This window comes from Triplophysa rosa, linkage group LG12, assembly GCF_024868665.1.
Source record: "Triplophysa rosa linkage group LG12, Trosa_1v2, whole genome shotgun sequence".
NCBI lineage: Eukaryota > Metazoa > Chordata > Actinopteri > Cypriniformes > Nemacheilidae > Triplophysa > Triplophysa rosa.
In genome coordinates, this window is record NC_079901.1 from 15,643,475 (window position 1) to 15,851,696 (window position 208,222).

Here is a 208,222-nt window from a genome sequence, read left to right on the forward strand (position 1 = left end):
CTGTCTGTGCTCAAACTACTGTACATGAGCTTGCGCGCAGACTAATATCACCATTACTGTATGTTTACTCACAGAGATCGCACAAAGCGGGCGGCGAGAGGTACGAGGCGTCGCGCATAAAACGTATTTGATGGTAAGCACTTAGCGGCAGACTGCCTACACCCGCCTGCCCTTTGTACAAACTGTTAGGTAGGTTCCGTCAGTTCAAGTCTGTCAAGCGTGGTTTTGTATATCTCTGAAGAATTGGAATCAATGGTACAGGAGTTTGTTATATCTAGTTACTGTACTCCAGGAGACGTGACGTTTGGAAGGCCCATTTCATTAACGCCATTATACTCCGTTACACTGCATTGCTTGTGCATCCATGTATTTATAGCATAGACGTTTTTGTAGCGTTTGCAAAGAGGAGGGGCCTGTGAATATTATTTCATCCTTAGTTCTCGTCGTAATGAATCTGTACTAGGAGAAGGCTGTCCTTCTGGTTGCAATTGTGTATTAATGATTTCAGCGTGAGGGAATCTGTGGGAATTGAAGCATCTGTTAACTCCAATTACCTTGTGGTGACCTGCTTTCGTAGTCTGGAAGTGCACAAAGAGAGGCTCTGTAAAACTTCTGCGAGAGTAAAACATGTATGTGTTGGAAATTGTTGATCACAATTTGCTATTTGGATTTGTAAGGAGTAATAATTTTGAGGGAAATGTTAAATCAATAAAAAATCTTAAAAAGTATAAATGTGAGCGTCTGAAATAATCTAACAAATATGAAATATTTGGGGGGTATCTTATATTGGTTTAAGCAGTCTTTATTATCAGATAAGTCTTGAACAAAACTGTCTGTCCCTGGAAAGGTGAACAAAAGTGAGAACTGTTTCTATTTTTAAAGCAAGAGCACAAGTTGAAGTATTATGTTTGAAGCTTTATTTCCTTCTCTGCCTTTCTACGTAACACATGCAGGACTGCATTTGTACTTTTGGCTTTGAAATTGGAAAGAAAATCTCTCAATTCACGGTGGAAAGTTGAGTCTGTGGTTCTGTGTTGTAGTCAAAAAACATCTGAGAGATTACAGATGCGCATTCCTCACATTAATACCACCTGACATTCTGGAGGAACCCAAATCATTTCATGGTAATTTGCCCTTCACTTATCTTGTAAATCTTTGTGGAAAGAGTGAAGGGGTGATAGGTGGTCATTAACAAGAGAAAACAGCCCGGGGCAGCTCAAGGGTTTAGGAGACCAGACTTTTTCTTCTTTTCCATTTCCTCTCTGCCTCTACGCCCTCATGGCAGAGAAGCTGTAGCCCAAAGTTACAGGCGATGTAAAGGAAGAGTGCAGCTTAGGAAAAGTAAATTCTAGCCATCCTATCAGCATGTTAGCATGCTGTATCACTTTCCAATCATAACTGTTTTCTTTGGCCTGGGGACTCCAATGGGCCTCTAGAGGAGTGATTACAGTCAAATAGAAAATCCAACCCATAAAGTTTCTCTTTTTTCTTCCTTCCTCTCTCTTTCTCTCCTCCTCCCCTTTCCCCCTTCTCAGGGGACCTGTTGAAGGCACATATGGTTCAAATTCCTAGTGTGAAATAGGCCTAAACACCAATTATTTTATGGTACAAACACAGGGGAAAGATTTTCGGGCTTGTAACTTCTTACCGTAGATTAGCCTTGCTTACATTTTCTTGAGTGTAAAAAGGGAAATAAAAAGGATATTTTACTGCAGACTTTTATGTATGAGTTATTTCACGTCCCCACCCCTCTTTTCCAGCGCTGTGCTTTTATAGTGCTGTGTCACTGCAGGCCCTCCCCGGTTCTCGCTGTTCTGGCTTTGCAAAGCTAATCTGAAACAGGAAATAACAGCATCAGTACAGAGGGGGAGTGACACGCCTGCTTACATAGCCTGTAATTGGTTGATTTTAGAGGCATGTGAAATGGGAACGTTCAGAGGTTGCAGAAAAGCTTAAAGACAGAAAATGACTGACTGAAGCATGTGTGAGCTCCTGCTGACCAAGAATGACCTTAAAACCGATCTTTCTTGATTTTCAATGCCTTTTTTTTCACCATCACATTTTGCATTGAGTGATCTTGTAAATATTCTTGTCAAGTCTCAAATTTAGAATTAAAAGAATAATTCACCTAAATTTATTTGCAGTATTAGTAATTTATGTCTACCCTATATACAGTAGTGCTACCCGTAGAATTTTGCCATGTTTTATCTGCGCTCATAGTATGATGTCACAATGAGTTGTCGGGTACAAGATAGAGCGTTGTTCTTCTGTACTCTCCATGGTCACCATGTAGGCACATACAGTATATCATCTTTGAACACAAGCGTTTAGATCAGATAAGTAGCACTGAAGCTCTGGTCCTCCACTGCTGGCGACGGGAGGGACACTGTAAGTGTTCATCCTCTCACATGAAAGCCTCTGACCTGCTCTCAAAAAGCCAAGAAATGAAGCCACTCTGATAACAAGGATCTGGCTTCAAACATTGGCAGAGGATAATATAAATGCCCCTCTCTGTATCTGTGTGTGTCTTTGGACATATATGTAGGCCCTCCCCATTTTACCCTTTAATGATACTATACATGGCCGTGGCCACAGTATGAGGACTTGGATTCACCTCTTTTTTGATGAACTCAAATTTCCACCAGAAGAAAGGAGGCAACATTTTCTAGAGGAATTCTCCAAAGGCAGGAAGATGAAAAGGGCAGGAATGAGTGCGTACTGAGACCAGAATCACAGGGACCAGAGCCCTGATAAAAAGCTCCATTCTTCGCCTGCAATTTAGGACATCAGTAGGACACGAGATCACAGTTGTTGTGAGTACTTTCAAAGGGAGCATTGTTTGTTTAAGACACCTGTAGCCGTTTTGAGCACTTTGAAGCCCCTTTTTTGACTTGAGTGATCTTTATATCATGTTGTGGTGCAGGCCCAACAGTACTCACCATTAAAGAACCACAATTACGGGCTTGTTTTGCTACAGGCTGTTATTCCTCCACAGGCGTATTCAATAGAAAATTCTTTGCATAGTTAAAACAGCAGTTATATGTAAAGATAGGATGATAATAATGCTTCCCTATTGAGTTTTCACCTCTTTTCCCCTTTTTCTTTGTGATGATTGCACCTTAAACCGAGCTTGTGTGCCAAAACCCTAGGAACTCAAAGAGAAATCAGAGCAGCAATAATGCACTAGCATGATGAATCACCTCTATCTCCCAAAGATTCTTGGAGGATGACGGGCTCCTCCGTTTCCACGTCTCCTGTTGATTCTGGTCCTGGTGTGACCCCTCTTTTTCCATTTTCTTGACATTGTCTTCCCCTCTGAATCCGTGCCTCATCTTGTAGGAGAGTCGATCCAAGCTTGTGCTAGTCTATTAGTATTTGAATAGGAGCATTTATCTAATATTAATTATACTTGGAGTGAAAAGAGGATATTTATGTAGGATTATCCTCTAAAATGGATAAATGGATATTTAAAGACTTTTTTCCAGTATAAATAATTATGGCCAATGCTTTACCAGAAAAGTAATGTAAATTAGGGTGATTACAACTAAGCTCTTCTCAGAATTTTCTGCAGAAAGCAAAATAATAAAATTATATTTATTCATTTATTTCATGCCAGTAATTGTAAGTTGGAGGTCATGTGCAGTGATATTTGGCATACGGTACATGGAATTTGAGTAAAGGCTAATAAACAGTGCTACAGACATTTCTATAATAATATAATTATTTTTGTCAATTGGTTAAACTAATAAAACACTGAACATCTGTTTGTTTAATCAGTAATTTAAGTTCTGTGTGTTTTACAGGTTGTTCATTAAAGACTTTAAATTAAAATGACCTTCAACAATTAAAAATTATTTAAATTTTATTTTTTAACATATCTATTATGTTGCACATATGCATATATTTTTTATGTGTTGTAATTAGATTAGACTTGCTTTCTTTTAAATGTAAAATTTAATAACAAAAAATAATGGTCTTAATAAAGAAAAGTAAAGCACTTTGGACAGGATGGTAGTGATTCATTCTTTTTCAATCGGTGACTACAAACCGTTAACTTCATGTTTTAACTTCCACAAACTACACTTGACCTCTTTCTTTACAATTACTTTAGACTTGAAATGTATTTTTGCCTTGTACAATCCTATGTGCAGACGCGTATCAGAGAGGTATCTCAAACTGGAGAAATTCTAGTTAAAAACGGTAATAGAGAATTATCGATCCCTTATCCCGAAGGTGTCCATCGTATGCATATGTCCCAGAAGTGCACCAGAGAAGGGTAAATTAAGCCCTTAAATGTGCAATTGGCAATAATGAGCTATCATTACTCAAATTACAGCAAGCAATGATTGGGTTTAAAGTAATGAAGAAAACAACATGATCAATCATCATCAGGTCGTAAAGCGTCAGGGTGGTGGCCCAGCCCGGCACCCACATTGTTGGAGCAGAGCTCCATCTTCAGGAGCCAGACACAAGAGCCCTCCAGCACTCAAACACATGTGAGCATTCTGACATTGGGAAGACTTTATGAGATTACAGTTAAGAACCTCAGATGCTGCCCAGCACAAATAGCGTATACAGAGATCATATCATACAGTATGTGGCAGACGTCCACCTTTGTCATGTCACTGAAGCGGTAAAGTTTAGTCTTGTTTTTTCTCTGTTTCCATGATCGCATGTATGTGCATGTATTTAAGTGATTAGTCATAATCTCTCCTAGGAAATAATTATAATTCCATTAACTTTATCCCACTCCCTTTATTTTAAAGTATCTTTCTCTTCATTGTTGCCTGGAGATTGAATTGCTTTCAGAAAAGGGTATATTAAATGGCATCTTTTCTAATCCAGGTTTTAGTGAACGGCTATGCTAAAAAGCAGTTGCACCACCCATTATCATTTTAATACACCGCCGCACTTATTTCAATCTGTGCTGCTGACAAAATGATTTCCAAAAGTAAGTAGTCTTAGGAAAGAGAAAATCATTTATGCCACAGTTCACCAGCAGATAACTTTAAAAAGATTAGAGTAACATAATGGAGTAATATTAAGAAGAATATGTAGATGGTGGCCGGTGAAATACCCATGGTGATTAAGTGCTTTTATGAGATGAATAATGTAGCTAATCACCAGTTTTTGTGTCATTGCTATAAAAAAGGAAAATTGAGCGGAGGAGTTAGAGTTTTGTATTTTTAATGCATCTCATAATTTGGAAGAATTTGGACTATAAAGAGAATGGAGAGAAGGTGGGAATAAGTTTCTCCCTCTGGTTAAGTACACCTGCTTCATCCAAATCAGCACATGATCCTCCGTTTCGAGAAGTAGCCTCTACTCTCTTTTGACGTTCGGGAACAAAGTTTTCTTGCAGATCCAGTGGCGGCTTGGCATTAGTGTGCATGAAGGCTTCTGAAGTTGCCATCATCAATAATGAGGTCTCATTTACACAAATTACTCCGCACGCTGATTAGGTATTATCTAACGGCAAGGGCCACCTCGATCAATCATCATCAGTGCACAGAGCGTCGATGGACATCAAAAGGTTAACCCAGATCCAATGGGCCCCTGGCAGTGTCAGCACAAATCACTACAGCAGGGCCGCCACGCTGTCGATAGAGCAGCTAGACAATTAGGTAATGATTAAAATAGCTGCGCAGAGGAGTCAATAAGAAAATGAGCCATCCCGGCATAATTTTAGAATGATTTGTTTACCAATCTATATGGAAGCAGGAAAATAGGCACTCAGTGTTGAAAGCTGGCCTGCTTCCTGCGGTGTCACAACTGCGAACTTTCTAGAGTTGTACTTTGTGATGTTTGTAATTGAGAGCTGTTTGTTTGGGTGTGCGTGAGAGGCTTCATTTTAAGTTCTGCTTTGTACTTTTTCATTGATTTGTTTGTTTGTTGTATGTTGTATGTTGATCCAAGCCATTTTTGTACGTACAATATCATATGCAGGTAGTGTTTAAGTAGATTATGTGTTGTCTGGGACACACATTGTGTGCATGCATGTTTGTGGCTGACCTGTATAGCCATTGCTCAGACCTGCTGTCTGGAAGCTTATGAAAGCCAACTGTTGGCAGTGGCAGTTCACATACTGGAATGGAAATGTGCTAATGATGACTGTAACAAGAAATGATGGACAGAATTAAGTCTAAAAATAAAAACTAGGTTGGAGTGGGGGTGTTGTTTAGAAATGAATGCAGAGAACTATCTTTGATTCTTTAAAGGCATGTTCTTCCACTCTTCAAGAAATAATGCTGTTTTATCAACCCATCGAATAAAGTTTATTATTAACATATGACGCTTTTCATTTCAATTGACAGATTTCTTGTATAAATATGAGGACAGCAGACACTGCTGGATATAAGCAGGCTTTTTTCCCCATCACGCTGTTGGTGTCCAGGCTGTAAATTTCACTGATTTGAATAAGGAAATGAAATGCCATCTTTGCGCCCACAGTGTTTGACTACTTCCTAATACGCAAGGCTGGGTATGAACATGTCACCTAATTTTGGGTATTATTTGCACTGCATTGTGGGAGAAGTGATGGCAAATATGAGAGTGAAATGAGAGAATGGAAGGTCCTCTGGAGGTCATATTGCATATCTGCACCTGCACATAGAACAAAACTGTCCTATTTCGTGGCCTTGCCTCTCGTTCTTAACAGAAAATAGTTATTCATCGTTTATATTTTTCAGAAAAAAACCTTCTCTTTGAGGTGCTTATTTACTGTAACTCTCAAATTTGCTGCGATAGGGTTTTTTTTCCAGGAATGTAGTAAATTGGAACAAATATCCATTTGTTCTGATGGGTAGTGTTTCACATACAATTGTAATCACAGTTTTTGCATCTGAATCTGAAATTGGGTAAAGAAAAGAGATAATTGGTTTATGGAGTGACATTTTTGCTTCTTTCCTTCCTCTCCTAATACACTTGGACAGCTCAACAAGGTACTGAGATATTTTGTCTTAAATTACTTGAAAGAGCTGTGCACTCTTCCAGCACGCTAACTGATATCAGAAACGGAAGCTCCAAAGCCCTTTGGTTGAAATCTGGTGGTGATAATTTCATTGAAAACATGTTTTGCGAGGAGAAAATAACATTATTACCTAGTTAGGTGGATTATCTTGTCCAAAAGGCCTTTTATGTGTGCACAATCGCTGAAACGCAGCCTCTAATCTTTGGGGGCCACAATGAGTGGATCAGATACAATTGGGGGGAAAAGCCCTTCATTTCAAAGACCACAATAGGAGGTCTTGCATTTCAGTGATATAGCTAAATCATATCACAAGGAAGTTCAGAATCCCCTGGCATCAGAGATAGACGTACAGATAGTGAATATCTTTGAGTTCACTATGTTCGTTATTGATTCCTTTTTATTTTATTTGGGTTTATTGTGGGGTGATTGAAAGAGGTCATATGGGTCACTTAATTGTATTGATCTCTGGTAAGATACCGACACACTTTTTTAGTGGTCCATGCTAAGGTAGGTATCAGTTATAATCGGCCATACTTTCATTTAATTTTCTGGAGAAAACTTGGATGCCACAATGTTTGCACTACTGGGACCCCAAATTGTGTGGTTTAACGACAGATGTGTTATAAAATTTCTAAAATATCCAATTGTTTGTATGGCTAATGACAAAGCCGGTAAAAACATATTATAGACATAGGAAATTCCAGTATCTTATAAAGACTTGGGTCTTATTCCAGTTACACTGAAAAAATGTTGTTTTTTTATAGGGGAGAAGTTGGAGAACCCAACCGTTGGGTAACAAATTAACCTATGCTGGCTTTTTTGAGCCCAAAATGCTTGGTTGTTTCAACACATTGTTGGGTCAAATATGAACTTTTTCTGGATTAATTTATAACCCAACGGTTGGGTTTGTCCCTTTCTGACCCAGCCATGGGTTGAAAATATTCCAGCATTTTTTAGAGTGTAGTATTACCTGGCAACCATAGCCTACCATCTAACAACCCAGCATTTCTTGTTAGTAGAATATCATAGCAATTATGTCAGAAAAGAGTACAATGTTAACTATAAATTGTTTGCATTACATACAACACTTTTTGGAAGAAAAAAAACATTCCTCATGATCAATAGAGCCTGTTCATCTAGATAACTAATAATCATAACCAAAAAAGAAAAAATTCCTGAAAAACTTAGTGATTACAAAAATGAATAAAATCAGTTGTCGAATCTTCTTTTTGCTCTACTTCTGTTCAGATTCATCACATAATCTCTATTTAATCTGCTCCATCCAAGATTAACTGCCCCTCACCATTCTCATTATATCTGAGTCTATGCACAGTGTAAGCTGTTCTGTGAAAGCCGTTACCCATGTCAGCGGGTGGTCTCTTGTCCTCACTGCCTCGATCAGAGCAGGGGAGCAGACACCTCTGTGTGTACCCTCATCTCCAAACAGACTCCTCCTGGTAGGGTCCTCTAAATGGATCAGACCTAATAGCCTGGAACAAACACTGTGGTCACCTTCCCTAATGGATGCCAGTGGGGAAGGACACTAATTCAGTATGATTTAAAAAAAGATAGGAGAGGATGTGTTTTTATCCTCTTCATAGAAAGATTAAACTCCTGTGCACCTCAAATGCCAAGCGTCCTACTGTTCCTGCTCTTCACCGTTCAAATACGGTTACAAGTGTTATTACTCTCACCATTTATGAGGGTCTGATTCAGAGAGATTATTGAATTAACCACAGGGCACTAGTTGTCTGTCTGGGAGGATGGCTGTCACTCTAGGGGCCGTGCACTCTGCATTAGAAGATCATCCAAGCTGTCGCTTCTCTGCTGCTTCAATGGCAAATGACTAATACAGGTTATGGCCTGATGTGAACCACATGGTTTTGTATTCATACTGTTTTTATAGGCATGAGTACTGTATATATGTTTTATTTTACAAGCAGAACACTAAATAGACAATTGCTTTTCTTATCAGTGTTTTTATTTCTGTCTTAAATATAATAAATGAGAAGAATACATACCGAATTGTGAATACGATTATAAGATTATAGTGGTTTTGGTGTCACACTCTTAGGGATAGTTCACCCAAAACGAAAATTCTGTCATCATTTACTCACCCTCTTGTCATTTCAAACATCTATGACTTTCTTTCTTCAGTAGAACACAGAAGAAGATATTTTGAATAATGTTGATAACCGAGCAATGGCAGCACACGTTGACTTACAATTGGTTTTATGTCCGTACAATAGAAGTGAATAGGTACAGACTTTGTTACCAACATTCTTCAAAAACTCTTCTTATGTGTTCTGCAAAAGAAAGAAAGCCCTACAGGTTTAAAATGAAAAGAGGGTGAGAAAATGATGACAGAATTTTCATTTTTGGGTGACCTATCCCTTTAACGGTTAAAAATGGCTTGAAGATCTGTGTACTGTAGACATAACTTGGTGGTAAGCAGCCATTTTACTAAACAAAACACCATTCTCCATTTCCCTTTAGGAGTTCCATAACGGTTTTAATTGAGTGATTTCTCACAGGCAATAAATGATCACTCCTGCTGAGTATCTCACATAACTTCATTAGCATCATCCCTCCAAACCAACTGGATACCCCAGTGTTTAGCGTGTTAAATTATTGGCAGTAAATAAATATGATTCTTCACTGAGCAGACAGCTGTACGTGACAGCTTTGTTGCCTTCCCTGGCTGTCATTCTCGTGGAGGCAAAAGTGAGTTTTATACACACTGACTGTGAACCGGGGAATAGGCTGCATTTGCACATGAATCAATTGCATCCTGACAACTCTTAGACAGCTCTGAATCTCAGAGAGGTGTAGACATGAGAGTGTTCACATTGTCACATGCAAACTTTGTTTGCCTTTCTCTTTCTGTATCGTTTGTGATCCAATGGCACAAAATCAAGGTGAGCTCATTATTATAAGGAGCGAGAGAGCAGAAATCTTCAGAGTTACAGAGGTAAGGGACTGGAAATGAGATGAAACCTTTTTTTAGTTCTCTCTCTCCATATCCATTTGCTCTTTCAAGAACTACTTGAAAGTGAGTCACTCGCATTATGATTGAGGCTCTTGTTACTGAAGATAACTGCTCGACATTTGCCAAATCAGTCACTGTCTAGCTCTCACTTTCTATTTGCAGACAACTTGGAAAGTCCTTTCCAGCTCGGACATTTTGCAGGATTCTGTCATTCACGAATCGGGGGATGAAATACAGTGATGTAAAAAGATGCAGTATGACAGTTTATCGTAATTATTTGATTTTCTATAAATAAAATCTGAATTACAGACAGAATTACATTGTGGTCTAACTAGATGGAAAATCAGAAGTTCCGGACTGAAAGTGCTGAAAGATTCACCAATTGACTCCCACGTCATTCCCCGTTAATGGCAGCTATCACTGTTTTTCTAAAGCTTAACCAGCCGAAGTAATCTGTTCACACTCGCTTACACCTAATGGCTCTCAAGTTCCACCCTCCAGACCAACACACCTCCCTCTTGCTCTGAAAGTTGGCCTGCTCCGCTCCAAGGCTGATCAATTAAAATGACTTTAGTATTTGCAGGCCCATCAATAAGTGCTCCCCTCTGGCTCAACAGTTCTTGCCTACGCTGTACTGGAGGGTTTCAGGCTGCATGCGTCGAGTCGGTTGTTTGCAATCAATGGGCTTCAATGTCATAAACAAAGCAAATTCACTGCCAGCGATCGATGCGACGAGAGCTAAATGTTGATTTACTTTCACTGTGTCTCCGTTCACACCTCTGAGACTGTTGCAGGGCTAATCTCATCAGGAATAGATGCAAATTGAAAGTTGGTTTTAGAGTAACACTTTTACTCATCCAGAAACTTCACATATAACTGGAGGGTTTTAGAAATGGAAATGCTATACAGAAGTGTGTGGAACGGTTGTTTAATTGTTTTTATTCTTAAGGCACTGATTGTTTTCAAATCCAACAAACCCAACAATTCGGCCCATTTTCACAATCCCAATGTGACCACTATTCAGACATCTCTCACGACTGCACGCTCACTAAGACAAATGTAGACAAATATAGAATTGACACCGCTTATGGACTTAAAATGACACCATGACAAGCTCACTGTCCCCGTAGATCATTATGATTTATGACATAGATTTTTATGCATTTACACTGATGCTGTCGATGGCTTAATACGTTTTACTGCTGCAGAGTGAGCAGTATTCAGTTCACATGACTGGGAGGAATGTGCTAAAAGAACAGGCTATAAATGGGCTAAGGTGCTCCCCAAAGGGAACCTCACTAGACATGTGTTACTAAATCTTTCAGAGATACCATCTGCCTGCATGCAAGCTGTTAGAAACTGTGACCTCTGTTGGCATTAAGGTCATACAAAGCTAATATTGACCTTGTGTTACACTCCACCGTGGATGAAATAGATCTGGATTCTGAATGGTACTATGTGGAGTAGAAATGTTTTTTACACCGCAACCTAAGATATTCTATTCATCAAGATGCTTCAGTTCACTCGGTGGCCATATTGGTTACACCAATGAAATAAACTCTAAAAGTAGAGACATCCTACCTAGAATGTGCTCAAATTCTAAAATTTAAAAAAGATAAAGTGATTGGCTCTTGTTTCTGTAAGGTGATTAAAAGTGTTAAAAGAGTGTTGCAATGCTCAATCACAAAGACTCTTTTAACTTAATTTTCGTTTAGCATATGAAATCTCATTCATTCACAGTATTTGAGTGATCATGTTACTATGATAATAATGTTTTATTTGTACGGTAATAGGTTTTGTCCCATTGCATAGACGGTTTAATCGGACGCATGCGCCTGGCACGAAGTTAACTTACGGTCTGTGTTTGGTTATAATATGATAATATATTTTATATTGAATTTATATTATTAATATTTATGTATATTAATATTTTATTTTATAATAATTGTATTAAATTACATTAAAACTACTCAAGAGTTATTGATTCTTTGCTACCAGAAATTAAGTTTGGGCCACATAACGCTTGTTTATGTTGTTGCCGCTGAAACCGTCTATACCAGGAGTATTCAATTAAAGTTCCAAGATGTCCGGTCTTTATATTTTCCTCCAAACTGATATTTTTTTTAAATAAAATAAATATTTAATCAATTTAGCCCACTTGGATATATATATATATATATAAGATGTGATCTTTTATCAGGCCATTTATTTTATATTTTGATATACACAGTATGTATGTATGTATGCATTGTATGTGTTGTAGGCTCTGCGGCTAGGGGAATGCCCTCATAGAAGTCTGATCATTAATATTTGTAAATAAAAAAACTATTGACAACATACAAACAACAAATGTAATGTAACAATTAAAATGCTCTCGCTCATAAACAGAAAACAAATTTATTTACCATATTAGCCTTTCCATGCCATTCATACCACAACTACTACTATCTTTAAATAATTTCCCAATTAGAACGTTGTTCATTACAAAATGTTGTCCTGCTTGTGAAAACCGAGCAAAAGTCTTTTTATGGTTTAAAACCATCCAACAGAATATTCTGTGAAAATATAACAACAATCTTCAATATTGACTGAATATTGCCATTTTAAAGATGGAAATCTTAGTGAAATGAATCTTTGATGCTTGTTATCTAATAATTCATTCGATTATGAGACTTTAGCCCGGGTTTTCACAGTTTTTTTTACATGCTGATCAATAATGCTAATGCTAAATGTAGATAAAAACGTTATGGTTTGTAAAATATCACAAATCTGGTCAAAAGGTTGGAGACATATAGCAAACAGTAAACAGGCTGACAGATACAAATACTTTAAAATTGCTGCATTTTGTTTACCATTGTGTGCCCATTTACTCCTCTGCGTGTATGCACTACTGTTGTTAAAATAAGCACGCGTTTGCAGTATGGCAAGCAGATGGTGTCACAATTACGCCATAGATTAAACACAATTTAAACAGTATTTGCGCCGCAAAATACGGCGTCGCGATTACAAACGCCATAAAAACCGCGCGAAAAGCCGTCCATAACGCCGTATTTAACTCCGTTTTAAGGCGCCCGAATAGCGCCGCCTTTTGCGCCGCTGTCTTGCCATATGATGGTTTCACAGAGCACGCGTCATTTACAGCGTTTTGTCTGTTGTATAATGAGCCCCTCCTGCTGATTTCCAAAGCCAGTAAATTTGAACTGTTGTCAACCAATCACTGATGAACCGAGCCAGACCAGACCAATTTACCACTGATAATTTTACAGGATTTTATTATGTGCGCAGTGTTTGCTAACATTAAACAAATCATTGCTTGCTTTCTGAAGAAAGGACTTCTTCTCTTTGGTAATTTAAGGTTACACAACATGGTCAGCAATTGTATATAGGCCAACCAATCCCATTGTATGTATCCTGCTTATTACATATAGCATATTGCTTACGTGGAAAGCAAAAAAGCAATCGGTTGAAATATTGTATAAAATAAACTCCAAAACCAGAAATCATTCCTGGTATAAGCGAGATCAGCCAGAGTAAAAAGTGAACTGGTGAATTAAAAGTCCTGCTGAAACAGCAAAATTAGCTAAATCTTGTTTCCCTAAAGTAAACATACATATATGCAATATATTAATATATTATATATATTATATACGTATATAAAAGGGTCAAGTCAACTGACAGTGTCCACTCCCCCACTTTCAAAATGCCGGCTACACTCCTGGCTGTATATTTCATATATACAGTCTCTTGCTAAAAGTTAAGTTTGGCGAAGCTTTCAGTGAACTTTCGTATATGGTTTATTCTTTTGAAATGTTAACATACTGTACTGGTATGTATTTCTGCACTATTTAGATGTTAACATGTATATGGCATGGCAGAGGCCAAATAGATTAAGCCCCACAGGGTCCAAAACAACTCTCAGGACAAGAGTGTAAGACCATAAGGTCATTCCACACGGACTCCTACTCTATAGCGAGGGCACTGCCGCAGGCCATTGGCATGACACTAACTCACCTCAGTTCAGTATGTGGAACATTCAATATTAGATGAGCAATAATGATGGCTAAATAAATCTTCGATTTACAGGTCTGCCCAGTGGCCAAGAGATGTATTGATGATGTTGTTATTTATTTATTAATTAATTAATTTACATTTCCTTGCTTAAAAGGCAGCTTGTGTTAGCGAGACAGCAGAGATAGCGGATAACAGAAACTCCTGCCCCGAAGCGGGAGGTCATGACTTTAACATACCAAACCCTCCAACCTTACAAGTGACTGACAGGGGGAGGAAGCTCACTCCAGCCCTTTCACGTGGGAATCACAGCTTGCAGCAATTTTAAAACAAAACCGTCTGTCGGAATTTTGTGGGAAAATTTAATTGTGTGGGGTGCTTTTGGCTTCCTTACCCTGTTTCTCTTAAGAAAGCCATGGGTCCAAAGTTTGTTAGTTCAGATAACATTTTTAGTCAAACGAAATGCACAGCTGTGTTTTCGGTTCTCCCTTCAAGGTCACTAAATGAGCATTAGCTATAAATATCCTGATATGAAGGACTCGCCGATACTCACGGTGAGTCTATTTACGAAGACAATGTTTTTAGCCATCAGGTATTGCAAATACTGCTATTCTCAAAAAACAGTTAGTTAAAGATAGTTTCAAACATTTCAACATTTCACATTACACTAATATGAAAACCCTCTGGATCTGATTCCAAAAATCGGACTGAAACATATATCAGTTTTTCATGATTTAGTTTTTCATAAATCATTACTATTGGTCACCGTTCATGTTTGTGTGTGGGTTTTGCAAATATTTAACCAATAAAGTATTGAAAAGAGCTTGTCAACTTTGACAGCGTTGTTAAATCTAGATTTATCTCCATGTAAAGTACAAAGCAATTTTAGACTGTTATGCCATTTGTATATTGCAAGGAAAAAAATATACTCTATAAAACTACAAATCTATAAAAATCTCATTAGATACAGATTTGTAAGGATTTTTCCTTTTCTTCTCCGATTTCCACGGCCCCCTCTAGCGCCCCCTGCAAAGCTTCCTGGGAGTCCTCAGAGCCCTGAGTTTAAACGTTCACCAAACACATTCGGCGTGCTATGAATAGATGGAAACTCTAGAACTGATTTTAAAAAATGTTCTGTTTACCACTGCCACTTTTTCTTTATCAAGCGTCTTTGCAATAACTGCTTCACTTAGCTGGCACTTGCTCAAACCGGTGCCAGACTTTATTAATGGAGGTGCCTGAGCCATGAAGCTGATTTACCTCAAAGACGTCCTGCCTTCAGGGAGAGACGCAAACTTGGGGCTTTTCTTTAAATTCTTGAGTAGGAGTTCAGAAAGTTCAGTTTGTTGGAGGAGGGTATCCCCTCTATGTTTTTTTCTTCTTGTCCCATGGGTGTCTTTTTCAGCAGTAATGAGGCCTCCAGGACTGGAGAGCTTCGCTTTAAAACAGGGAGTAATGAGAGAGTTCTGGCAGAGGGAACAAGGATTTACTCTCTTCCATAAGACAGGAAGGTCGTTTTATTTCAAGAGCAAAAATGATGGCAAACAAAAAACTTAAAAGAAGATGTTACACAGACTGCAAACCCTGAAGTGAATGTCGTTCACCACTGCACACTCTTTTGATAAGGGATGTTCCCCCAGGGGCGGAATTTCACCTTGATGACAGTTTGGTGATGGAATCATTTAGTGCCTTTTCACAGTCCTCAATAACTATTAATTTAAAAAACATGCATATTGATCACCTTTGACCTTAGTTTAATAACACGTTTGTTTGAATCTTAAAGATGTTTTTTACATGGGGAATCAGAGCATTGAGGAACACGTCTCAAACACTCTAAAGAAATTCAATGAAATGTCACATGTTTTTGTGCACACAGCTTGAGACTGTCAAGGTCAAACTGATCCGTTAATGCAGAGTGTCACCAAGTTTACAAAGATGAATGTAAATCATAGAAATACGGGATTGTGATAGTGACTCTTTGATCTTCCTCTACTTCAGAAGTAGATTGCAACGCTTCTTATTTTTGTCCGAACAACAGCGAAGTGTAGCTCTTCTTTCTTTGCTCGTGCAGTTTTAATTGACTTTTCCAACGCAAGGCAACATTTTGAATGCATCGCAACCTTTTGTGTCTTGTAAATGGAGGCGCATTCAGCTTCAGCTATTAAAGGTGTGTTTAGACACAAATGGGGTCCTTCACTTGGCCCTGAATGAACCCTGGAATGAAGGGGCTCCTTTAGAACCTGCCGGCCCCACGTTGAAAGGAGAGATGCCGTGCTAACGTCATGCTTCTGAGTCAGTAATAACAGTCGCCTAGCCCTGAGACCCGCTGCATTCAGCTATAATTGCCCCCGACAGCAGGGCAAATCGTCAGCACGGGGCTCTGATAAGCATTACAGGCAGATGACAGCACACAGAAGTGTATTAGCAACACTGTGACATATCGCATTACCACTGTGAATAAAATAAACTCAATATGGAACACTGTGGCAGTCAAGTGAAGTCATTCTCTCGTCTCTCCTATGGGACTATTAATGGTCCATTTGCTGATGCTGATAAGTCACCGGCCCCCGCCTCTTGCCCAAATGTCACCTTGCAGTATAAATACACCATACAGCAAAACACACACATATGTTACATGCAACACACATGCATCACAAAGTGTAAGTGAAATTGTGGAAATTATGGGTTGGTGGACGGCACCAGAATGCAAATATCTGATTTATAATGCAAGTGTAAGACAAATTGTACAGTAATTGCTGGCTGTAAGCTATTATGGTAGACTGTCTATGAGGTCCCTTGACCTTTCACACTCGATTCCCAGAAGCTAAACCTGTTAGAGTCTGTGGGTCTGGAAAGTTTACAAACATGGGTCAATAACAAAGGGCGGAAAAATACCACTTGCCTCTAAGCTGCATCTTACATGCGCAACATTGATTTTGTTGGAATATCAATTTGACCTACAATCTTTTTATATAGCTGAAAAGCAAACTTTTGGCTATAACGTACTGTACACGACTGAAGAGTAAGCTTTTTCCATTCATCTCATGTCAGAATGAAGATATTGAATGAACCTTAATTAGAAAGTAAGCAAATGTTGTTTTTTCATAATTATTGTGCTTTTTAAAGTGTTTTTTACTGAGACTGTAGAATTGGATTTGTAAGTCAAATATCTAAACACACATTTAAGCATGAGGCAAGCAGAATATTACATTCTAGCATCACATTTATAATGGGACATGTCCTTTAATTGTTTAAACCGCAGCGCCACATGTAACCAGAGAGCACAAATACTAGCAGAGGTCTTGAACCTGATAACTTTTACATGTTTGATAGCTGTTGCATCATGAATTATTTCCACAGACCGCTGGGTCTTGAGGGATCATATTCTGTCAGCTCTTTTTCCTGGTAATATCGTTTAATGATATTAACAAATTTGGCCCTCTAGCGTTTCAGTTTTATCTGGGAAATCTTAAACGCCTCCTTGGTGAATACTTGGTTATAATATTATGGCGACCGGGCTGATTGTGCTCTGGGTGTATCGGGTGGCTATTAAGTGTGGGGAGCAGTAGTAATAACTCGGTTTATCAACCACTGAGACCATTGCTTATAGCCTCGCAACATTTCCTGTTGTAACTGAGAAAGATCAGCTAGAATGGCAGGAAACAACAGTTGTTATTAGAGGAGACGGACATTAATTTTGTTTATTTTTTTCGTTTCCTTTATGGCTTTTTTTCCCCCTCATTAGCCTCCTTAAACTTCACGCTTTGCATCTGATAGCAAACTCTAGCCATCAGCTCAAAGACCAATTAAAACAAAATCTGAGTTAGGTGCCTCTTAGTCCATGTCTGGTAGCTTTCTAGCCAAACAGATTTTTTAAACATACAGTATATACACATTTACAATGTACAAAAGTACAGTATTTCTCTTCTAAGAAAAAGACCAAATATATTGATGACTCGTCCTGTACTACACAGTTTTTCATCTAACTAAATGCTCTTTAGCAAAAAGTACACTAGCAAGTTGGCTTTTCAAAGAAAGATGTTTATAAAGATTTTATTTTTGTGTACCTCAAACAAGTCTAACATGGGAATTGTTCATTTTCCTGTTTTAAATAGAAGTTGAATATACAGGGCTGTGTAAAGCCATTTTGTTATATATTCTGTAGCTTAATTTTACCCTTGGGAATCAATAAAGTGCGTAGTTTTACCTGGGAGAGTCATTCAACTCAAGCCAGAGATGCTTCAAACACAGCAGTGCCCTCTCATCACAAGCCGTCTAACCGAAAGCGAGAAGAAAGATGTAGTTTATATGTAATTGCTGAACATCAAAAGCAGCTGTTCATTTTGATATTGAGCTAGCTAAAAAGCAATAATTACTGTAGCTGGCAGCCACTTACACAGGTTTACTCTCAGGGTCTGTAGGACATTCAGAGATGAAATAACTGATAAGTATCTGACTGGTGTCTGTGATGCTAATAGGAATGTACATGGAATAAGGGGCTGCCAGAAACGATTCGCTGGGACCACGCGGACACGTCCCGCTTCTGTGGCCGCGACAGACATGACACATTTTAATTTCAGCAGGGAAAAGAATGGCAAAGCCCATTTTATCCGTGAGACGGGAAGGAGGGATTTGCCATGCCTAATGGAGTTCAATGATTGCACCATGTCGGATAACTAATAACCATAAGGAGTGTGCGCGTCTTTGCGGGATGAGTGACAGGGCGGATGAGGGTGTTAAAAATAGATAGAATGGGAAAGGTTCTCGTGGGCAGACGAGTTGGTCCTCCTGTACCACTCCCTTGTCATAGTGCTGAGCAAACTCCGAAAGGCTTGACAGAGGAGATAAGGAGACGTAGGCAAAAACCTTCTTAAAACCAGACCTTGGGCCCCGTAAGCACCGTCACCACAGACAGCTATTTATGGGAGATGACAGTTTGCAAATATCTCAATCTGCAGGAAGGCACGCGAGGTGACACTGAGGGGTGCCGTGAAATTGGAGGAGTCAGCAGCCAGTGTTTATTTCATCAGACTTACCAATGAGATCCAGTCTCCTGTCAGGGGAAGATTGCAGCCCAATACGTCATAGCTGCCTTATGGACTTTTTAATCCATTCTGTGGGAATCAGAAATAAGCTCTCTATATGAAAGAAAGGAAATTTTAATAAGAGCAAAAGAATGGGTTAGATATGGCACTTCAAAGTATTTGGACAAAATAAAGTAAATACACTAATGCCATTGCATACTGTAAGCATATTTAAAGCTAAACCATTTACAAAAGAACTTGTTAGGTTACATAACAGTGATAGTTTACTCAAAAATGAAAATTCTGTCATGAATCACCCGCTCTCTAGTTGTTCCAAACCTGTACAAATTTCTTTGTTCTGTTGAACAGAGAGAAAGATATTTGAACGAATGCTTGTAGCCAAACAGTTCTTGGACCTCATTGACTACCATAGTAGGAAAAATGACAATAGTAGTCAATGAGGTCCAAGAACTGTTTGCTTTCCTACATTCTTCAAAATATCTTCTTTTGTGTTTAACAGAGCATAACTTATAAAGTATTTTTTCCTACTATGGAAGTCAATGGGGTCCAAGAACTGTTTGGTTACAAGTATTCTTCCAAATATCTTTCTCTGTGTTCATCAGAACCAAGAAATGTATACAGATTTGGAACATTTTGAGGGTGAGTAAATGATAACAGAATTTTCATTTTTGGGTGAACTGTCCCTTTAAGCAATACTTAAAAATAGTGTTTATTTTAAAATACTTGAGTCACTTTCTTGTTGTGAACTGGGAAATACACTAAATTAAAATAAATTACCAGGCTATGACACCTGCTATTAAAATGTTTGTTGCAAATTTCAGGGAAAAATCTAGCGACTTTATAGCAGTATGGATCTTGAAATATTGAGCCTATATTTGGTTAGGAAACACTGATCTAGATCAAGAATTTTTTTTAAATTAAAATAAAATTTAAATCAAGATCTTCATATTGTCCAGGCAACTATTGCAGATTTGCAAAATTTTTGATGTCATTAGTAAAGTAGGCTGTATAGATATCAGAATACAAATCCATTCTTTTGAAGCCTTTTTGTGTGTTTTCATGTGTGTTTCTCAGAACACAGATCAAAGCTTCATCTACGTGCCTGGCTTCCAGGGTCCTGCAGATCAGGCTGGATATGGAACCATGGGTCGGTCAGCGAGTGTGCACAGCCTATCCTCACAGCTGTACAAACATTATTAAATAAATTTGGCCAGTATTTTCAAAAGGAAGCTAATAATTCAGTGAAATAATGGAAGGGAAAGGGTTTAAAAGGAAGACACAGGTCATAAATGACCTTCCCCAGATCACTTCAAGCAGTCTGTTTGGGGCAGGTTATTTAATGGCCTTGTGGTCATGCGGCTCTTTCAAACACAAACACAGATACAGTGAAATGAGTCTAATTATCGTAAGTGTAGGCATGTGTCGAATTTTGAGTCCATTCAGTAAAACCACCCATTGCAGTGCACGGTGAACTTTCACTAAGGTCTGAAATGAAGTGATGCCGTCATCATTACAATTGCTCAAGGGGATGAAATAGTCGTATTCACAATATGTTGGATTTCTTTGTAATCTTGCTATTGTGCTCAGTGCCTCTTGTGATATTTGATTCATCTGGATTCTTTTAAGGATAAACGTGTAAGCCAAAAAGCACACATGTGAGCATTTAGCTCCATGATGTCATGAAGCGCTCACATGTAATGGCAAATGTCATTGGGCCATCACCCCTGATCACAAGTGAAACTAAACACAGCCCTTAGACATGGGAGACCCTCACAGATACCCTTCAATCACCCAAGACCTCACTCTGCATTCATTCACACGCATTTCTTTACAATCTACACACGGCTTTGTGTTCTACAGAAGAAAGTCATATGGGTTTAAAAGACCAGAAAGGAAAAGATTGAATTCAATCATTTCTATAGCGCTTTTTACAATTATGCACAATTTTGCAAAGCAGATAGATGGTTGAGAGAAACGTAAATAATTAAATATATATGAAGATATCTGTATAAAATGTACTGTAAGACTGATAATAAATGTCTGTAGGTTTGTAGTCGTACCGGTTCATAGTGCCGTGCATAGATTTTCTAAAACATTCTTTATGAGGGGTTGTATCCTATAGTGCTATTTTTAATTGCCTCAGACAAATTTGTTTTTAGGTAGACTACTGCATTAATGGGCATTCCGGCAGATGAGCACGTAAAAGGCGTGTCCTTGGGGAGACATGCGCTGTTCCCCATAATGAGTGAAGGTAATGAAAGACTACACACAGACAGATGCATCCATTCAAAACAGTAATAACTACAGTTAAAATGGCAAAGAGCAAATTACACCCAACTTTCATTAGAGCACATGTTTATCCAGGCACTGCTGGGACCTGTAATTTTAATCCAGCTCCCAGGAAACAGGAACAGGGTGCTGGCACGATCATCGCTTCACATACAAGGTCACCAAAGAGACAGACGCGTGAGGTGCATGTGACTGGGTTTCCCCTGAGAAAAGAAAATATTCTCAGTGTGCAGTATGCAATAGATGAGTAACGTTCTTCATATTGTGTCAGAAGTGCACTGCGCTCTTAAAAGTCATGTTATTCTTTCTGGGATTACAGAGCAAACAGAGAAAAGGAATTTGTGTGGGAGATAAGTAGTGTGTAATATATGTGGCCAGTCGGTGCTGTGCGTTCACTCGGGAGGGTCATTGATTTTACCCTTTGGTCCTTTTGATTATTATTATCTGCTCTCATAAGGACCATCTCGGTTATGATGAAATGTATAAATAGTGGAGATAATTTGAATAAGAATTCATAACTAGACCGTCTTTTCTGGCATATCTTTTAATAACCACCTGGAGGAAAAGAGACACACCGTAGTCTTAGAAAGATACAGATATGCGATATAAAGATGTGCAGGTTATTTCACAGAATTAGGCGGATGTCTTTAAAGCTTTTTCAATGCAGACATTATTCTACAGCTTTTGTTCCTCAGTCTAATGAAAAAACGAGATTTCACGATTTAGAGATGGGTCTATCTGTTTTATATTGTGTTTAAGTGAGCTAAATTAAAAGCTCAAATCCGCACCGCTGTGAATCGGTCTTGGCAGCGTATACATTCGGCTGAAAAGTAGGCGTAATTACCCCTCTATTCTGACCGCTAACCTTGTCTGGTTTGCTTAATAAACACACATATGAAGTAATACAGTTTTAAACATGTTGCCAATTAAATTGGAAACAGACTCTAAAGCTGCATCACACCACTGTCAACCTGCTTTAACTCAGCACAGCTGATGGTGGCAGCTTCATACGTTTATGCTTTTACTCTAAAGAGGAATGCTAATGAAATGTTTCTGTGATGTGCAGCATCATTTGTAAATGATCAAACTAACATAGATTTTGTTATATTGCTATAGATAATCTCAATTTTGCAGTCTGATTTGTGCAGTTGGATGCTTATTAGTATTGTTTGCATACATGTACCACATTCCTGACTTAAATATGAATACTTCTCAGGAGGCAATAAGAATCCTACATTTCTAAATTACAGAACAATGTGCTTTATAAACCATGCAATTAGTGCATGTAAAAATGTTTGTGAATGTAAAATCCCCACAATGCCTCAGAAATTTCTCGTCCCAGGAGTAGCTTTTTATAGGAAAACAATCTTTGTGCATATAGTTTCTCCAGTCAAAGCCAACATGTGCAAGCAGATATGATGTCAGAGCCAAGTATTTTGACAAGCCTGTCGACTCAACCACTGGAATGCAAAGTCGTTGTCACGAAGCTGCACGGCATGCTGTACTTTTATATTATCTGACAGATGCGATGTTTGACAGTATCATTTGATAGCAATATTTGGGTTTATTGCTTGGACTTTGTCCAAAATGTCACTCCGGTTGTTTAGTGCAAAATCAAGGTTTCTCGAAAAATATGAGGCGTGTTCTGAAATTCGGACTGAACTTGGTTCAGCTTTGTTGCATTGTTTCAAAAGATCACGTTACCTTATTTTAGCTTCTATTTCAACAGTATAAAGGTCTTGACCTGCCTTCATCTTTGTTCTGTTTTGACTGTAAATGTTTGGTCAGCGTGAAAAGTCATTGGATAGTACTTGAGATCAGACTACATATTGTGACATTGTGGAAAACCAAACAAGATCTTTATCATCACAGTTTTCATATTTTGACGTAAGTCCTCAGCCTAACATTTTATAGCTGCCGGTCTTTTGTCATCCTTCTGTGAGACAAGTAATATTTAATTAATAAAGATCAAAATATAGATTAAATAATGTTATTTTCTAATATACAGTAAGTTTATGTAAAATAAACATGTACTGTTTACATTTTATAGGCCCGGTTTCACAGACAAGGCTAGTCCCAGACTAAAATGAATGTGTGACCTGTTTTAACTGAATATAACTTGCCCAGGAATATCTTAAAATATATCAGTGCCATTGTTTTGTCTCAAGATGCAACCAGTAATGTATTCTTCTAAGGCTTTTTTATAAAAGCGACATAAATATCTTAATTCAACTAAGGCATAGTCCTGGTTTAAGCTAAGCCGTGTCTGTGAAACCGGCCAATAGTGTTTTCATTTATTGGTTAATAATCTTATCTTTAAGTTACTTATTTTTGTCTATTAAATTGAATGGTCTATATAAATTCAATTTAAAAGTTATCGCGCATCATTTCTGAAACTTGACTTACTATGACTTCGAAGGACTGTCATAATTACCCACTTTTTAATGCTCTCTCATGTAAAACAACGCCTAAAGAATGAGGGTTGTTAACAATTACCAACATTGTATTATCTCCAGAAACCTCATATCGAATCGCATCCTATCAATCATTTAACCCAATCTACATAGCAGGTATACCATAATTTCCTCTGTGTTCAGCTGTTGAACCTCATAAAGGTCATTTTTACTGCGGTCATTAGCAGTGGTGTGACAGCCTACATCCCATCATGAGTTGAAATAACACACACACACGTACACAGAGCGCTAGGCCGTTCTACCTAACTTCTCACCGCACATGTAAGGTAATGGTCTGGGTGGGGAAATGCGAGGCAGGCGGGGGCAATGTAGGCAGGGGTAATGTGTTAATTGAAAGTTAGGATCACTTTGTGGCCATTAAAGGGGGAAACCGGAGACGTGCTAACGTGGCAGAGGCAGGCAGCACCTGCTGTCGCCAGGCTAATTGTGTTGGATATGCCCGTGTCTGTCAGGAGCTGGCGTTCATCTTGCTCCAGCCTCCAGTTACAGCTGTATTATTACCCCAGTTTGACATTACAGCAGGAGCCGCTGGGGGGGATCGGGCCACCTCACGACCCCTTCCGCCACCTTTCTAGACAGATCTGCTTCCAAAAACCCGGCGGCTAAGAAGAATGAGGGAGACATTTATATAAGCGTATAACCAGGGCTGATTTTAAAGCGGGCGTGGAATGTCTCGGTGTCTCTGGGTTTCTGGTAATTTTAGAGAGAAATGGAAAGATGCAAGTAAAGTTGACTGGTGGATTAGTTTCTGTAAGACCGCACGCACCTTCTTTAGGGTATGTTTTGAAGTGTGTCAGTGTTTGAGACCGTAAACCCTCTTTAGATGAGAGGCCGGGTCATATCTGTGATCTGAGAGCTTTTAAAGGCAGCCCCACTTGCATATGCATGTGCCGCAGACAAACCAGGAGTGCCACGCGGGTGACTAGCAATGAAACCATACTGTGCTTTTGAGGTCCAGCTAGGGGCAACAGCGTATAATCTGATTCCAACTCCAACAACCCCCCTTTTATTTTTAATTGTCCCTCTGTAGCATTTAAGAGCTATTGATCCCCGGAAAAGCATTAAGTTAAAGAATCACTATTACTGTTCATATTCCCTGCTTAGGGAAGGCACATCAAAGGACATTTTAATGTCACCGACTTTCTGAGGGAATTTGAAGCCCTGGTTTGAACAGGCCAGCCTATGAGGGAAAAGGACACGCAATAGACAAACGCAGAAACAAATGTGAGGGCAATTTGCAGCTAATCAAATTGTGTCCGAGCATTGATTTCTGTATAAGTAAAAGTTTACCACGCATGGATTTCAAAAGCTGACGGCATTTAAAAGTCAAATGTCATGTTCCAGTGCCTAATCCTGTAAACTGCATGGGGTGGGCAGAGAGGGATGTGTTATCATTCAAAGTCTTTAAGATGGAGCAAATATGCAAGTCAAAGTAAGAAATGACATTTCAGAAGGCTGTTTTAGTGTTTTGTAATCTTTTTATTTTATAATTTACACTATAACTTTTGTTCATGTAATATGCGTTGGCATAATGGTCCCAATGGCATAATATTTTTATTATTTTAGTTTTTTGTGAACATATTTGCATTATACACAGGTTGTTTGTATACTGTAGCATCATTTACGTATTTAGTCCTTACAGTAAATTGAAGTCCTTACAGTAAATTGGGTAGCAGTTACTGCCAATAATCAGGCTCTTCATCAATAGCCAAGAGTCGCTCTCCTGGCTGATGCTATCGCCCGCACGCATTTTGGAGAGATTTCACAGGCTTGCACACTTTTAATATTTCTGAGCCCTTTTGTTGAGCAGTCGACTTGTATCCCCTTCAGCTGCAAAATATATCCCCTTTTATATGAGACCTCCCCCTTCTTATTCCTCCACCCCCAGATGTTTTGATTAGCAGTGACTCGTATGCCGGTCAGATCCCGGGATTAATGATGGATAATTTGCCTATGGTTGGCACGGGGCTCCGCCGCTCTGCCAGCCTTTGGATGCCATATGGGCAGAAGCAGCTGTTTTCATTACTCTCCCATGCCCAGATGTGTCAAACAGGATGCCTGCTTCAATCGACTGTCTTGCTGGCACTTGGCGGGGGGTGCTTTGGACTTGCTTGGCAGCTAATTACTTTAATGTAGCCGAGGACGAAGGCCCCTGTGTGTTTTTTAAAGGGCTTTTTACAAACAGCTGAATGCCAGCTGTCACCTCTATGCACAATAAGAGAAGACGGATTGGGTGCGTGCAACCGTTGACAAGAGAGACTGTAGGCACAAATATGTTCGAGAGGAGGAGCAAATTGGGTCCGGCCCAATCAACACAGGGAAGGTTATCCGTGCGACGTCCAATGCAAGTCAGCAGCTTTAATTCACACTACTAAACAGCTTCCAATATATCAAGGCCTTTCGTGTGGTAAAAAGTAGAAGCTGCTAGCAGGTTGCATCATGGAGGTTCACGCAGCTGCCAACAAAGAAAATCAGTTTTTAGTTATTTGCTTAAACATTTGAGACTATTATAAAGCAGCTATAGTTGGTCTGCATTAAATTCTTATTTAAAGACTAACAAAAGTATATGTAATTATTAGCTGCAGAAATTTCTGAGGGTGAGACTCAAAGCGTAAATTTATGCAACAACGCTCTTACACAAAAATCAACTTATTACATCAGCTGTTTCTCAAACTGCATCAAAATTCAAAGGACATGCAAAAATCGCAAATGCAAATCAGCGATACTTCAGTATTAAAACAGTCACACATTATGGACGTAATTGTACATGTGTAAAGACACAGTCGCCGATGTTCGCATTAGCATTTCTATATATGATGTGGTGATATTTCGACTTGTTGAGCTTCGATGATAATTAAATATCACCATAAAAAGAATGCAAATTGAATAAATGTGTTAACAGCGCTAAAAAAATAACATCGATTATTATAATTAATCACATACGTTAGCACATTAACTTTGACAGCCATATAAAAACATTAGGAACTGTGAAACATCCGGCTATGGCAGAAAGTCATCTGCAGCGTTCCCTTGTGCTGTGTGACTGACATGTGTCAAGATTGCCACTCCTCATTCCATATTCACACCTACAGCTGTTGAAGAAATACAAATAATAGCTGTGTACATTTAGTCAATAGCATCATTACAACAGCACAGGCTATCAATAAGTCTTCATTATGGCACACAGCTCTGTCTATATTATCCCTTATATGGCACTCAGCAGCAGCACAATAAAGGAGCTCTACTTGAGGGATTTTAGCTGCTGTATGTATTTCTGACATCCATCAATAAAGACTTGCTTTTCTTGTATGTTTAGCACCTCGGGTGTTGTCCTGACAGATAGATTTGACGTCTCTCATTGATATGGGGTAACAATGGCTGATCTGAATACTGTTCACCCACAGCTGATCTGAATAGTGTTCATGTGGCATAATATACCTGTTTTTTGTTTGTCGTTTCTGACATTAGATGACTTAAATGTTTGTGGTGACCCTTGAGACCATCATGCTTGGTTAAGTCGTGATGCAATGCAGCAGATGTCCGTGGGAGAGTATATAAAACAATAATGAGTTCAGTTGACTTGAAAATTTAGGCAATAATTCCTGTCTTGGCCTCTCACCTAGATTTCAGGTCTGATCATTCAATGAATCATCTTTTGTGATTATTTTAAACTTTCAACATGATTCTTTTTAAGGGTCCAATGTGTAATTTTTTGGAGGATCTGTTGACAGAAATGCAACATATTATGTCTTCAGAGGTGTATAAAGACCTTACATAATGAAGCGTTATGTTTTTATTACCTTAGAATGAGATATTTCAATCCACATAGACCGCTGGTCCCCTACATGGAATTCTCCATGTTGTTTCTACAGTAGCCCTATACGGACACTGCTCTACAGAGTGCGTTCGTAAAACTGTTATTGTCCTTCAGTAAAGAAGCAAAAACGTGATGACTTCTTAGTTCTATGTGTGCCACCGTAGTGCTTCGAAAGGGAGGGATGGAGTGAGCCGTTGGTTGCAATTTACAAAATTTCATAAACTGGACCTTTAACATTCTAAGTGGTAATAAATCAAATTAGGCCCGATTCACATTTCGTGTCTTTTCCGGAAAGCGGAAATAGGGGGCGATGCGGACGCGCTCTTTTTTTCAGGCGAATCGGTGCCGCAAGGTCATGTGGCAAGAACCAACCAATAGACAAGCACAATGAAGATGGAGACACAGATGATCACAGCATTACTACATCTAGTAGCAGAGTTATTGCAAGGTATTTTCAGTGCATATAATCCATATCTTTGTTAATACCTCCACGTCTCAACGGCTATCGCGGCCCGTGGTTGCTTAGCGATGACAGACGCCAGGAGAGCGCAAAGTCCAGGCGCTTTGGAAAAAAAGAAGCTCACGTTTTCCACGCGGTTTTAGACGCGAAATGTGAATCGGGCCAAAGGCCATATTTTAAATATATTTCAAGATATGATTGTTGTAAGTATAGAAAAGGTGTGATTATGAAACTAAAGCAAGTTTTAAAAATGTTTAACACAGCAAACTTGGGTGGTGTTAGTCATTTTTACAAGGGTGTTCGAAAGACAGAAATGACACCCGTTCAGTAGATTGAGTGCTGGATTTATAGTACTACACTGTATTGCGTTTTATCTATAGGGGGAAACAATACTTAAACACTCCCTTTTTACCTCCTCACTTAGCAAAGTGGTAGTTTTGCGGTAATCCCTTGGAGAGTAGCAATTGTGACAGCAGAGATGTCATTTACTCTCCGGCTGTGTCATGTAATTGGACATGTGGTATTTTGTTTCATTTCTCTGCGCTTTGAGCTGGTCATGACAATCGCAACGTCTGATTCATCCTCCACTCTCTAGTCGAACTCAATTTCGGGCTTTTGTCCAGGTTTCCCATAGGATCCCATCATCATGCTGTACATATGTACGAGAGCCGCGGGTTTTACAGCATAATCAATTCAGGACTTGACACACTTTCATTCAGCAGCCCACTTCTCATGACTTGGCAGCTGACTGGCATCTGTGAGGGTGCTTCATGCTCGGAAAGTTCTCTGCTTCCGAAATGATTTACATTGAAACTCATTCAAAGTTTGGTGAGGAGGCAGTCTCGGGAGATGAGGAGAAAAACATCATATCGTGAGTGAGTGAGTCAGTTTGGAGTCTAATTGAAATAACTGGCAGTGTGTTTACAGGACATTAGGTGTAAAACTGTGGCCTCTTAAGCATGAGATATACATTTACTGATTATATTGTTCAGTTAGGTTTGACAGAGATGATGTGAAAAGACAACACAACACAAGCACCCATGTTTAATATTCGAAAATGCAAGGAGTCCATTCAATATTACACTTGAAATGTGATACAACAGACATTATCGTATGATAATATACAGTTAATAATGTGAGAATTTCATTATGAGAAGGGAATACATTTATGTATGACTCATCACAGTTACGCTTATATTCAATAAACGGACACGTAAACTAGCCCAGGGCCCCGCAGAACTGTGAATACATATTATGATGTGCAGCAAATGTGGCACTATTTCAGTTTAGTATTATTTCAAAAGATGAAGGAGCCTCAACATTTCTTTGATATATTCAAAATGAAATTATAATTCAAGATGGGGGGTGGGAGGGAAAAGGGGGAACTTATTGCACCCATTCAAATCTAACTTTGTTCCCCAAACTGGAAGATTGGATTTTCTTTATTAAATTATCTCTCTTGTTCACACACTCGAGGGGGCCATTGGCTGTAGGCATTCAAAGGAGAAGACCAGGGCGAGCGAGAAAAGAATCTTGTCTGGGTTGTTGGATGCGAGGCTGGCACAATGCTGGTTTGGGGAGGAGAATGAAATGTTTTGTTCTGCCGATGCCCTTCTCTGAGAAAGGGTGCGTTTGGACGGCTTTTTTAAAACTGTCCGTCTCTGCCTCGCTCTTGTGTGCGACTTTGTTGTGTGCCAGAATCAGGCCCTGAGCCTCTCACCGCTCCGGGCCTTTGATGTAGCCCCGCTGTGCCGCCACCCCCTCGCAATCCGATTGGCGGACGGCAGGCGGGGCAGAGGCGGTGTGGGAGCGGAGGGGGGATGAAAGTGAGCGGGGCAGCGAGAGGGCACCTGCATACAGAGCCAGGCCTGTGCCTTGAGCTCCAGCCTCAACTGCGTACTCTGACCGCACTGTGAACCTCCGTGTCAGCCACCATCACACGGTTGCCGTGACCTCTCTCTCGCTCTCTGTCTGTTCCCCGCCAGCTCACTCTGTCACTTTTTTTTGTTGCTGGAATTCGATTTCTGTCTCTTTCATTCAGAAAATTAAACATGGGTTTAATTAATGCGATCAAATATTTATCTCTTTATCCAGTGCCAAATCTGAATAAATTTAGCCTTGTAACACCAGAGGAGAATTATATTGCTCTGAGATGGCTCTTTATTGAGATATTTTATTTATGCATCCACTCTATCTTGAAGGCTTCTCCTAAAATATCTAAGGAGACATAAATGGACAATTGTTGACACAGTAAGAGCGCAGAGCTACAGAATTAATGTGGATGGCATAGATGAGATTTTTCGGCCTGTGAGATTTTTTGGGGGGGGAATATGAATATACTGTATGAACAAAATGAGTATGTCATAGATATTTCTGTATATGGCAGAACAATAGACACCGGTGTATACAATACACTCAATTATAACCAATTGAATGAACTGTACTGTACTTTTCCTTACAGCCTCGTTTCACATTCATTAAATACGGTTCTATTCAAACTGAGGTCCATTGCAGAGCAGATTGAAAGTCTATTAGAACTGCTACAAATGCTCCTTCATTTTCCAATTTAAGACTCAGTCATGGCAATCTATTGCAATACCAATGAAAATGAACATTCAGATTCTTTGGCATAATGAGTCTGTATCTATTTAATGTGAAGCAGATGAACACTAGCCAACATCTGTTAAGTTCCAACTGTAGGAGCTGATTTGCAGCTCTCGAGGTCCGTGGGAATTTGATTAACCATAAAATGGTGCATTATGTCACCCCTATTAAGGCCATTTAGTGTTGCCAGAAGGTCAGTTCAAAAAAGACCTCATATTCACTTTTATTGAGACGTCTCAGCAATAAGGGCTCTGTTTCAGGACAGCTGTATTCCAGGAGAGCGTCCACTATCACAATGAACCTCTATGCACCTCTTTCATCTCTTCCATTGCACAATGTTCTGAAGAGTCTGTGATGTGGCCGTGTGAGAAAAAAAAGAAAAAAGAGGAATGTTGGCAGAAGCTAAAATCGTGTACTTTGTAGAGGAGAACTTTCATTTGTGTTGGATCGGCCATGTTTTGATAGTTTGATAGTAATTTTGACATGAGTCACGATACGATGTAGATATATGAACAGATTGATGGTGCTTGGCTCACAGTTGGTGGTGTTTGTAGATTTTTCGCTCGCATCTGGACATTTCTCATCTTTTAAAATCAAGACAGGGACAAATTATTGCGCTAATAGAGAAACGTACAGTGTGCACGCTGCTGCCCAATTATATTATTGCACTCAAAACATTTGTATGACCACATGGTGTTACGTGGTAATACCGCAATGAGTTGCAACAATGCATCCTCAGGTACCTTCAGTTAAGCATGATGAGCTTGCATCTAAACAACTATAATTTTACCTCAATGGAGGTCATGCACTGGCTCTTTCAGAGTGCACATGTGCAGGCCAGGTCTGGCTCTCAGGGAGCCCTTCATAATTAAGACCTCTCCTCTGGTCAGGCTTCCTTTGAGGACTCATATCGTAAGCTGACCCGGCGCCAATGCAGTTGTTGCAAAGGTGACCCACTTGTAAATGAGGGTCACGCTTCAGGTGGTGGGAGGTCACAGGGGTTGTGGCGGTTGGCTCTCTGTGTGCTCCGGGGCTTGGCCTCTTCTTCCACACCCTCAGCAGAAATCTGTGTTCGATTGGGTTAGTGCCGATAACGTATGGAGCCGGGGGACGTGGCGAGGGTCACCTCCGTGAGCACTGAGATGTGAAAGGTGACAGACAGCGCAAGCGGAGCCAATAGAGACCAGTGAGCGTGTCACATCAGCCAGACAGGAGTGTTTGCTCAGCAAATATACAGCACTGTAGATCATGTCTACAGAGTGTTTGGATGTAGGGTACAGGGACTGGTTCACATGATGACCTTTATGAAAATATATAATGTTTTATGTTAACATAAATGGATACATACATATCATATTGATAGACTTACACCCTGACCTTTTAAACAAACAACATAAAACCTGACGAGCATTTTTGTTTGAAGCATTTCATATTGAAACAGGACGTTTGGTGGGATATGTCCCTGATTAAAAAAAGAAAGCTAATTAACATTAGGTAAAAGAGATAGTTTTGAGAAATGTCTCAGTGGTTTCTTGTCCATACAATAGACGTCAATGGGGTCCAATGTTGTTTGGCTACCAGTGTTCTTTAAAATATTGAATATATACATATAATAATATTTACATTGCCATTACATGGAGGGACATTCTCAGTATTAGACAAAAATCTATAGTCAGTATTAGACAAAGATCTATAGTCATCAATAGTTTTAGTTTTATAAACAAAACAATACATTTTGAATGTGTAAATTTGCAAAAGGCTAAAGGTTAAATATTTGCTTATGTGTAGGAGTGCACTAGATCAACAATGCACCTCACATTTTGATTTCACCAGATTATGATATAGAACAGGTGTCCAAACACTTGATGCTTGTGGTTGGTATTATCGTGTTTAAGTCTGATTCTTACATTTTTGTATTTTGGTCTGAGTGCAGACATCTCAAAGAATGAAGGGGACCGAGGGGAAGTGTGAAAGTACTCCTGCACGGCCCCTCAGACTCTCATAGCAAAGCGTTAGAGCAAACAGCACTTAGGCCAAATCCCAGAGGTCGTGCCTAGTGCGGCCCAGCCCACATTAGCTCTCGCACAACTCCCTGAAATGGACTCGACTGAGCGGAATGAAACACACGAAGCGGCGTGCGCGCCACACCGAGAGCTTTATCAGGCACAGATCAATGGATGCCGGCATTCTCCTGCAGCTCCAGCGCTGTGAGGGCCAATACCGGGTCTTCTGGGACTGTGGGGTGAACAGGGGAAAGCTGGGAGTCATTGACAGTCTTATTCTTTTGTGTTGTCAGAGGCGTATGTGTGTATGTGTTTGCCTTGCCTGGTTTAATCAGGTTTTTCCAACAGCAAACACATAGCGGTTAGTGAAGCGTTGTGGGCCGGAGGAGCTTTTCTCCGGGGAACAAAAGATAGAGAGAGGGCGCACGAGGGTGGGTGCGGCCCACTCTGCCAGCTCGCTCTGTGGCACTCAGTTCAGCCGGCCAGCTCTTGTGTTTTCAGCTGTAAAACTGGCTGACAGCAAGACTCTAAAGCCCACTACTCTTAGGAAGGTAAACACTCCACTGCAGTATTTACTAGGCTCTATTGCGCCCCTAAGCAAGCATGTCTTTTCCCCAAATCTCAACCATTATCACGCATGGAGATAACAACATGGAAATACAGCCCAAGGTTTTGTTTGTTGCAAAACAAAGTGAATTTGGTTTGGAATGGGGTTCCAGTGTTTGTTTGTTTTTTGAGAAATGCTCTAACATAATACAGTAAGATCAAAAGTAAAAAAGTATATTGTACTGCAGAGTTACAAGAATAAGTAAAAAGGTAGAAGGTTTGATTGTACATTGTACTGTATGTATTATGTATGCTATTTTATAGATTTCTGATTAAACATTCCATGACCTTTCTTTTAATGGACTAATAGGATTAACTCTGTCAAAAATGAGAATTAATATTAAAAATAAAAGATCATCAGACATTTTTTAAAGGTCCGAATTACAAACCCTACACAACATTTTTGTTCACTTTAATACTAATAGAAAGCACAGAAAATAACATGCTAAATTATATAAAATAATCGTGTCAATCCTATTGCATATTGCTAAAAATATTTTTGCGTGGCATAGATCTAAAAAAAATTATCTTAATGCAGATACATACACAGTCTCCATCAAATCAGATTTCACTTGTAAATTCTTAAAATTGACAGTACAGCATAAGGCTAGAAATCTAACAGTTGAAAGTCTGTGAGCATAAATATCTTATTAACCTCTTATGTGTTTGGTTAGTTTCTGTTCAAAGACGCATCAAGCCCATCTGCACCCACTGGAGTTACTTCCTTAATCAGAAATTGAGTGAAAATATCTCGAGAGAACCCAGCCTTGAGAATTAGCACCGTGGATGAAGGATCTGCAAAAAAAGAACGACTGATTACACAAAGGATGTGGCCTTACGGATCACTGCTGAACGTATAAAATTGGCTAACGTCGAGGCCGCGGCACGGGCACCTGGATGCTCGGAGCGGGCGAGTGCGGGGGCGGCACCGAGCACAACAGTCAAGGCCCCGCCATCTTGTTTACACGATTCCCAGGTCTCTCCTTTCATCACAGCTGCCAGCGTTTCACCTACAGGAGCTCGGGAAGATGGAGAGAAAGAGAGAGATTGCAACTTTGGCCCTATTGTTTAAAGGCTCCCTTAGACGAGGAACACTGAAAATTATTCTGAAGAGCAGAAGACACACGGCGGCTCGGTGACCTTTAACTGCACTTCCTTAGCTGAATCTCATCCAATTAGACCACTGTATATTTTCCCTAATAACAGCTGATGAGGTAGGGCGTATGAGACAGCACGCCCGGCCCGACGTTGCTATGCAGCGAGATGGCTGCTTAGCAGCAGAAGAGCGCTGGGGGATAAGTGAGCAGAGAGCTTTAATTTGATAGGGTTAGAATCCTGCAGGCTCCAGGGTTACAGGTCATCAGGAGCTCGTCTCACACTGAATATGAAGAAATCAAAAGTAAATTGCTTACATCTGCTGCTGGTGGTTGGGGCTGGCTGTGATTGGCTCCTGGAGGTGGATGCCATCTCGCATGGGCTAGGCGAGAGGGCCTGGGTGTAAAGAAAGCTTGTAATTGGAGTAATTCAGCATTAATAGATGTTAAAAACATCCTCCGAGCAGCTGCTACGAAAAGCCAAGCCTATTTGAAATGCTCTGCGATCTATCGGGTGTTTTTTGTCCTTTTGTAATTCCGGTGTTTTCAGTTCGTGCCATAAAGGTTGTGGCTGTCATGGCAGCTCAGGGTGATGTGAAAGTCAGTAAAGCTGAAGATTCACGTAGAACTTTAACATTCGCATGATTATTCATTATTATTGCACAACCCCATATGCACATGCATTTGTTATCATATTACCATACAACATTCAGATTTGTTTCTATTTTTCTCGTACAGCTTTAGCACTTTTCTGGGCTCATGTCACTGCTATCAACCCGTTCGTGCAGCCCTGTCATTGGGACTGTGTCCAATGGAAAATTAGACCGACTGTGAATTATCGCAAATGTTCTGGCAAATGACACTCCATTTGAAGGTCTTTGTCACCAATTATGTGTCTATTAAAAAACAGTCAATCAGTCAATGTGTAAATAGCTCGCTCTCGGAGGACCCGCTCGCTGACAGGAGGCTGTCGATACTCTATCTGATATGATTTAGCCGTTAAGAAACTGGGGACTTGCCTTAATTGTGGCTTCAGAGCTCCCGACAAACTGCATCTATTTTGTTCTCTTCTGCCTTATGGCTTTAGCGAACGCTTCTAGTGCCATAATGGCGCCCGCATGTTAATCATTCAAAGCCTGCGTGACCACACTTTTCCTCACTCAGCCCTGCAGTTGGACGGTAAGTGTTTAGAGTTTATGTAACCCCTAAAGCTTGTTTAAGAGGGTAGACCCCCACATGGCCACCCCGCACCCCTTAGCATCCTACTGAACGGCTCCGACATGTAACTAAACAAAAACACTAATTGGATGTCTGGCTGCCTAATTTGATTTCGGAAAGAGCTGAAACCGAAACCCTGTTAGCTCCTTTCGATGACAGACGCTAATATTATGTTCTCACGCTGTAACTGCGGTTTTAGTGGGTATCCTTTCCCCAATCAAAACAACCGCTTCTTACCATTATTGCATTATGTTACCATTTTGAAATAAATGACTGCATTCTGCTTCAGCTTAGTTGCAATAGCTTGGACAAACCCATTAGAGTCGAAGCCTAATTCGTGCGTCAGCGTGCCTGTCTCTCTGCTGCCGTGTCTCAGGTATCTCACTGACTTTAGATCATTTTCTTCTATCTCAATGCATGGTATTTTTAGAGAAGTGTCGGGCTGTTGGAGTACTACAGTGTTTGTATGTAAATGACTGGATCAAACTGTTCATCCATTGTCATATTTCAGTTAGATGTGATGGGCCTTATTTATAAGTTCAGGCGATTATTTGTTATATTTTTAGAATACGTCATGCTTCGCAACACCTGGCAACAGTTTCAAGGAGGCGCAAGATTTAAAGACAAGAAAAATAAGTTTAATAGTGGCTTCTGCTTTCAAGTTTCCTCCTGGTGCAGAGCATTCTGTTTCCACTGTCAGCGTACAAAATAGAACATTTACATAAAGATATTATTATGCCTTTCTAAATATGGTGGTTTCTGTGTTTGGAGATCTTGTGGGACTTAACACATTGTATAGAAACCAACAAAGATCAAACATCTTCAGTGCAGTATTTGTATGCTTCAGTCACTGGTTGGTGGATGGAGACCTGTCAAATACAGGATAACCTCACAAGTTTTAGCTTCCTTAAATTGCTCATTACGGAGCCTCAGATATTATTTTAAAGAGCGTGCGGATGGCTAAAGCGCCATACTAAATTGGTATGGCAGAGCTGTATTGGCAGGTGGATATAAATATTCCCCAGGGAAAGGCTTTCAAAGAAAAACAGATTAAATAAGTGAGTTACATACCTCAAAGTGAAGTTGCCTTTTTGACACTACTTTGTAAGCATGATCTGCACCAAATATTCATCAAGACACAGATGATACAAATCCCTCAGAAGATAAGCACTTTCCTCAAAACTCTACTAAAAGGATTTTACTAATGCTTTGGTACGCCCCATCTGTCTGGATGAAATCTTACAAAAACAGGACTCAAAAGGTTCATTGCTTCAATTAGTAATTATATAACTTGTGATGCAACATTTCTTCGTGTTTAAGAAAGAAAGATTGTACATTTCTGAGATCTGTAGCTCTGAGGCTAGCCTTAAACATTGGAACATGGTAATAGGAATATCTATAGGGGTCAGTAAGGGTTAGTCAGGTTTCCTCCGCAGGAAATGAGCTTTTGGTGCGCTGTGTTCCCAATGTAATGAGCAAAGCCCCTGTGTTTAATCTTTGCTAATATTGTTATAATAACTGGATGAATTATTAAAAACAAGCAAATATATTACTACATAATCCTAAAACCACCAGAATGCAGAGAACTGCGTTAATGGTGCAATACCATGTGCCTGTGAGACTTGAGTGCATATTGTATCTTCATATTTTGTCATTTTTATTTTCTTGTCATAAATCATTATTATTAGTCACCCTTTATGTTTGTCACTGGGTTTTGCAAATATCTAACTAATAAAAAGAATAAAAAAGTGCTTGTCAACTTTGACAACACAGTATTTAATCATTTAAAAAGTACAGTGTTTTATTACATTTCCTGAAAAACAGCAAATTTGGACATCCGAGGTTTCAAAAGGACAGTGACAATATTATGATAAATGGTAAATTGTATAATAATAAATTCTTTTAAGTTAAATGTTTGATATATCAGTCTAACAGACAGCTATCTATATTATTGCATTGTACTTGCAAATGACTGGCCTCTATCAGAAATATATTTTTTTATTTATCAGCACTATTTGTTTGATGCAGATGTTGAAGGTCATTATTAATATTCCGTATACAAGAGGTATTTTCATGAGATGAAGCCTTGGTTTGCAAATACTGCTGTTCCTATATTGGGTCCACAGTTTATCCAGAATGGCCACCCGGGCAAATTGTCCTCGGCTCGAGATGTTTCGCAAGTCAGCAGAAGCTGATGTCGCTAATATCCAGCTTTGCTCTGAATTTCCATGATAAAGGTGGACGCAAAGACAGAAAATAGAGGAGGAAGAACGGCCCCAGAAATGAAGAGGCCCTTTTCCATCCGCATAATATTTCCTCCCGCCAGCGTGGAGCACGACACTGGACGCACTTTAATGTCGAAATCACAAATGAGCAAATGCAAGTGTTTTGTCAATAGCTTGTAAATAGTTATTCATATGATGCTAATTTTACCCGGTCATTTCCATCACGTCATTCGATACTGGAAAATTGCAATTAAGTTTGAATAGATAAAACAGGAAAGAAACGGCAGACATGCCAACTGCTCTGCATTTCAAGCCTTGATTGGACTAGCAGCTAGTCAGTGTGCTGCAGTGGGTTTCATCGCTGTTAATTGAGCCTTTTTTTAATTAATGTGGAAAGAGGAAGGCTGTATCTCTGTCCCGTCTGTGTGTCATCTCTATCTGTCATAACACTATCAAACTCCGGCCCACTAAAGGAAACAGTCTGTCTGCTGTGCCTTGTAGGCAGGTGGATTATTTTTGCTATTCTTCCGCTAAAAGCCACAGATACGTTTGCAGTAGATTGTCTGGGTTCATTAGCAGCTAGGCCCTTTTAATTTGCATGCGGTTGCCTTACGCGCAGAGTTCAGTTCGCCGATATCCTTACATCCTTTCTCTAAATCCTTTCACTGGCAAAGGCGTACGAGAGGATTGTATTACTTCCTGTTTAAAAGCTAGTCATTTGCTTTTCCTGTATCATGTCCTAGGAAAACTAATGATGCATTATTTAAACCAAGGCCAGAATTGTAAAGATAATTACTTTAGTGGGCTGTAATAGTAGCTATTTTCGCAAATGTGTCTGTGTGGCTGTGCAGTGTGTTTGTCTAACTTTATCCGTGGTCTTTTGGCTTGGCCAAAAAAATAGGGGGGAAAAGCTATTCTTTGCACTTCTCGCACACTTCCCTCGCCTCAAAAATTAAAACCTAAAAACCCCTCTGTTTTCATAATAGAATCCGCTGCTTTATTTGCCATTTTTGACCTTAATCGTCTTGATCGTTCAGAGGTGTGAAGCAACATTTTAACACTTGGTGTTCCATAGTAAAACGCTCAACTTTATTTTTTATGATTGGTGTAAAAGTTACCCAAAGAGGATACGCTTTTCTCCCCCTCCCAGCAGACGATGAAAAAATAATGAGGAATGGCAGCTGAAGACTGAACATGTAAGTATCTGTTTCTGTCTAATTAAATCGGTGAAGGAGCTTCAGACTTGCTTCTGCCATGTGGTGCAGAGAAACGCCTGCAGCTTTTTTGTGGTGACATACTGCCACCTATGGGTTAAAATAAAAACGACTGGCGGTTCGAAAACTGTAACACTAGCAAATTAGCAAAAAGTACAATCACAATACAACAACTGTTTTTTACACTTTAAAGACAATTCTTATCAACACAATCATTTAGATATTTAGCATTTAAAGAACACATTAAGAGTATTTATATTGATGTGATATTTGTGTGTTTCCATCGTTACTTTGAGATGAGCCTCTTCATATTTCAAAATAAAGTGTTGAAACATTAAGCTGCAGAATGATGAGTAGTTTAGTTTGAGACTTTATTTAACTCTCGTCTTTATGGTTGGTGTATCAGACCTGAAACTACTTGAGAAGTAAAGAAAACGCAAGAGAAAGAGAGAATAGGAGAGAGAGAGAGAGAGACGATGATGATGATGGAATAAAAAAGCCAAAGTATGTTTCCAGATTTTCATCCTCCCACGGTCAAAACAGTGACTGTGAGAAGTCTTGGCCAGGCCACCTACGCTCTTCATATCCTCTCATCTCTGCTGCTGTTTATCCATCATTTGTTTATTCATTGGTCTGTTTTACAGACGTCCTGCGGCTGCTGTCCTGCTCTCCAGGTGTTTACAGAACTTTTGATGACTTTGTTGAAATGTTTGTTTTTCCACTCTGCTGCATATTTTAATAGGTGATTTTGTCCGATATTAAACGTATTTTATGCTAGATTATGAATACATTTCAAATAACCTTTTAGTACAAAATAACTTCTTGGGGTTTTTTTCTTTACAAATACTAGAAACACTGGCTGTTTAGTACTGCATTCCTTTAAATTCTGGAAACTTTTAAGTTCTTGTTACTAATCTCTTTAGAATTAAAAACTACATTCTGCATGGAGGCTTTTACTGACTACAATATGTGTGAAGTCAATATTCAATCTCAGCCTAATCTGTTTGTCAAAGAGGATACATTAGGTCCTCATTGTCTACATAGAGACCCAGCAGAACTTTGGCTGCATCACATTTCTGGTCCAGGCATCTATTCTACCAGTCTTGATAACAGGTGTAAGAACATTACATTAGTTTCATGCGCTTTGCTTAATATGCAGTTTAACTTCAATAAGACGAGGCAAAGCATATATTTCTTGCACTTTGATGTGAAAATATGGCAGTATCTCAATTTGTCTGCTGTTATATGGGAAATATCTTCCAGAAAAATGATATTTGCCAACCCGGGAAAGTGACTTATTTCGCAGTGAATGTAATAATCCTAAGAGCCCCTTTTTTCCCGTGTCATTGTGCTGAGGCGCAACGTATGTTAACACTATTAAATCACCTCACATGTCTAAGTGATTCAATCTTATTCACTGCGGACAAGTGAATTGAATTCCCCCAAAGTGCCTGTCTAGATCCTGTCTGCGTGTGACGGGTTGCTAGGTTGCGGAGAGAGCTCGGATTCTCGCCAGTGTTGTGTCTGAGATGGAGCGCGGCAACATTTTTGGCGAAGGTTGATTTGATGGGTTATCAATATCAGGACTGATCACAAAAATAATAGTGTTGCTGCTTAAGCGGTCAGTTCTTTAGAACCTAAACATTAAAGTACAAGCAAATTTTATATGATTTGCAGAGATGGCACATATGGTGACCATACGGGCACAAGCCCATAATGCTCAAATGACAAGTTCAAGTGTTTCCAATTGTAAATCACAATGTTGCGGGTGAAATTCATAGCAATTAACACATTCAAAACTTTACCAATCTATTTCAGGTTAACAGGCACATGGTGAATGATGGAGTGTGAAACAAATTGTGGCATCTTATTTTATCAGTGTGCACTTGTACTGCAAGACTGCATGGTTTGTGGAACGTACACTACTAGAATGTCATTCCTGCAACTCGTGTCTACTGTACTACGAAATATCCCGCCTGAACCTCATGTGCCGTTCCCTCATGTGAGCCGTGTACTGTCAAAGGCACTCTGTAGCACACTGGTGCTCAGCGACCCTGACTCCCTGACCTGCTTTCCTGCTCAGACACAAGCACTTCTGCACGAATGGCCGCCGGCTCTCCGTCTCCCCGGCTCATCTAACTGATCAAGGACCAGTGTTAGGAGTGCCAGGCCACACCAGCATGCCCATCTTTGATTTAGTTCGTTTATTATGCTCTACTGAGAGGCCGGCTGTTTCAGCTCAGCGTGACAGTGCCCCACGGGTCAGCTATAAGAATAACAATAAGGGTGCCTCTTTCCATCCATCTCGAAGGCGGGGCCTGGATTGTTTTATTAGCATTCTTAATTGTGGCCGTGCAAATGGTGTGCATGTGGATGATAGTGCTGAGTTATTGCACAGAAATGAGATGCTATACATTTGGGTTTTGATTAATTGCACCGCTTGCTTTCTTCTGACCAGCGTTTGCGTACAGCAATGGCAAACATAGCCGGGTTGATTACAGGGACAAGTGCTTAACGAACTCTTAAAGGAACAGTTCAGACCAAAATTATACTCTTGACATGTTTACTCACCTTCGTGTTGTTTCAGACCTGTATGGCTGTCTTTTTTCCTGTAACATAAAAGAAGGAATATTTAAGAATGTACTATACAAGAACATACTGTAACACAAGTCATACACTATTATTTTTATGAAGGCACGGTGCCTATTCATTGCAATTTCATTGTAAAGAGTCACCAATGTATAGACGGTTTCATCGGGCGCACGTGCCTGGTCCTAAGTTAACCTCCGGTCTGTGTTTGGTTATCTTAGAGCTGTCAAACGATTAATCGCGATTAATCGTATCCAGAACAAAAGTTTGTGTTTACATAATATTTATCCATGTACTGTGCATAATAATTTTGTATTTATAAATACAAACACAACCACATGAATACATATTTAGGAAATATTTAAATATATTATTTATAGTTACCAATAATTGAAATTATAAATAAATGTTTATATATTTTTTATTTTTCTTAAATATATGCATGTATGTGTATGTGTTAATAAATACAAAATTATTATGCACAGTACACAGATATATATTATGTAAACACAAACTTTTATTCTGGATGCGATTAATCGTGATTAATCGTTTGACAGCCCTAGTTGTAATACAACAATTTACTTCATATGAATATTCATATTTTATTGTATATTAACTGTCTTAAATTTAAACTACTCAAGAGTTATTGATTCTTTGCAGAGGTCTCCCCGAAGTTTAGTTTGGGCCACATAATGTTTGTTTATATGTTGTTGCCATCTATATTACATTTTGGTGTCGAGTGTAAGAATTTTATTTTTTATTTTCATCAGAAAAACTTTTTTTAGTGTACTGTCTCTTTAAAAGGCATTCTGAGTTCTGAGTCATTTTTTTGTGTATTTGACTACTGTAAATACTCTGATGTATTTTTGGCCTAGACATACCAGGTTACTATACATCCTTCTTGCATAAGCAAAATCGTTTGTAACTACAAAAGATGGCTGTAATTTCATTGACAATTGTAAATACAGCAGCAAGGCGATGCTCTATTACCCAGGGACTCTTAATCACTGTAGGTCCCATAAGTAAAATCCCTTATCATGTGCGAAGAAAGCCTCCGCGCGCGCGAAGCTTGCAGATAGAATGGAGAGAAGCAGACATGCTCGCTCTAATTCCCTTTGACAGTCTGGGGCCTGTTTGCTACCTGGTTAAGCCCCGGCTTTTTCATTTCGTGTTTGGTATAAACTGACAAAAGGGAATATCGCAGCGTTCAGCTGAAGGAAAGTGGAGAGCTCTTTACCGCTGATTGACAGCTCTTGTCAGTCAGTAAGAGGCACCTGCTTAGGGCCTGGCGGAGTGCGTCCTTCAAGCTGAGGCGCAGAGGTGTTGTCGTAATTATCTGGGAAAAAAGAAACACAATTAACAGTGAGCATTTAGCAGTGAGAGATTATTTACTGGGGCCTGTCCAACAGACACGAGAATTACGCTGGTCTAGAGAGATCCGCGCCGTCTATCAGGGATGTCCAACTGGACCAATCCAATTAAATCTGAGATTATTCCACAAACCAGCTCTTTCTTTCCTATAATGAAATTCCTTTAGATGGTAATTGGGCACAGACAAAAAATTACCTCAGAGTATAAGAGTTTCCAAAAATATTTTCTCTACTTACGTTTCTGAAAATTGCACGTCATTACGTTTTTAACCAGTTTATAAAATGTAACGCTGCTGGTTTTGTGTATGCGTGTGTGTTTGAAGAGTGCTTGTTTGAGTCCTTGGTCTCGAGCCATCTACATGGGAGGTGGGTTATTTAGAGGCCAGAGGCATGGAGCTTCTTATTGAGATGTTGAAGGAGTAACAAAAGCCATGAAAGCTCGCGACTAAGACGGCGCTTCTCTGCACCGACGCTCGACGCAGACCCTCCAGGCAGTACAGTTTGAGCAAAAAGGGGGACGCCATCGAGCTACAGAACGGCCCTTTCACTCCAGAGAAGGAAAATCAAATGAGAGCCTGGGTGTGGGGTCCGCGGGTCATCGAGCAGGTGGGCGAGAGAAGGAGAGGGGGAAGATCGGGCCGGCAGAGTGGGCCGTCACATCTGGGCTGAATTAGAAAGGTAAAACAACCACGGCTACAAAGAAAAAAGAAGTGTGTTAGGATGGGAAAGACAGATCTGCTTTCTAAAGTAAGACCAGGTTAGTGTGGCAGCAGGGGGGCCAGATGAAAGTGATTAAGAGGCTGGGTTTTGAGAAGCAGGTGCCCCTCTGCTGGAGAGAGAGCTTCCCCTACACGTCTAACCACAGTCCGCCGGTGTTTACACTACCTACCGTCACGCTGTTCTATGACTCACCGAGAGACAACCTGGAAAATGATCAATGTCAAAGTTTTTGCTTCGCTTTAAATCATTTGTCCTGAAGAAGCAAACATTTAATCCAAACACACAGGAAGCGTGGCTTTTCTATGCAAGTTTAACTTTTTTAATCTAATGCAGATTTGATTCTTTTTAGCCTTAAAGGCTTTTTTTTGTTTTTCCCAAAAATAAAATTCTGTCATGATTTATTCACCCTGATGTTTTTGAAAACCTGTATATGACTCTTTCTTCTGTGGAACACAAATAAAGAGATTTTGAGAAATGTCTCGATGATATTGTGTCAATACAATGAAAGTCAATGGGGTTCTTCAAAATATCTTCTCTTGTGTTCTGCAGAAGAAACAAAGTCATACAGTAATGATTTTACTCTATTGGGGTGAAATTGTGTTAGGTTTCATTTTTTATTAGCACACTTTTATTATCAATCAAAAACTTTTTTCTGTTGTTGTCTGATTTATTAATATGCACATGGATAATTAAAAATGCTAATTCTAGTTTTTAAAACGTACAAAATCAATTGGAATAATTTCTTGATTTATTAGCTGTCAAGCACAGTAGTTATTTCAACATTGCAGGCACCTGGCGTAGGACTTAACGTTTTATTATACTGTTAATTTTGGGCGGTTTGAGATATGAATACGAGAAGCTACATTTCGTAATTGTGTTTGTTTTAACCTGTGCTGTTTCAACACAGGCCGCTTTTATGAAACATATCATGCTGGCTTTTCAATTATTCAAAGTGGATTACCTCATCTCACTTTACCTCATCAATTAAACGTTGGAGAGTTATTTGAAACTATCGTGCGGTGAGATTTCTTGGCCAGTTGATTTAGTGTCCTCGCTTTGCCCTTTCCCAGCTGAAACCACAGCACACAGCGAAAAAAATCTTCCAGCAGCCAATGAATACAGCGTTCTGAATAGTCCCATAATTCCCCACAGCTCTGTTACATTCACTGTCTACCATCTTCTTGTCCTCGCTTGTTTTCCCAGCTCGGACTGACGCGTTTGATCATTGATTCATCGCCACATTAACTAATGCAATAATCAATTATTCCAACTGTTTTTTGGGGGAGAAACAGAGGCATATTAAAAAGGCATTTATGTCAGCCGTTCGGTTCTAAAATGTTTTGGGTGCAATGTGAGCTTTGTCTCATGATAAGCGCTTCCAGCGGTTTTTTTCCCCTCTCCTCTTTTTCTGTTCTGTTGGTAACTGAGTTAGGCAGCACAGTGAAGTGGAAAGTTCCTGCTTCTCTTCTTTCCTCATTTTGCAGAATTTCATTGCACCGTTTACTTCGACATGACAACAGCAGTTCTGCGGGGCCGCATTTGTTTCATGCATCTGTTGGCTGGAGAGTGGGAAGAACTGGGTTTGAAGGCCAGCGTGTAGGAGTCAAATACGTCTGTATCTGAAGAGACTAGTCAAACTTATATATGGGGGCTATGCAAAGCAACTTTAGCAAACTTTTCTTTACGATTCCTCATCAAATTGATCATCTCTTGGTTTCTTGTGCTGTCAAGGCGACACAGAAGCTTTATCTATGAAGAGCATAAATGTGATTCAATTACAGAAAAAACATTCCAAAATTAAATGTTATTCATGAATTGATTACTGAAAAATATACAATTATAAACAAAAAATAAGAAATTATAACTAGTGCTGTCAAATCGATGAATCGTGATTTAATCAATTCCAAAATAAATGTTTGTGTTTATAGAATATATGTGTCATGTATATTTACAGTATATGGATACATAAATACACAAACATACATGTATATATTTTGGAATTATAAGCAATATAATGTAAATTATATTATTATTTTATAAATTAATTTGATTTGTTTTATGTAAATATGTTTTATATACACGTGTGGTCACTTGTATAGACATAATAATAAACATGCCACCCACATGTTATATTAACACAAACATTTATTATCGAATCGATTAATCGTGATTAATCGATTTAACAGCACTAATTATAATGAAAATACTTCTAAATTTATAGTTAGAAATAGCTTTTCAGCAGAGCATGCACAAAACATTTTAACCTTAACTTAGCTGTGTGAGAAAGAAGCCTTTATTCTAAAGAGATTCATGTAGGGAATGAAACTGGACTGGCAGGAGATTTAATCTTTATCTTAATTCCATGCGACTGCTCAGCAGGTCTCTCTGAGGTGCATTTGGTCTGAGAGGGCTTGTCAAGTTTTCGTCCTCCACATTCAAACACGAAACATTTCACTCAAGTTTCCTTTTCCTTGCGTCAGACCACATACCTTCATCTTTCTATTCCAGTGTGCACACATTAGAGTTAATTATGTATTACGGATGGGGCTACCTGCACCAGTTTAGCGTTAGCCGACGTCTTGGGAGGAAGCATAAATAGGGAGCTTAATTACAATTTCACAGAAATCAAATGAAAGAATGAAGGAATCAATAAATCAGCAGATCTCCGGATAGGTGTCTGGACAGACATTATTCCTTCATTGCTACGTGTCTCTTTATTTGTTTTCTCTTTTTCCCACTCCTTTCAGTCGTCAGCGGGGAGCAGGAATCCCAAATTATCTACGGGGTTACGGGGCGCGCTGCCCTCGAGCCTCTCACCCCATAGCAGAGGTAACGTATTCAATGGCCTGGGGCGAGTGGTGCTGCGTGTGAGCCCTGCTGCATACTGATGCCCGAGCAGGAGAGCCAGTAATTGGTGCAGTGGAGGAGAAGGGGGGACGAGGGCAAGCACAGGGAGATGATGGCTTTGTTTCCCCCTGTCTGTCTGACACCTAGACTCCTCCCCCTGCTGCCATCATCCACCCCACACACACGCTTCTGTCCCTTAATACATAAATAATTATCATTATTGAATATTTTAATAGTAAATTATTCTTTTTAACTCGCGTGAAAAAAAAAATGATGTTAGATTACAGAATTAGTTTTAACAAGTTGCCTTTGGCAGGCATTCTCAAAAATACAATTTATTAATGTTAAAATGTGAACACTGTATTTATCATGGCTCATCCATTTAGAATTTAGTTAAAACTCTTAGTAAGTATGAACATGTAGAGTGACAGATACGTCTGTAATCGAGTAATTCGATCAAATTTCATTGCATGTTACAGTTATTGCGTGTCTGAACAGCGTGAGAGAACGTTGTAGCACAGTGGTATCTAAATGTAATCACATCGGCCTCCACCGCTTGTCAAAGCTAAAGAGGAGAAACTAACTGAGGCTTCAGTTTGCTGGCTAATTGGGCCCTGGTGGCTGACATCTCAGGCTTATGAGCAAAACAAACACCATTTCAATATCTCCACAACTGGACTCTTTAAACTATGATCACAGAGCAAAGTGGTTCCAATGCAAGACCACATCTAATTAATCAGGAGCTTTAAATGAAGTTAAATCCTTTTTTCTTTTTTTTACATCAATGGTGTGTTCAATTACCATGTGCGCAGTGGCACGCTTTAGATCTGGAGGACAGTTCATATGGCTGTAATTAGCAGGCCTTGTTAATGAAAGAGGAGGCAAATCATGCCCGGAGGTTGACTGTGCCATCGGTAGCAGTGGCCAGTGACCTCTGTCTCCTTGGTTTCCAATTATAACTGATATGTAGGGTAATTTCACTACATCCAAGCTTTTTTTTTGTTGTGGTGTAAAATATTGAGGTCCGAATTCTTACACACTGGAAGAATATATGAACGCAATTATTTTGACAACAGGTAAGACTGAAAATGTAAGCTGTACTTTTTTATCATGTATTATCTTTTCAACTGCATATTTAGTATATAAAAGGTAGGTTAAGACCTACATCTAACCCATATTAGTTATCAGTAAGGGCACCTACTGCAAAATAAAATGAAAAAAATCAAGTTAATTGAACATGATACAAAATGCGAAGGAAAAACTTTGGCTTGAACCAATAATGTGTCACAGTTCTGTTCAGACCAACCTGATCTCATGGGAATTCGTAACTATTTTACGAGGCGGCCTCTTCATATGAATTCGTATTTTGTAAATCAAAAACGTAAGATTACTAGGAAAAAAGCAATACTGAAGCCCCGCCCCTAACGTCACTGACGCGAAAGCAAATCGTCCTAAAATGTACAAATGAAATCGTGCGAATTCATTAGAATTAGCCTCATCTTCAATAGTTGCGTTTTTGCAGAGTTGTTCTGACAGGATCATAATGGGTAGGACAATGAACAATGCTAAATACAAATGAAACAAAACAAATGTCATTGTGGACAGAAAGAAACAGCCAAACAAACAGGGTTTTAAAATACTTTCCACATATTTTATTGTCAATGTCAAAGGTCTTGCATCCAATTAAGCTACTTAATTTTGGCACCAATTCATTTGTCACTAAGTAGAAGCTTCTGTAGCCAAATTAGGCGGCAGCCAATACTGACAAGTTTCCACAAGATGTGTATTAGAAAATATGTGTTGCGTTAACTTTTTAAACCACACTGTAGAACTACAGTAAAATATCAATCTAATCGCCTTTTTGTAGAAGCTCTTACGTTACCGTCTTGCTATTTAACCCTGTAGCTTTGTGCTACGCCACATTCCAGAACACCAGATACATACAGATTCATCTCAGTCCTATAGAATTTGTCGAATAGAGGTGTCCTAATTGTGTCCTTGATGAAAGGCTATTAATATTGAACACCTTTGCAGTCACCCATGTGTCTGCACTTTTTTTCAATGTAGCGTAAGACAAAAAGCAGATCTCTGCTTATCTCTAATGATACCTGAATCCCATGAGGTGAGGAGAGAGACTGCGAGCGGCTCCAGTAGATTCATCAAGCCAAATATTGTGTTCCTCTCTCTAGAGGCCGAGAGTCACATTGCATTATATCACTGTTAATTAAAATGAAATATGCGGTTAAATTATTCTGTGTATTGTTGCCTGACCGGGTGCACACGCGCTAAATGCGGACCATTCAGGCAACAACAGATAGCTAACAAAGGTGTCTGTTTTCTATCTCCTCTCTCTCTATCGTTTTACAAATTTCCACCTCTGTAGCTCTCATTTCTCAAGGTTCCACCTCAAGGGTACATGAGGCAGTTCAGTCAAGGGATGACAATACGCTGAGATTTCCCATGTTTATTAAGCAACATTGTTTCTTGATTATTGTTATAATGTGTCACCGAGAGGGCCGTCTTTTTCTATTAACATTGTTTAACATTTCCTGGCGTGATGATAAGCGAGACGGAAAACTAAACGCGGCCCACGTGACCGGTTATCAGCGCCGAGAGCTCGGAGGAAAAGGGTGACTTTGTTTCTGTGGCGGTCAGTGGCTCTACTCATCATCCTTTCATCTGTGTCTGGCCTTTCTGAACCTGGAGCCGAGCCTGTCAGGGCCACACCTGTAATGGAGGGACCTTTAACTCCACGCACACGCCCGCCTGACTCGCGCTGTACGTCTCAGTGCCGGTCCTGGCCCCTGTCCATGCCCCTGAGACTAGCCACCACCCCAGCTGTTAGCTTCATTTTAATGCGCTCCGAATAATATTAAAGCCAAATCAGTTGAATTTATTAATACGGACGGGCCCCCTAAGAGAGATACTTTTAAAGACCAGTGACTTAATTTAAGCTCTTAAAGGCTACCCCTGCACACTTGATGTATTGCGCGAAATTACGGCTGGGTGTCATCGAGCGTGAATACACCCACTGTGTAAATAACATACAGTATATACGACGACTGCAAACAGCAACAAGCTTCCTCCGGCTGAATTGAAGTCGTGACTTTCTAATATAATTAATATCTTTTTTCCCTACTGTCTGTAATCTTTGTTCTCCATGTTGGCTAGTCTTTGTTTATCTACATACGCTGTTGACATGGTGCTTTTCCTTTGAAAGTACAGACTTGGGATTTTTCTTCGTCAGTCTAAGCATGTAGGTTAAGGTTTTCCATTGGTGTTGCCCACCCTGAGCAAAGTGAAAACAATCAGCCTTGCATTTGGATCTCATTAGTGTGTGATTCCAGGAAAGCCCTGAACGTTATTGGTGTCAGAGGCTGAGGTCTGACCTCCACGGTCTCAATACAGAGTCCCTCCACGACACCTCGAATCTCTGCCGTGTTTTTATTTTGGCTTGCTACTAAGGAAAACAAATAGCCAAAGCAAAATAACGTGACACCTGTAAGTTAACGAGAACCTTTTGCTTACAACAACTCTGCGGGAATACACATCTGCGGCGAGGGAGGGCCACTACACTTTACTGAAAGCATCCGTACAACAATAATTGTGGATGGGGTTCTGAATGGGGCGTCCGTATTCAAATGAGACTCGTCTGGCATTCCTTCTGAAAGATAATGCGGCACACCTGCGAAGGAACGAGTGCTGCATTCTTTCTTACTCGCAGTATTTGCCGCATTTTAGTTTGACGCCCGCTTCGGGGCTGCATATCAGAGCAGTGACTGCTTTATAAAAAAGAAAGAAAAAAAACAGGTTGTATGGGTCCTTGCGCACAGTCTGCCCATGGTGCTGCCTGAAGGACTACCATGGAAACAAGGAGTGCGACAGGCTCTGGGGGACCTGCCACAGCTGCAGGCACTTCCTTTCTGACAGGCTGATGAAGACATCAGCTTCATGCAGAGCAAAACAACAACTATTGAGGGAGAAAAGAGCAAGAGAGAGAGAGAATGATGCAAGCAGTGTTAACTGCTGTGTGGATGAAATGTTCATTAGTGAGCTTGTGGAACATACAAGAAACTATTTGGGGACCATATTTCCTATTTAGTAATCTATAGAGATTCACTCCCAGGAGAGCGAGGCAAACTAATCATTTTTTTAAATGATTTGCTTTATAAACAGACAACAGAGAAGTTGAAAAAGTTATTTCTTTACGCACTATAATTATCTCTTACTTGACTAAATAACAAGACAGTTGTTTCGCTGCACACGCGATATACTGTATCTAACCTGCTGTGTTTACACAGGGTTTAATTATTACAGCCAAAAAATAACAGTGACAATTAATACTAATAGCGCAAAGACAGTTTGTAGCAACAAAGAAATAAAACAGGTTTTGTAATAGTGTAACTATTATTCCCGAAGAAATGTAAATACATAAATACAAAAACGGATGTATACATAAAATATACAATATAATAAATATACAACAATTATGAGAATGGTATATTTTAATTATTTAATAATCATATACATATATATATATATATATATATATTCATAAATTATGATATGATTAAAATTATTATAGGCCTACTATATACGACATATAATATAATATGAATAATGTACATATATAAATAATGTCATTATTAAAATATTAAAAATGATAATATAATACATTTTTCAGTCTTTAAACCTGGATACCTGAATGAATATTGTACTAAAAAACAAATGCAGAAGACTGCCCTGCATCTGAGGAAACACATTTAAACACTTTGTACAGTTTTGTCTCTTTGGCTTTCAATTTGACTTTCTTGTCGAAAACTTCAAAGTGTAAGAATTGTATAAAGCCAGTTTGCAACAGTAATAACAATAAAAAAACAACATGAACTGTCAGTGATAAATGCTGCATCTCTCCTAACTTAAAAGAGATGACAACTGGCAGCCTTTCATTTCATTTGGCTTATCAAGACTTTTTTAAGCCTTTAATTTTTGAAGACCACTGCTTTCCTCCAGTATAAACACTTCTCATCCATTTAGAGGCTTGCTTTCAAGTTTTGGTGCTAACCCGATGACCAGATCTTTCCTGCAAGCATTGTTTAATTGGTTTCACCTCACGCAGACATCTGATGGGGTCTCATTTAGTGAGCTAAGGGACGCTGGCCCTCCCCGCTCCCCCTCTCCGTGGCCCTCCAGTAGAGTCGTCGCGGGCGTAAAGGATGGAGCTTGTGTGTGGGATTTCTTCCGGCGGAGAGTTGCGGGTCACCTCCACTCCCCCTTGCTTTGAAACGGACCCCTGGTGGCAGCTCCTGGGAGAGAACCGTGATGTCTCTATCAGACTGTCAAAAGAGATAGCCCGAGGCTCCAGCAGGTCCCTTAGAGCCAATCAAACTCTTCACGCCGTACCAACTGAGGCTCCTTCAGCACCAAACTGCAGAGGAGTGAATGGAAAGAGAGAGAGAGAGAAAAGGAGGGGCCAGGCTGGGATGCTGAGCGCTCCAATCAGTCTTAACAAACTCCCTGAGCTGGGGTCTCGGGCTCATCTGTATGGCGAGAACCAGACAGAACGGCTATTTTTACAAAGCGTTCGCTCAGTTATTTACCTCGCTCAGTAAATTATTGAAGAGGAGAAGACAACCGGGTGAATTCAGGAAAGTTTTCTTTCTTTCGAATAAAATAAACTTTTCCAACTTAGTCTGATAAAATTGTCTTTGAATGCGAGTGAAGAGCAAAAATCATAAATACCAGGTCCAAATGAACACTCACTGCTGTGTGATGTCAATTAATATGTTAATATCAAGTTAATAATCATTTGAAATCAATGCTGTGAATGCCAACATTCAAGATACATCACTTTGGAAATGTTGCTTTCTATAAAAATGACTCTCTGATGGAGGAGAGGGTAGAATATGTCTGTAATACGAATAAATAAGTTGATGAGGCAGGAACTCTCCATTTGCTGTACTTGAAGCCCCATCACTGGTGCTAACACTACAGACTGATGGGTCTAGTAGAGAGCCATTAGGCACTGAAGGTGATTTTAATGAAAATGGGAAACACTAAGTGCGGGTGTGGAGTGTACATACACACTCTCTCTCTTTATGTTAGATGAGCTCTCTCATCTGGACCTTGTTATTGTCAGCGAACTACAAAAGCGGTGCATTAGCCGACTGCTCTGGACACACCGAGACTTTGATGTATTCTCCATGAGCAGAGCTAAACAGTGACCAGCATCCTCTTCTGAAGTGCGGGCTGAGTGATAATGCGGCCGTGTATTCTCGCCGAGGGCATCCTTTACAACAAACACAATGGTAGAGAAGAAAAACACACTCAAGAAGTCAAACTTTAAGTTATCGTCTTTATTTTATTGTTATCTGCTACATAAATATTAAATTGATAGGAAATCAAACATGCTAGGCTCCGTTTACAATAAAATTATTATAATAAATTACATTTAATGATTGACTATTGACTACTTGAATATTAGAATCATCTTTTACATGAAATATATAGTAAATATTTCACCCTCATTTGAAGATCCTGCTGTACACACAAACTACAGGAAGCATGTTTCGTGCTATTTGTTATGTGGATCGTTTTTCTTTTGCTAAATGAACCAGAATGTGGTCCCTAAAAAGACATTAATATATGAACAGTACAGCACAAGTCATTTGTTTGCTGGTATTTCTTTGTGTTCCAGTCCGACCACATGCAGAGTCCGACTTTACCATCATGCGCTCAGACGCTGTGACCACGTGAGTCAGTGTGGGCCAAAGGCCCCGTCATAAGGGGCCCCTCTCTCTCACTCTCTCTCTCATACACACACACACAAGCACAAAGTCAAAAGAATACACCTTCGTGGAAACACGGATGGTTTCGTACAAGGGTCTGTTCCACTCGCACGGGGCATTATGACTTAAACAGACCGTGTCTTGAAACGTCGACCGTCCCTTTCATCCGACACGTCCGCCGGGCTTCAGCGCAAGCGTTTCTTTTTCACCGGGCCCTGGTTGCCGAGCTCGGCTCTCAGCTCGCTGTACTGCACCTGTAAAAACAAACAGCTCTTTGGTCAGAGGCAGGTAATCGGAGCTGAGCCCTGCTCACAATAATGGCTCCCCTGAGGAGAGCTGGTGCAGGGGGAAAGCCAGGCGGGCGAAGCTGTAATGAATCATTTTTTAAACACAGGAGCAGAGGGGATTAATCACAAGGAGGAAAGATTTGAAAAGTCAAGGGTTTCTTACCGACACAGCGGTGACTACACCCCCCCCACAACTCTATGGGAACTATGCTGAAGCACACATGGATTGGGCGGGCGAGCGGGCCTGCTGTCTTAGGTCCTTGCGAACCGAGGAGTTTGCGAGTTGTGTCCTTCCTCGGAAAAGTTTGTTTGAGACTAATTATAGCAGCTTGTAGGCAGGAGGAAGTGTTCGCACGGCTCTGACTGGGGCATTGCGGTTACAGATGATCACACGGTTCCTCCGCTCCACGCAGCTGAACATGCTGTGTACTTTACTTTCATTGTGACGACCTTCACCTTCCACCCCAGTTCACCCCCTGCTAAAGCAGAGTTTTACCGAGCTATGAGAAACTGAATAAAGTTTTTTTCTTCAGTTTGCATCTGAAACAACACATCTGCGTAGCACTATTACGCTGCAGTTAAACATATTCAAAGCCACCGTTCACTGATAATGTATGAGTTTTTTTTCCAAAATTAACATTAGTAAATCGCTGCTGTCCTTCTGAAACGTCACATCTCCATATTTCGGGATTTTTATTTTTGCTATAAATCATTAGTCACCCTTTTTGTTTGTCACTGTGTTTTACATTTATGCATTTGGCAGACGCTTTTATCCAAAGTGACTTACATTGCATTATACTATACACTTGTTTCTAAGTATGTGCAATCCATGGGATCGTACCCATAACCTTGGCGTTGCTAACGCCATGCTCTAACTGAGCTACAGGAAAGTTTTGCAGGAAAGTTTTGCAAATATCTAACCAATAAAAAGTGCTTGTCAACTTTAAAGGAGCTGTATGTAACATTAGCGGTTAGTAGTAGCGGCTGAGCTTGGTATCACAGTCCAAATTCAAAATATTGGTGAGGGGTTTTCCCCGCCCCTTCTCCTCCTCAAACCGCACACTCACAGGAGTTGCCAGACACTTACAGGTGTGTAATGGAAAGCATAAACTCTTACACTGTAGATTTATTTGATAATTTATACGTTTGCAGTGGTTTTGTTGTTTGCAAATATAACCCAATCAGCAGCTTGTTTCAGAATTTGCCATATTGCTGTCTCGTTTAAATAACCGTAATAAAATTGTATATTACTCCTCGTAAGGGTGGCCATGACAACCGCACCACCGCAGTGGTAAAGTGCCATGACGGTGGTGAACTGCCACCGGCGGTAGTGCACGTCACTGTGACAAATATAAGTGTAATAAAAATGAGAGTTGCGATAAGGATTGCTATTTGTAGCCTTTCAGTCGTGGATGGTTTTATTTAAAAGATCTTACATTAACACAGAAATTATTGGCATACACGGCAAAACCCAGGTTATTCTGCGGGTTCTGCAATGGATCTTGTGAAATGAACAGATACATAAAGTCAAAACTGTCTATGACCAGCTTGCTTAGTCTCAGAGCGCGCGCAGGTTTTGCCGCAGTTGTGGAGAGACATCTATTCATTTGCGCTCCTGTGCAAATATTCTGAATGTGCATTGTACATATTTTAATCTGGACAATGTGAACGTAAGTTTTCCATCAACGAGTAGGAAAAAGTAACGTGTTATGGCAATCTGAATAGGAAAGCCAAGGTAGGTTTAAACTGTTTGTTTCAAAAGGAATTGTTAAGGACTGTAAGGGTTAATACGTGACTGACTGAAGTTATCACTGCAACAACAGCTTTTTTATTTAATATTTAACTTTCTTATATCTTTTAAGTTTTCATTATTTACTGATGTTTATTTAAATGTTTTATATGCTGTAGTGTGCCGTTTCACTGATGGATTTGCGCATTAAACATGGACAGATGTTTCATCCTCATTTATTTATGTATTTCAGATATCATATTTCAATTTCAAGTATTTAACTATTTAACAATTTCAAGTATTTAAATAAGGTCTATATTTCTCTTCCACTCATCATGTGGTTGCTACATGCAAATATAATAATAAAAATATTATTTATATAAATGATATATATATTTCCCAACCACCGCACCACCGGGGTTGATTTGTCCATTACAACCGAAACAGCCCTACCTGTAAATTGTAAAAGAATATTGTAATCCTTTCTAAATTTGCAAAGTAATGGTACCGGAAAGGGTGGAATCTGCTCTGACCCAGATTGTTTGTTTGCTGCAATATGCAGTGATTGGCGCAAACTGGCAACCGAGCTGTCGAAATACACCAGTGGGTAAATCGTCAGTGGGCGGGGTCACACGGACCAAAACAGAAACAGACATTCCGGAACGCACATTTCAGTGTGGAATAACTGGCTATAGCGTTGTTTTGTGGACAAACCAATATACGAACTTAGCATGTTTCCTAAATGTCTACGAACATATTAAGGTATTGTTTTGATTTAATACAGTAAAATTATTACATACAGCTCCTTTAACAACACAGTATGCGATCATTGAAAAGTTCAGTGTTTTTTCCATTTCCTGATAAACAGTGAATTTGGACATACAAGGTTTCAGAAGGACAGCAACAAAATGCATTAGCTAACATGACCAAACAATGAGCAATACATTTTTCAGCATATTTATCTTTGTTTATGGCAATTCAATGTTCATGTTCATTCGTAGTGCATTAAAGGGATAGTTCACTAAAAAAAACTGAGCTGTCAAACGATTAATCGTGATTAATCGCATCCAGAACAAAAGTTTGTGTTTACATAATATTTATCCATGTACTGTGCATAATAATGTTGTATTTATAAATACAAACACAACCACATGAATGCATATTTAGGAATTATTTAAATGTATTTATTTATATTCACCAATAATTGAAATGATAAATAAATGTTTATACATTTTTTTATTTTTCTTAAATATATGCATGTACTGTATGTGTATGTGTTAATAAATACAAAATTATTATGCACAGTACACAGATATATATTATATATATATATATATATATTAACACAAGCTTTTATTCAGGATGCGATTAATCGCGATTAATCGTTTGACAGCCCTAAAAAAATAAAGAAAATTATTTCATTATTTACTCAGCCTCATGTCATTTCAAACCTGTATGACTTCCTTACTTCTGCAGAACACAAAAGAAGGTATTTGGAAAAAAGCTGGTACCCAAACAACTTTGGCCCCATTGACTTCCATCATACAGACACAAAACCACTGAGATATTTCTCAGAATATCTTTTGTCATATGCATGTTTTGAATGACTTGAGGGTCAACGAATGATGAAAAAATTCATTTAATTTCATTAAAAAGTTACATATTTTGGCTTTTACAAATGTATTAGTAAATGTTTCAAGTAACATGAACTAAGATGAATATATGCTGTAGAAGTTTTGCTTTTAGTTACTTCATGTTATGCATTAACTAATGTTAACATATTGTCAAGCGTTACTAATCAACTGGATGGGGGGTTTCCTGAGCATAAGTGTAAACACATCTACAGTACATAACCTTAAAGTCCCTGTGAACCGGAAGTTGCCATCGTTTTAACTTCCGTATTTTGAAGCATTTCCGAGTGAAATGGAATTTCTAATGAGAAAAATAGTGGGCCTGGCTTTCATCTTTCTCTGAGATTTGATTGGATGTATAAAAACAGCCGTTACATTATGAAATGGAACTGGCAGCAGACTGACAGTTGAAGGGGAGGAGTTAACGGATGCTCCACCCAAGCCGTCTAATATACGTCATTTAAGATGGATAGTCATTACAGGAAGGGAGATTTCTCATCCCAGACCACCACGCAGTCCAAACTACACTCATCATCAACAAAGTTCAAACTATGGTATGAGGCCTACGGGACTCAAAAGCATGAAGAATGTGTCCAAATCCTTTTCTTGTTTGGTTCTCTCCAAAACAATAACCTGGAGGTGTATCTGTAAGGTAGGGACTGCACACTAATTACCAGGCCCTGATTATGAGAATGGGAGATGGAGGACGCGGGAACAAAGAGAGCCACGTCGCCTCAGAACATGAAACTGTCCTCACAACCGACAGATGCTGCTTATTTTAGGACAGAGGGCCGCCGTATGAAGTCCAGTTTTGAGGGTATGCGTTTGAAGAACCGCACGGGCACTAATTGCCAAGTCATTTCGGGAGCCGTGAGACAGGAGTCAATTTGAGCTTTTGTTACATGCTGTTTATCTGTGCCGGCTCATTTTTAGCATAAAGGTTCGGACGAAACGACAAACGGCTCTGGCTCCGTAGTGGATTCGAATACCTTTTAGGTCTGTCTAGGTATAGTTAATGACGGAGAACAGGCAGTCATGCAATATTAGCGGTGCTTTGTTTTTCCAAAGTGGCATATTTTGACATTTCGTTTTGCGAAAGATCATCCTGTCTTCCTTGCCTTCCATTTAAATGAACAGCAGGCAGTTCATCGAAGCACAAAAACATACTTCAAAAGGCTTAAAAACTCAGCTATGGTTTCCATCTTGTTTTGCCAACTTGCTGCTCCACATGCCAAAACCAGTGTGTCATGCTGGCTTCATCCAACTGCACAGACATATGTTAACGTAAAGTTGCAGAGGTTCGTCCCAGGAGGATGGTCTGAGCCAATCGCTCAAGCTATCCAGTCTTCTGCTGAGCGAAGTATTGACTAGAGTTTAATAGCATTGTTGATGGAGAGCAATGCGTCCCACATCCTAAACGAAACGCTTCCCGACAGCGTCCCGCTCTGTATCCCGGGTACGAAAGATGAGCAGCCACTCTCTCAGCGCCGGGCTGTATGGCCGCAGGCTTGTGATGTAACCCTGAATGACATATCAGCCATGGATAATGTTTCATCGCATATGGCGCTCAGCAGGACAGCGTTGGCTCAACACTTCATTAATCGAGTCCTCCAACCTGATGTGACGGGGCCGTCACACTGTCAGTGTGCAGACACCGACCCCTTAGCCAATCGCTGAACCCTCGACAGCATCCTTCTTTAATCACAGGCCGACAAAACTGATAATCAGGGACAAGGCTGCAGCGATACGGCCGAGGACAGATGAGAGCAGACCCCATCCAGGCAGCCGAGTGACTCCATCAAAACACGCTGGGAAATAATTGGGCCGGGGGCCGCCTTTAAAGGCGCGAGTCCATTAATAATCAAACACAGCCAGAGGAAATATCCTGGGTAACACTTGGGAATTCTGTTAGAGCAAATAATGCAGACATCTTCAGGGAATTCCTTCCTTGTCTCTTTCCCTCCCTCCCTCATTCTCTCTGAATGTAAAACTGGACCCTTACCTTTTGAACATCAGAAGGGACCCTCTTGAGATAATCCAGTATTTCATTATTGTCAATGGCATATGGGCTGCGAAGCTTCTTGGTAAATTTGTTAACACCTGTGAAAACAAGCGTGCATTAATAAACGCATCCGCCGCACCTGCAGGTATCTCACTGACGACAGAGAACAAAAACCTTGACCCAACAAACATTTGTCTCATGTATGAATGCATATTTGTATATCATTTTAATCGCATGTAACCACATAGCTACCAATATGGTCAATACTGCTTACACTATTGCTATTTTTCATGACTTCACAATTGAAAGTTCCATAAAAACTTTACATTGTTTCTTTCTCTACGATTTCCAAAAAATTGAAACATTATTCAAAGCCTTGAATAGGCTTGTTTATTGGATAAATTACATTTAATCATGTTTACAGCATTAATAATAGCACAGTACTATTTAACACATTTTACCATGTCTAAACCACAAAAATCACAGCGAAAACAATAAGCTGTTTTGTTACAATTTGTTGTGTATTAAAACAATATTTGTTTATATAATGCCAAAATAAATGTCAATTAATGTTACATTATTTGCACAAAGTATGTTGTACACAAGTTTTTAAGGGGGACTTTTTAAAATTAATTTAAGGACAAACTAAACTAAACAATGTTTAATTCTTTCATAATTTATTTTCATATTTCATTTAGCAATTAAATTATTTAATTCCTAAAGTCAACCAAATGAAATGCTTACACAGATATAAACTATTAAATTAAACGACCACCTTTCTTTTCGTTGTGTTTACTATAAAAGCAATCTTCAGTAAGTATGAAACCTTAACGTTTACTTGACCTTGGCCCAAACTGACGTGAACATCATAAAATTCTGCCTGCACTCGCTCGCTCTTTTTCTCTTACTGATCATACAATATCAAACTTTCACAGCAGATCATGTTCTTGATTCTGATCAGCTGTCACAGATAGACCTGTGGAAATGGATCACTTTTTAAATAGCTTTCGTCAGGCGTCAGTAAAGGGGTTCGCGCTCACAGCTCGGATGGTAAAGCTTGATTCTTTCTGAATCACCTCCGCATGTCTTCCATTGAAAGGAAAGTGGAGACAGCTTAACAGAACCACTGAAGTATCACGCGTGATCGGGTGAAAAGGCTACACATGGTGTCTGGCCTACTTACCCCACAGTAAAACTATGTACCGCAGCGGGACGAAGTATAGGGCAGTAGTGGTCACAAACAGAACCAGGCAGGCCAGGAAAGACAAGAACGGTACAGACCAGTTGAATGTGCTGTCAATAGAGACATAAATCTAATTTAATATATACACATTATATACTCATTATACCACCTTATGTATATTTTACATTATATAATGCATACAGCATTTAGTTCTGCCAATAAGTTAATACCAGTTTACTCACTGCAAAATCTTTTACATGTTACCCCTTTAAAAAAAAATTAAATAGCATATTTTTTATTTAGTGCTACCATGATATAGCAAATATAACAAATATTTTCATACAATAATGTACATAAAATTGTGTAACTCTTTCACAAAATGTTACATTTTCTCTCCTTTTTAAGTCGCTTTGGATAAAAGCATCTGCTCTATGCATTAAAATAAATGTAAATAATAATACAATTTACAGTTGGAAGTTTATATCAATAATGTTTGAATAAATTTGTGACTTTTGTTGTGCTTTTATCCATTTTTGATTGCAGGTTCTAGTAGCTGTTCAATGCTTATATAGACGGTTTAAGCAGCAACAACATAAACAATCACTGCGTGGCCCAAACTTAACTTCTGGTAGACTGTTGAGTAGTTTTAATTTAAACGAATACAGTTAATATACAATAAAATATTACTAAAATTATTATTAATATAAATTAAATATAAAATAAATAGTTATATTATGAACAAACACAGACCAGAAGTTAACTTCTGGCCAGCACGTCTGACCGTCACAACAGAATTGTTAACAAATCCTTTTTCCATCTGTTCAATTTCAACTTGCATTTTTAGTATGCTAAACCTCGTACAGATTCTGCAACCGGTGTGTAAACTTATGAGCGCAACTGTATTTGTACTTGAGAAGAGGTATATAAAATGATGACTTTTCTTACTTTTTCACTCTTTCCCCAAAGCAGGCCACTTCATCTAAAGTGTTTTGAACTGTAAGCACAATTTCTTGAACCATGTGGATTTTTTCCATCAGTCCCCTTTTCTCTGATTCCTGAGGAGAAAGAAAAAAGAGGACAGACACTGATGAGGGAAGTCAGCTGCTAGAAGCCCACAAAGGAAAAGCCGTTTATTTCCAAAGTGCCATCACCAGTATTTCATCTAGTCAATGGCCTGTAATGAGCTCCGGTAACATCTCAGAAGATGAAGAGAATATGTCTGCCTCTCCTCCGGCACCGTCACAGAGCTCTGAGCATCCGTCCGTCGGACGCAAACAATAAAGATGCATCACAATCAAAATTTGAGCGGAGGGGAAAGATGTAAAAATGGCAATCAAAAAGCACAGAGAAAGAGGGACTCGGGAGTTCGAGAATACAGACGGCGCAGTGCGCCGACATGTGAGGTCGTCTAATCCGCAAGTCTCTGCTGGGCAAGTCTTGGCTCGCTTCCTGGGGTGCAAGCTTTTTCGAGTACCAGTTTTTGGCACATGAAAGCGAAGAGTTGCCCACCTTATGGCGCGATTGAGCGCAGGGTTGAAATCATTGGATTTAGCGTTTTCTATATCCGAGCTCATGGGAGAAAGCTTGCATTGTCTAAATGTAATCTTGTTATACAGAGCAATGTTTTTACTTCTTGTAAGAGAGATGGGAAATCCCATTGCCTTCTTGTATTTGATGCATCACACAGTATTGGGTTGCAGCCTAATTCAGAGACATGGGCTAAATGGACTTTCCATGAAAAAATAAAGGGAAATTCTATTCCATTTTACTTAAAGAAGATTGCTAGGGTAATCTAACGTCCAAAGCAACATGATCACATCAGAGATTCCTCCAGAATAAGAGCCCTTGAGTATAGTTCTCCAAAAGGAGAAGAGAGAGAAAGCTCTCACATCAAAAGGAGGAAATAATGACAGGAATAATGACAGAAATACAGACGGCGTGTATGGGGGGTGGTGAGAAAGACAGGCGTACGTGATAAAGCAGTGTATATGTTTATGTAAGCGACTGTCCCCAGACGGCGGCCCTTGAGAGTCGGCCCCTGGGAAAGCTCAGCTTAGACTCCCGCTGTCATTCTCCATTCGGCCCCAGACACAGGAAACCATAGGAAACCAGCCATGCCTCCACTCAACACACCCTGTCTACAGGAGCAGCACACAGCGTGTCCTGACACAGAGATCGGGATATAAATCAAGCAAAAATCAACATGCCTCCTGTTATGAGTCAGTTAAAACCTTTGCTTTGTGTGGAAAATGTAAATGGAGGATACAGCACATAAAAAGATGTATTATTTCAGCGCATCCACTGTGTTTGACATCAGCTTAAATATCCTTACTGTTTCTTTGCACAGTCAACAACACAGATGTCTACCAATCGCGTGTGTGTGTTTGTGTCCAAAGTTTATTCTACTCTCAAAAATCCAAAAAAGAAAACAAAAGTTTTCGTCATTCATGTCCCCGAACCTTCTTGAAGTCATTCATCTCTTTTCCTGTGCGCCTCTGAGGTGGAAGAGATTTTAGCAGACATAAATGATCCCAGTTACACATCTACTGATTGGAAAACCTGTGTCAGATCATATCCTCAGTTCAGATGAAATTGTCAAATAACTTTTATGTTGGCTTAAAGGGAACAGATTGCACAAAGGTAAACAGAAAACGACGTTTCACCGGGATGCTCGGCACAATCAAAACGCTGCAAAGGCAAGGTTCATTTAACATTCCTTTAATTGAGTAAATGGCGTCAAATTTGAATATTCATTCAAAGCTGGTGCAAATATTCGCGACTCGCTTATTCCACAATGGATTAACCAGAGGAATGTGTCTAAATAAAACACCTGCGTTATTGGAATTAGTTCACAAAATGTGGTGCAAATGGTTTGTTATAACCGTTAAACGCAGTGAGCACAAAATACTCCCAAACATGATCATGACATCATCACTCTCGTGTTAGAATAAGAGATATAGGTTGAGGGTTTGAAGACCTCACCGATGGTACTCGCGGGATGAAAATAGGGGGTCAGGTCTAGTCAAAGCGTGGTCCTCTCTCTCCAGACCAAAGAGCGTTAGGTGACCTTATGCCAAACTAACAGGGCCTCCCGGTCATGTGGGACTCCACGTAGTGTTTTTTTCTCTTTTACCCTGTCGTTTTCTGATGCGATTAAACCAGCGCCTATGCGCTCGACACAATTGATACCGAAGGCAAAAGGGAGGTTTCATCACACTGCGTGATTTGTAAATATCCCTCTTTCTCCCCCAGGACAGATCTGTGCTCAAAGAGCAGATATGTTGTGTATTATTTCTGCAGTATCGCAGCCTCGCCTATCGGCTTTCTTTAGCTTCATTCCATCGCATCCACGCCATTGAGCTGCAGGTTTACATATTCTTTTCCTCCTGGGGAAAGCACAGTGAAAGCAGGCGGTAATCGTAACCCTCTAAGAGGGGACGGCCTTTATCCCCGCGTTAACCAAAGACTGGGAAAAAAGCACAGCCTTTGAAGTTATCAAATTTAACACCGATCGTTCTTCACCCTAAAAACATTAGCCGTGATGACTTTGATAGGAAACATAAAGCTACACTGTTTGATCTGCCTGCGTGATACCCAACTCTGAAGTCAAAGAGGAAAAACATAACAGGACTTTGAAACAAGCCACCTTAAATTAGAGCTGACAACTTAAAATAAACATCGACAGCTGGGTAATTAAATAAATGAAAGGAGATATTTCATTGACACAAGCCGTGAAAGCGTGTAAAAACATGACACATAATGTCAGCAGAGAAATAGAACTCATTCTGATCATCAAAATAATCGTGACATAAATAAAAATATATGCACGGGCTGTCCAAAAATGGAAATGTTTTTATGGCTGAAAATTAAAATAATTGTACAAATACGGATTACACCAGAAAACATTTGAAATGAAACTAATATCATTTTTATAGCTTAATTCAAACAACCCATATTTTATAGGTCTTAAATATAAATCCCATATCTCTGATTATTTTCTATGACCACAGACATTTCAAGATATATTACAATTATTTAGCTGCTGGCCGTAAGCTAATGTGCTCGCACATTCATATCATGTGTTTCATCTGTGAATTATCTGCTTGGCTTGGACATGAGTTAGAAGAGGGATCTGTTTTTAACAGAGGGGTTTCTCTCAACAGATAGCCTGCGGACATCATAGCGGAATATATTGAGCACATTATGGATATGAATCCTAGGCCCTAGCCATACAGCGCAGAGGTCACCGCTCGGAGGCTTAGCGCTCCGCACTTCCGCACATCAGAAAGTCAGAAAGCAATAACACATTATCTTCCTGTTAACCCGTTCTTCACCGGACCAGACAGTGTAGAATAAAGTGATTATGTGCCTGCCCTACCTCATTATGAATTTATTCAATGTTCAGCATTCAGACTTTGACCATTGTGACCGTTGTCAGGGATCCATTCACACACCAAAAACACGGATGCATTTTACATTTCTGTACTACTGTTTCCTAATGATTGAATATTTTAGGAATAATTGGATCTAAGCAGATTTGTGAGAATTTGTAATTAGTCTAATGACTCATTTTAAACGTAAAAAATGAAACGCGGGAGTTCAACTGCAGTCCAGCCTCCCTATTTAGCCATGCCTGCTGCAAAATCCTTACAATGCCTCTATTCCCAAGTGGAAGACAAACTTCAATTAATGATGCCGTTCTGTGCTTATTTCTGCGTTTCAAAGGACCACGGCAAAGCAACCAAATCCATTTGTCGTATGAGAGAGAATTCCCAGAGGAGCGGTGTGAAAGTACTACAGGGAAAATGTGCATGCTGAATCGCCTGTCCTCATTTGAAACAAATTTAAGTCGCAGGCCTGAGTTAAATGTGGTATTTAAAGGTACAGTGTACGGTCCGGCTTAGCCGCAACCCCAAGGACAGCTCGGGGAACTCTATAAAAGTCAGCGGTTAATCAAAAACCAGGCATGAAATCAGCAAAATACCTTTTCATCCTCGTCTTCGTCCTCAACCACGGACATGTTCTCCTGCGAATAAAGGAGAAGAATGAGAGTTAGAGCGGCTAAGATTGTGACACACATGGGCAATGGAGCATTTTTTTAACAAACACCTCGTAATGAAACCTTCGCTTGTATATACACCCCCATTGGGAGAGGCCCTGTTGCCGTAGCAACTGCCTCTCGAGTGACCTCGCACAAAAGGAGGAGGTGAATGAGAGGGGCCTTCCTCGCAAGAGCAATGTCACAACCAAGCAATCTCATTTCTTCAAGACGTAAACACATACACACATTCGCACATGCACCTGAAACCAAAAGGAAAACATTTAATCTCGCTTGTTCGGGTGCCTAGATCTGTTTCTATCAATCAGCCCTGACCCTCTCTGGGTTCTGAATGTAACTGTGGTGTGGATTGGTGATCTGTTTCTGCTAGGCCGTAAGGGTTTTAACACTGGGGAGAGAACAGCCCCGCCCCAAGTATAGCCCTGTGATGGGTAAGAGATACACAAAGAGCTGATGCATTGTGGGTAAGGCCTGAAACATGGTTTACTGAGCCCTGCGGAGATGGAGGTCACGCAGAATGTGACTTTGATGTTAAACTCACAACAAGACGTGATTGAAATCTTAACCTTTGTTATTGCTGGATTCATAAGCAACGTGGATAAAAAAAACATGCATTACAAAATCAATGTTTTCCACTAATACTGTATAAAAGCATTCTACAATTTAACATTTCTGTCCCCACTAAACTGTTTTTTCTAGATTTTCTATTTAATTTCTCATAACAAATTCAAATCAACCACTATATGATCATTTCTTTAAAGGTCCAGTGTATAAAATTTAGCAGCATCTGTTGGTGAGGTTGCAAATTGCAACCAACGGCTCACTCCACTCCCTTTTGAAGCACTTTTGATGCACTGCAGCTAAGATGTCGTCATGTTTTCGCTTCTTTACAGAAGAAGATAACATATTTAGGAAATGCGCTCTAGAGTGGTTTGTCCGTTTAGAGCTACTCTAGAAACAACATGACGAATCCCGCACCCGCGACGTCATCAAACTGAAACGCGCCTGCGTGGAAAGTACTACCAAAGCCACTCCATGGAAAGCCTGCCACCTTAAGCTAAAAACTTGTAACGGCCAATGCTATCGGCGCGCGGAACGCAGGCAAGGAGACTAGACACCGGATATGATTGGCTGAGGTGCCTCTCGTGATCGATGTTAGCCTTTATGCTCCAATTGTAAGTATTACAGACCCATACATCTCCCTATCACAAAACAATCTTTGGTACTACCAGCGAAAACAAACTCAGCATGGAGACAGAAACGTATGCGTTCTGTAGCTGGAAGTACAATCATTATTTTGAGTTTATTTCTGTCAAAGGCAAGAACATTGTTGTGCGTTGTCGGTCATGTGGAGGAAAGCAAAACCCTCTCTCCCGCGAAAAACAACCTTAAAGGGCAGTACAGCACGGTTAAACTTCTGGAGAAAGTAACGTCACCGGGCACAGAGAGCAATGAATCAACTTCTACTGTCGAGTGCCAGGCTGCTATTAGCAACATGTTATGTTTTGTCAGACTAGTTTTTGCTGCTCTAACGCTGTTATATTTGTTAAATGACGAAGAAATCATCATAGAAATATGCAGAAGCACTAGATAAGATATACAAGTTATAAGAAACTAAGGAGAGACTTTTTACATTATGGAGTATGCAGGTTTAGAAATACTAGGAAACATATGAAAAAATGTTTTAAGTTAAAATGTCACAGAGTTTAATTATTATTTTTATTTATGACAGGCTTTAGTATGGAATAAGCAGAAAGAATGTATTCAAATAATTAAAGACGAGATAGAGTAGAGTATGCACTTCCCAATAAAGTTAGTCTTGAGAAGGCTAAAGAGGTCATTTTGTGTGGGGGTAGTAATGTAACGAGTAGTGTAACTAATTACTTTTGAAATAAAGTAATCAGACCAGTAACGTGATTACTTTTAAAAGGAGTAATCTGTAATTTAATTACATTTCCAGAGTAACTTGCCCAACACTGCCATAGTTATGTATATTATATTGAAATCTCTGTCAATAGATCCTCCAAAAATTGACACATTGGATCTTTAAATGGTACATTTTTTATATAAATGATAATAAGCAGTGCCATGTCACCTGCTGTCCGTCTGAGATTTATTCTACAATAGAATCTGTGAAGGTTTCAAACTGATGCCTGTCAGTTCTGCAGCATCTGAGTCACAAGCACTGAGTTATAAGGGACTGTTTTCCGTGCAGCCGAGTGGGCGAGATCACAGCACTTACCAAGTCCTGACTGTAGCTGGCCATGCCGGGTGTGATGTGAAAGTAGTTCCAGCCAATGAGCAGGAGGAGGAAGAGAGGCAACATGAACAGCTCCCAAAGCCACACTGACACCACAAATATCTAAGAGAGACAGAGAGAGAGAGAGGTTATCAAACAGGGTATGAGAATCGCAAACAGCACAGTTGGTAGTGCTGCCCACACACACACACACATATAGGCATTTCCTCTAACACGTCTTTCCAAGAGTTTACATCGGGAAAAACAACTCGGACTCGACACAGGGACTCTTAACCTCCTCGCAACGTGCCAAGCTGTATATCAGCATCTCGCCAGATCCTTCAGCACTATAAGGGACGTTGTGCCAGCATCTGTGTGTTCGGTCTAGGAGTGGCAGAAATTTAATATTTCAAAACCGCATTTGCATCGATTAACACTGTGCTGATGGTGTGTAATTCGGATGTGATAAAACACAGCGTCTGTTAGAAGCGAGGCCCCACACTTGCTCTGATGTACTGCATTTCAAATGCCTTCTGACTGTGGCACATTCCTGCCGCCTGACCGATAGCAAACACATATGGCCGCTGGAGGGGCGACGGTAGCGATTTTCCTTTCATCCGACGCAAACACTCGAGACCTCTGGAAGAAATAAGATGAATAATCCTTCACAATCCTGTAAGAGAAATAGGTATTTCTTACAGTGAAACACCTACAGCACCTCGCAGCACGCCACTAATTGGATGGCTGAATTTAAACCCGGCTAGCGGCAACTTAACAAGTCTGAGAAACAATCAGGCGATACGCAAAGGGATGACCGTAAAACAAGACATTCAGAGAAAACATAATTATAAAACGCGCTCTGCGCATTACGATTCAACCAATCTGTAATATAACATCTGCACCTGAGTAGTCCATTTTGCGGCTATGTATTTACGTCAACCAATTTGATCAATGCACTGCTTCCAGCACAGTAAATAACCCTGTGATGCATGAATTATTAAATCACAAAGGAAAACAATATCTTGATATTTATTTTTCCTCAAAATAGGATTTAAGTAGGATATCATCATTCCCGATATCTTGTTTGCAAAATGATGTGTTATGAAAGAGTTGAGCATCTGCAATGCCCAATGAACAAATATACTGTAGCGTTTAATGACTGGAGCATGCTACAGCTGACAGATGTTGTTGTCACTTATAGAAAGTAAACTACAATAAATAAATCAATATATAATATTTATCTTCAGGAGTGAAATAAAGTGATAATTTTGCAAGCCTTTTTGTGGTAACACTTTACAATACGGTTGTATTTGTTAAAGGGATTGTTCAACCAAAAATGAAAATTCTGTCATCATTTACTCACTCACACATAACTGTATTTATTCTGCTGAACACACAGAAAAAAATATTTGTAAGAATGTCAGTTACCAAGTATTCATTTTCCCTACTATGGCAGTAAATGGGGGATGAGATCTGTTTGGTTGCTGACATTCTTACAAATATCTCCCTTTGTGTTCAGAAGAACAAAGACCTTTATACAGGTTTGGAACAATCTGAGAGTGAGTAAATGGTTAGAGATGTTTTATTTTTGGGTGAACTATGCCTTTAACAGTAGTAAATGCATTAGCTAACATTATCGAACAATGAGCAATGTAGTCAGCATTTATTAATCCCTGTTAATGTCAATACAATTCGTTAGTTCATGGTGCCTTAACTAATGTTAACAGATTAAATGCTGAAATAACATGAACTACGATTAATAAATGCTATAGAAGTATTGTTAGTTCATGCTAGCTAATGCATTAACTAAAGTAGAACCTTATTATAAAGTTTTGTTTTGTCATGATAAAAAATAGAAAATTGCTTAAATGTCTTCTATCTACTTACAATACACGATTTTCACTAAACTCCCAAGAAAATCCATGTCTTCTGTCTGTATTCTTTGATAGAGCTGTCTGTAGATTGGAACTGACACAATCATCGCGGCAGACACAATATCTGTAATAATCCCAAAATGGCCACATATCAAATATCAGCCGTGCTGATATATCAGTCTGTCACTGATGTATTTTGTGCATTATCTATCATCTGCCAACCAATTAAATTATGATTGCATTTCATTAGGGTATTTCACAGTGCAATGCTGTTACAAAGTACATGCAGTGTGCAACATGAATGTGAATAAACATATTTAAAATCCTGTTTCATTTGAATATAAATATAAGTACTTTAAAATGGCTGTACCATCACAAAGAACACACAGTACCTTAACACAGAACACGCTTGCATTTACGTGGCAAGCTGGAGGCTTGTTGAAAACAATATGTTTGACTAAAGTCTGTGAAAAGCTTAAGTTAGACTGGGCCTGCAGGCCTTACTTTAGCATCAGTACAGTCCCAGCATGTTCCTGTCATAGCAAGCACTGGTCAGACATCCTGCTCCGGGGCAGTCTACCTACCGCCACTCCCTTGCACTTGAACACACGCACGCACACACAGAGCCACCAGCAATATATGAATCGTGCATAATGCACAGAACACTCGGACAACAACAGTGTACACTCTGGGATCTTTCTTAAATAATTCATTACAAATGTAGTCATGCTATATTATTTAAAGTACTGGCTATACTTTCATTTATTACATGCTCATGTAAGAATGTAATCTGAAAATGGTCTTAAAAAGTATTATACGTAAGCTTGTAAAGGAAGAATATGAAGAACATTGATGAATACTGTTTGGGTGTAAAAGAAATCATATTGTAGTCACTTCCACTTCTAAGACCCCATGCTGAGGGGTGGCTACCTCCTCCACGCTCACCCAGAGATGAACTCTACGGGCTCATCAACAGGTTAGCTGTCAGAAATGATACCTTCTGAAAGAAGTAGCGGTGGAAAGTGAGCAAGTGAGCGAGAGCGAGAGAGTTGGAAAATACTGGCATCAGCGCAGCAGGAATGTTGAACCCGCTTGGCCTGCCTGCGGAAGCTTCTACATTAACTACTAAAGTCTAATTGCCTGGTCGCTGTCTTCCCATGCGAGTCAACAGTGGGAGACCATTCATTTGCAGCCTGGGAGTCTAGAGAGAGGATCTGTCACAGGTATTCATAATCGTCTGCTAATGCAAATTTCCGCTCAAATGCTCACAGGCATGGTGGACAAGATAAAAGCACGAGGAAATATAATGCCTCGTGTCTAAATGTAGCATCTAAATGACCGGATAAACAAAACCTGCCAGAATGTTTTTCATTGCGTCCCCAATACAGATTATGCACGTGTGTCCGAGTGTGCTGGGTTTACATGCGCTTTCCCCAGTGCTAATAAAAATGTAAAGGATAACATGTGGGAAAGCCATTCCCAGTCCTTTCTTCAAAAGCAAAGACTTTAGATAGCCTATGGATAATACGCAGGGTTTGCGCTTTACCATTCCTGTTTCCTCAAATACGCTGCTGCTTCTGCTAAACAGACTAATCCTCTGCTAAGCTGTTTATGTTTTATTAGCAACAGATATCGATTAAAGGAGAGGGAGGATGAGGTAAAACCTGCCAGACTTTGAAGTTAATTTATATTGGAAAAGAAATCCAGCCATACAGTGTGATGGTCTTCCTTTAAGAAGTCGTGGGAGAGCAGTGATGTTTTACTGCTTGTCAAGTGCATTAAAAGCAAACAGGGAGGCACTCGTATAGTGCCGTCGTACATCATAAGATGAAGCTGATTCTCTCTCTTTATATTTTTTATAGGTAACATTGTAGTTAACATGTGGTTAACAAGCTAGATATTAGACACTTTTAACATGAAATAATATTCATATAAATTATATTAAATAATATTCATTGAGAGACTTCTAAACAATATATACACCAATTACCCAAGATATACACTTTCAATTATAAAGTCATACCTGTATATATTTTAACTAAAGATGTACTGATGCTAAATTTCCCAACCGATGCCGATTATTCAGAGTTCAGAGTATATCTGCCGATACCGGTCAAATTGATATTTTTGAATGTTCTTAATATGATTATTTAATATAATGACTATTAATATTGAACATCAAACTGGTGATGCAGATAGCTGAAAGTGTTTATTATCGACCGATAATGATATTTACTGTCCGATATATCGGTGCAGCTCTAATCCACATAAACAGTTAAAAGGACATAAAATCAAGAGGAGAGAGATGGATGGATGGATGGATGGATAAGCTTAATGTGGCAATAACCACTACACCAAATCTCTTACTGTACATAGTAAAGTTAACATCATATTGGTTGAAAAATCTAAGCTTGATTTGCCAAGGACCATCCGGAGAGAAAAATACTGCACTGCAATAATAACTGTGGTGTGCTGGAGTAAACTGGGCTGAAGACGTAAGGATCAGCAGAAGACCTAGCCAGGAGCAGGGCGACTCCAGCAGCAGGGTTAAGAACCGCCTGCCGGATTTGTTATACCATGCAGCTAATAAGATTCCGCTAAATGCATTTCTGAAGCTTCTGGAAATGATCCCCTGGTCAGAGGAATTCCTATACCTAATAATAAAGCACTCAGCGATTAAAAGTGTGAATAAAATAAGTCCTGGAGCTGAAGCCAGGCTGCAGCAGAACGCCACCCACGCTCTCTGGGGAGGGGGAGAGGAGACCCACAGCAGGAACAAAAGGACAAAGACACCCTCACTAAGAGTTTATACAATCCTGCAAATTGATTAAACGGCAAAGGGGTGGAGAGAGGCTACCAATCCAGACTACTTACTAATAAACTACACACGAGTGGTGTGGAGGGCTGGGAAAAACACTCCACGGCTTCGGCTTGTTTACATCACAGCAACACCGTGGGAGTACAATAACCTTCATCCATCTGAATTTTGAAGACAGAACATGAAGTTCATACAGCATATACACCACTTCGGAAGACGGTCCAGGAGAACTTCCTGTTTCAGTTTTTTAACATTGCACAAACGTTTGAACAGAATACAACCAACAGAACATTTACAACTGAATCAAAATGTTAAACGAATAACTTTAAGATTTAATTACGTATGCAAGATTTAAAAGTAATGCTGGACCAGTATTTATATCTTGCGAAGTGGACTATACACTGGGGTCCGAGAGTATGAACGCATTAGTAAAATATATTTTTTATTATATTTATTAAAACTGTGGTAACACTTAACAATAAGGTGCTATTAGTTAACATCAGTAAACGCATTTGCTCACATTAGCTAACAATGAACAATTTAGTGTTTCAGCTTTTATTAATCCGTGTTAATGTTAGTTAATGTCAATACAGTTGTTCATGGTGCATTAACTAATGTTAAGAGTGACAACGTTTGATATTAATAATGTATTAGTAAATGTTGAAATGACAAAAATTTAATATAATTGATATTAATATATGCTGTAGAAATATTGTTCATTGTTAGTTCATGTTAGCTAATGCATTAGCTAATTGTCAACAAATAGCACCTTATTGTAAAGTGTTACCAAAAGTGTTTTATTTGTATAACAATTTGAGCCGAACTGGAAAATTTCTGAGTATGTCCCTCTTATTTGCATTACACTTAAGATGGCACTGACACAAGTCCCGATCTATATTCCTTCAGCATGATTTAAGAACATTTCAAAGGAATCGCAGGAAATACTGTATGTTAACATGGTCCGTATTACAACTTTGTTTTCGTTTTATTAATGACCTAGAAAGGGTACATGGTCTTAAATTTCTTATACCAGAATGTTATTTTACATTTCCCAAAACACTGTTTGTTTCCAGGTTTAAATTAGATTTCAAATCCCATATATCTCAAGCTTAGACTTTTGAACCTCACTATATATCAACTTCCTCACATATACACACTGATGGGCTAACAAAACAGCTAATAGAGGTGGATTAGTTTGGCTAAAAGCATTTTCATAAGAGCACTATAAATTCATTCAGTGTTAATAAACATGGGAAGAAAGACAAGCTGAGCAGGAAGCATGTCTAAGTTTGAAGTGCTGGATGGTGATGTTGGTAAAATTTGGGAGATTTCTTTGGAAACATAACGAAAAGAACAAATTTAAGACAAAAAGCAGAAGTCAAACATGCATGACAACTAGAAAATATTTTTTATCCATTTAACATATAATGAAGCCAAACCAAATAACAACCAGAAGAAAAAAGTTTTACTGCAATTATTTTGATTAGAGGATATAATACAATATTAACTTTAATTAATTTTTTAAGAAGCACTTTAAATGGTTTACTCCGCCATTCAGAGCATTAATGCTTCAGATGTGCACATTTTGACAGTGGGAAATCTATTATGTGTATATACCCTCTTAAAGCAAGTGAGCACTAGCTAAACCAAGAGGGGATTTTTGACTCTCCTGCATCCCTCTCGAGCATTTATCTTTCACAGCACTCGAAGAGGAGCAAACAACCTCAGCAGTGCCAGTCTGCCTTATGAGGGTCAGACGAAGGGCTGTGGATGGATGCCAGATTACACGAACGTATCTGTGCGAATTTAACAAGGCTGACTACTGGCTGCAGGCTTAATGCGTGTACTGTATGTGTGTGCTTGAAAGAACAGAAGAAACTGGGCAACTTTAATGTGAATATAGGAGGATCTTACAGCGTTGCCACACTTTTCACTTATTCTCTGGCTTTTGTCCAAGGTGAAATAGAGGGCGATATAAGTAAACCTACATTGGTGTCTTGGTTAAAATACAGAAAAATGACACAATATTTATAGCGCATCAAAGGACCCAGTGGACATTACAATCATGACTTTGGTATAAGCAACGAAGAGAGAAAGCGTGTTATGCACTTGCAAAGTTTACTTGTGTCATGTTTAAATGCAGACCAATAAGACATGCAACATGTTGTGGTTAGATTTATTTAACAACACGTGCAAATGCATGATAAAAAAGAAGGGGTCTGAAATCTCTATTTTTATGTCAAACACAAAATAACACTGCTCTTAAATGTATTTAAAAGCAGACAGAACTTGTATATATATTTTCTATATATACTTTTCTAATTTGTATATGTGTAGGCTATTTTAATTGTATTCTTGCTAAAGCCATTGTAATGTTTTGAAAAATAATTTAAATGTAAAACATTTATTCTGTTAGAATGCTTAACATGATATTGAATGTTTCAAAATGTATTTATAAGTTTAGAACATTTAGAACTTAAAAATAACTGCCAAACTCTATTCTATGTATAAATCTTTGTAAATGTATCTTTGTAAACAGATAAATCTCAGCTATGTTCGAATGTGATCTGATCCTACAGCTTGCGCTGGAGGCTGTAAATGTATGATATGCGTTTGTGATTCTCGGTTGAGCCTCGTGTCCTTATCAGTGGGCTGGTGGAGTGGACTGCGCGCCAGAGGGAAAGAGAAAAAGAAAGATAACGTCTCTCTGTCACCGGCGGAGTCGAGGGCAGTGTACAGAGCCCCGTGGTGCCTGTCAGCGGCTGGCATACCGACCCCACCCCGCCACCAGTGTTTAATCCATGTTGGAAGCGTTAACATTCAACGACCTCCTGGGTGACAGATCTGCCACGCGAGCCTACTCCCCGAGGCAGGACGCACCCCGAGTGTCAGCTCGGCTCACGGTATACGCGCGCATGCGTCTCCGGGCTGAGGCCACAGGCGCCCGGGGAGAGTTGTCCACTGTGACTGGCGAGGTGGGTGTTAGTGCTGCCCATTACAACCGCGCGGACACGAAAACGCACACAGCCATGTGCGTCAGGGTTGAAGTCGGAGTGCGTTTGTTTGAAGTCGGTAATAAGCGCGTAAGGAGTGCGGAGCGCGAGTTGTTTACAGTACATTATGCGCCAATGGAACAAGCATATTAAATCTATATGCAATATAAACAATTCAATATGTGAACATGCAAATAAATAAGCATTTACATGCATACAATGAACATCCGCACATTTACACGAGTTGATCAAAAAGCGCATAAATGTTTATGTAAAAAATGCTAGAAGTGGTCCGTGGAGACTTTGAGTGAAGGATGGAGTGTGTGAGTGTTGAAGCTGTCAGTCTGAATGATAAGAGGGGGTTTGCGGGGTCACGGCAGACTCAGCATTGAGCCCCAGGAGCGGCACGATGACACGGAGCATACACATCTCAATAACAACACTGACACTGTCAAATCTCTAGCCATCACTGCGCTGTTAGCGGCCGCTCAAATCCACCTCTTTAATTATTAATCCCTTCCTCAAGAGTTTCAGGAAGAGCCCGTGCACATATATCACTATCAAGGGTTCGCCCTCCTGTCATATTCACAGCACAAACTCCCTGACAGATCCTTAAAACCCACGAAACGCACAGTGGGACCCACGCACACGTTGTATTTATTTCAATATAGCTGTCCGGTAAAACTTGGGAGTGAAGTGAAACAAAGGTGTGAAAGAAACTCAAGAAACGCAGTTATACACTGACTATAGTGTTTTAGTTCGAGCTGTCAATCAATTAAAATGTTTGGGTTATTTAATAGGCCTCCGCTGACTAAATAATGAAATGAAATGCAAATGTTTGCATACTTCAATATTTGCAAAGATCTCCGATGAAGATCATTTAAAACATTATTGAGGTACGAGTAGGCTACATCTATGAACAAACACGACAAACGTGGATTTAAAGACAAATATATATTGATTTATGCACATATTTAACATACTGGCCTATAGTAAAACCAAGATTAGGGGAATTATCAAATAAACGTTCTAAAAACATTTTTATTAAAATAAAATAAAGTATAAAAAACTAAAAGCCCAAGCACATGCATCTGCAATGCAAGAAAAAATACCAGAACACTAAATATCAGGAGAGCCTTGTGTTTTCCAGAGGACATCACACAAGTTAAACGGTACCCCAATCGGGTCGTGAAAATTCTATCACTCTAATTCTGACCGTACCAGTAAACCAGTTAATAGCGTAGACACTTTAAAGCATCCCCTCGGGACCTATGAACCTGTGCAGACCCTGCCCCGCTATCATGGCCATTCTGCTAGACATAGAGACGGAAACAGAGAGAGCGCGCGCGCGCTCCGTCACAGCTGCCAACTGTGTTTACAGCTGCAGGACATCAAACATTCATCAGATGCCATCTTTACAGTCTGTGATGTGAAGCAATCAGCATTTCACAGGCTGTCAAATGATGTCGGAACCGCTTGCTACCTGGCAGTGTCAAAAAGGGGAAACGTTCAAACACGCGCGTAAACACGCATGCGCAGGTTTCCCTTTCTAGGCAGGACTACTGACGGCCGGAGCGAGCTCATAAGTTAAAATATTCATTCAACTTAAATACTTAAAACACTTTAATGACAGGAAATCAGCTTTCATGTGTAAATAATCTCTTCTCCCCTCACCCCAAGGTACCTTTCATCTTTATCGAAACTACGGAGTTCAGAAACGCAGCAAATTCGGCCGGTTAATGCCTGGCTGGATAATGCTCATTTAGCCTGTGGTGGAAACTTTTTGGAGTCTGTTTGCTCAGTGTAATGTGGTGTAAGAAACGACTTTGTGTAACGCTTAGCATCACAATTGTCGTCGATCTTCTCTCGGCAAATACCTGTTCTAGTGCTCAAACTCGGAGAGGGTGTTTTGACGGTGCTATAGCGCCATCTACAGGCCGAAGTGAGACGTGCAGCGGAGAACTTTGCGTGACCTCTCTGCAGTCTCCACTGATATATGCCACATTCATCTGTCCCAGTCTAAGTGCAGGCCACATTTAAACTGTGCTATTTTATGAAGATTTTATCCGCCGCAGACCTTCTCTTGGACTCACTGCGGTTGTCGGACTTTTATAAGTGCTGTTTCTGGGCTCATTACTGTTGCATAAACAAGCAATAAAAAATATCCATGTAAGTGCTCCATCTGGTTAGAAGAGCACGGCTGCACATGTTTTCAGAAGATATATCATGAGTTTCTCCTTAAATGCATGTGAAGATCCCTGATGGGACTGTTTGTAAACGCGGCCTGGGGAGCATGTAAACCAAGACTTTAAACAAACACTCATGGAGATCATATAATAAAGAATTCATTTTCTTATTTAGTTTTTTTTTCTCGTTTCATATATTATGAGGTTTAAAAAGAAACTTCAAATTCAAGTATAATTTTACCAAAAATAGAACAAAAACACTAATTAAGAAAAACAATTTCAGCAGTGCACTTTTAACTTTTGCGTGTCAGCTTGCTGACACACGGTAGGTGATTTTGAATATTACCGTTCTGTACAAAGACAACATCCAGCTAAGGTAGGACCATAAACAATATGCAGAGACTCAATTTAATCAACTGAGACTGACTTTACAGGTGCACTTATCCAGAGACCCAAACAAAGTCGTAAAAGCATTTTCTTCATCTAACTAGGAATAAACTATTATACAATATCGAAAAGTTTTCATGCATACTGTATTTATACACAAAAGCAGTGGATATTCGAACTAAAACACATGCACCCACACACAAATTTCCCACTCTCTCAGATGAAAGCAGCGTTTTGCCAGAGAGAGGGAGAGCGTCTGTAAGCGCTCTGTGCGGGTCAGGGTGGTGACCTATGGGATTTCCAGCACTGGGGTGGGAGTGTGTTCCGGGAACAGGCGCTGCCTAATCAACCTACAGACCTGGACAAAGAAACCGCAGCACCACAAATGCATTATAAGTTGCGTAAAGTGTAAAAGCTTAAGGACGAAGTCTCCACTGGCCGTATGAATAATGTATAGTAATGTATTTTAAATATATGTTTATAAAGTAAATAGTATCTCTCTTCACTTTCCACTTTGTACGTTACATACGAAGTATACAGTCCTACGTTATAAATTAAATGGGTGACACGCTGCAGACGATTGCGATGATATGGATTGGAAAAGCGAATGAAAGGCACGGTCTCCTCTAATTATGCATTTCTTAGAGGTAAGCATCTGTCAATGTCTAACTCTGTTACCTTATTACTGCAGCCTACAGATATACGTACACCTAGCGAGCGCAAGAGAAAGGTGGAGAGGCGTTCGCTGAGCCTTGAGGGTTACACATTGTTTCATAGACGTCTTGCAACATGTATGGTAATTACACAAGATGAGACGTTACATGAAAGTATGCAATTAGTCTTAAATGCTGTAAAGAAAATAGATCAACAGTGTATGGTTGAGATCCACCCCTCCGGCCTTTTGTTTCACAGCCTGCGCGATTCATGCAGGTGCCCCATTTCCATTTTTCCTGTCATCTCCATATCTCAGCATCACCTGCATAGCTCTGAATGCAGTGGTGCGGAAACAGGCCACATGCTAGCGGAGATGAGAAGCTATTCTTTTCATTTTCGACCCCTGCGTGTGCAGACAGCGCGAGGGCTGGCGATAGGACGTCCCACGCCTCTTGCCCAGCCTGACACCCAGTCTCCTCAGGTGGATAGGCGCGCACACCTCCAGCGACTCCACTTCGGGGGCACTGCTCATTCCAGCAGTGTGATGCAGCGGCGCGGGAGACTGCAGATTACACTATGGCTCCCTAAAAGTATTGCTTCTAAAAATAACCGCCTGGGCTTACGTATAATGCTTTCTTCTTTGATACAGTAAAACACAGAGCAGGGAACACACTCTGGAGCAGATCAGGTATTAAAGTTCAGTCGGATTGTTGCTGGTGGCTGTGATAATATGAGAAACTCACACAACAGATTTTCTGTTAAAATATTTGGAAAATCTTCAAAAAAGAATTCGCTTCCGTGAAAAGACTTTAGTTAAAGAGTTTTTAGTGAATGTATCTGATGTTTATTGAGATTTCTTGCATTTTTTTTTTGTTTAAGCCTCCTGTTATGTTGGCCCCAAGTGCAACTTTGACATTTGACTTTTAAAAAGCATCCTGGCTGTATTTAACATTGAGTCTTAAAAAATAGTCAGTAAGAAAATATTTCCATGTTTTATTTTCACATGTTCTTTTCCTATGTAGGCCTACTAATATTTTATAAAAAAAACTGTGAGGAAAAAGAATAACTAGTATTACTGCAAATAACAATGAAAACGTATGTAATTTATCATATATATTTTATATATAATATCACATTATATTAAAACAATTGTGGGGTCAATCCCAAACATTAAATCATTGATCAAATTTGCACATAACAGGGGGTTAATATTTTCTTGTTTTCTTACATTAATCTAGATTTGTTCTTGAAACAAAAATGCCAATAGAGTGGGGAGAAATAAACTCCAGATCTGTAAAATGTCTGAACATCTTACACAAATCTAGATCTTAAAAATGTACTTTGTTTAAATAGACATTTTAAATTGTTTATCTAGAATATAAGAGAAAAATACTGATTAAGGAAATTATTTCTAGTGCTATAATATGTACAAAAGTAATTCTACCACATCACATGTTTGTAGACTGTTTGCTACAGTAAAAGGAGTATCGAGATTAAAAAAGGCATCAGGACATGTTTAGGGCAAGAATAAAACCTGCCTCTCCCACATTAGCACCACAGCTCAACGTGTTTACGCCACTGCAACGTCTCCAACTAAATGACCACAAGAAAAAGGTATAATACACTACAAAAAATCTACTTCTGTGGATTATGGCTGCTCTGTTATTTATTACACAGAAAAAAAGAATGTGAAAAGAAATAATTGCTTCACAACACCTAACAGTTGCACCCTGACAGGGCATGGCTGAATGAACACTGCCTGTCTCCATCTTGTGAAAAGTTGCTATTAAGTAGCAAAGCGATTTCTTTAAAGAGGGATTACACAAATACGTTGACTGACCTCAGGTTACTAAAAGGGCCACAGAGTTGAAATCTTATAAACAGAGTGGTACGGAGACTTACCAGGAAGGCTATAATACTCCTCTGCTTGTTCTCCCATTGGAAGCAGCTTTTAATATACTGCAGCGTATAGAGAATGGCCGTGCTGATCTTCCTCACTCGATAGATATTACGTGCTAAAAGCTAATGGGGACAAAGCAGTAGTTAGCAAGATGTGCCTAAGGACGTAATGCTCACAACATGACATTCACTCAGGTGTAAAGAGGCTTTTAAACTGAAGGTTCATTGGTGATAAATATTTATAAGTCAAGTCATCTTTGGTGTCTAAAGAGCTTCGGGCGGCGCTGGAGGAAAAACTGAACATAATGAATCTCTAAATAACAAACCTAATATTAAGAGAAAGTTAGATATATGGTGCCAAATGATGTCGCAGATAAAGCTCACCTTTTTGTTAAACTTTGGGTTGTCCTCTGCAAACTTTGTTTCTTTAGAATGGAAGGTTTTAATGCCTGCTCTGACCTGTGAAAGAAAAAGACAAGATTAGAGAATATGTTTCTATACATTTTAAAATAAATTGTCAATTTTGAAGAAATTTGGATAAACATTCAATATAGTTTGTGCTTATAAGAATCAGAAAGTGCAACACGTTTTACGACTCATATTATTATTAATAAGAATTCTATAATAATTGCCAATAATAATTCTATAAAAATGATCTTGGATTGTAATGTAATGCCCTCTTTAAACTTACTGGATTGTAGATCACATGCAGCTCCAGTGTGATGCTTCCTTTGGCTGCACTGGATAGATTTTTATTCTTCAACATTCTGGTGATTTGCTGACCATCAGAAATCTAAGGCAACGTTGAGGTATGTTAAAAAGGTGTGTCCTACATATCCATTAAAAATGACATTCTTGGTGTGGTACTTACACTCAGCAAAGGAATGGCAACTTTTCCCAGGAAGTCTGGAGCTTTGTCCCCATCCTCATGATAGATTGTCAACACCAAAACATCATGGATGTCCTTAATTGGGCTGTAGACACAATGAATGTGATATCAGATATTATTTTTATAACATGATCATGTGCAGTGATACATGATACAGCACTACATGTTAATGTACTTACAATGTCAGAGCTGTTCCCCATTCAGGATTCAGTGTTTTGAATATCGTGTGGGATTGCAGTTTGCTATTGCCAAGCTCAAGGATACAGAAGGGGTCACTTTTCCCTGATGACATTAGATATTTTGACATGACTTACTTTTCAATAATAATTCAATATAAGACCATGATGGATTCAAAGCATATACGTACCACTTAAATCTGTTGATGGAAGATCTGTGGCCTTTATCAACTTGACTTGAAGATAGCCAACGCTCTTCAAATCTCCCAGAGTGTTTGTCAAACTCTGCAAAAGCAACAATTGAGCTTTCATCTTAAAAATTAAATCACACAATCAAATTTTTTCCATTCTAATCCATCTAAACCAGTGGTTCTCAAATTGGGGGGGGGGGGCGAGATGGATTTCGTGGCTTTTTTTATATAAAGAAATTCATCATACATTTTATGCAATCAAACATCCGAAAAAAGACCAACCAAGAGAATTGATGTTCCAGCATTGTGTAACTATGTTTTTGGTTTAATTAAAATTCTAAGTTTAAGACTATAAGTCTTTATTTGGGGGGCCACAAAACGATGCACTCCACACAAAGGGGACCTTACAATGAAAACAAACCACTGATCTAAACCACACAAACTACAAAAAAACAACATGGAAAAACATGACAACATGAAAAAATCCAGATTTAATACTGACATATTGTTCAATCATCTTCTGGTAGGTCTTGGGATTCTCTAATGGAGCAGATTGCTGGTCTGAGATGGACGCACCAGAACATGGGGTCAGTGTGACCAGGAACACAAGTCGACCCTTGCCTGGGTCCAGCACACGAGTATATAACTGCCTCTGATCGATAGGAAGTCTGGCCAGTTCAATGTCCAGCCTGAGAATAATTCAAGTTATTAGAATTTGGTCAGCATGGCCACAGATTTATACATGTAATGGAGGTGCTAAATATTTTTCTTAAACTTGCATTTAATATAAAAACAACAATTTCAGCATTGGCATCTAAAATTATGTCAAAGAAACATATTTAAGACTAAAGATTCACCAACCTGTATATAATATATTATTAAATGTACAAAATAAGGTTACTTTGTGTTGTGATGGTCTGTTATATCGCTCTCATGTCTAACTTACATTCCCCAGCATTCTTCAGATTTTCTGCCCCTCTTGCAACAGACCTCAACCACCAGATTGTCCTGTGAATCCTGGAACTGGTTAAAGTCGAACGACTCTCTCCACTGCGGGTTTGCCTTAATACACAGATTCTATGGCAGAGCAAAAGACAGAGAGAATACGTTTTTAGGATTCTCAGAACAGAGACAGCTGACATGACAGGTATATTAAGCCTTATTCAGTAAAACTTCAATAAGACATGTGGTGGGGGAGGGGCGTCCCGTTTTTCGGTGAACATATCCTCTCTCCTCGCCAGGATTATAAACTATGACAGCATCCAATTAGAACTAGTTTTGTTCAACAAGCAAACATGCCCAAATAGAGCCAGGGGGCTCTAGAAAAAAATGACATGAGAACGCAAGACTAGCTGGTTGGAACCATAGAGGGGGAAGGAGGGGGCCGCACGAAGAGGTAGATGAGCAAGGCATTCTGGGTATGTATGCAAATGAGCTGAACAAGACGCGGCAACAGAAGCATCAGGAGAGACGCCCTGCCAGACACGGCCGATCTAATGAGTAGCCTCCTCTGTCACCGGAGCACTGAAGCCTGAGAGGAGTGATCCAAGGGGGGAAGAGGGAAAGGGGGATAGAGGTATGTAAGGCGAATGAGAAGAATCAAAAGCGGGAGAGAGAGGAAAGGTATGTGAACTAGTAAGAAAGAATGGGAGGAGGAAAGAGTACAATGAGAGAAACAAAGGACAGAGGATTGGAAACAAAGAAAGAGATGAGTGAAGCTGCGATGATGATGTAACAATTACAGCAAATGGAGAAAGAATGAAGAGCCTGATGATCTCACCTTACTCCTAACCCTCTGGTCTCCTACTCTGAAGCGCACGTAGATGTCTCCTTGACCGGAGTCGGGAATATCCTGCCCTTCGACCAGGATGACAGAGTAAACGCCACTCCAGACCTGACTTCTCTGTCCACCCGTGAGCCGTCCAACCTGCGTCGGGCTGATCGCCTGAAACAACCAACATGTAGACATGCATAAGATTTACATAGCTGGTGTGACAATGAAAAACATGAAAGAATTACATCATTTTGATGCCTTTTTTGAAATCACATCTTCTATGTAGACATACTTTAACATCAACAACACAGTTACGTGTATATATTATATGAACACATAAAAAATGTTTTGTAAATGTTTTACTATGGCTTACTTAGTTACGTTTTCTCACTTATGTTTTTGTATACATTTTACTGCACTGAATATGTTATTGGTTTAATTAAAAATCTAAATTTAAGATTATACGTTTTTATTTGGGGGGGGCGCAAAGCGATGCACTCTACACAAACGGGGCCTTACAACGATAAAGTCTGAGAACCAATGATCTAAACCATACACACTACAAAAAACCAATATGGAAAAACATGACAAACTTAACATCCGGCAGATCGACGCAAAGAATCTACAACTGTTGAATAGTTTTAATTTAAAAAAGTGAATATACAATCAAATATTAATACAAATTAAATATCAAATAAACTGTTATTATAACCAAACACAGACCGAAAGTGAACTTAGGGCCAGGCACATCGTTCCGATGAAACCATCTATATCACCATCTGATGAAACATAAAATTACCTTAAGTACTTTTTTTTGTGTGCTCTAGTCAAATGAAGTCAAACATTTCCCACAAAATCTGACTTGACAGGTCAAATTTTGACATTATAAACTGACTGTTGCAAATCTGGGTAAGGTGAGTTTTGAAGACTTTTTAAAGAAAATACTGCTCAATAACAGATTTTTGCTTACTTTTAACCCCCAAAAAGATTGCAGCTTTCATTACCAAACGAAAGCAGTAATTTCCCCAAATTATGCAAAAAGTGTGAAAATACAGTTATTGTATTAAGGATACATAAAATGTAAGCTACAAAACTTTAGCAAGAAAAAATGAGTTTTCAAAAAGAAATGTTCAAATGTATTTCCAGCACAGAAATTATGTTATCAAAAGTGGACACCTAAAAAAATTTGGTTCGATGAGAAAATGACGAGATTCTCCTGTGATTCGAGTATATCTATGGTTGTATACTGCTAGTAAACAAAACAAAAGGGTGAAAAGTGTATTTTCGGGGAGTTTACAATATATATTTTGAATACTACTCATATTTAAAGAAGCACTGATATATAATATAAAACAATTTGAACAAAACCAAAATGAAAGTCTATTTCTTTGCTCGAGGGTCGCAACAACATACATTATGCAACGGAAAGCTTTCAAAACACGCTGGTCCAAATTTGCAGGTGATTCTGGCACCTCAGTGAGAGAAAACAGGTCCATCAACAAGACTGCAGATGGATAAGTACACAGTACAGGGATGACTTGTGGGCTGATAGCTTTGCACTTTGAAAACACACAGCATCCGGAAGAGGCTGGTCTGTTCTGCCAGTAATCAAAGACCAGAGAGCTGTTTTCCCACCTGGCTGCTTAGAGAGTGTGACAGGGCCTTTGCTCCATTAGAATCACACAGCAGACAAACCGGCATTAACATTTAACGTAATGGCCGCATCTCCAAAAACAAGCCTCTTTAAAGAGAGAGAGAGGGGGAGATAAAGGGGATTCTTACATAGGGAGCTGAAAGAGAAATATAATATTCATCCAAGCCAAGTCTTCCCAAGTGTTTATTTTGGACAAATTTGTGATTGGCGTGGCCAATAAAACAATTCCGCTTAAGAGTAAGTGGCCCCTAAAGAGAGGCTATTTCTGGTGCTAAAAGAGCTGGGGGATTGCCTCCATATGGTGGAGCAGCATGGGGACACGAGGACAAGCCCAAAGCCGTATCCATTTGGCTGGAGCTTCAGTGCTGTCCGTCCACAGCTGTGATATTACATCCCAACATCTGGGTTATAGCTCACCATGCCTGGGAATGAGCCATCACAGATATCCTCAGCATCTTACACTGGCAAAGTGCCTCAAAATGAAAACACACTCTCTCTCCCGACTCCATCAGAAGAAAGAACCACATGCTATGTGCCAACATATTGCTTGTTTCCATCCGTGAGGGCGTGATGGAGAAAGTGCGAGGAGAGGTAAAAACTGAGAGATGTTCTGCTTCTACTGATAGGTGTCAAATAGAACTAGGTCTCAGCTGTTTTGGCAGAGGACACGCTGGAGTGTAAACATCAACGCTAGCACTTCAGAAACACATACTTATCTATACCTGATCGCATAGTGTAGTGGGAATCAATTTGGGCGAATCTCACGAAATGTCCGGGTCCATAAATCACCCCAACATCAAAGGGAAGAAAAAATGAGTTGAAGTGAAGAAACCAAAGCCTGTTTTTAGGAATCAATAAAAAATTTAATTCTGACATGATTTCTATGATAGTTAATTCAATGCTCAGTAGTCTACTGTAATGCTAAAAAAAAGATGTAAAAATGGATGTTGTAAAAATGGGAAAAGATGTAGAAAAATATTAAATATACAGTACAGCATAATATTCTGAACAGTATTATTAAAGGCATTTGTTGTACTGAAATGAATATAGTAAAATATCATTTTTAATCATAAGAAGCATTGTGTCTGGATAAAATCATTTTATTTGTGTATTTTGGGGGGGGGTAGATGAGCTTAACTGCCATGAAAACCTTAATAGTAAGCTTTAATGGTAAAATATAATATATATATTTTTTCTTCATGTAAAATAAAAAAAATCTGTAAAAAATATATATGTCAGTAAAATTAACTCAATATACTGTCTGAATTAACTTTAATACTCAAAAGCCCAGTTTCACGGACAAGACTTAGCTTTAAACCAGGACTATTCCTTCGTTTAATTAGTATATTTAAGTTGCTTTTAAAAAAAATGCCTGGTGCATCTTGAGACAAAACAATGGCACTGACATATTTTAAGATATGTGCACGAGCTGTTTTCAGTTTAGACAGCTTAAGCATTCATTTTAGTCTGGGACTAGCCGTAGCCACCGTGCAAAAATATTGTTTTAACTGGTTAAACTGTAATACTGAAAATATATTTTTTATTACAGCTTAACATTAACTGACAAGACATTCACTGTTAAAATACAATGGCAGTACACTGAAAGTTCACTGTGCTGTCATGCCACTCTTCCGTGGCAGAGCGCTTTTGTTCAGAGGACACTTAAATTGCTACCTTTCACAGCCTTGAAGAGAAAAGTTGTTTCCTACTGCTGTGAGGTAAATAAACTATCAATTATGAACTGACCTACAGAAAATAAAGGAAGACAGAGTGCTTGGAGTCGTTTATATCACTGTGATTCATGTACGGTACTAGGCTGGTCCAGCACATCAAAAAAATCACACCCATAAACTAAAGTCTGTCACTCTATCAAACTTTCTTTGTTTTACTTAATTTTACTAGAATTGTTTAACTATAGGGAAAGTGGATGTTACGTCAACTCTAGAAACTTAATATAAATGTTGCACATAGAATCAGTAAACCTTTGTATAATGATGAGGATCTACTGCCCTCCAGTGGATATCTAAGATACATAAAAATACTGCTGTGATGTTTTATAAATGATCATAAACATAGTGAACCAATACATATATGTATATGTATTCTAGCCCTACAAGACAGAGCAGTAATATGTATTCCATATTTGTATGTGAAAAACAAAGTCTTTAGATTTTTCTTCAGGACATACAGTACCTTGTTAAAACTTCCCTTTCTTTTCAGTAGCCACTTCTGAAAAATATGTGACAAAGAGATAATGTTAGAAAACCTTTTTTATGCATTTGTGTAACTATACCTTGTGTTTTGATTTACATTAAACTGAGTCTATATTTAGAAGTCCTACATTTCGTTTGGCAGGTTCCTCTCGGAGGGACAGGCAGGACTCTAAAACAATCATTCCCATATCATCCTCCACACTGTTGCGATCCTCCAAACTCAGTGTTAATAGAACCGTTCTGCATTGAGGAAGATCGCACACGATTGAGAACATTTTTTTTGAGGGGAAAAAGTACAACAGGGGTTTAACAGCTTATGTTCAATTACCATCATGGTAATTACAACAAATCCCTTTTAATCCAATAAAACTAAAGTTTTTCTCACCGGTCCAACTCTAGTTTACAGACAGCAAAGCTGCTGGAGCCCATGAAGTCATTGGACCGTAGGTCACGATCGTATACCTGCATCAGAAATGTGGGATGAGGAAGACCAAAAGTTTTGGTGTTATTAAAGCTCTTTTTACCTTTTTTATTTGAGAAAAGCACAGTGAAGTCATTTAATTGCTTCATTCAGAAATTTTCATAAAATATATCTTCCATTTCCTCACACACTTGAAATCCTGATATTTTATTATAATTATATGATTTTTTTGCCTTTTTTGTGATAGGGTAGAGAGCTGATAGGAAAGCGTTTGGTGGAGAAAGGGGGGCCGGGATCGGCAAAGGACCCTCCAAGACGGGACTCGAACTTGCACTGGCAGTGCACTAACCACGAGGTTTTCAGCGCCGTTTTATTACTGACATTTTATGACCATTTTATTTACTTTTGTTTTACAAAATTTAAGATTAAGTATCAATGTAGGTATTATAATTTATCCATTTGGTTCAGCATACATCCAATTTATAAAAATGATTAACAATAATATATCTGTCTAAAACATTCTGAAAAATACTTCCGAAGGTACAGTATAAGTCCCAAGCAGAACATTTAATAATTAGATCTAAAATAAATAATATAATAAAATGTTAACAATTAATCATGTTTAATGATCTAAATAGGTCTCAAACCTTGACATGAACAGTCTGATCTAGGTCTCTGATGGGAAAGGAAAATGATTCATTCCAGATGGGATTCAGATTCTTGGTCACCACTTTGCTTTTGTAGATGTTTTTGCCATCCAGTTTGAATTTGACAAATGGGTCACTGGTACCTGTTGAAAAACACACCGGCACATTACCAACACATTAGGCATCCAGTCCTTTCTTGAAAAACATTTGTCATTTTGTCAAAGTTTTGTCAAACTAAAAAAATCATAAAACAAACTGTACAAACCCACAGCTATACCCTCGCAAACTTGCCTATAGTGAATAATCTAGACCACTTATTATTTAGAGGACACTTCTTAGCATGTTGAGGATGGACTTTGGGTCTCTTTAGAGTGATGCGAGCTGGCTGATCGTGAAAGAGTCAAAATTATAGCCAGCGTGAATCTGTTAATGTAATGCTTCTGCATTAAAACCCCAGAAACCAAGAGCAAGCAGTGTTAATCCCCAAAGCCTGTTATGAAAGTCTGTCTTGTGTCTGTCTGTTAGAGAAGGAACGGAGAGGGGTCCGGCTTTGTCTACGCCGTGCTATGCAGATTGGCCGGTAGGATGGAAAGAAAAATATGAGGAAAAAATCATCCATCGCTTCATTTGTATGGCTGGATAAAGAAGCGCTTTAGAGAACCTGCAGGGTGCCTGGAATCACATGACAAAAGCCCTGTGGGGAGAGACTGTCAGATCTGTCAGATCCCCTCTCCAAATGAACATCTCCAGGAGGCGGCTCCTCCCTGCCAGCCTCTGACAAGGAAACCTCCAGGCAGCTTGACAGGAGGAAAGGGGCTTCGGCAGCCAGGGGAAGAGATCCGCCGGTGACTGCGGAAATTAACAGAAGGAAAATGGAGGATGGCGAAAAGGGGGAGGGGATGTTAAGGGCCACTTTTGGGCATCAGCGTCAGTCGAGGAGCGAGCCGGGAGGTAACTGTTAGGCAAATATAGGCAGCTGACGTGTGTCAGACATAGTGAAGAACCAACTAGTATGAATAAGAAACAATTGCTGAGGACCATGAGAAGTTACTTAAGATTTTGATATAATTGAAAGTGAAAATATTAAGTATATTTAAAAAGGTCTATTCAGTACATTTGTTCTATAGTTAAAGTGCCTAGAGCAGTACTTTATTGTGTATTTCAGAAACAGGCAGCAGAGATAAGATTGTGTGTAATTCTACTCAAAAACCACTGGAGGTCGCAATTTCCCCACAAATTAAATCGAGACGTTTTAAGTCTCATCCTACAGAACTCAGCACACACTATGAGATATAAACATAAATGTTATATTATATAATAGAAGAAACATACCATCTAAAATAAAATGTGTACAATTTCCAATTAGTTGCATTAATGTAAACTGATGCCAAGGTAAATTAATAGGAAAAATAGACATATTTATCCATTAAAAGGAAATGAGAAACAATCTTCTGAGTTTTCTAGGGGGTGGTCCTTAAACATGTCAAAAGACTCACAAAAAATAAAAATCTGCATTCTATACACAATTTCCTGTCTGCATTTGCCACCAATAGATTGACTTCAGTCTATTTTGCGCATGAACATTTCCTCAGATTGATTTGGCAGTGAGGGACATCACTGGATATATTCTAATTATGAAAAATAATGAGGTAGAGATGGTAATGAATGGCCTGTGGGCATACACCTGTGACTTTGAACATGACAATGAGCCACCCAATCAGCTCTTGCAGGCCTGCCAGATACACTGGCATTACGTCTGAAGAACCGCTCGGGCTATCAAATGAAAATTTAGTAATATCATTTGCCTGTAAGATTTCAATAAACCTTGCTTTAGGGATAATACACAAAACACAACCCATTAATTTATTTAGCAACACGACACAAGGGACTCTGTATGTCTAGGAAACAACACCTCACTCTGAGTATTTGCATTGGCACCGTAGTAGGAAAAGCACAAGGCCAGCTCATTTGTTTCTACTGTATGTGCTTACCTGATAAAAGTTTATTTCGTGCATTCATCTGCCTACAACATTTGAATAGAGAACAGTAAATGTTGTTTTGGACTTACATAATGCAAACAATACTTCCAGAAATAGCTTGCCGTTTTCTTGAATGTAACATGATTGTGGAAACGGGTTAGGCAATAGAAAGAAGGACAATCCGGTCCAACCACATTCTACAGATTTAGGAAGACCAGACAAGCTGGAGGAACTTGGAAGAATTCCATGTGTAATGAGCGCAGTCCCGCCTGCTGTGGTACATCATACACAGTAAAAACGACAGTGTTAAAAAATGTCAAATTAACACGCACAGTGGATTATACATACACTGTGAGAGTTAAATTGACCTTTTTTAACACTGGCGATTTTGCTGTGTAGAAACCATGTAATAACAGTGGCCCAAAAACAGATCATGTCGATGTCTAAGAGCTTAAACCAGTGACACACAACAGCAGATGTCTAAGAAAAGCTTAGGCCCTGATATGATTCATACCTGCTGGTTAAAGAAATTAACATCTCTGCATGGTCACATAACACTACAGATGATCACAGCCTCTCACCAAGACTTGCAAAAAGAATGTACTACAGTGCTAAAAAACAACTACAAAATGAAGAAATTTTAATGTTTATTCAGTCAACAACAACTTGCATGTCTATAGTGATGTACTATTCCAGTTCTTTTAGTAATAGTTTGTGCGGTAATCATTTATATCACTCCCATTGGTGCACAGTGAACTTTCAGTGCACTGCCATTGTATTATAACAGTGAATGTCTTGTCAGGTAATGTAAAGTCGCATTAAGTTGAGTCATTAAGTCATTAAGTTGATCATTTACAGGCTCAAACAAGAATTGAGATAGACTCCAGTTACTCGTAGACAGAAAAGTTAGATGTTAAAATGAGTAAAGCCAAATTAAATCCAGATCTTAAAAGTATATAAATGACAAAAAAGAACCACTAAATGAAGAGTTTATTTCCAAAACGAGAGAACTCTGTTTTAAAAATGTTTTTCTATTGTGCATTCCAATGAATATCAATCAAACTGCAGTTGGTTTGTTTTGATTCAAGCCATAATAACTAAACAATACAGCTAACTAACACAATTAAAACATGAAATCATAATAAAAAACATGATTTTTGAAAAACCTGAGATCAGGGATAAAGAATCAGGACAGACACCAGCATCCTGCTACTTTTAGAGTAAGACCAGGTAAGTTTGTGAGAGTGAGAAAGCCCATCCAGGGTACCGCTGAATCAAGTGTTTTGTTAAACCACAGGATTCAATCTACTAATACCATGACTCAATGATTTTTAATTACAGAAGAACGAAACACTCAACTGAAGAAATGCCTGTAAAGCCTAAAAGATCCTAAAACGCCTATAAATAAAGACACCACCCAGTTTAATCATCTTCGTTAGTCTTTGCCAATACCTGAGCGATCTCTAATGACCAGATTCCTGCCCTCCTTCAGGTTGATAGTGAGAAGATACTGGACCTTCTGCTGTGGCAGAAAAATGTGGCTGTCACTCAATCCTGCTGAGCCCTGTAAGCACAGTACACAGAATTTAATGTTTACTTCAATGTCTGTTGTACACGGTTTACACAGTTTCAGTGGCAACAACATAAACGTTATGTGGCCCAAAGTTAACTTCCGGGAAGGGATCTGCAAAGAATCAATAACTGTTGAGTAGTTTTAAATTAATTTAATACAACTGACATACTATAATATATTATTATGAATTTATATTAATAAAAATGAAATATAAAAGAAATTGTTATATTATGACCAAACACAGACTGGAAGTTAACTTTGGGCCAGCGCGTTTGTCCGATGAAACAGTCTATAATCATCGGTGCATTTAACAGGATTCAGGACAGAACATGAGTGACAGAATCTGATACAGTATAAGAGGAAAAACTACTTCACTAAAAAGGCCAAGCTCTTTACAACTCTTCTTATTATATACTCACTTTCTGCTCATCTTGTTCTGATAAGAAGACATCAAAGTCACTGGATTCATTTGGAGTGTCCTGAGTAAAAAAATAGATGGAATAATCTTGAATGAGAAAATTCAACAGCAGTAGGAGTCTGCTACAAAGCTAGGTAAATTAACGTGAGTACGTTAATAGAAGTGTTGTGCGAGTCCCAAAAACGTTTACTCACAGCTTTGTCAACAGGGGGAAAAAAATCATAACATAAAATAAATCATAAAATCAAAAGTTAACATTATGTAAGTACTGCATTTTATAGCCAGCAGCCATATCACCCTGTAGCCCAAGACTGGTTGCCCACTGAAGCTAAGCAGGGTTGAGCCTGGTCAGTACCTGGACGGGAGACCTCCTGGGAAAGCTAGGTTGCTGCTGGAAGAGGTGTTAGTGAGACCAGCAGAGGGTGCTCACCCTGAGGTCCGTATGGGTCCAAATGCCGCAGTATAGTGATGGGGAACCTATACTGTAAAAAGCTCCGTGCTTCCGATGAGATGTAAAACCGAGGTCCTGACTCCCTGCGGTCATTAAAGCTTCCATGACACTTCTCTAAAGAGTATGGGTGTAACCCTGGTGTCCTGGCCAGATTCCCTCCACTGGCCCTTGTCAATCATGTCCTCCTAATAATCCCCACCCTCTGAATTGGCTCTCTCTCCTCTCCACCTATAGCTGGTGTGGTGAGCGCACTGGCGCCGTTGTACTGTGGCTGCTGCACACTGGTGGTGGTGGTTGAGGAGAGAACCCCCCCCCCATATGATTGTGAAGCGCTTTGGGTGTACAGCAATACACAACAAAGCGCTATATAAATGCCTTTCATTTTTCTAACTTAAAGGAACAGTTCACCCAAAAATGAAAATTCTGTCATCATTTACTCAGCCTCAAGTTGTTTCAAATCTGTATCAATTTTTTTGTTCTGCTGAACACAAAAGAAGATATTTAGAATAAGGTAGGAAACCAAACAGCTTTGGGGCACTATTGACTGCCATCGTACAGTAGTTTCGTTTCCTACCAAGTCAATGGTGCCCCAGAACTGTTCAGTTACAAACATTCTTACAAGTATCTTCTTTTATGTTCAGGCGAACAATAAAATGTATACAGGTTTGAAACAACTTGAGGCTGAGTAAATAATTACAGAATTTTCATGTCTGGGTGAACTAACCCTTCAATGCAAACTTTTTGGACTAATTATATGCCAGCCATCAGCATCACAATTTAAGTAAAAGTTAAACAGAAAAAATCTTTAATAGTAATTCCCCTTTAATTAGATTTCTGAGATTCAAATACAAAATTCACTTCCCCCGCAATAAAAAAGTGCACTATAATACAATTAACGTACTCTACGTTACTCTATTTCCATGCAGTCATTTTGTACTTAATGTTCAAAAATGTGTTTTTAGTACTTCTTAAGATAAACAAGATCTACGTGTACTTAAATGTGGTATTATAAGACACCGTGGACATGATTGAGATGTCATTTACAATGCTACATCTTGTATACACTTTAAGATAATACTGAAACACTATTGACTTTGTCATGACCAAACTTTTTGCACCATGTCATATTAAAACAAAACTGCTTCAGCATAGGTGTAATTTTGACTACAGAATAAATGAGTAACTTTGAGATAACTCACATATGCCATGTCCTCAGCAGACCCTATGACGAACATTTCTGACGGAGACTTCGGCTCTTGCTCAGCGGGACAATACATTTGCTCCTCACCAGTGCTGAATGACTCTGTAGTGGCCAGTGCAGACATTTCACTCCCCAAAGGTGTTTGTCTGCCTGCACCGGCTCTAATGATGGCTGAAGTCACTTTATCCGATGGGTCTTTGAGTCTCAGAGCAGGTGATGCCCTGTCTGTATCTGAATCACTCACATACCACATAGTGGTTCTTGGCCGTTCTGACTTTTTATCAGTTGCGCTCTCCACTGATACTGGGAAGTCCACAGGAATCCATCTTTCTGATGGTGCTGGGCTGCACGAGTACGGCATATGGTCAGAAAAACCAAGACTGGAGGTTTCACTCCCCGTTTCATCAAGGTCACCTCGAACCACGTGGTTTACAAAGAAGACGGTGTCTTGATCAGGTGGCCTGGACTCATCCAAAGCCAGCATCTCCTGCGACCGAACCCTGAGGTCTGGTACAGATATGCTCCTCCTGTATTTCAGAGGTGTCTTTTTCTTTTTCCCCTTTTTTCCAATATTCATATTTAACTTGGGCCAGATTCTCTTCTTCTGCTCCATTATGACTGCAGTAGACACTCTTCTTCAGCTGAAATGTAAACAATTACTGTCAGACAAAAGCAGTTCTACATTAAACAACAAGGCATTTTTAGCTTTAAAATTCAGTTCTCAAGCATTTTTGGGATTTCCTGCTAGACGTAAAACAAATGTTAAACGAAAATCGACTTTTAATGGCTTTATCAAAATGGAGGCAAAACACTGGGCTAGCTTATATCTAATGCTTCACATTTTTTGTACCCCGAGGGAAAGGACGCCAAATGAACGACAACCGTGAGGAAACAGAGTAAGCAGTCTGATAACAGTCACTGTTGCATGTTGTTTATAACCACTTGATATTAGAACATGCTGGAAAAATACTACAGCTAAGATCATAGCATAAACATGTGGTATATCATTTTCGATACATAATTCATTTTTCTCACTTACGACCGAGGAGGAACAAAAATCATTGTGATGCACGCATGCATAGAGGACACATGCAAAGTATGCAGAAAAAAGTGTTGACTACGTTAACAAGTTTGAGACCAGTGTTGCCTTGGTGGTTTAAAAAACGGTTCTTAAAAAACGTGATGTGAATTAAGTTAACTAACTTGCAAAACAAAAGTCTAATGTAATGAATAAATTAGCATTCAAATACTGTAAGTATAAACACTTTTATGAGAATGTTTCAATTCCTTCCACATGGTTACACCGTGCAGTGCCATTAAACAAACTTGTAAAGCACCAAGAAAACTCAATGAAACAAAAATAATGAAACAACACAGACACAGACTGAGAGCATTGCTGAAGGAGGTGTGCTGGACGGGTTCCTTGTGCTGATGTCCTTTTTTGGCAGCTCAAACAAAAGTATTTATTTCTGATGTCATACCATGTTTCCCACTAATTCACTTTAACAGAGTTGATCCATTATGCGATCCATTATACTTAACCATAAACAACAGATAAAGCAACATTGCTGCTCTCTATTAGTTTTGACCACCTGCAACTTTTGGAGAATTGTTAAAAATGAACCATGGTATCATTACAGTCATGTTTTTGGAGGACTGATTACTGTACCATTTGTATTACTACAGTTTCACTGCAAATTTTATGGTTAAACTATGGTTCTTGTTGTGGGACAATTGTAAATTTGTGGTTAATATGGTTTTATATGGTACATAAATCATGGTAAAAAGGTTACTGTAGTAAAACCCTGGTTAATTTAAAGAAAAAAATCTACAAATTAAATTTTAGGAGTTATTTGTGGAAAAAAAGGGAGAGCGAGACATCTGAAATATAATGGTTAAGACAAACTAACGTTATATTAGTCGGCACTGTCATGTAACACAAACCGACAAATACCTCTTTCACTGCCTAGAGGTGGTCGTATATGAATAATTAGCTACACTTATAGAGTAACAATATTTGTAGCAACTTTTGCCCATGTTTACTAAAGTAAAGTGTCAGAAAATAAAAGCTTACCTTTTTCCAAACCGCTGACTAGACGTGTTCTCGGGCGAAATGCATGTCACCTGTGAGGTGTCTACAGTAGCTCGCGCTTATAGAAATCTTTCTGCTTTGACCGGTTTGCAGGGCGGGGTGAAGATTATCAGCCAACCATTTTTAAAGAGTTTCGGTAGTTTGCGTTTGTGCACTGTAGGATTTACGTGATTTTTATTGATTAATATTTGAAACGTCAGCATACGTACCTGAATAATATTGCTAGACTGCCATTTAGCAAACGCTTTTATCCAAGAGAAAGTCTCTAGTTACAATACGCGGGATTTAATGCAGGCTAACGTTACCTCAGAGGTCTTGAAGCTATAAAGTATAAGGACCTTAGAATTAATATGCTAATATGATAAAAACCTCAGAAATGTACAAACAGAAGAGAATCTGTTTTTATTTCAGAACTTGTGTCGTCAGGCCCACACACAGCCTGTGTGCGAATTTAAACTACTACATGCGAAGTTAGTGACACCTAGTGGCAGCTTTACATATTGCGCATATATAGAGTTAAGCACGTAGAATTTCTACCCAATAAAAAACGCTGCATACTTAAAAAATATATATTTGTTAAAATAATCCATGCAGTAATAAATCTCTCTTAGTTCAAGCTATTTTAATGCATGTCTTTTCCTCATTTAAAATAATATTAGCGACCCTGCCTGTGAAAACTAGGCTACAGAGATATTAACGGATAACTTTTTTTTTACAAAATGTTCTTTACATTAGGCTATGTATGATGATTTTATGTAGAAAACAGCAAATCTTAAAAAAATGACAGGCGATTATAGGCCCCCTATAGTTGAGAAACACTGATGCTGCAGTATAATTTTATTCCCATAAACCTACAAAAACACGTTTCTGTGATAGAATTAAATGGAACTTCAAATGGGATCTCTAATAGCTTTATGAAACCACTAAACTATGGCAAGTCTGTGAGAAAAAAAATCCAACACCTACGTTATTTAATGTGCATTGATTGTGTGATTGTCAGGGATGCAGTATGAAGGCACATAGAGGGAGTATTTGAGGGTACAATAAGGTTTTTAATAAAGCGGACAGATTCTAATGTTCTGGACTTCACATGTGGACAAAGTCTACTCAAATTCAGAGAACTGTTCACTTCAGTTAGCACAGAAGAAGCGAGAGAACCTATGTTACACAATAAAAGCCGATATCTTTACTGTACTTTAGTGAATGCAGAATACAAATTTGTACAACAATCTCTAGCATAATATCTTAAGTCATTCAATAAAAAGATCACTAGAATATTAATCGTGTAATGAAGATAAAACAACACATTCAAGGGAAATATAATGCAGATTAACTTAAAGGTTTCTCTTTTTTTGTCTCTTTTTTTCTTTTTGAAACATCTCGTTTCATTTATGGCAACAAAGTCCAGCTTGTGCCGCCAAACGGTTCGAGCGATCAAACCGCAAACAGCTTCTTGAAGTGAACTATTAACTACAAACAATTACCAAATACATCATTCTGTTTTAGAAAAGCCATAAGCAAAGCAGTGTACTCTTGCACAGCAAAGTGAAGAAAGTACCCAACACAATTGTTGTTTTCTCTTTATCCCTTCCTTTCACATTCAACAGTTTCACACACAGCACTCTGCACCATAGGAACTGCCTCCTCCCTTTAGATTCTTATGTATTTCATCCGTGCATTTGTATAGGGACTTGTGGACAAAGCAATACACTTCATCCACAGATGTGAGGCTTGTTTGGATGAATTTAAGATGTGATGAGTGATACATTGGATTTTGAACACCAGCAACTCTTTGGAATAAGGCTCTAATTGTGCATGTAGTGGAGAAACTCTACAAATTCCCTGAATCCTAATCAAGCACTAATGTTGAGTGAATGTGTGTGCATTGCAGTGTAAAAACTGCAGGTTTTTTCATCCGCAGTGCTGTTATAGCACTGAGCTGGCATTATTGCTTGTCTACCCTGAAAAGCTTCGATTGTGAACAACTTGATTTTCAACGGATATCATAAAACTTTCTAATGGGTTTCCAAGTTGTTTCATTCAGCTGAGACAACAAAGCTTGTACATCTGAGGTTTATTCTAAAGCTATACCTAAAGCAGTGACTGCATGGCTCTCGTTTTCATATTTAGTGTGCCTTTATATGTAACCTCAATACGCAAGCACTTAGGGACAAAGGGTTAACAGTCATTTTCTCAACTGCTCAATAAAGAGCACTTTATTCATGATTCATGACAAATGGGCATGTGATACTATAAGATGCTTCTTCCATCATTCCTTTCAATGTGAATGCTTTGTGTTCCTGGCTATGTGTGGGTCGGGGACTGCATAGATTAATATCAGCTTATTGCCAGTTGCTATGGTGCTCAAAAGGACAGGGAGGTATCTAAAAGTGATCCAAATACATAACAAATCTAAAGAGGAAAGCATCCTTTTATCCAATGGCAAACTTAAACGTACAAACTTTTGTGCAATCTTGAGTGAAGTTTGTTTACAATTTCCATTTTTAGCTGCTGAATCCCACCTGAGGGGCAGTGAGGTGTGATGCAAACTGGAGGCCACTGATACCAGACATTTGTGCTGCACAAACAAACAGTCATACATGAAAAGCCTGGCGTTGGAAGGATATGCACACAGAGCGCAACAGCAACAGCAGAGAGAGCTACAGTGCCACCTTTTGTCCAGCAATACAGAGCATTGCGACTGATGCCTTAAAAGGTGTCTTACATAAGGAAATCTGTAGATGAACCAATTCACAAAATATGTGGCAAAATGTTCTGTACATAGTATGCATGTGTGTACTGGGGTTACTAATGGTATTTACAATATGAGAGCACATGTGCATTCGAAGAGGGATGACTTTCTATACACACTGTGGGATTGTTTCTTTGAGTGGAGATGACTGAATAGTGCATCTAAACTGCGATGAGTTTTAAAGTAGGCAGTGTATTCAGCAGCTGCAGGCTAATCCCTCACAAAACAGTTGTAGGAAAAGCAACCATATTTTTCTTAGCATGGCGATTATCGTTTTTACAAAACGAAAACAAAAAGGACGGTCGAGCTTAAATAAAACAGCTCTTTTGTTACAATTTCTTATGGACAGACATTCACCACCGTTAAAGGGTAAACGACCCAAAAACAACCTTCTCAACAAACAAACAAAAACACACACAAAAAAACATTTTGATTATTACCAACAATAGTCCGATTTGAAGAAAGTACAGTATAGTTAACAAAATAGTAAATATTAACCAGTGAATACTCTACTTAATAAGGATCTCGCCTTGTAAACTTGGCAGTAATCCACAAAAATATACTTTTTTTCTTAAATCTGGTGAAGATACAATACATACGTACTTACACCGAAAGTGATATATATTAAAGTTGCTATGTACATAACAAAAGAAAAGGTTTGGCTCAAATCTTTAATTTACAAACAGAACAGCAAGTGTTCATGGCTTTAGATATTGTTTCAAGATCTGCTTTGCATGTTTATCGTTTCTCCAACATTTGTAACAATGCACACTATGACAGAACTAATATATGAAACAAACATTGAGAGAGAAATGCTGAAAGTTTCCAACCCACAGTACAACAAAATGACAAAGAGACTTTGGCTTGCGTTACCATTGAGTTGTTGGAGCTGCATGAATATTCAATAACTATAGTCTATAATCGACTGGGCTACCTTAAACTTCCAAAAACAGTTTGTCACGAATATATTGAAAATTTAGCAATTGATTAAAATGTGTATGGTACAGTTAGAGACATTGTTTTACACATAATTTAATGTCTTGATTGAGGCGATACGTGATCTCAATTCGGATACAAGTTCTGCCTCATAATAATCGATCTACTGTCCTTTAAAATGTATTTAAACATTTATTTAAAATGACCTTTAAATAATTTAATAAGTGACATAAGGGCAAGTGCAGATACAGATTGTTTAATACATGAGCCCAGCAGACAACAACCTTTAGACAGAAAGCCGGCCCTAAACTTTCTTTGATTGTTTGAAATTTGCAAATTCAACAGCGAAAAAACAGCTACAAGTGTCAAACTGCACCAGCGACTACAATAATCTCTTGTCTTGGACTCTCGAACAATCCTATTTGCAAGTACCTGAAAACACCTGTTTTGAGTACACCGTTTATTCTGACTGCTTGATTTTTCTTTCTCTCTCCACTTAGTTGCTTAATTTCGATATGTAAGGACATCTTCAAACACCATCCACCTACTTACAAAAAAGTGAAATGACGTTAAATAATAATAATAATAGAATAATAACAATAATGACCCTCCCTGCTGTCTCGCCTCTCTCCCTTTCCCCTGCCCAGCCCTGCGTGTGACTGACTGGCATTCAGCTCCACACAGCTTTATGTCACCCAGGTGTCCATGCGCATGCGCTTGACCGTGGGGCTCTCCCTCTCTTCGGCCCCGCCGGCGGGGGGTCGCCCCAGGCCGAGCGGAGAGTGGAAGTCGTGCCGGTGATCCTCTCGGTCGCTTCCGTCGTACGAGGAGCAGGAGGAGCTGAGGCTGTCGGCGGGTGAGCGGCCCATGTCCAGACGCCCGGAGGGAGGCTGCTGCTGTTGCGGCTGCTGGGGCTGGAAGCCGGACGGGGTGACGCGCTCGCGTGGAGGTGAAATGGGCTCTGATTTAATGTTGATGTTGTGGCTGGTGTTGATGGAGAGATTGGAGCCCTGAGGTAAGTGACCGCCACCTCTGAATTGAAAGAGAATTTCATTTATAAATTGCTACATTTGCATCAAACAAGCCAGTAATATTCGTAGGCTGTAATTCAACGGTTACTACAATATGAGACGCTTAACATAGACTAACACAGCAAGATTAATAATATCCCACCCGCCATCTGTTTACTTAATGGTACGTGGAGCAAAAACAGTGCCTGAATCATTTTAGAGGGTGGTATGTAATTAGAGCATGCCCGGCAGAATCCGACAGAATGATGGCCAACTATTGCGTTTAAATAAAACCTTTCGTTTGCAGGCTGTGGAGACAAGACCTATAATAATCTTTTTATAGAATCAATATGCTTGCCTGTGAGTCATGAACTGTGCTAGTGAAGTGAAGGCTGACAGTTATAAGTTATACAGACATATGTTTTAGTTACAGTATATGAACACAAAGATCTGGCTTAATTACAATCACAAAAAAGAAAACGTATCCAGGTCACAATTTACCACAACATAAATGAAGAATAATTGCAATATCAGTTAAGCTACAGAAACACTGCAGTTATTTATTATTAAAAGTATATTATTATAACTATCATTTTATTGTGAAATCTCGAGGAAAAATGCATTTGACCTCGTGTCTGAGCATATTAGTGTTTCTTGTTAACTGTGTGTGCATGCGTGCTTGTGTGCGACTGAACATCTATGTTACTCACACCAGAGAGCTGAGAGCTGCCTGGCCCAGTTGATGCTGTTGCCATGCCGACATTGAGCCTATAGAGAGCCCCGGAGAGCCAAAGCCTTGCAGAGATGAGAGCTCAGCGCTGCTCAGGGAGTATTCTAACGCCAAACAACACAACAACAATCAACAACACTGTATATGAATCATACAAACACATTTTTACAGCAGTGTTGTATATTCGTTATGAGTGTAGGTGTCTTCTGTAGTGTCATCCTTTTAATTACTAAACAAATAAATATGAGAGAATTAATGGCATTTTCAGACTCACCAGAATTGTAGCCAGTGGGCATGCCTGAGTAGACCAGGCCTTGTGGTGGCAGACTGGGGGTGGTAACAGAGACCACCGGTGTGGCCAGAGACTGGGTGGACTGGGAGATGCTTATCCGTTGAGTGTTCTGTACACAGGAGCGAATTTACAAAAAGTTAATGAGACACAAATCCCATCACAGACATGCATGCACACTCTACCCCAGTGTTTTCCAACCCTGGTCCTCGGGGCACACCTTCCAGAATGTTTTAGATCTCTCCCTATATAAAACACCTGATTCAACTCTTCAATCAGGTGTTTCATATAGGGAGAGAACTAAAACATTCTGGAAGGTGTGCCCCGAGGACCAGGGTTGGGAAACACTGCTCTACCCAACCACGGCAAGTATTTGGATCAGGAAATCGTGTGGGTAATATCATTGTTAACCAATAAGGGGCGCTGTAGATTCACTAAAGAATTCATTTTCCTGTGCTTTGCAGGTTGCGTTCAGCTAGACATTTCATTTAAAACCAGCAGATTTTAGGATGCTTCCGGTATCTGACACATCTGTATATTGTCCATATAAGGTCACTGCTATTTTGTTGAATATTACACACTGGGTTGTTTTTTTACATGTGAATATATAAGCAGACCCACACAAAAATGTAAACAAGTGAACCTTTTACAAACTGTTTGAGGTTTTTTACACTAGGTCCCAAAATGTGATGCAATGAAATACTGTAAGTAAACTAACATGCAGTGCAATTACATAGTCACCTCAAATGACATGCAGTGCTCAAAAACACAACGATTTGACATGAATATTGAGTTTAGAAACAGAGTTTGACAGGAAGATTGTTTTAGCTTCTTCTTTTTAAAAACGTATTATTTATAAACACATTCAACAATTCAGACATCTTGCTCTATTTGAAGTTCTTACAAAAACGTTTATTTAAATCTATATTTATTTGTTGTTTGTCATTTATTTATTTATGCTGAAGAGCAGTGGGTCATTAAGTACTAGTTTCTCCCTGAAGTTGCAACAGATGCATTCACATTACTTGAAATTGCTTTAGCTAGTGAAAACATTCTCCCCAACTGTAGTTGGCTGCTCTCCTTGTCTAATGATATCATTCTGGACTCAACTCTATGTCAATGACATCATCGCAAGTCAAGTAATCACACTACAGGCTAAATAATGAGAAACATTACAGAGGATAATACTTTAGAAAATACCCATACTGTCACATTTCTGGACGGCGCAAATGTTTTATTTGGATTTTGTTTCTTAAAATGCTGCTTAGATTGTGTTTAATTCTGTCACCCTCATCCTTCTTCAAATTCACCCACAGCACTCTTAATACTTCACACAACACTCACAAACACACATATATGTATGAACACACTGTGGTTTCTATGAACTTCCCTTAAAGGCTCAGAACATGCAGTGTGAGTCACACACAACAGTTCCGCTCATGAGTTCAACCAGTTGGGTTTAGTTGTTCTTTAGCTCAAGCGTTGAACTTAGTGCAGCTCTGTCAGTTAATGCCATGTTGTTTTCAAACCAAACGTAACGCTCACAAAACTCACCAACTCCATCTCCTCCTCCTCCGACTGCTTCCAACAGAAAAGAGTAGATGATGGTGTCAGTACAGGCCCAGGTGGCACACCTAGGCTCAGTGGGGTCAGGCCACCGTTCTCACCAGGACGTGCCTTTAAACTAACTTATTCAAATTTAGAGAGTGAAGCGTGAAACAAACGCTGCCTCAGGTTACTTGCTATGAAACTGGAAATTCAAATTGGGGGTCCAATTCAAACGAAAAGTCAAATTCGAAGCCACTAAATGCGCAACGTTTTCATTCCTCATGGCCATGTGGTTAGTCTGACTTGTATCAATAAGGTAAATGTAATACAAAGGGAAAGTAGATGAGAGTAATTGTGTTTTTTAAAAACAATGGACAAAAAAAATCATTGAGCAGCTTGGCCTCGCAGCTTAGATGTACTTAACCCCTCACCTCACAGACTCATTCAGACATGAGCTTGTGTGTCCGATAGCCCCATCAATCATTTTGCGTTCAATGACACAATATTCTGCTTGCTTCATTTTATTTTTTCAAGAGAAGGACAGTAAACACTGGGCTAAATAAGAGGTGGGAAATATAGCAGTATGGGATTATGGTATTACTGTAAACCTACAACAGGAGTAAATAATCTCCTCAAATGCAAATCTTTCCCCCTGACACAAATGATTTATTCTATAATAGCAACTGAAAACCCTGGCAGCAAAATTGTTAGAAATAGATGCTGTTCATTTAAATACTAAAAAGTCTAGTTTTGGTTTTCAGGTCATGCTTTCTGTTTTTAAGCATTTTAATTCTCTCTCAATTCATTTCTTCGTTCAATACTTCAAAAGTTACTTTTAATGCTTTTGGCACACATCTAATCCCCAGTTGTATTTTGCTCCCTTTTAAACAACGCATCATTTCGATTTTAAGGGTCTTAAATGATCACCTCTTATCGTATTGTTTTGTTCCGATTCAGCTGACAGAGTGGAGTTGTACAGTACTGAAGATAGGAAGTTCTCTTGTCAGTGGTGCCGGGCCAGTGCTGTCTTAATACCAGCACTCAATCAATAACAGTGGGGAGACACGACAAGGGCGACAAGATATTATCTGGCTCACACTCTGGGCTTCTGATTAAGCCTTCATCCCAACTCTGTCACACTGCGATGTGATTAATTTAATACCATTATGTTCTAATGACAGCCTGTCTGCAGGCACATTAACAGGCCCTGCTTTAGTCTGGCTGTCTGACGCGGTTCATTCACATGCGCGCACACACAGAAAGGACGCTGGCTGTATACGCAAATATACACAAATGAATAATCCTCTGGGCCTCTTACTAGTGATGACTGCAGATACCACTAGCTTGGCATGTGGAATTGTTTTGATTCATGACTGTAGCGCTTCCAGATGCACGAATGCTATTCCATACACGCATGCTTGCATACGATATATTTATGCTGAGTTGAGAGAACCCCATGTAACCCACGATGCTATTTAATACTCTCTCAATAATGCTATTGAGAGAGAGGCTTCTACTGTTGAAATTATTGACCATTTCGAAATATAATAATAATATTCTTTTTCCGCTTCCCGTTTTATACTTTAGTGATTTATGAGGCTGACAGTCGGGTGTAGCCTCAGGTGCAGAACGTGGCCAGAGCTCTCTGCACCTTAATTATAATTATTTTAGAGTCTGTCTAATTTCTATATGAATAATAGAACGAATGAGGGTACCTGAGATATTTGGTTCCACTGGTATTCTTATTGTGACACTGCTTTACTTTAATTTCGTTTCATTATCAGCGATTACAGTTTTTAAGGTTTACTTATCTATATTAGTGGTTCTAATCTAGGAGCCAGATCTTACATTAGTATGACAAAATATATATTAAGTGAAGTGGATTCAGAGCAACTCAGTTCTCAACGTGATCTTAAGACGTCGAGAGTGTATGTGGAAGTGTCTAGGAAAGATTCTTTCATACTCACCAGGGGAGGCATCATGCCCTTGCTGGATGGGGGAATGACAACTCTCAAGTCTGGCTTGCGGCTTCCCATGCCCATGTTGCCCCCCGGTGGTGGTGGTGACTTCGCAGGCATGACTTTACCCAGCCCGTTCCCGCTGGGTGTACCCAGAAGCCCCGGCGAGCCCCTCGGGTTAACGAAGCCATTTCCTGCTGGGACACACATACAGGCAAAAAGCATCATGGGATTGCGCTCTAATCGACCAATCCCCAACAGCCATCGGTCGATTTGATGACATGCCATTTCCCAGCTGCAGTCGTAGCATCTCATAGCACGCAACGTTAAGTGTTCCCAACCCTCTGGGAAAGTTCTAATAAGACCCTGGTAATTATCCTGCACATTTACGAAAATAAAACATAAATTTTAAAATTGATGAGCCTTTGGTTGTGTTGGTGTACAATGGCGTCAAAGCGTCCCAGGATGAGGAAAGCAATTCAGTTTAACAAATGTAGTGTGACTTAAGCTCTTTAAAAAGTGAATGGCTAAAGTCATTACAACTGTGTGCAGCCATTCGCTGCTATCAAAAGCAATTAAACTTCCATTTTGGAGAAGAAATCTAAAAACTTTGGTGAGGTGTCGATGGCATGTCTACATCTGGTGTACTTTTTGCCATTTCGAGTTCTAAACTGAATTTATTGTTGAAACTAAAGCTACTTTTATTTTCAACTCGTTCCTGCTGAATTAAGAGCAAACAGGATCAAATCAGTATGTTAGCAAGTGCTACAATGCCCTAAAAAGGCACAGCAAAGGGCACAATGGATTGTACCAGACTGAACGTCAGTCTGCGGAACATCAACAAATACTGAAAATCAGTGTGAGGATGATGTCATCACGTGAGGAAGAACAGACTAATACATCAAGACTGCACCTGACTGACCTCGCACCCATGTACTATATATACTGTGGGTCTCTGGTTTCACGTGAATGTCAGCGCATTACAAAGATGTCTTTCTACCATCTGCTGGCTCACATTGTTAGCAAGTTCCTTCGCACAACCATCTGAAATATTCTCTAACAATCACGGGTTATTTACCCACACAATGTGTAACCTTCTAAAGACAAATACAGGAATTACAATTGGCCGGCGTTCAAACCCAAAAACACAATTACTCGAGCTCTATTTGAATGTTTTCTTTCGTCCGCATGAAGAAAAATCTCAACGCAAATAAACCACCTTAAAAAGCAAACAAGTAGCCTATAAACTCCTCTCTATGCCCATTTTATTTCCATTTGTTCGTAACCACACATACGGAGAAGTGCAATGTCATTTCCGTGTGTTTTCTCTGTAATAGCAGCTTCATTAAATGTTAGTCATGGGGCTTTTTCTGCCCCCCACCCAGCGCTCATTTCCTGTGGGGGCTTGCTGTAGGACAGCGAGAGAGAGAGAAGGCCATCATCAGACAGACAGAGAGCGGAGCCCTGCACTTACTGTGTCTCGACTTATACACGCCTCTGCTGAGAAAGGAAAACATACGCACAATGCTCAGAGGGTCTAATAATCTAGGGATATTCGCTTTTGATATTTTGCTTATATATGGACACAAATAGTGTGAGAGTACTGTAGATGGTAAACAGGAGGAGCAGGTTTGGGAAGTGATCCAAGCGAGATTCAAACGCCCGCACGTAAGCACCACCATGCAATTTGTCAGAACAAGTGCTCTGCCCACCAGGACACGTCTTCAACATTTGCAACTGTAGCCAAATCTGAATCTAGTACAGTGCATGTAAACTCACAAACAAAACAATACGTACTACTGTGCACAAAATTATACAAGTTGTGCTAAACCTCTTTACAAAGCGAACATTTAAAGGTGCTGTGTGTAATATTTAGGAGTATCTATTGACAGAAATGCAATATAATACACATAACTGTCTTCAGAGTTGTACAAAGAACTTACATAATAAAGCGTTATGTTTTTATTACCTTAGAATGAGCTATTTCTATCTACAACATACACCGCGGGTCCACTTGTATGGAATTGGCCATGTTGTTTCTACAGTAGCCCTAAACGGACAAAATGCTCTGCAGAGCGCATTCCGTAAATTCGTTATCTCCTTCGGCAAAGAAGCGAAAACGTGACGACATTTTAGTTTAGTCTGTATCAGCCTCCGTAGTGTTCTCTAAACATGTTTAACGTCATGTGGGTGAGTAAAAAAATCACACAAAGTTGATTTTTGGGTGAACTATCCCTTTAAACATTAGATTTTTTATTTGTTTAACATTTTTTTGCTTTCTAGATAACACCCAAATGTCAATCTGTGTTATTCATAAGTATAATGTCATTATTTAAATGTGTAAAATAGCAATAATAAATGAGAAGGTGTGTCCAAGCTTCTGACTGATACTGGAAAAGTTTACTTAATTAACAAGAAATACAGTATATCATCAATGCAAGCATTGGAGTGTGTGAACTTCGAAGTAGGAAGAAAATATGATCCAATAACTGAAAAAGACATATCAGCAGTACATTACTGTAATGATGTTTGAAAGGGGGGAGTATGATATCATTACACTGAAATACTCCTGAAAAAGGATGTTCTGAAACAAACTGTGTAGCTGAGGCAGAGACTTCAAAAGTTCTGGGTTTTTACCGGTGCCTCCACCCCTCTCGCTTCTAAAAGAACACGTCTTAAATCGTCTTACACTCAACAGAGTGCGCTGGGTGTCAAAAGAATATAGACGAGTGATACAATGTCGTTTAAATCTCTTACTCAGCTGTGAGTAAATCAAGATCCCTTGGGAGCATGGTTACATAACAGTCCACTTTAACAAAACAAATACTTTGTTTTCTTCCAAAGAAAAGGCTGTTTTGACAAAAAGCACCAGATGAGTCCTAACGGTTAATAAGTCATCATTACCTTAAGAGGCACAGTGTCTTCGAAAGGAAAAAGTATGCATGAATGAGGAAAGACTAATGGATTTCAGAATCAAAGCTTCGCCTCTCTAATAGATTAAGAAGAACAGAGTCCAAATTCTAATTATAGTCTTAATTAATGAGGCTGAACAGCACCTCTTTAACGGGTGCAGCCATATTGTTTTGGCTCCGGAAACCATGCGCAGGAACGATGTGAGCTGGGAAAAGAGTTCCAACTGGCAGTGCCAAGAAAATCCAATTCATATTTTACTTGGAGAGCCCTTTTGTACAAAAAATAAATATAATTTATAATGCCTCTACGAAGAATGGGAACAAGTAGACGCTATTTGGAGATCTAGATGGGGATGGTATGGACCCAAAGATGCGGTGAAGTAACTGGCACGTAAACGCTCTTCGGAGAAGCATTCTTCTGACACACAAACAAGGCTTGTAATTGCTCCTCGACAGCGTATAATTCTTCAGTATTAATGACGGAAGCTATGTGGAGAGACAACTCCAAGCCCTTTCCAACAATGCTTTGTTTTTAACTCAGAAGGTGTTCAACAGCCAAAAGCACATCTGCATCGTACTCGCAGCTGAACTTGAGCTTGCCTCAAAGATCAGCTTACCACATTGCTAATTGGTGCTCATTGAAACACAAATGATGTATTTCTGGAACAATTAAGTTTAGATCACTTCCTCTTTGTGCACGATTACGCATTATGAACCGTAAAGCTGAGAGCAGGCTCTTGTCAGGTTGAACAAGGTGTTTTTGACGGAAGCTATGTAGTGCCAACTTGTAGTGCCAATTTAATTGTAATTCACTAATTGAATGTGTGTGCATGGATCTGCTTTTCAGCCACACCTCTGTCATCCCAAGACAAAAGCACATTTCACTTCATATAAACTATATTAAAGGTCTGTTCAGTTTAGGACTAAGACCCCTTTGTGGATAAATATACAAAGAAACTATTTACATTATTACTTTCAATAATACATTTGAGTTACTGCATTTTAAGTCTGCACGTGTAGCATATTCACATGTCTGCATTCATTGTAATGATGTTTACAATGATAAGAGCCATTAAGATACATATACTATATATAGTACTTTGGTTGCTTGACCATATACTGTATATTGTAATCAAATTCTTCAGTCATCTCACTAGAGTTTTTCTACCTTTGACATTCTTCAATTTGGAAACACGAACACTTAGACCAACCTTAATGGCGCTGTTAGAACAGAAATGATTGAAAAATCTTTTGGATCAAAAGAGAATGAGACCAGCACCAAGGACTAGTTCACCTTCTGGAACTGTGGGCTCTTCAGTCATAAGTGGCTGGTGCTAGAACGCTTTTTAGGCACGCACACACAAACACACACACACACACACACACACACGCACGCACGCACACACACACACACACACGCACACACACACACACATAACCCGCTTGAAGAACCAGGACAGACGCTGCATTTAGCTGGGACAACCGACTAAAAAACTCAACTAAATCAGCATCTTCTGTATGGAGTACAGTCAGCCAGACACAGAATTGGCAATGCCTTGCTAGAGCTGTCAGTTGCCTCGTTCGGGCTTACAATGTACTGAACTTTCAACCTTTTCCGATTTCAAGGCAGCCATCCAAGCACTAAGCAAATATAAAACTCTTATAGGGGAAAGTACAAGGTGATCCGTATAGAATATTACGGTGAAACACTGTATACTGTCTTCAAGTAAAAGCAATTTGAAAAAGGAAAATTTAAGGGAAGGCCTACTGTTACAGTAAGCATAGAGTAAAATAACACTAACCACACATTTCTAAATCAATATGTGATTCACAACCACAATATTATAATTAGACTACAACTAAAACAGCAGCAAACACACAAACTTTTGCCTGATACAGACATCTGACCACACTGAGAAATAAATATTGTATCACAAATATTGTCTACTTTAAGTATAAATGCAAGTGTCTGCTTAACGCAAGTAGGATAATCTGTATAAAGACTGCTAAAAGCTGGGATTGGTTCATATTTAAAAATTCACCATGTGGGAAGAGATTTTTCCTGCGTCAATAAAAACACTGCCAATGGTTTGTTAGTCAACAATGGGATATGGCCGATTCAACAGAAACTAGGCCTTCTGTTCCCTGCATAAATCAACAAGAAAATTAAAATCGAAAACGATGACCTGAAACAAAACATTCTGCCTAAACCATAGTGCTCTACCATATCACAGAACTCTGAGTGGAAACTAAACCATTTTGTTCTACAGTCCTGATGAGTCATCATGACCTCCAGCAACTGTGCATGGTTAGGTAACACAACAAACTGCTACAAAAGAGACATGAATCGTGCTACGACAGCAGCCTGACATTTCACGAACACAAAGATTAATTTGCACCCTAGCTGGGTATGTCAACGTGGAGAAAAAGCTTTCTTTTCCTTGAAATGGAGAGTCACTGTATGTGCTTGGATTAACGCTTGGACCCTCTTCACCATTCCTTTAGCTTTACTGGTGAACCAAGCGTTCCGCTGAACTCATTCAGGCAATATGAGGTCACTCTACACAAGGGAGAGACGGCAGAGGAAGAGAGCCGTGAGTCGCATTCCTTTTCGGCTGTGCTCTGAGATGTCCCTGCTTTCCCTGTGCCTTGTGCAAAATCAAAAGTATGCAAGGAATGGCCATCTGACAGGAGCAATGAAGTGGTTCCTCTCCAAAGCGGCCACGCTGGTCCGGGCTGTTTGGAACAAACAACAGCTGCGTTATGTGATAGGAGAGCCAAAAGCCTGCGCTATGTGACCAGAGAGCCAAAGCCCCGAGACCCTTGGGCAAATGTTCCTTGCCACACCCCATAATGCCACTGCCAACTAAGCACTGTATATCCAGTACCTTAATCCCCCCGCCCCAGATACACTGCGCTAGTGTTTCATCTTATTTCAAAGCGGGAGTGTTACTAGACTGGACTAAAGGGGATATATGATAATCATGTTAGCACCAAACAGTAGCGGTCAAGTTAATCAAATCACAATTAAAACATTGCCCTGCTCCTAATATATCGCTGCTGTCCTTCTCAAACCTTGTATCTCCGTATTTCGTGATTTTTATTTTTTGCCATTTATCATTATTATAAGTCACCCTTTATGTTTGTCACTGGGTCTTGCAGATATATCACCAATAAAAGTATTAAAAGTGCTTGTCAACTATGACAAAACAGTATTTAATAATTTAAAAGTAATGTTTTTCTTTATATTCTATATTTATATACCACTGACATAGAGCTCAAATTTTCCTTGGTCTAAAAAAAAAGATATTTCTCTGAGATCTGCAAACCTTCTTCACCCTGGAATTTTGCTATTTGTGTTTGAATAATTAAGGCCTCGTTTTTTTATTCACTTTTCTACCAATCGGTAAATGCCGATTTACCAGTTCTCTAAGTTGAATGAATTGCACTTGATAAAGCAGCAACTGGCTAAAGCGACGCCCCTGTTTCGCATCTCTAAATGTTAATTCTACAGAGATATGATACTGCCCCACAGGGACTATGTTGGTGAGGACTGACTCATAAATGTCTGACAATTACTAAAAAACAGAAGTGGGTGCGTGAAGACACTGAATTCTGCTCCATGTAACTCTGCCTACAAAACTAAAGTATTTACTACCATCAATACTATAACCCGTGCTACATTATCTCACAGAAAATTCAATATTATTCTTATTGTGACTTCAATTGAGTGATTCAGTTACTTCATACTCAGTAAGCAAATGTCTGTTTGTATAACTGCAGCTGGCTAAAAGATGGTTGAATCCCACCTGTCCCTGCCTCTCAGCACCACAGAATGCTTATGACAGGTTGCCTGGTCATTGTGCCTTAGAGGGATGTCATGGTCAGAATGCTTGCATGGTTCTGCTGGGTCAGGCATTTAGCAGGCTTACGCCAGCCGTATAAGGACTGCCACAGTACCAGGAAAACAGATGCACCTGTCAATAGGGGGAAGGAAACTCAAGGGGGGGGGCAGGAGGGATGGAGGCAGGGGGCCGAGGCCTTAAAGGAAATGCTGAGTTTATTTACCTGCCTGTCTGATTCAGCTACTGAAACTGAGTTAACCGTTACGTACACTGAGAAAAATAAACGCAGACGCGGAGTCATGTGCACAAGGCTGTCGCTTTGGAATAGGTAGGCCGTCCCTCAGCCTCTGGTCTAATGAGCACAGCCTCGTCCCTAAAGACGACCCTTCGTATGCATGCATTCTCTAAGTTTTCCAGGAAAAAACAAATTAGGGCAATAGGAACCTTCACGTTCACGTGAGAGAGCAGAATCTCATGGCCCGGTTGTTCCAGCAGTCAAGCTCTTGTGCTGGGGTGCTTTGTAATGTTGAAAAAGTAGCCCTGCTTCACCGGTGACATAGACAGAGCAGCCCGCTAGAGAATGGAAGCAACCCTTGTATTTGTAACTGTCAGGGAGAAACAGTTGGACACATGACCTTGCGTGAGTCCTTCATGACTTGACAGTGTGTGTACACACAAGCAGCAGGGCAGAGCCGCTGCAGCTGCCGCCATTTTCCATCATCACATGACTGTTTACACCTGCTCAATCAAACGGCTCCTTTCGCCCTCGAACTGGCAAAGCTGGACTGACAGAATCCTACTTACACAACTTAATGCTCTTCAATCTAGGTAGGCAATGCAGCTCGGAGGCCTGTGACACAACCTCTGAGGTTTTCTTTGAATGATAATCATTCTATGCTAATTTTTTTGAGATGCCATAGAAAACCCTTGATAATATCCTTCTGATGCCCTCATAAAGGGCAGAGTCACTTCAACATCCATCACTAGCTCATAACGGTTTGGCCTAGATTTCCAAATATCAAGAGAGTAGGGGGGCGGTGGTGGTGTGCTCTACTGTAATATGCCAGTTATTCTCCGAGTACAGGCGAAACGACACGACTATATAATCACAGCAAATATTATGATATCCACTACTACAAATCAAACCATCAATGATTTAATCATAAAACCAGCACCTAAAATACAGATCCACAAACTACGCATCTATTGACTGAGGAGCTCAGCGAGGCTGGTGCAGTCACCCCTCAGGACTTACCCGCAGGGCTGGAGCTGACGCCGTTTGGCACTGCTAGCTCTGGGGTACCCAGCATGACACCTAATGAGATGCACAAAATGAGATGATTAACCATCTGCATCCTACATCTCTGTGTGCGAGTACGTGTGTGTGTGTGGACTTGGTTTTTATATATTAGTGGGGACCTAAACCTGAATGCACACCAACTCATGGGGACTCGTGTCACCGTGGGGACCAAAATTGAGGTCCCCATGGGCACAAAAGCTTATAAATTGTACAGAACAATATTTTTAAAAAAATCTAAAAATGCAAAAAGTTTTCTACGATCTTTAGGTTTAGGGGTTGGGTTAGGGATAGGGGATAAAATATACAGTTTGTACAGTATAAAAAACATTACGACTATGGACTGTCCCCACGGAGATAATAAACCAGACATGTGTGTGTGACAGACCAGCCCTCACACAAAGCACTCTGATCCTTGTAGTGTATCAAACAAATTTCAATTTCCCAGCTATTTTAGAATGACAACTGATAACCTACTAATGCAAGCTTCTCTATTACTATTGCTTATACTTGGGGATCTAAAAAAAACTTAACCCTAAGTGCTACATTGAATAAATCAAATGTTTGTAGGCATTGCAAAAACTGAAATCTTAATCAAAAGATCGAGATAAAGAATTTGAAAAAATAAAGCTTCTTTTTTTGTCATTAAAGATTAACAGTCTTAAAAAACACATTACACGCTAGATATACATCTGAATTTAGGTCAAATTGTTCCTTAATGTACTTATGTACGTAAATATTTGTTAACTCATTTTGAGCTACATGAGAAACAAGCCACAGCTGTGCATATGCAACCAGATTTTTGTGCTAATTTTAAGATAAAGAGCACCCATTAAATCTCATTTCAATTAAAAAAAAACATATTGTCAGATGGCTGCCTAGATATGTTTTCTAATTTCAAGAAATCTTACAAAGTGTGTGTAATATTACTGCACCTGTAGATAATTTTATTCATTTCTCAAATCATGTATTTATTTCTTATATTTTTCTTATATTTATATGTATCTGTAGTGGGAATTTACAGACATACAGCAAATTATGTCAAATCATGTGGGTTGTGGAGAAGAGGTGTGTTATTACTTTTCCAAGAAATCAGAATGAATTTTCACCTTGGTGAAAAAATACCATGGATTTATAATGATAGAGAAGAATCCGACAGATTAGCACAGTAGGAACTGACCAGAATGGCTTAGCAACCATAAAGCAATGCTCTCGCAACAATCCACAATACCTTAGCAACGGAGAGGCAATTTTTGAACGGGCAAGCTCCACTTTTTATTAGAAAAATAAATCAAGACTGTTTTCCATCAGCTAGCATTTTCTACATTGCACTGTCTACATTGGTTATACCAAATGTTTTACATTTGTTTTTCTCCAAGGCAGTCAAGGGCAAGTGATCTCAACGCACTGACATCGAAGTATAAAAAAGTATACAATTAAATCTGAATCAAAAAAGTCAGTTATACAAGAAATGCTAAAGCTGATCTTGCCATCGCGATTTCAAGCAATATTTGTGCTGTCGAGAACAAACTCCAGAGAGCGTGTGCTGGCCTGTGGAGGGCGAGTGTTTAAGTATTGTTGAGGTCAGTAATGGGTGTTGTTGGAACATCAAACACTTTTTTGCAGCGATGCACTGTAGCAGTCTTTTTGCACTCTACTACGATCATGCCTCCCTCCTACATAGCAACAGAGATAAAAGGATGACTAATGTGTCCAGTACAGACAAACATGCATTTTACACTCGAGTTATAACTTAAAGACACACATGAGGGCCAAACTCAAATCCCCTATTTATGGATTTTTAGGTTTAAGGTTACGAGGTTGTTCATTTAAATTCAAAAACAAATATGAAGACTGAATTATTTGTATCTTTTGTTGTCATGGGAAATCTTTATGAAGTACATCCAAATGCAGTCTTTTGTTTTCGATCTGTCAGTCTGTCTCTCACACTTCACACCAGGGCTGGTGTGGCCCAGCCACAGAACCCACTGCTGTCAGACCAGCTTAAAGAGCAGATCAGACGGTATTAAAGCCTGCTGTCGTCATGGAGACCACTTCCAGGAGACTACTAATTGATCTCACTTCCGTTTCTCTCATGCCAGGGCTGAGAAGGTGTGAAACACAAAGCATGTCAAGCAACGTATAGATGTCTGTGCACAGCAGCTGGGAAAAAAACATGATCGTTTCATTACTACTTCCTCTAACAGATCTCGCTATCAGAAACGGGGAAAAACAACATCTGTATTGAATTTTGAAAGCAAAGAAATAATACAAAAAACACACTCTTGACATATAAGCTGTTAAAAAAAAATCCAAGACGTGACGGTACTGAAACTGCCCTACTTTGCATGGTAGAAATTCAAGTATGTGGAGGGAACAGCACCAACCTGCGCTGCCTGTACTGGGGGGCCTCTGCGGGGGCCCGGCAGACACTACGTTTCTGTGCAGGGAACCCTGAGGTGGAGACAGCATGGCACCATCACTCAGAGACGCAGCGGCGGCTGACAGGCTCTGACTGCCTAAAGAGGCCCCGGGGTTGTAGGACATGGCGTTGGGGTTTGTCACAGGCACAGCCACATGCATGGAGAAGTTCTGCTGGGGCAGGGCTGTAGGCTGAAACAGATGCACACACATACATGGCTTCATGTGAAAGAGCTTCGAGAATTTCTTAATCCAAATATCCCAGTATCTAAATTGCCATTCACACAGATTCAGATCTCTACAAGAACAGCTAACAAGAAACGACACGGCGGCAGGATGCACTTGGTTCTTTGCAGCGTTTGTATTCGTTCAGCTAGAATGATTGCACGTGTCTTCAGGCTTCTAACAGGAGTGAAAGATGACCCCTGAGTTTTGGTGCTTTTATCATACAATGGAGTAAAACGGGAGATAGATTGCCGGGTGGAAAAACGTAATCTCAGGAGGGAGATCTCTGGATCACCTTGGGCTGTCCAAAAAAGCCCCGGCATGAAGTGAGAAATACTCCTGGAAAACAAATCTCCTACTGGGAGTCGTTTTCAATGTGCTTGGAACACCTATTTTGACCCAGGTTTAATACATAAAACAACATCTTGAAATGAAATATATTACAAAGGCATGCAAATTCAGGCATTATCTCAAAATAGCTCTCCAGTCAAGCATGGCTATAGCCAGCACTGCACTTGGCCCTGTTTAAAAAGCAAAAAACAAGTGCAAAACACCAAAACTAACAATGTATTTAATCTTTTGAAAGGGTTTACCTGTCAAGTCTAATCAATATACATTGGTTTGTATATGGACGAAAATCCCATTTTGGTCTAACGAACAGCTGAAAAAGCCATATGTAGTCGTGCAATTGCATCAATAGGTACTGTAGAGTCTCAGTCAAATCAACAGGCAGTGCATTGCTGACTACTCATAGTTATCCACACAGTGAGTGTGAGCAGGAGCAGTGAGAAGCCACTCCATTCACTTAACAGTGCTGTGAGCCAGTTAGTAAAAATATTAGTGAGTTAATGACACAATAGACTGCAGCTTTGTTCAGGTCCATTCAGTGCAGTGAAAAAAAATCACCTGGCACCCTCTTTCAGGTGCAGAATATTACGATCACCAACCAACAAGATCACTATTGTCAATAAAAAAAGAAGAGTCCACATTTTTGTAAATAGAATAAGGTTTCAATCTGTGATTGCGCTGGGATACTGGGCTCTGATAGGACAAAAGAATTTATCCAGGGAGATGAACAAACAAACCCAGGTGTTGCCACCCACCAGAACGAGAGAGAATAAAATAAATTGGTTCTAATGAGTGGAGGAGAAACAGCGTGAGTCTGTCTTTATACAACAGCAAATCTTCTCCATCACATGACCTGGACAGGGCACAGCACTGAGAGAAAAGATTCAATTTCCAGATCTGTTTGGGTAAGTGCTGGGAAGAACACATCAATTACCTCAACCAATGAATCTGTCAATATTCTAGCCCGTAGCTGGACTTGTAGGAATTTCCTTTAAAGATACTGTATACTGTGAATAGCTTCGTAACATCACATAGAGAGGAGGTTTGTTTTATTTTTTTCACTTATAATAGCATTCAAATATCTAAATGTTATCAGCTCATTTGTAGAGTCCACGCAGGGCCAAGTGGATGTTTTCAATAAAGCAACAAATACTATGAAATTTAAATGTTTTGAATTAACTTTCACTTACATTTTTATTCTGTAATAATAGAATAAAGAACAAGAGAAGAATGCAATAGACAATGTGATCTTATTAGGGTGAGAGAAAAAGGTGCAAAATTCATGAAAAAGTGCACTTCCACTGAAACAAGAAATATACTTTTAAAAGTCTTTATTTGTTGAAATAGGTTACTGGGTGAGGAAATGAAAAGGGGGTGTATCCTTTCTGCCACAAAGCCAAGCAAAAACATTGCATTTACTTACGATTTTATGATTTCGCATCATATTATCAAACTCCTCATTAATTTTTTTATATTTTTCTTCTGTGTGAGGGGTGAGGACAAATGAGGCGTCAGGATCCGGGCTATCACAGCCTCTGTGTTCTTTCTTGTTAAGCGCCTGCAGTGAACATCAACATAAAAAGAGGGATCAACACAAAAAGGCAGAGAAAGGAGGCAGTACTTACACCACAGCGCTTGTACATTAAATCACTCTCTTCGTTTAGTTTGCCGAAACGGTCGTCCATGAGGGGACTGTGACCGAAACAGTCATCTGGATCTGGACTGGCACAGTCAATATGGCCTTTGTTTCTTAATTTCTGAAAATAAAATTGGAAAATTCACACATACATAGACACATGAAACCCAGACAGCTAGTTCAGGGCTCAACCATTAGGAGTGTTCCTACTGGCCCGTACAGGATTTCTACTTGCTCTGCCAGCATTTAACTGGACCAATACATAAAAAATAAACATTTAGACATCATTAAAAATATGCTTTAGCAACATTTTTTGACATAAAAAATGACTACTTTCATTTAGCATAAGGTTTTTCAAACAATATAAAAAAGACCTACTAAAAATCAATTATAAGATTAATTTGCTATAATACACATACTTTTGCTGAACAAAATACAGCATATGATGAGAAAATTTACTGGTTTCATGCCAGCCAGCTAAGAAACATTACCTTTGAGACACATTTAAATGTGCAGAATTTACAACAATAACATCTGAACCAAATTCACTTTTGCAAGTCAGTAATGGACTGTGGAAATTGACTAAAATGAAACAATGTAATAATATTTGATTGATGCGTAAATATGAAACAATTAAGGACCGACCAATTTGATAAAACACACAGGTCACAGCATTTAGTAAAAAGTGAAGTTATTAAACTTCAGTACAATTGAATATAATCGTGTGTTTCTGTAACATCTGCTTAGTGAGCACAAAAGAGCTACGATTGGGATGTTCAAACTGAACTGGTAACAGTTCAATGGATAATTTGGCAAATACATTAAGAGCTAACACGCTGATGGCTGCACCATGCCTATTGCATTAGTCCCCAGGGAGGAAATTGAATTGTCACTCCTTATCCTTTCCTTTAAAAACATTAGGCTTTGGAAAACCAAATCGTCTTTCTCCCTCTCTGCCTTTCTTCCCCTCCCTCCTCTTTGCTCTCTTTCTTTGGAACATACATTTCCCTCAGCATGTGTGTTGTGATGCATATTTCATTATCTTTCAGTTATCATAAGCCACCCAGCTGGAAGACACACACACATAAGGGGCTCCCACAGTGCAGAGCTTTAGAAACTCTCTCAGTGTAATTCAGCATGTCTGCCACTCACAGGAGCCTATCAGAGTAAATGCAATATACAAAATGAATGGATTATCATATCCGAACCATAACATTTAAGCATGGAGGGGTCCGATTATTTCAAAAGCAAAGCGCAAAGTACCAGGTGTAATATTAGCATTCTTTTTACCTTCAGAGAGACTTTTAGTGGCCTTAAATTAATAAAACTTTATTGGCCATTTGTGTATATAACTCATTATTCTTAAAGCGTTAAAAAATTTCCTAAAAGTACTGCAAAGTATTAAGCATTCCTAAGCATTCCTTATATAACCACTGTTAAAATATGTACATACAGTAGCTAAAAAGAGTATTAAATATAATTTTAAAAGTATATTGTGTTAAAACACAACACCGAATTTCAAGTACTTACCCCATGGTATAAAACAATTCTAGGTAAATACTATATTGTAGTCTATTTTATACAGAACATGTGGTTACAATTATGCAAAAAAATGCACCCTTCAACCTTTTGCTGTCACTTTGTTAATGCATTCAGTCTCATGCGTATCCAAAAGCGTAAGAAATAAAAAAAACGAACACTTTGTAATGTGTAAAGCCTGTACAGTATGTACAGTACAATGCATTATGAATAAATGTAATGTAAATGTATATATGAAGGTATTCATTGAATATATTTCACAGGCTTTAAGGAAAGTGTTTCCTTTTTATTTTTCACACTTTTGGTTACGCATCAGGCTGACTGCATTAACAAGGTGACAGCAAAGGGTGTCAGGGTGCGCTTGAAAATGGGAAATCTTCATTTGACACCCTGGTCTATTTCTCGATGGATGGAGCTCCTGTAATAAGGCTACCTCAGGGCGGTTTGGCAGCAGAGGTCACATGTTCTTTCAGATGAAAAAGTCATGTTTTGAAGGAAGTGAAGCACAGCACATATACACTAACAAGCCCCTTAGTCTTTGTGTCTATCATGATGCGAGTGTGTAGGTATGTGTGTGGGTGTGTGTGATAGTGCCTTCGCAGTGCAGCTGCTGTCCTCTGGTATTTCACTGAAGTGAGATCTTTGATGATCTTTATCTACTTTATCTAAGAAAATGTGCAACCAAGCTCTGCGCTACGTCTGAGGTCTCTCGCTGGCACATGTGCACAGGAAGGTTAAAAAAATGTACACAATGCATATAGTAAGTGCTGTGCAATCCATCTCGCATCTTTCTGTCTAATGAAAACACAGAAGTATTATACTGCTTACAACTACAGATATATGGCTTTTCTGGGACCTTCTGTAACTATGAAGCTATTTAGTGCGGTACCGAAGGTGGTTCTTGCACTCTCTTTCTGAGCAACGCCTTCTCGGGTCATTTCCTGTTTACAGGACCCTATGTGGCTCTCTGAAACACTGTGTTTACCAGTGAAACTATGCACTTTCTCCCCCAGAGTGCCACAGATTCCATCAGGACCTGCAAATTATAGTCCCAACCTGCTCATTATGTGGCAAGTGCTGTGGCTGGAGCTGGGCAGCGAGGTCTGTGTGAGCAGGGCAGGGCTGCTGACTTCCACAGTAACCCCAGGGACACACCCGTCCGCTGGGGCCTGAGTCGACAGGGAGGGGCCCCTGTGGAAAGCGCAGCTGCCAGACCGGCCTCCTCATGGGCAGACAGTCCTGGCGATGAGCACATTAACGTATCAAAACAGAGTGTGGCCAGTCTCAACCCATAGAGTGGAATTGGAAATTCCAATATTAGATAGGAAATAATAAGACTTTTAAAGGAATAGTTCACCTTCATAATGAAAATTCTGTCATTATGTACACGCCCTCTTGTCATTTTAAACCTGTATGCCTTTCTTTCTTCTACACAAAAGAAGATATTTTGAAAAATGTTGGTAACAGAAAAGCGTTGGTCTCCATTGGTTTTGTGTCCATCCAACAGAAGTCAATGGAAAATCACACAGGTTTAAAATGACAACAGGATGAGTAAATAATGATAGAATTTTCATTTTGAAGCTGAATTATTCCTTTAAAGAGTACATAACATGAGATCATGAAAATTACATTTCATGCAGTGTGTAATGTTGCCGTGTTTGAAAGTAAGCAGTCTGCCAAGTTGTAAATCCGAAGGTGAATAAATATGGAGCGATTTTAGTCTCATTAATTATTCACGCGTAAAACAAGATACACATATGCGTAAACAGTTTCACATGAACAAAACCTAATTTACGTGCACAAAGTATACATATACATTTACAAAAAGCAATTCACGTGCATAAAACAAAACTATTTTCTCATAAAGTACGTTTCGCAAACATACGACTGTGCGCAAATATTTCGAAAGTTTAAAATGTACACGTTTATCGTGTTATGTGAACGTGCAAATCGTCACTCACGTGTGAATCGGCTTGGATGTGTGTGTGTGTTTTTTGAGACTCTCCTGGCAGCGCAACCCCTCCCACGTGGGTTGTCGTACTCTTTAGCCAATCAGATTCAACCTTACCATTCAACCAATCATAAACGCGAAGAGCACAGGACTAGTCTTACAAGCAAGCTAACATTTGTATATATCTAGACTGCAGCATGACCTCAAGTGCTTCAAAGACTAAAGAACTGGATTTGCGAGCTGGTAAGTTCCATCTTAAATGGCTTGGCATGTTTTGGGTGTCCCATAGATACTGCCTGCAGCTCTAGTAAATGGATCACTACATCAGCACATGTCCAAACAGGTGTCCCTCTGCCTAACACCTGTCAGCCCCTTCACCTCACAAATCAGCCAATCAGGAGCCTCCGTGCGCATGCATGGCCATAGAAGGACACGTTATGTGTCGCGATCGAAAATTGCCAGTGCTGCAGAAAATAAGGCATGTTTGATGCACTTGGATGGATGTGAATCCATTAAATACAAGCACAGATGGGGGCATGAGGTTGATCACAAGTTTGATTAAACTGGATCATTTACATTCTTAATTACACTTTTAAGTGCGCGTCTGCCATGCGCTCTCATCAAGAGGCCAGAGCGGTGACTGTAGAGTTTGAAGAATGCGTGCCCCTTTCAACCTTCCTAAAACAAACTAGTGTTGTCTTACTTTATATCTACTTGATAAAAACAACGTCGGAAGAAATCTAGTGAGCAGATTCTGTCTTTATTTCTGTTGTACCTGAACATCTAATATCACAAGTTTAGATGTCGTAAGGGAAAAGGAGTGTTATTGTTATCAGAGCGTGGAGCTGGCTGTGTGTGTGTGCGTGTGTGTGTGTGTGTGTGCGTGTGTGTGTGTGTGTGTGCGTGTGCGTGTGCGTGTGTCTGTGTGTGTGTGTGTGTGTGTGTGTGTGAGAGACTGGACTATGAGAGTGTGTGAAAGAGGGAGAGTGGGCAGTGCTGGCGTAAGCGGTTCTGGGGAGGGAGCTGAAAACTCATATTGTGTAATCTGTTCAGCATGTCCCGCATGGCACACAGACAGGACAGTGGGACAGCTGCCAATATTCGCTTATTTTAAAAGGTTCGCCAGACCTGTATTGATAAACATTTGGCAGTACGCACAAAAAATGAGACTGACGTCAAGCCAGCACGACATAACTGCGTAGTGAGTGTTTGTGCCTGTGTGTGAGATGAAACAAGAACTGAGGAACATTCAAGAAAACCAGAAAGTTTAGAAACCTCCTTTCCTGTTTGCTATAAAAGTGTTTCATAACAATATCAAAAATAAAACAACATTTATTTCCTTTATTTTTGAAAACAAAATGCTTTGTCGAGATGGCTCACTTTTAGGGACAATTTTGTCAACAAATATTTTTAAATAGTGTTATTTCACTTGGAATGAAGTTAATAAGAAATATAAGAACAAGAAATATCAACCTAGAGAAAAAAGGTGTTTATTGCATTTAGCAATTTATTCTGAAGCATTAAGCTCTAAAATCCTAAGTTTGCCTTTAAAAAAAGACTCTCTCTTGCATAAGCGATTTTCATTACTTACTCTGCATTACAACTCGAGGTTCACACAGTGAAGCACTTTACAGTATACATTGAAAAACCATTTCACACATATCCACCGTTTTATCAAAGGTTCTTTGTATTTGACTTATTCATGTGCTGCACGTGGATAAAAGGAAGATTCAAGTATAGACGGAAATTGTGGGCTAAAAGCTTACCATTGAAAATAAAGCAGGAGCTGGAGAAAAAATGAAAGAAGAAGAAAGAATGGAAGATGATGACAGACTGCGAGCTGTTTAATGGGTGGAGTGAGGGTGGAGAGCTTATCCTCCGTTTCTGATTAAATCACACAGTACGGTGACGCAGCTGTGTGTGGAGAGAAGACATTTCAGCTTTTCTTCAACTAAAGTTTAGATACAGTACGTATGATCGTATAACATACAGTACATAGTCTGCTTGCACGTGCAGCCATATATTGCTTTACATATGTTTAAAATGGAGGTATACTCCATTTTCTTAGGGCGGCTGACGTAACCCTATTTTTAGCAGAAATGTCTGTAACTTTGGCCCTGCAGAGTCGTGAAGCAGACGCTGTGCCTACCGCAAGACTGAGCAAGTCAGCATGCTAATCCTTATGACATCCCAAATGTGTTTGGTGAATTCTGCTTAGCATTATTATCAAAGGGGTTTGAGTGCAGAAAGCACACTATCACTAAAATCAGTGCAGGGATGAAACCGATAGGAATATCTGTTCTTATACAGTATAATATCCAAGCCAAGCGTACTCAACAACACCGCACACATGTAAAAACTCAGTTTCTTGTTTTCTGTTGTGCTGATTTGCACTTTACACAACAATTCACAGACATGGTACATCAATTACAAGATCATTCTACCCTCTGACTGTTGATGTGATTGAGCACATTCAGTAGCACATAGTGAGCGCTGATTCTTGCTAACATGTCGACAAACAACAAGAAGGAATGGTGTTATTTTTGCAAAATGAAAAGAGCCAAATAATAGATGAGACAGTAGGTAGAGAAGTGGAAAGCAGTTATTTTTATTTTTGCTCCTGAGAGCCAAAAACCAGCCAAAACCATCACTTCTTTCTTTCTCTGACTTGCTCGCTGTTGGTGCCTGTTCAAGCAGGCCAACGTGACGCAGCAAACCACTAATAGCACAATGGCACAAAAAAGCATCTCCTCCCACAATGACCCAGATCATTAATGTCTATACCTAAAAAAAAGATGTACTGCACTTTGTCAGATCTCATTCCATGAGCTACTGAGCTGTAAAGCAGGATGTGACCGCATGCGTGTTCTTCCTGCCTCTGTGCTATTGTCTGAGCGATCCTCTCACAGGAAGCTGGACGGCGGGAGCTCATTTACAGCAAGTGAGTCCGGCTGAACGTTTGGTAATTACGATCTTTGCGCAGCTGTTTAGAAAAAACAATATACAGTGAAATCTAATCCCCCCCATCAGACAAAAGCTGCCGCACAATGCACGCCACATAAATAACGGCAGAAGTTTTAGCAGCTGACACGTCTCTGTCGGTTCTGAGAGGGAGCACGCCTTCGTCTCAGTTTTGCCATGTATCACAGTTAATTACCACTGGCCGACCGCTGAGATCCTTTTATATGAATATAGCATTAGTTAGCAAAGTGTGTTACACTTCCACGAGCAATAGTTTCCCACAAAGACGGGCAGATGTTGGCAGACTGTACACTGGCGGGCTTGATCAAGCTATTAGCTGCCACTGTGACAGAAAGAACGTTTTCACAATCAAGGGTATTTTGAGACACGAGAGCAGATTGGGAATTGAAACCAAAATTGAGGTGAAGGCATATCAAAGTCATCGCTCAAGTTTCCTTCCAATGAACTAATGTTGCTCTCTAGTCCCACTGGCCTAAATAAATTATCTCATCTATTTAACACTGAAATCTACAGTAAAGCTATTACAGTTAATGACGAACAAAAAGTAGGATGAAGTGGGATCGTTTCTGAGATAAATATATCGCTTTTTCTCATCCTTCTTCCCTTCGCCCATTTCCTCCAAAACCAGTTAGTCTTCCTCACCCTCCTACCTGTCTTTCACTCCTACCCATCTTGACCCACAGGCTGGATCATTAGCCATCACAGCCCTTGAAACAATAGCCCCCCCCACCCCTCCGTTCCTGCTCTCCTCTAAAATATTCATAAGGACAATTAGGAGTTCCGATAAGGCAGAGAGGAGAAAGCAGAGAGGGTAGGTCGTGCCAGCAGGACGTCTGTTCTGTAACACTCTATACCCCTGCCACCGCGCAGGCCTCATCAATCTGTGAGAGCGCACCTCTCCTCACGCACCTCGCCAGCCTTCCGGCCTCCTGCCATCCGCCCTGAAAACCGCCGGCCTTGACCATGGCCTTGATACCCTCATTGTGCGGTGTGTTCGGTCAAAGGACGAGGCACTGAGGTGGTGAGTGGGCTGGAAATCATATTTAACAAACAACCGAATGGGTTTATGGTGGACTGCTTAACAGAGACGTGTATTTATGCAGTGGGTTGGTGGTTTTATTTTTCAGGTCATCAACAGTGAAAAAAATCTCCTGGAAACCAGCCTGTCATGCCACTGCGGTTTCAAATCAAATTAGGTCGATGGTAACTTTGAAAACTGTCATGATAAGTGATCGTAGTCCCTATTTATCGTAATAGCTTTGAAAAGACGCCCACTACCATTCTTCCAAATTTCGTTTTGTACCACACGGGAAAAGTCATGCGTGATTGGAACAACGTGAGGCCAAGTAAATAAAATATTTTCATTTATTAGTGCATTAAACCAATTAAAAAGATACACATAATATCAGTGTCAGAAATTGTACTGAATTGTAATGATTGTTTAGGCTGATCTGGAGTTTGCAATGAAACTTCTACAAATGACTCAGAGTTGGTTTCCTCGAAAAGGCAGGACGCAAAAGGAGAGGTTATCACTTTACTCTATAAACTCACCTTTTGTCCATTATTACAGTCCAATTCAAATGGATGGGAAGGAATGCAGTGTGTGTGTGGGTGTGTACATGTCTTCATTTCTCTGCTCAAGTGTACCAGCATGCATATAACCTTCCAAATAATTTCTTGTTTTGCATTTGTAAATTAGTTCAGTAAAATTAGCTACATCGGGAATGTGTTAGACGTAAAGCTTTCTTTGAAGTCAGCTCTGTGGTGAGCTGCCAAGTTTTAACTATGAATCAAAGCATATGCAAAAAGCAAACCATAAGCAGTGTCAACTGATTTAAAACTCTTCCTTAGGCGGTCCGTATCACCACTGAGAACAATTCAACCCACTCGTGCAACGAACAAGCAATACATCACTAAAAGTGAAAGAATCTTAATTGAAAGCATAACATCACTGTATGTGCCAGTTCCAGAGTACTGAATATCTTGAAACAATAATTTCAGCAAACGCTAGCCTCTACATTACAAATCAAGCCTGAGCAAGTAAACACAATCTTTCACATCAGCGTTGAAATCATTAGAGGCTAGTTGGGCTTACGTCATCAGAGAATAATTCATGACTGAAATCGGCAAACACGTGCCAGATCTCAGAGCTGAGAGTCATGGAACAGTATCTGAGAGAGGCAGATAGAGAAGGGCCACATTCTTGCTCTTATTGAATTACATTCAATCATGTTTGCCTGTGTTGGAGATGCTTTCCCCCCCTCCCATTGGAGCGTAATCAATAGCCAAAGAGGACACTCCCATTAGCTTTTGCGCTCGCTATCTAGGGACTTTTTCTGATGGTAACCAGGAAAAGGAAGAGAGGGAGGAGAGAGAGAGAGGTTTGTTAAGTTCAAGTAGAATGATGCTTCCATTTTTGTTTCCATTACACTGCTACATCTGCATCTAAGCATTTAAAACTTCTGAAAGGCTCAGGTACCAATACCATGCGAAACAAATCTGTATCGTTTCCATTGTCACTCAAAACGTTGCACATGGTAAACTTATACTATACTACATATTTCTATTTACTGAAAAACAATAGTGAACAGAAGTGATGGATTACCGAACATCCATTTTATGCCATTTCTTTGAAAATACACCAACATTGAAATATTTACAATATCTGAAATATAACCCAAGCAAGCATGGATTGATCATGGGCACCTATCAGAACTGAGAACACCAGGGTAAAAACAAAACAGACATGCAGCTACAGCACTCTTTAACAATCCCAATTAGGGTTGGGTATCGTTTGAATTGTAGCGATTCCAATTCTGCTTATCGATTCCGATTCTTATCGATTCCCAGTTTCGATTCCACAGTTGAAGTAAAACATTTAGATATCAACCTGTATTATCATTTAGCCTGCTTATTGACTGGTTTGCAAAAACTACATATATTTATGAGCACCATTTTGTGTATATACAGTATATACACATAGCAACCATGTTTTGTCTCATTGATTTCAATTTGTATTACCATACCTTAACTACATCATGGTTAAACTGTAGTTACTATATTGAAACTATGGTCAATTTGTGGTTCCTGTGCTTTATCACAAGTTAACACAAGCATTTCTGAAAATATGCACACAGGAATTGATAAGAGGAATTTAAATTTTTATTTCACGATTCCGATCCGATTCCTAGCCCTTCGATTCGGATTCCCAAACGATTCCTATTTTTGATTCCCAACCCTAGTCCCAGTCCTCACACATTCGCTGCAACACTGTGTAAAACACTTAGAATTTTCATGTTTGATTTCATGGTGACTTTAAGCTAAGAGGTAATGATAAATGGTTGTATCACCTGTGAAATGCCTATTTAACAATTATATTTAGTCCTATTGACGGTGTCATTTTTAGGTTATTGTTCCTGTTGCCCCCCTAATTTTTTTGCACCAGCCGCCACTGTTTACTGTACATGGTTAAATCTAGACACAATACTAAAAGCTAGCTTAAAGCTAAAAGGCTTTACAGTATGTTTAAAATGTATGTTTTATATAAAAAAATAGTTAAAATGCTTAATAAAAAGGTTTCAACAGAATAAAAATATTTTCTTAAACAACTACAACTATTGCACTCCATTTATAGGACATTGTTTGCTTAATATTCTCCAGTGAAAAGTATTACTGAAAGCCTAAAAGAGCCCACAGTAACTACATACGTTTTGAAACTATCAAATTGTAACATAAACAACTTCAGTGTGCGGAAAACTACTGTAGATTATGGTTAGTGATCAATTTCAGTATATAGATGGGGACAGATAAAAACAGAAAAAGTCACCAGTTACGTAAAACGGTCATAAAAGGTTCATTTGTGAGGCATTTCTTTACTGGACAACGTCGAGAAGCAGACAGAAACAGTGGTTTACTCCAGTGAGCTGAGAACGAAAATGAAAGTTCAGAATTAGTCATTCATTTGCGCCGTGCTTTGTCCCCCTCTTGTTTCCTCAGTGAATGAGCACCAGGGTTATTTGCTCAGAGTCAGCGCATCTATGTTCAAGCACTTGAGATTAGAGCCTGCCTCATTAGTCTCATTGGAGGCTAATGTTTACCAAAGACCCACCTCGCTGAGGGCCTTTTGTTGCTTTATCTCCCTTTTATTTCAACCTCTTGAAGAACGCCTGGTTTTGAAATAAAAAACATCAGCCTTACTAAAAAATGAGAGAGACAGAGGGAGAGAAAGCGAAAGAGGGACTGACGTCAATGAGGCACGACATGTACTGAAAACAAGAATCTCTTGGCAGTAACCAGGTAACAGGCATCATGCTCAGAGGAAGCAGGGATGCTCTGATGGAGCACAGAAAGAGTGGATAAGAGATGCATGCACTTCAGCGTGTCGTGCTCGTCGACACATACAGTGACCCTGCATGCCGCGCGAGGTCTTTAAAATATGCTCTCCTAACTGATGTGTCATTGATAATATGGCCCATTTTCCACTTAAGACCGAAGTTTGCTCTGACATAGCACACAGCGCTACTTTAAATCCTTTAATGCTATATGTCCTTTGTGCTTCTTTTACATTAGCTTTCAACAGAGATTTTCCGCTGTGATACTTTAAATGAAAGACGAATATTCTGTTGCGTCTGTTTCTTTCTGGTCTCTGTTGTGAGGTAAACACCAAACAGTGTTTCCACAGCAACCTGGTCACACTTAACATGTGAGATAGAAAGAACACCAATTACCATGAATTCAGAACTTCATCTAGAAGCTGTCACAGACACGAGGTCTTATAAAGTGGCTACTGAAAGAATGAACCAAACGTAGCTCTTTGTTTCAGAAGAGAGGAGAGAAGCGAGAGAAAATGGCATGCTCCAAAGAGGGGCTGTGCTCTTGTTCTAGACTGAAAGCCCAGAGGAAAGGGAGTCCTTGTCCTATAAAAAAGGGCACTTTGAAAAGCTGCAGGAGGCTTGATTCTACACCATTAGTGTTGCAGCACTTAGTGTGGTATATTAAGACAGTGCTTTTTTAACTTGACATGTGTACTTCACCCTAGAACAAAAGAGTCAATAGTCATTCATTCATTTACAAACGTCACTGTTTCAATAGGCCGCCAAAGCGTAAATTGTCATTACTGAGGATGTATTATTTATTGTATACAATCTCTACAATTAAATTTTACAATCCTAAAAATGTCATAGTTGCACAAATGTGCACAATGCAGCACGAAAAACTGTGTGCAGAAATGGAAATAAAATGAACATTGAATATAAAAAAGGTAACAAATTTAGGTGTTATTCTGGATTGTGATCTGAGTTTTAAATCACACATTAAACAAGTAACAAAAAGTTGTTTTTATCACCTGAGGAACATTGCCAGAATGCGTCCTTTTTCATCCATGAATGCCGAGAAATTAATTCATGCATTTGTTTTTTCTCGACTTGATTAATGTAATGATTTGTATACTGGTTTGCCTAAGGGCTCTATAGCAAAGTTACAATTAATACAAAATGCAGCAGCCAGAGTATTAATGAAAACAAAAGGGAGAGATCATATTACACCAGTTTTAATGGAATTACACTGCCTACCACTACCAGTCCACCAAAGAATAGATTTTAAAATTCTATTATTAGTCTATAAGTCAATGCATAACTTGGCAACATTTCCGATTGTCTGTCAAAATATATTCCAAATCGTACTCTAAAATCCTCTAGGGTTGGAGCTGTGTTTAATCCTGGTCTTAATTGTTACTTGATTTTTTGTATTAGTATTATATTATGTCATTTGTCATATTTTACTGTTTTTGTACCTGTGAAGCACTTTGAGTTACATTTTATGTATGAAAAGTGCTATATAAATAAATGTTTATTTAAATCCTGTTTTTGTTAGATACTAATCATATGATAATAAAATTATGGTTTAATCTTAAGGGATTGTTCACCTAAAAATGAAAATTCTGTCATCATTTACTCACCCTCAGGTTGTTTTGAACCTGTATAAATTTTGTTGTGCTGTGAACACAAATAAACATATTTGGAAGAATATTGGCAATTCATCATCCACTACAAAAAAAATATTTTTTGTTCTGTTGAACACAAAATTAGATATTTTGAAGAATTTATGAAAACAAACAGTTCTGGGGCACCTTTGACTACCATTTAATTTGTCCTACTATGGTAGTCAATGATGTCCCAGAAGTGAAAATTGCTAACATTCTTCCAAATATCTTTCTCTGTGTTCATCAGAACAAAGTATTTTTTTATTTTTATTTATACAGGTATGAAATTACATGAAAGTGAGTAAATGATGACAGAATTTTCATTTTTGGGTGAACTATCCCTTTAATGTTTGTCGTTAAGATGCAGAAGTGCTCTCTGCCACAGGGTCACAGTTATTATAACTATTAATGCACCCTCAAAACTTTTTTTTGTCCTTGCATCAACGCTGCTAATAAAATTCCTCTAAATATAATTAGCAGAATTGACAACAATTTCTGTAAAATGTGCTTACTCAGAGGAATGTTTGTTTTTAGTTTTCAGTTTTCAGATCGACAAAACGGGTTACTCCGGTAACGCATGTGTTAAGGTTAATTGTTGTCATAATTTGGTCACTGACTTTCCCCAGCATTTAAAAAAAACTATTTCGTAAGTAAACCTGAACTGGTATTCTGTGTCATTAAAAGACTAGACAAACTACATTTACCATATTCGTTAAAACCCTAACAGTAAAATATGCACACAAAACAAAACTGTTTTGTAAACAATATTTGTATCTAATAATCCACATGTGCTTGTGACACAGATATGGATAGACAGCAGAATTTGTAAGAAAGACAAGTTGTATGCTTGAAGATTATACACATCTTTCATAAATGTTTAGCGTCTTTTTAAAAGTATTCAGAACTGATTATCTCATTTTAATCCCATATTAAATATAAAATATGCACTCAGAAACTTTAACTCTAAAAAAATAAATTAGTTTGCAACATCACTTTAAATTAGGAAATGTTTTTTAAAAGAAAACTGAAAAAATGCTGGAAAAAAAAGAAAAGCATTAGTAAACAGTCTCTGTGTTGCCAAGCTTTCCACAGATGGAAATTTTCTACAATTGCATCTACCTGCAAATCATTAAAATAACCACCACATTATCAAGACAAAATCACACAGTGAATTTTCATAATTCAGGTTGTAATGACTAAAAAGACTGAAAAGCGTACAAAACAAAACTGTTCAATTATCAGTAAATGGTAACGACATCAAACCACCCAAAACCTACATAGACAGCATCTATTACAACACTGCTGAACAAGATGAAGCCAACTGTATTTTTGAAGGACTTCCAGAGTTCAGTAGATGAGAACAGATTAACGGTCAACCATATCAAGAGCTCTGGCCATCACTCAAATAACCATGTGAAAGAACACCTAAAGTTTGCCAAAAAGCATAATGGTGACCCAGTTGCAATGTGGGTAATGATTCTGTGGTCAGATGAGACCAAGATAGAGCTTTTCAACCAAATTTCAAAGCGCTGTGTGTGCCGCAACTTGTTGTTGTTCACACCTCAAAAAATATATCAAAATGTGGAACGAAAAGGAGAGGAAAATCAAACAAACCACAGACTAATAAAGTATGTTATAAAATATGTGTACACAACAATTAAAAGTAGGGTTTCAGAGCATTATTAAAAATCATATTGAAGGAATGCACCACATATCCTGAATATCCTAAAGAAGACACCTTCACTTTATGTCAATAGTGCTGACATTTGGTTTGAATTAATAAGCGCTTTAATATGAAGACAGTTTAATGTGAGAGCGAGCGGCATAATGTAAAAAGGAGGAGGGGAAGGATGAGCATGGCAGTAGATGAGACATTAAAGAGCGAGCAGTGGGAATTGAGAATAGAGAGAAACGGAGATTGCTGAAATGAAGTGATATGTTACAGATCATGAGGGAAATTAGATCAAATTTAATAAGTAGTTTATCAAAACAGTGTGAAAATCATATATTAACAGAACTGACAGTTGCTAAATAGGGACAATGAAGATAACAAAATTAACTTGCCCAAAAAAACTAATGTTTTTATTTAATTTATGGAGAAGATACTGTCAAAGTTTGATTTGCCCAAATTGTTACAATCCCAAAGGAATGTAGTTTTTTGGAAGACATGAGAATCTAATCCTAAAAATCTATGCCATCACTCACAATATATCTAATGAAAAGCCCACATCCTTGTTTTTTTAGAGCCACCCAGGATGAGCCAAGCAGTTAAACTGACCATGGATTCCCCTCCAGCCTTTTAAAATGTCAAACACGGCTTTAGCAGATCACACAGTCAGTCTGGCCGCTGGCCAGCCCAAAGTCAAGCCACTAAGTTAAGCACTGGCCAATTAAAATGCAATATTTTTCTTGCGTGTTGTCGTCTGTGCATATCAAACGCAAATTAAGCCCCTGACCCATTTTAAATGAATCCTCACAGACTAGGTTAATAGTCCAGAACTGTAGGGGTCGTCGATTGTGCCAGGGCATGAGGTGTGTGAGTGAGTGATCCTTCAGTGCAACGCCTGCCAAAACCTGAAGCAAGGACTCAGAGGCCTCTGCGTTCAGCTGAAGATTTGGCCCTACCACAGCCAATCACAAACTGCTGAAAGTATTAACAACACTATTGAAACATTAAAAGGATCAAATTACAAATATGGACAAGGTCACGAGATCAATTATAGTCTAACTTTAAGTCTAGCTTTCCTACACCAGGATAAGTTTAACAAGTACGCACACGGCTGTTAGCATGGCCCCATTATCTGGATAAGTCACCGTTAAAGATGCTGGCACTCCAGCCGTGATTTGTTGCTGAAACAGCCCAGACAAGCCCCTTTGAGACAAGGTTTGGAAAATAAGCTTAGCAGCTAAGTCTTAATCAACAGGGCCATATAAATAATACTCCCATTAGACTGCCACCTAAGCCTGCTCGGAGAGGAATACATTTGCCATTTAATGGTATTAACAGCACATACTACGAGAAAACAGAGCTTTCTCTTTAAAGAAGGAGGCTAAAATCTAGACAAATGTAAAAAAGACATTTTTTCAGTATGACAAGATGACATTAATCTGCTTAATAAAATTATGTTTGGCTTAAAATGATAAAAAAAAATTGTGATTATATAAAGCAATAAGACACTTGAGGTTGTCCTTTATTGTGTACAGTCGATGGGCGTCCGGTGTTTTTAATGAAACTAACAACAAAACTGATAATGCACTGATAATTTATTTTGTTTGTTCCATTATGTCAATACACACAGAACACATAATGACAAAATCATTTCTAAAATGAGACAAACAGGCCAATTTCCTTTAAAAATGAACAAGTGCAATATAATGAAATTACAAAACAACATCCGTGCCCGTAATGTAATGAATGGCGGGGCTTTTTTAACAAACCCCTTGAGTTTGAAATGATCACAGTGTCGTTATTCGACAAAATTTCAATTTCTCTTGGCAAAGCCAATTTAACAAATGTGTGGTTTACGTGTAAGCATGACTTAAATCATTCCATCACTATCAATTTAGACTAATCAAATCTAAAGAACATATTTTAATAGGCAGGCTTAGGGGGTTTGGTTGGAAGCGTTCCCTTCTATCTCTTTCTTCTCGCACTGTTGCTTTTCTTCTTTCCAACACTTTCTCTCTATCCTCACATCACCAGGAGGAGGATAATTGATCAATCACGCTAATTGAACAGTCTGGCCAGCTAGCTCACAGAAGCAGATGTGCCAATTTGCATTCATTAAGACAGAGTCGGGTCTTAATCACCGCGTGAGCTTTGATTGACAGCACAAACAATTCAACGCAAAGTCTCCAACAAAACAGTAAAATTTAGCTCCGCAGCTATATAAATAAATGCAATTATCTTCTGACAAGGTGTGCGTATTTACTGGCAAACTTTTTACAGAGGCGTTGTATTGCTGGTACCCGGTTCTCAGATAAACAGTAAGTGACTTAACAGCTTCGGCTACATTACAGACATAACACAGAGTTGTGTGTTGTGGTAAATGTCCCAAAAATCCCCAGACCACATGACATCAGCCGTCCCTCCCCCCACCACAGTGATGAATAAGAGCCCCTTATCAAAAATATCTCCCTCCCCCAGTCCCACAGCATAGCCTCATTTCCTTCCTCTCCTCCTGAGACATCAGTTCCTTACTACTTCCCCCTCGACGGCCAATAGAAACTGTGCACGAGCTGGTTGCGAGCTCAAGTGTTTCTGTATGAATATGCATAGCATAGCTAATACGGTTGCACGGCTGTTTAAAGCCGTTCATATGCCGATTGCACTGTGCAGCTTCAAAGGTTTGGATGAAAGGAAGAGTGACTGTTTTTTGTCCCGTGCTTGTGGTAAAACAATGCTGTTATTCAGATGGAACAAAACTGGAATCTCACAGAAAAGGCACAGAAGAAAAGCTGACATTTGGGAATGGTCAAGATTAGCATATCCTGCGAACCTTAGATTTTTTCTTTGCCAGGAAGTAATTCTCAGAAGAATTTCTTTTTGAGAACAATTTTCAAGAAATGCGTCATTTAACCCTTTAGTAAGCCGTGCGTCGAACACTAAGTCAATTATACTGTATAGCCGCCCATCGTATTATCATTATATTTAAATTACATTTAAATGTCTGCATTTTTATCCAAAGCACCTTAGAGAGCATTTAACTTACTGAATAATCATTTATATATGTATTCCGGGCATAATAGTGACAATAAAAATGTATAAAAAGTTTCCAGCCAATGACAGAACAATACCAATGTCAATACCAGGTCAATGACATTATGGAATGTACTAACTGACACCATTGTTACGACATCAGATATTTTCTTTACAATACTGACATTTCAGTGCTCCGTCTACTGAACTGCTCTACCTTTGAATATTTCTTCAGGAAAGAAAACAATCATTTGCTTTTGAAAGCCACACACAACAATGTAAGCCTCTTATAGAGGCGTAAAGGCGGACACAACATTTGCCTGAATCATTCGCTGATTTGCTTACTATTTGAGCCAGGTACAAGTAAATGACACCACAGACAACAAACAGTGTATTACAAAAGGTCAGCCATCTATTCGCACCAACACACACCGGTTTGGTTATATGCAACACGATCAGAGTGGAAAAGTCATACATGTAAATCTAATCAAAGCAAGCATTCGCCATGTGAATGCAAGTCTGTAGTCCAAACACTTCTGACATTCAATAGAATAGCTGTTAGCAGGGACTGCTAATGTGTTCAACAATAATAATTTGGACTAATGAGAATGGACTGATATCAGCATGGCCGAGTAATGCAGTTTTGTAAACTAATGGTACTGTTTAGCGTGTTGACAAAATGTTTATACTGTATGCTCTCCTACTTGTAAGTCGCTTTGGATAAAAGCGTCTGCTAAATGAATAAATGTAAATGTGAGAGCATCTAAGAGAGGCGCGGGGTGGAGAAGGGACAAATGGACCCCATATCTGCTGTGAAGTTGCTATCTGATTTCAAGGAATCCTGTGTACACTGACAGGCCTGTACTTAGAATACCAGAGTAGGGCTACTTTGAGAGATTTCATGACATCCAGTTGGAGTGGAACAAGAGAAAGGATGATTTCATTATTTTAATTACCTGCAGCAGCTTTTTCATTTGGAGCACAAGTATAATTCAATTTGTAATACAACCAAAACTATAAGGGCTTTCTTCAGACAATGTAAAGACATTTTGTGTTTGTTTGTCTGCCTTTATATTCATTGAAAATTTAAATTTATGTACAGTAAGGGGTCTAATTGAATGAAATTAAAGGAATGGTCAGATAGTCCAGAAAATCATTTTCAACTTGTCTCTTTGCTTTAGGAACAAGCAAAAATGTGTTTCCACAGTACACAAAGTATGAAATGATCTGTAAGTCAAGGCCCTGCTCTGGGGTAAACATTAAAATATATGCTTTTGGAAATATATATAGGAAAGACTTATGCGATACAATTGCAGCCTTGTCTGCAAAATGTTCCAACCATTCAACTCTTTTGGCATAGGCATGTAAAGCTTAAATAACACATTTATGTACAGTACTGTACAGCAATTTACTGTAACTGTACTGTTTAAAAAAATGAGCCTGGCAAATGTCTCGCCCCTTAACCTTCAATTATTTGCATTCCTGCATTTGCAAAACTTTAAATAAATGTTTTGTTTGTTTTTTACACATTGTCAAGGAACATTATTGCCTGTGGTAATCAACAGCATACCCCAAATGCTATCATCTGAGCTACCTGTTTAGATCCTGAACATTCCTTTAACCAATTTTCTACTATAAACATCAACACAGTGAATGTACCAAAAAATAATCCATATCCTAACGTGTGCTTTTATAAAAGGTCAGAGAACATTCTCACTCTAATAAAAGTGAAGTCGGTGGGAATATGCTATTAAACACAATCTTCAGACCGAGGTCTATCACACACGAACATGTATTTCATCTCCAAATCCTTTCACAAACTCAGAAAAATGATAAAGGTGAGAGCAAGGACAAAGAGTGCTGGTGGAGACCTGATACTGTGGAACACCGGTGGTCCTTACAGACCCTTGCGAGCAGATGAATGGACATGCTGTAACCTCTGTGGAAACGCACCATCAATCCTGTACTGCTACTCAGTAAATAAAAGGGCTTGCTCTATACCCACAGCCTTTGAAAAGGGAGACACAGATGGGATCGCGGCCACTTTTAATCAGACAGAGAAGTGGACAGGATCCACAAAGGGATATTTCACGCAACGCTTCACCTGTCGCCTGGAGTGTTATTGAAGTTGAACCACCATGCAGCAGGCATGCACACACACCTATAACACACATGCGCACGCTTCCCTTCGCTCAGGCGGAGTGATCTCAGTGTAGTACTCCGGTACCAACTGTGGGCCAAACTTGAGACAATGTCCATAGCCCTGAGCTTGGTTGTCGCACTGTGCCCCAGTCACACATCCATCTGTGGAAAGCAATACATCTGTTCCACTGACATGGCAAGGCCAGGCCTGTATCTGCAGATGGTGGTGGTGAGCAGGAATGCGGCTTTTGATTCAGCATCTCGCACGGAATGGGAAATCCTGCTGCCCAAAAAGAAAAGCAGTGAAGGACGTGATTGCTCTAGAAAAGGATGGAGCAAGGACAAATGAGAAAAATCTGCCATTTTTGTGTGATGCGTTAACGCAATTTATTTATTTAGATAAGTGTAAATGTCTCCATGTGAAGCACATTTCACTAGAAGAAATGTGTTTGCAAGAATGAGAATAATTGTTCACACTGCTCACCTCTTTTAAGGCAACCATCTACAGCAAAAGGACAAAAACAATGGATTCGAATAACACTGCCAATAACAATGCCTAGTAAACAATGGCACTGATTTAGAAATAGTTTACCCAAAAATAAAAATGTTGTCATAATTTATTTACACTAATGTAAACCCTGTATATGACACTTTCTTCTGTGGAACACAAAAGAAGATACTTTAAGAAATGTGGTTTTGTGTCCATATAATGAAAGTACATGAAGGCCAATCATGTTTGGTCTTCAAAATATCTTCTTTTGTATTCTGCATAAGAAATACAGGTTTGCAATGACATGAAACTGAGTAATTAAAGAACGAATTTTAGTTTTTGGGTGAACTATCACTTTAAATATGATTTTAGTGTCACACCAAACACAATTGCAATAATTTACTGCAAAATTTAAACATCTTAAACGCTTGACCTTTAAAACATGTTACTACAGTATAAGCCTAGCCAACAAGTTTTAGAGATTGTATTCTGTCTCATTCAATTATATCAAAGCTGTACTTGCATGTCTAATGCCTAGAAAGCTAATAGCTGCTAGGTTGCACTGCAAATACGTCTACAGATTGGATTGACTCGTCTTAAAGGGACTTTGGGTTACTTCCTCCTTGTACATGCACTTTGATAAACAATATCTCTCTAATGTATCCTCTTTCCGAGTGGCACACTGTAGAATATGAGAACACAGGCCTGTGATTTTACAGATAGATCAATATTGCTGGATGCTGATATCCTTTGGCTATATCGGTGTACTGTATAACTCCTACGCAGATCTTTACATTCCGCCTCGATGGAGTCATACCACCATACTGCCTCCAGACAGAATCAAAGTCTCCAGCCCTGCTGATGGAAGTCCAGGGCTGCTATCTCTATGACTGGTTTCTTCACCACTATACAGTAAATGCTTTAAAAAGAGAGAATTCTTCTTCTTTATATCACGGCTACAAAAAAGCGTGCTAGTTATTGGCGATCTCTGCAGCCATGAGTAGATGCTGGCCCACTAAGCAGGGACAAGGCTGCTTTGTTGGGCTCTCCATGCACTGGCTGAGGCTCAGAATGCCACCAGCTTGCGTTTCACATCAGTAAACGGCAGAAGAAAATCTGCTGACAACATGGTGATTTTGTGGATGTACATGTCTCTACATGGGCTCGTGGGTGTCCTACAACACACTTAAAGGATAGCGCCAACCAATGTTTCACTTCAAAAATCAGCTGAATGGTAATCCACAGCAGTAAAGAGGCTCTTTAGTACTGCGTGAGAATGTTTTGCAACACAGAGCACAGTGATTTTGCTGTTCTATAAATCACAGAGGGAAAGGCACAAAGCCACTGAAAGAGAGCACAGCATCTCTTTTAAAAGCTGTTGTAAAGCGGTAAAGCTGACATGGGGTGGCTGTTACATAAGAGGAGAGCGTGTCCATTCATTTTTAATGCAGGTGAGGTCCCACTCTGTGCAGGAAAAAGAGCAGATGGGCCACTGATGGAGGGCTGAGGCCTTGTGGATGGCTGGGCATTCTTTTGCAGCTCTACCATGAAAGTAATTCACCAGCAATGTCATCAGCATGAATAAAGCATAACTTGGACCATCTGACTCTTTGAGTTTTTGTGCATCTCACTGTATAGCTTTTGCAGTTTGTTTTGTCATATTGCGATTTACAACTATCAATATATGCATGAATAAGTGCATGAAAATGCTTTCGTGAGCGACGTACCCTATATACAACTGAGAAAAACTAAAAAGAAAAAACGATTCTTTTCACACATTAAACTGAGTTTGATCAAGCAAATTTAAGACACATTACTATTTCCAGATTTACTATAACATGTTTGCCAACATGTATGCATTAGCTGCCAGCATTTGCAGGGCTTTGTAAACGGATTTTAAAAAATCGAAACAATGTCAGAGATAAAGAAATAAATCAATTCTTATTCTCTGTTAACTGAGTGTCTTGGCCTATAAAACAGGAATGTTTCTTTGACAAATGAGGACAGTGCGTGCCTGGCAAATCGTCCTTCCTGTGTGCTGAGCACTATAGTGGTATGGTTTTGATTTGCACAGCACACCCCAGCTGGGATAGCTTTATGATGAGCAAACAATTTTATGTGAATTGAATAAATGGAACATTTTACACACTCATTAATTGTGCCACACATGAATGGTGAACTAAGGAAATGGCTCTACTGTGCCATGTGCTCATTTTAGTTAAGATCCCGTTACACGATCTGCGGCCCTTTGTCAGTTGCGGTATTTAAGTGTGGCTGGACTTATCAGGGGCAGCATACGTCCTGAGCTTTATCTACACACGGATGAGAAGGAAACTGTTACATGTTGTCCAGACATCGGTTTTCCCATATGGAACTATGAAACACACACATGCTGAACATTTTGTGTAAATATTTATTTCTAAATTCGGGCATGCATATACTGCAATCTGAATGACTGCTTTACTAGACATTCAGAAATGACTAAATATTTGGTAGACATTGACCTCAGAGTCTGATGTACAAGGTCCCTATATAGTGCTCAATGCTCAAATTGTCCAAATGAATACAAATCAATATAAATGAAATAAAAGCAAAATCATTCTTTTCAATCATCAGTAACTTGTTGCTTACCTCTACAATGTCCGAGTTGGTTCTGCTCTCATGGGGCTCGTTGTACTCTGTGTATTTAAGCAGGACTTTGTCCATGTCAGTGCTGGCATACTGGAAGAGTTTGTTCGAGCTGTTGAATATGATTAGGGCAATCTCGCAATCGCACAACACGCTCAGCTCGTAAGCTTTCTTCATCAAGCCAAACTTTCGCTTTGTGAAGGTAACCTGTAAAAACAGAAAAGAAGAAAAGACGGTTTGGTAAAATGGTAACAGCCATACTAGAACATTTTCTTTCTTCATCATTCAGACAATAATGCAGTTGCATTGCCAAATTAACACGCATCTTAGAAGACACAGAGTAAAATACCCACTGCTATCGTTTATAGCATGATAAATAGTTATTGGTAAAATAAATAAATCTTATTGTTATTTAATTAGACAATATTCTTCTTTATGTCCATTTATCAACATTACACCCAATGATGTCAATAGAACATATCTTGTATTGAATCTGGCAACGTTCCTTTAATAGAAAGCTAAAAAATACTCCAACCTCTGCTTTAATCTGCACCCATAAATCAAAACCATTCTCTCACTAATGCGTCAGTTAAATCCCACCAATGTTCTTGGACTGTCCGTCAGAATCTGATAAAGTCTAATTGTTTTAGTGTTCTCCATCTATCTAGGTCCATGTTACTGGGAGATAATGAGTCAGGCAGACAGCGGTGCTGCCACACTGATGTCATGGCAGGTCAGACAGAAGGTCAGTAAGAGAAACACAACAGAGGCTCCACAGCCTGTGCAATCAGCCCATTAGGGAGACAGCGGGCTCCATCACTCCTGCCTGCATCCTCTGACAGCCTCTTCCTGCAGGGCCACCGCTGTAACACGAGCTGAGCTGTACGCTTCTGCAGGTCGTACGTACACGCCCCTAACAATCTGACTTTCCGTGAGATGACCGGCTATACGGTATGCTTTTGATTCGGCTATACAACGAGCCAAGCCGAGCATGTGCTCTATTATCCACAAGACGTTCATTCAGGAGCCTTCAAAAGCATGAGAATGAATTATGCATTTGTTCAGCTCTCATGTTTAACAAATGTTATACAGCGAATCTAGAAGCACATTTACACCTATAATCTAGAAGCATCAAGTACAACATCGTGAATGAGCATATGAATAGTCAAGATGAGCACGACGTGTGGGACACATGGCAAAACTTACAGAGATGCCGTGGAAAGCCGTGCCTCCGGCAAAAAGAAGCTGAAGAGCGTTGTGTATGAGAGAGGGAGAGAGAGAGCCGCACAATTACTTCCGCCAATTTCACTGACCTACTAAGCAGAGCTGAGCAGATGAGCTGGCTTTGTTCAACTTTAATTGGTCACAGCTTGCAGGAACCCTCATTTCAAATGGCATAATGCAATGTAATCCAATGAGGAGCACAGCATCTCTGAATCCATACAGATTTCAGTCCAGCTGTGAGCTTCACATGTTCTGCATTACAGGTGATTACAATTTGAAAAACTTGCGGATCATCTTTTGATACATTTATTGTTTTTCCGTTTAATCCACATACATGTGACATTTTACATTTTTAAATAAAGGAAACCTTACTGCAGGACACTTCTTGATGACCCAAATAACTGTTAAAGGGATAGTTCACCCGAAAATGAAAATTCTGTCACCATTTACTCACCCTCAGGTTGTCCCAGACCTGTATACATTTATTTGTTCTGCTGAACACAAAGAAAGACATTTGGAAGAATGTCAGTAACCAAACAGATCTCATTCCCCATTTACTGCCATTGTAGGGAAAATAAATACTATGGGAGTCAATGGGGGATGAGATCTGTTTGGTTACTGACATTCTTTCAAATATCTTCCTTTGCGTTCAGCAAATGAAAACAGAATTTTTATTTTTGGGTGAACTATCCCTTTAAATTATGAGACTAATGAAATCTGCACCGGACATATGTTACGTGGATACACACGTTCAACCAAATACACACAATGACATGAGGCAATGACACGTAGCAGCTTTCATTATACAAAAACAGGAAACGAATGGAGTGTGGCAGCGGAGCAGGACCGTATACCTGAGCAGTCCAGGGAGAGTAAGCTGAGCTCAGGCAGACAGCAGTGTGAATTCCCAGTGCCGCGGAGAGCGGCTCCCTCCCAGTTGTCATTAGACTCCTCTTGCCTCTCTTGCAAAGCAAACACAAGGCATGGCACACTCCCTTGACAAGCCCTTTTCCAAGTATATCATCATTAAATGTTCCATAAATGGCAGATGTAATTGTGCAACTTAATAGAGGAGAAAAAAATATAGAAGCCATAGTCCAAGTAGGTGGCATAGTTTGGTATGGAGTTGACCTCTGAGGCAGCAGAAGAAAATGTCACCTTTAGCGTGGGACGGGCCCTGCTACACGGTTCGTGCTGTGACACTGTTTCACCCCACTGCTGTTCAGGGCACTCCGAGTAGCTGCCTACTGACCCTGAGCAACCATTTATTCCAGCTGCAGTGCAAGAAAGTGTGGCGTGCTACGGATTGTAAGACACATCCACACACACACAACAGCTTGTAAGTCATGTTAAACTTCATCCAAAAAATATATATTTTACTGTTTACCGCCTTGGGCAGCACAATGCACGTCTGTGACTGCAGCGGTGACAAATGCCATCGTCATGTGTATGTTAAGTACAAGATACCAGCATCAGAACGCCACAAATAAGTACTCTAACTGAAAAGAGAGCTTTTGGGTGAGCACCCTGAACAACAACCCCAGTCTCCAGGGTCACTGCTAAGACAGTGGAAAGCCACAGAGAGATCTGAGGTCACGTGGGAGGCTGCAGGGGTTTTTTCCACTAGCTCACAGAGAAACACACACTCAGTTGAGTTCTGAGGTGGGGTGTGACTGATTTCAGACTTTTGTTCCAGATCTACATTACTGTAATTTTCTGATCCAGTTATTGTCATATGACTCACAGACATATGAATTTCAAATGTTATGCTCTCCTTTGCGGGCTAAAAGCATAAAAGCATTTTGGTGAGAATATCCATCTCCGAATCAGTATGCACAAACAAATCATGGGGACACTTTAATGCAACACAAAGTTCCTGTGCGAGGAAGTGATATTATAACTTATTATGTTTTGTGCTCCAAAATCCCCCCCCAACTTATGGCAGTCTCTGATAAGGTCATTCTTTCCTAGCCATCCTGTAATTATATTAGCATTTCTCATCTAATTGTACAGAGGGAATAATAATGCTGACCTTTTCACAACTTTTTCAGCATATCAGGTAAGTCCACTCTTTTACTGTTGTGTTTTATCTACTTTTCTCAGTCTGGCCTTTGTTACTTCCAGAGGACTGGGGCGTCTCGTATGCCATCATCGGGTGTACTGACTTCTTAGAATTTTAAGACACCAATGAATCAAAGCAAATAAGGATGTAAGTAAAAATAAATCATTGTTCCCACAAAAGAGGAAATGGGCAATATGTGTGGGTAAAAACGTATATGCTAAATAATTCCTTGACGTGGAAGAACAAAACCATAAGGACGTGCACTCGTGTATTTTGAGCGTTTGAGATTATCTGTACATTTCCTTGTGCCTGTCAATCACTTTGAAAAAAGAAAATATCCGGCTTGTCAATCAGAGGGTTTCAACACAGGCTGTCCTCTGGGAGAGAAGCCAACATGAAAACAAGCCATGAGGGTGAAGCCTCTGCTATCAAATAGAAAGTGTGGCGGGTGACACATCATGAAACCAGCACGTCAGCTTGAATGATCTCGATAACAACTGGCAGGAGACTTGTGTGGTCCAGAGAGTGTCTCTGCCATAGCACCAGCTGGCAGAGTGACCCAAGCCCCCTGGGTTCTGCTACCCAGCAAAGAGCACTCGGGCCTGGGAGACAGGCAGCGGTCCGTCCCTCCTGTCTGGCCGGATCAGCTTTCACAGGACACGAAAGAAGCCCAGGGTTTACTGTTGGGTTCTGAGCTTTTAAGTATCCTGAGGGCTGGGCCATCCAGCTGGGGCTGTGCTGGTGTGACCTTGTAATTAGACTGATCTCTATACATTTATCTCTTGTCCTCATTCACAACATGAACTACACCTTGAATAATTGGCATTTTATACTAAGCTCAAAGTCAGCAGCCATCAAAGCAAACAAGCGAGAAAAAAGAACCTGTTTATAGTGTAAAGTAAGTACTCTGATGTGTGCAGTCATGTTTGAATTCTGAAATGAATAATGAGGCCAACAGGTATGACAGGAAGATATCACGAACAACATTCTTTTGGATATAAAGATCATGCGCATTACTAACGTTTTATCATTCTGTGCTGTTGATGTTCCGCCACCATGATGAATAACTGGAGGGAGGTGGGTGGAGTTTTCATTGTTCGGAGCATTTCAATGTTGTTGTCATCAGACATGAATTATAGACAGAAAACCACCCACACTATTTCCCCTTACAATTCTACAGCTACACTCTAATGCAGTTAAACCAAAAACAAAACTCCCTTTGCTTCGAATAATCCACTTTAGCTGCAATTACAGTCTATCATTTAAAGACACCCAATAATGGAAGGGCCACATTGAGCGAACTCCACCTTTCTACTCAAACTTTTTCTCAAACTAACCCTTTTCGCTACCTAGTTTCTAAACCATGTTTTAATCATTAAAGAATAATGGTGTTGGCTCAGAACCTTTTAGGAGAGAGTGTGAAGGGATGAAACGCAGGGATGAGCGTCCTGCTAAAAAAATAAGTGGGATGAAAAAGAACAGAGAAGCTCGGTGCATGTGACATACGGAAGCAAAAGTAAGCCAAAGAAAGGGCGGGCGACACTCCGCCCAGCAGTGAAATCATCAAACTTTTAATGACTTGGGTAATTACCCCTAGTGAGCCTGCTTAATGACGTACAGCGGACATCGTTAGGCACAGAGGTCCAAACACACAAAGACACACTCGCGCACAAACGCAGCTGTGAGAGAGCATGTCGACTGTACAGAAACAAAGCCAAAGAGGTCCCTGATATAATCGCGTCCAACAAGTTCTCTCTTAACAAGGAGCGTTTTCGTATGCGTGCTTCTGCAGAACTGTTCCCTTGAGTCTTTATTTTAGTGTTCACAATAATACTTTCCATCATTCATAAATCAAAGTGCTGTCACAACACAATCACAGCCACAATGGAGGGATGCTGTTCCTACCAAGATAGGCTGCTCTCATTAGGGTCCTTTGAGCCTGCCATGGTAATTTAAAGTTTTATACTGTTTTACTTTACGGTTTCTTTAGGGGAGTAATTCAATAGCATGTTACTAGCACTATCGTACGCGCTGCAAATGAGACAGGTGTGCGACATCATCAGGACAAATAATTATAGGCTCGGAGAAAATCTGAGATTGTACCGAGTGGACGATGGACAGGTGGGGAACTAGAGGGAGGGGGGGTTCAGGATCATTCTGTCCTCCTGCGCTATTATGGCAGTCGCCCTCCTTACACAGCTTTGCAATTAGCATGTCAGCCTGAGCTGTTCAGTGAGGCTCACTGAAGCTTCTCCGCTTCTTCTCCATTCGCTGTCATTCCTTCCTTCCCCCTCATTCTCCTACAGGCCGCACTTAAGGGGCTTTTGGTGGAAAGCTGTAGAAAGATGGGGCTGCATGCATGACAGGACCTCTGGCTCCTCTATATTACATGGTGTGAGCCGAATACGAGCCGAGATGTATTCTCATAAAATAATGTATCTTTCTCACCTCTTTCTTTCGCTGATAGGACTCAATCAATGTGTGAATCGATGCCTGTTGTGCCGTTGGTTGTGAAAATTTCTTGGCGAATTGATGGAAGAGCAGAAATGCCCCCTGAGATCTTCCAAACCCCTCTGGGCCGAAGAATGTTGTTAAATTTGTGTAGAAACGGCACAATGAGCGCCCTGCGGCTCTCCTCTAAAGATATTGTTTTGATAGATATCGCAATTGCAGACCTCCTAACCCCTGCTACGCTCTCTTAAATAAATCCTGATAGGTCAACAGGCTTTCCAGAGCCCTCCTCATAATGATACGAGACGCCCCTGCTGAAGCCCGTGCGGCGTGCAGTATTGCCACTGTATTTAATTAGGCCACTTAAGGCATTCTCTCATTCTAACGCTGCGAATAAAGATAGCTCCGGGCGCAGCCGCACACATAAGGATTTTAATTGTCTTCTTTCAACAGGCCCAGTATGCTAATGGCCATCTCCCCTGGGTGAGGAGAGCACCCTGGAGCGAACAGGAGACCGGGTTCATGCTTGTGGGGGAAAGAACTTTGTGCGAGTATACACAAGCTCTCTAATAAAGGAGTCTGAAGGGTTTACGTCTTACATCTTCCTCGAGAACTCTCTGCTGAGCAAGCCGCGCCACACTCGCAGCCGAGCCTGTGTGCCACTGATAACCGCTCTCTCCGATGAGAGCCGTGAAATTTGAATTCTGCCGGACAAGAGCGCTATTAATTACCAGGCGGTGTATTGTCTCTCGTGCTTGTGTGTATATGCTAATAACAACAGAACAGAAAAAACCTCTGAAATAGCGGTGTCGTGATCATTTGGGGCTATGAATCACAAGTCGTGAAAAAAATTCAGAAAATTATTTATATTCTTTTATTCGTGTAACACAAAACTAGACATTTTAATATCTACTTTCTTATGCAGAGAACATACTTTCATGTTCTTTTATGGTTTTTTATTTGGAGCTTCACATCCCCTGTTACACGGAATTGTTGCCCTTGTACTTTTAAAAAAAATATTTACTTTTGTGTTCCACAGTCCACATAATAATTTATAAAAATAAGTAAATAATTAAAAAATATTAAGATAATAAAATAATAAATAACACAATAATTTAGGGGTAAACTTGGAAAAACTCTACTGTATACATTGCTTTAGATCAGTGGTCAGGAACCTATGGCTCGCGAGACACACGTGGCTCTTTTCAAAAATCATGTGGCTCGCCTGGTTTCTTAGCCTTTACCAACATTTGATCGCTAAAACTCATAATACATATGAATATTTCAGGTTGTCCTAGCCAATACACACATGCAGTGCTATGCGCAAGTGTCACGACACTAATCTACGGCAAACAACGTTGTTATGGTAACCTCTCGCGCCCGCAGCCCAGATGAAGCTACCCAGAGGAATAGTTCGGAGTTTAGAAGAGCGAGCGACATGCTTCTATTGAAAGTTACAGCTCTCTGTGGCGTATGATACAGAACTCGTTGCCTCGCTATGTAATCACATGTAAAAAAGTTTTAAAAACAAACCATGCAGAAGTCTCCGGTGAGCAGATGGAAGCAAACTGCGACGCATCAGTATAGATGCGCTGTTTTTAGCTCGGCTCCTCATATTCGTGTAAGCAGTCTTTCTCGCATATGAACCATATGAAGTCCATACATACTGTCAATGTTAGCAGAGGAGTTTCAATGCCGGTATGTAAGTGTCGTGACCACGTACGAACCAAACTACAAAGCTATTATAGCAAGACGCTAGTTATATCTGTTTCGTGAAGTGTTACGCAGACCGGTCGGCCTATGACATCAAAGTGCCGCGAGAGCAGAGCTCCGTGTGCTTTCAAAACTTTCTCGTGGTACTCTGATGTTAGATCAGACGCCGATCAGTCTGCAGCATTTCAAGAAGTCGAACATACCTAAGGCAAAGTCAGAAGACACATATGCAGTATTTTGTGAGTATCAGTACTATAGGAACGTGCACTTTTTTAATCGTTATAAGTTAAGATATAATGAAATTTAATGGAGAACGGAGGCCTAATGTAAACCTGTAGCCTAAGTTGTTTATAAGTAATGGAAATCATTTTTGGAGCCCCAGATGTATGCACTGTTTCGTTTGGTTCACTGTTTTTGAGTTGTCTGTGGACATGTTATCTTATCGAAGGAAAAGAACAACTGATCCCCACAGGGACCATAAGTGAGACTGTGGTCTGTGGACATAAATTGGACAAGTTATTAGTATTGAAGTCATTGAAAGATGTTATATCTTATATATATACTATACAGTATATAAATAATAGTAGTTTTGCAATGGTTCTTTTGAAAAAAATGAATTAACCAAAACTAGAGAAATGGCTCTTTGGTAAAAAAAGGTTCCCGACCCCTGCTTTAGATCAACAGCCAGTCGCAAAGTAATTTCACAGTATACGTTTTTAGTTTTTTTCCTAATTCCTTCTCTCATACTTTATTTTTTCTCTTTTTGCTGATGTCGTAGGCTGGGGCAGATAGTGCAGATGCTGATGTTTCCAGTAGACGTCTTCTCTTTGCCTGCCTTTCTATTTGGATCCCACCCAGGACCTGGTGTTATGCTGATAATTGGCCTGTCCTGTAAATTCGAGTTTCTCACTCGGCTGAACTGCTACCTCCACAGTAACTGTCAGAGAGGTGGGAGGAGAGCTGGGGGCAAAGGGGGAGGAGGGCATGGGCCTGTTATGTTATCACCCTCAGGAGAGTGAGCAAAACCTCAATTAGCTTTCCGTGAGCATGGCAAGAAAGTTATTTCACCAATGAGACAGTGCAAATGATATTTTGAGCGGGTGTGAATGGGTGCATCTAGTCTAGCTGGAGAGACGTGGACAGACGCATTCTCTTTTCATTACCAAATTGAAAACATGGAAAATTGAGTGACTTTCCATATCAGACAGAAATTATGAATGTCATGTACTCTCAAACGGAACTGTAGGTGCCACACATTTGTTTTATACATGTATTAACTTCATATTGGGTACAGAAAAAGGAAGAAATGTCTATGACATAGAAAGCGACTAGACTGGACTGTGTTGTGTTATTTATATTTAGCGTGAGTAGACAAGGGTGAATTCCAGTCCGTCTCTGTCGCTGGCCAAAGCATTGGCACTTTTCTGGGGAAAGGCGAGGGAAATAGAGTGAGAGACACATAGAGGGTGTGAGTGAGAGAGACTGCGCACCCTGTGTCCCGCTGTCCCTCCCTGTAATGAGAGGGTGCCGTGGTGCAGTGGCTGCTCCTAATTACTACCAAGCAGCTGCAACCGCAAAGACCAACGGCCCCCATCAGGCCCCAGCACAAGCCCACCAGTGTACAGAGAGATGGAAAAGGGAGAGGCCACAGTCACCCCACTTCACCCTGGTCACCCCGCTCCATGTTGCTGCCACACTAACTGGCTTTCACAGGCTCTGGCTGCCACAACAGCTTCTCCGGAGGAAAATTGCAGGGTGGTGTGTGGGAGCCGCGTCTGTAAATACGGCTGGAAATGTGTCCCGGTCCCTTTTTATGGCTCTTTCGGTGCGTCTGTCCAGGAATGCTGGGACAACATGTTTAGCTAACGAACAGATGGACCAAGCAATAATCAAATGGTCTTTTAGACCTGTTGCGTTTGTCATGGTCTACAACACCATGAAGACGTTCATATTATATTCCATTTAGAATTTACCTCAATGCAAATATTTCTTCCTTAATACAACAACTATTATTTTGAGCTACATACAAAAAAACTGCATAAAAGCACATTTAAAAATAGCAATGTTGCACTTTATTGAGGTGCAGATTTTTTACTCCGTGTCAAATTAGCTTATAAAAGATATTATGACTATGTATCAAAACCTAGTGAACTGCCTTCCCAGACTACATTTTGGAGCATCATAACAACACTGAAGTTCAAACATTCCAGAAGTACATAAAATGCTCGAAAATGTGGTTAAATTAGGCATCACAAAAGGCTCTGAGACACAGCCCATTAGTTACCCCAAAGGCAGCCACTGCAATGTGGAGAAAAGAAAAAGATGGGTAGAGGAGCTACTGACCTGACGGTTCCTTTCGTCCATTATCCTTGTGATCTGGATCTTCTTCCGTCCCATCCTTGCCGTCCTGTTTGGTCTCTCTGACACCACGAGAATATCAGAAAAACACTGAGTTTGCCTCCTTTCACTCCCCTAGCACATTGTACTCCACTTATTCTTCTCGAGTCTTTCTCTCTCACTCTGTTCTTTCTTTCGGTATCTTCGGTACCAAACCACTTTCTGTGGAGAGAGAGAGAGAGAGAGAGAGAGAGAGAGAGAGAGAGAGAGAGAACCAAAAGACAGATGTTACGAACATGAAAACTCAAGGAGGTCTGATGCAGATGAAAGGGGCCCAATGTGCCATGTTCCTCTGCATGATAAATGCAGGAAGGATAGAAAACTGAGACCCACAATGATTTCTTATCTTCCCACCTGCTTCTCTTCAACAGCTGGAGATCAGCCCTCTCATATTCGTGACATTTATTATCAGACTCCAAACATAAAAACATCTTACACATTTACTCAATTTTATTGAAAACACAAAAGGACAAGAATGCCACAAAACAAAACATTACATATTACTAATTCACACACTTTACTAAACACCACGATGACGTCCATTCAGTTATGTGGCTCTTTAACAATCGTTAACAAAAACACAGAACTAAAACAACCAGACTAATACTTTAAAAAAGAAAACCCGCAGATACTTGAGAGTTACTGCTGACTTCAGGCTTGAAGGCAAGCAGGCTTTAGCAGATAAGTCGATATGACACCAATAAGCAGGTCATAAAGTCATCTGTCTAGTTTCAGAATGCAAGCGGTGCATAATGTCTCTCGGTCATTTGGTCCTGTTTTCTTTACCCATTCCCCCTTTACTCATTCTTCCCACAAATCTCTCTGTCTGCATTTCTGACACAACCTAGGACACAAGCACACACACCCTGCATCTGCACTGTGTCTCAGGAGACAGCAAGCAGGCTTCATTCTTCCACTCATAACCCCGGCTGCTGCCAGCTCTTGCTCCTAAGATGATTAAGAGTGCACCCAGTATCGGGCTGACATTAGTTTAAATCCTCTGGGCCAGATGAGGCAATTCACACGTGAGGAAAAGCGTGGAAGCCAAGCAAAGAGGGTTCAGAGCACAGTTTGCCTCCGGGGAGCTCGCGAATTGCCACCTCTCTCTTTTCTGTCCCCATCTCCCCTTGCTAACCTGCCCACAAAGAGCCAGCTACCTCTCAGAGGAAGCATTCATCATCTCCATCCAGCATGGACACAGATGAACACGTAAATAGAAAATGCCTATGCAACCACATCTCACATCTGAGACACGCTGAGGGAGAGCAGAAACTCTCTCCTCTAGAGAACGGGAAAGAGCGATACGCTTTGTAGCCATACGATGCCAGCAAAAAGACAACGACTTGCACCAGATGTGGAAGTTGATGACCAGGATGGAGGCGAGTGACCCGCAGGAAATAAATGCTATAATTACTGGCTGAACAGAAACAAGTGTTTAGGTGTCTGCAGGTCTCTATTAGCAGTGAGCTCACGCTGTCTGTCCGCAGTAGGAAACTCTCACAACAGGCAGGCAAAACGAGACATTTCCCTATACCGCATCACGCTAGGCCTGTGAGAGTGACACTGTTCTTTCTCAGTCACCATATCCCCCAGCAGGAAGGAAAAACAATGAGCTCTTCCTTCAGTGTTCACACTCACGTCATGTGCATAACGCCTATTTTGAGCGCTGGGCATATTCGAACCCTCTCGGAAATATGTTTCGAAAACATCTGCTTTAACCAGAGTTTTGAGTTTTACACTATAATTCGCACGGGGGTAAAAGTATGCAGAGATCTGCAAAAATCTGGATCAACAAAGAGAATATTTATTTATGATCATTAATAATTAATTAACCCTTGCAAACACACTCTAAAATCTGACCGAATACTGATTTTTTTAAAGCCCACACATACTGTCTTAAAACATTCTTTTTAGCACAGATGAACAATTGCAAAATGAGAGATTAAAACCAACCGATTTCTTACTTGTTTGCCTTTTAATCACTCAAACTGCAGTGAAAACGTTTGGCTCAACCATCTAAATCTTCCAAGATCCTTGATTGAAAATGGTCATGGTTGAAGAGGAGGGCCTTATCTTGTACTTGTGTGCACATAACAATGTTGTTCTGCTTATCCAAACATAGCACAACATAATTACATGTAACCAGTCTTGTTGCTCTAAATCCTATTTGTGAGCTGTCATGGCCGTCACAGAGACTGCAGGTCTGGAAGCATAATGCATTGTGTCATGACATTTCTGTCAAGTTAACAGACATAGACAAGCTGCAGTCCTACAGCACACACGCAGGCCAGAACGGCACTCTATTACCGTGCAACTGGTGAGTTTAGCTGGTTGTGTCTATGTGTGTTTCCTAAGAAGATCTGGCAACCTTGTTGTCATGGTTATGCCCCATCTTATCTTGCTTTTCTTGACCTAATGGCAGAATCATGACAGAACCTCTTGTTTCATGTGGAGAGAGGCGTTCCACTCTCCGGTGTAGCGTCTCTGTTCCCGCCCTTTCATCTCCTTAGTTGTATCGTTAATTAGTTCATGCCCCGCACCTGTCCCTCTTGATTTGTCCCCTTATTTAATGCCCCTGTGTCCTCTGTCTTGTGCTGAATCATTGTACTCTGTCGTGTTTCGTGTGGGTGAGTTCTTGTCCTGTTAAGTGTAGCTTAGTCTTGTGTAATATGTTGTAAATGTTATTTTTAGTCTTGTTTAGTGTAGTTAGTCTTTGTTCTTATTATACTCTTGTTTTACTCCCTCGTGGGTTTTTGTTTTGTGTGTTTTATTATTTATTAAAAGTCTTGTTTAACCCCTTACCCGCTGTCTGCGTTTTGGTTCCTCTCTCCTTGTCTCACCTCACCCGAGAATCGTGACAGCTAGTGTCATGTTTGGAGAGAGATGAGGAAGGATGTCATTTGGCCTGGTGTCACATGGCCTGGTTTTTCTCATGTCTATGATCCTTTGCTTTGACAGAGCTTGAAAAGCCATCAGGCAGAATCAACACTTCCTCAAAGAACTTTGAGTGTCTTATGGCGTCTTTACACAGGCGAGTTAAGGCGTCTCTGTGGCGGATTCAATTTCTGTGTAAAGACGCAATGCCGCATGAAAGCCGATCTAAAATATGCCGGCTCTGACCCTCCTCAGAGCCTAGTATCAAAGGCGACTCTGATGCGGCTCAGGATTAGTGTAAATGAAGGTGCATTAAAGCCGCTCTAAACTACGTCATTGTCATGTCAACAGAAAGCGAAGTGAAGATGAAGCCAAAAACACACAGCGACATTTGTTATTGGCTATTAATAACAACGCAAAATTTTTTTAATAATTCAAACATACATTTTTCGTTTCATTTCTTCATAAAATGATTTAAATGTTTGGAGTATTTTTGTTTGTGCTGTGGCTGTTTACTCAGGCAGGCTGTGGCACAGTTTGAATGCATGATGTACATTTTGAGACTGTTTTCAGCCAATAAAATAGTTTAGATTAGTTTTTAATGGCAAATTACACTTATTTCGTTACGTTTCTTTTTAAAGTTCATTTAGAAAAATGTTTGGAGTATGATTGTTTGTGACTGTGTGCGCGGAATGCAGATTTTTTAATTTGAACTCATGACATGAATTGTTTAAATTCCTCCTTTAGCTCCTCTCTTTCTTAAGGAAAAAACCTTCCGATACGTGGGACATGATCACATGCAGACCTGTGTTACCGCGTCTCAAACGGCTTCAAATATTAGGTTTGTCGGACATTATATATCCAAAAGCATCTCATTGAGGACAATATTTCATACACGACAACGATCTGGTAACATTTATTGTAACACCGGAGCTGTTCATTTACCTGGTCGACAGTGACTTTCTGGCTCTTTAAAAAACTTTTGGCGTCTTTCAATATGCGGTGAGGTGCCCGATAATAACAAATTTCTATGGAGTGTTTGTTAGCTAAGAAATTCATTTAAAATGTTGCATTTATAGCCTAATATTGCTTTTATCCTAAAGTATGCATTGTTATTATTAGTGTCAGTATTTTTTTTTTAGTTTATATCGTTTAATTTAAGGCATTATTTTATTAGCATATTGTTAGAACAGTGCTTTTGTGGTTATGTTCAGCATTATTTCGCATAATTTTAATTCCTGTGTAAATGCATTTATGCCGCTTTAGAGCCGCATTAACAGTCTGTGTAAATACACATTTATGCCGCTTCAGATTCAGTTTCTGCGCCGCCTTTGCTGTGTAAAGAGGCCATTGGGAGCCTACATACAGAAACTAAATGTTGATTTACTGCAGCATGCACCACGTTTTTTTTATATGACTAATTGAAGAAAATTATTTGTCAGAAATGATGCTAAAGATTTATACGTTTCTCTTGACCTGATTGATGTCTGGTGCATTATACAGTAGTTTACAACAAACACCCTGTTTTCTAATTATCTTACTGTACTGACAGTGTTAAACATATATTGTACACTTATCTACTACATTTACAGTTAACCGAAAGGAGAATCAGATTATATCGGAGAGAAACAGTGCCTCAATTTCTTTTTTTACAGTAAACTGACATGTGTACGTTTGATGCCTGGAATACACTACAAAACTTTTAAAATATAAACAGATTTTTAGATACACTTGTTGACTTTGTAAACCATTACAGAGGAAAACGGCATCATTCTGTAAACGACTGAGGGTCACACACTACCAGACATTTAAATCATTCACAAACACAACAAACTCACAAAGAATCACGCACACTTATTTGTCATGTACACACTGTAAAGTATAACAGTTGTCTCTGTTGTACTACTCTATAGTATAAGAGAGAAAAAAGACATGTTTTGCAATTTTTAACTAAATCACTATCTACAGAGGCATTTTGTGTGTATGACTGCAAATTGGGGCAAAAGTCGCGTAGTGTATTTCAGCCTGAAGAGTAATCAAATGTCCAACCAGCCCTATACATTCTAGTTGTTATGACATGTATGAAGGCTGGTCTTTACAGATCTGTGAATGAAAGTTCAGTATCCTCATGATCATTTAAAGCGGTCAGTCATAATGCCAATGATGATATATACTGTATAGCTGTAACAGCAAAATTATAATTTGTGCGAGGAATGCAAATTACAACATGCAAAATAAAAATGCAACCTTACACCTGTCCATGCCAAACGTTTACAGTATATCGCAGTACGCTTCGCAGTACGCTCATCATGAGCATGAGTACCACAATGAATACAGTTTTCAAATGTTAAGAGATAAATAAATAAACGGGTGCTAATTCCATCATCTCCATTTTATTTTTTGACAAAAAGCTAAGTAAAACCACAGAACAAAAATATAAGATAAGCACTGTCTGCCAAAAATGTTCAACAATGGACGCAAGGAATGTGAGCTTGATAATTTCTGTGAGAACAAACAATGACACATCAAAATGTTATTGCTGAGCAGTGTATGATATGAATTTCATAAACATTAATTCAAAATCTTCAAAAGTGACAGAGAAAACCCTAATAGGCTGGGGTTTCATGCAGAAAAGTAGGGTGGATGCAGTGGGGCTTGTTGGCTGTGGGTGAGATCCAATAAAAGCCTGTTGGTTCACTTCAGTGCTCCAGGACACAGGCAGCAGAGCCAGCAGTTCAAGACCACCATTGATTACATCAGCTCTCTTGAATTACACTCTCTTTCACTGCACACTATTAACCCAGAAAATGACCGGGAGATAATATAAAATTAAGTGAAATATAATATAACTGACATGTGCCGTAATTTATGGCAACAGTCTAATTTACAAAAAAATTATAATGCAATAATAACAAACCATTTGCAGTTCCTTAGTAAAATAAGTAATGTTATACACTCAAGGCCATTGATGCAGTGCACCTGGTCAACAGTACTGTATATCTTTATCTTTAAAACAGTCCAGCAATTTTGAAAGGTGCTTACCAAACATCTGTAGTCAGTGTGATCGATAAGCAGGGAATATGTCTCTATAGGACAGGCTGCTGGGCCCTGACATGAAAATCAATAGGAGTACATGACCCACAGAATGTGCACACCAAGCCGATCTCTAGTGAGACATGTCCATGTGCTCGCTGTGATGACCATGACCCTGCTGTACAGGTCGTTCTGTGCTGTACACAGGTGCACACACAGGGCCAAGTAACAGAAACCAGTAACCACAACAATGTGGATCAGTAAAAAACAAAAAAAGCTTTGAAAAACATTTTCTGGTGTTCTGTAATGTAGGTTTGGTTTCCAGTGTAAGATATGAAACATGCATTTATCGCACGCAGAATGATGAAGATGAGAAGCCCCACCTGACATTCTGACACTCCCTTGTCTTATAAACATGTTAACTCCCATGTCCTTCGCACTACTCGGAAGAATTGTGAGATGATCCCATGGTGAGAGGTCTATATCAATGTAAATGGGTGTCTGTGTGTGTGCGTGCGTGCGTGCGTGCGTGCGTGTGTGTGTGTATGTGAGTGGGTGTGAGCGTGTGAGAAAAACAGGTCTTGTGTAAGTGAGTAGGCCTCTCTCTCTCTCCCCCTCCCTTTGGAACATGCCAGTGTGAGAGTGGGAGGGCTGGTACAGGGATCAGGCCTTTTCACACTCAATAAAACATTCCCTATTCCCACTGTAATTACCACACATGCACACACGACATGCCTGCCAAACCTTTACTACCTCATTTTTACACAAACCTATGATTTTGGAGAGTGGTCCTGTAATCCTTTGACTATATAAATAAGGATTTCCTTAACCGTATTGAAAACATATTTAGAACATAAGGGGCATATAAAAAGTACATGGATTATACTAAATGTTAAAGGTACTCTACATTATAAAGTGTCTCATCAAATAAATATGTCCAACCATAAATACGATCTAATGGCCCAGTGCCAGCGTGGCAAAGAATTATGGGCCAGTTGACTTCAGATTATCAGGCCAGCGTTGCGTTGTCACTACATCTGGCATTCATTAATCATACAGGCTGGTTTGAAAAGCATTGTTGCTGTGAATTGTGCTTATTTATATTTGACTAAGGTGACAAACACAGCCGAATTAAATCAGTTTCTTATAGGAACAGATGCCGATTCACTAAATTAATAAATGGGTGTTGCTTTCCAAGATTTTTAGGTATAAAGTGAATTATTCATTTAAACATTTTACATACAGTAGTGTCCAGAATTTCGGGCAGCACCATGACCGCATTGTTTCCTGTCCACAGTCACCCTGATGGTTCAGCGTACCAGAACAAGCTATGGGCAGAGCGCACTCCCTACATCCTGCTCCTTAACTTCCTGTTTTTCAGACCCCTTCAGATGACCAATAAACATGAGAGAAATCTAGACAGGGTGGGAAAGAGAAAGCGAGATAGAGAGAGCGAGAGAAGGGGGAGGAGCCACTGGGACAAGCATCTGCTCTGATCTTCCTGTATGTTGGAGACTAAACAACTGCACAAGTACATATCATGTGTATTCTCCCACCAATGCTTATTATGTTCACAACAAGTGCCGTTTCACAGGCGCTCTTCTGGCCTCTCACTCCCTTTCTACTCATTCCATTCTTTCTGCTATTTTTTTTAAACAAGTAGCACCAGGCTTTACTTTTTTTGGCCTCCGCTGATAAGGAGCTCAAATCTTCCCAGCTTACATAACTATGAATCACCATTCGATATCACACCAAAGAAGGACAAAGCTGTTAAACGGACAGATTTACAGTAGACATAAACTGCAGAATGTGTAGAACTTTGAAAAAGAACCAACAACAACCAGACCGCAAACATTCATTGTTTTACGAAGACAAAGGGACTAATTTGCCTCCAGTAAATGTGATGTTGCAGTAGACGGCTGGTGGGGGACTTTAAGGTTCATTTTTGAAAAGCATTGACAACAAAGGGGAAAAGGGGAGGGAGGACAGCCAGGGCTTTTGTTCTTGGGCTCTTATGGGTGGATGTGTACCTGCAGATGTGGCGGCCCTGGTCTGGATGGGGAGGAGGCGTGCTGGTGTCTGCAACTACCCGGTTGCTTTTGTGAGTGTGTGCTTATCTTGCTCTCCAGCAGCCCAGGGTAAAGAGTCCAGGCACGGCAGCTCAACAGCTGTTGATGTCTCCAGATGCTAATCTGACAACACCACTTTCCTCTCTCCCAGCTAACACTTTATGCGCATTCTTCCTTTCTTTTTTGTTCATTTTCTTTTTGCGTTCTCTCCGGCTCTCATCTTCTCATTCTTTGCCTTGTTAAGTCTCTCAGATTCCTCTCTCCACTTTTCATTCCCTCACCTCTGTTTCCAAGGCAACTAATGAGATATAATTAATAAGATCTAGCAAAGGGGTGTGCGTGAAGAAATGAGTGAAAATGAGGCTCGGAGAGGGAGCACATGCAAGTACAGATGGAATAGCGCACAAAGGCTTGCACGCATTCGTTCGTAACGAACTTTTTACACCATGTTAACTTCCTTTTTAAAACATGGCTTAAGGTGATGTTCCGCGGCAGGACAAATTAGTTCGAAACACATTACTCACAAACGGAGATGATCAGGATATGAGCACTGTTTCAGGAAAATGATACATATGTACATGTCAACAAAAAAAGAGCCCTGGAGGCTAGACTGAAATATGAGGAAACTTACGCAGCCATGAACTAGAGGTTTTTAACATTACAGCATTTCATTATGCAAAATATAATAAGAGAACAGAATAAAAGAATAGCTCTGGCAGTGTGGATGATGCTTCAGGAGAAAAACTGAATGATTTAAAATAAAAACGTATACTGCTTCAGAGAAATATAACTAATTTAGCGACAACGGGATTAATCTGAAAGACTTCATGATTTATCAACAGACAGTAAAAACTATTAAGCCATGTTTGCACTGCATATTTAAGTCAAAGACTGACAACCATGTTACTAATTTAAAACTCATTGTGCTGTCATTCAGAAAACTGATGTAATGCTTAAATCAGGAAACATTAGCATTGCGAAACAAAAAAGGAAGGATGTGATTAAAAATAACCAAGTTTCGTTTCTTAAACTGACTTGCTGAATATTCTTTAAAAAGAAAACACAATATACATTCATCGCTGTAGTGAAAAGTTGCTGTGCATGGGATGTGAGTTTTTCTATATTTGCAAGGCATTATTGGGACATAGAAGTGCTGTTCTAAGAAACTTGAAGCGAAGTGAAATAAAACACAAAGGCTTTAACAAAAACATTCCCTAGCATATCATGTCACATATCAACCTTACGCCATTCAATACACTCCAGTATGCACTGCATCCCTGCCATGTTTAGAGTATAATTCATTTTCTGATCAGTCCGATCTGTCTCACTATCTCTGGATCAGATGAATCTGTAAGAAGCTACCAGAAGTATGGGTTTAGGTGTGTCTGTTTGTGTGATATGGATATTCATATATTGTTTGTTTGATGGGTAGCTCTCTGAAACTGCTGAGCAGGCAGTCACTGGGTGGTTCATCTCTGCTAATGATTGCAAGCTCCGTCCAACAACTCTCCTCTGACCGTGCTATATTCCCCGACCAGATCAATGCCAGTGGAGACAATCTTCCGTACTGTTTGCGCACAACTATACCGATAGTGCCTCATGTCAGCGTCAGGGAGGTGAGGAAGAAAAAAGCCACTTCTCACCTCCAAAATGCTATCACCACATCTAAACTCTCCCAGGATCAGCCCGATTTCTTAAGGGCTTGTACGGTAGTGATAATGACATGGGATGATCGGAAAAGCTCCCAGTTCAAAGACAGCGAGAAACTATAAATCAATCAAGACATCAGTTTTTAAAAGTAATACAATATATATTACATGTAAGAGAATGCCAAGCGCACATTAGATGTGCCCACAATCAATCAAGCAAGGTCGAGAGCTGGGAGAGGGGGCGGACTACACAAGGTGACTTTGACTAGAGAAGATGCCTTGGGGGCCGTGCAGAAAAAGCCATGGAGGAAACTTCAATATGGCTCTTGTTCCCACTACTGTCTATTTCTTGATCATTCATTACATCGTGTTCTTTCAATCCTCACTAAATGTTTTGGGGGCAAAAACAAAACGACAAGAAAGATTTGTAACGATAGAAAGTCATGAGGAAAACTTCAAGAAATTAATTTGCAACCAGCCTCACTTAAAAGAATCTTCTGACTGCATGTTCTTAGGTGCGATGTGACAACAGTGAATTTCACTCTTCAGCACATAAATGTCGTGTCTAATGTAAAGTATGTACTGATTGTACATGATTTGTGTGTGTGAATATGACAGGCATTGAAAAAGGACAAAAGAAAAAACTTGTAATGAAACAAGAGAAGTATCACTATTCTCTTCACCACCACCCACCCCCCAACCCTCTGGTCGTGTGCGGTAGCAGAGTTGTAACATAATTACTGCTGGGACACTCATATTCCCAGTGATCCATTTGCGTCAGTCAGGTTTCCAAGCCGAGCCGATGAATGGATTCTCAGTTTCTCAAGGATAAAGCGATGACCCTCTCCGAACAGTTAGATCCATTTCATGTGGGGAGACCACTGTGCTGGGTGGGGGAACATTTGTTCGTGTTAATTGTGGCTAATCTGGGATTTCGATGTCTCTCATAAAGGTGATGGAACTCTTTGCCATCAGCTTAGTACAAATGCCTTTGAAAGGGTATCAACTGAACAATTAAAGAATTGAAGCACATTGTCATGGAAAAACATGTAACTACATTGGTCAATTTTCAGTAACAAGTTGGGAACAAGTAAGAAGATTTAACCTTATCTATCTTAATGACACTCTTGAACCAGAAATGGCATTTGCAACAAATTTATGCTTCTATTATGCGACAAAAATATTAAGTTGGAAATGCAGGGTAGGAATTGATTTACCCAGTAAGAATTGAGAGGGTCAAATATGCCGTCTATGATATTACTGATTAATATTACACTCTTAAAAGGGTGCTTCACAATGCCATTTGAATAATGCCAATAGAATTGCTTCACAATGCCAATAGAAGAACCATTTTTGGCCGAGTAGTTCCATAAAGAAACTTCAGCCTAGCTAAACTCATGAACAAAATATCAGTCTGTGACTGATGGGTGATCAACTTTGACATCATATCCACAGTAGAGACCACACCCGATCACTCAACATCTCCATCAAAGGACAAATAAAAAAGCACTGCGAGTCTAAAATAATGTCATCACTAAATTCATTATGACAGTATGTCAATGTACGACAGAGTGTCTTGACGTAAAAGTCAGCTTTGGGTTTTAGTCTTTTCACTCTTCAAGACTAGTTTTTTAGTCACCATTATAAACACCACTCTAACTGCACATTTTCTGAAACAGGTTACTATAGGAGTTTACTGGGTGATATTAGGGCTTTTCAACAATTACAGACTCATCCACATAAATATCATTTACTCACCCTAAAGTTGTTCCAAACCTGCATAAAGTTTGTTTTTCTGCTAACACAAAAAAATATATATTTGGAAGAATGCATGTAACCAAACAGTTCTGGGGCACTATTGACTTCCATTGTGAGGGAAAAAACTACTATGGTAGTGCCTATGGTGCCCCAGAACTGTTTGATATTCCACATTCTGTAAAATATCTTTATTTGCGTTCCATATAAAAAACTGTGAGTAAATGATGACAGAGTTTTCTTTTTTACAGAAGAGTGTCTCTTTAAGTCATTCATTTTTTTACAAATTGGTCACTAAATCAAACATGCATGCTTAAAGCTATTTATTAACTCACAATATTTGAATTTCCTTTTTTCTCACCCCCCCCCCCCCCACCCCCACACTCATAAACTCACAGATGTACAAGATAACAGTTTTATACACGCTCACACTTAGTGTGATCTCTAGATGTTTGCATGAAAGCATTCTTCTGGAGCTGTTGTCTGAAGTGACGGCATGTGTTCTTGGCTCTCTTTGCATGGCTGTCCATCAGCAGAGAGAGAAAGAGACTCATCGCCAGAGATAACTAATCCTACTAAAGCACTGAGAAGTGTTAGCCCATCCCCAACTCTTTTTGCCCAGAGCCACCCTAACCACCCTTTTTGCCCAGAGCCACGAGCTGTGTTAACTGGCATGGCAGCCTTTTGATGTTGCACAGATCTCAATACACATATGATAAACAGTGGAGATGAATAGAGATTTTCCTCCTGAGGGAACAGTGGTGAATGAGTATATTAAAGATGGCATGCATTAATGCATCGCTACTCGCATCCACATTCAAAAACACAGTACATGACCTCCTTTACACAGACAAATAGATGAGTCCAAACCTTTTCAGCTGCCTACAATATATAGTTTATAAGTTATCTTATTTTATTAATTTTTTTAAGTATTGCAATATTTTCACTGCAAAATGCATAGAAATCTCAATCCAAAGCTTTAACGTTTTTACATTTTCACATTCGTTTTTTGGGGGGGAGAATGAGTATCATTAATGAAAGTCTAACATCTATAAAGGATAGTTTTATGTACGGTAAGTAGGTATTTTGTTTCAGAAGTGTGTCAAAAACATCATTCAATTCTTTTACACATCAGAAATAAATATCCTCTACTTGTGTAAACCCTGAGATGACAAAAATAAATATTTTCTTTGCCACCACCATCTTTGATGACTAAGATAATCTGAAGTCAAATACATCAAAAAATCCCTTTCTGTAATGCTCCAACTGTCACGAGCGGACAATGAAGGTCTACCTCTGCCTGACCTGTGAGATACTTTTGCTTTTTACAGGAAAACTTTAAATGGCTTCCAATAAATATTTGATACTATGCTCTTCCCCTTTGACATTTCAATGCTTTTTAGTCCCACTGTTCTACAATACTCCATTATGTAAAAGCTTTACGCAATCCAGACAGCATGGATGCCAATGACTCATAAACTGGAAAAGGTTGTGAACTGATGAGATTTTTCATAGAAAGACTGATGCACAATAATCTCAAAGCAGATAAGCACTTACAGTGTAGCAGATAAAAAAGATATTCATATCAGATATTCAAAAGACATACAGCCACACTAACAAATGTTGTCATTTGTTTGAAATGTAAAACAAAAACCTGTTCAGAATAAAATGCTTCACTTTGCATAAATGATAGGATTCTATAAGCAGTATCTCTCTCTGGGGCCCTTGTAGACAAATGCAGATTACGCACCTACAATTTCAGAAGACTGTCAATACCCTTAATCTATTTGACAAGTCAAACTATTCCTTTCATTTCATCATGGGCTCGGCTAAAATGGAAGAATCCATTTTGCCATATTTCAAACCAGAGACACTTTTTTGTGGTATAAGACTGCGTGATAAGACACGGTTTGAGAAAATAGAGATCCACGACAGTACAGAATGTCACTGCAGCCTCCATGCTCAAGAGAGAATCTAAACAAGATGCTGTGATGATTTCTACGTCCTCTATTCTGCACGAAAACAATTTTAAAATATAGATATGCTCTTACATAAACGTATCCTCACAGCGGAATTGGTGTTTATGCAATGCACCGTACAATGTAGGCACTTCTTCAGAGAACGCTGATCTTTAACTAATGGACTCGAAATGCAGTCTCTCTTAACTCTGCACAATGAAGTGCAGAGATACCCCTTGTCTGCATTCGTGTGGTTTATGGTTAGCGAGAATTCTTTAGTAAAGCATAACAAATAATGATTTCTTTAGGTAAGGCAAATCTTTCGATTGCCCCCATCTGAACGTATAATTAGTTCTGAAATATGCAGAGAAACAAACTGTAAACATTAGTTTAGTAAAGAGATACGGTTGAGCCGCTGACAAACTCATCAGGATTTACATACTGCTGTGTTTATGTGCTACTTGAGGTCCACACGATACAGTATTAGAGCATTGCGGTTAGCCCTGCGATCACGTTCCACACCGCTCGCCAAACGCTCTTTGATTTTTGTTTCAATAAAAGTGGCTAAGGAGCCCCACAAAAAAAAGCAGTAACAATGAAAGTGAGTTTGACCAAACAGAATATAGTGATCTAGTGCGACACTGTAACAGACATGACTAAGAGAGGCACTGCTGTTTGCCTACCCAGGAATCTTTTCAGCCCAACTGTTCTCTGATAGCCTGTGGCCTGACTGGGTGGGTAAGTGCCGGCGCAGCTCTCCTCCCATGTGTGCTCTGATACAGGCTAGCAGCTCAGCCACTGACAGACAGACGATCAGTGAACAGGGGAAGGGGGGCTGCCGAGCGAGAGATAAGAACCTGGGAGTCAAAGACACTGGCCAAGTATGGGCACAGAGCAGCTGAGATACCAGGCCCCGAGTACTATTTCACCTGGATCAGCAGAGAGAGAGAGATATTGGCAACAATCTGAATTTACACACTTACTCATACAAGTGTAGTACAAGCAAAGAGTTTGAGAACATTGTGCTTAAATCAATCCATGTACCTAGTTTTATATACAGTATATACAGTATATATACAGTATAGGAAATTTTATTGCTCATAAAAGGTTGCTCTTTCACAGCTTTGGAGTCTTAATGGAAACCCCAGATTCATTACGTTTCATTAAAATTCAATGTTATGTCTACATGCATTATTTGAAAGCAGCTTTTAAGTCTGTCTTCATTTTCTCCTGAAATTCCTTAGTAGAAATAACAAATGGACACAAATGAAGCAAAAGCCGACAAACAAACACTGAGCTACAGTATAAAACTGATGTGGCTGGCATAGTTTAGACAATTTGTCCTTGAAAAAAGAAATGTTTGAGTTGTGACTACAGACTTTCATATGTTGGTATGTCTTTGCACAGTGTGTGACACTGTTTTAAACATCTCGTATGGAACATCTGGAACCTGGAAAAATCTTAGAAACAGAAGCACTAAGTAAACCTCCTGGCATCTTTTTCATTTAATCCCATTGCTGTATAGGAGAAATAATTGAAATTATTCACAATTTATTCAATGGTATATACTTTAAAACTGTTACCAGTGTAATTTACATAAAACTATTTATAACTGAGGTGCCGAGACTGACCAACTTACTATGTTCACAAAAAATCTGGAAACAAAGCAGTCAGACGTGCACCTTATTGTCCTGTGCTTCACTGTGTTTTAATTGCTCAGACTTTTACTGAAGTAGCGTCATGTTTTCCCTTGCTGAAAAGTGCCAACAGCAGAAGGAGGGTGATGTCATGCCTGTAAAACTGATACCTCCCTGTCCTGGCTGCCACTACTTTCTCCTTACATGGCAGAGGTCAACTACTTCGTATCAGTTCCCGAACAACCTCAAGCCATTCAATCATCTTACCGCGCTTTATCTGCTCTTTTACAATATTGGTGTATTGGCATGGCATGTCAATTGATAAATAGACAGAACGGAAGCTGACCTGACCTAATCTAATCAATGTGTGATCATGTTTGCAAGATCAATGTTGTTCAACAGCAATGCAAAATGTTGTAAAACGTGTACAAATTCTATAGAGATTGACTATGGTTAACTATCCAGGACACTTTGTTATGAAAAAAATCACTACTTCAGCACAGGCTGTCATTATTGTCCAAAGCACCTGAAAGCACTTCACAGTGTGTAGACAGTAGAGATTTAAGCCTGATTTAGCCCCAAATTCTTTACTAGTATCTAATTTCATTTTTTCATTTCTTGAGATTAGTTTTCTATCATGTTTTTGCATAATATTTTTGCATAATTATATAAATTATTATTTGCATATTATTTAAAAATATTTTTCTGTACTATCATTTCTGTACTATCATGCGCCAGTGTGCTCACAGCAACCCGAGTTTGATTCCTGCCTCAAAGGTCATTTGCCGGTCCTGCTCACCTATCTCCACCTCAAGCTTTCCTGTCAGCTCTCCACTGTACTCTGTCACTAAAAGCATGAAAAAGCAAAAAAAAACTTTGTTTGGCTTCAAAAATTGCATTGCCAAAATGTTGCATCCCTAATATTTTGTAATGATGTTACTGTATAGGACATCTCATTGTACAACAATAAACTGTGCTAAATTAAACTTGCCTATCTAACTAAATAGAATCCTGTGGCCCTGTTACAAAAATATCAGCCTGTTTTTCTTAAGACTGTATTCCTCCAGCAACAGAATAAAAATCAAGAAGACAGCTATGGCTGAATTCTTCAGCTGAACACTAGTAAAATAAAAGACCCCATTGATATAGTGTCATGTTGAATATGGATCTAAGAGCATGGGCAATTTCCCTCTTAGCGCAGCTAAGACAAAGAGCTCCATTTAAATCCAGGATGGGGCTTTTTACATGGACATCCTGCTATCAGTGTGTTACAGACCGTAGAAAGATGTAAAATATTCCAGGTGGCCTTGACAAATCACTGGAGTCATCTATTACTGAAATTACGGCTTTGCAAATTCAAGGGATTAGGGTAATTTAAAATTCCCTTACAGTCAATTGTGACAGTGTGCCAAAAGTACACCGGCAGGGTTCACAGCCAGATTGGACATGTGGTTAGAGTTATAGGGAGGAATCACACTGTACAAAAGACAGTAATTTGGCATTTTGTATTCAAACAGATCTGCCTGTCTTTACAATGATATAATGGGCCCATCGCCATCTCTCCGATACTCAGAATCTAATCTAAAATAGAAAATCAAAGGAGTGTAAAACATTAAACTCAACCAATAAAAAATATACAGGCTCAACCAATAAAAAAAAAACAGGCTAAATGTTATACAGGCTCCTCTTCATCCTGTTTAATGAGCACAGCTCTCCTTTTTCTTGCTATGTCAAAGTTTCTAAGTTAATCAACAACAATTACGAGCTAATTTACGATCGACTGATTTAGGCTGCGTCCGAAAGCTTAGGCAGCTGACTTGTTGCCTCGCTGCCTCATGAGGTAATGACTTCGGGGGCAGCGTTTGGGCATAAAGGCAGCTCCGAGAAACACATTCAGACAGCTTTCAGAGGCAGCATAATAGAATTCTGTTTGAAATATAAACAGAGGGCGCCTTTGTGATAACTAATCGAATATAGTAAAACTACAATACTAATTTCTCGCTAGAAATGCAATCCAAAGTTGTAAAAAGAAAAAAAACATAACTTTATTTAAACAAAAACTGTGCTCCAGCCGTTTTTTTTGGCCGCCATTTTATTTTTTCGAACTCGACCCTGCTCGACCAATCACATTCCCTGCACGAGCAAACGCATAGAATTGTGGGACATTGAAGGCAGCGAAGGATACATCCATGCTGCCTTCAAAAATCGACCTGATGGTGGAATCTCAGGAGACAGGAAGTAAAGATAACATTGGCCTTCCTACTTTGAAATGCTGCCTCCGAAGGCAGCATTTTAGAGCTTTCTAGAAAATAACCAACACTGTTTTTGTTATTCCGTTTGTTATTATTCTGTTTGTAACCTTTTATTCAGTAATTAATTACAGAAGTCATTAATTACAATAAGCATTACTCTATCTTACAAAGGTACTTTGGGTTTGAATAGTAAATTCTAGTCCTTATTAAGAGGCGTGTTTCTTTATTCTGGACCTTAAATTACTTACTGTCAGGTTCAAGTGAGTCGAAAGAGAGAATCATGCTTCTGGCAATATGGGAAAGTCTTGTTAAACAAAAGAGACACACCCAAGACAAGTAGGTGGTTTTGCCATTACGATTTATGTGCCAAACATGCCTTTGCTCACTGTGATATAAGCTTGCAATTCAGGATACCTGAGAGCTCACCAGCTCACCCGGAGAACTGATAAAATCTCACTGTTTTCCACAGTGTGACCGCAATACAAATACTATGATAATTTTTTGTTTGTTTGCTTGTGTTTTGCCATCATGTGTTGTGAAGGAAGTAGTGCTGGTGTTAACAGAAAAAATGGCGGTTCCTCTTTAAAAGACATGCTGAAAGCATTCCAGACCCCTAGAGGAATTGTATTGCTCAGAGGTTGCTCTTTCATAGATCAGGAAATGTTATTGAGTTATCAGTTATGTTTCATTTAGGTATCAAATGTATGCACCTGTTGTGAACTTGTGAGTCCAGTGGAAAGTTAGAACCTGCACAGTGGATGAGTATAAAGTGTGAGAAGCAGAAGACAAACAGCCCCATTTGCTCTTTATTTAATCTCAATTTCTACACAAAAAAAAACAACTACAGTATAAAGAGATCTCCTGTGTGATTTCACGCATGACAGATGACGTGCCATTATGCAAAGAACAACTCATCTGAACAACAAACACAGTGATGATGCAAAGCAATAATGTGACAAACGTCACGTTCAAAATCCACCCACTATGATATAAGAGAAAAAGCAACAAGCTAGAATGTCTGCAAGGTAAAAAACAATACAGGCATCACTAAGACATGATACTTTCTTAAGGTATGCCGATGATAGCATTTAATGTTGGTATCCTGAGCATGCACAGCAGAGCATAGCTGTGGTCTTAGCTAACATTTAAATGCCCACAGAGCAGAGGTAATGAGAGGCAGTGTGGGGGGGGGTTGGAGGAACACAGGTGCTGCAGACTGCATCACTCCTACAAGCCATCAGTCGTCTCCACCACATGTTCACACGAGCCCACCTCAGAAGCCACACTCACTAACATGCACCCTAAACTTCATTTCTATGTGAACTCTTCCACTCCCTCTAAGTCAGTCTCTTATCAGGGTGCTGGAGAAAACTATGCCTCAAAGCAATAGTTAACCCACAACTTTTTAGTATAAAAAGGGTCATTTATAATACCATCCTGTAAAATGATAAAAAATTATGATTAATCAAACCATATGACTTGTGCGTTAGTATTCTAAGAGCAAGCATAACTGTAGCTTTATTTAAAGAATAGACCTACATATGAAATCTGTGAAAATCTGTGATCGGGTGAATCTGTGAAAAATCTGTGAACGGATCACAGTGGTGCTTCAAGATAAACCTGAACTCAGTGGCGTTCATAATGGTGCTTATGTTAAGGCTAATCACTGACCCATAAAAACAGATAACCTACGGTAAATTACCCTCCACGGACTACCCGGATTAATGCTCAGCACTTGAAGGTTTTTGTATTGCTCGAGTGTTGAGTAACATGGGACTCATGTCTAATCTGCCCTCTTAACCCTAAGAGGCGTGGTGGCAGGGTGAGGAGGCAGAGAGGAAGAGGATCAGTATGAGGAAAGAGGATTAGCAGCTTTGGGCTGCTGCTCTGGCTTCAGCCTCGTACCCGTGATGCCGTGTACCCAGACAATGCCTAGAGAGAAGAGGTAAGGGCACCTGAAGCCAGGGACTCACACATGACCGCGTCTTCAGGAAGGGCAAAGGAGATGGGCTGTCGATCTTTAAGCCGCTCTGCTCTTCTCAGCAGCACATGTGCTGAGTGGACCGTGTGGGGTGGCTTACCACCAGAGGTCACAGTCAAGGGCAGGGCAGTTGAAAGGTCAGCGCAAGCGGTTTCCTTAGACAATGCAGACGCGGACGCAGCAGTAATGTGGATGATTATTCACACCAGACACCAACTGCTATTAAGAATGCTGTTACATTCATAGATACTGTACTGTATGTTAGGGAGGTCTAGAGCAGGAACACAAAATGAGTTTTATGTTCATGACAAATCAGAGAAACATCCTGGTTTAATATTGTGAAAATCATAACAATAAACCCCATCTCTCATATTTTTTTATTTTTAAAATGCCTAAGACATTAAATTTTGTCTTTGTGAATAGAAATGTAATACAGTGTGGCTGTGGCTGGTGATGCACGATATTGGATTTTTGCCGATATCCAATATGCCGATAATTTCCACCTCAATTAAGCCGATAGCCGATGCCGATACCGATATATGCTGTCTATCCACCGGGCGTTTTTACACCGGGCATATCCGCTGCGTTTCCGCTTTGGGTGCCTGAATTTGGTTATAGGCCTACTCTCCGTGACTGCTATAAAACAAAGGCAAGCAGTAATTATTATTAGTGTTAAGGCTGTAGGTTAACTTTTTTTGCACATACCACTGGTGCTAGAAAGGTTTAATGTTTGGTAGCACAGGCCAAACTGTAGGAGTATAAATCGTCTGTTGTCATCATTAAAAAAATATGCAAATACAGTTCATTATGAATAGACAGGTAACTGACAAAAGACATTAATGTTACATACAGATGAATAAATTAGGGCCGTATCATTTTTAGATTACCTAAATTTGTTTGAATATTTCTCAGTTGTGTATTTTTCCTTTTCAACTATACAATAGTGGTATATTTGTCCACATAAATTACTGTAGTATACTATAGTAAACTGCAGTAAAATTCTTAGATACCATAGTGTTTTTGAACTTCACTATAGTATACAGTGTTTATCAATTCACTACAAGAGCACTACAATTTTCAAAAACAAATACTATAGTACACCACAGTATTTTTTGTCTGAGTGTTCAATTTAACGGGACTTTTATTTTGACGTGTCTTCGAGAAGACGCTTGTTTGCAGATAGCGTCACTCAAACAGTAAAACGCTTGTAAAATAAACTCTCAGAGCAACTCTGACTGGAGATGAAGTTCATGTGTTCACATCCTCATACAGTGCAGACACAGATAACATATTCGACCATCACTCGTGTTGTATGTTAAACTGTGCACGTAATTCACTCAGAGACACAGAACAGCCAGATGACATTTAAATAACAGGATTAAGCTCCGCGTGTAGTTACATGGACAATTGATTATTGTCACACACAACAAGCACCACCACGACAAACGCACTACACACAAACACACAGCTCTGTCTAATGCACGTATTCTTATTATTCTACATATACGTCGCACTGTTGGTATTTTCTTTCAAGTTACTTGTCCAGTCGGGCAAGTAAAGTTATCTCTCACTTGCCCATACAAAACATTCACTTGTCACTTGGACAAGCGTTAATGTCGAGCCCTGCTTTTCACATTTTAAAATGATGATAAACGAAATAATTTTAAAACATTTGGAAAATGAATTTGGTGAATATTAATTAAAGAAGCAACAAGAGCATTTGTTGCTTAGAAATGGAGACTACAAAACGGCAGTGTGCAGAGACGAAAGTCACAGGGCGGCGCGTTGCATATTATGCGCGCTTGAGCTCAAGTTCAAAGTCTACTCCCGATGGACGATGGGCAGGATTCAACTTTATTTTTACTCTGTGTTTTAGTTAAAAACGTTAATCAATAAATAGGCAGTGCGCGGCTGACGGGCGCAGAGATGGATTTCTTTGCGCACTCAGTTAATGTAAGAATGTGCTGCTTTTACAAGCATGATTTAATTACAGCTTCCTATCGGCGAGGCATATCGGCGTTATTTTCTTTATCGGGCCGATGCCGATAATTAATTTATAAGCCATTATCTGCCGATAATATCGTGCATCCCTAGCTGTGGCACTCTGAGACTACACTGAGTCTCCCTTTAACTTCAGACAGTCATTAATGTTTAATATGCCATTGACAAAATAAATAACGTTTTTGTTGCACATTCACAAATGGAAAGCTCAAAACAAAATCCATGAAACTCCAAAGACATAAGTACAAAATTTGTGTTTACAAGTATTTGGCTTCACTTCACCTAGCATGCTTACACTACTGCGTTTTCATTTTTAGATGACCCAGACGGACAGCAATGCATTACTATTCCAAAGGCTTTTCTATGTCGTTACAAATAGAAGAACAAGAATACATTCAGCTGACATGCATCTAGCCAGATAATGTTCAGTTCTAAGTCCATCTCACATGTTCTTTTTAATTATAATTGTCTGTATGCCTCCCCCCAACCTTCAACCACTTACAAATATGGGATTTACACTTTAAATATGATTGAACAAATATTAACTTTGAAATCTTATCCATGTGTCAAAAAGTGAGCAGTATTTTCATGTGGTGCAGAGGCCTGTGCCAACTTAATCCGCAAGCCAATGGTTTGAAAGTCATCATCGCTACATATTAAAGAGCTTCCTAATAAAGTTAAAACTGAGGAGCCTAAGAACCTGATAGTTGGTTTTATTTGGCAAGTGCTATGGAAACCTATTTACGGCTAGTAACAGGCACAGCTCTGTGTGTGTGTGTGTGTGAGAAGCTAATATTTTGATACACGATTCAAACGATGGTTTTTCTGTTTACCTAACATGTTTCTCATATCCTTTAGTAACTTATTTAGAATCAAACGTGTGGCAATGTAGCACAGTAGTGGGAAAGGAGGCAGCCAGAGGTTTCTGGTTTTTGAGCTGCTACTTATGGCCAATTGCTGGATGACCCCGCTGGGACATCGTACATTCCGCCGGGCTGGAGAGCCTATCCAAAAACCACAGATAATAGAGAGGCAAGTCAGTGCGGACTAAATCAACTGAATATATTCATGCGAATGCATATTCATAACTCTGCCCTTTATGGTGATAAAAGCAGTCCGTTTATACGCCTTTTATTGAATAAAAAATCCTCAGAGATGTTCCCAGAGGAGAGAAAAATGCCTGTGGTGCCCACACAAGCAAACTATGGCTCAAACATTATCTACTGGGCTCAAGATTCTGCATCCTGCCTCCAGGTCTCACGGGGGAATGCTGGAATCTCCAGCTCAATGATAGGGTTCCAATAAACAATGAATCACGCTGCTCTGAGCAAGCGTGAAAAAGAGCTGTTGAACAAAAAGAAAAGCAAGTGTGATTTAATGGACATGGCGCACATTCTGCAGAGTTGATCTGAAAAATATTTCGAACAAAACTGCTAAAGTGCCTTCACACTCTGGGAAAATGGAATGGGCCTACGACAGCAGCGTTCAAACCAGTAATGAGTATGATGCATCAAATGTAGAGTCAATGACGTCCCTTGACAACAGCCTGTTTCCTGTACGGTCTTCACAAATGTGTCATTAAATGAAGTTTGTAAACGATGGACTAAACGGTAATTTTGTTTTACTTGTTATTTGTTTAGCAAATAGATGACAGCAAAAGCGGACGCTGTAACAATATCTACCTTATAGCAGATTTTGTATTTTATGTACAGTACCTAAAATAAACTTTACTAAATGATAAAAAAAGGCTTCATGAAACTACAGAGACCAAAACTACATATAATTTCTAAGGTTCACCTTCCACAAGTTAAATAACATTTGAGGCTAAAAAATGCATCCTTTGCTATCTGAAGCTGACAGGGTGAACAATTACTAAAACACAGGGACTGTAATGAAGATTAGAATCTAAAACTTGTTAATGCTTAACTTGGACAAACAACCGGTAGACGCTCTACCACAGATATCATATTGTGCATAAAAAGTAGGCACTTAACTGCAATTAAAAATAAGGTGCAACAAGGTTTTACAGGTAAAGAAGAAACTGAGCTTACCTGACAAACAATACAGCACAATCCTCAGTCCTGGACCCCAAATGTCCAGCTCAAGTCTCAATTTTGGGCTTTCTTCCTTTGCTAGCAACACTTCTTTCTACTTGGATCTTCTTGATGCTTTCTCTTCCTTGGGTAAAATGCCCTGTAAAAGGGGGAAGGGAGAAAAGGAAAAGTGTTTCGCTCAGTGATTCAGAAGCATGGTGTAAACGCCAGCCTTCTCTTTCTGACAACCAGCGTTAATTGCAGATCAGACTCGCCCACACACTCCAGACTCTCTCTATTCACTCTCTCCTGGAAGGAGCTGAGAGCAGGCTGTGAGATTGGAGTGCTATGAACAGCACAGTGGGAGACGCTCTAACCCCCACCCTGCACAACACCAATCACCACCTCTGGAGCTCAACTTCTCCATAGCTGACTTTATTTCACAGAAGGCATAGACAGATGCCCATGGGAAGATGCATGCATACTGAAAGTGAGGTACAAATGCAATGTATAGCAAATATAACAAATTGTCTGCGTAAGAGACAATGCACTGTAATATATTATAGACAAGCATATGTATGAAATGAGAAGCAGGCCTCAGTAGGTATATACAGTTCATTTGCACTTTCAGATCGTACTACTGAACCTTTAAGACAAAGGTCACAAGACAGGTCAAAGCAACTTTATTCACCTTAAAAAGCAGCACACCAGGAGGAATGGGGCAGAAATGTCAATGTAATTGACATGTAAATGAAATATCTTATGGAATCAGATATTTAATACACAGAATTACCTTTACTACAGAATTGCCTTTAATACAAGGTCTATAAATAGATAATGGCACTTTAATCATTCTGCATTCTGAAAAATGTTACTTGCACGTAATATTGGCGAGCTATATATAATGATAAAGACATGTCATAAATAATCTGTCAAATCTGTCAAGAGCGTGATGCTATGCTTTATCCTAATGTTAGGTGAACAACAACATCCAGAATGTTAAAACAAATCCTTTACTCACTAATTCATCGTCAAGTGTGTAAATAGAAGGCTACTGAGTATTAGTGTGATGTTTTCAGCACTGACCTTGCACCCATGCTTTGGGATTATTAAAGTATAATGAAATTACATAGAAGGGGGAAATGCGCTGGCCTTTGGACTGAAATAATATTTATATTGTACTGTAGGTGAAAATGAAAAAAGATATTTTAATGTTAACAAACTATTAAAAACAGGTGTTTTACATACAGCGTGCAGTGCAGGCTTCAGAGTGCAGAGGGATCAGAAAAGTAAACTAAATAGATTCTGACATCAACACTAAATAAATCTTTGCCCTTCACAAACACACTTTTGCTTGTATAATTAAGCAGCTTGATTTTTAATAGATAATATTACTTCTTGTTTACTTTGACTGTCATGCTCAGACACATTAAAAACATGTTTTAGCCAAAGAAATTCAAAACAAATATACAAAGAACCGCTGTTTTATTATTTTGTAAGAAAGAGTAATTTTGTTACTTATCATAAGTAAAACTATCACTGATAGTAACACTACTTGTAAGCCTCTTAAAAGCCAAACAATCAGTGGGACAGACAAACGTTCTTCCTGAGGTCATTTTCATGATGATGTACCATGACCTGATTGTCTGTCTCATGTGGCTTGTAATTACAAAGCTTGTCAGAGACAAGCAATGAGCAATCTTAAGAAAACAGCCCCATTCAGCCTTTGACATTTGAACAACAGGTCAAGACAGCATGCCGTATTTTTGAATGTTTTTTTAAAAGATTTTTTACATTATGATTCATGTGAATCATTTGTATTTTACACCTATTGTTGTGTATTTTGTGAAGGTCAAAATGACATATGTCATGTTGTGGTCTTTAAGGAGAGCAGACATGGCGAGTCTGAGGCACTTAACTGATAACTAAATGGCGGGGTACAGGGTCATTGCAGAGGCATGTGTAACAAAGTACTCCACTCTTTGCCTGTATATGGTTAGGCTGTTCCCTCATTGGGCATTTCAAAATCAGCTTCTCTTTCAAAGAGTTCACATAATGCAACAAAATGGGCTGTATTTACCATGAAACACTTGTTGTTGTGCATGAATTGTTTAAAATCACAAGCTAATTTGATAATGCTTTTTCTGCCACAGTTTGCCTCAGACCAATACTGAAGCTCACGATTATCAAATAAAATAGAAAAAAAGCCTTAAACACAACTGCAGCAAATTATGAATTATTATAATGTGCCAAACTGATTAAGTCAATGGAAAATGTATTAAAGTATATAATGTTGTTTTAACTATAATGTACAAAAGTAAAATCATTGGGTATGTGCCTGTTGTTTTTTAATGATAAAACAAACTCAATATATCAGAAATGAAATTGAAATTATATTTAATTAAATAACTGTATGGCAATAATGACCTTGTAAATGAGTCACAACCATGTACCACACAACAGCTAGACCTCTCACTAGTTTGTAACAAGAAAGCATGACTTCATTAATAACATTAAATCTAAAGTGAAATTAACATGTTAGAGTAATTGATGGCATCAATTTACACCTGTCTCAAACTGTATTCGTTTCACTATCATACAGCATGAAGGACTCCAATAAACAATGCAGACGTTTCGCCAATATGACACTTCGGGCAGCTGGTGTCAACTCTACAAAGCTGTGAAAGAGACCAGCACCCTCTAGATTTCAGAAAGAAAAAGGTCTCTGCAATGACTTCCAGCGGATATTTCCAAGTCACCAGCATTCTCAAAGTTAGGAGTCGTGATATTAATAACTTGGAATATCACTAACTTCACCCAAGTTCTTCGTATGTAGCGGTGCGGCATCAAAATAATAAAAAATACAATGGTCGGACGTGCTTTGGAGAGCTGGCGAACATTACAACCCTGTTAACTGAAAGTGTAATAAAATACACAAGAGTCGGAAGTACAGTATATTTTACCTATTCGTTTATGCTACCTAGCATGCTATAAAATTGTTCAGTTACAGAGCAAAATGCATTGCATAAAATAAAGATTTAATATTGCAACTTTACCCAGAGTCATCAGGATTCAGAAAAATAACATGTCTGCGCCTGCACTACCCGTCCGATTCAGAACTTTAGAACCGACTGAAGTTCTGCCTCTGAAGGCTGAGACAGGTGCCCCTTTTCTACCCCTGATACCTGAATATTAACAAAAACGAACGGTTTATACAGTTCATACGCAGAAAATGTCTCACTTTACGGTAAATAGGTATTCTAGTAAAGCTCCTTGCTTTTAGTTTAGTCTTTTTCAAATGACCCTGATTAAAAAGGATAACGACGAACTTAGAAAGACATTCGCCAACTGTCAAAGTGGACTATTCCCCAAAACCGCGTGAGCTCTTCACAGCTTAGAGAATTACACGAGCGGAAAACACAGCTCCCCTCCGCTCCAAAGCTCACGACCCGACACCAGACATTTCTATCCATGTTGCCGACCACCGAGAAACACATGACAAACACGTTTAACCTCCCAACGAACTGTAAAGCGTTAATTCGCGATTCTCCAGTCTCACTCCACGACTCCCTCTCGCGCTTTCTCCCCTCACTCTCCCAGACTCCGCTGCTGTGTAACATTGTTGCTATTTTTGCGACTCACCTTTTTTTCTTCGCGGTTCCCCTCGCTGTATATAGATACGGTGTATCAGTGACTCCCGTGGATACGCTGTGACATAAATGTATTTTCAGTCACATTGACACAAGGCTTCTATTTTCGGGAGCTGGGCTGACAAACTCAGAAGAAGCAGCAGTCGCTCTTGTCAGAACACAAGCTCCTCCCCTAATATGACGAACGAGTCAAGTCAACCGCCTCCTCATCCTCATCCTCCTCCTACTCTACTCGTGTCTCATCGCCAGTTCGAAAACAAATGCGAACAACTCGAGAACTATGACTTAAATGTGACGGAAAACACGAAGCAAGGTATAAACCGTGTTTTTTGGTGAAAATTAAAGGCGGCCAAGGAGCGCGAGACTTGAGGAGGAAAGAACTCGTTTCATGATATCATCTGCTTTGAAAATCGAGGAAGAAAACCGAATAGTCAGTAGTCGTGTGTACATGTTATATTTTCAATGAAGTTGATAATAACAGCCCTTCCGCAAAAAGTTAAAAAGGCGTCACTTTTGGGTAAAGTCCTCTACAGTGATGAATGTGTGTTACTTGCAGTAAACCCGTTTTGTGCCGTTCACTTTTATTATTTATTATGGTGGTTACGCTTGTGCTACCTCAGAAACGATTGACGTAACTTCTTTTGAACAACATTAACAATAGGGTCAACGATTTTGAAGTGACATGTTTCTTATCCAATTGATCTCTTCAGCGGCTTGTTAGCGGCCAATCAGAAAAAGGGGGCTGGACGCGTTTTACGTTGCATGTGGCAGTGTCACGTGTAGTTGTAGGACTATGAAATAGGTGTGGTGGCAGAACAGTTGTTTTTGCCGGGACTTGAAGGGAAAATGTCTTTCACTTTTTACCACATATGCAGGATAACAAAATAATAACATTTTATTTCATTTAAAACAATGCAAAAGACAAATGGGAAAAAAGTCACAAGCAGTCGTGCTGCTTCGTATAGGCCTAGTTCTTCACATTACTCAGTCAGAAACGAATGTCTTTATATTAGATTAAAAAAAGGAAATTATGAAAGTGATTTGATTGTTGAGTCTATGTTGTTTAGGGACTGTTTTCAATTTTTTTTTAGGATAGACAGAAACGAGAACAAAAGAAGATAAGGGGGAAATGGACTCAAAACATGACCTAAGTCAGATATAAATGTCACAAAATATACCCACAACGCTTCTGATTACTAATATCTGCAGTACAATTAAGCAGTACTGTTTAACTAACTGCCACAACATTAAAAATAATAGGTATTCAAACTACTTTAAGCATTTCAAGCAATCCTTTACCACCACAAGGCCACAAAAGGCTAAACATTTATTTAAAATTGTAAGCCTATACTAACCACTTTATCTGTTTCATCTATTTTGAAAATGCAAGCTACAAGCAAACATTTGTGCAGCTGCTATGAGTAAACAGGTGAGTGCATAACCACCAGTTCTTCGAATTGTGTGGCTTAACAAAACATTAACAGTTAATCACAGTAAGATTTATTAAACCAACAGCCATTGTATATTATATCTAAGTGTATATTTACAAGTTACTACTATAATACAAGAATATACTATACAGAACAATAATGCATCATCAACAAAATATTACATTTGTATTGCTCTGCATTAATGTGATATATATAGAACACAATAAGATCTTTGATTTAAATAGTACCCTTTTTGGCAGCTTGGGTAGTTGACTTCGATACTTTACACAAGTATTTTCATGGAATTAGGTTACTTGAGTTGCCTCATGCTCTTTTTAAACAGGTTGCTATAGAGAACAGAATTTGTCTAATTTAGTGTAATACATATTTTGTAATATTTTTAAGAAATACTGTGGTTTAATTACAATTTAAGCTCTATCAACAACATATGTGGCATATTTCTGATTACCAAATTGAATACCATTGAATCTTTTTCCTCAGTTCAAAAAAATGGAAAACACTCCTCTCAAAAAATGTCTGAGGTAAATCATGCTGTTGACTATATTGTATTAAAAATAAAAAACATATGTATATTTAATTTGAATGTACATTTTTTCCTCAAGTTTTGTTCTGTTTTCTGTTTTATTCAGAAATGCCAGCATGATTAAATGTTCAACGATTAGCATGTTATCTATTTAAAAGTGCATCATAATCTCAATTATCAACATTATTTGTTATGTTATTATTTGTAGATATATTTATTATTTAATTATCAATTCAATAGTGCCAATGTATAACATCACTAATAATTTATAAATATAGCAACGGAATCCACAGCACACTAACATTTTAAATAACTTAGTCCTGGAAAATAGCTATGGAATGGATATTGATGAAATCCCTAATTATGTGCCCTCTGTGACTTCAGATTTTTTCAGATTCTATTTAAAGCCTTGTAAAGCCAGAGCTGTACATAAAAATAGTCCCATCAGGGCTAGTCACATACTCTGGATCCACTGTGCAAACACCCATTGGCACCAAAACCCTAACAAACCACACTGAACCCCAGCCACCTGTGGTCTAGAGATTAACTAGAAAGAGACATGTTTTATTCTTCTTCTATCCAATTTAGTATCTAATCAGCTATAACGCAAATTGTAGGTAGACTCTTCTGGTCAGATTTATTGGATTTATTTGATTAATGTACATTGCATGTCAAGTAGTTTACACATGCTATTGCTACATTGTACTGTACATAGAAATATGTGACTGTACAATATGGAAAATCTTTGGTTTGTTTATTTTCTATTGGCATGCATTTATAAAAATGTTTTATGATTTAGTATAATTTGAATGGTACCATCCACAACCCACGAGCTCATGCTACTGTGTTAATATTTTGTATACAATACATCTGCCCTATTGCCCCTCCCCTTCAGTGAATGGCTGTATCTCACCTGTTTCTCGAGCTGCACGATCACCTTCACAGAACCCACTGCTAAAGCCTTTCAGTCAGGTGTCACTTTCCTACATTCTTAACTTAACTTTATTCTTTCTTTCTTTCTTTCTTTCTTTCTTTCTTTCTTTCTTTCTTTCTTTCTTTCTTTCTTTCTTTCTTTCTTTCTTTCTTTCTTTCCGTTCCCCTTTCTCTTTCTTTCTTTCACTCTCTGTAATTCTCTTGCTTTCCTCAAAGCCAGACCAGCTGGCTTTAGACGGCTTTCTTCTTGCCCCTGTGAGGCCTGACTTCACACTCGCGTCCCTAGGTCTTTCTGCCGGAAGGGAGCTGGGCAACAGAAGTTTGAAGGGTAGGATCCCAGATGGACCCTGACATGCTGGGCATGCGTGAATGTGGCAGGGCTTGGCTCAGGGGAGTGGTGGACCAGCCGCAGCTGTCACTCACCAATACTGAGCATGTTGGATGTTTTTTTGTGATATGATTATTAATAAAAGTGGAAAATTGAGCTGATCAAAAAAAACTTGCCTGACTAAAACCATGAACCCCTGTCATTTAGCTTTCTCGTAATAAAACCATGTCAACTCCTTTCTCAATATTACTAACTGTCACTTGAATTAAAACCAATAAAAGTGATCTAATCATTGAAGTCAAATCTTGTGACTATTATACTGTATACTGTCAAAAAAATTGAGGTTCAATAGAATACTGACAAAATGAGCCCGCCAACCTAAAGTTTCAACTGGAGTTTTGTATTGATAAATCATATAGTCCCCAAGAATTGCAGTAGGGTTTATTAAAGCACGCTCAAATGAGACAGCTGACATTTTCAGCATTGTACCAGACCACAAATAACGGCAGACTTCTGTGATACCAAGCCACCAATTAAATAAAGAAACTTATAATATCTACAATAACAGACTATAAGATTACTGTAGTCAAGCTAGATTTCCTGTCTGAACTTTGTTAGAGAATGGAGTTTTTTTCTAAACAACAGGTACATGGTATAAACACATTGGGTCATTGTTATGACAGCTGATTCTAGATTAAAGGCAGAATAGGTGATCCTGTCCAAAAAAAAATTGTCATGCTGGTTGGAAATCTCTTTACATCCTGAAAGTAATCAAGAAGTATAGTGGTCAAATAATATTTTATAAATATATATCGTCTGTGAAAGGCGTATGACCAAAAAACGTTCGCCCAATCAAAACGTTCTGGCCGAACGCTGTGACTGGTCATGTGTACATTTTCAGCCAACGTATTTTGCATACCACTGTGCACCATGTTCACGCAGATATCATACATCATCAGCAAACTCACGTCCGCTGTGTCAATGTAGTGAGAATGGCGGACAATCAGCAACAATCAAACTTTCCTGCGGAACCGACAACAAGTCAATCTACAAAACAAAAGTCAGTTTTTGAAAAAGCAGAGACGAAAAAACGTCTGGATCATGAAAGAGGAAAAACTCGAATTAACATCGGTTCAGCCTTTACACGATGGAGACAGCTCCGGCAGGCAAAGGGTCTGAAAGACTATACCATGGTTGCTCTCTTTCTTTTGGACAGGTATGTGCATGCTTTGAGAAGAATTTAATGGATTTAGTTTGTAATTCATTACGTGGATTTACGAAATACATTCATGTGTTTGGAGGAGGCGTGGCTTTGGACGGCGAATCGCATAGAGGGTGGAATTATCATTTCAGTGCTAGCAGGCTAAAGTTAGCACCTTTCCAAATCAACCACTCCCCCTTTAATGCATCGTTATCATAGCCTAGTTTTTAATGTTGCCTATTATACCACATCATAATACATTAACTAATGTTAATTTATACTTCAAAATCTGATTTAAAATTGAAATCTGAAAAAGTATTAATATATGGGGAAATTAACATAAACCAAGATTGAAATATATTGTGAAAGTATGTTTTTTTTTTATTATTGTTTTATCAAATTAAAATATAATCTGGCTTTTAAAACACTTAAAAGCCAATAAATGATTCATTAATTACTGTAAATTTTAACAAATTATAGAGGAATCTGGGGAAATTTGTGCACAGATTATCGACATACAGTACTAATCAAAATCATTCTTTCTAGGAGAACACAGAAGTACAGTATCTATTAAAAAGGTATAAAAAATGGAGTAGTTCATAAGCACGGCAGTTTGTCTCTGTGCGGATCGAGCCTGTGCATAAGATAACTTCGCAGAGGCTCTAAAAATACCCTGTGTCTCACAGTCTGGCTCTGTTCTCTCATTACCGTGCGTAATTAACACTAAGCATGCCCTGCCAGCACCGCACACAACTGTCACATACTTATGCATCTGTGTTACATATCTAATCAAAACCTCAGAAGTTCCAACTAACTACTTTTCTCCTTTTGTTCTCGCTGCAGTTTCCTGAGCTTGATGCACTCACAACTTTTATTTTATAAACTTTATGTTCCTTAGGTCTAATTTGACAGTTTGACCAGTTGCCCACTGAGCCAAAATCCAACTTGGTACCTATGACAAATATATCCTATAGTTTACTTTTGTTGTAACACACATAAGCAACAAAATATTTGTTTTATTGTTTATATAGGAGTGCACAAATGACACATGTCATTTTATTACATGTTTCTGTGGGTTTTAAGATTTGGCTTTTCTCCAGAAAGATAACTTCAAAAGGTTAGTGTATCCTACTTTGTGTCTATACTTTTGCAATGACCTACAGACAGCTGCTTCAAGCCGCAATAAAAGCTTTTTAATTCGCTCACCATTTGTTGAAGTTACTGCACAGCACCATTTATAAAAGAGAGCCATTTTGTACGAATCAGCGAGTTCATTAATAATTGAGCAGGGTCAGAAATGAAACTGTTCTTCCCATTTTTCATTAGGTCTTTAGTATCAAGAATCATTTAATTAATCTTGCAAAATGGCCTCAAATAATTCAGTTTGACACATTGCTGTCGGGTACCAGATTTGCTTGATAAACAAGATTGAGCATCAACAGACCTTTTTTCGGGTAAAGTCACAGTAGGATCCAGAGATTTCATCTCGTGTTTTTCTCACATTGCTCCAAAGCTCTGAACCAAATAACTGAAATTGGTCTAACGGTGCTTATCTGTCCACTTAAAGTTTATGCAATACAACTCAAAGCAACAGGCCTAATAATTCTACTTTGCTTAAATCTCCACACTTTTGGATTATACAACTGCTTATTTTATTTTGAGGTCCTACCTAATCTGTAATTCACAAAACATAATAAATCATTCATGCCTGCCTTGATGTAACCTTCATGATAATGTTTTTCATCAGGTGGCCTGCGCTTGTACTAAAGTGCCTTCTATCTATCTATCTATCTATCTATCTAATGCAGTCTGGAATCAGCCAAACTATTGAACACCTTCCTTTAAAAAGAAAAAAAAGTGTAACCGGAACAATCAATATCCTTGTGCACTTTACAGTACCTTAAGTTAGGACAGTAAGACAGAAACCATAAAAAGCATTTGATCAATAAGGCCAAATACAAAACTGAAACACAGACACTTTTTTTACTTCACAGAGACCTTGTACTAAAATCATTAACACGCCTATTACGACCAAAGAGTTGCCAAAGGAGATGTTCATTGAACACCTGACATAAGTACATCTCTCACCACTTAACCTTGCTGCTAAACAAAGCTGTAATGGCATACTAACATCAGAGAGAGAGAGAGAGAGAGAGAGAGAGAGCAGATATGAGCAATAGCAAATATCTATGCAGAGAATCATCTTGTTTTCATACAAACAAAAACAAAACTGTACATTCTCCAGCACTATAACATTTACATTTATATTTTACAAATATTGTTTCTTTATTTGTCTTGCATACTCTACACTACTTGAATTTTGCGAAGCCTTTATATCTGTAATGCCCACATAAAGCATTGCATTTATTATGAACTCTCTCTATTTTCTCATTTTATCATAACTTCAACCTTGAGTGGCATAAAAACAAATTTTAGTGCACCTGTACACAATAATGAAAATGGAGTCTTCAAATGTTTTGAAGCCAAGGACCTGGATGGATAGAGAAGCAAAGACACCATGTTATCTATTGCATTAAATTGGGTGTTTCATTTTAAGCGTGATCTAAACTAACATGCATGCATTTAGTAGCTATACTTTTATATACAGTATTTTACAATGCTTATATTTGCAAATCCTTGAAATAATCATAACTGATGTACAGAGTGATAATTAAAAATCTAATATCACATTTTTTTCAATCAAACTATAAACAGACCCCCTGCATTACTGCTACCCCCTATGGGGGTCACAGACCCCCTAAAATCAAGCTTTTGCTTAAAAATAACTTGCAACTTAATTACTTAAAGAATTTGCGATAAATTATGTCAACATTAGATCTTAGTGATTTACAGTACACATCACAGTTTTTAGAAGATCACAGATGTTGAGTTTACCAGGCGCTGGTCATATAATTAGAATATCATCAAAAAGTTGATTTATTTCACTAATTCCATTCAAAAAGTGAAACTTGTAACACCTGAGCAGTGCCACAGACTGATCGACTCCATGCCACGCCGCATTGCTGCAGTAATTCAGGCAAAAGGAGCCCCAACTAAGTACTGAGTGCTGTACATGCTCATACTTTTCATGTTCATACTTTTCAGTTGGCCAAGATTTCTAAAAATCCTTTCTTTGTATTGGTCTTAAGTAATATTCTAATTTTCTGAGATACTGAATTTGGGATTTTCATTAGTTGTCAGTTATAATCATCAAATTAAAAGAAATAAACATTTGAAATATATCAGTCTGTGTGTAATGAATGAATATAATATACAAGTTTCACTTTTTGAATGGAATTAGTGAAATAAATCAACTTTTTGATGATATTCTAATTATATGACCAGAACCTGTATATCATCGAGCTTTTCATGTAAGCAATTAAGCAACTGCACTTCAACATGTTCATTCACTCATTACCTTGTGTTGTTTGCCACTCCAAAGATTTTGCTCTGATGATGCAGCAGGTAATTCCTCTTCAAATTCAACCTGATTTGTGTTCAAACAAAAGGCACGATAGGTTTACAGAATCTGCAAGATATTCAGTTCAGTCTCTTTCATGACCTGTATTGCTATTTCCATACTATTAAACTGTGAGCATAAACCATAGCAATGCTTCTGTAAATGAGCAAAGTTTGTTTACCTCCCGAGGCACCCCAAGGTGCTTATGGTGATTTACGCAGATTCATGTCAGATGTATGTTGATGACTGACAGCAATCGGCACCATGTCAGTAGCATTCATCACAAAAGGGTTTACAGAGGAAAAACTCCCCTGCGATTTCACGCGTTCTTATAAACTGTGTGGTGATAAGATCTGTGGAATCACTTGTCTATTGCAAATGCTGAATTCAAGGAATAATACTTAAAATATTCACAGTGGAAAGATGGAGCTCCTGCAACACTACCCCTGGTTAGGAACATTGGTGTGACTGCATTCCTATGTAGTATTGCTTCAGTACGTGCAGAATAAAACAGAGCATGAGTTATGATAAGCCAGTAAAGCAAGTTTACATTGGGTTGTTCTGGGATTACAGAGCGGTAATCCTTTGTTTCATTAACCTCATATGGCGCCATTTAAAAAACCCACTTGCGATCAGGCAATTTGACTCACACCATAGACCATTCATCTCATTGCCAACCTAATCTAGGAAAAGGATTTATGTATTCATGTCTTACAAATGCGCTAGAGAAAATCCTTTGGCAAGAAGGCTGCAGAAGAAAGCGGTCTGCGCCGCATTAAACCCTTGAAATTAACTAGCCTTGTAAATGCTTTGTCTCTCTATCATACATAACTAACCTCCTCTATCACTTGAGAAGTTTTAAACAGCATTTGCCCCCCATCCGTGTGTATTTATTTTCAAATAGACAGACAGCAGGTTCTCAGGACAAGTCGCCGTGTATCTCACACAAATAATACATTTACGCGTCAGGCCTGTGCGTCGCAGATTAAGCGTGTTTTGTTTGGGGATGATTTATGAGTCCGATGCCAGTGATGCACTTGGCAGTGAGGAGCTGAGGTTCTGATGATGGTGTATAGCAGGAGCAGGTGGGGTGGAGACAGGGGAGGGAGGCAAATGTCGGATTTGTATTACAGGAAGACTGATCTCCGGGTTCTCGGAGGATGCCTGCTGTAAAGCATACCTCTGCCATTAATCACGCCAAAGCCTCCGGGCCCGAGGTGCACCTCCTCCACCTTTTCTCCACAGGCTCATTCGACATGTTGCCTGGAAACTGCAACAAAGTCTTCAGTCTGGTCTCGCCCTCTTTGGGTGTTTGGAAGCCCTTTACGGCTCCCTACGGATAGGGAGGCTCACTATGGTCGGTGTAGTCTCTCCGCACACCAGGTGAGCAAGAATAACAGACGTGAAGTGAGGCCGTGAGAGAGACAACCTCTCTGCTCATCTTTCCCTGTGGGTTTCCCTGACTCACGGACGACCGGCGGCGGTCTGAATATCTGCCAGTATTTGTCACTCTGTGCAAATGAATGAGAAAGTACAGTAAATTAGGCCTGAAAAGTTAATCACCCGTGATCCAATCAATGCATATTTCAAGCTGGTCAAAGGCAGAGACAGGTCTTCATCTAGCTCCTCCCACACAAATACATCACGTTTTGCCATCAGCTGTGACTGGTCAGAATAATTCTCATGTTCTGCTGAGATTTACTTTTTTATTTTTATGTTCAGGGTCCCATAATATATTGTATGTATAAAAAATAAATTTGTTCTAAATTCTTAAAACCCATATGGCAGATTTGACTGAAGCCCTAACCTCTGCGTTAAAAATGTGACTGATATTTCTATAAACGATAAAACACACAGTAGTAAAATTCAACAAAAAAGATAAATGTGTCATACATTCATAACATTGGGTTTAATCAGACCCTAAACAGAACGTGAGGGTTGAAATAATTTACTCTTCTCTGATAACATGCAGTTATCAGATCAAACATTTTTACATTGTAAACTCAGTAAGCTTGACCGTTACAGAGGTTCAGGGTTGGTATCCAAGGCTTCTGTAAGTGCCACACTTGTTCTTAGTCCTCCTGTGTTTCATGGCTAGAATGTCTTAAAAATCCTCTTGTGTTTTTGAGACTGAAATGCTGGAAGGCTGTCCTTGAGGCTGACATTGTTCATGAACCCACAAAGGAGGCAGACATCATATGACTATAATATGAGCTTTTGATACAAAGAACACCCACCTCTCCCAACGTTTGCTTACAACATTCATTTATTAATGTAAAACACATGTAATTAAAACAACCTCATAACACCTGTACTATAACATTGTCATTCTGAGCCCAAGATGACAATATTTATATTCTAAACCCAAGATGATGATATTTATAGGTTGTGCTTTAAATGTTGACAAGTCTTTATTATGTTTTATGTTATTAAAAGGAACAGTTTGAAACCTAATAACCCTAAAATAACGTTATGATTTTAGGAATATTTGGAATTGTTTTACAGTATTAAATGCAAAAAGAAAACATGGATTTTCATTTTAAATGTCCATACCTAAAATTACCTATTTAAGGTCATCAGCCCACTATAGACTGTTTCATCAGACGCACGCGCCTGGCCCGAAGTAAACTTCCGGTCTGTGTTTGTTTATCGGTCTGGCTAGTGGCTAATAATATTTATATTTTAATCCATTTATAATAATATTAATTTATATGAATATTTTATTGTATAATAGTTGTATTAAATAAACAATTTGTTTAATTGTATTAATAAGTAAAACATTTGTCAAATGGGTCGTGCTGCATTTAAGTTTATCCAAGTAACAGTTCTTCTACTGGTAACCCAAAGTAATACTGGCCAGACATACTTTAAACTTGCTAGCAAATGTAATTTACTTATTTCTTTAGCATGTTTTCAGAAATAATCTGCAGGGTCTATTCTCTGCGGATGTGCAGAAGTTAAATTTGGGTCACAAAAGCGTGCATGCACAGTAACGTTTGTTTATGTTGTTGCCTTGAAAACAGTCTATAGCCAGAATGTCTCTATATAGTTCTTCAGAATCATAGCACAGGTACTTAAGGAGGAATGCCGCAGAGATAAAATGACTGACATATGATTTTTCAGGTGATAATGTTTCACAGTTGGAAATTTAGTGGGATGAGATGTTGCATTGCTATGCATAGGCATACATTCAAACCATGGTAAATGTGTTTTATAATTTGGAATTATGTACTATTTTCAGAAACTCCTCAGACTCAAACTGAACTAAATACAAATCCTCTCAAATACTCTAATAAAGTTAAAAGTACAAAATACCAAACAACATCAGCTGTAAAAATGTAAACTGTTGTCACATTACATTTTATGCTTCACTGCCATTTTAAAAGATCCCTGTAATGCATTTACATCAAATGCGTGTCCCTCTGTAACTGAACTGAGCACAATGATTCAAATGTTTACAAATGGCTTTTCTGAATCCTGAAGATTTCAATGCACAATTCAGGTCACAAACTCTGACAGAGAACTTGTTACATATCTCTTGATAACAAAAGAAAAAGGATGTTATTTTATGTCGATTAACAAGGAGAATCTCATTGACACATCACAAATACTCGCAGTAGTGTTTCAAATAACCCCAGAACCTTGAAACTGAAAAAGTCACTCAAGGTCGTGATGAAGTGTACCTACATGCTTTTGTTCTTCTTTGAACTGTGTTGCAGACAGAAACCTCACGGACAATCTTGATAGCAGGAACCTTAAGCAGGAAATAAATGAATATAGATGAATATGAGCAGGAAGGAAGTCTGTGACAATGGAAGGAAACTCATTTTCTACTTTGGTAAAATCTTGAAAACCCCCATAACGCGAATCTTTTTTGCACATGAGAGGCTGATGTAGCAGTTCAAAGCATTTTAAACATTTCTGATAAAAAACATAATTTATAAATATTTGAAATATTACCATTTTATTTTTAGGCCAGTATGCCTTAAATTGAACATTTAAAGCTTTCAATGCAAAAACGATAACATCAAGATTAGAAGAATAACCATCTGTCTAAACAAGACTCAAGAACACAAAGACGCTCTTTCATTGAAGAGGCTCAGATATATGTAGCACATAATTGCATGCACTGTTGAACATTTACTTCATTTAATATACCATTGCGGTTTGTTTGTCAAAACATCCCGAGCAAACAGATTTAATGTGCAGGCCAGCAAATATTTGCAGCGTTATATCAAACTCAGAAGCTAAATTAGGAAGATCGCACAGGGCAAGTGGGGTACTGAGTTAGCCCTCAGGTCTGTGTGGTATACCACCTTCCTGCATTCAGATAGGTCCATTAGTGTCGATATTTAAGGCACATATGTATAAATATAGCCTTATGAGTTGTTTTGTTAAGTTCTAAGGCATCTCTGTCTCTCGCTCGTGCATTTTACGCGCAAACCATTTATAATCCTGTGTGTCGCTCAATTCTGTGTGTCTTAAGCAGTTTTTGCAACTGTGAAAATGTGCTGTGGTAGATGAAAATAGGCTTAGATTTCCAGTCAAAAGTAGAAATGTCGTGTCTAAAGCTCTACAAGCGCAGGGCATGAGTGTTGAAGATGGATTGTGTGCTCTCGGTTTTTCGCTCTGTGAGTTTTCCTCTCTCACTCTCTGTAATGAGGAGAACCAGAATGCACACAGATAAGGCAAACAGGATTGCCACAGAGACAGTGAGAGACATGGGCCGGGGTCTCCACGGCAATAACCTACGGTATCAGGGAATGTCATGGCTTGATGCGATTCAGTTCTGCAATATAAAAGGCTTGATACTGAGTTAAATATCCTTAGTTATTTTTAACAATGATGCAGCTTCAACAACCAAAGCAAATTATTACATTAATGCTAATATCACCATAGAAAAGAATATAGTCTATTGCACAATGACAGCATTTTTCCCCAGACCTCACAGGTAAGAACACTAAATGGTCTGTTGTAAATAATAAATTAGCAATTGCAATGTACACCCAAAATTATTTTTGTGCATTTGCTTGATTTATTCAACTTAATATTATACATAATTTCATTGCATGCAAATTGATGTATATTTGTAAAAACAGAAGTCACCGTATTTCATGTATATTAGGACCACATAACAATTTTTTATTATAGTCTTGAATGGCTGAAACTGCAGGCTAGTGATGTCCAGTTCCCAGCATGCTTTGCATAATACAGGATGGGCAGAGAAAATGTTGAAATTTAATGGATAGTTTACCCAAAAATAAAAATTCTCTCATCATTTACTCACCGGAAAGTATAAATTACTTGGTTGAACACAGAGAAAGATATTTGGAATAATGTTGGCAATTTTCAGAGAAATCATTGTCTACCATAGTAGGACAAATTAAAATGGTAGTTAAAGGTACGTAACGGTTTGCTATACTAAATTCTTCAAAACATCCTATTTTTACAAGCATATTTCCAAATATCTTTCTCTGTGCTCATCAAAACAAAGAAATTTATACAGGTTTGGAACAACTTGAGGGTAAATAGTGACAGAATGTTCATTTTTGGGTGAGTTATCCCCTTAAGTGTTATTTTATGTGTTTTTGAATAAAAAAATGAATAAAGGGAAGACTTGTTGTTATGTTCATGTTTTGTTTTGTTGAGATTCAATGTCATCTACTACATCAGGTTGTTCCTGTAAGAATTCCCTATTACAGCTGCTGTTGACATCCAACTATTGTGCGTAGGCTTGTTTGCGTTAGTGAGTGTGCATGTGACGTTTCGAGCAGGTCTGACAGGCTTGTCTGTAGCATAGGAATGCAACGTTAACTCCGTTGAGGCCCATTGTTCGGTGAGATCAGACCAAAACGAGGTCACACATTATTATTGTGTTGTCCTGACATCTGTGAGTGCAAAGGCAGGAAAGTATTTGAGGTGTGTACATACAGCGTGTGTGTGTGTGTGTGTATGCGTGTGCGCGTGTGTGTGTGCGTGTGTGTGTGTGTAAAAGAGCACTGTAAAAATTATGTTTTGTCAAGAAAGCTAACAACAAGCTGGAAAAAATAAATATACATTAAACAAACATGAGTGTTTTGTTTTCTTTAGAACATGAGTTTGGAGTGACATTAAGGTGAGTACAATAACACATTTTGATATAAACATAAATCGCCCTAAAGTTTCCAGGTCAGCTGTTCTCTACCTTTCACAATCCAAGGTGATATGAGGGTGAACTGGAAAAGGTGCCATTGTATCCAGTATCCAGGCAGAGTTCAACAATTGCTGCCAGCTGTCCTTTTAGAGAATGACTGCCAATCCTCAGATCCACAGATAGATGACTGTTGCCTGGAGAATAGCAGAACACAGTTTAGTTTGGCAGTGCAGAGCATGGAGGAAAACTGCAAGCCCACACTAGACCACCACTCACCTTTGGGAGCTCACCAATCTCAGCTCCAATTGTGTAACGTCTCTCTATCTGGCAAATGTTGAATTCAGAGGAAATAGGAAATATCGTTGCACATCAAAGAAACAGCCGAAGTGGAGATGGCTGAACTGGAATTTTAAAGAGCAATATTCCTTTTATCTCTCTCAAACTCAAATGATTAAAGATTCAATACAGCAAGGCGACTAATGACTCCACAGGGCGTGAGGCAGACTTGGGAGACGAGACGAGAGAAAAGGCCTCTGGAGAATTCATTGCCAAAGAGGGATGTGCTTTAAAATATACAAATTTATTCATTTTAAAGTCTGCCGAGGCTCTGTGGCTTCAGGTAGCACGTGGGGGTGAGAGAGAGAGAAAGAGATAGTCACCATCTTGAGTCAGTCATGTTTACAAACATTCTTTTCCTGGTATGACACACAATCTGAGGTTAATTGAATGATGAAAATGCAGACACCGTTGACTCAGAACAAGTGTGCCATAGTGCAAAGCCAAATGAGATTACACAGTTTTTCAAACATAAAATATGTTCTCTCATTCTTAATCTAAAATGCAAAGACAACTAAGTCCAACATTGGTTGATTATCATGAAAACAAAATTTCCATCCATTTTTATAAGCATCCTGACCACAGCAAAGTTAACTCAACCAATGATATGAGATTGTGATGGGGACATTTGCTGAATGACTATACTGAAAGATTGTGGGAGTGTTCTGTACCAACCTGCTTGTAAGTCATACTTCAGGTTTAACATTTCTTTCCAAACGTGTTACAATAGTGATGACTAATATAATATAAAATAAAGCAACATCCTTAGTCCACATAATAATAACAATAATAATAATATATTTTTTTTTTGTTACACCACTGAGGATTCCTGTAGAAGTATCAAGCTTTTTTTTAATTTGCCGGTCCTGCAGTTTCTCCAGCACATTCTGTAGATAAATGGTCCTTGTCCTCTCCCATGTGAGAGCCACTGGGTGACAGAGTGACAAATGGAGTTGGCTCCTCTGCCCAGTGAGCAGAGATTATTGTCACTCACTGTAGGGGACGGGATTAATGACCCGGACCCAGTGGCAAAGGCTAATCATGGGAGATTAGGCTGCAGAAATCCTGCAGGTATTCAAGTAAGAGACGGGGGCTACATCTTCAGGTCTACAAGGACGCGATATTACCTGCGGTAATGGGGCGGAGCTAGCCTTAAAGGCTCAGCACAAGTTTCCTCACACAAAATGTATTATCCCTTTAGACTGAAATTACTTTAATAAAATCTTCGGATAGCAGTAGTTTTGCTTTGTGGTCTTGACCACATGATCGGACTTTCACATGGGTGGATAAAGGAACAGTTATGTTGTTTTTTTTATCATGAGAGCTAAATGGAATCTGTACACTTGGAGGTGAGGGGGGGGGGGTGATGTTGCAGCAAGCCACTAGAGACTTTCACAATAAAGAGGCATTTGTGCATGGACCATCTCTCATCCCTTGCCAACACCTTTGGAAACAGCTCTTATGAATGACCCAATTAAATGATATTTGTTTTCATGAAAACTTGCAGGGTACCAGTATTCTGGTCATGATAAAGCACTGTACGCTATTGTTTTTGTCACCTTAAAGGGATACTTCACCCCAAAAGGAAAATTCTGTCATCATTTGCTCACCTTCGAGTTGTTCCAAATCTGTATAAATGTCTTTGTTCTGATGAACACAGAGAAAGATATTTGGAAGAATGCTTTTAACCAAACAGATCCATTGACTCCCATAGTAGGAACAATTATTTTATCATTTTTTTGTTCTGTCTGGGGGGGGGAGGATTCTGTTTGGTTATAAGCATTCTTGCAAATGCAGAAAAAACAAAGAAATTTATACAGATTTGGAACAACTCGAAGGTGAGCAAATGATGAGAGAATTTTCCTTTTGGGGTGAAGTATCCCTTTAATCCACCTTGACCGCATTTGCAACAATTGTCAATCACTACAAAATATACACATTTGTTATTTATAAACCTCAAATCATACACAAACAGGCAAACCACAAAGCGTTTTTATGGCAGTCGGTAATCGTTTTATCCAGAATCCATGCATTGGCTCATCATTTTATAACTCTATTAACACAAACAAAGGGTTCCCAAGCAAGTGTCTTGTTTTTTATCTACATGATCTAATTTATTTCCTGTTTCCTTAAAACATACCTCACCGGCAGCTGTGGTTAACAAACATTTTAATGTGTAACTGACTTCAATCTTTCAAACTTTTTGCAGATGAAGTCTAATATGTCATGTGAAATGTTTGTGTCTTATTTCGGGCATGTCCACATTTTTCTCCTAAAACCAATTGTTTGTTTAAAATGTGTTAAAATTAAGCATATTTATATCATTTAAAACACCTTTAAAAATAAAAGGTTTGAAGACATTTTTTATCTTACATTTTTGCAATAATTATTTTTCATTCAAATGTTCACAGATATTTATATGCAAAACATATTCGTGAGATGTTTGATGTGTCTGATTTTTACATGCACCTGTATCTTTATATTTTGTCACCATTTATTTAATAGAAATTTAAGTTAAACACCAAAAACATTTTAAAATATAATCAAATGAGCCGATACTTCACTGTGTATTTATATGTACAGTATAATACGCATGATTACTGCTATAGTTTGCAATAAAAACAGTGTTAGTCTTAGATGCACAGACATTGTGCTAAAGCCACTTTGATTCTCCCTCTAGGGGCGAGACAGACCAAATGAATATGTAAAAGTGAAAGCAGATCTGCATTTGGCATTATGGATTATGGGCTCACAATATTAAACATGTAAGATTTCTTTAAATGCAGGGAATAAATGCAGATCACCTTTCAACTTTCAAGAAATGTTTTCTCATAATTAATGCAGTGGTTTAAATGATGACTGGCCAAGAAATGCAAGGAATGTGTGTCCCGAAATGTCCCCACAATGAAAATCGTGTATCAGTACATTGTGAGAACCAGCTAGATAATGCTAAAAAAAAAAACAATACGCTTAGTAAGCATAATAAAGGTCTTAATAAAAATAAAAAGCAAAAATGTTTGTGTGAAGGTTAGGTAATAAAAATATAATTAGATGTGTGCGCGCGCGTGCGTGTGTGAAATAGAAAAGTCTATTGTCAGGTTGATACTAACACAACATAATTCATAATAAATACAAGAAATGATGTTGTCTATGTCTGGGTGAAGAAAAGGGGGATGCCCTGCTTTCACTGCAGGGGCAAAAGGCATGTGGTGTTTGGCAGCAGAGCATTTCCCAGCAGCAGATGTGGCTCCATCTTTGTATCTTAAGGTACCGCCTAAACACCCTTACAACTCTAACTACATCTCTCATGTTTTCAATCAGCCAGGCCCATAAATTATTGTCAGCAGTAATCACAGCCATCCACTCGGGGGCCGCTGAGGGGTCCTCGCCTGTCTGTGCGCATCGATTCACTCTTTCCTGGCATCGGACTAACACATCTGAGGGCTGCAGAGGTTCATGTGTTCGCCAAGCCAGCGCACCACTGACAGCTCTGAAGAGGAAGAGGTCTCTCCAAAGAGCTGGTGTTAATGAAAATGATTAACCTATCCACACAGTGCTGGATGACAAGATCAGTGCTCATTACATCAAAACCGACAGGCCCGGCTTGCCGAATTATCAAGTCTGTGTGTCGCGCTGCTTGCATCGTCCCCAAACCCAACTTGATCTTTGATTCCGAGTTGACAAGGGTCAGTCTTTCAAAAAGTTCTGCTCTAAACTTTTAAACTCTTTAAGTTTACATAGTGTAGAAAAGGAAAAGCGGAAATACTGTCTCTCTGCTTTTTTTTTATAAAGTCATCCGGCTGCTTTGGCAGGCAGCCCAACAACTCGCAGAACAGCCTGCGTTCTTCACCACCACCGCACACTTTTCTTTCACTGTGAAAACTGCCAGCATGGGGTGGCACAATCCCTTCTGGCGAGGTGCTGTCAGTCTAGATCAGTGAAGAACAGCCTTCTCTTTCAATTAGCTTTCATCTGGTCCAGACAGTCGACGTGTCGGCTACGCTAAGTCAAGGACCAGCGTTAAGAAGCAGGTGGGTGGCAAAGGGAGAAGAGGTGGCGTAATGAGCCTCAAAGTCAGGGACCCTGTCAACACGGAACTTGTAAACACGGCACAGCTTTGCGTGTGTAGTCGATGTGTTCGGTGCATGATGGGAGCAATGGTGTGCCTTATCTCCTGGATGAACGGCTGTCCTCGCCATGGTCTGTGACAGAGAGCAGAGAAGTTTTTATACATAACAAAAAGTGCAGCGAGAAAACAGTTTGAAAAGTTTCTACTAAAGATAAGGTCACAACCCAACTCCGACTGGATATGGCCCTGCTGGAATAAATAAAAAGACATCTTAAGGTGTTCTTTAGAGGAATGGGCCGGCTTGAAAATGGAGACAGTCTGGGGAAAGTAGGTTCAGCCTGCAGGTTGTTTACGTGAGCGTCTGAATCAGGGGGGATTCAACTTTGTTGGGTGCAGTTCTCTGTGGGGAAGAGCCTGAGGTGGAGGGTGGTAAACATGGATATCCCAGCAGACACCACGGGAGCTTTAGGAGCCACCTGATGAAGGCAATGGACAACAATAATGTTATTGAAAGCCTTAACATGTATAACAGATATAAATATGATACAGTGCAAATACTTTCAACTCGATGTTTTAAGAGGTGTCTGACCCAACGTTTACCGAAACCTTTTATAATGAATGACATCTGAGACCCCTGAAGGGAAAACTGAAATGTTCAGGATAAACATCAAGTATCTGAAGACCCCAGTGCTGTAATCCAATGCAAAGCACTTTCTACATCTAAAGGGTCTAGTCAAGCACTTGCACAAAACCAGACAATATTAAGAAAGAAATTCTCATCCAATGTGTTCCCAGACAACCTTTCCCCAATAGAACATGAGATGTTCCACTGTAATGAGTTCCTTCTGGTTGGCCAGGCTACAGAAGACCATTGTACCAGCACTGTGGCCAGAGATCTACTATCTGTCACCTGTAAAACCCATATTGAGGCAACATGTGGTTAAAAACTCACTCCGCCTGGACTTTTCATTTCACGCTATTTTATTCTGTGCTGGGATGGTTGCCTAAAGGGCAGTAAACATCAATCTAAACGCAACATTTTCTTTGTGATTCTTAATATGAGCAACAGTGGTGTATTGTATTTATTGTAGGAGGTTTCCCTGAGTGTGAATATTTACTGAAACTCCCAGTGCGCTTCAATCCCACCCATGATAAAAATAATACATCTATATACGCTTACTTTTGCTGACAGTATTGCATACTGCTGGGGAACGCACCAGAGAGAAAATAAATGTAAGGTCAAAGTGCAGTGAACACAAAGTGGCAACTGGCTATAAAGGGCAGCTGTTTCAAAGCTCTGCCTTAACGGATTACATCATTCCATTGTTGTTATGACTGGGACACATGTGATCATCGTTCGTTTCCAGAGGATGTGCATCCAAGCCAAATCACAAGCCTTTCTGCAGTTTTGCTCCATATGCATCCTGTTGGATCCACGTGTCCTACGTACTGCATCATCTCTTATTCACTTTGTTCTCCAGCCACTGAACGTTGATCATACAACACTCAAGTTTCAATCCATAGACTATTAGCTGTTAGTAGAGAGATGGTTCTAATATCCTCCTTGGACTCTGTTGAAGGAGTGAAAGAATTTTTTAGAATGAGCTAATTCTGAATGATGATTTTTTTCGGGAAAAAAAATGAAAATATTTTCCTCAACTGAAATAAAAAAATAAAACAAAGTATTTTAAGTTTAAACATAACAAAATTTAAAATATCTGAAATGTAACTAAATGCACTTTCATGACTTCAAAACTTAAAATAATATAAGTTAGGCTTATAAACTTTTGGGTGTAATTTAGCAAGAAATGGCAATTTAACACATAACACAAGATATGAGATACCAATATAGAGACAGCCTAAAATTAAAATTAAAAGCATTAAGCGATATTTAAATAACATCAGGTCCTGTATAAAATTAGATACATCAAACGAAACCAATCTGACACTTATAAACAGCAATAAAACTAAAACTAACAGACATGGAGTTAAACCCAAAACAAATGAAAGAACCACACATCAAAACTATTGATTTTTCAGTTGCATATCGTTGCTGTTCTTATGAAACCTTGGATGTCCAAATGTATTGTTTTTCAGGAAATGGAAAAAACATTGTTCTTTTTAAATGATTAAAGATCAAAGTTGACAAGCACTTTTTAATACTGTTTATTGGTTAAATATTTGCGAAACCCAGTGACAAACAAAAAGAGTGACTAATAATTATTTATGATATAAACTAAAAAACACAAAATATGGATATACAAGGTTTCAGAAGGTCAGCGGCGATATGTTAAATATTGTGATATAACTCTGCACGTGTAAGTAAAGGTGGAACAGTGTATGAGGTGTAAGTGCGAGCGAGCACTCGAACGAAGACAGAATTCGAGGACGATGTAGAGGACACTAGGGCACACACGGTAGAGGACATCAGTCTCCTTTAGCGTGCGATTACATTACCGCATACACAGGATGAGTAGCCCTTCAGGTGAGCGCGGTTGTCAACGGAGACAAACTGCAGCTCTTGGGAATGCCCCAGATCTGACAAATTATCCCCCAACATCAGTCAACTCATTTGATTTTACCAGCTCAGGGTCACACCAACCAGCACCCACAAGCTGTTCATCTCCAGGTGTCCATTAATGATGTTCCTCCTGATGCCCCTGTGAAGCGCTGTACGCATGTAATACCTCACCACCCTAATTACAAGCGAGAGGACAGGAGGCGTGAAATGCTCGCTAATACTTCGCTAAATGTCAAACGCTAAACTGCTGACTCTATGTTTGTTGTGGAGACATCTCATTTTACACAAGAAGCGGTGGCGGCTAATGCAAATGTGTGGGGAAAGTACGGGTAGGCATGCCTTTGAAGTCCAAGGCTGTGGGGAAGGTTGACAAGGACAGAAAGATGGAGGAGGAGGAACAACTGCTGGAAAGCTCCACCCCTATTAGCATATCAGGCTCATTAGCATCCCACAGGCAAAGACCCCTGGGAAAAAACCTGTGAAATCTTATCTTCCCGATCTAAGCACCCTCTCCATATCTTTCTCCCAGCTCGCCCCGTTCAGCTACGCAAAGTAGGACAACCTGTAGCACACTTCAGAGCAAAGCTCGTCGAGTTTCGCACGAGCAACCGCCTTCGCATCCCCTCCCCACCCCGTCTACATTAAGCTGTTAAGCCACACAGTCAATTATCCCGGGTCAGGGAGGCAGTGGTTCATCCAGGGCCTGAGAAAACGATATGCTTTGGTGGACAGGCAATGAGTGGGGAGGGTGCCATGAAACTGTGTACTCAAGCCGAGCAATTTCTCATGAGGTGAAGGTAAGGCAATTAGATGCTTCATTGCCTCTGGTGTTACATAAAATCTAAGGAGGATAAAAATGAAAGGCCATAATAGGGACGTTTCGGACTATTATCACTTGGTTGTCAGATTTAGTACCGTGGCAAGGGGGCAGGGGCGTTATCTCCAAGGAGCCAAGTCAGGCAGTGCTTAAAAGACATTGGGATGAGAAAATAATCGACTGTAAGAAATGAAGCAGAGATATTTAAAATATTTGATCCAAAAATATAAAAAACAGCTAGAGTTGTCAAACGATTGATCGCGATCCAGAATAAAAGTGTTTACATAATTTATGTACTGTATGTGTACTGTGCGTATTAATTTTGTATTTGCGCTCACATACACATACATGCATATATTTCAGAAAAATATAAAAACGTCTATATATCATTTCAACCTTGGCAAATATAAACGCATTCATCTAAATATATTTCCTAAATATATATAGGCCTACACGTAATATGCACATGTAAATATATGTAATAAGTACAATATTAATATGCACAGTACACAGACATATATTATGTAAACTTTTATTTTGGATGCTATTAATCGCGATTAACCGTTCGACTGCCCAAAAAACAACATTGTTTTTGGAAATAATGTGTGCCATGAATGTGAGTGGGCTAACAGTCAAGTGACAGGTGACTGGTCACCCTGTCAGTGTAATGCCGCGGTCACGCTTGACTTTTCGCTCCATATGACTTCCATTCATGCGAATGCGACAGACCGGAAACGCAAGCCCGTCTGAAGATATTTCGCATTTCGCCCTGCGGGCTGAGTGGCTCTCACTAAATCCTTGGTGTTTCGAGTCAGATCCGTGGGCGTGGCTTGTTGGTTTTGACTAAATCCTTGGTGTTTCAAGTCTTACGAAACCTTTACCCTAACCCACACCCTAACCATACTCTAACCATCTAAACTACCTTTGATTGTTAAAATCGCCTAAAAAACACTGTTGCGCACTGTTGCGTGATGACGTCAGACTCGAAACACCAAGGATTTACCGGGCGGCGTAGCAAAGTTCGAGTTTAGTGAACTCTGACCTGCGAATTCGCGTCACGTGAGTGCGCAAGACCAATAGAAGATCAAAACGTCACAGCGTGACCTCTCGGTACAGATATAAAAGATGGAGGAATCACTCCCGCACATTTTCGCAGCACCGTCCGAACGAATTTCGCATGCTCAAACTCTAGTCCAGTGGTCACCAACCCTGCTCCTGGAGATCGACCGTCCTGAAGATTTCAGCTCTAACCCCATTCAAACACACCTGAACTATCTAATCAAGGTGTTCAGGTTTGCTTGATAATTACAGACAGGTGTGCTGAAGCAGGGTTGGAGCTGCAGTCTGCAGGACGGTCGATCTCCAGGAACAGGGTTGGTGACCACTGCTCTAGTCTGACCGCGGCATAAGAATGCCCATCTGTCATGTTCACCACTGTCAAAATAACGTCTGTGGAATTGGGTGGATGAATTACAAAGAAAACAACACCTCCACTTTCACTCATGTCAAAATCTAAATAAACACAAAATGACTTGAAATGATGATGTGTGAATGAGCTGTTTTTAGCAAGCACTCCAGCACTGTTGAATTAAAGGAGCAGTTCTGGGTGTTTGAGCATCATTGCACCTGCTCTGTTTTTAAAGAGACTTTGTTCACTAATGGTCTGAACAGAAGGTGACAAAATAATAACAAACAACAGTCAGTAATGACATACTGACTGTTACATGGTAACATAAAAGCTACTTAAAATATGTTTTTACTGTTTTTGAGGCTTTATCTAGTAAACAGGGTTTAAAAGCTTAAGACTTTGTTAGTAACCGTCCATGAAAGTAGATTATGTGGTTTCTGGGTTACATTCTTAACTATCAGAAGCCATTTGATAGGTTTGTGAGAGGCACATAACAACCAATTATTTATAGAAAAGCATGTATTTTTGCATAAAACTTGAATGGCTTTTGGAATTTATTGTTGATTTGACTCAACTTAATGTGCCAAATTATATACTTTTTATAAAATACAGGATTTTGTATGTGGGCAATTCCAGCTTTATGGACATTTTTCCATCAAAACTTACATTATAAATTTTCAGAGAATGTATTTATTACCAATATATTGAATCATCTGTTTATATTTGACAAAACCCCTGAAGATAGAGTCAAGCCATTAGAAAAATATCAGTCTAAGCATGTGTTTTCTATTTCAAAAGAGAGAAAAATCCCTGCGTCATCGATGTGACAAAAAAAAGGATGCGCATTCTTGAGAGACAACATAGGCTACTTTGTAAGATTTCTGTCAATTAAAATGTACAAACCAGAAGCAATTATATACCCAACAAATGGAGAAGGGATGGCTCTTCATAGAACATAAAATAGTTATGATATTTTATTTAACATTACCTCTATGTTGCAGAGACCTAATTGCCCGCCATTAACGCTTTAAATTGTCCCATTCAACCCTTCCTTTCCTAAATAACCTATGCCTCACATCTGGTCAGGAAAAGCCTTTTTATGATTATTTTTCAACAGACGGAAGCTGTCCATCTTAGAGGAGAGGAATCAGAGCACAAAGCCACAAATGCCTTTCTTCACGTGGCAACTGTGAAAAACACCACTCACATCTGAATCATTTCCATTTTCTCTTTATTCTGCAGACATCACATGCCACTCAAAGCCCCCGTGCCCTCAGGCCATGACCGGTAGCTACTGGTGCCAATTTTACAAAACACTACTTCTTCACCTCATTCCAGTAGCATATGCCATCCACATGGCTGGCACAGAACAAAAATAAACTCACTGTAGTAGACTCATGCGTTTGTTTGAAGTTGCTTCAAACAGAATGAGTGTGGATTTAGAGTACAATGTGGAAGCAACCCATTTAACAAGCACCCCCATTCCCCCTGAGAAGAGAGCGGGAGAATGTTGAAGACCAAAATCTCATAACTGCGCTGGAGACGATCAGAGTAAATAGATTTTCTAGGACGAGCCAATCCTTGAAGTCAGAGAACCATCTGAATGGAGTGTCATGATTATGTCAGTGTGTATGGTTTAGAAGAACAGGGTGGCGTGCAAAGAGACGGTGAAAAGAAAAGTTGTTTTCCATTTCACAAATAGCTGCTCACATTTTCAATGTAATTTCAAAATCTGCACATCTCACTTAGCATAATGGGAAAAGTAGCTGCGGGTTGTTAAAAAGCAACGTTTTCCAAGGGTGCTATAGATATGCCATAGATGACTCGGGTCATTAGCCGGGAGCAGAACTGTATAGCAATCAAGAACAATTTCAAAGATTAAACATGAACCTCAAAGAAGGAAAAAGCGTGATCATGAGTCTTTAAATCATAACCTTTGAGTACATTACTACAATGCTAATGTATTATAATGCGGGTGGGCAACAGTGGGCTTTTAAATAAATGAGCGATGCTTAAATCAATAGGGTCTTTTAATCAATAGGTCTACACAACGCCTGTGAGGATGAGATCAGAAGCGCAAACAGCCACGTCCCCCTGTGCGCAGCGAAAGCGCTTGAAGTCAAGTTGTGGACCTGACCCTGCAGAGGTCCGTACGCCAGGGGCTTATGTCACATGTGTTAACGTCAGCTTAGTTTACCATCAGATCTGTGACTCACAGCTTCACGCTAAGCAAAGTGCAGCATGCACATGTTTCAATGGGGAAGAGAGTTGAATACATTTACACCTTGAATAGAGAGAGGAAGAATTGGAAGCAGAATGATTAAGATTTGCCAATTTTGAGTAAAGCTGAGTAAAACTTGTAAAAGGTTACAGAACTAGGTTAATAATTTCTTCCAATTTAGAAATAACATTTTATCATCACCAATGCACAATATATTGTAGCAGTGTTGGGAAACAAATACCATATATATTATTTTGAAGAACGTTGATAACCTAACCACATTGGCCCACCATTGACTTCCACTATATGGACTCAAGCCACAGAGACATTTCTCAACATATCCACGGAACACAAACTCTGATATGTCTACTTCAAGAAGTGCATAGCTTGCATTTCATCAGATCGCAGTTTCAAAGAAGCATCCCCAAACTGAATTTTACTTCTATAAAATGATTATAATTTCCAGAAGTGCTGTTACTCCTCGTATAGTTATTTCCGACTTCTCAAAAGATTTACAGAACATTTATGAGATGCCCCAGGAACACTTTTGGGCATGGGGCCTTTGGTAAGGCGCTCCAATCAATCAGACTGGCTTTGCCCTTCTGAAGAGACAAACCCAGTTTCCCCACACTCATCCGTCACAAACTGCCTCACACGATCACTCTCACTCCTCCACTACATCATGACTTATGATGTTTTCTACCAGCTCGATTTCCCCTTCTCATTGTTTTCACTCTCCCTCTTCACGATGGAGAGTAACGATAGCCTTCGCTCAGATTTTTCCATCTCAATAGCTGGAAAATTAGCTCCAAATGTCTGGCGTAGACTCGCACAGCACCAGGACCCTGTAAGTAAACTCGGCACACAGAGGGCGTCTAGTCTAATTTCTCCCTCTGATAGGCCTCTACCACAATATTCATCCTGACAGGAAAACATTGGTCCTACCAAAACACCTCTGGAGATGAGGAATCGGTTACGTTTGAGGGTGTTTTATTGAACTTCTTAGCGGGTGAGCATAGGCACTTCTCTGCGGTTTCGCACACAATAATCCATCCAAAAACTGTGAGGTACGCTTGAGCCTAGATGGAGACGACCACCTGAGATGTGCTAGAAGAACGACGGTAATGTGACAACAGAGACGCTTAGATTGGAAGAACATGAAATGAGATGTGACAACGCTCAATAAAGAGTTCATGTTGTTGCCATGGAGAATCAGGTTTCAAGTTTATATCATCTTTAAATGATGGATAAAACTCAAATCAATCCTAGTTCTACTGGGGAGGAGCTTATTGAAAATACAGCTTTGAGTTATATAGTAATAAAAAAATAACCTTTTATTCAGGGGAAGGTGTCATGCTCTGATTTCGACAGTGGATAAACACAACCAGCAATGACAGAATGTCTAAGTGTTTAAGTTACAATATTAAAGGACACACTTTGGTCTTCCTTAAAGGGACAGTTCACCCAAAAATAAAATTCTGTCATCATTTACTCACCCTCATGTCATTCCAAACACGTGTGACTTTCTTTCTTCTGCAGAATACAAAAGAAGATATTTTTAAGGACGCTGATAATCAAACAACACTGGCCTCCATTAACTTCTATTGTATGGACACAAAACCACTGAGACATTTCTAATTTCACTGAGTCATATACTTGTTTTGAATGACATGAGGGTTTGGGGGTTAAACTATCCCTTTAATTCAGTGAAATTTTTCACTTTAAATGACTTTAAAATAGGCATGGGCCAGAATATGAGATTCTGACGGTATGATAACCTTGCGCAAACCTATCACGGTTTCGCGGTGTCACGGTATTACTATTACATATCTACAATGTGTTCTTTTTTTTATTAAAAAAAAAAAACGTTTTTTCCACTGAACACTGTGATTAGTTATTGCAAAGACGGTCTCTGTTTATAATTCAAATAAACTTCCATTATGCTGCCTGTCTGTTTCTCTGGGCTGCCTTCGTGCACAGACGCTGCCTCTGAAGTCATGGCGTTCGGCTGCTATTTGTAACCAAACGATGCCAGCGTTTTTTTTAACTGCGTCTTTTTCGACGGGGAAAAAAGTTGCAATGATTCATCTCCTTCGGGCATCCTGCACACAGGTGACCTGTCACTCACTGACTGCTTGCACCAACCGGAGGGGGAGGGGCCACGTGACTCGTTACGCTCTTCGCTGCACACAACCTGAGGGATTCCTGCACTTTCCGTCTTTGAGGATGAGTAAAAAACTGCGAATACCGCAGGAAAAGTATAACGGGGAATTATAGTGGTTTTGACACCGCCGGTGTTCGATACCGCGGTATCCATTGAAAACGGTAACCGGCCCATGCCTACTTTAAAAGTGGAGGAACCCAATTTTAAGACTTGGCTTATGAATATTAATAATCATTTGGCAGAGGCTTCTGCTTACTTGTCATACCGCTGCCAAGCAAAATGAAACCCTAAAAATAGAACGATTATTTTCCAAAATGTGGTGGGAAAGCAACTCAATAATCCCCAAAAGTGTGTGAGGTGGTGATGGGGATGTCATCTGCTTCAACAGATATTGACACAGAGAACACTTTATCTGACTAAGTTTCAGGGTTCTGCAGCCTGGCCTACGGTCAGTCCCGTAAGACAACAAAATCATTAACATAACGTCATTCAGGCAGTCTCTAGGAAACAGAGAGCGAAAAGCTAACGGACATTAAGACACAGGATCGCACATGGGAGAAAACATAGCACGAAAGGATATACCACTGAAAGAACCGGCAAGCTTTCTAGGAAGGCCCTGCAGATTTCATAGGCCCAGGAAAACAAGGGTAACGTGAAGGTCGTTTAAAGAGTGTCAGGCTGTGTGCTGCTGGAGGGGAGCTGGGGGAGAGCGTGCAGGGAGCGCCTGGCTGTGAATTTGTGACGCTGGAGCTGGGGCTCGGGCGCTTTCCCTCGTGCTCCTCATCAATCTCTGCCCGTCCGTAGAGAGCCTCCATGACCCACATAGCAGCCCTACAGCAGGGAGGCCCCTTTTTTCTATTATTGATACCTCTGCATCACACAACTTCAACGTACCGCAAGAAACACAGCAGAGGAGCCTGAAAGGTCAGAATACACCAGGTGGACTTTTAGCCTGGAAGTCTCACCCAATGGACACGTGACTTCAGAGAAATGCAACGGCATCAAACTGCAGCATCATTGCGGGTGTGAATGGGCCGTGATTGTTTATTGAAGGTGAGAGATGCATAAACAGAAAGGCATTCGTGAAGTACGGCAGTTGATTGTTTTGTTAAGGAGGTCACTGGAAAATGAATTAAGTGAAGTGAAAGTGACCTATTTGTCAAGTATGGTGACCCATACCCGAAATGTGACCTCTGCATTTAACCTATCCAGAGAGTCGTGAACACACGTACACCCGGAGCAGTGGGCAGCTATCTGGTCAGACTCACGAGTCTGACTCTCTAACCATTAGACCACGACTGCCCCACTGCACATTAAGGTGCAGCACAAGTGGTGCTACATCATGTCGGTACCCTTAGGAAAATTAACCATGGTTTTATTATAGACCACTTGGCAAGATGTAAACACTGGTCCAGAAGCGCTTCCTAACCCACCTTTTTAAAATCTTCCATATATAATTAAATCTTAAAAATATTTGTTTAACATTGTGATTTGGTTATAATTGTTCTGTTGGTTGTATTCTTTTCAAACAAAAAAAACTGAAACAGGAAGTTCTTCTGGACCAGCGTAGTTAACGTCTTCTGAAGTGGTATATGTTAAATAATTGCTTTATAAAAGCAATAAGCCCTGTGAAGCTTTTGGTTTACAGTGATTTTAAAACAGCTAAGAGGGGGGGGTGCTCCACTTTGCGCACCCTTTATGTGTTAGCTACAAAATCACTGTAAACCAAGGCTTTTGGGCCCTTATTGCTTTAATGGAATAAGGAAAAATAGTGGCCGTGGCTTGTGTTTTCCACTACAAATGGACCTTTTCATGTTTCTGGGTTTCTCAGCGGCAAAAGTCGACATGGTTGATTAAACTTCTATAGCGGTGAATGGGTGACTACAACAAAAATTTTTTTTGCATTCTCATTTGCTCAAATAGAAAAAGAAAAACCCAAAGATAGTGTTTTTCCTACTTTCAACAAAAAGAAAAAATAGAGAGAGTCTGATAACGGCAGTCAAAAGAGAGAATGATGTCAAATTTACTGTGACTTCTATAGACAATGTACTGTATAAGAAACACCTTGCATTAGCGTTAACTATGTTTTGTAATTTATATGCAAAGGTAACATAAAATAAAGTGTTCAAAACGTACATACTGTACATTTAAAATATGAAAATATAAAAAACTTTGGAAGATTTAGGATGCTGATGACCGTTTAACGTGTCATCAACAGGCGAAAAAGGGCCATAGATTGGATGTATAGACGGTTTCAACAGCAAAAAAATAAACAAACATCGCTGTTGCCCAGACTTAATTTCCAGGAGACTTAAGCAAGGAATCCCTGTAGAATAGATAAAAAAAATTTGGGTTACCAGTAGAAGAAAAGAAATGTTATTTGGCTAAACTTAAAAGGATACTCTACCATAGTAGGACAAATTATTGTGTACTGTTTTTGTTCTGTTTTATATATAGATATTTTCAGAACAGTTCTGGTGCACTTTTAACTACCACTTTAATTTCTCCTACCATGGTAGTCAATGGTGCCTCAGAATTGTCAGTTGCTAACATTCTTCCAAGTGTATTTCTTTGTGTTCAACAGAACAAAGTAATTTATACAGGTTTGGAACAACTAGAGGGCATTTCATTTTTGGGTGAACTATTCCTTTAAATGCAACAAAGTGTTCATCAAAAAAGCACAACAGCCTGAGCCCAACTTCAATCTACTCATCACCTGCACTTGTAGTCAGCGCAATATTACTAACCACTAGCCAGACCAACAAAGCTTTTTTCAAGATTTTGATTCACGTGAATAAAAAAATTGATGACCCACATGGATAGATAATTTAGAATAAACACTTATATAAACACAATATTCCATAAAAATATGAATTGTCAGTTCTGATTTCATGGTGAATTGATTTAGTAAAGGTAGCTGTAGATGTTCTTCGCTGCCTGTTAATTAGACCTGGCATATTAACTGAAAAAAACATGTTTTCTCAAGAGTCTGGGTTAATTTGTTACCTTGGAGAATGCTTGATTTCCTTGGAAACACCACTCCGCTCTGCTGCCATGCATAGGAGACCCTAATCTCACCTTCAGATCTTTTTAAACAAACCAAGTGTAAAACTAGAATGCTGAAAAAGTCACACAAAGAGAGAGCATGGGGAAAAGATCTTTAATTTTAAGAAAATTCCAGCACATTTCAACAGCCCTGGCAAAACAAATGAACCTCTATGAGCCGCTCTGATGGCATGTTGATGGAGTGCTTTCGGCGAGTAACAAGTACAATAAACTGTGAATTCCTGGTTTCCTATAACATTGCTCACATTTGTCTGCGGTTAACACTAAAACGATATAGGGCCATGAAAGGGGGCCAGGGTGTGTTAAGGACACAGAACTGACCTGCCCTTTTTCCTGGACGTGAGCCTGTGGGGAATTCAGACAAGTCAAAGGGGAAGAGCTCCGCTCACTACTGTAGCTGCTAGACATGCCTGAGGTGCAGAATCAGATGGCTGGCTCTCGCAAAACAAAGCCCTGCTTCAGTACATAACCGTCGCCTTGCTGACAAGATGTACACATGTGCGCGTCTCCGAGCATGTTATGGCATTTCTTACAAGAGAATTTACATACATAGAGAGAACAAAACAAGGCGTATGCTTCACTGC

General features: G+C 39.4%; 2 protein-coding genes and 1 long non-coding RNA gene across 14 annotated transcripts; 1 reads left to right on the forward strand and 2 right to left on the reverse strand.

Annotated features, from left to right (window-relative positions):
* Positions 1-52,898: 52,898 nt before the first annotated feature.
* On the reverse strand, positions 52,899-96,009 carry mctp2a (multiple C2 domains, transmembrane 2a). Its single transcript, XM_057348526.1, has 23 exons — positions 95,933-96,009; positions 93,857-94,499; positions 92,208-92,267; positions 91,668-91,779; positions 88,237-88,379; positions 87,554-87,630; positions 87,297-87,408; positions 87,149-87,184; positions 83,308-83,472; positions 82,474-82,604; positions 82,030-82,216; positions 81,528-81,621; positions 81,340-81,442; positions 81,143-81,245; positions 80,963-81,064; positions 80,656-80,730; positions 80,275-80,394; positions 67,464-67,583; positions 65,147-65,188; positions 61,108-61,217; positions 60,163-60,272; positions 58,980-59,077; positions 52,899-53,584 (listed from the first exon to the last, which is right to left on the reverse strand). The coding sequence occupies exons 2-23, from the start codon at positions 94,469-94,471 to the stop codon at positions 53,516-53,518; spliced, it is 2,784 nt and encodes a 927-aa protein (XP_057204509.1). The 5' UTR covers positions 94,472-94,499; positions 95,933-96,009; the 3' UTR covers positions 52,899-53,515.
* Positions 96,010-96,957: 948 nt separating this feature from the next.
* On the reverse strand, positions 96,958-180,222 carry mef2aa (myocyte enhancer factor 2aa). 12 transcript variants are annotated; one of them, XM_057347446.1, is made up of 12 exons: positions 179,895-180,222; positions 173,376-173,517; positions 150,062-150,277; positions 140,272-140,475; positions 117,847-117,978; positions 117,645-117,779; positions 115,615-115,840; positions 105,183-105,367; positions 103,222-103,248; positions 101,653-101,779; positions 101,359-101,482; positions 96,958-100,670 (listed from the first exon to the last, which is right to left on the reverse strand). In XM_057347446.1, exons 3-12 carry the CDS (start codon positions 150,113-150,115, stop codon positions 100,325-100,327), a joined length of 1,560 nt encoding a protein of 519 aa, XP_057203429.1. In that variant the 5' UTR covers positions 150,116-150,277; positions 173,376-173,517; positions 179,895-180,222; the 3' UTR covers positions 96,958-100,324. The 12 variants fall into 12 exon arrangements, with proteins under 12 accessions (XP_057203429.1, XP_057203428.1, XP_057203426.1 ...); XM_057347445.1 differs by having other exon boundaries at positions 103,222-103,245; positions 105,183-105,370; XM_057347443.1 differs by having other exon boundaries at positions 105,183-105,370.
* LOC130562454 (uncharacterized) lies at positions 177,246-178,978 on the forward strand. Its single transcript, XR_008963951.1, has 3 exons — positions 177,246-177,320; positions 178,398-178,436; positions 178,939-178,978. It is a non-coding gene; the product is annotated as an uncharacterized LOC130562454 (long non-coding RNA).
* Positions 180,223-208,222: the final 28,000 nt, after the last annotated feature.

Bases quoted from the DNA above. Each gene is read 5' to 3' on its own strand.
- mctp2a (XM_057348526.1), bottom strand. From the start codon at position 94,471: ATGGAGCAGAAGAAGAGAATCTGGCCCAAGTTAAATATGAATATTGGA. The intron at 82,605-83,307 runs GTGAGATCATCA...GCTCTGCCATAG, and splicing joins ACCAGAGGGTTAGGAGTAAG to AATCTGTGTATTAAGGCAAA. The intron at 80,731-80,962 runs GTAAGTTTAAAG...TTTCTTTCACAG, and splicing joins TGCATGTGATCTACAATCCA to GTCAGAGCAGGCATTAAAAC.
- mef2aa (XM_057347443.1), bottom strand. From the start codon at position 150,115: ATGGGACGGAAGAAGATCCAGATCACAAGGATAATGGACGAAAGGAAC. The intron at 140,476-150,061 runs GTCAGTAGCTCC...CTGTTTTTACAG, and splicing joins TGGACGAAAGGAACCGTCAG to GTTACCTTCACAAAGCGAAA. The intron at 101,780-103,221 runs GTGAGTTTTGTG...TCCTGTGTACAG, and splicing joins AGGAGGAGGAGATGGAGTTG to AACACTCAACGGATAAGCAT.